Below are 288358 nucleotides of genomic sequence, written 5' to 3' on the forward strand. Positions count from 1 at the left end.
AAGACCAAGGATTTATTGATAGTCTTTGTGTTAAGTTACACTCTGTAACAACAATATAGCTCAAGTCAGATGGATGTACAGGCAGTCTTGCCAACTATAAATATATAATGGAAAGTCTGACCAGACTGTAGATCTCAGTCACTTCTCCCTAACCTGTTTAACTGACATCATCTTGAGTTGAGTGACACAACAGAGCAGGTGAAAGCTGAGATAAATGGAGAGAGAGAGAGAGAGAGAGAGAGAGAGAGAGAGAGAGAGAGAGAGAGAGAGAGAGAGAGAGAGAAATAGAGAGAGAAATAGAGAGAAGGGAGGGTCACAGAGAGAGAGAGAAAGACAGAGAAGTAAAGATAGAGAGAGAGAGAGTGAGAGAGAGAGGGGGGGGGCAGAGAAGTGTCAAAGAGAGCGAGAGAGGGAGGGAGATAGGAAGAGAGAAACAAAGAAACCTAACAGCCAGTTGGACTCAAAGCTACCATTTGTTCTGCTAACCTAAATCCATCTCTGAAAAGTTCAACCAGATCAAACTAGATGTCAGTAGACAGTAGTAGTAAATGTCCCAGCAATTGCAGAAATTAGGAGGAAAACTGATGGATTAAAGTACTCTATCCAAACATGTACTATAAATTACATCAATTTTTCTGAGTAGAGTACCATAAGGAACTGTGTGCAGTTTGGGACGCAACCACAGTCATTAGACAGTAGGTAGAGCAGGTCTTGACATAGCCTTTGAGCACAGGTAGGCTGTATCTCACAACTGGCCGTGATTGGGGAGTCCCATAGGGCGGCACACAATTGGCCCAGCGTCGTCCTGGTTTGGCCGGTGTAGCCCGTCATTGTAAATAAGAATTTGTTCTTAACTGACTTGCCGAGTTAATTAAAGGTTAAATAATAAACAATTTTTAAAAAACAGGTGGCCTCTCGTTAATGAATTGAATGAATGCTGCCATCTCTCCGTAGCCAGGCACCAAGCACCCCGACACCTGCTCGGCCCGTCTGGTTCGATCACTAATGAATCAATCTTTAATGAGTCAATTAGCTTATTGTCACTTGACACTATGTCCGTGTTCCAAATGACACCCTATTGTCTACATAGTGCACTGTGGGCCCTGGTCAAACGTAGTGCACAAATAACGGAATAGGGTGCCGTTTGGGATTCAACCATTGAGGCCCCACGGTTACCGAACATTTACTGTCTCAACACCTTGGATGCTTGGTGATTCAACACCCATAGATTCCTTGGATGCTTGGTGATTCAATGGCTCCTATGTCAAGGCTCCTTGACTCTTTGGCCCTCGTCCTTGAGCTACGCAGTTGCATTCACAGCCAGTGCATCTTCACCGAGTGAGATTGTGTATGTACTGACATGTATGATAGATGCACACAAACACACTACATGTTAAAGTTTTTAAACGTATGTAAATTGTAAAATATTTTGTCTGTAATGTCTTTTTCGTTATGTGTGTCGGACCCCAGTAAGACGAGCTGTTGCCATTGCCGTCGGCTAATGAGGATCCTAATAAAAAGAGATTATTTGGCTTCTGTGTCAAAGCTCTTTGATTCTTTGGGTCTTTGAGCTACGCTGTTGTAGTCATAGCCAGCGCATCTTCACTTAGTGAAACTGTGTAAGAAATAACATTTTCTATTTTCACATTTTTGACTGCTCAAAGTAACACCCAGATATTCCATGGCTCCTGTGTCAAGGCTATTTGACACTTTGGCTTTACTAGTCCTCGGGCTATTCTATTGGAGTCACAGTACACCGCATATTCCCTTTGAAGTGTTTTGGGCACTTCAAAGGTCTAAGTCACTCAGGGAGATTGTATGTGTAGAATATTACAGTTCTTATTTTAGCATATTTTTGGACTTCTGAAAATAATGTAGTTTGACACCTTTATTTGTGTTTGATATGAAATGTTTAGCGTTGAGGGATTGGGATGATCTAGTGAGAATTCATTGCTGTTATAAATAGTTTCTCAAGTGTAACAGCACCATCTGTGTACGTTAATCTTATGATGCAATGACAAAACTAATATATCAGTCAAGCTGAAGGATGCCTGCTTTGAGCGTGTGGTAAACAGTCTATTAAACTATGTCTTCATTTTAGTAATTTTTGGACAAAATAAATGCTCAATGAGATGACTATATACTATATACAGTGCATTCAGAAAGTATTCAGACCCCTTGACTTTTCCCACATTTTGTTAGGTAACAGACTTATTCTAAAATGTATTCAATTGTTTTTTACCCCTCATCAATCTACACACAATACCCCCAAAATGACAAAGCAAATGTTTTGCTAATTTATAAATAATGCAAAACTGAAATATCAAATTTACATAAGTATTCAGACCCTTTACTCAGTACTTTGTTGAATCACATTTGGCAGCGATTACAGCCTTGAGTCCTCTTTGGGTAAGACGCTATAAGCTTGGCACACCTGTATTTGAGAAATTTCTCCCATTCTTCGATGCAGATCTTTTCAAGCTCTGTTGCGTTGGACAGGGAGCATTGCTGCACAGCTATTTTCAGGTCTCTCCAGAGATGTTTGATCGGGTTCAAGTCCGGCCTCTGGCTGGGCCATTCAAGGACATTCAGAGACTTGTCACGAAGCCACTCCTGCGTTGTCTTGGCTGTGTGCTTAGGGTCGTTTTCCTGTTGGAAGGTGAATCTTCGCCCCGGTCTGAGGTCCTGAGCACTTTGGAGCAGGTTTTCATCAAGGATCTCTCTGTACTTTGCTCTGTTCATCTTTCCCTCGATCCTGACTAGTCTCCCAGTCCCTGCTGCTGAAAACATCCCCACAGCATGATGCTGCCACCACCGTGCTTCACCGTAGGGATGGTGCCAGGTTTCCTCCAGCCGTGACCCTTGGCATTCAGGCCAAAGAGTTCAATCTTGGTTTCATCAGACCAGAGAATCTTGTTTCTCATGGTCTGAAATGTTTTAGGTGCTCAAACTCCAAACGGGCTGTCATGTGCCTTTTACTGAGGAGTGGCTTCCGTCTGGCCACTCTACCATAAAGGCCTGATTGGTGGAGTGCTGCGGAGATGGCTGTCCTTCTGGAAGGTTCTCCAATCTCCACAGAGGAACTCTGGAGCTCTGTCAGAGTGACCATTGGGTTCTTGGTCATATCCCTGACCAAGGCCTGTCTCACCCGATTTCTCAGTTTGGCCAGGTGGCCAGCTCTGGGAAGAGTCTTGGTGGTTCCAAACTTCTTCCACTTTAGAATGATGGAGACCACTGTGTTCTGGGGGACCTTCAATGCTGCAGACATTTTTTGGTACCCAGGTGTGTGCCTTTCCAAATAATGTCCATTAAAATGAATTTACCACAAGTGGACTCCAATCAAGTTGTAGAAACATCTCAAGGATGATCAATGGAAAAAGGATGCACCTGAGCTCAATTTAGAGTCTCATTACAAAGGGTCTGAATACTTTTGTAAATAAGGTATTGTTATTCCTTTTTAATAAATTAGCAAAAATTTCTGAAAACCTGTTTTCACTTTGTCATTATGGGGTATTGTGTGTAGATTGATGAGGATTTTTATTTATTTAACCAATTTCTGAATATTTCTGTAACTCAACAAAATGTGGAAAAAGTCAAGGGTCTGAATACTTTCTGAATGCACTGTATATACTGCTTACACAATACAAATTATATCTGCATGATTTACATTATATTATTATTAATTCATCATTAACGTTTGGTTCATGCCTGTGACCAACCAATACCTCACTAGGCTTCTTCTCTTCAAGCTGAGACCTTAAAACTGAGATATCCCTTTCCGTTCTCAAAACAAGGTTCTGGGCATACTGCCAAATTGCTTATACTGATAGTGAGGATTCCTCCTAGGCACGATCAATCAGACTTGCATGAACCCAGTCGAATTGGTTATTAGAAAAGCACAAACATGGAATGTTTGTTCACAATACATAATAATATATGCCAATATATGCCACTTTTATCCAAAGTGACTTACAATCATGAGTGGGTGGTCCCTGAAATCGAACCCACTATCCTGGTGTTCCAATGCTCTAACAAGATGCATGACAAAGTTATAAATGCTTTGTGAAGCCTCAATTTAATATAATTTATAAAGCCTTTGTTTAGCGGTGCTTATGCCACCCTTTATGCCATCCTTTGATTGCTCCCGAGTGGCGCAGTGGTCTAAGGCACTGCATCTCAGTGCAAGAGGCAGTCCCTAGTTCAAATCCAGGCAGTTTCACATCCGGCTGTGATTGGGAGTCCCATAGGGCGGCGCACAATTGGCCCAGCGACGCCGGGGTAGGCCGTCATTGTAAAAAATAATTTGTTCTTAACTGACTTGCCTCGTTAAATAAAGGTTACATACAAAAAAATCTAATAAAGCAAAGCTTTATACCACATTTGGCATTGATGGTTCTGTCACACAGTTATACCACATTTATGAACCCTTTATAAAGCATGACATACGGTTATAGATGATTTGTGACGCAATGATGTTGTGTTTATAAAGGCATTATGAAGCCTTTATAAGCTGCACGTCATTTAAAGCAGGACCTCTGCGGTAAACATCCTATGTTCCTCAGACATGGCACTCTATTCCCAATATAGTGCACTACTTTTAACCAGGTCCCATAGGAATCTGGTCAAATGTAGTGCACTATATAAGGAATAGGGTGCCATTTCGGAACACACACCCTGCTTTTGGTATATTTAACCTTGCAGTGCTACTGAGACAGCACAGAGGACCAGGGGGGGACAGGACTGGACATGTCCTTAACCAATGGGAAGGCTGCAGGATATGGGGTAAACGGGTGGAGAGCAGGACAGGACATGTCCTTAACCATTGGGAAGGCTACAGGGGCTGGGGGGACTGTGTCCTTAACCAGTAGGTAGACTGGGGCAGGTGTTTTCACTGACATTTTCAACATGTCCCTGATTGAGTCTGTAATACCAACATGTTTCAAGCAGACCACCATTGTCCCTGTGCCCAAGAACACTAAGGTAACCTGCCTACACGACAACAGACGTGTAGCACTCACATCCGTAGCCATGAAGTGCTTTGAAAGGCTGGTAATGGCTCACATCAACACCATTATCCCAGAAACCCTAAACCCACTCCAATTTGCATACCGCCCAAACAGATCCACAGATGATGCAATCTCTATTGCACTCCACACTGCCCTTTCCCACCTGGACAAAAGGAACACCTACGTGAGAATGCTATTCATTGACTACAGCTCAGCGTTCAACACCATAGTACCCTCAAAGCTCATCACTAAGTTAAGGATCCTGGGACTAAACACCTCCCTCTGCAACTGGATCCTGGACTTCCTGACGGGCCGCCCCCAGGTGGTGAGGGTAGGTAGCAACACATCTGCCACGCTGATCCTCAACACGGGAGCCTCTCAGGGGTGCGTGCTCAGTCCCCTCCTGTACTCCCTGTTCACCCACGACTGCGTGGCCAGACACGACTCCAACACCATCATTAAGTTTGCAGACGACACAACAGTGGTAGGCCTGAGCACCGACAACGAGGAGACCTGGCCGGGTGGTGCAAGAATAACAACCTCTCCCTCAACGTGACCAAGACTAAAAAGATGATTGTGGACTACAGGAAAAGGAGGACCGAGCATGCCCCCATTCTCATCGGGCTGTAGCGGAGCAGGTTGAGAGCTTCAAGTCCTTGGTGTCCACATCACCAACAAATTAGAATGGTCCAAACACACCAAGACAGTCGTGAAGAGGGCACAACAAAGCCTATTCCCCCTCAGGAAACTAAAAAGATTTGGCATGGGTCCTCAGATCCTCAAATGGTTCTACAGCTGCAACATCGAGAGCATCCTGACTGGCTGCATCACTGTCTGGTACGGCAATTGCTCGGCCTCCGACCGCAAGGCACTACAGGGGGTAGTGCGAACGGCCCAGTACATCACTGGGGCTAAGCTGCCTGCCATCCAGGACCTCTACACCAGGCGGTGTCAGAGGAAGGCCCTAAAAATTGTCAAAAACTCCAGCCACCCCAGTCCTAAACTGTTCTCTCTATTACCGCAGGGCAAGCGGTACCGGAGCGCCAAGTCTAGGACCAAAAGGCTTCTCAACAGCTTTTACGCCCAAGCCATAAGACTCCTGAACAGGTAATCAAATGGCTACCCAGACTATTTGCATTGTGTGTCCCCAACCCCTCTTTTACACTGTTGCTACTCTCTGTTTATCATATATGCATAGTCACTTTAACTATACATTCATGTACATACTACCTCAGTTAGTACTAATACTACATACTACCTGCCCAGGGACTGCGGTTGAAAATTAACCGGCTGGCTAAAACCGGCACTTTTACTGAAACGTTGATTAATGTGCACTGTCCCTGTAATAATAAACTCAAACTCAAACTCAACTCAGTTAGCCCGACTAACCGGTGCACCCGCACATTGGCTAACCGGGCTATCTGCATTGTGTCCGGCCACCCACCAACCCCTCTTTTAAACTACTGCTAGTCTCTGTTCATCATATATGCATAGTCACTTTAACCATATCTACATGTACATACTACCTCAAATGGTACTGTTTTTTTTTTTATTTCTTTACTTTCTTTACTATTGTTCACCTAATACCTATTTTTTACTTAAAAATGGCACTGTTGGTTAAGGCCTGTAAGCAAGCATTTCACTGTAATGTTGTATTCGGCGCACGTGACAAATAAACTTTGATTTGATTTGGGCTGGGAGCATAGTATGACAGGACAGGGCGTTGCCTTAACAAATGGAAAAAATGTTGGCTGGGGGTAGTTTGTCCTTAACTAATAAGTAGATTGGGTCTGGGGGCAGAGTAGAGCAGGACGTTTCCTTAAACAAAAGCCTCCATCGGCTGGCTGGCTGTCTCGCTCCATCCACACACACACACACACACACACACACACACACACACACACACACACACACACACACACACACACACACACACACACACACACACACACACACACACACACACACACACACACACACACACACACACACACAACTCTACTCCTCCACTTCACCCTTCCAAAACTCTCTCTGGGCAAGCTAATTGCCTGTCTGCTACTGGCCTGTCTGCCTGTCTGATACTGGCCTGTCTGCTACTAGCCTGTCTGCTACTGGGCTGTCTGCTGGTCTGCTACTAGCCTGTCTGCTACTGGCCTATCTGCCTGTCTGGCCTGTCTTACTGTCTGCTACTGACCTATCTGCCTGTCTTCTACTGGTCTGTCTTACTGTCTGCTACTGGCCTGTCTTACTGTCTACTACTGGCCTGTCTGCTACTGGCCTGTCTGCCTGTCTGATACTGGCCTGTCTGCTACTAGCCTGTCTGCTACTGGGCTATCTGCCTGTCTGGCCTGTCTTACTGTCTGCTACTGACCTATCTGCCTGTCTTCTACTGGCCTGTCTTACTGTCTGCTACTGGCCTGTCTGCCTGTCTAATACTGGCCTGTCTTACTGTCTGCTACTGGCCTGTCTTACTGTCTGCTACTGGCCTGTCTTACTGTCTGCTACTGGCCAGTCTTACTGTCTGCTACTGGCCTGTCTTACTGTCTGCTACTGGCCTGTCTGCCTGTCTGCTACTGGCCTGTCTTACTGTCTGCTACTGGCCTGTCTTACTGTCTGCTACTGGCCTGTCTTACTGTCTGCTACTGGCCTGTCTTACTGTTTGCTACTGGCCTGTCTTACTGTCTGCTACTGGCCTGTCTTACTGTCTGCTACTGGCCTGTCTTACTGTCTGCTACTGGCCTGTCTTACTGTCTGCTACTGGCCTGTCTTACTGTCTGCTACTGGCCTGTCTTACTGTCTGCTACTGGCCTGTCTGCCTGTCTGCTACTGGCCTGTCTGCCTGTCTGCTACTGGCCTGTCTTACTGTCTACTACTGGCCTGTCTTACTGTCTGCTACTGGCCTGTCTTACTGTCTGCTACCGGCCTGTCTTACTGTCTGCTACTGGCCTGTCTTACTGTCTGCTACTGGCCTGTCTTACTGTCTGCTACTGGCCTGTCTTACTGTCTGCTACTGGCCTGTCTGCCATCCCAAGAGCTAAAGCACTTCAGATCACACAGGATTAACATTGATTTTCCAACGGGCCCTAAAATCTCTGGCTTTCCACGGGTGATTTTACTTCTTGATCTGCGTAATCAGCAGTTAGATACCTTTCATGTAAAGCCCTATGGCTCTGAGCGGGTCCTCGTTTTGGCACACCAGACTACAGTAAAAAGCTGTAAAAGCAGTAATTTTGGCCTCCTGATCAAGATTATATTTAAATGTCAAAATAAACTGTGAAGTTCACCTTTATATGATCATCCTCCATCCCCCCTATTGCTTATCAAATAAAATACAATTCATTGTATTGGTCGCGTACACATATTTTGCAGGTGTAGCAAAAATGCTTGTGTTTCTAGCTCCAACAGTGCAGTATTATCTATAAATAAAGATCTGTATTTGGGTTTCATAATAGTGTGAATTCAAGTCAATTGCCCACAGCTTTTAGTCAATATTCAAGCCATCAAGAAGTCTCTTTGAAGCTAGCACCATGGCCTTCTTTAACCTAAACAAGGAAGTGTTGCCTTTAATTAATAAGAGAAGGCCAGATTTCATCAATTATTAATCTTAATTAAAGTTCAACAACTGGTAAGGTAGTTTGTAAAACAATCCCTGTTGAGACTGGTTCTAATCTAAAAAAGGCAGTATTTCTCAGACTAAATGTGTTTCAGAGCTGAGATTGTGTTTGATATCATGAGCAACAAACACAGCGAGGTAGATTTTGTTTGTGTTGTTGTCTCAATAGGACAGTTCACTTGGGATGGAGAGTTGAAATCAAAGGCTGATGAGTAATGATCCCACATTCTGCCTGGGAATGATGCAAACAACTACAGAGAAAAGTACAAATGAAAGACATGCTCCCAAACTGTGGCTACTACTACAGCTGTGCTGCGTATTTTACAATGGGTGAAAATGGCCCGTATCAAGGGACATACTTACATGACATGTGTTTGGCCGATGTTTGCATCATTACAGAAAATGTGTTGTGATTGGAGCACTGTATTTGTTGAGTTACGTTTATAATCCGGACCGCCAGCGCAACCGCCAGCACAACCGCCAGCGTTTAGATTTACCATCACGTTAGTTTCTGTTTAATAGAGAGCCCTGAGAGTCCTATAAGATAACCTGCATGTCGGTTGACATTCTATATAGTTGAAACTTCACTCTTGCCTGTTGATCTCATTGTGTAGGTTGATCTAACCATGACAATCAGGGCTCTATTTTAACAAACCTAACTCAATGGTACAACTAAACACTGGCAGTAACGCGTTATAGGTCCAGCGGTTTGTCAGAAATATTTTTTGCTATTTTCACAGCCGTTATTATGAGCAAAATAGCTGGCAGTGGTGTGAAACGAATGGGTTTTGATTAATAAACAAGTTGTAGGTGTGATGAGGGCTTGGCACTCACCGCCCAGTCAAGGGTTTCCATGGCTTAATACTGCATGCATTTGTCTCAAGTTCTCTAGGTTATTGACTGTCTTTGCGTTGTCATAAACCTCGGCTGGGGGCACGGAATATTCTATTTTAGTCCATTGTGGATTGAGACTACAGTTTATTAAATTGCATAGGCATAGTAAGAAATGATAACACGAGTAAAAAAAATATCCACTGTTTCCTCAATATGGTTGGAGTGTTGACAGTCAACATTGGCGTAATTTGCTTTAACAAATGTAGGTTATCTCCTCAAATATAAAATACTAGGCTCCTGTAAATTGTAATGTATGTGAGGCACCTTCTGAATAAGCATGCTATAGTCTAGTCCTACTTTTGATGATGCATTATAGGACGGAATGATTGAAATACGTGGTGCTCTTTGCAAGTCAGGATGGATACAAGGAGAATGGAGTATGCACTGACATCCTGGTCTCATAGATTAGACATAACATAGTACATTTCTTCAAGTGCAGTCGCAAAAACCATCACGCGCTATCATGAAACTGGCTCTTATGAGGACCGCCACAGGAAAGGAAGACCCAGAGTTACCTCTGCTGCAGAGGATAAGTTAATTGGAGTTACTAGCCTCAGATTGCAGCCCAAATAAATGCTTCACAGAGTTCAAATAACAGACACATCTCAACATCAACTGTTCAGAGGAGACTGTGTGAATCAGGCCTTCATGGCCAAATTGCTGCAAATAAACTACTACTAAGGACACCAATAATAAGAAGAGAATTGCTGTGATTTATTTAGAATTCAAGGCATACTTAACCAGCATGGATAGCACAGCATTCTGCAGCGATACGCCGTCCCATCTGGTTTGCGTTTAGTGGGACTGTCATTTGTTTTTCAACAGGTCAATGACCAAAAACACACCTCCAGGCTGTGTATGGGCTATTTGACAAAGGAAAGTGATGGAGTTCTGCACCAGATGACCTGGCCTCCACAATCACCTGACCTCGACCCAATTGATTAGTTGGATCGCAGACTGAAGGAAAAGCAGCCAACATGTGCTCAGCATATGCGGGAACTCCTTCAAGACTGTAGGAAAAGCATTCCTCATTAATCTGGTTGAGAGAATGCCAAGAGAGTGCAAAGCTGTCTTCAAGGCAAAGGGTGGCTACATTGAAGAATCTAAAATATATTTTGATTTGTTTAACACTTTTTTGGTTACTACATGATTCCATATGTGTTATTTCATAGTTTTGATGTCTTCACTATTATTCTACAATGTAATGTTAGCCACAACAAATTGGAACGCGTAACATATCATATGTTTTGCAAATTCGTAACCTATTGTAGGTTTAACAAATTCTTAACATATTGTGTTTTGCATTTGTAACATATTGTACGTTTTGCATATTACTAACATATACAAACTGTAATTTGTAACATATCATACGAAATGGATGATGGGCATCCACAAATGAATACATAACATACGTAAGATATCATACAAGATGGAGAATCTCAGATTTACATACAGAATAATATGACATGCTCTGAGACCAGGTTGGCACTGTAGGTAGGCCAACAGTTTTGGCCAAAAATGTTGGCACTTTTTCAAGTTGCACAATTTTCCCCAAAAATAAGTTGAAATTGACCAAAATAAAGTCTCCACAAGTATTTATTTCACTGTTAATATTACAGAAACGTTGTTTTTGATTCAGAACTTAATATAGACCGCTGAGCTGGGCTCCCGAGTGACGCAGCGGTCTAAGGCACTGCATCTCAGTGCTAGAGGCATCACTACAGACCCTGTTTCGCCGTGGTAAACCGGCCGTCCCAAAGGGCAGTGCACAATTGGCCCATCATTGTCCGGGTTTGGCCAGGGTAGGCCGTCAATGTAAATAATAATTTATTCTTAACTGACTTGCCTAGTTGCATAAAGGTTAAAAATAATAGTAGTTTAAAAAATATATATCCATTTAAGTAAAAAAATAAAGAGAAATGGCATTGACACAATTATTGACACCCCGGGCTTAATATTTGGTAGCTCAGCCTTTGGTCATAATAACTGCAATCAAGAGCTCCCTATAGCAATTGATGTGCTTCCTGCACCTCAGTACAGGCAGTTTGGCCCACTCGTCATGTGCAAACTTCTTCAGTTCTCCCAGATTTGAAGGGTGCCTTCTCCAAATGCTATTTTAATATCTCTCCATAAGTTTTCAATGGGATTTAGATCTAGACTCATTGCTGGCCACTTCAGAACAGTCCAGTGTTTTGTCTTGAACCCTTCCTGGGTGCTTTTTGAAGTGTGTTTTGGGTCATTGTCCTGCTGGCAGGCAAATGACCTTCGATGGAGACCAAGCTTTCTGACACTGGGTCCACTACAAAATGCCTTGGTATTCTCCTGATTTGTATTTATTTATTTAACTCGGCAAGTCAGTTAAGAAAAAAATCTTATTTATAATGACTGCCTACCACAAGGCAAAAAGCCTCCTGCGGGGATGGGGGCTGGGATAAAAAATAAAATAATAATAATAATATATATATATGTAGGACAAAACACACATCACGACAAGAGAGACAACACAACACTATATAAAGAGAGACCTAAGACAACAACATAGCAAGACAGCAACACATGACAACACAGCATGGTAGCAACACAATATTACAACAACATGGTAGCAACACAACATGGTAGCAGTGATCTGAATCAGGGTTAGTTTGGCAGCTGGGGTGAAAGAGGAGCGATTACGATAGTGGAAAACAAGTCTAGATTTAACTTTCATGATGCCATGCACATGTTGAAGGCACCCGGTGCCAGAAGTAGCAAAGAAACCCCAACACATCCCTGAACCTCCTCCGTGTGACTGTAGGCTGTGTTATTTTCTTTGAAGGCTTCATTTTGTTTTCTGTAAACACATAGATGGTGTGCTTTACCAAAAAACTCTAATTTGGTCTCATCTGTCCACAGAACATCCTCCCAGAAGGATTTTGGCATGTTCAGGTGTGTTTTGGCAAATTAAAGTCAGGCTTTCTTAAGTTTCTCTCTCAGCTTTGGGGTCCTCCTGGGTCTCCAGCCATATAACCCTGAGTTGGCGACAAATGGTGCTAGTTGAAACTGTCGTACCTTGTGTCTGAAGGTCAGCTTGAATCTGTGTGGCAGTTGATTGAGGTGCTTTCTCCACCATTCAAACAATCCTTCGCTACAATCTTCCATCAAGTTTTCTCCTGCGGCCACGTCCAGGGAGGCTGGCTACAGTGGCATGGGCCTTAAACTTCTTGATAATACTACGTAGGGTGGAATCAGGAACATCAAGCTCTCTGGAGATGGACTTGTAGCCCTGAGATTGTCCTGCTCAGATAATTCTATGGTTTTCTTTCTTTTCTCCATGCTCATTGTGGTACACATAGTGACATAAAACAGGATAATGAGTCCTTTTCTCTTTTCAAGCTTGTTGAATTAGTGATTTTGTCACGATCGTCATAATAAGCGGACCAAGGCGCAGCGTGAGAGACATACATCTTCCTTTTATTAGACGAAGACTTAACACGAAACACTCTTACAAAACACTGTGAAGCTATAAACGAAAGTGCACACACACGCTACTAACGTTCAACATAGACAATTACCCACAAACACCTAAAGCCTATGGCTGCCTTAAATATGGCTCCCAATCAGAGACAACAATAAACAGCTGTCTCTGATTGAGAACCAAACCAGGCAACCATAGACTTTCCTAAACACCTACACTGAACACAACCCCATACATACTACAAAACCCCCTAAACAATACACACACCCTAAACTAGACAAAACACACAAACATCCCCCATGTCACACCCTGACCTAACTAAACTAATAAAGAAAATCAATATAACAAAGGCCAGGGTGTGACAGATTTTTATATTGTAGGCACCAAAGTAAAGGAGAATCACCTACTTGAAATTAAAAAGACAGCCTTCATTGAGGAGGGGAGGCTACGCTTTTTAATCAAATTAAACATAATTGGAAAAAAATATACATTTTTTATGTTTCTAAATATTTATACTTTTAACGGGCACAAAAAGCACATCTCTCTTGTTCCATGTGCATATAGGCACTGTGCATCACAGCTGGATAGGCTGCGCTTCTGTTGTCGAAATCCATCCCATTACCAAGCACGTTACCGCTAAGACCAGCATTGGTTGGTCTTAAATATCCCCACCAGTGCATACTGATATTGGCACTTTGGTGCACATTTTGAAGGACACACCTCAGATATTGCCAACCCTCCCACCTCAGGGCTAGCTGTGATCAGAGGAGGTAGGGGAGGAGGAGGTGAAGGAGGAGGAGGAGGAAGAGGTGAAGAAGGAGGAGGAGGAGGAGGAAGAGGAGGAAGAAAAGAAGGATGTTGTAGCCATCAGAGGAGTAGGGATGATGAAGAGGAGGAGGAGGAGGAGGAGGGATGAGTAGGAAGAGGAGATAAACAACTTCTGTCATCAGTGTCTGGGATACTCCCCCTCTATGGACAGTTCAGTATTTATTATTTATTAGGATCCCCATTACTGCCTACTCTTCCTGTGGTTCAAACAGGACACAACCCTAATCAAAAGCCCTGGATTAACTCTGAGGTGCACGCTAAGTTTAAGGACAGAGCTACCGCTCTCAGGGCAATCGCAGCCAACCCAGAGGCTACGGCTGAGGACACGAACCCGTACAAGAAGTCCTGCTATGACCTCTGCAGAGCCATTAAACAGACAAAAGGCCAATATCGGAACAAGGTGGAATCAGAACCGCCAGAAAAAGTGTGGCGAGACAGCATTTGCCCCAGTATTTTTCAATCTCAACACATTTTTGCGTTCCAGTTCAACATTTTACCTGCTCTGCCGCAGTCTACCATTGAACACCATTGAAGACTACATGCAGAAAAATCATTCTATTAGTATTTGAGCAAAATGATTGAGTCACAATTTCTTAAGCACTCGAGCAGTTGGCCTACAGAAGTTAATCGCTACGTTCACACAGCACACCCAAGGTGTCCTGAACAAAAACTTTAGCATTTGTCTTTGTTGGCCTGCTGTAGCCAGGTCTATATCTCTGTTGGAATGCATTTGTCTTAAAGGGGCAGCATTCTATTTTGAGATGTATAAAAAATATTCTCAAAATGACATACTTTAGAAAATATTTAATTCAATTAATATAATGCAATTCTAAATAATAGAGTAATAACTTGAATTGCTAAATTATATTAAACCGTTTTTTAAAACATATCATAGTAACCAAATATGCGTAACCAAGAGTGTGCCAGGCTGTCATCATGGCAAAGGGTGGCCACTTTGAAGAATCGATTTATTCATTTTTTAAACACTTTTTTGGGGTTACTACATGTGTTATTTCATAGTTTTGATGTCTTCACTATTATTCTACAATGTAGAAAATAGTAAACATTAAGAAAAACCCTAGAAGGAGTAGGTGTGTACAAACTTTTGACTGGTACTGTATATAAATAAATAGTTATACTATGCTGCTACTGCACTGTTAGGTAGAGTTTGCAAGTTAAGCATTTCACTGTGCATGTGACAATAAAACTTGAACTTGAAATTGAACTTGAACCCTTCCAAAGGATCAGTCGCCAGTAAATCCATTACTAAAAATACTTTCCAATCCCCCTGGATTACTATGCTTAGCTAGCTAGCCAAGTGAACACTGTGTATTCCACAAATCGCAAGCTTGGGACTATAAGGTTCAATATGCATTTTATTTGTCAAAATGTAGTTATTGACATAGCCTGGTTCTGTTCAATGTTCTCTACCTATATAGTACTCTAAATACCCACAATTCATGTTGTTAAGATTAACAGAGTACAGATGAAAATTGCTAACCTCATTCAAACCAATGACAGTTCGGATCATTAAAGCCAATTATCTAAGAATCATATTGTTGCAGATAGAACCTTATTGTCCCAAGCTGGTCTAAAGTAGTGCACTATATAGGGAATAAGGTTCCATAGGGCTCTGGTCTAAAGTAGTGCACTATAGAGGGAATAGGGTGCCATTTGGGACATATTCTTGGATCCTGCAGGGTTAACACCAACCTGGCACTTAGATACTGTAGCTGTTCACCTGGCATGTAGTTCACAGGAGATATATATCACCTGGCGTGCCCTGTAGTTCACAGGAGATATATCACCTGGCGTGCCCTGTAGTTCACAGGAGATATATATCACCTGGCATGCCCTGTAGTTCACAGGAGATATATAGCACCTGGCATGCCCTGTAGTTCACAGGAGATATATATCACCTGGCGTGCCCTGTAGTTCACAGGAGATATATAGCACCTGGCGTGCCCTGTAGTTCACAGGAGATATATATCACCTGGCGTGCCCTGTATTTCCCAGGAGATTTATCCACTTGGCGTGCCCTGTATTTCCCAGGAGATTTATCCACTTGGCGTGCCCTGTAGTTCCCAGGAGATATATGTACCTGGCATGCCCTGTAGTTCACAGGAGATATATATCACCTGGTGTGCCCTGTAGTTCACAGGAGATATATCACTTGGCGTGCCCTGTATTTCCCAGGAGATTTATCCACTTGGCGTGCCCTGTAGTTCACAGGAGATTTATCCACTTGGCGTGCCCTGTATTTCCCAGGAGATTTATCCACTTGGCGTGCCCTGTAGTTCACAGGAGATTTATCCACCTGGTGTGCCCTGTATTTCCCAGGAGATTTATCCACTTGGCATGCCCTGTATTTCCCAGGAGATTTATCCACTTGGCGTGCCCTGTAGTTCCCAGGAGATATATGTACCTGGCATGCCCTGTAGTTCACAGGAGATATATATCACTTGGCGTGCCCTGTATTTCCCAGGAGATTTATCCACTTGGCGTGCCCTGTAGTTCACAGGAGATTTGTCTGCCGGACCTGAAACCTCCTGTCTATCGATCACAACCGTCACCATCTTCCCAAAGCCTGGTCCATAGCATGGCATAACGACTTGTGTATTTCACTGTTTTTTAAATAATAGGAAAACAATTATTTTCTTTCCCACAGGTGTAAAAACAATCACGCTGATAGGTTGTGTCAGTAATTGGTGGTAAATGGACAGACAATAAAGTATAAATCTCACAGTATGAAAACTGTTCCTTCCTTCCTTCTTTCAGAACGGCTGTGCTTGGCTCCTGATGACAAAACACTCTAACTACAACACGATTGGGGATAAAGGAAGCTTAGATGTGAATATGTATTTTCATTGGATTGTTGGCTTTAGTCACTAGCCAGCTGAGACTCCCTGGATTCCATGGCCTTACTTCCTGAGTGGATTTATGGAAATGGCATGGAACAACCAGGCATCATTAAATTCATGGTCTGGAACCAGGGAACATTCTAGAATGTTGAATCTAGAACCTAGCCACCAATCATTGGTCTGGAATCAGGGAAGGCTTTAGAATGTTCAATAATGTTCTAGAATCTAAAAGCTTAGCCATTAATCAATGCTCAGACATTTTAAAGCATGATGTGGCTATGTGTCTCTCCTACAGGCTACTGTTTGTTCACTGTTTGTTACAGACCAGGGCCTGATTGCATAAAACATCTTAAGTTAATTTCCCCCTTATTTCTCACCTTAAAGTTTAGTTGACTTTAAATCGGTTGCAGAAAAGATTTTGAAGCAAATTTTCCCCTTAAATTAAGTGAAAACATTAAGATCTCTTAAGTGCTTCATTCGGTATGGATATCAATGTAAACAGCATTTGTGGAGGTGAATGCCCTGGTTTCAAAAGGAAAACATCCGCCAGCAAGCTAGCTAGCTAGCTACTTAGCTACACAATGGAAGGTGCACAATCCATGGCTACAAAGTTGGCTGGCTAGCTAGCTGCCTACGCTGTAATCTAACTTGATGTGCTAGAAAAGGTAACTAAAAAACATATTTTATTATCTTCTGTCTTGAATGTAGATGTTCTATTTTGCGATCTCAAAATAAATGTGATCTCTTTGATCATTCAGTGAATCAGGTCATCTCCATGGCAACCAGAGACTCTTTCTGCGTTACATGCCTTGAAACTACTGTAAAACCCTTAAATGATGCCCTTACCTAAGGAAATGTTTGAGGGGCTCTATGCAACACCCTTGAAAACATGTTGTCAGGTAAGGGAAAATTATTCCTTAAAGGGGAATGTCACCCTGGGGGAATCTGGGCTTGTTTTCATCAGGTCTGAGGCATTTCTAGGACAGTGAGATGTGTTTCAAACATAATTGCCCAGGATGAAGGCAGGTCTGCACTTGAATGATGCACCCTATGACAGCTTCTAGTGTATTGATGGGGGGGGGGGGGATCTAACAATAAATGTTGTCCTGCTTTGTGGCATTTCGCTAAGGCTCTATGTTATACTGGTCACACTATACATTTTTTTTGCATGTAGATATTTTTGTCCTTGTTCAATAGAGCTATTGGACGTCTTTCAGCCATGTTCCTATCGGATGATTCATTGCTAAATATACAAGCAGACAATTTTTTTCCAGTATCTGAAAGACTACAATTTGTGTTGGGCGATGCTTTGTGCTCTAGCCCCGTGCCTCCCCCCAAGGCGGGCTTTATTGATGCCAGCACCAAGAAGGCAGATGACAAATATGGTGCCTAACTAGCTAAGTAAGTTATTGTTCCTGCAAGCCACTTAGCTAGTTCGTCTACTGAAACTCATATAGCTGGATAACAGTGGCGATTCATATAAAACAAAATATGTTTGCTAACTTAGCTGGGTAACTATCTAGCTAAACAGCGAGCTAAGTTAGCTAACCAATTACCGGTAGCCATATCTATGACAAAAAAATAGAACATGTTTTACAATCTGAGATCTTTTATATCTCGATTGTAAAACCTCTTCTCTTTTTTAGTCATAGATATGGCTACTAAACAGTAAGCTACAATGTTACAACCAACCACCTAAAGCTAGGTTTTACCGCAAACATTAGTACTTGACTGGAGTTGGATAGTTAGTTAGCTTGGCCCCCAGCAAACTTGTTATGCACCACAGCTCACATTTGTAACTTCTTAGCAAACGTGTAATATCAACAACTGTAAATAATTTTACTAGCTAGCTATGTAACATTACTTGGTTATGATCATGACCGCGGATGCATTTCAATCTCACTCAAATATAGGCGTTACGCAAGATAGGGATCCAAACAGAAGTAAATAACAAGTACTGCATATTCAGCAAGCTAGCCAGCTACGTTTACTAGCTAACAGAGAGGAGGAGAAACAATAATACAACAATTTACTGCTGAGAATCTCTAAAACTGAAGCTGGTTTTACGATAAAAAATATTTGCCTAAGAATGCCTGACAGACATGGCTATCGGTAGATACTGTCTGCCTACCTACCTAGGCACATTTGTACAGTCTGGTCACTGTGCAAAGGCCGAGGGTTGTGCCCTATTTCTTTCTATTAGGCTAGATATTGTTGTAAATGTAATCTCTGTTCCTGTGCACATGTATGCATGTTCAACTAGTCTACCTCAATGTTGATGTTATGCTGGCACAGTTCAACTGTCGTTCAAACTGTACAATAGAGTATAATTTATTCTCCTTTTTTGTCTAAAAGACAATACCGTTTCTCGAGTGGATTCTGGACACAGAAATTGAGTTCCTTTGCCTGCATGTGCCATTGTAGCAGAACTGTATCCTGTAAACTGTATCTCTCTCTCTCTCGGGATTAGACATTGTGATGAATTTCAAGCAGATGACTCATGAGGAGCTGAATGGCAGTTTGATCATGACACTACTCCCACAGCTTTACAAATATTCCCTGAACATTACAACATTGACCATACGATATTGTCTTATTGTATGTTTCTTTGTGAATTCCAATTTCATCATGACCAACAGTTCTCTTAGCTACAGATTGTTACACCAGATAATGTGGTTTAACCAACTATTTTAGGTATCCACTTGTAACGGGTGTCTAGATCTTCCTCCTCCTCGGACGAGGAGAGGAGAGAAGGATCGGAGGACCAAAATGCAGCGGGTTGTGAATACATAATGATTTAATTACAGACGAAGACGAAACACGAAGAACACTTGAAATGATACAAAATAACAAAACGAAAACGTAGACAGACCTGAACTATGAGAACTTACATGTAACACGAAGAACGCACGAACAGGTACAGACTACAACAAAACGAACGAACAAACAAACCGAAACAGTCCCGTGTGGTGCATAGACACAGACACGGAAGACAATCACCCACCAACAAACAGTGTGAACAGCCAACCTATATATGGTTCTCAATCAGAGGAAAACGTCAAACACCTGTCTCTGATTGAGAACCATATAAGGCTGATTACAAGTGACCTAAACATAGAAACACAAAACATAGAATGCCCACCCCAACTCACGCCCTGACCAACTAAACACATACAAAAATAACATAAAACAGGTCAGGAACGTGACACCACTACTGGGAGTTATAGGATACACACTGTTTGGTTTAACAAAGATAGTTTTCTACCAACCGTAGAGATGCTGTCTTCATCCTCAATTTGGGGACACAGGAGTCTAAAATTTCAGTGTCCAGTTGCAGGTGGTCAGTTTGAATTTAAAAAATACTCGGTGAAGTAATCCAACAATGCGTACGCTGCCATCTTTGTCTATTTCAAGTCTTCGCTCATCATGACATCACTTTGTGGTGGAAACCCACCTGTCTCGATCAATGAGAGAGGACTTCAAATGGACAAGATGTCGGCAAAAATCTTTGGGTAAATCACATTACCTGGTGTAACAATCTGTAGCTACAGTCCTCTGCACTTGTGTGTCTCTACACCTGAGAAACATTCGGACACACTGAACTGTACGACACTGTTCGTACAATTTTGTTTGTATGTTACTTTTTTTGTATGTTACTTTAACCATATAACATTCTTTTTGAATACCCAGTAGTCTTCAGTTAGCATTAAATAGTGTAAACTCCCCTGTATTTTAGATTTTGACAAATAAACATTCTTTGGATATCTGAATGTCTAGCATCTGTTGGATGCTACAGAGCCCTGTACAGCTCATATAAATATATTATGTGAATGCATAAAGAGAGACACATTTCAAAGATTGATAGAAAAGCTCCATACTTATTTAATGGTGATTCTAAGTCAGGGCTCTCCAACCTTGTTCCCGGGAGAGCTACCGCCTTGTAGGTTTTCACTCCAACCCTAATCTAGCACACCTGAATCTAATAATTAGCTGGTTGATAAGCTGAACCAGGTTAGTTACAACTGGGGTTGGAGCAAAAACCTACAGGAGGGTACAGTAGCTCTCCAGGAACAGGGTTGGAGTCCCCTGTTATACATGGTCTTATGCTGAGCCACACTGGCTGCGTTTAAACAGGCAGCCCAATTCTGATCTTTAGTCCACCAATTGAACTTAATCACATCAGATATTTTTCAGAACTTATTTGATTGGTCAAAAGACGTATTAGTGAAAAAAATGATCAGAATTGGGATGCTTGTGTAAACACAGCCATAGTCCTTTATCAGGCTTTGGTACACTGGCAATGGTTTTCGGCATGGTGGGCTGGGGAAGCTCCAACTCTTTGTGCTCATGGCGAATGGTCTTCTCCTGTCTGCGGTGAACGGCCAGCTGGATAAGACATGTTTTACTGTTGTCTTGATTTTATACATTTCAGTGTCCCTTCTTGTCTCTGTTCCACAATCTTGTGCTCCATAACAGCAGCACCTCTATACCAGGCAGTGTCAGAGAAGGGCCAAAGAAATAGTCAAAGACTCCAGTCACCCAAGTCATAGACTGTTCTCTCTGCTACCGCACGGCAAGCGGTACCGGAGCGCCAAGTCTTGGACCAAAACGCTCCTGAACAGCTTCTACCCCCAAGCCATAAGACTGCTGAACAATTAATGAAATGGCCATCTGGACTATTTACATTGACCCCCCCTCCCTTTGTTTTTACAGTGCTGCTACTCGCTGTTTATTATCTATGCAGAGTCACTTTACACATTACCTCGACTAACCTGTACCCCCGCACATTGACTCGGTACTGGTACCCCCTGTATATAGCCTCCACATTGACTCGGTACCCCTACCTCCTGTATATAGCTTCCACATTGACTCGGTACCGGTACCCCCTGTATATAGCCTCCACATTGACTCGGTACCGGTACCCCCTGTATATAGCCTCCACATTGACTCTGTACCAGTACCCCCTGTATATAGCATCCACATTGACTCTGTACCAGTACCCCCTGTATATAGCCTCCACATTGACTCTGTACCGGTACCCCCTGTATATAGTCTCCACATTGACCAGGTACCCCCTGTATATAGCCTCCACATTGACTCTGTACCAGTATCCCCTGTATATAGCCTCCACATTGACTCTGTACCAGTACCCCCTGTATATAGCCTCCACATTGACTCTGTACTGGTACCCCCTGTATATAGCCTCCACATTGACTCTGTACCGGTACCCCCCGTATATAGTCTCCACATTGACCAGGTACCCCCTGTATATAGCCTCCACATTGACTCTGTACCAGTACCCCCTGTATATAGCCTCCACATTGACTCTGTACCGGTACCCCCCTGTATATATCCTCCACATTGACTCTGTACCAGTACCCCCTGTATATATCCTCCACATTGACTCTGTACCAGTACCCCCTGTATATAGCCTCCACATTGACTCTGTACCAGTACCCCCTGTATATATCCTCCACATTGACTCTGTACCAGTACCCCCTGTATATAGCCTCCACATTGACTCTGTACCAGTACCCCCTGTATATAGCCTCCACATTGACTCTGTACCAGTACCCCCTGTATATAGCCTCCACATTGACTCTGTACCAGTACCCCCTGTATATATCCTCCACATTGACTCTGTACCAGTACCCCCTGTATATATCCTCCACATTGACTCTGTACCAGTACCCCCTGTATATATCCTCCACATTGACTCTGTACCGGTACCCCCTGTATATATCCTCCACATTGACTCTGTACCAGTACCCCCTGTATATATCCTCCACATTGACTCTGTACCGGTACCCCCTGTATATATCCTCCACATTGACTCTGTACCAGTACCCCCTGTATATATCCTCCACATTGACTCTGTACCGGTACCCCCCGTATATAGTCTCCACATTGACCAGGTACCCCCTGTATATAGCCTCCACATTGACTCTGTACCAGTACCCCCTGTATATATCCTCCACATTGACTCTGTACCGGTACCCCCTGTATATATCCTCCACATTGACTCTGTACCAGTACCCCCTGTATATAGCCTCCACATTGACTCTGTACCAGTACCCCCTGTATATAGCCTCCACATTGACTCTGTACCAGTACCCCCTGTATATATCCTCCACATTGACTCTGTACCAGTACCCCCTGTATATAGCCTCCACATTGACTCTGTACCAGTACCCCCTGTATATATCCTCCACATTGACTCTGTACCGGTACCCCCTGTATATATCCTCCACATTGACTCTGTACCAGTACCCCCTGTATATAGCCTCCACATTGACTCTGTACCAGTATCCCCTGTATATAGCCTCCACATTGACTCTGTACCGGTACCCCCTGTATATATCCTCCACATTGACTCTGTACCAGTACCCCCTGTATATATCCTCCACATTGACTCTGTACCAGTACCCCCTGTATATAGCCTCCACATTGACTCTGTACCAGTATCCCCTGTATATATCCTCCACATTGACTCTGTACCAGTACCCCCTGTATATAGCCTCCACATTGACTCTGTACCAGTATCCCCTGTATATAGCCTCCACATTGACTCTGTACCAGTACCCCCTGTATATAGCCTCCACATTGACTCTGTACCAGTACCCCCTGTATATATCCTCCACATTGACTCTGTACCAGTACCCCCTGTATATATCCTCCACATTGACTCTGTACCAGTACCCCCTGTATATAGCCTCCACATTGACTCTGTACCAGTACCCCCTGTATATAGCCTCCACATTGACTCTGTACCAGTATCCCCTGTATATATCCTCCACATTGACTCTGTACCAGTACCCCCTGTATATAGCCTCCACATTGACTCTGTACCAGTACCCCCTGTATATAGCCTCCACATTGACTCTGTACCAGTATCCCCTGTATATATCCTCCACATTGACTCTGTACCAGTACCCCCTGTATATAGCCTCCACATTGACTCTGTACCAGTATCCCCTGTATATATCCTCCACATTGACTCTGTACCAGTACCCCCTGTATATAGCCTCCACATTGACTCTGTACCAGTATCCCCTGTATATAGCCTCCACATTGACTCTGTACCAGTACCCCCTGTATATAACCTCCACATTGACTCTGTACCAGTATCCCCTGTATATAGCCTCCACATTGACTCTGTACCAGTACCCCCTGTATATAGTCTCCACATTGACTCTGTACCAGTACCCCCTGTATATAGCCTCCACATTGACTCTGTACCAGTACCCCCTGTATATAACCTCCACATTGACTCTGTACCAGTATCCCCTGTATATAGCCTCCACATTGACTCTGTACCGGTACCCCCTGTATATATCCTCCACATTGACTCTGTACCAGTACCCCCTGTATATATCCTCCACATTGACTCTGTACCAGTACCCCCTGTATATAGCCTCCACATTGACTCTGTACCAGTACCCCCTGTATATATCCTCCACATTGACTCTGTACCAGTATCCCCTGTATATAGCCTCCACATTGACTCAGTACCAGTACCCCCTGTATATAGCCTCCACATTGACTCTGTACCAGTACCCCCTGTATATAACCTCCACATTGACTCAGTACCAGTATCCCCTGTATATAGCCTCCACATTGACTCTGTACCAGTACCCCCTGTATATAGTCTCCACATTGACTCTGTACCAGTACCCCCTGTATATAGTCTCCACATTGACTCTGTACCAGTACCCCCTGTATATAGCCTCCACATTGACTCAGTACCAGTATCCCCTGTATATAGGCTCATTGTTGTTATGTACATTTCTTGTGTTACTTTTTGATTGATTAGATTTTTTTAAACTTTAGTTTATTTAGTATATTTTTCTTAACTCTATTTCTTGAAGTGCATTGTAGGTTAAGGGCCTGTAAGTCAGCATTTCACTGTTGCATGTGAAAAATAACATTTGATTTGATTTTGGAAATGCCGCCGTTTTGGTGGTTTTTTTTCAGCAGGGCGATGTGGAATGACTCCAGATAACCTGAGTTTTCCAAAAAGAAAAGGTAAAAAGAGAAGAGGGGTAGACTAAATTGTTTACATGGTCTGGAAGGTACTCTGTGGTCCTCAGTCTACCTCTAACCACATGTAACCCCATAACACAAACCATACAAACACTACGCATTTCACGTTTATGCCATGCTTACTGTAAATTTAGCGATCGTAACCGTCAGCTTGTAAATATGTTTCCCAACTTACCTTCACCTTGTGCAGAGCTAGGGGTTGGAAGAACATTTTGATACAATTGACAACAAAATGCACAACAAAATACACAATTTAACCAGCCCACTAATTGTATTGATCTCTATTAGACTGGCTAGCTTAGCACACCTAACATGGACATTTCAATATTGTCAGCTTGCTGTTAACTAACTAGCATCCTTAAATTGGCAGCAAGATTGCTAGCCAGCTGACACTAACTAACCAACCATAGATGATTCACGCTCATTCATTATTGCTACTAACACACAAACAGAGAGTGTGTTAGCTATATTGACAATTTTATTTTGAGTAACATAGTGTTTTCAAGACAATGGTGGAATAGATGGCTACCAGATTAAGGTATTCCTATTTGGTCATGTTAGCTAGCTTGCGTTAGCTAACGTCAGTAAAACATAGAACGAACAAACATGTTTAATGGTAGCTAACACTGTTCTGTACACATTTTGTGTACCGCGGCATACAAACGAGGATGCAATGAAAACGAATGGGTCTGTAGCGACTGTGTTGCCATCAAAATCTTCGTGGGCTATACTCGGCCTTGTCTCAGGGTAGTAAGTTGGTGGCTTGAAGATATCCCTCTAGTAGTGTGGGGGCTGTGCTTTGGCAAAGTGGGTGGGGTTATATCCTGCCTGGTTGGCCCTGTCCGGGGGCATTGTCCCGACCCCTCCTGTCTCAACCTCCAGTATTTATGCTGCATTCATTTATGTATCATGGGGCTAGGATCAGTCTGTTATATCTGGAGTATTTCTCCTGTCTTATCCGGTGTCCTGTGTGAATTTAAGTATGCTCTCTCTAATACTCTCTCTCTTTCTCTCTTTTCTCTCTTCTCTCAGAGGACCTGAGCCCTAGGACCATGCCTCAGGACTACCTGGCCTGATGACTCCTTGCAGTCCCCAGTCCACCTGCTGTCCCCAGTCCACCCCAGTCTACCTGCTGCTGCTCCAGTTTCAACTGTTCTGCCTGCGACTATGGAACCCTGACCTGTTCACCGGATGTGCTACCTTGTCCCGGACATGCTGTTTTCGACTCTCTCTCTCTCTACCACACCTGCTGTCTCTAACTCTGAATGATCGACTATGAAAAGCCAACTGACATTTACTCCTGAGGTGCTGACCTAGTGCACCCTCTACAACCACTGCGATTATTATTATTTCACCCTGTTGGTCATCTATGAACTTTGGAACATCTTGGCCATGTACTGTTATAATATCCACCCGTCAAAGCCAGAAGAGGACTGGCCACCCCTCAGAGCCTGTTTCCTCTCTAGGTTTCATCCTAGGTTCCTTCCTTTCTAGGGAGTTTTTCCTAGCCACCGTGCTTCTACATCTGCATTGCTTGCTGTTTGGGGTTTTAGGCTGGTTTTCTGTATAGCACTTTGTGATATCGGCTGAAGCAAAAAGGGATTTATAAATACATTTGATTGATTGATTGACAAATAGTATTAAGAGAAAAGTTGAAAAAATGTACCCCTCTGACTCTGTACGATACATTGTGACGTATCACGACGTAACGTACCGTTACGTAACGTTGCATTATGCAACACATTGTGTGCCGTACAGCGTCTTTGCACCAGGGGTAGCGCTTCTCTCTTAAAAACAAGGAAGGGAAATGGACAGGGCAAGAGGATACACTAGTCAATTGTACAACTGAATGCATTCATTTTTTGTGTCATCACTGCAAGCCATCATGACTCTCAAAAGCCGCGACAGCCGCAGTTTACTTCTGAAGATAACTTTAGCGCCGCCCTAAAAACCTGATTCAAATTCGACACAAACCTTCAAATTGGTATGTAAAGACATTATATAAATTCTTTATAGTGTTTAATAACAATTTCAGAGGTGATAAGTTGGACAAGTCGGGTGAAAAAAGCAGTTTCACCACACGACATATCTCCCCATTTCACTATTACTCAGTAGCCTTCGCTTCCCTCGCCGCCATTTTTTAAAAGACCAGGTGGAGCTCCAATGCCTTCTTCAATCATGCAGAGATGGGCAGCATGAAGGTCTCGTCATTGATTTTGCTTGAAATTGTGCTTTACAATGGTATTCATATTACAGTTGGCTCTAAAATAAGGTCACGTGTACGGAACACTGTCAAGTACGGAGGTTTGTTAGTTATCGTTGATCTGCTGCTGAAGATAGCTACCAGTCTAGCAGTGACTACCATGGCATGGGCTAAATTGATTGACATTGTGTATACCAAAAAAGATAACTACATGATTTACCTGATGGCTTTCAGAGTTCAATACAGGACTGTAACGTTAGCTAGCTAGCCTAGCTGGACTAGCTAGCTAGCTAACATTACCGTCCTGTATTGACCTCAAAGCCATTCACTAAATCCCAAAAAATCACGTTAGGTTACATCTAATCAAGAATTTTTCTTGTTGTTGTGAAGGAGAAAAAAATATGGTATCGCATCACTTATCAACTGTCGTCAAAATGGATTCCCCATTACATCAGTTCAGCCTGAAAATGCCACTGATAATCACCATGGCGCATCATTCTTGATAGTCATAAGTCATGGAAACATTTGGGTAAATCTCTGGTTGGTAGAGATCTCTGTTAGGTAGAATCTCTGTTAGGCACAGAACACCACACAGGCATGATGACAAACGTTAGTGAAAAACAAACATTGTAAAACAAAATCTTGCCAGCAGAAGTTCTGAGATGGCTGTGTGTTGTTCATTCGAAGCTCACAATGCCATGGTCCATGTTTGTGTGTACGCCCCATCTACCTTAGCTGGCGGTATCTGCATTCGCTATGAATCCCTGACTTTGTGGTTCACTATGAGCAGAGGAATACACAGGAAGTCGAAACTTCCCGATTCTACCAGTGAATTTAAAATGTGCTAGTTGTGATGTTTAATGCCCTCCACTAATATTGACACTCTTGGTAAATATGAGCAAAATGGGCTGTGAAAAAATATATATTTTTTGTTTATCCTCTTGGTCTTTCATTAAAAATATTCACAAAAATCTAACCTTTAATTAAAGTAAAATAATTGAAAGAAAAAATAAATTATTATCATAAAACAAATATTTTTCTCAAATATACTGTATGTGTGCCACAATTATTGGCATCCCTTCATTCAATACTTTGTGCAACCTCCCTTTTCTGAAGATAACAGCTCTGAGTCTTCTCCTATAATGCGTAATGAGGTTGGAGAACACATGGCAAGAGATCTTAGACTATTTCTCCATACAGAATCTCTCCAGATCCTTCAGATTCTGAGGTCCACGCTTGTGGACTCTCCTCTTCAGCTCATCCCACAGGTTTTCTATGGGGTTTAGGTCAGGGGACTGGGATGGCCATGGCAAAACCTTGATTTTGTGGTCAGTGAACAGTTTTTGTGTTGATTTTGAGGTGTGCTTGGATCATTGTCCTGCTGGAAGATCCAACCACGGCCCAGTTTAAGCTTCCTGGTAGAGGCAGTCAGGTTTTGATTTAACATCTGCTGGTACTTGATGGAGTCCATGATACCATGTATCCTAACTAGTTGTCCAAGGCCTTTGGAAGAAAAAGAGCCCCACAACATCAACGACCCACCAACATACTTCACAGTGGGGATGAGGTACTTTTCTGCAGATCCATCTTTCTGTCTACGCCAAACCCACCTCTGGTGTTTATTTCCAAGAATCTATATTTTGGTCTCATTTGACGATAGAACCCGGTCCCATTGAAAGTTCTAGTACCGTTTGGCAAACTGTAGGCACTTGTGTTTGTTGTTTGATGACCGCAAAGGCTTTTTTTATGGCAACCCTCCTAAACAATGTGTGGTCATGTGGCGTCTGATCGTAGTTTTGGAGACTTTCTGACCCCAAGACCCAACTAATGTCTGCAATTCTCCATCTGTGATCCTTGTAGATTTTCTGGCCACTGGAACCATCCTCCTCACTGTGCGTGGGGTCAATATAGACACACGTCCTCTTCTAGGCTGATTGTTAACATCTCCTGTTGATTTAAACTTCTTCATTATTGCTCTGATAGTGGAAATGGGCATTTTCAACCGTTGAGCTGTTTTCTTACAGCAATTGTCTAATTTGTGCAGCTCAACAACCTTTTGTCGCACATCATTACTGTATTCTCGGTTCTTTCCCATAGTGATGGATGACTATGGGAACTTGGCCTGTGTGTCACCTCATATTTATACCCCAGTGAAACAGGAAGTCATGGCTTACCACTTAAATATTCCAAATCACTCAGGTGAACTTAATAACGTAAAATATGAATGGGAATATACTTCAGTTAGATTTTACTCATAAGAATTTATAGGTGCGCCAATAATTGTGGCACACATATTTATTTAATTTATTTCACATGTATTTTTTCAATCATTTTATTTCAATTAAATATTAAATGTTTGTGAATATTTTGAATGTAAGACCAAGAGAATAAACAGCAAAGACATTTTTTTCACAGCCCGTTTTGCTTATATTTACCAAGGGTGCCAATATTAGTGGAGGGCACTGTATATGCCATGGCAGAGCCGAAATTCCCCTTAAGGTAAACCCTTAATTTAAGGGAAACACTTCAGATGTTTTATGCAGCCGGGCCCAGATTTGTCTCCATAGAAGACTGTGTACTGCCTTTTATAAATCCTAATTATTTAATTAGCCCACAATCACTTGCAGACACTGGCAGGCAGGCGCAGCCAATTCACATAGATTGGCTTGGCACATATGTTGCCTTCCTAACCTCAAATTACATTTTAGGGGAAATTTGACTGTAAAGCTACATCTACCCACTACAATCCTATCTAAATGTAGAGGGTAAAGCAGGGACAGACTGGTGTTTTTATAATAATTAAATAATAATTATTTGGCAAACAATGGGGACCTTGAGTGAAAAAATTGCATTGTGACAGAAATGGTCGGGCTGGTATCTGGTCCTAGTACGTCCCTAGTCAGTCTGTCACAGTCTGTCTCTGTGAGTTCTGCTGCATATTTCTTTGTGTTGATATTTTTACACAGACACGTGATTGTGGCCAGACTGGGATTTGCACTTTGGTCATTTTCAGTATTACTTTCAGCCATAACTGACCCAAAATATCTCTCTCTCCCCATTAGCTGAAGTTACACAAGCAGTCTGAAATATCATGGGATGTCTGTTTCAACTATGATACCATTGCTGCGAAGCTTACATAATAATGCCTCTCAGTACCCAAATCCTACTTACTATCTGAGCTAATGCCCTCCCTGTTGACAGACACACATCAGACAGTATTGGATAAATTGGATATATGGGATATATTTAATATATTGGATATATGGGATATATGGTGTATTTTGGATATATTGTGTGTATGTGTGTGTATATCGGACGGGTTAAAAAGATGGCACCGACGGAGAAGTTCCAACCTAACTTTGCTATATAGGGACTTGTATTGTGGTTATCTTGACTTATTTTGTACAGAAAGTTCATACTATTATCACATATGACCACCAAGTACTTCTGGACATCAGATCAACAGTTTCTATCCTTGATTTTGACTTCAAATACAACTTTAACCTATTCCTCTGTTCCAATGGCTACCAAAACGCTGCAGGCATTAACGCTGAAGAACAAGGTAGAGTCCTTTTTATATATATATTTTTTTTTTATAGCATGTGTAGTCCTGGTGAAATTGAAGCGAAGAGAAAACTGAACGGCGCTCCACCTACATTCTATTGGCAAATGTCCAGTCACTAGAGAATAAGATGGATGAGCTTGGTTTGAGAATCTCCTTTCACAGAGACTTGAAAAGGTGCAATATGATATGTCTTACTGAAACGTGGTTGGATGATGACACTATGCACGTAGTACTCGGTGGATTCTCCATGCAGCGGCAGGTTCAGACGGCGGCTTCAGGGAAATCGAAAGGGTGTATGTTTTTTCATAAATAACAACTGGTGTGCTGCTTCAAGTGTGAAAGAAACTTCTAGCATTTGCTCACCTGATATAGAATAGCTCATGGTAAGCTGCAGACCATTAAATCTACCAAGAGAGTTCTCATCAATAATTATCACGGCTGTCTACATCCCTCCACAAGCCAACACCACTTTGGCACTCAACGAACTGTATGGGCCATAAACAAACAAGAAACCGATCACCCAGAGGCAGCGTTTTTGGTGGGTGGAGACTTTAACGCAGGGAGACTTTAACCTGTTTAGGACTGGTGTTCCGCTAGCGGAACTCCTCCCACATTCCACTGAAAAGGCAGAGCGCGAAATTCAAAAAATATTTTTTAGAAATATTTAACTTTCACACATTAACAAGTCCAATACAGCAAATGAAAGATAGACATCTTGTGAATTCAGTCAACATGTCCGATTTTTTAAATGTATTACAGCAAAAACACCACGTATATTTATGTTAGCTCACCACCAAATACAAAAGAGGACAGACATTTTTCACAGCACCGGTAGCATGCAGGTAGCATGCACAAAGACAACCTAACTAACCTAGAACCAACCTAACTAACCTAGAAACAACTCCCTCAGATGACAGTCCTATAACATGTTACACAATAAATCTATGTTTTGTTCAAAAAATGTGCATATTTGAGCTATAAATCAGTTTTACATTACTGCTACCATCATAGCTACAGTCAGAAATAGCACGGGAGTAGCCAGAGTAAATACAGACTACCTCACTTCTACCAACAGGGGCATACAAGGCCCTCGCTCGTCGTATGTGGCAGGGCTTGCAGACGATAACGGATTACAAAGGGAAACACAGCCATGAGTTATCCAGCGATGTAAAACTCCCAAACTAGCTAAATACAGTGCATTTTATATTTGCCTTGCGTGAAAGCCCTTGTTTTTTCTGCACGACTCTGTGATCTCGCTCTCCGTGGCCAATGTGAGCAAAACCTTTAAACAGGTTAACAATCAGACGGAATACCAGGGCACTTTCTCACAGCATGAGCAGACCTTCTGGCAGGTGTCTTCAAATCCATTTTCATGTCCCCAGTCTGTAATTCCAAAATGTTTCAAGCTGATCACCATTGTCCCTGTTCCCAAGAGCTCCAAGGTAACCTGCCTAAATGACTGCCGCCCTGTAGCAAACACATCTGTGATCATGAAGTGCTTTGAAAGTCTGGTCTTGACATACATTAACACCATCATCTCAGACACCCTAGACCAGGGGTGGGCAATTCCAGTCCTCGAGGGCCTGATTGGTGTCACAGTTTTGCCCCAGCCCCAGCTAACACACCAATAATCCCCTAATCATGATCTTCAGTTTAGAATGCAATTTGATTAATCAGTTGTGTTTGTTAGGGATGGAGATAAAGTGTGACACCAATCAGGCCCTCAAGGACTAGAGTTGCCCACCCCTGCCCTAGTGTAACGATCGTCGTCATATTCCTCCTCCTCGGATGAGGAGGAGCATGGATCAGACCAACACGCAGCGAGGTATGTGGACATAATGATTTATTAGAAAAAACGACGAAACACGAAATAACACTTTAGAAATACAAAATAACAAAACGAACTAAACAGACCTAAACTTACGAACTTACATGAAACGAAGAACACACGAACAGGAACAGACAAACCGAAACAGTCCCGTGTGGTAACATGTACTGACACGGAAGACAACCACCCACAACAAACAATGTGAAACAACCTACCTTAATATGACTCTCAATCAGAGGAAACGCCAAACACCTGCCTCTAATTGAGAGCCATACCAGGCAACCCATTAACCCAACATAGAAAACACATAACATAGACTACCCACCCAAAACTCACGCCCTGACCAATTAAACACATACCAAACAACAGAAAACAGGTCAGGAACGTGACAGAACCCCCCCCTCAAGGTGCGAACCCCGGGCGCACCCCTACAACTCAAGGGGAGGGTCTGGGTGGGCATCTGTCCGCGGTGGCGGCTCCGGCGGTGGACGAGGACACCACTCCACCACTGTCTTTGTCCCTCTCCTTCGCGTCCTTTGAGTGGCGACCCTCGCCCCCGACCATGGTCCAGGAACCTTCACTAAGGCCCCTCCTACATAGAGGAGACAGCTCAGGACAGAGAGGTAGCTCAGGACAGAGAGGTAGCTCAGGACAGAGAGGTAGCTCAGGACAGAGAGGTAGCTCCGGACAGAGAGGTAGCTCCGGACAGAGAGGTAGCTTAAGACAGAGGGACAACTCTGTACTAATGGCAGCTCCGGACTGAGTGGCAGCTCATGACTGGAGGGCAGCTCATGACTGGAGGGCAGCTCATGACTGGAGGGCAGCTCATGACTGGAGGGCAGCTCATGACTGGAGGGCAGCTCATGACTGTAGGGCAGCTCATGACTGTAGGGCAGCTCATGACTGTAGGGCAGCTCTGGCAGCTCCTGACTGGCTGGCGGTTCTGGCAGCTCCTGACTGGCTGGCGGCTCTGGCAGCTCCTGACTGGCTGGCGGCTCTGGCAGCTTCTGACTGGATGGCGGCTCTGGCAGCTCCTGACTGGCTGGCGGCTCTGGCAGCTCCTGACTGACGGACGGCTCTAGCGGCTCCTGACTGACGGACGGCTCTAATGGCTCGGGACAGACGGGCGGCTCTAATGGCTCGTGGAAGACGGATGGCTCAGAAGGCGCTGGGCAGACGGATGGCTCAGAAGGCGCTGGGCAGACGGATGGCTCAGAAGGCGCTGGGCAGACGGATGGCTCAGAAGGCGCTGGGCAGACGGATGGCTCAGAAGGCGCTGGGCAGACGGATGGCTCAGACGGCGCTGGACAGACGGATGGCTCAGACGGTGCTGGGCAGACGAGCAGTGCAGGCGGCGTTGGGCAGACAGCCGACTCTGACCTGCTGAGGCGCACAGTAGGCCTGGTGCGTGGTGCCGGAACTGGTGGTACCGGACTGGAGACACGCACCTCAAGGCTAGTGCGGGGAGCAGGAACAGGGCACACTGGACTCTCGATGCGCACTATAGGACTGGTGCGTGGTACCGGAACTGGAGGTACCGGGCTGAGGGCACGCACCTCAGGGCGAGTGCGGGGAGAAGGAACAGTGCGTACAGGGCTCTGGAGACGCACAGGAGGCTTGATGCGTGGTGCCGAAACTGGAGGCACTGAGCTTGAGACACGCACCACAGGGAGAGTGCGTGGAGGAGGAACAGGGCTCTGGAGACGCACTGGAAGCCTGGTGCGTGGTGTAGGCACTGGTGGTACTGAGCTGGGGCGGGAAGGTGGCGCCGGATATACCGGACCGTGCAGGCGTACTGGCTCCTTTGAGCACTGAGCCTGCCCAACCTTACCTGGTTGCATGCTCCCCGTAGCCCGTCCAGTGCGGGGAGGTGGAATAACCCGCACTGGGCTGTGTTGGCGAACCGGGGACACCATGCGTAAGGCTGGTGCCATGTACACCGGCCCGAGGAGACGTACTGGAGGCCAGATATGTTGAGCCGGCTTCATGGCACTTGGCTCAATGCTCACTCTAGCCCGGCTAGTGCGGGGAGGTGGAATAACCCGCACCGGGCTATGAACACGTACAGGAGACACCATGCGCTCTACTGCGTAACACGGTGTCTGCCCGTACTCTCGCTCTCCACGGTAAGCCCGGGAAGTTGGCGCAGGTCTCCTACCTGACTTGGCCACACTACCCTTTAGCCCCCCCCCCCCCCCCCCCCCCCAAGACATTTTTGGGTTGTACTTGCGGGCTTCCAGCCTTGCTTCCGTGCTGCCTCCTCATATCGTCGCCTCTCCGCTTTAGATGCCTCCAGCTCCGCCTTGGGACGGCGACACTCCTCTGGCTCTGCCCAGGGTCCTTCTCCGTCCAGAATCTCTTCCCATGTCCAATCCTCCTTGACCCACTGCTGCTGTCGTTGCTGTCCGTTAACCCGCTGCTTGATCTGGGTTTGGTGGGTGGTTCTGTAACGATCGTCGTCATATTCCTCCTCCTCGGATGAGGAGGAGCATGGATCAGACCAACACGCAGCGAGGTATGTGGACATAATTACATTTACATTTACATTTAAGTCATTTAGCAGACGCTCTTATCCAGAGCGACTTACAAATTGGTGCATTCACCTTATGACATCCAGTGGAACAGCCACTTTACAATAGTGCATCTAAATCTTTTAAGGGGGGGGGGGGGGGGGGGGGGGGGTCAGAAGGATTGCTTTATCCTATCCTAGGTATTCCTTAAAGAGGTGGGGTTTCAGGTGTCTCCGGAAGGTGGTGATTGACTCCGCTGTCCTGGCGTCGTGAGGGAGTTTGTTCCACCATTGGGGTGCCAGAGCAGCAAACAGTTTTGACTGGGCTGAGCGGGAACTGTACTTCCTCAGTGGTAGGGAGGCGAGCAGGCCAGAGGTGGATGAACGCAGTGCCCTTGTTTGGGTGTAGGGCCTGATCAGAGCCTGAAGGTACTGAGGTGCCGTTCCCCTCACAGCTCCGTAGGCAAGCACCATGGTCTTGTAGCGGATGCGAGCTTCAACTGGAAGCCAGTGGAGAGAGCGGAGGAGCGGGGTGACGTGAGAGAACTTGGGAAGGTTGAACACCAGACGGGCTGCGGCGTTCTGGATGAGTTGTAGGGGTTTAATGGCACAGGCAGGGAGCCCAGCCAACAGCGAGTTGCAGTAATCCAGACGGGAGATGACAAGTGCCTGGATTAGGACCTGCGCCGCTTCCTGTGTGAGGCAGGGTCGTACTCTGCGGATGTTGTAGAGCATGAACCTACAGGAACGGGCCACCGCCTTGATGTTAGTTGAGAACGACAGGGTGTTGTCCAGGATCACGCCAAGGTTCTTAGCGCTCTGGGAGGAGGACACAATGGAGTTGTCAACCGTGATGGCGAGATCATGGAACGGGCAGTCCTTCCCCGGGAGGAAGAGCAGCTCCGTCTTGCCGAGGTTCAGCTTGAGGTGGTGATCCGTCATCCACACTGATATGTCTGCCAGACATGCAGAGATGCGATTCGCCACCTGGTCATCAGAAGGGGGAAAGGAGAAGATTAATTGTGTGTCGTCTGCATAGCAATGATAGGAGAGACCATGTGAGGTTATGACAGAGCCAAGTGACTTGGTGTATAGCGAGAATAGGAGAGGGCCTAGAACAGAGCCCTGGGGGACACCAGTGGTGAGAGCGCGTGGTGAGGAGACAGATTCTCGCCACGCCACCTGGTAGGAGCGACCTGTCAGGTAGGACGCAATCCAAGCGTGGGCCGCGCCGGAGATGCCCAACTCGGAGAGGGTGGAGAGGAGGATCTGATGGTTCACAGTATCGAAGGCAGCCGATAGGTCTAGAAGGATGAGAGCAGAGGAGAGAGAGTTAGCTTTAGCAGTGCGGAGCGCCTCCGTGATACAGAGAAGAGCAGTCTCAGTTGAATGACTAGTCTTGAAACCTGACTGATTTGGATCAAGAAGGTCATTCTGAGAGAGATAGCAGGAGAGCTGGCCAAGGACGGCACGTTCAAGAGTTTTGGAGAGAAAAGAAAGAAGGGATACTGGTCTGTAGTTGTTGACATCGGAGGGATCGAGTGTAGGTTTTTTCAGAAGGGGTGCAACTCTCGCTCTCTTGAAGACGGAAGGGACGTAGCCAGCGGTCAAGGATGAGTTGATGAGCGAGGTGAGGTAAGGGAGAAGGTCTCCGGAAATGGTCTGGAGAAGAGAGGAGGGGATAGGGTCAAGCGGGCAGGTTGTTGGGCGGCCGGCCGTCACAAGACGCGAGATTTCATCTGGAGAGAGAGGGGAGAAAGAGGTCAGAGCACAGGGTAGGGCAGTGTGAGCAGAACCAGCGGTGTCGTTTGACTTAGCAAACGAGGATCGGATGTCGTCGACCTTCTTTTCAAAATGGTTGACGAAGTCATCTGCAGAGAGGGAGGAGGGGGGGGAGGGGGAGGAGGATTCAGGAGGGAGGAGAAGGTGGCAAAGAGCTTCCTAGGGTTAGAGGCAGATGCTTGGAATTTAGAGTGGTAGAAAGTGGCTTTAGCAGCAGAGACAGAAGAGGAAAATGTAGAGAGGAGGGAGTGAAAGGATGCCAGGTCCGCAGGGAGGCGAGTTTTCCTCCATTTCCGCTCGGCTGCCCGGAGCCCTGTTCTGTGAGCTCGCAATGAGTCGTCGAGCCACGGAGCGGGAGGGGAGGACCGAGCCGGCCTGGAGGATAGGGGACATAGAGAGTCAAAGGATGCAGAAAGGGAGGAGAGGAGGGTTGAGGAGGCAGAATCAGGAGATAGGTTGGAGAAGGTTTGAGCAGAGGGAAGAGATGATAGGATGGAAGAGGAGAGAGTAGCGGGGGAGAGAGAGCGAAGGTTGGGACGGCGCGATACCATCCGAGTAGGGGCAGTGTGGGAAGTGTTGGATGAGAGCGAGAGGGAAAAGGATACAAGGTAGTGGTCGGAGACTTGGAGGGGAGTTGCAATGAGGTTAGTGGAAGAACAGCATCTAGTAAAGATGAGGTCAAGCGTATTGCCTGCCTTGTGAGTAGGGGGGGAAGGTGAGAGGGTGAGGTCAAAAGAGGAGAGGAGTGGAAAGAAGGAGGCAGAGAGGAATGAGTCAAAGGTAGACGTGGGGAGGTTAAAGTCACCCAGAACTGTGAGAGGTGAGCCGTCCTCAGGAAAGGAGCTTATCAAGGCATCAAGCTCATTGATGAACTCTCCGAGGGAACCTGGAGGGCGATAAATGATAAGGATGTTAAGCTTGAAAGGGCTGGTAACTGTGACAGCATGGAATTCAAAGGAGGCGATAGACAGATGGGTAAGGGGAGAAAGAGAGAATGACCACTTGGGAGAGATGAGGATCCCGGTGCCACCACCCCGCTGACCAGAAGCTCTCGGGGTGTGCGAGAACACGTGGGCAGACGAAGAGAGAGCAGTAGGAGTAGCAGTGTTATCTGTGGTGATCCATGTTTCCGTCAGTGCCAAGAAGTCGAGGGACTGGAGGGAAGCATAGGCTGAGATGAACTCTGCCTTGTTGGCCGCAGATCGGCAGTTCCAGAGGCTACCGGAGACCTGGAACTCCACGTGGGTCGTGCGGGCTGGGACCACCAGGTTAGGGTGGCCGCGGCCACGCGGTGTGAAGCGTTTGTATGGTCTGTGCAGAGAGGAGAGAACAGGGATAGACAGACACATAGTTGACAGGCTACAGAAGAGGCTACGCTAATGCAAAGGAGATTGGAATGACAAGTGGACTACACGTCTCGAATGTTCAGAAAGTTAAGCTTACGTTGCAAAAATCTTATTGACTAAAATGATTAAAATGATACAGTACTGCTGAAGTAGGCTGGCTAGCAGTGGCTGCGTTGTTGACTTTGTTTGAAAGTGTAGCTGGCTAGGTAACCTCGATAGCTGGCTAGGTAACCTCGGTAACTGGCCAGATAATTAGTCTAACTACACAATTGTCCTAGATACAAGGACAGCAAAGACAACTATGTAGCTAGCTAACACTAGCCAGCTAACACTACACTAATCAAATCGTTCCGTTGTAATGTAATAGTTTCTACAGTGCTGCTATTCGGTAGAAGTTGGCTAGCTAGCAGTGTTAGCAGTGTTAGCAGTGTTGACTAGCAGTATTGACTAGGTAGGGGAACGGCAGCGCGGCGGACGAAAATAGCTGGCTAGCTAACCGAAAATTACTCTAGACTCCACAGTTATCTTAGATACAAGGACGGCAAAGACAACTGTGTAGCTAGCTAACACTACACTAATCAAGTCGTTCCGTTGTTCCGTTGAATGTAATAGATTCTACAGTGCTGCTATTCGGTGGCTAGCTGGCTAGCTAGCAGTGTTGATTACGTTACGTTACGTTAAAAGGACGAAAAAAATGATTTATTAGAAAAAACGACGAAACACGAAATAACACTTTAGAAATACAAAATAACAAAACGAACTAAACAGACCTAAACTTACGAACTTACATGAAACGAAGAACACACGAACAGGAACAGACAAACCGAAACAGTCCCGTGTGGTAACATGTACTGACACGGAAGACAACCACCCACAACAAACAATGTGAAACAACCTACCTTAATATGACTCTCAATCAGAGGAAACGCCAAACACCTGCCTCTAATTGAGAGCCATACCAGGCAACCCATTAACCCAACATAGAAAACACATAACATAGACTACCCACCCAAAACTCACGCCCTGACCAATTAAACACATACCAAACAACAGAAAACAGGTCAGGAACGTGACACCTAGACCCACTCCAATTCGCATATCCACAGATGACGCGATCTCAATTGCACTTCACACTGCCCTCTTCCACCTGGACAAGGGGGGAAATAACTATGTGAGAATACTGTTCATATTCTACAGCTCAGCGTTCAACACCATAGTCCCCTCCAAGCTCATCACCAAACTAGGGAGCCTGGGACTGAACCCCTCCCTTTGCAACTGGATCACGGACTTCCTGGACTTCCTGACGGGCCGGCCCCAGGTGGTGAGGGTAGGCAACAAGAGGTCCTGGATTGCAGGGATGCCTCTCTACTCAATTTACAAAATAGCCTCCAACACTACTCGGCAAATTGGATGCAGTCTATCACAGTGCCATTCGTTTTGTCACCAAACCCCCATATACTACCCACCACTGCGGCCTGTATGCTCCCCGTTGCCTGGCCCTCGCTTCATATCCGTTGCCTAACCCACTGGCTCCAGGTCATCTATAAGTCGTTGCTAGGTAAAGCCCCGCCTTATCTCAGCTCACTGGTCACCATAGAAGCACCCACCCGCAGCACGTGCTCCAGCAGGTATATTTGACTGGTCAACCCCAAAGCCAATTCCTCCTTCGGCCGCCTTTCCTTCCAGTTCTCTGCTGCCAATGACTGGGACGAACTGCAAATATCACTGAAGCTGGAGACTCACTAACTTTAAGCACCAGCTGTCAGAGCAGCTCACAGATCACTGCACCTGTACATAGCCCATCTGTAAATAGCCCATCCAACTACCTCATCACCACATTGTTATTTATTTGATTTATTTTGCACCTTTGCACCCAAGTACCGCTACTTGCACACTCATCTTCTGCACATTTATCACCCCAGTGTTTAATTTGACATACTGTAATTATTTCGCCACTAAGGCCTATTTATTGCCTCACCCCCCTTATCCTACTTCATTTCCAAACACTGTCTATAGACTTTCTCTATTGTATTATTGACTGTATGTTTGTTTATTCCATGTGTAACACTGTGTTGTTGTTTGTGTCGCACTGCTTTGCTTTATCTTGGCCAGGTCGCAGTTGTAAATGAGAACTTGTTCTCAACTAGCCTACCTGGTTAAATAAAGGTTAAATACATTTTTAAAAACTCCCTGTATATAGCTCCACATTGATCTGGTACTCCCTGTATATAGCTCCACATTGATCTGGTACTGGTACTCCCTGTATATAGCTCCACATTGATCTGGTACTCCCTGTATATAGCTCCACATTGATCTGGTACTGGTACTCCCTGTATATAGCTCCACATTGATCTGGTACTGGTACTCCCTGTATATAGCTCCACATTGATCTGGTACCGGTACTCCCTGTATATAGCTCCACATTGATCTGGTACAGGTACTCCCTGTATATAGCTCCACATTGATCTGGTACAGGTACTCCCTGTATATAGCTCCACATTGATCTGGTACTGGTACTTCCTGTATATAGCTCCACATTGATCTGGTACTCCCTGTATATAGCTCCACATTGATCTGGTACTGGTTCTCCCTGTATATAGCTCCACAGTGATCTGGTACTTCCTGTATATAGCTCCACATTGATCTGGTACAGGTACTCCCTGTATATAGCTCCACATTGATCTGGTACTCCCTGTATATAGCTCCACATTGATCTGGTACTGGTACTCCCTGTATATAGCTCCAGATTGATCTGGTACTTCCTGTATATAGCTCCACATAGATCTGGCACTCCCTGTATATAGCTCCACATTGATCTGGTACTGGTACTCCCTGTATATAGCTCCACATTGATCTGGTACTCCCTGTATATAGCTCCACATTGATCTGGTACTCCCTGTATATAGCTCCACATTGATCTGGTACTGGTACTCCCTGTATATAGCTCCACATTGAGCTGGTACTCCCTGTATATAACTCCACATTGATCTGGTACTGGTACTCCCTGTATATAGCTCCACATTACTCTCCCGTCATACAGCCCTCACCAACCTCACCACCCTGATTACGCTCCCTTCATACAGCCCTCACCACCCTGAGTACTCTCCCTTCATACAGCCCTCACCGACCTCACCACCCTGATTACTCTCCCTTCATACAACCCTCACCGACCTCACCACCCTGACTACTCTCCCTTCATACAGCACTCACCGACCTCACCACCCTGACTACTCTCCCTTCATACAGCCCTCACCGACCTCACCACCCTGATTACTCTCCCTTCATACAACCCTCACCGACCTCACCACCCTGACTACTCTCCCTTCATACAGCCCTCACCGACCTCACCACCCTGACTACTCTCCCTTCATACAGCCCTCACCAACCTCACCACCCTGATTACGCTCCCTTCATACAGCCCTCACTGACATCACCACCCTGACTACTCTCCCTTCATACAGTCCTCACCACCCTGACTACTCTCCCTTCATACAGTCCTCACCACCCTGATTACTCTCCCTTCATACAGTCCTCATCGTCCTCACCACCCTGATTACTCTCCCTTCATACAGTCCTCACCACCCTGACTACTCTCCCTTCATACAGTCCTCACCACCCTGACTACTCTCCCTTCATACAGCCCACACCACCCTGACTACTCTCCCTTCGTACAGCCCTTTACCACCCTGACTACTCTCCCTTCATACAGTCCTCACCACCCTGACTACTCTCCCTTCATAGAGCCCTCACTGACCTCACCACCCTGACTACTCTCCCTTCATACAGCCCTCACCGACCTCACCACCCTGACTACTCTCCCTTCATACTGCCCTCACCACCCTGACTACTCTCCCTTCATACTGCCCTCACTGACATCACCACCCTTACTACTCTCCCTTCATACAGTCCTCACCACCCTGACTACTCTCCCTTCATACAGCCCTCACCACCCTGACTACTCTCCCTTCATACAGCCCTCACCGACTTCACCACCCTGACTACTCTCCCTTCATACAGTCCTCACCACCCTGACTACTCTCCCTTCATACAGCCCTCACTGACCTCACCACCCTGACTACTCTCCCTTCATACAGTCCTCACCACCCTGACTACTCTCCCTTCATACAGCCCTCACTGACCTCACCACCCTGACTACTCTCCCTTCATACAGCCCTCACCACCCTGACTACTCTCCCTTCATACAGCCCTCACGACCTCACCACCCTGACTACTCTCCCTTCATACAGCCCTCACCACCCTGACTACTCTCCCTTCATACAGCCCTCACCACCCTGACTACTCTCCCTTCATACAGCCCTCACCACCATGACTAATCTCCCTTCATACAGCCCTCACTGACCTCACCACCCTGACTACTCTCCCTTCATACAGCCCTCACCGACCTCACCACCCTGACTACTCTCCCTTCATACAGGCCTCACCACCCTGACTACTCTCCCATTATACAGCCCTCACCACCCTGACTACTCTCCCTTCATATAGCCCTCACTGACCTCACCACCCTGACTACTCTCCCTTCATACAGCCCTCACCGACCTCACCACCCTGACTACTCTAACTTCATACAGCCCTCACCACCCTGACTACTCTCCCTTCATACAGCCCTCAACGACCTCACCACCCTGACTACTCTCCCTTCATACAGCCCTCACCACCCTGACTACTCTCCCTTCATACAGCCCTCACCACCCTGACTACTCTCCCTTCATACAGCCCTCACCACCCTGACTATTCTCCCTTCATATAGCCCTCACCACCCTGACTACTCTCCCTTCATACAGCCCTCACCACCCTGACTACTCTCCCTTCATACAGCCCTCACCACCCTGACTACTCTAACTTCATACAGCCCACACCACCCTGACTACTCTCCCTTCATACAGCCCTCACCGACATCACCACCCTGACTACTCTCCCTTCATACAGCCCTCACCACCCTGACTACTCTCCCTTCATACAGCCCTCACCACCCTGACTACTCTCCCTTCATACAGCCCTCACCACCCTGACTACTCTCCCTTCATACAGCCCTCACTGACCTCACCACCCTGACTACTCTCCCTTCATACAGCCCTCACCGACCTCACCACCCTGACTACTCTCCCGTCATACAGGCCTCACCACCCTGACTACTCTCCCATTATACAGCCCTCACCACCCTGACTACTCTCCCTTCATATAGCCCTCACTGACCTCACCACCCTGACTACTCTCCCTTCATACAGCCCTCACCGACCTCACCACCCTGACTACTCTAACTTCATACAGCCCTCACCACCCTGACTACTCTCCCTTCATACAGCCCTCACTGACCTCACCACCCTGACTACTCTCCCTTCATACAGCCCTCACCGACCTCACCACCCTGACTACTCTCCCTTCATACAGCCCTCACCACCCTGACTACTCTCCCTTCATACAGCCCTCACCGACCTCACCACCCTGACTACTCTCCCTTCATACAGCCCTCACCGACCTCACCACCCTGTCTACTCTCCCTTCGTACAGCCCTCACCGACCTCACCACCCTGACTACTCTCCCTTCATACAGCCCTCACCGACCTCACCACCCTGACTACTCTCCCTTCGTACAGCCCTCACCGACCTCACCACCCTGACTACTCTCCCTTCATACAGCCCTCACCACCCTGACTACTCTCCCTTCATACAGCCCTCACCACCCTGACTACTCTCCCTTCATACAGCCCTCACCACCCTGATTACTCTCCCTTCATACAGTCCTCACCACCCTGACTACTCTCCCTTCATACAGTCCTCACCACCCTGACTACTCTCCCTTCATACAGCCCTCACCACCCTGACTACTCTCCCTTCATACAGCCCTCACCACCCTGATTACTCTCCCTTCATACAGCCCTCACCACCCTGACTACTCTCCCTTCATACAGCCCTCACCGACCTCACCACCCTGACTACTCTCCCTTCATACAGTCCTCACCACCCTGACTACTCTCCCTTCATACAGCCCTCACCACCCTGACTACTCTCCCTTCATACAGCCCTCACCACCCTGACTACTCTCCCTTCATACAGCCCTCACCACCCTGACTACTCTCCCTTCATACAGGCCTCACCACCCTGACTACTCTCCCTTCATACAGCCCTCACCACCCTGACTACTCTCCCTTCATACAGCCCTCACCACCCTGACTACTCTCCCTTCATACAGCCCTCACCACCCTGACTACTCTCCCTTCATACAGCCCTCACCACCCTGACTACTCTCCCTTCATACAGCCCTCACCACCCTGACTACTCTCCCTTCATACAGCCCTCACCACCCTGACTACTCTCCCTTCATACAGCCCTCACCACCCTGACTACTCTCCCTTCATACAGTCCTCACCACCCTGACTACTCTCCCTTCATACAGTCCTCACCGACCTCAGTCATCAGGCAGTGTTGGTTCTGTGTTCATGTCCAGACGGTACGCTTCTTATGTAACTCTCCATGTTCGTTTTTATTAAACTCACCATCTGCACCTGCTTCCTGACTCCCAGCGTCTTCGTTACAGCGTTTCACTGTAAAGTCTACACCAGTTGTATTCGGCGCATGTCATAAATAACATTTGATTTGATTACAGCTGAAGATACATTTCCATCTCTTGTGGATTCATAAAGTATTCTTCTTCACATGGTACAATATATGGCAGGCTGTACAGTACATATAGCTGTATGGTGGATATAGGGTACGACAACGTGGGGAATCAGCGTGACTCCATCATAGTCAATATTGCGTTTGTAGCCAAAAGGGTCATGGACTCCATTTTCCCAAATCAAATATGATGGTCCCAATATGTCATTTCCTTGGCATTGCCTCTTGTTCGGTACGTCTGAGGGTTCATTTCCCACAAGCAGGTGGGTTGTTGTCTTTATTGTCTGAGCTGATGACCAGGGTGTCTCTTCTTATTGTGATCTCTCTCTGTCCCCACTCTCTCTCTGTCTCCACTCTCTCTCTGTCCCCACTCTCTCTCTGTCTCCACTCTCTCTGTCTCCACTCTCTCTCTGTCTCCACTCTCTCTCTGTCTCCACTCTCTCTCTGTCCCCACACCCTCTCTCTGTCCCCACGCCCTCTCTCTGTCCCCACTCCCTCTCTCTGTCCCCACTCTCTCTCTGTCTCCACACTCTCTCTGTCTCCACTCTCTCTCTGTCCCCACGCCCTCTCTCTGTCCCCACGCCCTCTCTCTGTCCCCACGCCCTCTCTCTGTCCCCACGCCCTCTCTCTGTCCCTACTTCCTCTCTACCCCCACTCCCTCTCTATGTCCCCATTCCCTTTATAGTTTGCTCCGTCAGGAAGCAGCTTGATGCATTGTGATGATGATGTTCCCTCTGGAGAGTTCATCACGTCAAAATTAACCCCATTTAAATGTTAAGCTGGGGGCAGCTGGGGGGAAAGGCAGGCGTCACCCGAAACACCCTGGGGATGGGAGAGATGGGTGCCACTGTCTGCATCCCAAATGAAACCCAGTTCTTATGTTGTGCATTGTTTTCTAACTGGATCCATAGGGCTCTGGTCAAAAGTAGTGCACTATATAGGGAATAGGGTTCCATAGGGCTCTGGTCAAAAGTAGTGCACTATATAGGGAAAAGGGTGTCATTAATGACACAGTCAGAGTGTGGGTGTCACTGACAAGGTAATGACGCAGTCAGATTGTGGTTGTCACTGACAAGATGGCGCAGGCAGAGATGGTCGCCTCGCTTCGAGTCCTTAGGAAACTATGCAGTATTTCGTTTTTTTATGTATTTTTTTCTTACATTGTTACCCCAGGAAATCTTAAGTCTTATTACATACAGCTGGGAAGAACTATTGGATATAAGAGCGATGTCAACTTACCAACATTACGACCAGGAATACAACTTTCCCGAAGCGGATCCTCTGTATGGACCACCACCCAGGACAATGGACCTAATCCTAGAAGCCGGTCCAAAACAACAGCGCCGCAGAAGGGGCATTGCCCACTGCTCCCTAGTATACTACTCGCAAAATGTCCAGTCTCTTGACAACAAGGTAGATGAAATTCGAGCAAGGGTTGCCTTCCAGAGAGTCGTCAGAGATTGTAACATCCTCTGTTTCATGAAACATGGCTCTCTCAGGATATGTTGTCGGAATCAGTTCAGCCACCGGGCTCCTCCATGCCAACATAGATTCACTCCTCTCTGGGAAGAGGAAGGGCAGGGGTGTATGCTTCATGATTACCGACTCATTGTTAAGGATTTCGTAGTCGTTCTCCTCCTCAGACGAGGAGGAGCATGGATCGGACCAACATGCGGAGTGGTAGGTATTCATGTTTTAATGAACAAACAACAAACACTACAAATTACGAAACTCTACAAACGTGACTAACCTGAAAACAGTCCTGTGTGGCCCAAACACTGACACAGGAAACAAACACCCACAAAACACCAGTGAAACCCTGGCTGCCTTAGTATGACTCTCAATCAGGGACAACGATACACACCTGTCTCTGATTGAGAATCATACCAGGCCGAACACAAAATCCCAACATAGAAAAACAAACCTAGACCAACCCACCCAACTCACGCCCTGACCAACTAAAACAAATAAATAACAAAGGAAAACAGGTCAGGAACGTGACAGAACCCCCCCCTTAAGGTGCGAACTCCGGGCGCACCAGCACAAAGTCTAGGGGAGGGTCTGGGTGGGCGTCTGTCCACGGTGGCGGCTCTGGCGCTGGTCGTGGTCCCCACCCCACCATAGTCAACCCCCGCTTCCGTGGCCTCCTCCCAATATTCACCCTCCATGTCAATCCCGCTATTCCAAAAGGCAGTAACAGACTGAGGGGTAGCAGTTGACTGAGGGGCAGCACCAGGATAAGGGGCAGCACCAGGATAAGGGGCAGCACCAGGATAAGGGGCAGCACCAGGATAAGGGGCAGCACCAGGATAAGGGGCAGCACCAGGATAAGGGGCAGCTCCGGACTGAGTGGCAGCTCCGGACTGAGTGGCAGCTCATGACTGTAGGGCAGCTCCTGACTGTAGGGCAGCTCATGACTGTAGGGCAGCTCATGACTGTAGGGCAGCTCTGGCAGCTCCTGACTGGCTGGCGTCTCTGGCGGATCCTGGCTGGCTGGCTCCGGCAGCTCCTGGCTGGCTGGCAGCTCCTGGCTGGACGGCTCTGGCTGGTCCTGGCTGGACGGCTCTGGCTGGTCCTGGCTGGATGGCTCTGGCTGGTCCTGGCTGGACGGCTCTGGCTGGTCCTGGCTGGACGGCTCTGGCTGGTCCTGGCTGGACGGCTCTGGCTGGTCCTGGCTGGACGGCTCTGGCTGGTCCTGGCTGGGCGGCACTGGCTGGTCCTGGCTGGACGGCTCTGAAGGCTCGGGACAGACGGGCAGCGCTGGGCAGGCAGACAGTTCAGACCACGCTGGGCAGGCAGGCAGTTCAGACAGCGCTGGGAAGGCAGACAGTTCGGGCAGCGCTGAGCAGGCAAGCAGCGCAGGCGGCGTTGGGCAGACGGCCGACTCTGACCTGCTGAGACGCACAGTAGGCCTGGTGCGTGGTACCGGAACTGGAGGCACTGAGCTGGAGACACGCACCATAGGGAGAGTGCGTGGAGGAGGAACAGGGCTCTGGAAACGCACTGGAAGCCTGGTGCGTGGAGTAGGCACTGGTGGTACTGAGCTGGGGTGGGAAGGTGGCGCCGGATATACCGGACCGTGAAGGAGGACACGCGCTCTTGAGCACCAAGCCTCCCCAACCTTACCAGGTTGAATGGTCCCCGTAGCCCTGCCAGTGCGGCGAGGTGGAATAACCCGCACTGGGCTATGCAGGCGAACCGGGGACACCACCTGTAAGGCTGGTGCCATGTACGCCGGCCCGAGGAGACGTACTGGAGGCCAGATACGTTGGGCCGGCTTCATGACATCCGGCTCGATGCCCAACCTAGCCCTCCCAGTGCGGCAAGGTGGAATAGCCCGCACTGGGCTAAGCACGCGTACTGGGGACACCGTGCGCTTTACCGCATAACACGGTGTCTGACCAGTACGACGCCCTCTCACTCCACGGTAAGCCCGGGGAGTTGGCTCAGGTAACCAACCCGGCTTCGCCACACTCCCCTTTAGCCCCCCCCCCAAGAAATTTTTGGGTGAGCCTCTCGGGCTTCCAGCCGCTCTGCCTTGCTTTAGCCTCATACAACCTCCTCTCCGCTTTCGCTGCCTCCAGCTCCGCTTTGGGGCGGCGACACTCCACTGGCTCTGCCCAGGGTCCTTTACCGTCTAGGATCTCCTCCCAAGTCCATTCCTCTTTTCCCCATTGCTGTTGTTCCTGCCTTCCTTCTCCACTCCGCTTGATCCTGTTACGGTGGGTGTTTCTGTTAAGGATTTCGTAGTCGTTCTCCTCCTCAGACGAGGAGGAGCATGGATCGGACCAACATGCGGAGTGGTAGGTATTCATGTTTTAATGAACAAACAACAAACACTACAAATTACGAAACTCTACAAACATGACTAACCTGAAAACAGTCCTGTGTGGCCCAAACACTGACACAGGAAACAAACACCCACAAAACACCAGTGAAACCCTGGCTGCCTTAGTATGACTCTCAATCAGGGACAACGATACACACCTGTCTCTGATTGAGAATCATACCAGGCCGAACACAAAATCCCAACATAGAAAAACAAACCTAGACCAACCCACCCAACTCACGCCCTGACCAACTAAAACAAATACATAACAAAGGAAAACAGGTCAGGAACGTGACACTCATGGTGTAATCATAACAACATACAAGAACTCAAGTCCTTCTGCTCACCTGACCTAGAATTCCTTACAGTCAAATGCTGGTCATATTCTCGTCAGTTACCGTCACTGCAATGTACATTCCCCCTCAAGCAGACACCAAGACGGCCCTCAAGGAACTTCACTGGACTCTATATAAACTGGAAACCATATATCCTGAGGTTGCATTTATTGTAGCTGGGGATTTTAACAAAGCAAATTTGAGGACAAGGCCACCTAATTTCTATCAGCATATTGATTGCACTACGCGCAGGTGTAATACACTCGATCACTGCTACTCTAACTTCCGCGATGCATACAAAGCCCTCCCCCGCCATCCCTTCGGCAAATCTGACCACGACGCCATCTTGCTCCCACAGGCTTATAGGCAGAAACTCAAACAGGATGTACCAGTGACGAGAACCATTCAACGCTGGTCTGACCAATCGGAATCCACACTTCAAGATTGTTTTGATCACGCGGACTGGAATATGTTCCGGTCAGTCTCAGAGAACAACATCGACCTATACGCTGACTCTGTGAGGGAGTTTATAAAGAAGTGCATTGGAGATATTGTACCCACTGTGACTATTAAAACCTACCCTAACCAGAAACCGTGGATGGATGGCGGCATTCGCGCAAAACTGAAAGACCAAACCACCGCATTTAACCATGGAAAGAGGTCTGGGAATATGGCTGAATATAAACAGTTTAGTTATTCCCTCCGCAAGGCAATCAAACAAGCGAAATGCCGGTACAGGGACAAAGTGGAGTCGCAATTCAACAGCTCAGATACGAGATGTATGTGGCAGGGTCTACAGGAAATCACGGACTACAAAAAGAAAACCAGCCACGTTATGGACACCGACGTCATGCTTCCAGACAAACTAAACATCTTCATTGCACGCTTTGAGGGTAATACAGAGACACTGTCGTGGCCCACTTACAAGGACTATGCCCCCCTCATCTCCTTCTTCGTGGCCGACGTGAGTAAAACATTTAAACGTGTTAACCCTCGCACGGCTGCTGGCCCAGACGACATCCCTAGCCGAGCATGCGCAGATCAGCTGGCTGGTGTGTTTACAGACATATTCAATCGCTCCCTATCCAAGTCTGCTGACCCCACATGCTTCAAGATGGCCACCATTGTTCCTGTACCCAAGAATGCAAAGAAAACTAAATGAAATGTCTACCGCACCGTAGCACTCACTTCTGTCATCATGAAGTGCTTTGAAAGACTAGTCAAGGATCATATCACCTCCACCTTACCGGCCACCCTAGACCCGCTTCAGTTTGCATACCACCCCAACAGGTCCACAGACGATGCATTCGCCATCACACTGCACACTGACCTATCCCATCTGGACAAGAGGAATACCTATGTAAGAACGCTGTTCAATGACTACAGCTCAGCATTCAACACCATAGTACCCTCCAAGCTCATCATCAAACTGGAGGCCCTGGGTCTCAACCCCGCCCTGTGCAACTGGGTCCTGGATTTCCTGACGGGTCGCCCCCAGGTGGTGAAGGTAGGAAACAACATCTCCACTTCGCTGACCCTCAACACTGGGGCCCCACAAGGGTGCGTGCTCAGCCCCCTCCTGTACTCCCTGTTCACCCACGACTGTGTGGCCATGCACACCTCCAACTCAATCATCAAGCTTGCAGACGACACAACAGTAGTGGGCTTGATTACCAACAATGAAGAGACAGCCTACAGGGAGGAGGTGAGGGCACTCGGAGTGTGATGTCAGGAAAACAACCTCTCACTCAATGTCAACAAAACAAAGGAGAGGATCGTGGACATCGGGAAACAGCAGAGGGAGCACCCCATCCACATCGAAGGGACAGCAGTGGAGAAGGTGGAAAGTTTTAAGTTCCTCTGTGTACACATCACAGACAAACTGAAATGGTCCACCCACACAGATAGTGTGGTGAACAAGGCACAACAGCGCAGTCAGAGTGTGGGTGTCACTGACAAGGTACTGACGCAGTCAGAGTGTGGGTGTCACTGACAAGGTAATGACGCAGTCAGAGTGTGGGTGTCACTGACAAGGTAATGACGCAGTCAGAGTGTGGGTGTCACTGTCACTGACAAGGTGGACTTTACCTCTGACTCACTGCATGTGAAGCAGCATTATTATGACTGAGGTGTTATCCAATCATTTGTTTATTTGAATTATTATCAACTCATTATTGACGCACACTTTCTTGGTATTGGACACGGTAAACAACAACCATAATCGTTCTTTTTGTTTCGATTCAAACGGGAACATATGAGGAGACAGTTAGACTTGAGGTCGTAGGTATCACACATCTCAGAGGAGCACAGAGCAAAGATCAGGTGTCCCCTCGCCCCGCCCCGCCCCGCCCCGCCCCGCCCCGCCCCGCCCCGCCCCGCCCCGCCCCGTCCCCCTGTCCCGTCCCCTCCCCCCGCCCCGTCCCCCCGTCCCGTCCCCCCTCCCTCCCTCCCCCCGCCCCGTCCCCCCGTCCCGTCCCCCCGCCCATGTCATCTTATGCACTGTGATCTAAAAGGTAGGACTTGTCCTAAATCCGCACTCCTACTCTGAGACGACACACACGGACGCTCTAACGCTGCTCATCCATATCTTTATATTTATATATTCTTATTCTTATTCCATTCCTTTACTTACATGTATGTGTGTTAGGTATTTGTTGTGGAATTGTTAGATATTACTTGTTAGATATTGCTGCACTGTCGGGAACTAGAAGCACAAGCATTTCGCTACACTCACAATAACATCTGCTAACCGTGTGTATGTGACCAATAACATCTGCTAACCATGTGTATGTGACCAATAACATCTGCTAACCATGTGTATGTGACCAATAACATCTGCTAACCATGTGTATGTGACCAATAACATCTGCTAACCATGTGTATGTGACCAATAACATCTGCTAACCATGTGTATGTGACCAATAACATCTGCTAACCATGTGTATGTGACCAATAACATCTGCTAACCATGTGTATGTGACCAATAACATCTGCTAACCATGTGTATGTGACCAATAATATTTGAATTGATTTGACCCTTTAGTCTACTACGTAATGCAAAAAGCAGAGAATAGCTTATATCCAGCTGAGTCCATCTGCTAGCATACTGCGCCACTGTTGAAGGTGTGATTAACACATATGGTGACTATAGCTGAACAGACAGACAGTAGGCTACAGTGCCATGCCATTCTCCCACAGCTCATCTCTGCTGAAGAACAAGTCTATACAACAGGCTCTATGTGATGTATGATGACAGATGTAGCATCACAGAGTGGTGTATGATCACAGCATGCATGCTCTCTGGTGTGCTGTGAATATAATGAAGGCATTTGATTTGAATGCATAAATCACAGGGTAATAATACCAGGGTAAATGCTTACACATAGATGTCAGTCTGGGGAAAAGCAAAATGCATTTTGAGACAATGATTGTCAAGGCATTCTGCATTGAGTTAATAAAACTAGTATTAAATGTTCATATATTATATGTCATTTAAGTGAGGGGTTCATTTTTTCTTCATATCATCGTCTGCTGAAGGGTCATATTATTCACTAAACTGATGAGGAAGGGGAGCTCTATCATCAATCACATTATGGAAATGAAGTGCACGAGCCGCAGCCAGCAATGTGCCTCTTAAACCGCAGTGCTGCGCGAGCGTGATAGGGGCTTGAACCAATAAATACAGTCCGGTCGGTAGATGGCGGTAACACAGGAAACCTGATCTGTCAGGTTCACTAGAAGTCGGTCTCAGTTTGCAGCATTTGCAAAGGAGGCAGCGGAGCCGAGCAGTTGAAGGACATCAAATGAAACACGGGAGCGCTTTACAGCGGGTCCTCTTGAGTTTTGCGCGTAGCCTGTGTGCTCCGAGCCTGGAGACAGTACGTTTTAGTGAAAATCATGGAAGATAAATCAAATTCGTTCTCCAGCAACAAAGAAGGGGAGAAAGCAGATGGGAATAATGTATTTCAAAGGCAAGACTCGATACAGAAGAATAATATGGGGAGCCAGAACATGAAAGGAGGGGACCATGGAAACTCGGTGGGCTTCAAGGGGGACCGGGAGGAAGCCTTGGTCGGGTTCGACGATATAGACGGGTCCGGTAACCGACATGGCTTTATGCAGCGGCAATTTGGAGCGATGATGCAGCCCGGCGTCAATAAGTTCTCCCTGCGAATGTTCGGCAGTCAGAAAGCCGTTGAGAAAGAGCAAGAAAGGGTGCAGACGGCTGGATACTGGATCATTCATCCCTATAGCGATTTTAGGTAAGGAGTGGAAAGTCATCTTCTCAGCTTTTTACCCATGCCGTCACCCACAGAGCCAGGTCCGCAAGACACCACATCCACTCTGTCATCAGTGTGCGTTACGCATCGCCCAAAACAGAGGCTAATCTTGTTTCTGTATTGAGGCAATTATAGAGGCATTGATTGTTTTACCTATCGAATTGTGATCATATTCATATTTTCCATTGCAATGTTTGCATTATTCTAATGTGGAAGACAGAAATAAATGAATCCACGAAATGTCCTTGGAAAAAGGATGGTGAATGTCACGAGTTAAATACACAAATGCTGATTGTTCACACAACAATACACCAATAAGGCAGTCTTGCTTGTGGCATATGCGGTTCTATAATAGCCTAAGCGACGTTACCTGTGTTTAACATGACAGTAATGTAGGAACATCAAGGATGGAAACATATCGTTGTAGCTCTGCCTGCAATGATGAAACGAAGAGGATCATTGAGGATGGCCTCTGGATAGAAAAATACATATGCGGTAAAATTGTATCGAGAAACGACCACAGAGAATAGAGAGAGAGAGAGAGAGAGAGAGATAATTAAACATTGGTTATCCGCATCAAAATGAACAAGTGAATAACAAGGGAAGGCATGAATTCAAACACCCGGCATTTGAACAGTTAAACGGAGCCCGTCTGTAAAACCCTGAAGAATGTACAGAAAATAGAATGCAAAATGCTCTGACGTGGGATACACGTCCATCAAACATAAATCCAAGGAGAACTGCGCAGAATTAAACATGATGGAATTTGCCTATTTGTTTATAGGGAGCTATAAACCCATTACAACGATCCCTCGTATGATAAAGCTGATTGGTTTATTTGTTTAACGACTTAAATTGGATAAAGTTTGAGATAAGTGGTTAATGGGCTTGTGTAGACATTACGTCATAAATATTTGTATTATTTCTTTGCAACTATTGCTGTGCATGGATCATCACGCGTACACTGACTGACTGTCTCACAGACATTTTTTTGGACTGCATAGAACCGACCTAATACTGCGCATTGACATGAATAACAGAATGAGCCTGATTGAATGCTGCAAATAAAAAATATCATTCTTATTTTGGTAAATGTAAGTCAGTAGAATGTTGTTTGAGAGAATGAATGAATCTTCACATCGCCTGACAAGGTAAAATGATACCCAGTGGCCAAATGGAAGCTTTCATAATCTGCCTCGTTTGTTCAGTAACAGCCCAGCTTTGTATTGTGTGTTGTTTAAACATTGCAGTGTCATTTCAAGATATATATATATATATCTACACTTCCTGAACATTGACGTGTATGTAAATGCACTGCTATAATGTCAGATCCGAGTGTTCCCATATCCAATAGGCTACGTTTTAAATTCACAAATCAAACACGGCATAGTTGGTTGTGACTTCCCTTCCATCCGTGTCCCCTGCTAGAGTTGGATGGATGGTGAGGTGACTCCCCTTTGTTCCCGTCAGTAGCGAGCTGGGACTTCACGTTGAATCGGCTGAGTTTAACTCGTCGCTGTCCATGGTGATGAAATGCAACTCTGCACTGTGTGGACCTGACATAGCCCATCGCCTTCTCAAATAATCTACAGTATTAATAATAACCTAATACTAATCTAATAATCTAGTAGTGTGTTGGAACGTTATGGTGACTCGGTTAAATCTAACTCGTCGCTGTCCATGGTGCTGACATGAGACTGGAAATAGCTTCTGCTATCTTACTACTACACAAATTATGCTGTTTATGAGCAGGGGTGAAGGAGATGAAATTTCTTCCCGGTACGAGCATTTTAAAAATATATTTATTTTATGGGCCTAATCATATAATTACATATATAATCCCTATTAATTTAGTCAGATCTCTATGGATCTAATATTACAGACTTGTCAAATAGTTTTTAAGCCTAATTTGGCCTAGATATTTTTCTGCTTATAATTACCGACGTTTGGTAGGGTATTTGTTAGTCAAGTTGTCTATAATTAGATACATGCAGCTTCTCTTCTGTCATTACTTGATGTTTGTCTAGAATACAAAATTACGCCTTGCTCACCAGAATAATGTCATATATAAATTGATAGATTCATGTCTGCTTCTCTCACGGAGGTTTTCCGTGCAACATTTCCAAATGACATCAGTTTGACCCGTTTTAAGGAAACGAAAACTTATGAAAATGATCCAACATGTTTCTGGTAATATTTCAGTTCGTCTTGGATGAATAGTTTATGTGGTTGAAAACTAAATATAGCCCGTTTTTATGTTGCTGAAAGAAATGATATAATAATATGGTCCCTAAGCGCGTTTCCGCATTCTCTCAAGATGCTGAAAGAAATTATTCGTATTTCTCCAATTCTGTTCCCGAGACAAAATTAACATTCCACAAGTTTTCAAGTCTATTCACATATTTTTCATGTGACAGACATGCGGTAATGATAAATAGTGTAATAGCCTACACATTTCTTGGAATCTATGTTTTAATTATTGTGATAGGCGCATGTTTAACCGGTATGGCGTATCCCAACTATTTATTTTGCTGGTATACTCCATACCGGATCCAAACCAGTTTAGGCTACTTTCAATCCTGATTATGAGATATTTTGTATCTTTAGCTTCAGGACACCCCTTATCTTCTCATATAAATATTGGCTGTCACCAAAATAAAAACTCACATGTTATTGTCGTTTGAATGGTAGGATAAACACATTCCTTGCGTTGCAAATAGGGCGGGGTCACAGTGGTCGGTCATATTCCAGAACGGTGTGTCATTAGATTGTAGAAAGAAGGTTAGCCAGGATTAGAAATACTACATATCAGTCAATGAGCTTACTTTAGGCTACAGCAGGCCCCACAACAATTATGTAACATGATCAACCTGTTCTGGAATAGCAGACACACCGGGCATATTTTGCACCAATCACATGACTGCTTATTAACGAATAATAATTAGATAACTGTCTCATTAATAGAGATCATTTGAGAGATTCAAGCCTGTAAAGTTATAACACGAGTGCAATTTTTTTAACTAGCTACAATTTATTGGCTACAATTTATTGGAATCTTTGCTCGCACTCGACTAAAGAGAATTCAAATGCCTTGTTTTATACCAAGATGATTGAATGGAAACCTTGACTCCCTTTTACAACGTCCTCAAATGGTCACCTCCCTTGTCACATGACAGGGGTTCAGCAGTTTGCTCTATAGCCTTGCCTCATTCATGACACCTTCCACTGGGCTCTACATCACAGTGATGTGTTATCTTGTCAATGTAAAGAGAGAAGGCCATAAACAATGCCAGAGCAGAGCTCTTCCTTCTTGGCCCTGGTTTATATAATTGAGTGGCTATTCTACACCAATGCTGTAAGTCTACTCTGTATTCTTGGCTCCAATTCAGAATTGTATGGATATTCTATACCTTGCTACACTGCTATTCTATACCTGGCTACGCTGCTATTCTATACCTGGCTACACTGCTATTCTATACCTGGCTACACATCTATTCTACACCTGGCTACACTTCTATTCTATACCTGGCTACACTTCTATTCTATACCTGGCTACACTTCTATTCTATACCTGGCTACACTTCTATCCTATACCTGGCTACACTTCTATTCTACACCTGGCTACACTTCTATCCTATACCTGGCTACACTTCTATTCTATACCTGGCTACACTTCTATCCTATACCTGGCTACACTTCTATTCTATACCTGGCTACACTTCTATTCTATACCTGGCTACACTTCTATTTTATACCTGGCTACACTTCTATTCTATACCTGGCTACACTTCTATCCTATACCTGGCTACACTTCTATTCTACACCTGGCTACACATCTATCCTATACCTGGCTACACTTCTATTCTACACCTGGCTACACTTCTATTCTACACCTGGCTACACTTCTATTCTATACCTGGCTACAATTCTATTCTATACCTGGCTACACATCTATCCTATACCTGGCTACACTTCTATTCTACACCTGGCTACACTTCTATTCTACACCTGGCTACACATCTATTCTATACCTGGCTACACTTCTATTCTACACCTGGCTACACTTCTATTCTATACCTGGCTACACCTCTATTCTACACCTGGCTACACTTCTATCCTATACCTGGCTACACTTCTATTCTACACCTGGCTACACTTCTATTCTACACCTGGCTACACTTCTATTCTACACCTGGCTACACTTCTATTCTACACCTGGCTACACCTCTATTCTACACCTGGCTACACTTCTATCCTATACCTGGCTACACTTCTATTCTACACCTGGCTACACTTCTATTCTACACCTGGCTACACTTCTATTCTACACCTGGCTACACCTCTATTCTACACCTGGCTACACTTCTATCCTATACCTGGCTACACTTCTATTCTATACCTGGCTACACTTCTATTCTATACCTGGCTACACTTCTATTCTATACCTGGCTACACTGCTATTCTATACCTGGCTACACTGCTATTCTATACCTGGCTACACTTCTATCCTATACTTGGCTACACTTCTATCCTATACTTGGCTAAGCTGCTATTCTTTTAAAACAAAAGCAAAATATGTTTTATTGTCATGTACACCAGATGTGTTGGATATCAAATTAAATCAAATCCAACTTTATTAGTCACATGCGCCGAATACAACATGTGCAGACTTTACCGTGAAATGCTTACTTACAAGCCCTTAACCAACAGTGCAGTTCAAGAAGAAGAAAATATTTACCAAGTAGACTAAAGTAAAAAAGTATAAAAAGTAACACAATAAAATAACAATAACGAGGCTATATACAGGGGGTACTGGTACAGAGTCAGTGTGCTGGGGAACAGGTTAGAGGTCATTTGTACATGTAGGTAGGAGTGAAGTGACTATGCATAGATAATAAACAGTGAGTACCAGCAGTGGACAAGACAAATGGGGGGGGGGGGGGGGGGGGGGGGGTCAAGGTAAATAGTCCGGTGGCCATTTGATTAATTGTTCAGCAGTCTTATGGCTTGGGGGTAGAAGCTGTTAAGGAGCCTTTTGGTCCTAGACTTGGCGCTCCGGTACCGCTTGCCGTGCGGTAGCAGAGAAAACAGTCTATGACTTGGGTGACTGGAGTCTCTGACAATTTTTTGGGCTTTCCTCTGACGCCGCCTATTATATAGGTCCTGGATGGCAGGATGGCAAGGGTGCTCTTTTTGTTTGGCTCAAATCCTCCTGTCTGTATCCGCTTGAAAAATAAACCCCTTCTTTTTTTTTTCATCAGATCATTTCAGGGACTTTGTCTTTGTTGTTATTCAATTTCTCTGCTGTGTTCCCAGAATTAGACTGATGTACTGTCTGGCTGCTGCATCATTTAGACATGTAATCGGATGGAGCCCCTCTCTAGTACATGTTAGTCATTTAGCTGACACTCTTATCCAGAGCGACTTACAGGAGCAATTAGGGTTAAGCGCCTTGCTCAAGGGCACATCGACAGATTCTTTTCACCTTGTCGGCTCGGGGATTCAACCTTTTGGTTATTTGGCCCAACGCTCTAACCACTAGGTTACCTGTCACCTGTCACCTGTCCTACTGTAGTTGGGTTTCCAATAGGTTTTTATGGTTCACAACACAAAAGGAGTGCCTTGTTTTTGTTGTTGCAGGCTTTCAGTTGTACCGTTTTTGGAGACATAAAACCCAGTTTATTTTGTGACTTTATAATGAAAAAAGGCCCCCACAACAGTCTATCAATGGTTTCCAAATATGTTTCATGACCACAACAACAATGTGACTTTGTAATGAAAATGAAAGCAACAACAGTCCACCCATGAATGACAGACAACACCGTTCACGACTGCTTTGTATAGCTTCAAAATGCATCTGGAACTTAATCTCCAACACATTCTTAATACTGAGGCTGCTTAAAGATTAATGGCTGGTTAGTAATATTAATTATTTATAGATTTCAGAAAGGGTCTCATGCTTGGCCTGTTGTAGACTAACGTTAGTTCTGTTGGAGAATACGCTTCTGTCTTCTTTCTTTCGTTTAGCATGACCATGTCCAGATAGAACCATGTCTAGATAGCACCATGTCTAGATAGCACCATGTCCAGATAGCACCATGTCCAGATAGCACCATGTCTAGATAGCACCATGTCCAGATAGCACCATGTCCAGATAGCACCATGTCTAGATAGCACCATGTCCAGATAGCATCATGTCCAGATAACATGACCATGTCCAGAAAGCACCATGTCCAGATAGCACCATGTCCAGATAGCACCATGTCCAGATAGCATGACCATGTCCAGATAGCACCATGTCCAGATAGCACCATGTCCAGATAGCACCATGTCCAGATAACACCATGTCCAGATAGCACCATGTCCAGATAGCACCATGTCCAGATAGCACCATGTCCAGAAAGCACCATGTCCAGATAGCATGACTATGTCCAGATAGCACCATGTCCAGATAGCACCATGTCCAGATAACACCATGTCCAGATAGCACCATGTCCAGATAGCACCATGTCCAGATAACATGACCATGTCCAGATAGCACCATGTCCAGAAAGCACCATGTCCAGATAGCACCATGTCCAGATAGCACCATGTCCAGATAGCATGACTATGTCCAGATAGCACCATGTCCAGATAACACCATATCCAGATAGCACCATGTCCAGATAGCATGACCATGTCCAGATAGCACCATGTCCAGATAACACCATGTCCAGATAGCATGACTATGTCCAGATAGCACCATGTCCAGATAGCACCATGTCCAGATAGCACCATGTCCAGATAGCACCATGTCCAGATAGCATGACCATGTCCAGATAGCATCATGTCCAGATAACACCATGTCCAGATAGCACCATGTCCAGATAGCACCATGTCCAGATAGCACCATGTCCAGATAGCACCATGTCCAGATAGCACCATGTCCAGATAGCATGACCATGTCCAGATAGCACCATGTCCAGATAGCACCATGTCCAGATAGCACCATGTCCAGATAACACCATGTCCAGATAACACCATGTCCAGATAGCACCATGTCCAGATAGCACCATGTCCAGATAGCATCATGTCCAGATAGCACCATGTCCAGATAGCACCATGTCCAGATAACATGACCATGTCCAGATAACACCATGTCCAGATAGCACCATGTCTAGATAGCATCATGTCCAGATAGCACCATGTCCAGATAGCATCATGTCCAGATAACACCATGTCCAGATAGCACCATGTCCAGATAGCACCATGTCCAGATAACACCATGTCCAGATAGCATCATGTCCAGATAGCACCATGTCCAGATAACACCATATCCAGATAGCACCATGTCCAGATAGCATGACCATGTCCAGATAGCACCATGTCCAGATAGCACCATGTCCAGATAGCATGACTATGTCCAGATAGCACCATGTCCAGATAGCACCATGTCCAGATAGCACCATGTCCAGATAGCATGACCATGTCCCGATAGCATCATGTCCAGATAACACCATGTCCAGATAGCACCATGTCCAGATAGCACCATGTCCAGATAGCACCATGTCCAGATAGCACCATGTCCAGATAGCACCATGTCCAGATAGCATGACCATGTCCAGATAGCACCATGTCCAGATAGCACCATGTCCAGATAGCACCATGTCCAGATAGCATCATGTCCAGATAGCACCATGTCCAGATAGCACCATGTCCAGATAGCATCATGTCCAGATAGCACCATGTCCAGATAGCACCATGTCCAGATAGCATCATGTCCAGATAGCACCATGTCCAGATAGCACCATGTCCAGATAACATGACCATGTCCAGATAACACCATGTCCAGATAGCACCATGTCCAGATAGCACCATGTCCAGATAGCACCATGTCCAGATAGCATCATGTCCAGATAGCATGACCATGTCCAGATAACACCATGTCCAGATAGCACCATGTCCAGATAACACCATGTCCAGATAGCACCATGTCTAGATAGCACCATGTCCAGATAGCATCATGTCCAGATAGCATCATGTCCAGATAGCACCATGTCCAGATAGCATCATGTCCAGATAGCACCATGTCCAGATAGCACCATGTCCAGATAGCACCATGTCCAGATAGCATCATGTCCAGATAGCACCATGTCCAGATAACACCATGTCCAGATAACACCATGTCCAGATAACATGACCATGTCCAGATAGCACCATGTCCAGATAGCATGACCATGTCCAGATAACACCATGTCCAGATAGCATCATGTCCAGATAGCACCATGTCCAGATAGCACCATGTCCAGATAGCATCATGTCCAGATAGCATGACCATGTCCAGATAACACCATGTCCAGATAACACCATGTCCAGATAACATGACCATGTCCAGATAGCACCATGTCCCGATAGCACCATGTCCAGATAACACCAAGTCCAGACAGCATGACCATGTCCAGATAGCACCATGTCCAGATAGCACCATGTCCAGATAGCACCATGTCCAGATAGCATGACCATGTCTAGATAGCACCATGTCCAGATAGCACCATGTCCAGATAGCACCATGTCCAGATAGCACCATGTCCAGATAGCACCATGTCCAGATAGCACCATGTCCAGATAGCATGACCATGTCCAGATAGCACCATGTCCAGATAGCACCATGTCCAGATAGCACCATGTCCAGATAACACCATGTCCAGATAACACCATGTCCAGATAGCATCATGTCCAGATAGCACCATGTCCACATAGCACCATGTCCAGATAGCATCATGTCCAGATAGCACCATGTCCAGATAGCACCATGTCCAGATAGCATCATGTCCAGATAGCACCATGTCCAGATAGCACCATGTCCAGATAACATGACCATGTCCAGATAACACCATGTCCAGATAGCACCATGTCTAGATAGCATCATGTCCAGATAGCACCATGTCCAGATAGCATCATGTCCAGATAACACCATGTCCAGATAGCACCATGTCCAGATAGCACCATGTCCAGATAACACCATGTCCAGATAGCATCATGTCCAGATAGCACCATGTCCAGATAACACCATATCCAGATAGCACCATGTCCAGATAGCATGACCATGTCCAGATAGCACCATGTCCAGATAGCACCATGTCCAGATAGCATGACTATGTCCAGATAGCACCATGTCCAGATAGCACCATGTCCAGATAGCACCATGTCCAGATAGCATGACCATGTCCAGATAGCATCATGTCCAGATAACACCATGTCCAGATAGCACCATGTCCAGATAGCACCATGTCCAGATAGCACCATGTCCAGATAGCACCATGTCCAGATAGCACCATGTCCAGATAGCACCATGTCCAGATAGCACCAGTCCAATAGCATGACCATGTCCAGATAGCACCATGTCCAGATAGCACCATGTCCAGATAGCACCATGTCCAGATAGCATCATGTCCAGATAGCACCATGTCCAGATAGCACCATGTCCAGATAGCATCATGTCCAGATAGCACCATGTCCAGATAGCACCATGTCCAGATAGCATCATGTCCAGATAGCACCATGTCCAGATAGCACCATGTCCAGATAACATGACCATGTCCAGATAACACCATGTCCAGATAGCACCATGTCCAGATAGCACCATGTCCAGATAGCACCATGTCCAGATAGCATCATGTCCAGATAGCATGACCATGTCCAGATAACACCATGTCCAGATAGCACCATGTCTAGATAACACCATGTCCAGATAACACCATGTCCAGATAGCACCATGTCTAGATAGCACCATGTCCAGATAGCATCATGTCCAGATAGCACCATGTCCAGATAGCACCATGTCCAGATAGCACCATGTCCAGATAGCATCATGTCCAGATAGCACCATGTCCAGATAACACCATGTCCAGATAACACCATGTCCAGATAACATGACCATGTCCAGATAGCACCATGTCCAGATAGCATGACCATGTCCAGATAACACCATGTCCAGATAGCATCATGTCCAGATAGCACCATGTCCAGATAGCACCATGTCCAGATAGCATCATGTCCAGATAGCATGACCATGTCCAGATAACACCATGTCCAGATAACACCATGTCCAGATAACATGACCATGTCCAGATAGCACCATGTCCCGATAGCACCATGTCCAGATAACACCAAGTCCAGACAGCATGACCATGTCCAGATAGCACCATGTCCAGATAGCACCATGTCCAGATAGCACCATGTCCAGATAGCATGACCATGTCTAGATAGCACCATGTCCAGATAGCACCATGTCCAGATAGCACCATGTCCAGATAGCACCATGTCCAGATAGCACCATGTCCAGATAGCACCATGTCCAGATAGCATGACCATGTCCAGATAACACCATGTCCAGATAGCACCATGTCCAGATAGCACCATGTCCAGATAGCATCATGTCCAGATAGCATCTGTACCAGGATAGCATCCATGTCCAGATCGCACCATGTCCAGGATAGCACCATGTTCCAGATAAGCACCATGTCCAGATAGGCATGACCATGTCCAGATCATGACCCATGTCCAGATGAACCCTGTCCAGATAGGCACCATGTCCAGATAGCACCTGTCCAGCATATCATGATCCAGAGTAACACCAATGACCCATGTCCGAGAATGGAGCACCTCATCGTCCAGAGGTAGCATGAACATGTCCAGATCACGCACCATGTCCAGATAGCATGACCATGTCCAGATAACACCATGTCCAGATAACACCATGTCCCGATAGCACCATGTCCAGATAACACCAAGTCCAGACAGCATGACCATGTCCAGATAACACCATGTCCAGATAGCACCATGTCCAGATAGCACCATGTCCAGATAGCATGACCATGTCCAGATAACACCATGTCCAGATAGCACCATGTCCAGATAGCATGACCATGTCCAGATAGCACCATGTCCAGATAGCATGACCATGTCCAGATAACACCATGTCCAGATAACACCATGTCCAGATAGCATGACCATGTCCAGATAGCACCATGTCCAGATAACACCAAGTCCAGACAGCATGACCATGTCCAGATAACACCATGTCCAGATAGCACCATGTCCAGATAGCACCATTTCCAGATAGCATGACCATGTCCAGATAGCATGACCATGTCCAGATAGCACCATGTCCAGATAGCATGACCATGTCCAGATAACACCATGTCCAGATAACACCATGTCCCGATAGCACCATGTCCAGATAACACCATGTCCAGATAACACCATGTCCAGATAGCATCATGTCCAGCTAAACACCATGCCAGATACACCATGGTCCAGATAGAACCATGTCAGATAGCACCATGTCCAGGATGGATAGCACAATGTCCAGAATAGCACCATGTCCAGATAGCACCCATGTCCAGATAGCATGACCATGTCCAGATAGCACCCATGCCAGATAGCACCATGTCAGATAGCACCATGTCAGATAGCCATCCATGATTCCAGATAGCACCATGTCCAGAAGCACCATGTCCAGATAGCACATGTCCAGATAGCACCATGTCCAGATAAGCACCATGTCCAGATAGCCATCCATGTCAAGATAGCACCATGTCCAGATAGCACCATGTCCAGCATACATGTCCAGATAACACATTCCAGATAGCACCAGTCCAGATGTTACACCATGTCCAGATAGAAAATGTCCAGATAGCACCATGTCCAGAACAGATGACCCTGTCCAGATAGACACCATGTCCAGATAGCACCATGTCCAGATAACACCCTGTCCAGATAACCCATTGTCCAGATCATCACCAGTCAGATAGCACACAGACCATGCGATAGCATCATGTCCAGATAGCACCATGTCCAGATAGCACCATGTACCCGATAGAACACCATGTCAGAGTAGCATCCATGTCCAGATAGCACCATGTCAGATAGACACCATGTCCAGATACACCATGTCCAGATAACATGACATGTCCAGATAGCACCATGTCCAGATAGCATGACCATGTCCAAGATATAACACAGTCCAGTACCCATGTCCAGATAGCACCATGTCGATAGTCAACCATGTCCAGATAGCAATGTCAGATAGCATGACCATGGTCCAGATAACAACTATGTCCAGATAAACACCATGTCCCAGGATAACATGACCATGTCCAGATAGCACCATGTCCAGATAGCACCATGTCCAGATAGCACCATGTCCAGATAGCACCATGTCCAGATAGCACCATGTCCAGATAGCACCATGTCCAGATAACATGACATTGCTGTATAATTCTTCCTGTATAATTTGACCCTGATGAAAATACCACTACTCTCACTCTAATTTACGTTTTTTTAACAAAAGATAATTGAATATCTTTTGTTGCATTGATCGAATGAAGGAGATTATTACTTTGTAGCAAGTAATATCATCATTGACTACTGTAAGTCTCAACAGCCTCACCAACAGCACTGTTGTACCTTGAGTGAAGGTCATTTGAAATAGGCTGTCATCACAATATTTTGATAAAAAATAAAATGTTAAATTCTAATATGTCACAGCAGAATTGTGTTATCAAACCCGGACATCTTCAGATTCCAACAACAACACTAAAGCAAACCTTCTATTTTTAGAGGTGTGTAACTGTTTGGCGCGTTATTTATTATTTATGTGGCTGGGTCTAGCTTCTATTTTTACCCACATCAGACAGGTGTCCTAACGTAGCCTAACGAAGGAAGATGTAAACAAAAGAGTGTCTCACATTTCCCCAAGTCCATGGATCAGTCCAAAATGGCACCCCACCTATTTCCTATATAGTGCACTACCTTTGAGCAGAGCCCTATAGGCCCTGTTCACAACCAGTGTGCTTTATAGTGCACGACCTTTGAGCAAAGCACTATGGGCCCTGTTCAAAACCAGTGTGCTATATAGTGCACGACCTTTGAGCAAAGCACTATAGGCCCTGTTCAAAACCAGTGTGCTATATAGTGCACGACCTTTGAGCAGAGCCCTATAGGCCCTGTTCAAAAGCAGTGTGCTACATAGTGCACTACCTTTGAGCAAAGCACTATGGGCCCTGTTCAAACCCAGTGTGCTATATAGTGCACTACCTTTGAGCAGAACCCTATAGGCCCTGTTCAAAAGCAGTGTGCTACATAGTGCACTACCTTTGAGCAAAGCACTATGGGCCCTGTTCAAAAGCAGTGTGCTATATAGTGAACGGGGTGCCTTTTCAGACACAGCTAGTGTCTTACTTTTGACCAAATTCATGCCCTCTGGTGCTTCCCAATTAGCAGTGCTTGTCTCTGTGTTTTTACACATAAAGTAGCTACAGTACATCACAGAACAATTCCATCAGTCGCTGCTTAGTCATTGGATTGAATGTAGAACAATACCATTCTGGAATAACTACAAGATCTACATTCTGTTTGGTGCAACAGCGGAACACACTGGCTAATGGGAGAAAATAGTTGTCAAATTTAAAATGGCCCCCGTTTGTTTGTTTATCAGTTGAGTACATAAACAATGACCTTGACCTTGTGATGGACTACAGGTAGTAATTCTGCATTCTAATTCTTGACCATGTGATCTCTCTGTTGAGGTCCGTGTCATGTTCAGTAGTAGGCAAATATTGTGGAACGTTGCAGGAAGAAATGTATTGAATAGGGCTGGCATGAGTCCTTATTCTACATGTCAGAGAGAGGCATGTTTGTTCTACCTAACATATTTCTATCTGAACCTTCCACAGCGTTGTTCCTTGCTGAATGCTCTTCTGGTTGGCAGATCAGCCAACAGACAAGTGCAAACAAAACATGACTCCAATGTATACGTAAATGTGATAAAGAGTTGCATTAGATAAAAATGATAATCTGACTAGATGACCTCTCTCAGAGACAAAATAAATGAGATGAATTGGCGATATTTACTGGTAATGTAACACGTTAAATACTTCTGGCACTCAAAATGTCATATTTTGTGCTCACAAGGGTTTTTACCAGTCACATTTGCCAAGTGATTTGGCCTGTCTTAATTTACATTTAGAAATCAGCCAGACAGGCTCATTCTACACATTTGTGCCATTGTGCTTCAAACAAGCTCAACGTGAGAATATTCCACCCTGACTGCCAGTCATAGAAGAGATCAGAGATGCCTTGTCTGGTTTTATAAATATCCCAATCTGTCTATTATTAACCCAGCGAAATGACCGTTTAGCTGAAGTGCAGACAATTACCTGACACATGATCTTCAGATATTTATAAAGCAAGGACTCAACCACTGTCTGCTGCTTGCTTTATTTAAACAGATCCATTACAGCCCGCAGAGTGCATCTCCAAATCAGTCGGTTGCGTTCCGAATGGAACCTCGTTCCTTATATAGTGGACTACTTTCAACGAGGGCTAATAGGACTCTGGTTGAAAGTAGTGTATGACATAGGGAATAGGGTGCCATTTGGGACGCAACCCCAGTCCAGCCGAGCATCGACATCGACGGGCGTCACCGGACAGTTTTTAGCACGAGATAGGATTCTGGAAAGCATCTATTTTAGTGCCATGGATGAGATGGAACGGCCTTATCATTAGGCCTAGGCCAGCAGGACATTTTGTGAATGTTTGACGATCAGACTCACTCGGCCCGGCCGGCTGGGCGCCCCATCATGGATCATTTGTGGCTTCTCTGATCGGAAGACAGACAGACACATCAACACAGACTAGAATCAGGAGGAGGTTTGCATTCAGTATGGTACAGTAATCAGTACGGCACAGTGTTCAGTAGGGCACAGTGTTCAGTAGGGAACACGGTTCAGTAGGGAACACTGTTCAGTAGGGCACCGGGTAAGCAAAACGTTTTTAGCAAAGAAAACAAAAATGAAACATTTCTTATTGGACAAAGTTTGGATAGTACCTTCCAAGCTTCACTCTGTTTGATACCATTCCACTTGTTCTGCTCCAGCCATTACCACGAGCCCATCATCCCCAATTAAGTTGCCACCAACCTCCTGTGCTGTAATGTTAGTAGAGTCAGATTGTCCTCTACCCAGCCTCTGTTTATGGATGATGTGTGGGTTTATCCCTCCAGCTTCTGTCTATGGATGATGTCTGGGTTTATCCCTCCAGCCTCTGTCTATGGATGATGTGTGGGTTTATCCCTCCAGCTTCTGTCTATGGATGATGTCTGGGTTTATCCCTCCAGCCTCTGTCTATGGATGATGTGTGGGTTTATCCCTCCAGCTTCTGTCTATGGATGATGTCTGGGTTTATCCCTCCAGCCTCTGTCTATGGATGATGTGTGGGTTTATCCCTCCAGCCTCTGTCTATGGATGATGTCTGGGTTTATCCCTCCAGCTTCTGTCTATGGATGATGTCTGGGTTTATCCCTCCAGCCTCTGTCTATGGATGATGTCTGGGTTTATCCCTCCAGCCTCTGTCTATGGATGATGTCTGGGTTTATCCCTCCACCTTCTGTCTATGGATGATGTGTGGGTTTATCCCTCCAGCCTCTGTCTATGGATGATGTGTGGGTTTATCCCTCCAGCCTCTGTCTATGGATGATGTCTGGGTTTATCCCTCCAGCTTCTGTCTATGGATGATGTCTGGGTTTATCCCTACAGCCTCTGTCTATGGATGATGTCTGGGTTTATCCCTCCAGCCTCGGTCTATGGATGATGTGTGGGTTTATCCCTCCAGCCTCTGTCTATGGATGATGTCTGGGTTTATCCCTCCAGCTTCTGTCTATGGATGATGTCTGGGTTTATCCCTCCAGACTCTGTCTATGGATGATGTGTGGGTTTATCCCTCCAGCCTCTGTCTATGGATGATGTCTGGGTTTATCCCTTCAGCCTCTGTCTATGGATGATGTCTGGGTTTATCCCTTCAGCCTCTGTTTATGGATGATGTGTGGGTTTATCCCTCCAGCCTCTGTCTATGGATGATGTGTGGGTTTATCCCTCCAGCCTCTGTCTATGGATGATGTGTGGGTTTATCCCTCCAGCCTCTGTCTATGGATGATGTGTGGGTTTATCCCTCCAGCCTCTGTCTATGGATGATGTGTGGGTTTATCCCTCCAGCTTCTGTCTATGGATGATGTCTGGGTTTATCCCTCCAGCCTCTGTCTATGGATGATGTGTGGGTTTATCCCTCCAGCTTCTGTCTATGGATGATGTCTGGGTTTATCCCTCCAGCCTCTGTCTATGGATGATGTGTGGGTTTATCCCTCCAGCCTCTGTTTATGGATGATGTATGGGTTTTATCCCTCCAGCCTCTGTCTATGGGTGATGTGTGGGTTTATCCCTCCAGCTTCTGTCTATGGATGATGTCTGGGTTTATCCCTCCAGCCTCTGTCTATGGATGATGTGTGGGTTTATCCCTCCAGCTTCTGTCTATGGATGATGTCTGGGTTTATCCCTCCAGCCTCTGTCTATGGATGATGTGTGGGTTTATCCCTCCAGCTTCTGTCTATGGATGATGTGTGGGTTTATCCCTCCAGCCTCTGTCTATGGATGATGTCTGGGTTTATCCCTCCAGCCTCTGTCTATGGATGATGTGTGGGTTTATCCCTCCAGCCTCTGTCTATGGATGATGTCTGGGTTTATCCCTCCAGCTTCTGTCTATGGATGATGTGTGGGTTTATCCCTCCAGCCTCTGTCTATGGATGATGTGTGGGTTTATCCCTCCAGCTTCTGTCTATGGATGATGTCTGGGTTTATCCCTCCAGCCTCTGTCTATGGATGATGTGTGGGTTTATCCCTCCAGCTTCTGTCTATGGATGATGTCTGGGTTTATCCCTCCAGCCTCTGTCTATGGATGATGTGTGGGTTTATCCCTCCAGCCTCTGTCTATGGATGATGTGTGGGTTTATCCCTCCAGCCTCTGTTTATGGATGATGTCTGGGTTTATCCCTCCAGCCTCTGTCTATGGATGATGTGTGGGTTTATCCCTCCAGCCTCTGTCTATGGATGATGTCTGGGTTTATCCCTCCAGCCTCTGTCTATGGATGATGTGTGGGTTTATCCCTCCAGCCTCTGTCTATGGATGATGTGTGGGTTTATCCCTCCAGCCTCTGTTTATGGATGATGTGTGGGTTTATCCCTCCAGCCTCTGTCTATGGATGATGTGTGGGTTTATCCCTCCAGCCTCTGTTTATGGATGATGTGTGGGTTTATCCCTCCAGCCTCTGTCTATGGATGATGTCTGGGTTTAGCCCTCCAGCACAGACAGCACCATGTCCCGATAGCACCATGTCCAGAAAGCACCATGTCCAGATAGCACCATGTCCAGAAAGCACCATGTCCAGATAGCACCATGTCCCGATAGCACCATGTCCAGAAAGCACCATGTCCAGATAGCACCATGTCCAGAAAGCACCATGTCCAGATAGCACCATGTCCAGATAGCACCATGTCCAGAAAGCACCATGTCCAGATAGCACCATGTCCAGAAAGCACCATGTCCCGATAGCACCATGTCCAGATAGCACCATGTCCAGATAGCACCATGTCCAGATAGCACCATGTCCAGAAAGCTCCATGTCCAGATAGCACCATGTCCAGATAGCACCATGTCCAGAAAGCACCATGTCCAGATAGCACCATGTCCAGAAAGCACCATGTCCCGATAGCACCATGTCCAGATAGCACCATGTCCAGATAGCACCATGTCCAGATAGCACCATGTCCAGAAAGCACCATGTCCAGAAAGCACCATGTCCAGATAGCATGACTATGTCCAGATAGCACCATGCCCAGATAGCACCATGTCCAGATAGCACCATGTCCAGATAACACCATGTCCAGATAGAACCATGTCCAGATAGCACCATGTCCAGATAGCACCATGTCCAGATAGCACCATGTCCAGATAGCACCATGTCCAGAAAGCACCATGTCCAGATAGCACCATGTCCAGAAAGCACCATGTCCCGATAGCACCATGTCCAGATAGCACCATGTCCAGATAGCACCATGTCCAGAAAGCACCATGTCCAGAAAGCACCATGTCCAGATAGCATGACTATGTCCAGATAGCACCATGCCCAGATAGCACCATGTCCAGATAGCACCATGTCCAGATAACACCATGTCCAGATAGAACCATGTCCAGATAGCACCATGTCCAGATAGCACCATGTCCAGATAGCACCATGTCCAGATAGCACCATGTCCAGATAGCACCATGTCCAGATAGCATGACCATGTCCAGATAACATGACCATGTCCAGATAGCACCATGTCCAGATAGCATGACCATGTCCAGATAGCATGACCATGTCCAGATAGCACCATGTCCAGATAGCACCATGTCCAGATAGCACCATGTCCAGATAGCATGACCATGTCCAGATAGCACCATGTCCAGATAGCACCATGTCCCGATAGCATGACCATGTCCAGATAGCACCATGTCCAGATAGCACCATGTCCAGATAGCACCATGTCCAGATAGCACCATGTCCAGATAGAACCATATCCAGATAGCACCATGTCCAGATAGCACCATGTCCAGATAGCACCATGTCTAGATAGCACCATGTCCAGGTTTCACCATGTCCAGATAGCATGACCATGTCCAGATAGCACCATGTCCAGATAGCACCATGTCCAGATAGGACCATGTCTAGATAGCACCATGTCCAGATAGCATGACCATGTCCAGATAGCACCATGTCCAGATAGCACCATGTCCAGATAGTGTGACAGTATAACTTTAAACCGTCCCCTCGCCCCGACCTCGGGCGCGCCCCAGGGACCCTCTGCACACATCAACAACTGACACCCACGAAGCAACGTTACCCATCGCTCCACAAAAGCCGCGGCCCTTGCAGAGCAAGGGGCAACACTACTCCTAGGTTTCAGTTTGTTCTAGGTTCTACTGGTACAGTACAGTATGTTTCCTGTTTGTTCTAGGTTCTACTGGTACAGTATGTTTCCTGTTTGTTCTAGGTTCTACTGGTACAGTATGTTTCCTGTTTGTTCTAGGTTCTACTGGTACAGTACAGTATGTGTCCTGTTTGTTCTAGGTTCTACTGGTACAGTACAGTATGGTTCCTGTTTGTTCTAGGTTCTACTGGTACAGTATGTTTCCTGTTTGTTCTAGGTTCTACTGGTACAGTACAGTATGTTTCCTGTTTGTTCTAGGTTCTACTGGTACAGTACAGTATGTTTCCTGTTTGTTCTAGGTTCTACTGGTACAGTACATTATGTTTCCTATTTGTTCTAGGTTCTACTGGTACGGTACAGTATGTTTCCTGTTTGTTCTAGGTTCTACTGGTACAGTACAGTATGTTTCCTGTTTTTTCTAGGTTCTACTGGTACATTATGTTTCCTGTTTGTTCTAGGTTCTACTGGTACAGTATGTTTCCTGTTTGTTCTAGGTTCTACTGGTACAGTACAGTATGTTTCCTGTTTGTTCTAGGTTCTACTGGTACAGTATGTTTCCTGTTTGTTCTAGGTTCTAATGGTACAGTACAGTATGTGTCCTGTTTGTTCTAGGTTCTACTGGTACAGTACAGTATGTTTCCTGTTTGTTCTAGGTTCTACTGGTACAGTACAGTATGTTTCCTGTTTGTTCTAGGTTCTACTGGTACAGTATGTTTCCTGTTTGTTCTAGGTTCTACTGGTACAGTACAGTATGTTTCCTGTTTGTTCTAGGTTCTACTGGTACAGTAGTCATCTATGTACCTATACTATATATTCACACATTCCAGCCATTCTTTTTTGACACCTCTGTTTGTTGTAATATGATTTGTTAATCCTTTCTCTCTCTCTTCTAGGTTCTACTGGGACTTGGTAATGCTGGTCATGATGATGGGGAACCTGATCATCATTCCTGTAGGAATAACCTTCTTCTCAGAGCAGACCACCACCACCTGGCTAATATTCAACGTAGCTTCAGACACCATCTTCCTCGTGGATCTGGTCATGAACTTCCGCACGGGGATCGTCAACGAGGAGAGCTCCGAGATCATCCTGGACCCCAAGGTCATAAAGATGAACTACCTAAAGAGCTGGTTTGTGGTCGACTTCCTCTCGTCCATACCAGTGGATTATATATTTCTAATAGTGGAAAAGGGGTTTGACTCAGAGGTGTACAAGACGGCGAGGGCGCTGAGGATCGTGAGGTTTACTAAGATTCTGTCTCTTCTGAGGCTACTGAGACTTTCCCGACTCATCAGATACATACACCAGTGGGAGGAGGTAAAAAAATGTGTGTGTGTGTGTGTGTGTGTGTGTGTGTGTGTGTGTGTGTGTGTGTGTGTGTGTGTGTGTGTGTGTGTGTGTGTGTGTGTGTGTGTGTGTGTGTGTGTGTGTGTGTGTGTGTGTGTGTGTGTGCTTGTGTGTGTGTACTCACCTTAATGTGTTCATGGGTGTATGAGGGAGGAAAAAGGTCACGAGAGAGAGTGCCACCATGCATGTTTGTGTTTGTGTCTCTACCAGAATGTCAAAGGTCACGACAAAACTCCAAAGCCCTATTTTCTCTCTATTTCTCCCCGTAGTCTGTAACAGACCAACTCTCATTATCCAAATACTGACTATCTGCACGTTAAAGTAACTGACACTGTCACTTTCACTTCAGAGACATTTGAAATCCATATGACAGTAAAAGAGGCCAGAAAAAGGTAGCGGGTAATGAATTATTTCAGAAAGTGCTCTCCTCTTCTCGGTCCCTTAAACAGGCAGAATGCCACTGCCACTAAACAGTGGGAGGTAGAGAGAGGAAGAGAGAGAGAGAGAAAGAGAGCGAGAGAGAAAGAGAGAGGTAGAGAGAGAATGAGAGAGGTAGAGAGAGAAAGAGAGAGAGTGAGAGAGCGAGAAAGAGAGAGAGAGAGAGCGAGAGAGAGAATGAGAGAGGTAGAGAGAGAAGGAGAGAGGTAGAGAGAGGTAGAGAGAGAAAAAGAGAGAAAGAGAGAGAAAGAGAGAGAGAGGTAGAGAGAGCGAGAGAGAGAAAGAGAGAGAAAGAGAGAGCGAGCGAGCGAGAGAGAGAAAGAGAGAGCGAGAGAGAGAAAGAGAGAGCGATAGAGAGCGAGAGAGAGCGAGTGATTGTAACTCATTACCCTCTTATTGAGCTATTTCACTACACCATGAGTCACTCCATTTAACCAGCTGGTAATACTCTCCCTATCATTCCTTTACTTAGCTGATTGATCAATTGATCAACATGAATGTGCAAAATGTGCAAACTATGATCATTTGCCAGAAAGCTGATATGATGCTCCCGTAACATTTGAAAATGGGAGACCTCAATGAGGTCAAAAGCAAATTCACAGACCGGAGATTCTGTGCCAATAGGCTTTGTGCTCAGACATTAATTCATTACAAACCTGTCTAGCACCTTCCATTGGCTTAATTTAGCTTACTAAAGGTATGACCCAACTATTTTATTTCCAAATGATCCCAAATGTAAAGTTGCATTACCGAACAACCTAATAGTGCTGATGCAGCATTGATGATGCAGTTTATATAACCTAATGTAATGTTTCTGTCCTGTAGCTCCTCCTCCTGCTCCGCCTCTCCCTCTGTCTACCACTGTCCTGTAGCTCCTCCTCCTGCTCCGCCTCTCCCTCTGTCTACCACTGTCCTGTAGCTCCTCCTCCTGCTCCGCCTCTCCCTCTGTCTACCACTGTCCTGTAGCTCCTCCTCCTGCTCCGCCTCTCCCTCTGTCTACCACTGTCCTGTAGCTCCTCCTCCTGCTCCGCCTCTCCCTCTGTCTACCACTGTCCTGTAGCTCCTCCTCCTGCTCCGCCTCTCCCTCTGTCTACCACTGTCCTGTAGCTCCTCCTCCTGCTCCGCCTCTCCCTCTGTCTACCACTGTCTTGTAGCTCCTCCTCCTGCTCCGCCTCTCCCTCTGTCTACCACTGTCCTGTAGCTCCTCCTCCTGCTCCGCCTCTCCCTCTGTCTACCACTGTCCTGTAGCTCCTCCTCCTGCTCTGCCTCTCCCTCTGTCTACCACTGTCTTGTAGCTCCTCCTCCTGCTCCGCCTCTCCCTCTGTCTACCACTGTCCTGTAGCTCCTCCTCCTGCTCCGCCTCTCCCTCTGTCTACCACTGTCCTGTAGCTCCTCCTCCTGCTCCGCCTCTCCCTCTGTCTAACACTGTCTTGTAGCTCCTCCTCTTGCTCCGCCTCTTCCTCTGTCTACCACTGTCCTGTAGCTCCTCCTCTTGCTCCGCCTCTTCCTCTGTCTAACACTGTCTTGTAGCTCCTCCTCTTGCTCCGCCTCTTCCTCTGTCTACCACTCCTCCTCTTCCTGCTCTCATCTCCTCTTTAATACTCAGCTGTTTTCTCAGCAAGCAATGACTTCATTATTTTCCTTACCTTCACAATTAAGAGTTTCACAATTAAGGGTCACCATGACACTGCTGTCAAGCCGCTCTCTGAGCCCGTCCTATCATCATTTGCTTTAGCCATTATTCCAGACAAGCTCAATAAAACACAGATAAAGTATTTGAACCCAGGTCTGCTCTAAGTGGTTTTGATTGTCTGATTCAACCAGAGACCAGCTAGACCTGCTGGCACAAACAGTACAGCTCCTGTGCTGTTGCCAAGGTCTAACCTCTAGATAGTTCATTTCTGGCACAGGCTGAAATGTGTAGTCCACACAATACAGTTTACACAGCTGTGCCTGGCATAGGAACAACACCATTGCATGATAGAGGACGTTAGAAGCGGAAAATCATATTCCATGTTTTTACACGGATGGTTGATAACTCAAATATAATACAAAATTGCAGTGACAAACTGCTCTCTCTCTCTCTCTCTCTCTCTCTCTCTCTCTCTCTCTCTCTCTCTCTCTCTCTCTCTCTCTCTCTCTCTCTCTCTCTCTCTCTCTCTCTCTCTCTCTCTCTCTCTCTCTCTCTCTCTCTCTCTCTCTCTCTCTCTCTCTCTCTCTCTCTCTCTCTCTCTCTCTCTCTCTCTCTCTCTCTCTCTCTCTCTCTCTCTCTCTCTCGACAGCCTTGTTTGGCCCACTGTATGGAATAGATAGTTATTTTGGTGTAACCAGACGAAATAAACAGATGAATAAACCGAGAGTGAACGAAACCGACACACTGTGTCTATGTCCCAAAATGGTACCCTTATGCCCTATATAGTGCCCATAAGGCTCTGGTTAAAAAAATAGTGCACTATATAGGCAACAGCTTGCCATTTGGGACATAGCCAGTATCCAACCCAGTCAGAGGAAAAGGGAGTAGGCACTCAGTCAGTTGTACACCAAACTGTCGTAACACGTTATCCATCCCACAGTAGATAACCACACAACGAATGGATAAACACAGCCCACTGCTGTCACAATGGCCCGACGTTGTGACAGCCCACTTTCTGTTGGATTACGAAAGATCTCGATGGTGCAGCCAGGGCCTTCTGCAGTCTGGAGCCACTGTCCTCAGCATTCCTGTCATTCCTCTGTCTGGCCTGTTAAATATCAGTCCCCTCACTCTACTACCATAGACAGATACAGTGGTAGCTCTTCAATCATTCCCCTCCCTCCCTCTACTGCCATAGACAGATACAGTGGTAGCTCTTCAATCATTCCCCTCCCTCCCTCTACTGCCATAGACAGATGGGACAAACACCAAATTGAGACTCTCAGTGTACAATGTAAAACACCAAATAATGCATGCAGAGCAGAATTAAGCTAATACCTGCTAATTATCAAAATCCAGGAAAGAGACGTTAAATTCTACAACCACCTTAAAGGAAGTTATTCCCAAACCTTCCATAACAAAGCCATCACCTACAGAGAGATGAACCTGGAGAAGAGTCCCCTAAGCAAGCTGGTCCTGGGGCTCTGTTCACAAACACAAACAGACCCCACAGAGCCCCAGGACAGCAACACAAATAGACCCATTGGAAAGAATTAACAAAAGACAGCGCGAACTAGAATACTATTTGGCCCTGAACATATAGTACAGAGTGGCAGAATACCTGACCACGGTGGCTGACCCAAAATGAAGGAAAGCTTTGTATAGACTCGAGGCCACCGTGCATACTGCCCACAAAATGAGGTGGAAAATGAGCTGCACTTCCAAAAACTCTTGCCAAATGTATGACCATATTAGAGACACATTTTTCCCTCAGATTACACAGACCCACAAAGAATTCGAGAAAAAAGAAATCTAATTTTGATAAACTCTAATATCTATTTGGGTGATATACCACAGTTTGCCATCACAGCAGCAAGATTTGTGACCTGTTGCCACAAGAAAGGGGCAACCACCATTGTAAATACAACCCATATTTATGTTTATTTATTTTCCCTTTTGTACTTTAAAATATTTGCACATCGTTACAACACTGTATATAGCCATAATATGACATTTGAAATGTCTCTATTATTTTGGAACTTTTGTGAGTGTATTATCTATTTCACTTGCTTTGGCAATGTAACAATATGTTACCCATGCCAATAAAGCCCTTTGAATTGAATTGAATTGACAGTGGCAGCTCTTCCATCAGTCCACTCCCTCCCTCTACTGCCATAGACAGTGGCAGCTCTTCCAACAGTCCCCTCTCTCCCTCCCTCCCTCTGCTTTCAGAGATGGAGACAGTGACAGCTATTTCACCAGTCGCCTCCCTCCCTCTGAGGTCAGAGACGGAGACAGTGACAGCTCTTCCATCAGCCCTTTCCCTCCCTCTGCAGAGACCAGAGCCAGATGCAGCTCTTTATCTCACCAGGGGCTGAGAGAAACACAAGCCAGACAGTATTATTCTCTTCATTATCCATTAGAACAGTCTCTGTAGACTGAGCAGCCAGCCACCGATTCCTTAACAATGCTATGTGTAGCCTCTACAGCCTCAGAATATCTCTGCATGTCTCAACATATTAGTGTTAAATCATTTATTTATTCATCAATCACATTTATTTTATAAAGCCCTTATTACATCAGCAGTTGTCACAAAGAGCTTCACAGATACCCAGCCTAAAGCCCCACAAAGCCAGCAATGCAGATATTTACTAGCCTTTGTGAGATTTTCCTGTGTGTGTTTTTCTCTCTCTGGTGTTGCTCGGCCATTATATCACTCAGTCTCTGACTGCAGAGGGAGGGAGGGGACTGATGGAAGAGCTGCCACTGTCTCTGGTCTCTTACCTCAGAGGGAGGGAGAGAGGGGACTGATGGAAGAGCTGCCACTGTCTCTGGTCTCTTACCTCAGAGGGAGGGAGAGAGGGGACTGATGGAAGAGCTGCCACTGTCTCTGGTCTCTTACCTCAGAGGGAGGGAGGGAGGGGACTGATGGAAGAGCTGCCACTGTCTCTGTTTGACTGCAGAGGGAGGGAGGGGAATGATGGAAGAGCCACCACTGTCTCTGGTCTCTGACCGCAGAGGGAGAGAGGGGACTGATGGAAGAGCTGCCACTGTCTCTGGTCTCTTACGTCAGAGGGAGAGAGGGGACTGATGGAAGAGCCGCCTGTCTCTGGTCTCTGACTTCAGAGGGAGGGGACAGGTTGAAGAGCTGCCACTGTCTCTGGTCTCTGACCTCAGAAGAAGAGAGGGAACTGATGGAAGAGCCGCCTGTCTCTGGTCTCTGACTTCAGAGGGAGGGGACTGATTGAAGGCTCATAACCACTTATCTCAAACTATTTCGGTTTACATGTAACAGTATTTATTTTTATTTAACCTTTATTTAACTAGGAAAGTCAGTTAAGAACAAATTCTTATTTATAATAACGGCCTACCAAAAGGCCTCCTGCAGGGACGGGGGCTTGTATTAAAAATGAAAATATAGGACAAAACAAACATCACAACAAGAGAGACACCACAACACTACATAAAGAGAGACCTGAGACAACAACATAGCATGGCAGCAACACATGGCAACACAGCATGGTAGCAAAACAACATGACAACAACATGGTAGCAACACAAAACATTGTACAAACATTATTGGGCACAGACAACAGCACAAAGGCAAGAAGTAGAGACAACAATACATCACGGTTGGTCCTCTCTCTACCGGATCATAGCCCCACCACGGGGACTCAGGTTGGTCCTCTCTCTGCTGGATCATAGCCCCACCACGGGGACTCAGGTTGGTCCTCTCTCTACCGAATCATAGCCCCACCACGGGGACCCAGGTTGGTCCTCTCTCTGCTGGATCACAGCCCCACCATGGGGACTCAGGTTGGTCCTCTCTCTACCGGATCATAGCCCCACCACGGGGACTCAGGTTGGTCCTCTCTCTACCGAATCATAGCCCCACCACGGGGACCCAGGTTGGTCCTCTCTCTGCTGGATCATAGCCCCACCACGGGGACTCAGGTTGGTCCTCTCTCTACCGGATCATAGCCCCACCACGGGGACTCAGGTTGGTCCTCTCTCTACCGAATCATAGCCCCACCACGGGGACCCAGGTTGGTCCTCTCTCTGCTGGATCACAGCCCCACCATGGGGACTCAGGTTGGTCCTCTCTCTGCCGGATCATAGCCCCACCACGGAGACTCAGGTTGGTCCTCTCTCTGCCGGATCATAGCCCCACCACGGGGACTCAGGTTGGTCCTCAATCTGCTGGATCATAGCCACACCACGGGGACTCAGGTTGGTCCTCAATCTGCTGGATCATAGCCCCACCACGGGGACTCAGGTTGGTCCTCTCTCTGCCGGATCATAGCCCCACCACGGGGACTCAGGTTGGTCCTCTCTCTGCTGGATCATAGCCCCACCATGGGGACTCAGGTTGGTCCTCTCTCTGCTGGATCACAGCCCCACCATGGGGACCCAGGTTGGTCCTCTCTCTGTCGGATCATAGCCACACCACGGGACTCAGGTTGGTCCTCTCTCTGCTGGATCATAGCCCCACCACGGGGACTCAGGTTGGTCCTCTCTCTACCGGATCATAGCCCCACCACGGGGACTCAGGTTGGTCCTCTCTCTGCTGGATCATAGCACCATCATAGAGCTTGTGAGATCCCACCTGGTTGCGGCAGGTAGTCTAGTGGTTAGAGCGTTGGACTAGTAACCAAAAGGTTGCAAGATCAAATCCCTGAGCTGACAAGGTAAAAATCTGTCGTTCTGCCCCTGAACAAGGCAACCCAACAACCCATCGTTCCTAGGCTGTCATTGAAAATAAGAATTTGTTCTTAACTGACTTGCTAAGTTAAATAAAGGTTAAATAATAATACATCTGCATCTATATATACCATTTATTTATTGCCTTTCCTCCCTAATCTTACTACATTTGCACACACTGTCTATATATTTTTCTATTGTGTTATTGACTGTATGTTTGCTTATCCCATGTGTAACTCTGTGATGTTGTTTTTGTCGCACTGCTTTGCTTTATCTTGGCCAGGTCGCAGTTGTAAATGAGAACTTGTTCTCAACTGGCCTACCTGGTTAAATAAAGGTGAAATCATTTTCAAAAAAATTAAAGGTAGCATCAATTCAGCACTAGCAGGAATAGAGAAAGAGACGGTAGCTACATGATTCAAATATAAACTGGTTTAAAGTCAGGCCCACATTAATGGGGATCTCAACTGTAAACTGGTTGATAGTCAAGCTCACATTAATGGGGAGCTCAACTGTAAACTGGTTGATAGTCAGGCCCACATTAATGGGGATCTCAACTGTAAACTGGTTGATAGTCAGGCCCACATTAATGGGGATCTCAACTGTAAACTGGTTGATAGTCAGGCCCACATTAATGGGGATCTCAACTGTAAACTGGTTGATAGTCAGAAACACATTAATGGGGATCTCAACTGTAAACTGGTTGATAGTCAGAAACACATTAATGGGGATCTCAACTGTAAACTGGTTGATAGTCAGAAACACATTAATGGGGAGCTCAACTGTAAACTGGTTGATAGTCAGAAACACATTAATGGGGATCTCAACTGTAAACTGGTTGATAGTCAGAAACACATTAATGGGGAGCTCAACTGTAAACTGGTTGATAGTCAGAAACACATTAATGGGGAGCTCAACTGTAAACTGGTTGATAGTCAGAAACACATTAATGGGGAGCTCAACTGTAAACTGGTTGATAGCTCAACTCAGACTGTATACTTATTTTTTCACACGATACATATATTTTTTCCAATTGCCTACCTACATTGTAAAGGTTACGCAAGGGATCCGGGTCAACTGATGCGTTAAATTACAGTGTCAACAATCGCCTTGCATCTTTAAAGTAGCCAATCACCCTGTCTCTTTAAGAGGCCTGTCACCCTCTCTTTAAGAAACCCTCTGTCTACCTGAGCGAAGAGAGGTGGCCTGAGCCTTAGTGATTCATGACTTAGCAGGTTGGTAATTGATCTTAGAAGAGGAGAATGTGAGCCAACTGACCTGTGTACTGTATCTAGTTCAATGGTTGGCAACAGAAGAGGGACATCCTGAACAGAGAGAGCAGAGCAGTATTGAACTGGAGCAGGTTATATTTGGTTCAGATCATTGTTAAGTTCAGACCCCAGACCTCGTGTTGGATACAAGGAGGAGGTACCAAGCAGATCACAGGTGTTGTTACATCCGTTCCATTTTCCCATCAAGTTGACCATGGTGATGTGACGTAACCATGACAAAGGCTGTGTTGTCAAATAATCTCATACATCCTATTCATAGACTATTCTTCTGTAGGGGAGAGTGGGGTAAGTTGAGCCATTATTTGGGGTAAGGTGAGTCGCAGGACAGGTATGGGGTCAGGTGAGTCACAGGACAGATATGGGGTCAGGTGAGTCACAGGACAGATATGGGGTAAGGTGAGTCGCTGGACAGGTATGGGGTAAGGTGAGTCGCAGGACAGGTATGGGGTAAGGTGAGTCGCAGGACAGGTATGGGGTAAGGTGAGTCCCAGGACAGGTATGGGGTAAGGTGAGTCACAGGACAGATATGGGGTAAGGTGAGTCACAGGACAGATATGGGGTAAGGTGAGTTGCAGGACAGGTATGGGGTAAGGTGAGTCACAGGAAAGGTATGGGGTAAGGTGAGTCGCAGGACAGATATGGGGTAAGGTGAGTCACAGGACAGGTATGGGGTAAGGTGAGTCACAGGACAGGTATGGGGTAAGGTGAGTCACAGGACAGATATGGGGTAAGGTGAGTCACAGGACAGATATGGGGTAAGGTGAGTTGCAGGACAGGTATGGGGTCAGGTGAGTCGGGAGGAGGAGACTGCGTGAATCAGGCCTTCATGGTCGAATTGCTGCAAAGAAACCACCACTAAAGGACATCAATATGAAGAAGAGACTTGCATGGCCCAAGAAACATGAGCAATGGACATTAGACCGGTGGAAATCTGTCCTTAGGTCTGATGATTCCAAATTTGGGATTTTTGGTTCCAACCGCCGTGTCTTTGTGAGATGCAGAGCAGGTGAACGGATGATCTCTGCATGTGTAGTTTTCACCATAAAGCATGGAGGAGGAGGTGTGATGGTGTGGGAGTGTTTTTGCTGGTGACACTGTCAGGGATTTATTTAGAAGGCGCACTTAACTAGCATGGCTACCTCAGCATTCTGCAGCGATACACCATCCCATCTGGGTTGCGCTTAGTGGAACTGTCATTGGTTTTTCAACAGAACAATGACCCAACACATCTCCAAGCTGTATAAGGGCTATTTGACCAAGAAGGAGAGTGATGGAGTGCTGCATCAGATGACCTGGCCTCCACAATCACCCGACCTCAACCCAATTGAGATGGTTTGGGATGAGTTGGACTGCAGAGTGAAGGAAAAGCAGCCAACAAGTGCTCAGCATATGTGGGAACTCCTTCAAGACAGTTGAAAAAGCCTTCTTCATGAAGCTGGTTGATAGAAAGCCAAGAGTGTGCAAAGCTGTCATGAAGGCAAAGGGTGGCTACTTTGAATAATCTAAAATCTAAAATATATTTTGATTTGTTTAACACTTTTTTGGTTACTACATGATTCCATATGTGTTATTTCATAGTTTACACAAGCAGTCATATTTAGCTAACTCTGGGCTAACAGAAACCATAATATGAATTAGCTAATAGCAATTACTATTGACAGTTCATCACATCACGGGTGAGCTCACCATTGATCAAAATGATTGAGTAAAACACTTTCTAAAAATCAAAAGTAATCTAACGATGGGGTAGTTTGTGCGCGCCGCCATGTTTGTTTTTCCACGTCAACCAAAGATAAGAGGAGGAGACAAGATGAGTTAGGTCAGTTTGCAGTATATGCATGTTGAAGGGGGTGTGTCGTCTGCCATCATTCCCTTCCCTTGATTCACTTCCGGAAGTTTACTCTAAAGATGAGTGAACCATCCCTTCCCATAATAATGTTATAACATCTTTGGTCTGACAGACGTTTACATGACACCCAGAATGCATTGTATAATGTCAACAAACATGACGCTACACATAGCTGGCAGATAGCTTAGCATTAGCTCATCATAATCAGTACAACCTTCAAAAATGTATTTTACAAACATCATATCTGTGCATTACAATCTATGCAAGAATCGGAATGGATGATTTGTCACCAGTACTTGAAAACATGTGAATAAAACAGTAAATACATTATGCTCTATACATACATACGGTATGCTTCAGTAGAAACGACAACACAATATAGAGACAATAAGGCACTTACTTTCATAGGAACGCACACATGTCCAAAGTTATAATTTGTAAGGATAATAACATTAAAGGCAATACGAGCGCCAGCCAGAAAATATGCCGGGGATAAGAGTTTGTGCAAGACTGTGCAAATGTCTGCATACTTGATCTGAGGAAACACGAAGTGCTTGTGCTCTTGTCGAAGAGACTTCGTCTCAGTAAAGCCTCAAAAATAAATTGTCCGTAAAAGTGAAATGGGCTACTTCTTATGTGAATTAATGAGAAGGCGAAACACACCTCAATTCATACTGTTGTTAGAAAGTAGAACTTGTTCGAAAATAATTTGAAATTGATAAGTTGAAACATAGGCTGCCTGCTAATTATCTATAAGATGTCTTGGTTGTTGGGCAGCGCGGGTTAACTGTCCTGTTGTGTAACAATCCCATTTTGGAACAGTGAGGGCATTCTGACATCACTCACGTTGGGGGTTACCGTTAGCGATATTTGGAACTCACACGTGAAAAGGTTAAAACACTTTTTAAAATAGGCCCTGTTCTTACCTGATATCCCAGCGATAATGCTTTGCATTGTGCCGGGAAAGAAAACGTTTCAATTGGCTCAACTTACTCCTAGACAAACTTTTTGACAATATTAGCCCTCACAGCTACAAGGAAGCACTTTCATGTTAGGCTCAGGACCTCATATTAAGGCTTATAGAGACCCCACCTGACGTATAGAACAATCTTTAAATGATCTACTTTGGTTTACATACAAGCATCATGAAACCTCGAACACAATAAATTCATTCAACTTGGTGAAAATCATTTTTTTTTTGGACCTAAGTTGCTTACCACTTTTTCCATGTGGTTTCTTCCTTCACAGACTTCATGAAATGATGACCTCTTCTTAAATATTTGGTCAAATTATTAATTATCTGTATGGTTTCCTAGAGAAAAGGGTAGCTCAACATACCCCTTTAGCTCAATTTACCCCACTCTCTCCTATTGCCAATTACAAATATACAATATATTCCTTTAAAAGAACATTTCTATCAAGACAAATTAAAAATGTATTGTTCCCGCTAAAGAAATGTCAAAGATATAATTTATTAAGAGGTAAGATAAGATATACTTTATTGTTCCATAGGAGATGGAGAGAAAAAATGTATTCTGCTTTTTTTCATCAACCTCTTTGATATACACACACACACACACACACACACACACACACACACACACACACACACACACACACACACACACACACACACACACACACACACACACACACACACACACACACACACACACACACACACACACACACACACACACACACACACATTAGATTGGAGAGGCTGGTGCAGAGGACAGCTGCAGTGCAGCACCCATTGAGTAGATTAGGGGCTTAAATTCCTTGCTCCAGGAAACATCGGCAATAGGTGGCACCTGAGACATTGATGCCAGCAACCTTGTTGTTCATCATTCTTTCCCCGTAAGAACATTTCAATCAAAGATAAATGTCTAAAACATGTATTGATTACTCAGTCAGACTGTGTGACAGGACTGGGTGTCTTTTCAGGACTAGGAGCCAGTACAAGAACCAGACCCTGGGTTCAAATACTATTTGAAATATTTCAAATACCTTTAGCGTTTGCTCTAGTCTGCCTGGAGTGCCAGATGGGCAGGGGTGACACTCATTGGGAGTATTCTATTGGTTCCATTGTTTCAGGCTAGCTCAATCAAGCCCAGGTAAAGTGTTTGAAATGATTTCAAATAGTATTTGAACCCAGGTCTGGCCAGAGCATGTACTGTAGACAGTTGGTCTGAGTTCATCGTGTATTTTGCCTTATCAGTAGGAGTGTGGTCCAGTGCCAAATATTAGGCTAGTTTAACACCTGGCGCAATAACACACACACACACACACACACACACACACACACACACACACACACGCACACGCACACGCACACGCACACGCACACGCACACATACACACACACACACACACACCACCTGCCACAGGAACAGTTTGTCAAGCCAAGTCCTTGATACTACTGCCACTGTGTCACCACAAGATACTGTACTCTCTCAGACCAATACTCTCAGTCACGTTGGTGTGTGTGTGTGTGTGTGTGTGTGTGACAGCAGTACCCATGGACTCCTATGGTGTTTCCCCGTTGCTTCATCTCTGGTCATGTCTGCCTTTAAAAAATATATATATTATATAAAAAACGCTCGAGAATCTACCTGCCAGTTGACTGAGAAGTGGAGAGACATGATCTGAAATTGGTATTGTTCGAGTTACCATTTACCTGCTTGTTTGTTCTTCTGAAGCATTTACATGAATCCAATATTAAAACAATATAACATCTTCTTATAAGGTATTCATTGTTGTTTTAAATGACACATTATTGTAATATAATGTAGAGACCCAACCCGATCAGGAGCTGTGGGAATCACCCAGTTACGCGAGGTGAAATTCTCATATGCAAATACTGCATAGGGGAACAGGGGTATGATTGGCTGAGGGATTGCAGCTGCTCTGTTGTTTTGTGTAGAGATGGTGCTGTTGCTGTAGCGACCAGTAAACTGTTCAGGCTTCTGACAGCCTAAGCAGATCTTCTGTCTTCCCTCTTCCACACATGCTGTGTGAGACTGGGTGGGTGGGTGGGTGGGTGGGTGACTGGGTTTTGACAGACCTATTTAGAGGCTTGGGAATTCTTAGGGAAGGGAATTCTGTCAGCGTACAGAGGAGGGGGAAGCCTGAGTTGTGTAGAACCTGAGCACGGAAACTGACTGCCATTTTGATTACTCAGCTCTCAGTGTGTAGCGTTTCATACACATTTTATAAGTGTGTTATACGTTATGCTAGTATATAATAGAAGTATAACATACAGTATGTTCCCTCTAGTCATCATTGGGTGTTTCACCATAAATCCTTGTCTCTGTCTGTAGTCTATATTCCCATTTCCCAAAGAGAGAAAAAACACATTTCCTGACATAAACTCCCGTTTATTCACTTGATTTATCTGAGTTGTTATCGAGAATTTAGTTAATTAAATATGTTACAACAGTTAAAGGGCAATTTGCTCTGGACCATAATGTACTGCTTAATTTGATTCAACAAACAGCTAATGTTTCTCTGGGTTTGGATGCTAATGCAATTTCATCTCCCTTCCTCTCATTTAGCAATCTTGACTCAGCAGCAGATTGCCTGGTTGCATTGTGCCTTGCAGAAATAAACAAGATCTTGTGATTCCTCTTTCCGATGGTCTCGTACCCCCTTTGGGGCCCTAAACAAGGTCCCATAGAGAGAAGGCTGAGTGCCAAGCCTGCGCTGTAAACGTGGTCCTACTGGAGTTAGGGCACAGATCTGGCTAGTCACAGCTCTGCTCATTGAGGAAGAATGAATACGACTCCTGCCCTTTGGCTGGAGAACCTGGTAGCTTTTCTTTGTACACTCCAATAACTTGAGTAGCCTGTTTGTGTCTTGGCATGACAGCCACAATAGGAGTTGGCAAGTCAGCAGCCTACAAACTGATCTAGGATCACACTATGACCTGAGAGGGCTCCAGCCACAGTACACGTAGCCCCATTTCCCCCTGTGTCAAGACAGTTAGCGGTCCTTAACCCCATTTCTCCCTATGCTAAGACACTTAGCTGTCCTTAACACCATGTCCCCCTATGTCAAGACACTTAGCTGTCCTTAACCCCATTTCCCCCTATGTCAAGACACTTAGCTGTCCTTATCCCCATTTCCCCCTATGTCAAGACACTTAGCTGTCCTTAACCCCATTTCTCCCTATGCTAAGACACTTAGCTGTCCTTAACACCATGTCCCCCTATGTCAAGACACTTAGCTGTCCTTAACCCCATTTCCCCCTATGCTAAGACACTTAGCTGACCTTAACACCATGTCCCCCTATGCTAAGGCACTTAGCTGTCCTTAACACCATTTCCCCCTATGCTAAGACACTTTTCCTTAACCCCATGTCCCCCTATGTCAAGACACTTAGCTGTCCTTAACACCATGTCCCCCTATGCTAAGGCACTTTTCCTTAACCCCATGTCCCCCTATGTCAAGGCACTTAGCTGTCCTTAACACCATTTCCCCCTATGCTAAGACACTTTTCCTTAACCCCATGTCCCCCTATGTCAAGACACTTAGCTGTCCTTAACACCATGTCCCCCTATGCTAAGGCACTTAGCTGTCCTTAACCCCATTTCTCCCTATGCTAAGACACTTAGCTGTCCTTAACACCATGTCCCCCTATGCTAAGGCACTTAGTTGTCCTTAACCCCATTTCTCCCTATGCTAAGACACTTAGCTGTCCTTAACACCATGTCCCCCTATGCTAAGGCACTTAGCTGTCCTTAACCCCATTTCTCCCTATGCTAAGACACTTAGCTGTCCTTAACACCATGTCCCCCTATGTCAAGACACTTAGCTGTCCTTAACCCCATGTCCCCCTATGTCAAGACAATTAGCTGTCCTTAACCCCATTTCCCCCTATGTCAAGACACTTAGCTGTCCTTAACCCCATTTCCCCCTATGCTAAGACACTTAGCTGACCTTAACACCATGTCCCCCTATGCTAAGACACTTAGCTGTCCTTAACACCATATCCCCCCTAGCTGTCCTTAACCCCGTATCCCCCATAGCTGTCCTTAACCACATATCCCCCCTAGCTGTCCTTAACCACATATCCCCCCTAGCTGTCCTTAACCACATATCCCCCCTAGCTGTCCTTAACCACATATCCCCCCTAGCTGTCCTTAACCACATATCCCCCTAGCTGTCCTTAACCCCATATCCCCCCTAGCTGTCCTTAACCCCATATCCCCCCTAGATGTCCTTAACCACATATCCCCCCTAGCTGTCCTTAACCCCATATCCCCCCTAGCTGTCCTTAACCACATATCCCCCCTAGCTGTCCTTAACCCCATATCCCCCCTAGCTGTCCTTAACCCCATATCCCCCCTAGCTGTCCTTAACCACATATCCCCCATAGCTGTCCTTAACCACATATCCCCCCTAGCTGTCCTTAACCACATATCCCCCCTAGCTGTCCTTAACCACATATCCCCCCTAGCTGTCCTTAACCACATATCCCCCCTAGCTGTCCTTAACCACATATCCCCCCTAGCTGTCCTTAACCCCATATCCCCCCTAGCTGTCCTTAACCACATATCCCCCTAGCTGTCCTTAACCCCATATCCCCCCTAGCTGTCCTTAACCCCATATCCCCCCTAGCTGTCCTTAACCACATATCCCCCTAGCTGTCCTTAACCACATATCCCCCCTAGCTGTCCTTAACCCCATATCCCCCCTAGCTGTCCTTAACACCATATCCCCCTAGCTGTCCTTAACCCCATATCCCCCCTAGCTGTCCTTAACCCCATATCCCCCCTAGCTGTCCTTAACCACATATCCCCCCTAGCTGTCCTTAACCACATATCCCCCTAGCTGTCCTTAACCCCATACCCCCCCTAGCTGTCCTTAACCCCATATCCCCCCTAGCTGTCCTTAACCACATACCCCCCCTAGCTGTCCTTAACCCCATATCCCCCCTAGCTGTCCTTAACCCCATATCCCCCCTAGCTGTCCTTAACCACATATCCCCCCTAGCTGTCCTTAACCCCATATCCCCCCTAGCTGTCCTTAACCACATATCCCCCCTAGCTGTCCTTAACCACATATCCCCCCTAGCTGTCCTTGCCTTCTTGCTCGACAGACACTTCCACAAACAGTAAAGCCTTTCAGCTGTTGGAATTTGTAGGACAGAAGACATAGTTGTCAACATGAACTAGTTAGCACTGTGAGCATTCTCATCAGTCTACAAAGGCAGGGATACCAGTGGTGATACTGTAGTTCTTCAGCGTCAGAAAGGGAGAGAGAGCGAGAGAGGCGGGGAGAGAGAGAGAGGGGGGGGGTAGAGGGGGGAGATAGAGAGAGGGGGGGGAGGGAGGGAGAGTGAGAGAGAGAGAGGGGGGAGAGATAGAGAGGGGGGAGATAGAGAGAGAGAGGGGGGAGAGAGAGGGGGGGGGGGGAGAGGGGGAGGATAGATAGAGAGAGGGGGGAGATAGATAGAGAGAGCGGGGAGATAGAGATAGATAGAGAGGGGGGAGATAGATAGAGAGAGAGGGAGAGATAGAGAGAGGGGGGAGATAGATGGAGGGGGGAGATAGAGAGAGGGGGAGATAGATAGAGAGATGGGGGAGATAGATAGAGAGAGGGGGGAGATAGATAGAGAGAGGGGCGAGAGATAGAGAGAGAAAGAGAGAGGATTTACTGTAAGGAAGATCTCAGTAATTGGATCTAGATGAGCAGCAGCATTGCTGTATCTCCTGAAAGAAATAGTCCTGGCCTGCTGGCTGGTGATTCTGCTCCTCACTCCCTCCCTCGGGAGGGAGGGAGAGAGGGAGGGAGGGAGGGAAGGAAGGAAGGAAGGAGCAGAATCACCAGCCAGTAGGTCAGGCCTATTTCTTTCAGGAGATACAGCAATGCTGCTACTGCTCTTCTAGATCCAATTACTGAGATCTTCCTTAGAGTAAATCCTCTCTCTCTCTCTCTCTCTCTCTCTCTCTCTCTCTCTCTCTCTCTCTCTCTCGCTCTCTCTCTCCCTCTCCCTCTCTCTTTGTTTATTTCATTGGCCTCTCAAGCTTTGCATCTCTGGTCATTTAGACGAGGATCATGTCTGGGTTGCACTCTACTGATTGAGCTGGTTCTATGTGTAGCATGTGCTTAGCATGGAACACTCAAACAACGCAACTGACCAATGGAGGAGTAGTAATGAGATTAGCATAGAAAGATTAGACCAGAGGCCAGTATATAAAGTTGAGAGATAATGACGACGTGTTTATTTTATGCAATTCATAATTATAGTATTTCACAATAAAAAAAACTCTGTGTTTAAATAATCTATGGATCTATTTCAATTCCTGAGGTAAAATTGTCGGTTATTTTAAGGTAATAGATTTTTTTCTGTCAACATGTTTCAATAAGCCTGCTAGCTATAGTTAACTGTTTTGAACTCAAAGGACACATTCAATTAATTTGCTTAGGCATTAATCATGTAAAAAAACATTTTTTTTTTAAATAAACAATTGTGGCACAGTGTCAGTGAGATTTTAAACTTCTGTTGTCTGGTCATGGAATTAGCCCACTGCACCACCAGGATGGAACAAGTTTCTTAACTCATACAAAGCTGTTCATTTTAGTCTTTTATTGAACTACACAAGTCAGTTAAGAACAAATTCTTATGTACAATGACAGCCTACCAGGGAACAGTGGGTTAACTGCCTTGTTCAGGGGCAGAATGACAGATTTACCTTTTCAGCTCAGGGATTCGATCCAGCAACCCTTTCAGTTACTGGCCCAACACTCTAACCACTAGGCTACCTGCCACCTCTTATAATCAGGTGTGGCCAATTAGTGAACACACTTAACAGGATAGAGGATAGAGAGAGTTTTGTTGATGCTGTGAATGGAATGTTTTTGTTTTAAATAACATTCTTAGAACGTTATTTGAACATTACTAATGTTTTCTTGTGTGTTTTTTTTTTAAATGGAAAGTGTTCTTCATGTTCTGAGAACATGACTTTAAATAGAACCCTGAGGAAACCTGTAGAAAACCTTATGCTGAAGTTCTGAAATTCCCAAACGAAGAACGTTGTTTCATAACACTCTCTGAACAATTTGTGAACATTACTTTAAATAGAACCATGACGAAACATGTAGGAAATGTTTTTCTGAAATACTAAAATTCCCACTAAGAAACATATGGTTCTCAGAACATTATTTGTTAGCTGGTATTAGTCTGACTTGGCCAGCACCACAGAAGCCCAGTCAGCACCACAGATAGGCCCAGTCAGCACCACAGAAGCCCAGTCAGCACCACAGAGAGGCCCAGTCAGCACCACAGAGAGGCCCAGTCAGTACCACATAGAAGCCCAGTCAGCACCAGAGAGGCCCAGTCAGCACCACAGAGAGGCCCAGTCAGCATCACAGAGGCCCAGTCAGCACCACAGAGAGGCCCAGTCAGTACCACATAGAGGCCCAGTCAGTACCACAGAGAGGCCCAGTCAGTACCACAGAGAGGCCCAATCAGCACCATAGAGAGGCCCAGTCAGTACCACATAGAGGCCCAGTCAGTACCACAGAGAGGCCTAGTCAGTACCACATAGAGGCCCAGTCAGCACCACAGAGAGGCCCAGTCAGCACCACAGAGAGGCCCAGTCAGTACCACATAGAGGCCCAGTCAGCACCACATAGAGGCCCAGTCAGCACCACAGAGGCCCAGTCAGTACCACAGAGAGGCCCAGTCAGTACCACAGATAGGCCCAGTCAGCACCACAGAGGCCCAGTCAGCACCACAGAGAGGCCCAGTCAGCACCACAGAGAGGCCCAGTCAGCACCACAGAGAGGTCCAGTCAGTACCACAGTCAGTACCACAGATAGGTCCAGTCAGTACCACAATCAGTACCACAGTCAGTACCCTAGTCAGTATCACAGTCAGTACCACAGAGAGGCCCAGTCAGCACCATAGAGGCCCAATCAGCACCACAGAGAGGCCCAGTCAGCACCACAGAGAGGCCCAGTCAGCACCACAGAGAGGCCCAGTCAGCACCACAGAGAGGCCCAGTCAGTACCACATAGAGGCCCAGTCAGCACCACAGAGAGGCCCAGTCAGCACCACAGAGAGGCCCAGTCAGCACCACAGAGAGGCCCAGTCAGCACCACAGAAAGGCCCAGTCAGTACCACATAGAGGCCCAGTCAGCACCACAGAGAGGCCCAGTCAGCACCACAGAGAGGCCCAGTCAGTACCACATAGAGGCCCAGTCAGTACCACATAGAGGCCCAGTCAGCACCACAGAGAGGCCCAGTCAGCACCACAGAGAGGCCCAGTCAGCACCACAGAGAGGCCCAGTCAGTACCACAGACAGCACCACAGAGAATCCCAGTCAGCACCACAGAGAGGCCCAGTCAGTACCACAGACAGCATCACAGAGAGGCCCAGTCAGCACCACAGAGGCCCAGTCAGCACCACAAAGAGGCCCAGTCAGTACCACAGTCAGTACCACAGTGATGTATTGTTGTCTCTACCTTCTTGCCCTTTGTGCTGTTGTCTATGCCCAACAATGTTTGTACCCTGTTTTGTGCTGCTACCATTTTGTGCTGCTGCTATGTTGTTGTCGTGTTGTGTTGCTACCATGCTGTGTTGTCATGTGTTGCTGTCTTGCTATGTTGTTCTCTTGGTGCTCTCTTTATGTAGTGTTGTGATGTGTGTTGTCGTGATGTGTGTTTTGTGCTACATTTTTATTTATTATTATTTAATTTTTTATCCCAGCCCCCGTCCCCGCAGGAGGCCTTTTGCCTTTTGGTAGGCCGTTATTGTAAATGAGAATTTGTTCTTAAATAAAGGTTAAATAAAAAAATTAAAAATAAAAAAACATTTACAGAGGCCCAGTCAGTACCACAGTCAGTACCACAGTCAGTATCACTGTCAGTACCACAGTCAGTACCATAGTCAGTACCACAGTCAGTATCACAATCAGTACCACGGAGAGGTCCAGTCAGTATCACAGTCAGTACCACAGAGAGGTCCAGTCAGTACCACAGTCAGTACCACAGTCCAGTATCACAGTCAGTACCACAGAGAGGTCCAGTCAGTACCAGAGAGAGGTCCAGTCAGTATCACAGTCAGTACCACAGAGGTCCAGTCAGTATCACAGTCAGTACCACAGAGAGGTCCAGTCAGTACCTCAGTCAGTACCACAGTGTACTGAGCCACTCACTGTCTCACTCTGAATTTCCATGACCACTTTTTGATCTAACTCCCCAGTGGCTGGTTCATCCACTGCACCAGAGAACAAAGCAATGGGGATGTCTACCCCTTCTAACATGATGGTGATACAGCTCTTTATGCAGACAGCTGCTGCTGGGTCCTCATTAAGACATGGGGCTGCGTCTGAAATGGCACCCTATTTAGTAAATTGTGCACTACATAGGGAAAAGGTTGTCATTTATGACACAGACAGGTTTCATGTATTCAATGTACAGCAGATCTCGTGCTTACATTCCCAGCAGGAATTCACCATTCTACACTATGTCTGGATGTAAGAGAGGGAGAGAGACAGAGAGAGACAGAGGGAGAGAGACAGAGGGAGAGAGACAGAGGGAGAGAGAGAGGGGGAGAGAGAGAGGGGGAGAGAGAGAGAGGAGGAGAAAGAGGGAGAGAGAGAGAGAGAGGGAGAGAGAGAGAGAGAGAGAGAGAGAGAGAGAGAGAGAGAGAGAGAGAGAGAGAGAGAGAGAGAGAGAGAGAGAGAAGAGGCCGTATTTCTCATGTGTTGAGTGAAGTCTAATGATATGGGAGACGTATTTGCAGTACAGTAATGATGACATAATGAATCAAGTGATTCATTAGAATCTATCGGTGCATTCAGCGGGGGAGGGGGGGGGGTCCCATTATACATCTCCAAGTTAATGTTCTGCTGCATCTTTTTGCAAAAACTAAATGTGGCATGAATTGTGTAACATCTCGGGTTATGTTTTTCCCAAGTGGAACATACACTACTGTAAAATGTGTTGCAGTACAGTATCAGTCTGAATCAGGAGTTAGGCATTAGATATACAGTTGAAGTCGGGAAGTTTACATTCACTTAGGTTGGAGTCATTAAAACTTGTTTTTCAACCACTCCACAAATTTCTTGTTAACAAACTATAGTTTTGGCAAATCGGTTAGGACATCTACTTTGTGCATGACACAAGTAATTTTTCCAACAATTGTTTACAGACAGATTATTTCACTTATAATTCACTGTATCACAATTCCAGTGGGTCAGAAGTTTACATACACTAAGTTGACTGTGCTTTTAAACAGCTTGGAAAATTCCAGAAAATGATGTCATGGCTTTAGAAGCTTCTGATTGACATCATTTGAGTCAATTTGGAGGTGAACCTGTGGATGTATTTCAAGGCCTACCTTCAAACTCAGTGCCTCTTTGCTTGACATTATAGGAAAATCTAAATAAATCAGCCAAGACCTGAAAAAAAAAATGGTAGACCTCCGCAAGTCTGGTTCATCCTTGGGAGCAATTTCCAAACACCTGAAGGTACCACGTTCATCTGTACAAGCGATAGTACGCATGTGTATGGAACCAAGCAGCCGTCATACCGCTCAGGAAGGAGATGCGTTCTGTCTCCTAGAGATTAACATACTTTAGTGCGAATAGTGCGAATCAATCCCAGAACAACAGCAAAGGACCTTGTGAAGATGCTGGAGGAAAAAGGTACAAAAGTATCTATATCCACAGTAAAACAAGTCCTATATCGACATAACCTGAAAAGCAGCTCAGCAAGGAAGAAGTCACTGCTCCAAAGCAGCCATAAAAAAGCCAGACTGTGGTTTGCAACTGCACATGGGGACAAAGATCATACTTTTTGGAGAAATGTCCTCTGGTCTGATGAAACAAAAATAGAACTGTTTGGCCATAATGACCAGCGTTATGTTTGGAGGAAAAAGGGAGAGGCTTGCAAGCCGAAGAACACCATCCCAACCGTGAAGCACGGGGGTGGCAGCATCATGTTGTGGGGGTGCTTTGCTGCAGGAGGGACTGGTGCACTTCACAAAATAGATGGCATTATGAGGAAGGAAAATCATGTCGATATATTGAAGCAACATCTCAAGACATCAGTCAGGAAGTTAAAGCTTGGTCCAACTGGACAATGACCCCAAGCATACTTCCAAAGCTGTGGCAAAATGGCTTAAGGACAACAAAGTCAAGGTATTGGAGTGGCCATCACAAAGCTTTGACCTCAATCCTATAGAAAATTTGTGGGCAGAACTGAAAAAGCGTATGTGAGCAAGGAGGCCTACAAACCTGACTCAGTTACACCAGCTCTGTCAGGAGGAATGGGCCAAAATTCACCCAACTTATTGTGGGATGGTTGTGGAAGGCTACCCAAAACGTTTGACCCAAGTTAAACAATTTAAAGGCAATGCTACCAAATACTAATTGAGTGTATGTAAACTTCTGACCCACTGGGAATGTGATGAAAGAAATAAAAGCTGAAATAAATCATTCTCTCTACTATTATTCTGACATTTCACATTCTTAAAATGAAGTGGTGATCCTATATGATCTAAAACAAGGAATTTTATGTCAGGAATTGTGAAAAACTGAGTTTAAATGTATTTGGCTAACTACTGGTTCAATCCATTCAAATCCCTCCATCCCTCCTTCTCTCCATCCCTTCTTCCATCTTTCCCCTCATCTCTCCTTCCCTCCTTCCCTCCATCCCTTCTTCCCTTCATCTCTCCTTCCCTCCATCCCTCCATCCCTCCTTCCCTCCATCCCTCCTTCCCTCCATCCCTCCTTCCCTCCATCCCTCCATCCCTCCTTCCCTCCATCCCTCCATCCCTCCTTCCCTCCATCCCCTCCATCCCTCCATCCCTCCTTATCTGCATGGAAGTATAATCCTCCCAACCTACACACGATTTACACACACACTCATAACTCTATCTAATGTACTCTCTCTTTCTCTCTCTGTCTCTCTCTGTCTCTCTCTGTCTCTCTCTCTCTCTCTCGCACTCCATATTTTTTCTCTCTCTCTCTCTTCCTCCCTCTTTCTTTCCTGTCTTCCCTCCTTCCCTCCTTCCCTCCTTCCTTTCTTCCCTTCTTCCCTCCTTCCCTCCATCCCTCCTTAACCACATGGAGGCATAATCCTCCCAGTGTCTACTCAACATACTCTAACACACGACTTACACACGACTTACACACGACTTACACACGACTTACACACACACACACACACACACACACACACACACACACACACAAACACACACAAACACACACACACACACACACACACACACACACACACACACACACACACACACACACACACACACACACACACACACACACACACACACACACACACTCATAACTCTATCCAAGATACACTCTCTCGCTCTCTCTCTCTTCCCCCCTCTCTCTCTCTCTTTACCTCTGTCTCTTTCTCTCTCTTAAACCCACCCTGTATTTCTCTCTACCCCTCATCCCTCTCTCTTTCTGGTTCTTTGGTGTGAGGAGAGAGGCTGTACTAGCAGTAGTGTTGTGTGTGATTTCCTACACCATAACCAATTGCTGTACATTTACAGTACAACTTTTACAGTTAGCTACTAGTTAGTTAAATTACTGTAAAGAGCAATGTATTATGGAGGCTTAATGGCACTCTGCTACACTGCTGTAAAATTATATTTACGGCAGCATACTGTGAATTATGTTGCATTGTGGGAAAATGTGGGCGGCAAAGGAATCTCTGACTCATTAACATATTTTGAGGCATGCCTTGTAAGAGGCTATATTTGTTGCACCCATTAGTGAGAATACTGTACCCCACAGAATATCATATCATAATGTATTTTTTCATATTTGTCCTGTAAATTTACAGTAATTTAGTGCTGGCTATAATTTACAGTAAATGAGTACCACTCCCACAGAATACAGTACCACGCTGTAATTTTGTAAGACCAAAAAGCTTTTGTGGGTGATGATATTGTTGTGGTTCATTGACAAACTGTTAGGCGTGCCTTGTAAGAGCCTATAAAAATAAAAAATAATGTAATGTGTTTATAAAGCCCTTCTTACATCAGCTGATATCTCAGTGCTGTACAGAAACCCAGCCTAAAACCTCAAACAGCAAGCAATGCAGGTGTAGAAGTACGGTGGCTAGGAAAAACTCCCTAGAAAGGCCAGAACCTATGAAGAAACCTAGAGAGGAACCAGGCTATGAGGGGTGGCCAGTCCTCTTCTGGCTGTTCCAGGTGGAGATTATAACAGAACATGGCCAAGATGTTCAAATGTTCATAGATGACCAGCAGGGTCAAATAATAATAATCACAGTGGTTGTCGAGGGTGCAACAGGTCAGCACCTCAGGAGTAAATGTCAGTTGGCTTTTCATAGCCGATCATTCAGAGTATCTCTACCGCTCCTGCGGTCTCTAGAGAGTTGAAAACAGCAGGTCTGGGACAGGTAGCACGTCCGGTGAACAGGTCAGGGTTCCATAGCCGCAGGCAGAACGTGTTGTCATCTATACATGTTGCACCCATTAGTGAGAGTGTTGTACCACTTTAAGTGATGTGTGGTAGTAGTTCTCTAACAAGTCCATGTATATAGGGAACAGATCAGAGTGGCAGCAAGTCTTAAACCGTTAATGGTTGACGGTTTAGCCATGTCCTTTTGATCTGTTTGGCCCTGTAGTCACTGTCAGTTTAGAAGCCTTTGTTAAGGCCTCTACAAGTGCAAGTGACATAAAACGCCAAATATTCATTGGTATGCTGTAATATATAATTACATATCTAATTGGAGAATTTGTCTAAGTCCAATTACCAGCAGCACTTTCCCTGGGTAGAAACACGGCATTCCTCCTCTGCTGTCTTAATACTGAAAATCATAAATGACTGGATGAATGAATGACTGAATGACTGAATGACTGAATGACTGGATGACGGGGTAGTTGAATGACTAGATGACTGGGTAGTTGAATGACTGGATGACTGGATGACTGGATGACTGGGTAGTTGAATGACTGAATAACTGGATGACTAAGTTGTTGAATGACTGAATGACTGGATGATTGAGTAGTTGAAAGACTGAATAACTGAATGACTGGATGACTGGGTAGTTGAAAGACTGAATAACTGAACGACTGGATGACTGGGTAGTTGAATGACTGGATGACTGGGTAGTTGAATGACTGGATGACTGGGTTGTTGAATGACTGAATGACTGGATGACTGGGTAGTTGAATGACTGAATGACTGGATGACTGATGACTGGGTAGTTTAATGATGACCAATCTGATTCCACGCTTCAAGACTGCTTCGATCACGTGGATTGGAATATGTTCCGCATTGCGTCCAACAACAATATTGACGAATACGCTGATTCGGTGAGCGAGTTCATTAGAAAGTGCATTGACGATGTCGTACCCACAGCAACGATTAAAACATTCCCAAACCAGAAACCGTGGATTGATGGTAGCATTCGCGTGAAACTGAAAGCGCGAACCACTGCTTTTAACCAGGGCAAGGTGACCGGAAACATGACCGAATACAAACAGTGTAGCTATTCTCTCCGCAAGGCAATCAAACAAGCTAAGTCCCAGTATAGAGACAAAGTAGAGTCGCAATTCAACAGCTCAGACACAAGAGGTATGTGGCAGTACAGTCAATCACGGATTACAAAAAGAAAACCAGCCCCGTCGCGGACCAGGATGTCTTGCTCCCAGACAGGCTAAATAACTTTTTTGCTCGCTTTGAGGACAATACAGTGCCACTGACATGGCCCGCTACCAAAACCTGCGGGCTCTCCTTCACTGCAGCCGAGGTGAGTAAAACATTTAAACGTGTTAACCCTCGCAAGGCTGCAGGCCCAGACGGCATTCCCAGCCGCGTCCTCAGAGCATGCGCAGACCAGCTGGCTGGTGTGTTTACGGACATATTCAATCAATCCTTATCCCAGTCTGCTGTTCCCACATGCTTAAAGAGGGCCACCATTGTTCCTGTTCCCAAGAAAGCTAAGGTAACTGAGCTAAACGACTACCGCCCCGTAGCACTCACTTCCGTCATCATGAAGTGCTTTGAGAGACTAGTCAAGGACCATATCACCTCCACCCTACCTGACACCCTAGACCCACTCCAATTTGCTTACCGACCCAATAGGTCCACAGACGACGCAATCGCAACCACACTGCACACTGCCCTAACCCATCTGGACAAGAGGAATACCTATGTGAGAATGCTGTTCATCGACTACAGCTCAGCATTTAACACCATAGTACCCTCCAAACTCGTCATCAAGCTCGAGACCCTGGGTCTCGACCCCGCCCTGTGCAACTGGGTCCTGGACTTCCTGACGGGCCGCCCCCAGGTGGTGAGGGTAGGTAACAACATCTCCACCCCGCTGATCCTCAACACCGGGGCCCCACAAGGGTGCGTTCTGAGCCCTCTCCTGTACTCCCTGTTCACCCACGACTGCGTGGCCATGCACGCCTCCAACTCAATCATCAAGTTTGCGGACGACACTACAGTGGTAGGCTTGATTACCAACAACGACGAGACGGCCTACAGGGAGGAGGTGAGGGCCCTCGGAGTGTGGTGTCAGGAAAATAACCTCACACTCAACGTCAACAAAACAAAGGAGATGATTGTGGACTTCAGGAAACAGCAGAGGGAGCACCCCCCCTATCCACATCGACGGGACAGTAGTGGAGAAGGTGGAAAGTTTTAAGTTCCTTGGTGTACACATCACGGACAAACTGAATTGGTCCACCCACACAGACAGCGTTGTGAAGAAGGCGCAGCAGCGCCTCTTCAACCTCAGGAGGCTGACGAAATTCGGCTTGTCACCAAAAGCACTCACAAACTTCTACAGATGCACAATCGAGAGCATCCTGTCTGGCTGTATCACCGCCTGGTACGGCAACTGCTCCGCCCACAACCGTAAGGCTCTCCAGAGGGTAGTGAGGTCTGCACAACGCATCACCGGGGGCAAACTACCTGCCCTCCAGGATACCTACACCACCCGATGTCACAGGAAGGCCATAAAGATCATCAAGGACAACAACCACCCAAGCCACTGCCTGTTCACCCCGCTATCATCCAGAAGGCGAGGTCAGTACAGGTGCATCAAAGCAGGGACCGAGAGACTGAAAAACAGCTTCTATCTCAAGGCCATCAGACTAACATTTAGTGGCCGCTGCCAACATACTGACTCAACTCCAGCCACTTTAATAATGGGAATTGATGGGAATTATGTAAAAATGTACCACTAGCCACTTTAAACATGCCACTTAATATAATGTTTACATACCCTACATTACTCATCTCATATGTATATGTATATACTGTACTCTATATCATCTACTGCATCTTGCCATCTTTATGTAATACATGTATCACTAGCCACTTTAAACTATGCCACTTTATGTTTACATACCCTACATTACCGATCTCATATGTATATACTGTACTCTATACCATCTACTGCATCTTGCCTATGCCGTTCTGTACCATCACTCATTCATATATCTTTATGTACATATTCTTTATCCCTTTACACTTGTGTGTATAAGGTAGTAGTTGTGGAATTGTTAGGTTAGATTACTTGTTGGTTATTACTGCATTGTCGGAACTAGAAGCACAAGCATTTCGCTACACTCGCATTAACATCTGCTAACCATGTGTATGTGACAAATAAAATTTGATTTGATTTGATTTGATTTAATGACACCGACTGAATGACTGAATGACTGGATGACTGGGTAGTTGAATGACTGAATGACTGGATGACTGATGACTGGGTAGTTTAATGACACCGACTGAATGACTGAATGACTGGATGACTGCGTAGTTGAATGACTAGATGACTGGGTAGTTGAATGACTGAATGACTGGATGACTGATGACTGGGTAGTTTAATGACACCGACTGAATGACTGGATGACTGCGTAGTTGAATGACTGAATGACTGAATGACTAGGTAGTTTAATGACAATGACTGAATGACTGAATGACTGGATGACTGGGTAGATTAATGACAATGACTGAATGACTGGATGACTGGGTAGATTAATGACAATGACTGAATGACTGGATGACTGGGTAGATTAATGGCAATGACTGAATGACTGAATGACTAGGTAGTTTAATGACAATGACTGAATGACTGAATGACTGGATGACTGTGTAGATTAATGACAATGACTGAATGACTGGATGACTGGGTAGATTAATGACAATGACTGAATGACTGGATGACTGGGTAGATTAATGACAATGACTGAATGACTGGGTGACTGGGTAGTTGAATGACTGAATGACTGAATGACTGGATGACTGGGTAGATTAATGACAATGACTGAATGACTGGATGACTGGGTAGATTAATGACAATGACTGAATGACTGGATGACTGGGTAGATTAATGACAATGACTGAATGACTGGATGACTGGGTAGATTAATGACAATGACTGAATGACTGGATGACTGGGTAGATTAATGACAATGACTGAATGACTGGATGACTGGGTAGATTAATGACAATGACTGAATGACTGGATGACTGGGTAGATTAATGACAATGACTGAATGACTGGATGACTGGGTAGATTAATGACAATGACTGAATGACTGGATGACTGGGTAGTTTAATGACAATGACTGAATGACTGGATGACTGGGTAGATTAATGACAATGACTGAATGACTGGATGACTGGGTAGTTTAATGACAATGACTGAATGACTGGATGACTGGATGACTGGGTAGATTAATGACAATGACTGAATGACTGGATGACTGGGTAGATTAATGACAATGACTGAATGACTGGATGACTGGGTAGATTAATGACAATGACTGAATGACTGGATGACTGGGTAGATTAATGACAATGACTGAATGACTGGATGACTGGGTAGATTAATGACAATGACTGAATGACTGGATGACTGGGTAGTTGAATGACTGAATGACTGAATGACTGGATGACTGGGTAGATTAATGACAATGACTGAATGACTGGATGACTGGGTAGATTAATGACAATGACTGAATGACTGGATGACTGGGTAGTTGAATGACTGAATGACTGAATGACTGGTTGACTGGGTAGATTAATGACAATGACTGAATGACTGGATGACTGGGTAGATTAATGACAATGACTGAATGACTGGATGACTGGGTAGTTTAATGACAATGACTGAATGACTGGATGACTGGGTAGATTAATGACAATGACTGAATGACTGGATGACTGGGTAGTTTAATGACAATGACTGAATGACTGGATGACTGGGTAGATTAATGACAATGACTGAATGACTGGATGACTGGGTAGATTAATGACAATGACTGAATGACTGGATGACTGGGTAGATTAATGACAATGACTGAATGACTGGATGACTGGGTAGATTAATGACAATGACTGAATGACTGGATGACTGGGTAGATTAATGACAATGACTGAATGACTGGATGACTGGGTAGATTAATGACAATGACTGAATGACTGGATGACTGGGTAGTTGAATGACTGAATGACTGAATGACTGGATGACTGGGTAGATTAATGACAATGACTGAATGACTGGATGACTGGGTAGATTAATGACAATGACTGAATGACTGGATGACTGGGTAGTTGAATGACTGAATGACTGAATGACTGGATGACTGGGTAGATTAATGACAATGACTGAATGACTGGATGACTGGGTAGATTAATGACAATGACTGAATGACTGGATGACTGGGTAGTTTAATGACAATGACTGAATGACTGGGTAGATTAATGACAATGACTGAATGACTGGATGACTGGGTAGTTTAATGACAATGACTGAATGACTGGATGACTGGGTAGATTAATGACAATGACTGATGAACTGGATGACTGGGTAAATTAATGACAATGACTGAATGACTGGATGACTGGGTAGATTAATGACAATGACTGAATGACTGGATGACTGGGTAGATTAATGACAATGACTGAATGACTGGATGACTGGGTAGTTGAATGACTGAATGACTGGATGACTGGGTAGATTAATGACAATGACTGAATGACTGGATGACTGGGTAGTTGAATGACTGAATGACTGAATGACTGGATGACTGGGTAGATTAATGACAATGACTGAATGACTGGATGACTGGGTAGATTAATGACAATGACTGAATGACTGGATGACTGGGTAGATTAATGACAATGACTGAATGACTGGATGACTGGGTAGATTAATGACAATGACTGAATGACTGGATGACTGGGTAGATTAATGACAATGACTGAATGACTGGATGACTGGGTAGATTAATGACAATGACTGAATGACTGGATGACTGGGTAGATTAATGACAATGACTGAATGACTGGATGACTGGGTAGATTAATGGCAATGACTGAATGACTGAATGACTAGGTAGTTTAATGACAATGACTGAATGACTGAATGACTGGATGACTGTGTAGATTAATGACAATGACTGAATGACTGGATGACTGGGTAGATTAATGACAATGACTGAATGACTGGATGACTGGGTAGATTAATGACAATGACTGAATGACTGGGTGACTGGGTAGTTGAATGACTGAATGACTGAATGACTGGATGACTGGGTAGATTAATGACAATGACTGAATGACTGGATGACTGGGTAGATTAATGACAATGACTGAATGACTGGATGACTGGGTAGATTAATGACAATGACTGAATGACTGGATGACTGGGTAGATTAATGACAATGACTGAATGACTGGATGACTGGGTAGATTAATGACAATGACTGAATGACTGGATGACTGGGTAGATTAATGACAATGACTGAATGACTGGATGACTGGGTAGATTAATGACAATGACTGAATGACTGGATGACTGGGTAGTTTAATGACAATGACTGAATGACTGGATGACTGGGTAGATTAATGACAATGACTGAATGACTGGATGACTGGGTAGTTTAATGACAATGACTGAATGACTGGATGACTGGATGACTGGGTAGATTAATGACAATGACTGAATGACTGGATGACTGGGTAGATTAATGACAATGACTGAATGACTGGATGACTGGGTAGATTAATGACAATGACTGAATGACTGGGTAGATTAATGACAATGACTGAATGACTGGATGACTGGGTAGATTAATGACAATGACTGAATGACTGGATGACTGGGTAGTTGAATGACTGAATGACTGAATGACTGGATGACTGGGTAGATTAATGACAATGACTGAATGACTGGATGACTGGGTAGATTAATGACAATGACTGAATGACTGGATGACTGGGTAGTTGAATGACTGAATGACTGAATGACTGGTTGACTGGGTAGATTAATGACAATGACTGAATGACTGGATGACTGGGTAGATTAATGACAATGACTGAATGACTGGATGACTGGGTAGTTTAATGACAATGACTGAATGACTGGATGACTGGGTAGATTAATGACAATGACTGAATGACTGGATGACTGGGTAGTTTAATGACAATGACTGAATGACTGGATGACTGGGTAGATTAATGACAATGACTGAATGACTGGATGACTGGGTAGATTAATGACAATGACTGAATGACTGGATGACTGGGTAGATTAATGACAATGACTGAATGACTGGATGACTGGGTAGATTAATGACAATGACTGAATGACTGGATGACTGGGTAGATTAATGACAATGACTGAATGACTGGATGACTGGGTAGATTAATGACAATGACTGAATGACTGGATGACTGGGTAGTTGAATGACTGAATGACTGAATGACTGGATGACTGGGTAGATTAATGACAATGACTGAATGACTGGATGACTGGGTAGATTAATGACAATGACTGAATGACTGGATGACTGGGTAGTTGAATGACTGAATGACTGAATGACTGGATGACTGGGTAGATTAATGACAATGACTGAATGACTGGATGACTGGGTAGATTAATGACAATGACTGAATGACTGGATGACTGGGTAGTTTAATGACAATGACTGAATGACTGGGTAGATTAATGACAATGACTGAATGACTGGATGACTGGGTAGTTTAATGACAATGACTGAATGACTGGATGACTGGGTAGATTAATGACAATGACTGATGAACTGGATGACTGGGTAAATTAATGACAATGACTGAATGACTGGATGACTGGGTAGATTAATGACAATGACTGAATGACTGGATGACTGGGTAGATTAATGACAATGACTGAATGACTGGATGACTGGGTAGATTAATGACAATGACTGAATGACTGGATGACTGGGTAGATTAATGACAATGACTGAATGACTGGATGACTGGGTAGTTGAATGACTGAATGACTGAATGACTGGATGACTGGGTAGATTAATGACAATGACTGAATGACTGGATGACTGGGTAGATTAATGACAATGACTGAATGACTGGATGACTGGGTAGATTAATGACAATGACTGAATGACTGGATGACTGGGTAGATTAATGACAATGACTGAATGACTGGATGACTGGGTAGATTAATGACAATGACTGAATGACTGGATGACTGGGTAGATTAATGACAATGACTGAATGACTGGATGACTGGGTAGATTAATGACAATGACTGAATGACTGGATGACTGGGTAGATTAATGACAATGACTGAATGACTGGATGACTGGGTAGATTAATGGCAATGACTGAATGACTGAATGACTAGGTAGTTTAATGACAATGACTGAATGACTGAATGACTGGATGACTGTGTAGATTAATGACAATGACTGAATGACTGGATGACTGGGTAGATTAATGACAATGACTGAATGACTGGATGACTGGGTAGATTAATGACAATGACTGAATGACTGGGTGACTGGGTAGTTGAATGACTGAATGACTGAATGACTGGATGACTGGGTAGATTAATGACAATGACTGAATGACTGGATGACTGGGTAGATTAATGACAATGACTGAATGACTGGATGACTGGGTAGATTAATGACAATGACTGAATGACTGGATGACTGGGTAGATTAATGACAATGACTGAATGACTGGATGACTGGGTAGATTAATGACAATGACTGAATGACTGGATGACTGGGTAGATTAATGACAATGACTGAATGACTGGATGACTGGGTAGATTAATGACAATGACTGAATGACTGGATGACTGGGTAGATTAATGACAATGACTGAATGACTGGATGACTGGGTAGTTTAATGACAATGACTGAATGACTGGATGACTGGGTAGATTAATGACAATGACTGAATGACTGGATGACTGGGTAGTTTAATGACAATGACTGAATGACTGGATGACTGGATGACTGGGTAGATTAATGACAATGACTGAATGACTGGATGACTGGGTAGATTAATGACAATGACTGAATGACTGGATGACTGGGTAGATTAATGACAATGACTGAATGACTGGGTAGATTAATGACAATGACTGAATGACTGGATGACTGGGTAGATTAATGACAATGACTGAATGACTGGATGACTGGGTAGTTGAATGACTGAATGACTGAATGACTGGATGACTGGGTAGATTAATGACAATGACTGAATGACTGGATGACTGGGTAGATTAATGACAATGACTGAATGACTGGATGACTGGGTAGTTGAATGACTGAATGACTGAATGACTGGTTGACTGGGTAGATTAATGACAATGACTGAATGACTGGATGACTGGGTAGATTAATGACAATGACTGAATGACTGGATGACTGGGTAGTTTAATGACAATGACTGAATGACTGGATGACTGGGTAGATTAATGACAATGACTGAATGACTGGATGACTGGGTAGTTTAATGACAATGACTGAATGACTGGATGACTGGGTAGATTAATGACAATGACTGAATGACTGGATGACTGGGTAGATTAATGACAATGACTGAATGACTGGATGACTGGGTAGATTAATGACAATGACTGAATGACTGGATGACTGGGTAGATTAATGACAATGACTGAATGACTGGATGACTGGGTAGATTAATGACAATGACTGAATGACTGGATGACTGGGTAGATTAATGACAATGACTGAATGACTGGATGACTGGGTAGTTGAATGACTGAATGACTGAATGACTGGATGACTGGGTAGATTAATGACAATGACTGAATGACTGGATGACTGGGTAGATTAATGACAATGACTGAATGACTGGATGACTGGGTAGTTGAATGACTGAATGACTGAATGACTGGATGACTGGGTAGATTAATGACAATGACTGAATGACTGGATGACTGGGTAGATTAATGACAATGACTGAATGACTGGATGACTGGGTAGTTTAATGACAATGACTGAATGACTGGGTAGATTAATGACAATGACTGAATGACTGGATGACTGGGTAGTTTAATGACAATGACTGAATGACTGGATGACTGGGTAGATTAATGACAATGACTGATGAACTGGATGACTGGGTAAATTAATGACAATGACTGAATGACTGGATGACTGGGTAGATTAATGACAATGACTGAATGACTGGATGACTGGGTAGATTAATGACAATGACTGAATGACTGGATGACTGGGTAGATTAATGACAATGACTGAATGACTGGATGACTGGGTAGATTAATGACAATGACTGAATGACTGGATGACTGGGTAGATTAATGACAATGACTGAATGACTGGATGACTGGGTAGATTAATGACAATGACTGAATGACTGGATGACTGGGTAGATTAATGACAATGACTGAATGACTGGATGACTGGGTAGATTAATGACAATGACTGAATGACTGGATGACTGGGTAGATTAATGACAATGACTGAATGACTGGATGACTGGGTAGATTAATGACAATGACTGAATGACTGGATGACTGGGTAGATTAATGACAATGACTGAATGACTGGATGACTGGGTAGATTAATGACAATGACTGAATGACTGGATGACTGGGTAGTTTAATGACAATGACTGAATGACTGGATGACTGGGTAGATTAATGACAATGACTGAATGACTGGATGACTGGGTAGTTTAATGACAATGACTGAATGACTGGATGACTGGGTAGATTAATGACAATGACTGAATGACTGGATGACTGGGTAGATTAATGACAATGACTGAATGACTGGATGACTGGGTAGATTAATGACAATGACTGAATGACTGGATGACTGGGTAGATTAATGACAATGACTGAATGACTGGATGACTGGGTAGTTTAATGACAATGACTGAATGACTGGATGACTGGGTAGATTAATGATTTGTTGTTTTTGTTTACTGCTCCCATTGTTGTTGCTTTGTGGGCAGTTTTAAAGATGGTGACCCTAGAGACTGTAGACCGAGTACTGCTGGTATTTCCATAATAGACTACAGGTTGGCCAATTATTTTCATCAAGAATGGACTTCTGGACTGTGAATGAAAATGGCGTACAACATAGGTTAATTACAATCAGTACAAGATTACCAATCAATAACCAATCAATTGCTGTTAGAGAGTGTACAGATCATTAGAGATACGTTTGGATGGGGGATGCCTCTGGTCTGGCACTATCTTCAGTGTGTGTGTGTTTTTGTGTAAAGCTGCATACGTATTAAAGAGATACTTCAGGATTTTGGCAATGAAGCCCTTTATCTACTTCCCCAGAGTCAGATGCACTCGTGGATCCCATTTTTATGTCTCTGCATGCAGTTTGAAGGAAGTTGCTAACTAGCGTTAGAGCAATTTCTAACTAGCGTTAGCGCAATGACTGGAAGTCTATGGTAACTACTAGCATGCTACTAGATACCATAGACTTCCAGTTATTGCGCTAACGCTAACTCTAACTTCCTTCATACAGTACTGGATGCAGAGAAATAAAAATGGTATCCATGAGTTCATCTGATTCTGGGGAAGTAGATAAATGGCTTTATTGCCAAAATCTCAATGTATCCCTTTAACCAACTCCTTCCCATCCTGTGGCAGCAGTGGAAACCACCAGGTCTATTAATGTCTCCTGTTAGTTAAGTCTTTGTACGTCACAGGGTGAATGGCACTACAGCTCTCCCTTAAGCCTAATTTAATTGAGTTAGTTAGTGACCACTCCGTATAATCCTGTTACTGTTTGTGTTGGATCGTGTTTAGTTCCAAGACCAGTAAGAAATCACATCATCAATAGGAAGCCATACATTCTCTATTATAGATGCAGTGGGTGATCTACATATAGATCTGTGTAGAGGAAGGTAAAAGGCAGTTACAGTAGGAACTCAGCGATAGCAACACGTCGGTAATGGAGGTCTTTCAAAAACTCATTTTTTAGAAATCACACCACTAGTAAATGAATAGATTCTCTTGATGTAGTAGTCCGTACCTAATCTACTGTTGATGTAAAATAAACAAAGATGTGTCTTAAGTGGCACAATTAAATAATGCCAAGAGTGTGCAAAGCTGTCATCAAGGCAAAGGGTGGCTACTTTGAAGAATCTCAAATATAAAATGTATTTTGATTTGTTTAACACTTTTATTTGGTTACTAACATGATTCCATATGTGTTTTTTTCATAGTGTTGATGTCTTCACTATTATTCTACTATGTCGAGAATAGTACAAATATAGAAAAACCCTTCAATGAGTAGGTGTTCTACAACTTTTGACCGGTAGTTTATAGTACACTACTTTTGATTCGGGGCCTGGTCAAAAGTAGTGCACTATATTAGTAATAGAGTGCCATTTGGGACAGATATTATGTCCTGTAAACAGGGAGTATTTTCAGAGCTACATTCAGTATAATGTTTATTACCTCAGTCTCTATGGCTTTCTCCTTAGCCATTGGCAAATGTAATTATTCTGCTTGCTCATATAGTATGGTGTGTGTTCTGCTAGGGACGAGGGTCCTCAGCCTTGTGTGTGTGTTCTGCCTTGTATTTATGGAACACCATTGTAAGCAATCTAATTATGCAAAATTATGTTTTGGCCATATGTGAAACAAAGGGAAGGATTTTTTGAGGTGTTAATTTTCTGATTATCATAGCCCATTGAAAAGCCTAAATATGGCTTTATAGGAACAAGGGGAAAGTGTCTTTTGAAGGGACATTGTTATCAACCTATTTTTTTCCCAGAGAAATGACAGTTATTTGGTATTGATTTGAATCAGGGTTGAATCGGCACCTGAATTAGAGATGATCAAACAGCTGACACAACCATTAAACATCCTGTTCCCTCCGTTAATGTTTTACATCTGGTCGTTTTGCTGCTATAATTAGCGTTAGTGGATGGGCCTCTGTGTCTCTTTCTCGCAGGTTGGCATTTGTTGTCATGAATCTTGCCCTGGAGGCAGCTCTACAGAGTGGTCACTAGCTGACACAGCCACAATGTCATAAAATCAGATGTTTTAACCTAACCCTAACCTTCATCACACTGTTAACCATAATGCTGAACCTTAAATTAAAACCAAAAAGCTAATTTTTGTTGTAATTAATTTTTACGATATAGGCCATTTTTGACTTTGCAGCTGGCCCATCTAACGGAAACTGCTCAATTCTGCCTCAAGGGCAAGACTCATGACAATAAACATCTCTCTCCCGCTCTTTCCTGTCTCTCTCACACTCTCTTCCTGTCTCTATCTTTCTGCCTATAATTTGCTCATTTTCTTTAGATTTAGCAAATCTGATCTTTAATTGGGAAAATCAAAACATGCATTTCCCCTTGTTAGGGATAATACAAAAAAACATGAAACATGCTGAATGAATGCAGCTCTGTGCATTGGTTTTAAATTTGTATTTAACTAGGCAAGTCAGTTAAGAACAAATTATTATTTACAATGACGGCCTACCACAGCCAACACTGGGCCAATTGTGCGCGACCTATGGCACTCCCAATCACAGCCTGATGTGATGCAGCCTGGATTCAAACCAGGGACCGCAGTGACACCTCTTGCACTGAGATGCAGTGCCTTCGACCGCTGCGCCGCTCAGGAGCCCAATGATACTGCATTACCATCAGTATGACGTGTGGTTGGTCTAGAAACATGTTGAGAAACAGTAATGTTATTTTGCCTCAGCAAAATAGATCCAGCAGAGTAGACCTTTAAGCAGGTTAACATTCACAAGGCCGCGGGGCCAGACAGATTACCAGGACGCATACTCAGAGCATGCGATGACCAGCTGGCAAGTCTTCACTGACATTTTCAACCTCTCCCTGACCCCGTCTGTAATACCTACATAATTCAAGCAGATCACCATAGTCCCTGTGCCTAAGAACATCAAGGTAACCTGTCTAAATGACTATCGCCTCGTAGCACTCATATCTGTCGACATTAAAATGCTTTGAAAGGCTGTTCATGGATCACATCAACACCATCATTGCAGACACACTAAACCCACTCCAATTCGCAAACCGCCCCAAAATATCCACAGATGACGCACTCCACACTGCACTCCCACCTGGATAAGAGGAACACCTACGTGAAAATTCAACACCATAGTGTCCTCCAAGCTCACCACTAAGCTCAGGACACTGGGACGGGCTGCCCCCAGGTGGTGAGAGTAGACAATAACACAAACGCCATGCTGACCATCAACACGGGGGCCACACAGGGGTGCGTGCTTAGTCCACTCCTGTACTCCCTGATCACCCACGACTGCGTGGCCTCACACGACTCCAACACCATCATTAAGTTTGCTGACGACATGACTGTGGTAAAGTCCTAGTGGCCGTGGACTTTAATGCATGAAAACTTAAATCCCTTTTACCAAATGTGCAACCAGTGGAACAAAAACTCTAGACCACCTTTATTCCACACAAAAAGACGCCTTCAAAGCTTTCCCTCACCCTCCTTTTGGCACATCTGACCCTAATTATATTCTCCTGATTCCTGCTTACAAGCAAAACCTAAAGCAGGAAGTACCAGTGACTCACTCAATACGGAAGTGGTCAATGACGCGGATGCTAAGCTATAGGACTGTTTTGCTAACACAGACTGAAATAAGACAACGCAGAAGTGGCTTCGGGACAAGTCTCTGAATGTCCTTGAGCGGCCCAGCCAGAGCCAGAACTTGAACCCGATCGAACATCTCTGGAGAGACCTGAAAATAGATGTGCAGCGACGCTCCCAATCCAACCTGACAGAGCTTGATATGATCTGCAGGTCTGAATACTTTCCGAATGCACTGTAAATGCAAGAAGGAATTATACAACGAGCAAAGTGATCATGCAGTTTGTATGGGGCTGCTATTAAAGTGAACTGTGTTTGCGGATGATCAGGGGTGTATTCATTCCGTTGATTCTGTTGAAAAAAAACGTTTCTTAAACGGAAGCAAATGGAACGAAACGGGGATAAACATACCTCAATTTCTCCCCCCCAAAATAAATCAAATACAAACAAGAAATCCATTACATCCTCTTGTAACATTTACTCTGTTTGTCTAATTAATGCATCATTCTTAGTAAAAAAAAATGTCTGCACAAGTTCTACAACATTGTTTCCATCGATTGTTGACTTGCATTTAAATAAGTCTTCGGCTCCAAATGAAGGTGATGTCTCATTAGCTAAAACAGCTGTGATTAGAACAGGAATAGAGAGAGGGTCCGGGATGTTTTTGTGTTGGAGAGACTTGGTCAGAGGTGTTTTTGTAGGGTTGGCGGGGGTGGGGGTGGGGGTTAAAGAAAGACAGAGAGAGGGAGATGATGGTGGAGAGGGAAGAGTGGGAATAAGACTGCATTTCTTTAATCAACGCCTGTGGTAATTAGTTAAATCATATGGTGTATAGTGGTGCCTGCCACTGCCTGGCTACAAAGATGGTCCACTGGGGTCTCTCTCTAACCAGCAAAACATTAAACACTGATCCTCCATCCAACAGCAGCAGCAAGGGACTGGCTACTTGTATGGAGTGATGTTAGGCAGTGGTTTTAGGCAGTATGTAGGTACTTCGTAGACTGACTCCCCTCAAAAGTGATGCTTCCAATGTTCCCCAGCAGACAGTAGCCATACAGTAGTAGGGGTTGTAGTAAGGGTCGTAGTCAGGGTAGTAGTCAGGGTCGTAGTCAGGGTCGTAGTCAGGGTCGTTGTAAGGGTCTTGGTCAGGGTCGTGGTAAGGGTCGTAGTAAGGGTCGTAGTCAGGGTCGTGGTCAGGGTAGTAGTCAGGGTCGTAGTAAGGGTCGTAGTCAGGGTCGTAGTCAGGGTCATTGTAAGGGTCTTGGTCAGGGTCGTGGTAAGGGTCGTGGTAAGGGTCGTAGTCAGGGTCGTGGTAAGGGTCGTGGTCAGGGTCGTAGTCAGTGTCGTAGTAAGGGTCGTAGTGAGGGTCGTAGTCAAGGTCGTAGTGAGGGTCGTAGTCAGGGTCGTAGTCAGGGTCGTGGTCAGGGTAGTAGTCAGGGTCGTAGTAAGGGTCGTAGTCAGGGTCGTAGTCAGGGTCGTTGTAAGGGTCTTGGTCAGGGTCGTGGTAAGGGTCGTGGTAAGGGTCGTAGTCAGGGTCGTGGTCAGGGTAGTAGTCAGGGTCGTAGTAAGGGTCGTGGTCAGGGTCGTAGTCAGGGTCATTGTAAGGGTCTTGGTCAGGGTCGTGGTAAGGGTCGTGGTAAGGGTCGTAGTCAGGGTCGTGGTAAGGGTCGTGGTCAGGGTCGTGGTCAGGGTCGTGGACAGGGTCGTAGTCAGTGTCGTAGTAAGGGTCGTAGTGAGGGTCGTAGTCAAGGTCGTAGTGAGGGTCGTAGTCAGGGTCGTAGTCAGGGTCGTGGTCAGGGTAGTAGTCAGGGTCGTAGTCAGGATCGTAGTGAGGGTCGTAGTGAGGGTCATAGTCAGGGTCGTGGTCAGGGTAGTAGTAAGGGTCGTAGTAAGGGTTGTAGTCAGGGTAGTAGTCAGGGTCGTAGTCAGGGTCGTAGTGAGGGTCGTAGTCAGGGTTGTAGTCAGTAAATCTTTCCTCAATAAAGAACTTATCAACAAAGTCAGTGCTAGTAGGAAAAAACAAGTGCCAGGTTTTTTGGGGGGCGGGGATAAGACATTTAGGCTGGGGTTGCACAACGCAACTTTCACACAAGTTGAGTTGTAGTTGCAGGTTGCAAGTGACATCATTTCAAGCAACTTTGCTGATACATGAAATAACTCAAATCAACTGAAATTGCATGCAACAACCAATCAAATTGAAGCTGCTTAAGTTATATCATTCCATATGTTTTGAGAATTCTAAACTCACCTAAAGTCATCTGCTTTATTACGTCTTGATTTCACAAATAACTTGTTTATCCAACCGTTTGGTTATTGTATGACACAGCTCCCGTTTGACAAATGTCTCTTCTGTCCAGCTTCATCTCGGGACACCCGCATCACTGGCAGCTGCGTTGACATGACAACTGGGCCGGAATTCCGAACAATTGAAAGCTTCAAGTGATAAAAGTATTCATTTTGATTGGCTGTTGCTTGCAACTCATTTTTATTTTTTTGCAACTGGATTCAGCCAAGTGGCAGATTAGTTTCTTATTAGTTGCTGCTGGTCTTACATGAAGAAATCAAGCATCAAATCAGTTGCAAGCATCCAAAGTTGCATGAAAGTTTCTTGGTGTAACGCCAGCCTTAAGATACTCTTTGAAGTGATAGATGTTTTCAGAAGATGGGCCGGGACTCTGCTGTCCTAGCATCAGAGGGAAGCTGGTTCCACCATTGGCATGCCAGGACACAGCAGAGATTTGACTGTGCTGAGCGGGAGCTGACCTCCTGTAGAGGAGGGACGGCCAAGAGAACAGAGGAGACAGAACAGCGTGCTCGGGTTGGAATGTAGGGTTTGTGCATAGGTCTTGGAGCAGGCAGGTATTTTCTGGGAGGAAGGGCAGCTCCTACTTGTCCAGTTTGAGCATGAGGTGGTGGGCCGACATTCAAGCTTAGTTATCTGCCAGGCACGCAGAGATGCGTGTTGCCACCTGGGTGTCAGAAGGAGGGTATGAGATTTGTGGTTGAGTGCCATCCGCATAGCATTGATAAGAGAGACCATAAGAGGGTATATTGGAGCAGAGTGACTTTGTGTATAGAGAAAAGGGGAGAGGGTCTAGAACTGAGCCCTGAGGGACACCAGTAGTGAGAGATCCTCTCCACAGCCACATGGTAGGAGCGGCCTGCCAGGTAGGATGCAATACAGGCGTGTGCAGATCCTGAGACGTCCAACCCTGAGAGGGTGGAGAGGAGGATCTGATGGTTCACGGTGTTGAAGACAGCAGATAGATCTAGGAGGATGAGAACAGAGGAGAGAGTCAGCTTTGGCAGAGCGGAGAGCCTCCGTGACACAGAGAGTAGTCTCAGTTTAGTGACCCATCATGAAGCCTGAGGGTCAAGAAGATAATTCTGAGAGAGATAACAAGAGAATTGGTCAGAGACAGCACGCTCAAGTCTTTTGGAAAGAAAAGATAGAAGGGATACCGGTCTGTAGTGTTTGACATCAGAGGGGTCGAGGGTTAGTTTCTTGCGACTTTGGCCATTTTGAAGTCAGAGGCGACGCAGCCAGAGGTCAGGGATGAGTTGATGAGGGATGTGAGGAATGGGAGAAGGTCTCCAGAGATGGTCTGAAGGAGGGAGGAGGGGATGGGGTCGAGTGGTCACGTTGTCAGGCTGCTGGACATCACTACTCGCAGGATTTCCTCTGGAGAGAGAGAGGGGAGAAAGAGGTCAAGGCTTAGGGTAGTTCTGTGTGAGTTGAGACCAGTGGACTCAGTAGGCTGAGTGAATGAGGAGAGGATGTCATCAAACCTTTTTTTCAAAGTGATTGGACAAAGTCGTCTGCAGAGAGAGTGGAGGGAGGTGGTGGAGGTGGAGGATTAAGCATTATGTCATTATAGCTGTTTTCAATCTTTGTTTTCAATTCAGCAGTGAAGGCCAGCGCCTTAAATAATGTTGCTTCCAATATTAAATTATGCTTCTAATATTCCTATTTAGACAGTTGTGTGCCTATGTGTGCACTGGCAGAATTTTGTACATACTGCATAAACATGAACAAACGTTTGTTTGAATGAGTCTTCAGATTCTCGCTGTACACAGATTTCCTCCCAACTGCACTCCTTTACAGGAACGAAGCTCATTCACAGCCGTGTCCAAATTAAAGATGCATAAAAGGGCATTTTAAATTGTGTGTAGGCTGCGTGCATCATAATGAGTATGTCCTTTGCATACCCTCCATTTATTTAGCTAAATGAATGAGGTTTACACAGTACTGTATGTGGTATATTTTCTCATTGCTGTTTTCTTTGGGGTTCACTGTATAAAATTACAGCTATACTATGCCATTCACTACCAGGTGGTTAGCAATTTGGTTGACGAATGTTGACTCATGTTAATATAACCTTGGCAGGTTATAGATCCTTTTGGATTTTAGCCAGCTCCTCTGTTGTGGTTGCTGGATTTTAGCCAGCTCCTCTGTTGTGGTTGCTGGATTTTAGCCAGCTCCTCTGTTGTGGTTGCTGGATTTTAGCCAGCTCCTCTGTTGTGGTTGCTGGATTTTAGCCAGCTCCTCTGTTGTGGTTGCTGGATTTTAGCCAGCTCCTCTGTTGTGGTTGCTGGATTTTAGCCAGCTCCTCTGTTGTGGTTGCTGGATTTTAGCCAGCTCCTCTGTTGTGGTTGCTGGATTTTAGCCAGCTCCTCTGTTGTGGTTGCTGGATTTTAGCCAGCTCCTCTGTTGTGGTTGCTGGATTTTAGCCAGCTCCTCTGTTGTGGTTGCTGGATTTTAGCCAGCTCCTCTGTTGTGGTTGCTGGATTCTAGCCAGCTCCTCTGTTGTGGTTGCTGGATTTTAGCCAGCTCCTCTGTTGTGGTTGCTGGATTTTAGCCAGCTCCTCTGTTGTGGTTGCTGGATTTTAGCCAGCTCTTCTGTTGTGGTTGCTGGATTTTAGCCAGCTCCTCTGTTGTGGTTGCTGGATTTTAGCCAGCTCCTCTGTTGTGGTTGCTGGATTTTAGCCAGCTCCTCTGTTGTGGTTGCTGGATTTTAGCCAGCTCCTCTGTTGTGGTTGCTGGATTTTAGCCAGCTCCTCTGTTGTGGTTGCTGGATTTTAGCCAGCTCCTCTGTTGTGGTTGCTGGATTTTAGCCAGCTCCTCTGTTGTGGTTGCTGGATTTTAGCCAGCTCCTCTGTTGTGGTTGCTGGATTTTAGCCAGCTCCTCTGTTGTGGTTGCTGGATTTTAGCCAGCTCCTCTGTTGTGGTTGCTGGATTTTAGCCAGCTCCTCTGTTGTGGTTGCTGGATTTTAGCCAGCTCCTCTGTTGTGGTTGCTGGATTTTAGCCAGCTCTTCTGTTGTGGTTGCTGGATTTTAGCCAGCTCCTCTGTTGTGGTTGCTGGATTTTAGCCAGCTCCTCTGTTGTGGTTGCTGGATTTTAGCCAGCTCCTCTGTTGTGGTTGCTGGATTTTAGCCAGCTCCTCTGTTGTGGTTGCTGGATTTTAGCCAGCTCTTCTGTTGTGGTTGCTGGATTTTAGCCAGCTCCTCTGTTGTGGTTGCTGGATTTTAGCCAGCTTCTCTGTTGTGGTTGCTGTCATACCAAACGCACAATCCCTCTGTAATCAGTAGTAGTAACACAACAGGTTTAACGACGTTGGTGGCAGCTTGTTGAATCAATGTATTGGCGGTTTCCAAATTCGTCATGAACGCCTGTAATTCTGGAGTTTGCATTGAATAAGTACCATGATACATTTTAACATGAGACGCCTATGATCATTCCCCTGGTGTGGGTTTGAACCCATGACCTTGGCGTTGCCAGAGCCACGCTCATTCACATCACACAACATTGTATAAGTCCCGAATGGTACCCTCTTCACAGTAGAGAGCATTTCTTCTGACCAAAGTGTGGCGGCAAGTAGCCTAGTGGTTAGAGTGTTTAGAGCCAGTAATCGAAATGTTGCTGGATCGAATCCCTGAGCTGACAAGATAGAAATGTGTCGTTCTGCCCCTGAACAAGGCAGTTAACCCGCTGTTCCTAGGTAGGCTGTCATTATAAATAAGAATTTGTTCTTAACTGACTTAAAAATAATTTACAAAATTAAATAAAGTGTTACAGCACTAAATAGGGAATAGGAGGCCATTTCAGTCACGCAAAACTGTCTTTTTCTGATGTGATGTCATGGCCTTCATTTGATGTGATGTCATGGCCTTCATTTGATGTGATGTCATGGCCTTCATTTGAAGTGATGTCATGGCCTTCATTTGATGTGATGTCATGGCCTTCATTTGAAGTGATGTCATGGCCTTCATTTGAAGTGATGTCATGGCCTTCATTTGATGTGATGTCATGGCCTTCATTTGATGTGATGTCATGGCCTTCCAGATCCTCTGTCATGTGTTCACCGTGATGCCAAATGGCAAGGCAGAAAACATATATATTAGTGGACTCAGTACCACAGTGATCGCTGTGAGGACTGAACCCATGACCTTGGTGTTACCAGCCAGTACACCACTCTTTCAAGACCTGCTACTGGTGTGTATTAGCTGTAAAAGCTGATCCTGTTTGACCTTATCACATGATCTGATCCCCTCTTTGCCGTGACAGAGAGAGTTAGACTCCCGTGTATTAAGAGATAAATACAAGCTTAATGTATTTCTTAATTCTAAGCCTATGGTGTGTGGGTGAGTGTCAGCCAGTTTACTGTCCTGTACTTTATAGCATCAAGATACAAGACACTTTATTGCCACGCAAACCAAGGTTGGTGGTATTCGTTTACGGTACAGCATGGTAACTCTGAAGTGCAACGAATACACATAGATATCCAAGTCTCACGTGATACAGCAGACATGCATTAAAATGTGTACATTCACACATGTCTCAAGCAGCTAGAATATTCATACATATAAATATCAACAATCCATAAAGTCCATAAGTCCAAAAGGTTCAGGGTCCCAGGGAAGCCGGTATGGCTTAACTGAGCTGATATAGAACATCATTCTGAAAATGTGTTCAGACCCTTTCAATGGTTTTTATCTTACATAAGTAAAGAAATATACTGTTATGTTCTACAAAATACAGGCCATAACGGGCCCCATCCGAACCCAGCTGAACCCAGCCTCCCTCTGTCCATAAATCCTTCCTTGCCCCCGTCCCTCTCATACTGTGCATCCATCCCTTCCGTACCAAGGACAAGGCAGAACATGCCGGGAAGCATAACAGAGAGAGGAAGAGAGAGAAGAGGAAGAAGTCAACTCTTCCATTGGGAGATACAGTGGCAGTACAAGAGAAGGCTAAAATTAGCCAGCTGAGCTCAGCGGATGGCTGCTCGTCTCACAGTCCCAGTGCTCTGTTCCCTCCCTCCCTAACTTCCACTGCGTTCTCTTTCTTTCTCCTGTTAGCGTTACTGTCTCTGTCACTGTGTATTTGATTGAGCGAGAGAGAGAGACAGAGACAGAGAGAGACTCAGAGAGAGAGAGAGGTAGCGACAGACAGAGAGAGAGAGAGGTAGCGACAGACAGAGAGAGAGAGAGAGAGAGAGCCAGAGACAGACACAGAATGGGGGAAAGCAGGAAACAGCAGCTTTGGCACATTTGCATTGCTAATACCCTGCGTGGCAGAAATAGAGAGGTTTTGACAGCCTGTCTACAACATCCTGGTCAACGACACATTGAAAACACAACAAAGAGACCTACAAAGGGAAGGAGAGAGAGAGGGGAGAGAGAGAGAGAGAGAGAGAGAGAGAGAGAGAGATTTACTGTTCACTTGTTATTGTTTATTTCACTTTTCTTTATCCATTTCACTTGCATTGGCAATGTAAACATGTTTCCCATGCCAATAAAGCCCCTTGAATTGAATTTGAGAGAGCGAGAGCGAGAGCGAGAGAGAGAGAGAGAGAGAGAGAGAGAGAGAGAGAGAGAGAGAGAGAGAGAGAGAGAGAGAGAGAGAGAGAAAGAGAGAGAGAGAGAGAGAGAGAGAGAGAGAGAGAGAGAGAGATAGAAGCTCATAGCTGTTGAGTTAACAGCATCACTCCAGGTGTACATTACTTCCCAGGATAGCATGGCTCAGGAGCTGAACTGAGCTGAACCTACGACAAACACACACACAAACACACGCACGCACACACACACGCACACACACAGGTTGGGTGTGAATGCATAAGTTATAGGTGGAAGAGAAGTTGTTAGGTCATTTTATAGGAAAAGCTGTCAAGACGTTGTCATCCAATCAATTCAATATGAAGTATGGATCTGAATGAGTTAGTGTTATAACTTCATACATCAGTTATGAACATGTATTATATACTTCATATCTGATAATAATGTCACGTTTTGCATCTATCGGTTAGAATAGGTTAGATTATTAGACTTCAAAATGTATAAACATAATTCTGATTGATTGGTACAAAGGATTCCATGGAGACACCAAACACATCTGGAACCAGGGTGATACATGTTATGAGCAAACAATATCTGGAATATTTGTGAACATTTTTTAAAATCTATTTCATAGAATAGATTATGTTGCCAATCCTGAGTTTTGTTACAATAGAGACGATACAGTCCTCCTTGTCCCACATAGATTTGGATAGCTAGCTACACCCTCCCACTAATCCTAATTAACACGGTTATCTCACATTCCTCTGCATGGAACCAACTAGAACACTGCAGGGACGTCCCTGGTGGCTGCGACATTAACAAGATCATCGTCGTGACACAGACAGGCTGACAGAGGTCTGCTACAAAGACAGACAGACAGACAGACAGACAGACAGACAGACAGACAGACAGACAGACAGACAGACAGACAGACAGACAGACAGACAGACAGACAGACAGACAGAGGTGTGCTACAAAGACTACACAGACAGACAGACAGACAGACAGACAGACAGACAGACAGACAGACAGACAGACAGACAGACAGACAGACAGACGTCTTCTACAAAGACAGACAGACAGACAGACAGACAGACAGACAGACAGACAGACAGACAGACAGACAGACAGACAGACAGACAGACAGACAGAGGTGTGCTACAAAGACTACACAGACAGACAGACAGACAGACAGACAGACAGACAGACAGACAGACAGACAGACAGACAGACAGACAGACAGACAGACAGACAGACAGACAGACAGACAGACAGACAGACGTCTTCTACAAAGACAGGCAGAAAGACAAAGGTCTGCCACAAAGACAGACAAACAAAAAGACAGACAGTGGTCTGTTACCAAGACAGACAGACAGAAAGACAGACAGAGGTCTGCTGCAAAGACAGACATGCAGGCAGAAAGGTCTGTTCTCAGGCTACACACAGACAGTCTCAGGCTACACACAGACAGTCTCAGGCTACACACAGACAGTCTCAGGCTAAACACAGACAGTCTCAGGCTACACACAGACAGTCTCAGGCTACACACAGACAGTCTCAGGCTACACACAGACAGTCTCAGGCTAAACACAGACAGTCTCAGGCTAAACACAGACAGTCTCAGGCTACACACAGACAGTCTCAGGCTACACACAGACAGTCTCAGGCTAAACACAGACAGTCTCAGGCTAAACACAGACAGTCTCAGGCTACACACAGACAGTCTCAGGCTAAACACAGACAGTCTCAGGCTACACACAGACAGTCTCAGGCTAAACACAGACAGTCTCAGGCTACACACAGACAGTCTCAGGCTACACACAGACAGTCTCAGGCTACACACAGACAGTCTCAGGCTACACACAGACAGTCTCAGGCTACACACAGACAGTCTCAGGCTAAACACAACAGAGTCGGTGGATGAGAGATATAAAATGGATGTGGGATGTACAGTTGAAGTCGGACGTTTACATACACCTTAGCCAAATACATTTAAACTCAGTTTTTTCACAATTCCTGACATTTAATCCTAGTAAAAATTCCCTGTCTTAGGTCAGTTAGGATCACCACTTTACTTTAAGAATGTGAAATGTCAAAACAATAGTAGAGAGAATGATTGATTTCAGATTTTATTTCTTTCATCACATTCCCAGTGTGTCAGAAGTTTACATACACTCAATCAGTATTTGGTAGCATTGCCTTTAAATTGTTTAACTTGGGTCAAACGTTTTGGATAGCCTCCCACAAGCTTCCCACAATAAGAAGTCTGAATTTTGGCCCATTCCTCCTGACAGAGCTGACTGACTGACTGACTGACCTTCATGTCTGAAAGTAATGATGGACTGTTGTTTCTCTTTGCTTATTTGAGCTGTTCTTGCAATAATACGGACTTAGTATTTTACCAAATAGGGCTATCTTCTGTATACCTTGTCACCTTGTCACAACACAACTGATTGGCTCAAACGCATTAAGAAGGAAAGAAATTCCTCAAATTAACTTTTAACAAGGCACATCTGTTAATTGAAATGCATTCCAAGTGACTACCTCTTGAAGCTGGTTGAGATAATGCCAAGAGTGTGAAAAGCTGTCATCAATGCAAATGGTGGCTACTTTGAAGAATCTAAAATATGAAATATATTTTGATTTGTTTAACACTTTTTGATTACTACACGATTCCATGTGTGTTATTTCATAGTTTTGATGTCTTCACTATTATTCTACAATGCAGAAAATAGTAAAAAAAACTTTTGACTGGTACTGTATGTACACTGAACAAAAATATAAACACAACATGTAAAGTGTTGGTCCCATGTTTCATGTGCTAAAATAAAAGATTCCAGAAATTTTCCATACACACAAAAACCTTTTTTTCCCTCATATTTTGTGCACAAATTTGTTTACATCCCTGTTAGTGAGTATTTCTCCTTTCCCAAGATAATCCATCCACCGGACAGGTATGGCATATCAATAAGATGATTAAACAGCATGCTCTTTACACAGGTGCACCTTGTGCTGGGGAGAATAGAAGGCCACTCTAAAATGTGCAGTTTTGTCACACAACACAATGCCAACGATGTCTCAAGTTTTGAGGGAGAGTGCAATTGGCATGCTGCCTGCAGGAATGCCCACCAGAGCTATTTCTAGAGAATTTAATGTTAATTTCTCTACCATAAGCCACCTCCAACGTTGTTTTAGAGAATTTATGCAGTACGTCCAACCAGCCTCACAACCGCACACCACGTGAAAGGGTCTGGACACATTTTCAGAATAGTGTCCAGCAAATGTCTGCACGTGTCTGCACGTGTCCACACACAGAGAGACGTTTAGGATAAATGGATGTGAGGGTGTATATATATTATTTTGCAAATGTAACATAACAGTAAAGCCTGTGACTATTAAAAGAGTTTGAAACACATTATCATAAGGGTGTCCAGCAAAGCCTGTACATGTCTGAATACAGGGGTATTATACACTACATGACCTTTGCATTAGACAACTGCTCGTCGAACATGTCATTCCATAATCACGGACATTAATATGGAGTTGGTCTCCCCTTTGCTGCTATAACACCCTCCACTCTTCTGGGAAAGCTTTCTACTAGATGTTGGAACATTGCTACAGGGACTTGCGTCCAATGGCGGCGAGCTTTACACCACTCCAGCTGACTTTTGGCAATGTGCATGGTGATCTTAGGCTTTTTCACGGAGCTCCCGACGAACAGTTCTTGTTGCTTCCAGAGGCAGTTTGAAACTCGGTAGTGAGTGTTGCAACCGAGGACAGACGATTTTTACGCGCTTAAGCACTCGGCGGTCCTGTTCTGTGAGCTTGTGTGGCCTACCACTTCGCGGCTGAGCCGTTGTTGCTCCTAGATGTTTCCATTTCACATTAACAGCACTTACAGTTGACCGGGGCAGCTTTAGCAGGGAAGAAATCTGACGAAATGACTTGTTGGAAAGGCGGCATCCTATGACGATGCCACATTGAAAGTCACTGGGCTCTTCAGTAAGGCCATTCTACTATGGAGATTGCATGGCTGTGTTTTTGATTTGATATACCTGTCAGGAACGGGTGTGAAATATCTGAATCCACTTATTATAGGGGTGTCCACATACTTTTGTATATAGTGTATGGTTGTCTGTCATGTAGAATAGGGAATCATGTCAGCTCTATTCATCACATTTCTATCTGCCACGTTTGGAACGTTTTACTGTGATCAGGTGTCTGATTGGTACAGGGCTCACCACACCGTCTGATTGGCACATGTCCCGAGTGACAGAGTGGATGTCCAATCACACCACAGAAACGGGCGTGATGAGGAAATGTTTGTGACAGCTTCTTGGAAGGTTAATGAGAGGGTTATTGGCAGAAGGGTACGTCTGGCCTTGTGTGTGTGTGTGTGTGTGTGTGTGTGTGTGTGTGTGTGTGTGTGTGTGTGTGTGTGTGTGTGTGTGTGTGTGTGTGTGTGTGTGTGTGTGTGTGTGTGTGTGTGTGTGTGTGTGTGTGTGTGTGTGTGTGTGTGTGTGTGTGTGTAAAGTCAATGGAAGGGCTATTGGCAGTAGATCACCAGTAAGTCTTGGCTTCTCTATTGCATTAAAATGCATCCACCGGCTGTTCATTACATTATGTAGTCATCATGAAGTCACTTACACACAGCTCTGACACACACACTTACCCCACCAGATGTCACCAGGGGTCTTTTCACAGTCCCCAAATCCAGAACAAATTCAAGAAAGCGTACAGTATTATATAGAGCCCTTATTGCATGGAACTTCCTTCCGTCTCATATTGCTCAAATAAACAGCAAACCTAGTGGTTAGAGCGTTGGGCCACTAACCGAAAGGTTGCTGGATCGAATCCCCGAGCTGACAAGGTCAAAATCTGTCGTGCTGCTCCTGAGTAAGGCAGTTAACCCACTGTTCCCCGGGCGCCGAAGACATGGATGTCGATTAAGGCAGCCTCCCAGCACCTCTCTGATTCAGAGGCGTTGGGTTAAATGTGGAAGACACATTTCAGTTGAAGGCATTCAGTTGTACCACTGACTAGGTTTTCACCTCTCTCAAACCTGGTTTCAACACCTCACGACACAACGCTGACCTAAATAGTTTGTGTGTATGTATTTATATATTTTTTAATTGATGTCCTGTCCTTGAGATGTTCTTGTCTATTAATGTTCTGTATTATGTCATGTTTCATGTTTTGTGTGGACCACAGGAAGAGTAGCTTCTGCTTTTACCAACAGCTAATGGGGATCCTAATAAAATAGCAAATATCTTGAGGTCATCATGTAGTCACCATGTAGTCACCATGTAGTCATCATGTAGTCATCATGCAGTCATCATGTAGTCACTATGTAGGCACCATGTAGTCATCAAGTAGTCACCATGCACCCACCATGTAGTCATCATGTAGTCATCAGGTAGTCATCATGTAGTCACCATGCACCCACCATGTAGTCACCATGTAGTCACCATATAGTCACCATGTAGTCATCATGTAGTCATCATGTAGTCACCATGTAGTCATCATGTAGTCATCATGTAGCCACCATGTAGTTACCATGTAGTCATCGTGTATGCATCATGTAGTCACCATGTAGTCATAATGTAGTCCCCATGTAGTCATAATGTAGTCATCACATATTCATAATGTAGTCATCATGTAGTCATCATGCACCCACCATGTAGTCATAATGTATTAATGTAGTCATCATGCACCCACCATATAATCATCATGTATTCATGTAGTCATCATGTAGTCATCATGTAGTCATCATGTAGTCATCATGTAGTCATCATGTAGTCATCATGTAGTCATCATGCACCCACCATGTAGTCATCATGTATTAATGTAGTCATCATGTAGTCATCATGTAGTCATCATGTAGTCATCATGTAGTCATTGTGTAGTCATCATGTAGTCATCATGCACCCACCATGTAGTCATCGTGTATTCATCATGTAGTCACCATGTATTCATGTAGTCATCATGAAGTCATCATGCATTCATCATGTAGTCATCATGTATTAATGTGGTCATCGTGTAGTCATCACATATTCATCATGTAGTCATCATGTAGTCATCATGTAGTCATCACATATTCATCATGTAGTCATCATGTAGTCATCATGTAGTCATCATGCACCCACCATGTATTCATCATGTAGTCATCATGTAGTCATCATGTAGTCATCATGTAGTCATCACATATTCATCATGTAGTCATCATGTAGTCATCATGTAGTCATGATGTAGTCATCATGCACCCACCATGTATTCATCATGTATTCATCATGTAGTCATCATGTAGTCATCATGTAGTCATCATGTAGTCATCATGCATTCATCATGTAGTCATCATGTATTAATGTGGTCATCGTGTAGTCATCACATATTCATCACGTAGTCATCATGTAGTCATCATGTAGTCATCATGTAGTCATCATGTAGTCATCATGTACCCACCATGTAGTCATCATGTATTCATGTAGTCATAATGTATTCATGTAGTCATCATGTAGTCATCATGTACCCACCATGTAGTCATCATGTATTCATGTAGTCATCATGTAGTCATCATGTAGTCATCATGTAGTCATCATGTAGTCATCATGTAGTCATCATGTAGTCATCATGTACCGGCCATGTAGTCATCATGCATTAATGTAGTCATCATGTAGTCATGATGTAGTCATCATGTAGTCATCATGTAGTCATCATGTAGTCATCATGTAGTCATCATGTAGTCATCATGTAGTCATCATGTAGTCATCATATAGTCATCATATAGTCATCATGTAGTCATCATGTAGTCATCATGTACCCACCATGTAGTCATCATGTACCCACCATGTAGTCATCATGCATTAATGTAGTCATCATGTAGTCATGATGTAGTCATGATGTAGTCATCATGTAGTCATCATGTAGTCATCATGTAGTCATCATGTAGTCATCATGTACCCACCATGTGGTCATCATGTATTCATCATGCATTCATCATGTAGTCATCATGTAGTCATCATATAGTCATCATGTAGTCATCATGTAGTCATCATATAGTCATCATATAGTCATCATGCACCGACCATGTAGTCATCGTGTATTCATGTAGTCATCATGCATTCATCATGTAGTCATGGTGTAGACATAATGTATTAATGTAGTCATCGTATAGTCATCATGCACCCACCATGTAGTCATCATGTATTCATGTAGTCATCATGTAGTCATCATACAGTCATCATATAGTCATCATGCACCCACCATGTAGTCATCGTGTATTCATGTAGTCATCATGCATTCATCATGTAGTCATCATGTAGTCATCATGTAGTCATGGTGTAGTCATCATGTAGTCATTGTGTAGTCATCAGTAGTCATCGTGTATTCACCATGTAGTAATCATGCATTCATCATGTAGTCATGGTGTAGTCATAATGTATTAATGTAGTCATCGTATAGTCATCATGCACCCACCATGTAGTCATCATGTATTCATGTTGTCATCATGCATTCATCATGTAGTCATCATGCATTCATCATGTAGTCATCATATAGTCACCATGTAGTCATCATGTAGTCATCATGTAGTCATTGTGTAGTCATCATGTAGTCATCATATAGTCATCATGCACCCACCATGTAGTCATCATGTAGTCATCATGTAGTCATCATGTAGTCATCATGCACCCACCATGTAGTCATCATGTATTAATGTAGTCATCATGCATTCATCATGTAGTCATCATGCATTCATCATGTAGTCATCATGTAGTCATTGTGTAGTCATCATGTAGTCATCATGTAGTCATAATGTACCCATCATGTAGTCATCATGTAGTCATCATGCATTCATCATGTAGTCATCATGCATTCATCATGTAGTCATCATGTAGTCATCATGGAGTCATCATGTAGTCATCATGCACCCACCATGTAGTCATCATGTATTAATGTAGTCATCATGCATTCATCATGTAGTCATCATGTAGTCATCATGTAGTCATTGTGTAGTCATCAGTAGTCATCATGCAGTCATCATATAGTCATCATGTACCCATCATGTAGTCATCATGTAGTCATCATGTAGTCATCATATAGTCATCATATAGTCATCATGTAGTCATCATGCACCCACCATGTAGTCATCATGTATTAATGTAGTCATCATGCATTCATGATGTAGTCATCATGTAGTCATCATGTAGTCATTGTGTAGTCATCATGTAGTCATCATGCACCCACCATGTAGTCATCGTGTATTCATCATGTAGTCACCATGTATTCATGTAGTCATCATGAAGTCATCATGCATTCATCATGTAGTCATCATGTATTAATGTGGTCATCGTGTAGTCATCACATATTCATCATGTAGTCATCATGTAGTCATCATGTAGTCATCACATATTCATCATGTAGTCATCATGTAGTCATCATGTAGTCATCATGCACCCACCATGTATTCATCATGTAGTCATCATGTATTCATCATGTAGTCATCATGTAGTCATCACATATTCATCATGTAGTCATCATGTAGTCATCATGTAGTCATGATGTAGTCATCATGCACCCACCATGTATTCATCATGTATTCATCATGTAGTCATCATGTAGTCATCATGTAGTCATCATGTAGTCATCATGTAGTCATCATGTAGTCATCATGCATTCATCATGTAGTCATCATGTATTAATGTGGTCATCGTGTAGTCATCACATATTCATCACGTAGTCATCATGTAGTCATCATGTAGTCATCATGTAGTCATCATGTAGTCATCATGTACCCACCATGTAGTCATCATGTATTCATGTAGTCATCATGTATTCATGTAGTCATCATGTAGTCATCATGTACCCACCATGTAGTCATCATGTATTCATGTAGTCATCATGTAGTCATCATGTAGTCATCATGTAGTCATCATGTAGTCATCATGTAGTCATCATGTACCGACCATGTAGTCATCATGCATTAATGTAGTCATCATGTAGTCATGATGTAGTCATGATGTAGTCATCATGTAGTCATCAGGTAGTCATCATGTAGTCATCATGTAGTCATCATGTAGTCATCATGTAGTCATCATGTAGTCATCATGTAGTCATCATATAGTCATCATATAGTCATCATGTAGTCATCATGTAGTCATCATGTACCCACCATGTAGTCATCATGTACCCACCATGTAGTCATCATGCATTAATGTAGTCATCATGTAGTCATGATGTAGTCATGATGTAGTCATCATGTAGTCATCATGTAGTCATCATGTAGTCATCATGTAGTCATCATGTACCCACCATGTGGTCATCATGTATTCATCATGCATTCATCATGTAGTCATCATGTAGTCATCATATAGTCATCATGTAGTCATCATGTAGTCATCATATAGTCATCATATAGTCATCATGCACCGACCATGTAGTCATCGTGTATTCATGTAGTCATCATGCATTCATCATGTAGTCATGGTGTAGACATAATGTATTAATGTAGTCATCGTATAGTCATCATGCACCCACCATGTAGTCATCATGTATTCATGTAGTCATCATGTAGTCATCATACAGTCATCATATAGTCATCATGCACCCACCATGTAGTCATCGTGTATTCATGTAGTCATCATGCATTCATCATGTAGTCATCATGTAGTCATCATGTAGTCATGGTGTAGTCATCATGTAGTCATTGTGTAGTCATCAGTAGTCATCGTGTATTCACCATGTAGTAATCATGCATTCATCATGTAGTCATGGTGTAGTCATAATGTATTAATGTAGTCATCGTATAGTCATCATGCACCCACCATGTAGTCATCATGTATTCATGTTGTCATCATGCATTCATCATGTAGTCATCATGCATTCATCATGTAGTCATCATATAGTCACCATGTAGTCATCATGTAGTCATCATGTAGTCATTGTGTAGTCATCATGTAGTCATCATATAGTCATCATGCACCCACCATGTAGTCATCATGTACCCACCATGTAGTCATCATGCATTAATGTAGTCATCATGTAGTCATGATGTAGTCATCATGTAGTCATCATGTAGTCATCATGTAGTCATCATGTAGTCATCATGTAGTCATCATGTACCCACCATGTGGTCATCATGTATTCATCATGCATTCATCATGTAGTCATCATGTAGTCATCATATAGTCATCATGTAGTCATCATGTAGTCATCATATAGTCATCATATAGTCATCATGCACCGACCATGTAGTCATCGTGTATTCATGTAGTCATCATGCATTCATCATGTAGTCATGGTGTAGACATAATGTATTAATGTAGTCATCGTATAGTCATCATGCACCCACCATGTAGTCATCATGTATTCATGTAGTCATCATGTAGTCATCATACAGTCATCATATAGTCATCATGCACCCACCATGTAGTCATCGTGTATTCATGTAGTCATCATGCATTCATCATGTAGTCATCATGTAGTCATCATGTAGTCATGGTGTAGTCATCATGTAGTCATTGTGTAGTCATCAGTAGTCATCGTGTATTCACCATGTAGTAATCATGCATTCATCATGTAGTCATGGTGTAGTCATAATGTATTAATGTAGTCATCGTATAGTCATCATGCACCCACCATGTAGTCATCATGTATTCATGTTGTCATCATGCATTCATCATGTAGTCATCATATAGTCACCATGTAGTCATCATGTAGTCATCATGTAGTCATTGTGTAGTCATCATGTAGTCATCATATAGTCATCATGCACCCACCATGTAGTCATCATGTAGTCATCATGTAGTCATCATGTAGTCATCATGCACCCACCATGTAGTCATCATGTATTAATGTAGTCATCATGCATTCATCATGTAGTCATCATGCATTCATCATGTAGTCATCATGTAGTCATTGTGTAGTCATCATGTAGTCATCATGTAGTCATCATGTACCCATCATGTAGTCATCATGTAGTCATCATGCATTCATCATGTAGTCATCATGCATTCATCATGTAGTCATCATGTAGTCATCATGGAGTCATCATGTAGTCATCATGCACCCACCATGTAGTCATCATGTATTAATGTAGTCATCATGCATTCATCATGTAGTCATCATGTAGTCATCATGTAGTCATTGTGTAGTCATCAGTAGTCATCATGCAGTCATCATATAGTCATCATGTACCCATCATGTAGTCATCATGTAGTCATCATGTAGTCATCATATAGTCATCATATAGTCATCATGTAGTCATCATGCACCCACCATGTAGTCATCATGTATTAATGTAGTCATCATGCATTCATGATGTAGTCATCATGTAGTCATCATGTAGTCATCATGTAGTCATCATGTAGTCATCATGTAGTCATTGTGTAGTCATCAGTAGTCATCATGCAGTCATCATATAGTCATCATGCATTCATCATGTAGTCATCATGTACCCATCATGTAGTCATCATGTTGTAATCATGTTGTCATCATATAATCATCATGTATTCATTATGTATTCACCATGTAGTCATCATGTATTCATCATGTTGTAATCATGTAGTCATCATGTTATCATCATGCTGTCATCATATAATCACCATGTAGTCATCATGAAACCAGTAGGAAGTGAAGAGGAGGACAGAACCTTGAGTGGCTCCACCAAATCAGAGAAATTGTAGCAGATAATGAAACTTTGAAGGCCCTATCTTAGTTCTCTGTTAGTCTGACTCATTATCCATATAGAACGTATTATGTTATGCTTCTCTGCTCTTTCTGCATTCTCTCCCCCTCGCTCTCCCTCTCTCTCAATATCTCTCTCTCCCTCTCTCTCCCTCTCTCTCAATATCTCTCTCTCCCTCTCTCTCAATATCTCTCTCTCCCTCTCTCTCCCTCTCTCTCAATATCTCTCTCTCGCTCTCTCTGTCTCTCCCTTTCACTTTCTTTCCCTCCTCCCTATTCCACACACACACGCACACACACACACACACACACACACACACACACACACACACACACACACACACACACACACACACACACACACACACACACACACACACACACACACACACACACACACACACACACACACACCCTGGCCCATCTGTTTACTCCAGACTGTCTTTCTGCTGACCAAGCTTATATTTAGACACCGAAGAATCAGTGTTCCCTTCGGGCTTTATTAAACCTATCTTATTATCCTGATCACGAATGATCAGTAGCACTCGTTACGTGGTACAACTCTCTTTATAGGAGACACAAAGTGACACAGAGGCGGAGTTCCAAATGGCACCCTATTCCCCGTGTAGTGCACTACTTTTGACCAAAGCTCTATGGGCACTGGTCCAACGTAGTGCACAATGAAGTATATGGAATAGGGTACCATTTGGAACACATACAGATGGTCTTTATAAGGGTTAACAGAGAAGAGACGGGTTCATCATATAAACCTATCTCTGGCCGCGTCAATGTTTGTCCTTCCCTGTTCAGTAGTTATTTAACAATTATAACAATGGAATTAACAATAAGACTGTCATGTTATAAAATGTCAGATACCTTGACTTGTGTTCTGCACGTGCAAAAACCCATCCTTGTTGTTGCTTGAATATCTATTACAGTTAGCCTCTGAAAGTACAGTCGGCCCGCTTGTTTTTCCCGACCTTGAATTTACAGTGTTCAACAAGTCATTCCAAGTAGCTAATTATCACCCCTGGGGAACAATTTAGAAAAACTGCCCAGAAACAAAATGTCACCATTTCTCAAATATATGTGAATTTTGTTAAGCATAAAAATTAACTTTTTTCATCTGTAATTTCCTTGTGCTGAAACCATGCCATAAGATCCCATTAAAACGTTATTAAAGTCATGCGTTAGTGACTTTTAAAGACACATTTAATAGACAGGAGCAATTATATCACCTTAAAAATAGATAACAATTACTTCATCAAACCTCGGATTGGGGCCTTAATTTGGTGGAGAAGGAGATAGAAGGCAGTCGACAGGTTCAACAATATGTTACTTTTTAAATTTTTTATTACAAAGGTGATTGCTGGTTTATCATGCGAACCTGGCACTTTGTCGAATTGTCACTCGGAAACGTTTCCAGATTTTTTTGCAGAAAGAATTGGAGCTTTGGCAAAAAATGAGTAATGGAATAACCAGCCAGGAAAAAAAATAATGGCTTTCCTATGCAAATGACTCTCTGTGGAGAATGAGCGGTTCGAGTGGAATTCATGGAAGCGTGAGCAGATTCTCTTTTGTTCAGATCCAATGTCAGCCAAACCTTCTCTCAAGAGCTGTTCTGTTCAGTCACTCTGTAGATAAGCTTACTATTCTATCAGCTAAAACACTGCTTCGTCTCTGCTTAACCCTTTACAGCAGTGGGCTAAAATCAGGGTCACACAGTGTTTCTTCGGAGTCTTAATAAACAAATCTACTTTTACTAAATAAAAGTATACACCTCACTAGGGCTGACTCCATTTAGTCGACTGGTCGATTGTTTGGTCGATGGGCTGTTGGTCGACCAAGATTTTTTTTAGTTGAGCAGAAAATTTATGGCACACGAGACACCTGTCTGATTCACACCTGTCTGATTCACGCCTGTCTGATTCACACCTGTCTGATTCACACCTGTCTGATTCACACCTGTCTGCTTCACACCTGTCTAATTCACGCCTGTCTGATTCACGCCTGTCTGATTCACACCTGTCTGATTCACACCTGTCTGCTTCACACCTGTCTGATTCACACCTGTCTGCTTCACACCTGTCTGATTCACACCTGTCTGCTTCACACCTGTCTGATTCACACCTGACTAATCCATTGCGGAGGCCTGTCTGAGTGGACTAATCCATTGCGGAGGCCTGTCTGAGTGGACTAATCCATTACGGAGGCCTGTTTGAGTGGACTAATCCATTACGGAGGCCTGTCTGAGTGGACTAATCCATTACGGAGGCCTGTCTGAGTGGACTAATCCATTGTGGAGGCCTGTCTGAGTGGACTAATCCATTGTGGAGGCCTGTCTGAGTGGACTAATCCATTGTGGAGGCCTGTCTGAGTGGACTAATCCATTGTGGAGGCCTGTCTGAGTGGACTAATCCATTGTGGAGGCCTGTCTGAGTGGACTAATCCATTGTGGAGGCCTGTCTCAGTGGACTAATCCATTGTGGAGGCCTGTCTGAGTGGACTAATCCATTGCGGAGGCCTGTCTCAGTGGACTAATCCATTGTAGAGGTCTGTCTGAGTGGACTAATCCATTGTGGAGGCCTGTCTGAGTGGACTAATCCATTGTGGAGGCCTGTCTGAGTGGACTAATCCATTGTGGAGGACTGTCTGAGTGGACTAATCCATTGTGGAGGCCTGTCTGAGTGGACTAATCCATTACGGAGGCCTGTCTGAGTGGACTAATCCATTACCGAGGCCTGTCTCAGTGGAATAATCCATTACCGAGGCATGTCTCAGTGGAATAATCCATTACGGAGGCCTGTCTGAGTGGACTAATCCATTGCGGAGGCCTGTCTGAGTGGACTAATCCATTGTGGAGGCCTGTCTGAGTGGACTAATCCATTGTGGAGGCCTGTCTGAGTGGACTAATCCATTGTGGAGGCCTGTCTGAGTGGACTAATCCATTGTGGAGGCCTGTCTGAGTGGAGTAATCCATTGTGGAGGCCTGTCTGAGTGGACTAATCCATTGTGGAGGCCTGTCTGAGTGGACTAATCCATTGTGGAGGCCTGTCTGAGTGGACTAATCCATTGTGGAGGCCTGTCTGAGTGGACTAATCCATTGTGGAGGCCTGTCTGAGTGGACTAATCCATTGTAGAGGCCTGTCTGAGTGGACTAATCCATTGTAGAGGCCTGTCTGAGTGGACTAATCCATTGTGGAGGCCTGTCTGAGTGGACTAATCCATTGTAGAGGCCTGTCTGAGTGGACTAATCCATTACGGAGGCCTGTCTGAGTGGACTAATCCATTGTGGAGGCCTGTCTGAGTGGACTAATCCATTGTGGAGGCCTGTCTGAGTGGACTAATCCATTGTGGAGGCCTGTCTGAGTGGACTAATCCATTGTGGAGGCCTGTCTGAGTGGACTAATCCATTGTGGAGGCCTGTCTGAGTGGACTAATCCATTGCGGAGGCCTGTCTGAGTGGACTGATCCATTGTGGAAGCCTGTCTGAGTGGGCTAATCCATTGTGGAGGCCTGTCTCAGTGGACTAATCCATTGTGGAGGCCTGTCTGAGTGGACTAATCCATTGTGGAGGCCTGTCTGAGTGGACTAATCCATTGCAGAGGCCGCAGGGATGACACACCAGTATCACCAGTAGTACATTTACTGTTAATTACCATCATTTCTAATTACAATGTTTGTTACTGTCATTCCTGTTAATGTATTCAGTATGTTGTTATTACAGTCATACCGTTGTCATTGTCTGATTGGACACATTTCCTGCAGAGCGCACAACCTAGGTTACACTTGTGAGAAAAAAGTTTGGGTTAATTTTATTCAATTTACGAGGTGTCAATTTATTCATTGTCTTTTGTTTGTGTCGCTGCTGTCAATGTGGAGTAAGGACGTGCACCTGATTACGCATAGAAGCAGGCTTAGGCTACCTGGCCTGCGCTCAAATGTAGGCTTACAGATCACCTGATTTATAAATCTGCCCATTTGGGGATCTGATACTGTTTCTGATTGGCTTAACTCACCATCACTGTGGAACTTCTCAAAGTAATGTTTTCTTCACCTCCAACAGCAAGTAAACAAAGTCTGTTTTTACATCCATTGAGAATGACAATAGTTCCTCAACGTAGTCTATTTGAAAAATATTTCCAGCCCTCTCCCTTTCGATAACCACTCAGCATGGAAGGGGAAAAAATGTCATGCTCTGATCCAGTGGAAACATCATCAATTAGTCCAACCTGATTACTTCTTATCCCTACTGCTAATGTGTATGTCTGTCCTGAGCTCACTGGCACGGGAAACTCTGAGGGCCCAGAATATTTTAAAGGTTTGCAAGTTTGCTAGCAGGAGTGTTGTTACTGACCAGGCCATGTGTAGCCAATGGGATTTATAGGATATTTATTTTTTTCTGGATATTTTCTACCTGCAGGTTGCAATGTTTTTATTTGTTGGCTTTATGTAGGCTATTTTTACATATTGTCAATGGCAATAGAAGTTACTTTTAGATTCGTATAATTTTCATTTAGATAGAATTGATTTTGACATTGATGATGAGATATGAAGACTTTATTATAAATTAAAGGAAACTGTTCCACAGAAATGTGTATATGAAAATGACACGCACATCAGAACTGGCACGCACATCAGTAGAAATGGTACGATAACTTGGCACTCCACATGGAAAAAGGTTGCCGATCGCTGGTGTTGCCTATTACTGGCAACTTCAGGAGCGTAACAGCAAAATCTGCGAAGGCAGCTGCGAGCTGGAGGAGGAGGGTCAGGACAGGAACAGAGTTTCTGCTTCTGGTTAGACTATATTGATCTCTGGCTCCCTCTTTAGCAATTGATTGGTCGAAAGAACAGACGACTCTCGGTCGACCAAGATTGTTTTTAGTCGGGGACAGCTCTAACACCTCACACACATGGTTATGGGCTTAAAAAGAAGAAGACCCCTGTACCATGTCAGATATAGAGTTGAAATATATTACATTTTGACTTTGCATCCCAATATTACACTTTATAAATATCACAGAAGATTTAAATATAACAAAACCTCTTTGACCACTTTTCGGCTTGTTTCAAATGTTTCGAATGTTTATTCGTTATGAAATTATGAAAAATATTCCACCCATGAGGCCACTAAAGGGCGATGTTGGTCATTTGACTGCAGGAAAAGTTTAGTATCGTGTCACTATCTTTTTTCTCACAATATTTCTTTCTCTGTTTATCTCTCTGGATCAGTGTCTGTCCCTGGATTTGTCTATATCTTTCTCGCTAGATCTCTCTCTCTCTCTTTCTGTTTCTCTTCATCTCAGTCTCTCTCTTACCTATTACAGACAGACTTTACGGTATGTTGCCTATAGAAAAAAAATCTGCCAATGTTTTTTTAGAGCCCAATTCATGCAGTCTCATTTTCGCCACATTCAGAGTGGAAGCAGATGTGGGACGTCTATTTTAATAAATCCATCGCAAAGAAATCCACTAGAACACTAATAAAATGTATTTTCTAAATATTATAATGCCATGCTTTGAGTTTAATGATGTTACTGGTATGTGCAGCCTATATGCTACATGGCTGTGCCATGCACATGGAATCAATAGTTATTTCATTCATTAAACAGACAAGACACACTTAGGCTACATTTAAGCTACCCAAATATATTATAACAATCGGATGACTTTGATAGTTTCAGTAAGCAACAATTTGGTGCCTTCAATTGCATTAGCCTACTTTATTCCAATATGTTTGTATCCACGAGTTCATCTGACTCTGGGGAAGTAGATAAATGGCCTCATTGCCAAAATACCAAAGTATCCCTTTAACTCTCCATGGTTAACCCTCCACGGTTAACCCTCCACAGTTAACCCTCCACGGTTAACCCTCCACGGTTAACCCTCCGCGGTTAACTCTCCACGGTTAACTCTCCACGGTTAACTCTCCACGGTTAACCCTCCACGGTTAACCCTGCACAGTTAACCCTCCACAGTTAACTCTCCACGGTTAACTCTCCACGGTTAACTCTCCACAGTTAACCCTCTACAGTTAACTCTCCACAGTTAACCCTCCACAGTTAACCCTCCGCGGTTAACTCTCCACGGTTAACTCTCCACGGTTAACCCTCCACGGTTAACCCTCCACAGTTAACCCTCTACAGTTAACCCTCCACAGTTAACCCTCCACAATTAACTCTCCACGGTTAACTCTCCAAGGTTAACCCTCCACGGTTAACCCTCCACGGTTAACCCTCCACAGTTAACCCTCCACGGTTAACCCTCCGCGGTTAACTCTCCACGGTTAACTCTCCACGGTTAACTCTCCACGGTTAACCCTCCACGGTTAACCCTGCACAGTTAACCCTCCACAGTTAACTCTCCACGGTTAACTCTCCACAGTTAACTCTCCACAGTTAACCCTCTACAGTTAACTCTCCACAGTTAACTCTCCACAGTTAACCCTCCACAGTTAACCCTCCACAGTTAACCCTCCACAGTTAACTCTCCACAGTTAACCCTCCACAGTTAACCCTCCACAGTTAACCCTCCGCAGTTAACTCTCCACAGTTAACCCTCTACAGTTAACTCTCCACAGTTAACCCTCCACAATTAACCCTCCACAGTTAACCCTCCATGGTTAACTCTCCACAGTTAACCCTCCACAGTTAACTCTCCACGGTTAACTTTCCACAGTTAACCCTCCACAGTTAACCCTCCACGGTTAACTCTCCACAGTTAACCCTCCACAGTTAACCCTCCACAGTTAACCCTTCACGGTTAACCCTCCACAGTTAAACCTCCACAGTTAACCCTCCACAGTTAACCCTCCACAGTTAACCCTCCACAGTTAGTGTTAAACTGCTAGTGTTAACAGTAGAAATGTTAAACTGCTAGTGTTAACAGTAGAAATGTTAAACTGCTAGTGTTAACAGTGGGAGTGATAAACATTGTGGACTCACTCTGTTAACTTCAAATACACTCCTGTTTGATCATTACAAGCATTGAATGTTATTATTGTGGCTAGTGCATTGGCTTGGCTATGTCCTCCTCTGTACTTACAGTACACCCTATATGTACAGAATCAATCTTGTTTTCTTGCCCTTTTACTGTGTTCAGTTTGGTTTTGGACTATGTCTATGTGACACGATAAAGACCCGAAAATCTGTGAATTCACTTTTTTTTGCATGTGAATTGATTGAAAGTCTGGTGGCCATAATGTCTGCAGCTCTCCTCTCTACTACTGCTCTTCAAAATACACATGTTTGGATAGTTGTAGCGTGTTGGCAGCACTATAAAACCAAGGTTGCTCAGTTGTAGGATACTGAGGTTCAGGACGGCAACTTAATTCCTTTCAATAATGAGTAATGATGACGACGTGTTTCGGAGCAAACATCTTCGTCAGACCACTATTGATCAAACATCTTCGTCAGACCACTATTGATCAAACATCTTCGTCAGACCACTATTGATCAAACATCTTCGTCAGACCACTATTGATCAAACATCTTCGTCAGACCACTATTGATCAAACATCTTCGTCAGACCACTATTGATCAAACATCTTCGTCAGACCACTATTGATCAAACATCTTCGTCAGACCACTATTGATATTGGGATTCTCTGTTCTTTCTCAATCTGTTTCCCAGATTGTCCATAGTTGTAGCATTCCGGAAATTAATTTTGGGGAATTCAGATCAACCTAATTTGTTTTTCCTCTGTTCTCTCTCTCTCTCTCCCAGATCTTCCATATGACCTATGACCTGGCCAGTGCTGTGGTAAGAATATTTAATCTGATAGGGATGATGCTACTGCTGTGCCACTGGGACGGTTGTCTGCAGTTCCTGGTCCCACTCCTACAAGATTTCCCTCAAGATTGTTGGGTGTCGCTAAACGGTATGGTTGTAAGTATTATACCCTTTTTACATCTTGTTTGTTTGTTTCAACATTTGGAAATATTAAAGGTATTAAATGGACTGAAACAGGACATCCTTGCTTTTAACCCATGTTGAGGTGGACTGTGTTGTACTACAAGGGAGTATAGAAGGCCAGCCATCATTCTGAAATGATTATGACATATTGTTCCTATTGTTAAACCATATACAGTGCATTCGGAAATTATTCAGACCCCATCCCTTTTTCCACATTTTGTTAACTTACAGTCTTATTCTAAAATGGATAAAATAAATCAAATGTATTTAGACCCTTTGCGATGAGATTCGAAATTGAGCTCGGGCGCTCAGGTGCAACCTGTTTCCATTGATCATCCTTGAGATGTTTGTACAACTTGATTGGAATCCACCTGTGGTAAATTCAATTGATTGGACATGATTTGGAAAGACACACACCTGTCTATATACGGTCCCACATTTGACAGTGCATGTCAGAGAAAAACCAAGCCATGAGGTCAAAGGAATTGTTCGTAGAGCTCTGAGACAGGATTGTGTTCAGGCACAGATCTGTGGAAGGGTACCAAAACATGTCTGCAGCATTAAAGGTCCCCAAGAACACAGTGGCCTCCATCATTCTTAAATGGAAGAAGTTTGGAACCACTAAGACTCTTCCTAGAGCTGGCCAACTGGCCAACTGAGCAATTGGGGGAGAAGGGCCTTGGTCAGGGGAGGATGAACAAGAACTCGATGGTCACTCTGACAGAGTTCCTCTGTAGAGATGGGAGAATCTTCAAGAAGGACAACCATCTCTGCAGCACTCCACCAATCAGGCCTTTATGGTAGAGTGGCCAGACGGAAGCCACTCCTCAGTAAAATGCCTTCGGAGCTACATAAATGATTTATCATACACTGCAGTTGAGGAACAATGGGAAAGTACTTCTGCTTTGAAATTTGATAAACTTGTAACCCAGCTTTTGAGAAAATGGTACTTGAATGTTTTGGAACTGGAGAGCTCTTCTTTGTCTACACCTATTCAGCATCGTTCACACCCTCTTAAGCCTCAGCCCCACCCATCTCTTTAAGGATTCACGTGAGGCCATGTGCTAAACAGACTGAGGAAGGTAGTGTAATAAACAACCAAAGATTTCAAGACTTAAAGTGGTGAAAGTAATAGACTACAATAAGGAAAAACTCCAGGTAAAAATACACTTCATCTAGTCCACTTCATCTAGTCCACTTCATCTAGTCCACTTTATCTAGTCCACTTCATCTAGTCCACTTTGTCTAGTCCACTTCATCTAGTCCACTTCATCTAGTCCACTTTATCTAGTCCACTTCGTCTAGTCCACTTCGTCTAGTCCACTTCATCTAGTCCACTTCATCTAGTCCACTTCATCTAGTCCACTTTATCTAGTCCACTTTATCTAGTCCACTTCGTCTAGTCCACTTCATCTAGTCCACTTTATCTAGTCCACTTTATCTAGTCCACTTTATCTAGTCCACTTTATCTAGTCCACTTTATCTAGTCCACTTTATCTAGTCCTCTTTATCTAGTCCACTTTATCTAGTCAACTCTATCTATCAAAATCTGACTTTGGTGCAGGTTGTGTTGTTTTTTACTTTACTGTCTCTGGTAAACATACACTATGTCAAATAAAATCAAAGTGTATTTGTCACATGCACAGGATACAGAAGTTGTAAACGGTACAGTGAAATGGTCACTTGCACATTTGCATAGTACTGCACTCTTAGGCCTCACTCCCCCTTATCTGAGATATTTACTGCAGCCCTCATCCTTCACACACAACACCCGTTCTGCCAGTCACATTCTGTTAAAGGTCCCCAAAGCGCACTCATCCCTGGGTCGCTCCTCTTATCAGTTCGCTGCAGCTAGTGACTGGAACGAGCTGCAACAAACACTCAAACTGGACAGTTTTATCTCAATATCTTCATTCAAAGACTCAATCATGGACACTCTTACTGACAGTTGTGGCTGCTTTGTGTGATGTATTGTTGTCTCTACCTTCTTGACCTTTGTGCTGTTGTCTGTGCCCAATAATGTTTGTACCATGTTTTGTGATTTCTGAGATACAAATAATATTACTACACAGATCACACACTTATTGTTAGCTAGCGAGCCAGCAAGCTAACGTTCACTAGCTAGCTAACGGTATGCATAAACTTGTAATGAAAATGACTTTCTTTGTTTGTAGCTACAGTTTGTTTGGCCCGTTGTGTCACGTCACTCCGGTTCACACTGACCGTGTGCAGAAAGTAGTCCATCATAACTTTTCCCCACTTATCTTTTGTCAATAGCGCCTGCTAAATTCAGGGCAGCAATGTTGTTGAGACCAGTATCAACACTTTTGCAGTTCTCCATTGCTAACGTTGTATCTTTCAAAAAAGCAGCAGTAGCAAGGATTATCTACACATACTGAGCAGCTCATTTTTCAGACAAAAGCGTGTCACATGGCAGACCAATCCAAACTCATATCTCAGCCAATCATGGCTAGCGGGAAGGTTCCTGACTTTTTCCGTGGCTAAACCAACTAGGCTCGTAATTTTACAATTTTATTCGGATTTAAAGATGGCATACAAATTTGTTATTAAGGCACATGAAAGTTCACATGTTCCAGAAGGCATTTCTGCCAAAAAACGAATTATGATAAAAATACAAATAAATACTTTCAAATGCCTCTCCTGTGAAGTAGTGATGTACGACATATGCCGTGCTTCCTGAAACGAGTCACATTCTGATGGTTGGTTATTACACCAATAATCTTGGGACAGTAGTAATCCCTATCACTAGTGCAGGGGGACATTTTCTAGTGGCCTTTCTCCCAGAGATTAGATTTTTAAACCATGAGGCAAAGATTAAAGGACACTCTTTAATGGGCAGGGGCAAATCTCTACTTTATTAGATATTTGTCTTGTGTTCTGTAGCTTAGCAATGCATTACGTAACAGGGGAAGAGAGATGACTGCACAGATTTACGCAATGTTTTCTTTTTTTTTAAGCAGCACTAGTGGACTTAGTCAAAGTTAGAGGTACTCATTGTGCTTAGTCACGTGTGATTTACATACATTCTCTGTACATGCGCGACTCTATATGTAACTATTATTATGGGTTTAAACATACAGAGATCACAGAGACTCTTTACAGTAAATGCTGCTCTATCAGTGGAAGCCATTTTTATTCCTTTAAAAAAAGTATCTATAGATTAAAATGCCCAGATAAATCAGGATCTATGACATACAGCACTATTATTATGGGCTGAAATGTACTGAGCTCTCAGAGACTCTTTACTGGAAGCGGTAGAAGTTATTAAAGAGTAAATACCACGAATAATAACTTCTCAATTAGAAAACAGCCTACGTGGCATCGATGAGTTAGAAACATTTATTCTACTAGCAAAATTTACTACCAAGTGTAAATAGGATAACTGGGTTTTGTGAGACTTGTGGTCGTGACTTCATCACATTGTAAATGAAGGTTGGGTTTGTTTCAAACCTGCCCACATGCCCACATCAATCATCAATTAGGAGTGCAGCCCTATGGGGCTAGTTAGGGACCATCAGTAAATTACACAATGTACATGGGACAATATGTACCAATTCCAAAAGCTCCTAATTTCAATGACTCGAAAACCTCAAACCAACTATAAATTGTAGAAATTAATTTACAAATATTAAAAGCATTTCATGAGAAAAACTAAAAGGTGTCATAACAGGAAGAACTGAGCAATTTCCCCTTACATAGGCCAGCTGCAAAGTCGAAATTGGCTATATTGTGTGACGAACAGAAATTGAATAATGTGTCCCTGAACAAAGGGGGGGGGGGGGGGGGGGGTCAAAATCAAAAGTAACAGTCAGCATCTGGTGTTGCCACCAGCTGCATTAAGTACTGCAGTGCATCTCCTCCTCGTGGACTGCACCAGATTTGCCAGTTCTTGCTGTGAGATGTTACCCCACTCTTCCACCAAGGTACCTGCAAGTTTCCGGACATTTCTGGGGGGAATGGCCCTAGCCCTCACCCTCCGATCCAACAGGTCCCAGACTTGCTGAATGGGATGGAGATCCGGGCTCTTCACTGGCCATGGCAGAACACTGACATTCCTGTCTTGCAGGAAATCATGCACAGATCATCCACAGAATGAGCAATATGGCTGGTGGCATTGTCATTCTGGAGGGTCATGTCAGGATGAGCCTGCAGAAAGGGTACCACATGAGGGAGGAGGATGTCTTTCCTGTAACGCACAGCGTTGAGATTGCCTGCAGCAAGCTCAATCCGATGATGCTGTGACACACCGCCCCAGACCATGACGGACCCTCCACCTCCAAATCGATCCCGCTCCAGAGTACAGGCCTCGGTGTAACGCTCATTCCTTCGACGATAAATGCGAATCCGACCATCACCCCTGGCGACACAAAACCGCGACTCGTCAGTGAAGAGCACTTTTTGCCAGTCCTGTCTGGTCCAGCGACGGTGAGGTTTTGCACATAGGCGACGTTGTTGCCGGTGATGTCTGGTAAGGACCTGCCTTACAAAAGGCCTACTAGCCCTCAGTCCAGCCTCTCTCGGCCTATTGCGGACAGTCTGAGCACTGATGGAGGGATTGTGTGTTCCTGGTGTAACTCGGGCAGTTGTTGTTGCCATCCTGTACCTGTCCCGCAGGTGTGATGTTCGGATGTACCGATCCTGTGCACGTGTTGTTACACGTGGTATGCCACTGCGAGGACGATCAGCTCACAGTACGGACATTGCAATTTATTTATCTTGCCACATCTGCAGTCCTCATGCCTCCTTGCAGCGTGCCTAAGGCACATTCACGCAGATGAGCAGGGACCCTGGGCATCTTTCTTTGGGTGTTTTTCAGAGTCAGTAGAAAGGTCTCTTTAGTGTCCAAAGTTTTCATAACTGTGACCTTAATTGCCTACTGTCTGTAAGCTGTTAGTGTCTTAACGACCGTTCCACAGGTGCATGTTCATTAATTGTTTATGGTTCATTGAACAAGCATGGGAAACAGTGTTTAAACCCTTTACAATGAAGATCTGTGAATTTGTTTGGATTTTTACGAATTATCTTTGAAAGACAGGGTCCTGAAAAAGGGACGTTTCTTTTTTTTCTGAGATTAGGTATATATACAGTTGAAGTCGGATGTTTACATACACCTTAGCCAACTACATTTAAACTCCGTTTTTCACAATTCCTGACATTTAATCCTAGTAAAAATGCCCTGTCTTAAGTCAGTTAGGATCACCACTTTATTTTAATCATGTGAAATGTCAGAATAATAGTAGAGAGAATTATTTATTTCAGCTTTTATTTCTTTCATCACATTCCCATGGGTTCAGAAGTTTACATACACTCAATTAATATTTGGTAGCATTGCCTTTAAATTGTTTAACTTGGGTCAAACGTTCCGGGTAGCCTTCCACAAGCTTCCCACAATAATTTGGTTGACTTTTGGCCCATTCCTCCTGACAGAACTGGTGTAACTGAGTCAGGTTTGTAGGCCTCCTTGCTCGCACACATATTTTCAGTTCTGCCCACACATTTTCTATAGGACTGAGGTCAGGGATTTGTGATGGCCACTCCAATACCTTGACTTTGCTGTCCTTAAGCCATTTTGCCACAACTTTGGAGGTATGCTTGGGGTCATTGTTCATTTGGAAGACCCATTTGCGACCAAGCTTTAACTTCCTGACTGATATTTTGAGATGTTGCTTCAATATATCCACATAATTTTCCAGCCTCATGATGCCATCTATTTTGTGAAGTGCACCAGTCCCTCCTGCAGCAAAGCACCCCCACAACATGATGCTGCCACACCTGTGCTTCACAGTTGGGATGGTGTTCTTCGGCTTGCAAGTCTCCCCCTTTTTCCTCCAAACATAACGATGGTCATTATGGCCAAACAGTTCTATTTTGTTTCATCAGACCAGAGGACATTTCTCCAAAAAGTATGATCTTTGTCCCCATGTGCAGTTGCAAACCACAATCTGGCTTTTTTTATGGCGGTTTTGGAGCAGTGGCTTCTTCCTTGCTGAGCGGCCTTTCAGGTGATGTCGATATAGAACTCATGTTTACTATGGATATAGATACTTTTGTACCTGTTTCCTCCAGCATCTTCACAAGGTCCTTTGCTGTTGCTGGGATTGATTTGCACCAAAGTACGTTCATCTCTAGGAGACAGAACGCATCTCCTTCCTGAGCAGTATGACAGCTGCGTGGTCCCATGGTGTTTATACTTGCGTACTATTGCTTGTACAGATGAACGTGGTACCTTCAAGCTTTTGGAAATTGCTCCCAAGGATGAACCAGATATGTGGAGGTCTACAATTGTTTTTCTGAGGTCTTGGCTGATTTCTTTTGATTTTCCCATGATGTCAAGCAAAGAGGTACTGAGTTTGAAAGTAGGCCTTGAAATACATCCAGAGGTACACCTCCAATTGACTCAAATGATGTCAATTAGCCTAAAGCCAGGACATCATTTTCTGGAATTTTCCAAGCTGTTTAAAGACACAGTCAACTTAGTGTATGTAAACTTCTGACCCACTGGAATTGTGATACAGTGAATTATAAATTAAATAATCTGTCTGTAAACAATTGTTGGAAAAATTACTTGTGTCATGCACAAAGTAGATATCCTAACCGACTTGCCAAAACTATAGTTTGCTAACAAGAAATTTGTGGAGTGGTTGAAAAATGAGTTTTAATGACTCCAACCTAATTGTATGTAAACTTCCGACTTCAACTGTAGACCCTAATAATAAGTTGATATATCAAACAAATTTCAATCAAATGTATTGATAAAGCCCTTTTTACATCAGCCGATGTCACAAAGTGCTGTACAGAAACCCAGCCTAAAACCCCAAACAGCAAGCAATGCAGGTATAGAAGCACGGGCATTGTTTTTGTCACCGTGGAGCGATATCTACACAAACACATGGCCTAGATTTCTCAGAATTTAAATGCCGTTTTTATACTGACTAAGGGTCCATGTATGTCTGTGCCTCTGCAGTGACACAGCTGTATTGTTCACCTGAATAATAGAATGATAAGAGAGAAGAGGGATGCTTCTATGCCACCTGACAGTTCAAATGGGGCTGGCTTTCAGTCTCACACCTTCATCTCCCAACATCCAAGACTTGACTTGGACTGAAAACAGGAGCCAGGCACTCATTTTGAGGGCCTGTACTGTTTATATTAAGGTGCAGGAACTCAAGCAGTAGAACATTTGAGGTACCGGTACTCAGTTCCGGTGAACCTCTGCCCAAGTCAAGCACTGCCTACAGAGTAATAAGAGTGAGTAATACTAGACCGTGGCTGGTTCAAAGTAACTCACATCTACAGCCACATATCATCTACCTCCCTATTGGTTCTCTCTGAGGCCCTCACACTGTACCTTACAACAACAAAAAAGAACAGCTCTGTAACTAAGCCAACCCCCTGGAGACTAACTGCCCTAAAGGGAAAACAAGTGCTGCAAACAAGTCTTTAAGTTCGTTTTTCATCAGCATTGATCTCTGTGAAGGAGAGATTATAATGCATTCCCAGAGCAGAGTGTTATCGATTGTAGATTATTCAACAGCAGACTACAAAAGAAGGTTAAGACAATACACACGAGTGGATGAGATTGATTCAATACACACGAGTGGATGAGATTGATTCAATACACGCGAGTGGATGAGATTGAATCCTGTCACCAAAGAGTGATTCATCATTAAAGGAAACATCCACTCAAAACTATATTTTGGTATTTGTGTCATTAATCTACTGATACAAAATGTTTTGCATGTCAGCAGGGAAGTTTTCAAGATATTGGACTTTCAAGAAACAAAGTGTCTCTCGGTCACATATGATGACAAATGTTGTTTTTGAGTTTTCCTTTAAGGATCATGATTAAAAGACATGTGGATGCAGCTCGGGCTTCTACTGTATTAAAAGACATGTGGATGCAGCTCGGGCTTCTACTGTATTAAAAGGAACATTTGGTTTTAAATTTGGCATACAGAATTAAACAAATGATGTTAGATAAATAACCCCTTCTTTTATGTTCCATAGGAGAAGAGGTTATTTGTCTGATTACGTATGAAACCCCATTACAACAAACACCTACTGTAGGAGGGAGGATGAGATCATTTTGATAAATCTTTACAGACTAAAAAAAGACATGCCATATTTATTAGACTGGGTTTAGGTAAGTTTCCCTGATGCCTGACAGTACAGTAGAGTGAGGCGTTGGCAGTTGTGATGCTGAAAAGGGTTGACACTATGCACCTCCAGTGCACTGACTAGGAACGGTCTGTGTGTACGCCATAACACAGATATTTCTGTCCGGTTGAAAAAAGAGAAGGGCAAGAACCCAGGGCATTAACAATCAAGACCCCAAGGGGGCAATTTCCAACTCCATCTCATCCATTTGAAATGGGCAACCAGAGGCTTTTGACCTCCGTTATAGCGTGGAGAGAGAGAGTGAGAGAGAGAGAGAGTGAGAGAGAGTGAGAGTGAGAGTGAGAGAGAGAGAGGTGGGGAGGGAGGGAGGGAGTGAGTGAGGTGGGGACGGAGAGAGGGAGGGAGGGACGGAGAGAGGGAGGGAGGGAGGGAGGGAGGGAGGGAGGGAGGGAGGGAGGGAGGGAGGGAGGTGGGGAGGGAGGGAGGGAGGGAGGGAGGGAGGGAGGGAGCAGGCTCAGACTATGTTAGAACATTCCGGCATTGTTGTTTCATTTAAATGTGTTTTTTGTTGTTGTTTGCAACCAATCACCTGTCTGGCAACAAACCAAGAAAACTTCACTTCACCCAAAAGCACATTAGCTCTACAGCTCATCTTTAAACTTTTCATAACAATTACATTAAGCATGATGGGAGCTACAGGGCGAGATTGTTATTGATGGATTTTTAATCACGTTTGGGAACTGAAACCCTCTACATCAAGTTGCACATAAACAGTTTAGATCCTGTGGCCCATAGGGTCTCTGCTCAACGGTATTGAAGCACTACCGTGCTTCCCATATTGCACCCTATTCCCTATATAGTGCACTACTTTAAAAAAAAAATAGTGCACTCTATAAGGGATAGGGTGTCATTTGGGATGCTCACTGCTCAGCCGTATTGAAGTAGTTGCTCTTTAGGGGGCTGCCATTTCAGCAGCTAAATTAAGAAAGATCTTTAGCCCGCCTAGCCCGACCCAACAAAATGGGTTCTGGAGACTTTCTCCTGAGCAAACATTGCAACACTTTAAATGGATTTCAGCTTCATCTCCGAATCTTGGCTGACACAAAATCTATTTACCTCAAAGATCAAGGGAACTAACCAAGTCCAAGACCCAAACTGTTCCCCCTTTTCTTCAAGACTGCACCTCAATCTATCATTTACTGTACATTTATTTAGTATTATCTACCTGTATGTTATTATATAATATTATCTACCTGTATGTTATTATATAATATTATCTACCTGTATGTTATTATACATTATTATCTACCTGTATGTTATTATATATTATTATCTACCTGTATGTTATTATATAATATTATCTACCTGTATGTTATTATATAATATTATCTACCTGTATGTTATTATACATTATTATCTACCTGTATGTTATTATATATTATTATCTACCTGTATGTTATTATATAATATTATCTACCTGTATGTTATTATACATTATTATCTACCTGTATGTTATTATACATTATTATCTACCTGTATGTTATTATATATTATTATCTACCTGTATGTTATTATATAATATTATCTACCTGTATGTTATTATATAATATTATCTACCTGTATGTTATTATATATTATTATCTACCTGTATGTTATTATATAATATTATCTACCTGTATGTTATTATATAATATTATCTACCTGTATGTTATTATACATTATTATCTACCTGTATGTTATTATATATTATTATCTACCTGTATGTTATTATACATTATTATCTACCTGTATGTTATTATATATTATTATCTACCTGTATGTTATTATATAATATTATCTACCTGTATATTATTATATATTATTATCTACCTGTATGTTATTATATAATATTATCTACCTGTATATTATTATATATTATTATCTACCTGTATGTTATTATATAATATTATCTACCTGTATATTATTATATATTATTATCTACCTGTATGTTATTATATATTATTATCTACCTGTATGTTATTATATATTATTAACTACCTGTATGTTATTATATATTATTATCTACCTGTATGTTATTATATATTATTAACTACCTGTATGTTATTATATATTATTATCTACCTGTATGTTATTATATGTTACAGTTGAAGTCGGAAGTTTACATACACTTAGGTTTGATTCATTAAAACTAGTTTTTCAACCACTTCACACATTTCTTGTTAACAAACTATTTTATTTTAGAATTTATTTTATTTCACCTTTATTTAACCAGCTAGGCTAGTTGAGAACAAGTTCTCATTTACAACTGCGACCTGGCCAAGATAAAGCAAAGCAGTGTGACACAGACAACAACACAGAGTTACAAATGGAATAAACAATAAACAAGCCAATAACACAATAAATAAGTCAATGACACAGTAGAAAAAAAGAAAGTCTATATACAGTGTGTGCAAAAGGCATGAGGAGGTAGGCAATAAATAGGCCATAGGAGCGAATAATTACAATTTAGCAGATTAACACTGGAGTGATAAATGAGCAGATGATGATGTGCAAGTAGAAATACTGATGTGCAAAAGAGCAGAAAAGTGAATAAAAACAATATGGGGATGAGGTAGGTAGATTGGGTGGGCTATTTACAGATGGACTATGTACAGCTGCAGCGATCGGTTAGCTGCTCAGATAGCTGATGTTTAAAGTTGGTGAGGGATATAAAAGTCTCCAACTTCAGCAATTTTTGCAATTCGTTCCAGTCACTGGCAGCAGAGAACTGGAAGGAAAGGTGGCCAAATGAGGTGTTGGCTTTGGGGATGATCAGTGAGATATACCTGCTGGAACGTGTGCTACGGGTGGGTGTTGTTATCGTGACCAGTGAACTGAGATAAGGCGGAGCTTTACCTAGCATAGACTTATAGATGACCTGGAGCCAGTGGGTCTGGCGACGAATATGTAGCGAGGGCCAGCCGACTAGAGCATACAGGTCACAGTGGTGGGTGGTATAAGGTGATTTGATAACAAAACGGATGGCACTGTGATAGACTGGATCCAGTTTGCTGAGTAGAGTTTTGGAAGCTATTTTGTAGATGACATCGCCGAAGTCGAGGATCGGTAGGATAATCAGTTTTACTAGGGTAAGTTTGGCGACGTGAGTGAAGGAGGCTTTGTTGCGAAATAGAAAGCCGATTCTAGATTTGATGTTGGATTGGAGATGAAAAAGCGTGTGTGAGCAAGGAGACCTACAAACCTGACTCAGTTACACCAGCTCTGTCAGGAGGAATGGGCCAATCTTCACCCAACTTATTGTGGGAGGCTTGTGGAAGGCTACCCGAAACATTTGACCCAAGTTAAACAATTTAAAGGCAATGCTACCAAATATTAATTGAGTGTATGTAAACTTCTGAACCCATGGGAATGTGATGAAAGAAATAAAAGCTGAAATAAATCATTCTCTCTACTATTATTCTGACATTTCACATTCTTAAATTAAAGTGGTGATCCTAACTGACCTAAGACAGGGAATTTTTACTAGAATTAAATGTCAGAAATGGTGAAAAACTGAGTTTAAATGTATTTGGTAAAGGTGTATGTAAACTTCCGACTTCAACTGTACACCGCATTATGCCCCATCTCCTCTCCTGTAGACTCTACACTCAGGGCCGGCCTTAGCCACTAAGCCACGTAAGTGTCCTTAAAAAAATAAAACAGAAATAGATTAGCAATTATTAACAAAATCTCACTTAGGGCCCCCAAAACGCTAGGGTCGGTCCTGCCTAGGCTAGTTATTATATGACGTACTGCTAACGGAGGTACAGACAGATCCACATTGAAAACCTCAGACTAGGTCTGACTTTCCTGTTCCCAGTCTATTCAGGACACATTAGTGTTTTAACCAAAGATTTGAATAATAATGGTTCACATTTTATTGTCTTTATTGTCGATGCCTGGCTGGCCCTGCTCTGACTGCGTTCTGCCTCACAACGCAATTCTGGAAGCACATTTTTGGCAGCCTTACAAAATGGTGCCCTGTATGAGGACAATTCTTTGCGCTTGCTTGTACTTTTGTGCTTACTGCTTACTCCAGTAATCTGACAACTTCCTCCTTTTCAGGAGTTCTGACAACCAAGAACAGCCAGGTATAAATATAGGTATAGATGTGGTTGCTTACTCCGGCAGTCCGACTCAAACTTCCTCTTCTTCTCACAAGTCTGACAGAGGACTTCGAGAATAGTCTAGTGTATAAATACTTCATTCCATGCCGGCCCTGTCACAGTGACAGCCAGTGAAGTGTGATCACACCATCATCAAGCCCCCCAGCTCCCGTTTCAGCTCTCCTGTAGAAGGAATATTTTAATCTCGCCAGATATGGACTGGACGTCGATACTTTTCTTTCTTTCTGTTGTAGATACTGCTGGGTGAATGGTGCTCTGTGTTGTAGATACTGCTGGGTGAATGGTGCTCTGTGTTGTAGATACTGCTGGGTGAATGGTGCTCTGTGTTGTAGATACTGCTGGGTGAATGGTGCACTGTGTTGTAGATACTGCTGGGTGAATGGTGCACTGTGTTGTAGATACTGCTGGGTGAATGGTGCTCTGTGTTGTAGATACTGCTGGGTGAATGGTGCACTGTGTTGTAGATACTGCTGGGTGAATGGTGCTCTGTGTTGTAGATACTGCTGGGTGAATGGTGCTCTGTGTTGTAGATACTGCTGGGTGAATGGTGCACTGTGTTGTAGATACTGCTGGGTGAATGGTGCTCTGTGTTGTAGATACTGCTGGGTGAATGGTGCACTGTGTTGTAGATACTGCTGGGTGAATGGTGCTCTGTGTTGTAGATACTGCTGGGTGAATGGTGCTCTGTGTTGTAGATACTGCTGGGTGAATGGTGCTCTGTGTTGTAGATACTGCTGGGTGAATGGTGCACTGTGTTGTAGATACTGCTGGGTGAATGGTGCTCTGTGTTGTAGATACTGCTGGGTGAATGGTGCACTGTGTTGTAGATACTGCTGGGTGAATGGTGCTCTGTGTTGTAGATACTGCTGGGTGAATGGTGCACTGTGTTGTAGATACTGCTGGGTGAATGGTGCACTGTGTTGTAGATACTGCTGGGTGAATGGTGCTCTGTGTTGTAGATACTGCTGGGTGAATGGTGCACTGTGTTGTAGATACTGCTGGGTGAATGGTGCTCTGTGTTGTAGATACTGCTGGGTGAATGGTGCTGTGTGGTAGATACTGCTGGGTGAATGGTGCTCTGTGTTGTAGATACTGCTGGGTGAATGGTGCCCTGTGTTGTAGATACTGCTGGGTGAATGGTGCACTGTGTTGTAGATACTGCTGGGTGAATGGTGCACTGTGTTGTAGATACTGCTGGGTGAATGGTGCACTGTGTTGTAGATACTGCTGGGTGAATGGTGCTCTGTGTTGTAGATACTGCTGGGTGAATGGTGCACTGTGTTGTAGATACTGCTGGGTGAATGGTGCACTGTGTTGTAGATACTGCTGGGTGAATGGTGCTCTGTGTTGTAGATACTGCTGGGTGAATGGTGCTCTGTGTTGTAGATACTGCTGGGTGAATGGTGCACTGTGTTGTAGATACTGCTGGGTGAATGGTGCACTGTGTTGTAGATACTGCTGGGTGAATGGTGCTCTGTGTTGTAGATACTGCTGGGTGAATGGTGCTCTGTGTTGTAGATACTGCTGGGTGAATGGTGCACTGTGTTGTAGATACTGCTGGGTGAATGGTGCACTGTGTTGTAGATACTGCTGGGTGAATGGTGCACTGTGTTGTAGATACTGCTGGGTGAATGGTGCACTGTGTTGTAGATACTGCTGGGTGAATGGTGCACTGTGTTGTAGATACTGCTGGGTGAATGGTGCTCTGTGTTGTAGATACTGCTTGGTGAATGGTGCTCTGTGTTGTAGATACTGCTGGGTGAATGGTGCACTGTGTTGTAGATACTGCTGGGTGAATGGTGCTCTGTGTTGTAGATACTGCTGGGTGAATGGTGCACTGTGTTGTAGATACTGCTGGGTGAATGGTGCACTGTGTTGTAGATACTGCTGGGTGAATGGTGCTCTGTGTTGTAGATACTGCTGGGTGAATGGTGCTCTGTGTTGTAGATACTGCTGGGTGAATGGTGCTCTGTGTTGTAGATACTGCTGGGTGAATGGTGCACTGTGTTGTAGATACTGCTGGGTGAATGGTGCTCTGTGTTGTAGATACTGCTGGGTGAATGGTGCACTGTGTTGTAGATACTGCTGGGTGAATGGTGCTCTGTGTTATAGATACTGCTGGGTGAATGGTGCACTGTGTTGTAGATACTGCTGGGTGAATGGTGCTCTGTGTTGTAGATACTGCTGGGTGAATGGTGCTCTGTGTTGTAGATACTGCTGGGTGAATGGTGCTCTGTGTTATAGATACTGCTGGGTGAATGGTGCTCTGTGTTATAGATACTGCTGGGTGAATGGTGCTCTGTGTTGTAGATACTGCTGGGTGAATGGTGCACTGTGTTGTAGATACTGCTGGGTGAATGGTGCACTGTGTTGTAGATACTGCTGGGTGAATGGTGCCCTGTGTTGTAGATACTGCTGGGTGAATGGTGCACTGTGTTGTAGATACTGCTGGGTGAATGGTGCTCTGTGTTGTAGATACTGCTGGGTGAATGGTGCACTGTGTTGTAGATACTGCTGGGTGAATGGTGCTCTGTGTTATAGATACTGCTGGGTGAATGGTGCACTGTGTTGTAGATACTGCTGGGTGAATGGTGCTCTGTGTTGTAGATACTGCTGGGTGAATGGTGCTCTGTGTTGTAGATACTGCTGGGTGAATGGTGCTCTGTGTTGTAGATACTGCTGGGTGAATGGTGCACTGTGTTGTAGATACTGCTGGGTGAATGGTGCACTGTGTTGTAGATACTGCTGGGTGAATGGTGCCCTGTGTTGTAGATACTGCTGGGTGAATGGTGCTCTGTGTTGTAGATACTGCTGGGTGAATGGTGCTCTGTGTTGTAGATACTGCTGGGTGAATGGTGCTCTGTGTTGTAGATACTGCTGGGTGAATGGTGCACTGTGTTGTAGATACTGCTGGGTGAATGGTGCTCTGTGTTGTAGATACTGCTGGGTGAATGGTGCTCTGTGTTGTAGATACTGCTGGGTGAATGGTGCTCTGTGTTGTAGATACTGCTGGGTGAATGGTGCACTGTGTTGTAGATACTGCTGGGTGAATGGTGTGTCAGACCTGGGTTCAAATACTATTGAAATCTTTCAAATTCTTTGAGTGTTTGCTCTAGCCTGCCTGGAGTGTTTTATTGGTCCGTTAAGCCAGGCAAGCCCAAATAAAGTATCTATGATTACTTCAAATAGTATTTGAAGGTCTGAGGTGCGGTATGCAGCTTGGTGGATGATGCGGTGTGTTGTAGATACTGCTGAGTGGTAGCGTACAGAGTATAGGCTGATTATCTTCATGACTAATGGGCTTTAGAGTAGCTTCTTGCGAAACTGCATATCCCAAATCAGTGGACAAGATAACGGAGTCGTCACCCGACTGGCGGCTAGAGCAGAGGGGGTAACGTTCTGACATACAAACATGGTTGTCCAGAGATCCCACAGAGCAAGACCAAACACTAGACCAGACCAGAATCTGTATGTAGTGCTGATCTAGGATCAGTTTAGCCTTTTTAGATCATAATGAATTAACATTACATGAACTTGGGCCAGCTTGATCCTAGATCAGCACTCCTACTCAAAGACGCTTGGTGAATACAGGCCCTGACGAGAGCTCTGAGTGTGACACCCAAGCCAGGGTACCAGCTGTTCAGTCTCAGAGTCCTCCTTGCACCCCTATCCCCTGGAGGAGGAGATCCATTAGTCAGGCATCCTTGATAACGCTGATGATTCTCCTGTCCTCCTCAAGACACCACTCCTCTCATGCATTACAATTCATCTCTCTCTCTGTCCGTGTGAAATATGATTTCATAATTATTCTTTTCTCTCTCCAGTGGATCAATTCCTTAGAAATGTATTTATTTTCTCTATTGTGTGGAAACCTTGGATGTAAGTTCCGGTGGTGTTGAATAGTCTAGTCCAGACGTCAGAGGACTGATGGAGGGAGTTTAAGGAGGGGATGTGGAGGTGGAGGTGAGAGGGAGGGAGGGAGGGAGGGAGGGAGGGAGGGAGGGAGGGAGGGAGGGAGGGAGGGAGGGAGGGAGAGAGGGAGGGAGGGAGGGAGGGAGGGAGGGAGGGAGTGAGTGAGTGAGTGAGTGAGGGAGGGAGGGAGGGAGGGAGGGAGGGAGGGAGGGAGGGAGGGAGGGAGGGAGGGAGGGAGGGAGGGAGGGAGGTGGGGACGGAGGGAGGGAGGGAGGGAGGGAGTGAGGGAGCAGGCTCATTTGAATTTTAATAGCAGAGTGCACTGAGGATATGTTGGGAAGATGAATGCCTCCTGAGAAGGCTGGGTAGCCTATGCATATCCATCCCTCTTTCCATTCCTCCCACCCACCTTCAATCCTTCCCTCCCTCTTTCCATCCCTCCCTCCATCCGTCCATCCACTCGACTCAAACATACTGACTGGCCTCTCTCTCCCCTACCCTCCCTCCCTCCGCCCTCTCTCTCTCTCTCTCTCTCTCTCTCTCTCCCTCTATTCGTCCTTGGCGATCCCATCTGTAGTGCATGCATTCTCTGCATAGTCACTTCGCCCCCACCTACATGTACAAATTACCTCAACTAACCTGAACCCCTGCACACTGACTCGCTACCGGTACCCCCTGTATATAGCCTCGTTATTGTTACTCTTATTGGGTTACTTTTCATTATAATTTTGTTACTTTAGTCTGTTTGGTAAATATTTTCTTAACTCTTCTTGAACTGCACTCACTGATGGTTAAGGGCTTGTAAGTAAGCATTTCACGGTAAGGTCTACACTTGTTGTATTCGGCGCATGTGACTAATAAAGTTTGATTTGATTTAATGTGATCCATCTCAAGTTCAATAGCCAATGTTTTTGATTGGAGTGTAAACATGAATCAAACCGTGTTCAGACTCTGTGTTCTCGAGTGTTTGTTCCTAACCTTATTTGCCTGCATTGCCATATAAATCCATGTCCTTTGCCAAAACTTAGCAACATAACTGAATTTCTAAGTAGTTTTCCTCTCTGTGAATCGGCAGGTGTTTTGTTTATCTTATTTGAACGTTTCCAACACCTCTAAGGTCGGGAAATGAACTATTACGTGAGGATGAACTATACTGCTGTCAGAGAGACTTAGGTTGCATCCTAAATTACACTGTATTCATGATATAGGGCACTACTTTTGACCAGCGTCCATAGGGATCTGGTCAAAAGTAGTGCACTATTTATGGAATAGGGTGTCATTTGGGACACACTCCCTTAGTACTTAGAAGGGTATTTCCCAATGATTTTTTTTCAATACCCTTGTAAAAGATGAAACTCTGCAGCCTCGATTTGATCAAAGCATAAAATGAAAACAAAATTGGATCAGCCCTTGACTTTTGTCCTGTGCCGTACAGTATGTTTCTAACTGTCCTCTTCTACAAGAAGACACAGACAACTCCATTTTGTTAGACGATGAGAAGAGAAGCTCTTTTTTATTTTTTATTTTATTCGTCTGAACAAAAGGGATTGTTTTTATTCCGCATAGCCATGGAGGATAGAAACTCACTGCCATCTGTAAGCTTATTTTGACTCTCTCTCTCTCTCTCTCTCTGACTGGATTAGTGTGATATTAACATATGGTTTGATGTGTAAACAATTTTAGATTTTCTTTTAACCTCCGGATCGTAGGATTTCAGATCAGCTACTGTTATGTGGCTCCAGCCATCAGGACAATCCGCATAACATTACTCAGTGGTGTGTGTCCTAAATGGCACCCTATTCCCTACATAGTGCACTACTTTAGACCATATCCCTATGGACCCTGGTCAAAAGTAGTGCCCTATGTAGGGAATAGGGTGCCATTTAAACCAATCAAATGTTATTGGTCACATACACATATTTAGCAGATGTTATTGCGGGTGTAGTGAAATGCTTGTGTTCCTAGCTCCAACAGTGCAGTAATATCTAACAATTCACAACAATACACACAAATCTAAAAGTAAAATAATGGAATAAAGAAATACATTAATATTAGGACGAGCAATGTCGGAGTGACATTGACTAAAATACAGTAGAATAGAATACAGTATATACATATGAAATGAGTAAAGCAGTATGTAAACATTATTAAAGTGACTAGTGTTCCATTATTAAAGTGACCAGTAATTCCAAGTCTATGTATATAGGGCAGCAGCCTCTAAGGTGCAGGGTTGAGTAGCCGGGTGGAAGTCAGCTAGTGATGGTTATTTAACAGTCTGATGGCCTTGAGATAGAAGCTGTTTTTCAGTCTCTCGGTCCCAGCTTTGATGCACATGTACCGACCTTGCCTTCTGGATGATAGCGGGGTGAACAGGCAGTGGCTCGGGTGGTTGATGTCCTTGATGATCTTTTTGGCCTTCCTGTGACATTGGGTGCTGTAGGTGTCCTGGAGGGAAGGCAGTGTGCCCCCGGTGATGCATTGGGCAGACCGCACCATCCTCTGGAGAGCCCTGCGGTTGAGGGCGGTGCAGTTGCCGTACCAGGTGGTAATACAGCCTGACAGGATGCTCTCAGTTGTGCATCTGTAAAAGTTTGTGAGGGTCTTAGGGGCCAAGCCAAATTTCTTCAGCCTCCGGAGGTTAAAGAGGCGCTGTTGTGCCTTCTTCCCCACACTGTCTGTGTGGGTAGACCATTAGAGATTGTCAGTGATGTGTACGCCGAGGAACTTGAAGACGCTTGTCTGTCTCTTCTTTATTCCTGTCTGCGCGGTGTACTGAGAACCCAGCTGGCTGTATGGACGTGGACAGTATATCCGGAGAGAGCCATGATTCCGTGAAACAGAGTATGTTACAGTCCCTGATGTCTCTCTGGAAGGAGATCCTCGCGCTGAGCTCATCTACTTTATTGTCCAGAGAGACTGAACATGAGTGAGTAATATACTCGGAAGTGGTGGATGGTGTGCACGCCTCCTGAGTCAGACTAGAAGTCTACTCCCAATACCTCTTCTCCGCCGGCGGCGTCTTGGAGCAGCCTCTGGGATAAGTTCAATATGATCAATAGAAGCAGAGCTGCCATGTCTGTCGGCGCCATCTTAGTATAGTTCTTACTATAAGTATCCTCCATTAACAACATCCGGCATTTAAACATGCATCTCATCTCATTAGACCAGAGTGGGGTCAGAGTTTCACATTTTGTTCTTAGTAATAATATAAAATATAACCTAGCATTGGTAATTACGATGACATCTTTAGAGTACTTTCCTATAAGAATCATGTAAGCAGTTTAGTTGGATAAATAAGGCACCTCGAAGGGTTGATGTTTAGTTGGATAAATAAGGTGTTCAAAGCTGGCTGTGTCCTTTGTTCACTGCAGTAGCATTACTGTGGACAGATTGCAATTTGATTATGTAATTGATAATAAAAACGAGGAGTGCATCACATTGCTTATAGTAATGATGGAGAGAGCGAGAGAGAGAGAGAGAGAGAGAGAGAGAGAGAGAGAGAGAGAGAGAGAGAGAGAGAGAGAGAGAGAGAGAGAGAGAGAGAGAGAGACGATCCTGTTTGATGTAATATGCCAAGATTCAGATCTTTGACATAATATTATAGTAGGGTATGTGTTAGGATAAGTACAAATAGCATCAAGGTCAGTTAATTACATGTGATGCCGATCTGCCAATATCATATGATACATTATTATGCAACTACATTTTCCTGCATTTGATACATTGTTTTGTTGGTTTATTCATAACATCATATCCACAGCTTCAACTTCAAACAATTCTACGATGTTACAGTGTTACATTCATTATCTTTCATAACGGTGTTGCATTTATTCATCTGCCCTAGCTCTTTTCTTGTGCCAAGGCCAAATTCGGCATTCCCCTGGTTTTATGGTTTTAGGATCTGATGCCTGCTGGTCGGCATTCCCCTGGCTTTAGGATCTGATGCCTGCAGCTCGGCATTCCCCTGGCTTTAGGATCTGATGCCTGCAGCTCCTCATTCCCCTGGCTTTAGGATCTGATGCCTGCAGCTCCTCATTCCCCTGGCTTTAGGATCTGATGCCTGCAGCTCCTCATTCCCCTGGCTTTAGGATCTGATGCCTGCAGCTCGGCATTCCCCTGGCTTTAGGATCTGATGCCTGCAGCTCGGCATTCCCCTGGCTTTAGGATCTGATGCCTGCAGTTCGGCATTCCCCTGGCTTTAGGATCTGATGCCTGCAGTTCGGCATTCCCCTGGCTTTAGGATCTGATGCCTGCTGGTCGGCATTCCCCTGGCTTTAGGATCTGATGCCTGCTGCTCGTCATTCCCCTGGCTTTAGGATCTGATGCCTGCAGCTCGGCATTCCCCTGGCTTTAGGATCTGATGCCTGCTGGTCGGCATTCCCCTGGCTTTAGGATCTGATGCCTGCTGCTCGGCATTCCCCTGGCTTTAGGATCTGATGCCTGCTGGTCGGCATTCCCCTGGCTTTAGGATCTGATGCCTGCTGCTCGGCATTCCCCTGGCTTTAGGATCTGATGCCTGCTGCTCGGCATTCCCCTGGCTTTAGGATCTGATGCCTGCTGCTCGGCATTCCACTGGCTTTAGGATCTGATGCCTGCAGCTCGGCATTCCCCCTGGCTTTAGGATCTGATGCCTGCTGCTCGGCATTCCCCTGGCTTTAGGATCTGATGCCTGCAGCTCGGCATTCCCCTGGCTTTAGGATCTGATGCCTGCAGCTCGGCATTCCCCTGGCTTTAGGATCTGATGCCTGCTGCTCGGCATTCCCCTGGCTTTAGGATCTGATGCCTGCTGCTCGGCATTCCCCTGGCTTTAGGATCTGATGCCTGCTGCTCGGCATTCCCCTGGCTTTAGGATCTGATGCCTGCTGCTCGTCATTCCCCTGGCTTTAGGATCTGATGCCTGCTGCTCGGCATTCCCCTGGCTTTAGGGTCTGATGCCTGCTGCTCGGCATTCCCCTGGCTTTAGGATCTGATGCCTGCTGCTCGGCATTCCCCTGGCTTTAGGATCTGATGCCTGCAGCTCGGCATTCCCCTGGCTTTAGGATCTGATGCCTGCAGCTCCTCATTCCCCTGGCTTTAGGATCTGATGCCTGCAGCTCCTCATTCCCCTGGCTTTAGGATCTGATGCCTGCAGCTCGGCATTCCCCTGGCTTTAGGATCTGATGCCTGCAGCTCGGCATTCCCCTGGCTTTAGGATCTGATGCCTGCAGTTCGGCATTCCCCTGGCTTTAGGATCTGATGCCTGCAGTTCGGCATTCCCCTGGCTTTAGGATCTGATGCCTGCTGGTCGGCATTCCCCTGGCTTTAGGATCTGATGCCTGCTGCTCGTCATTCCCCTGGCTTTAGGATCTGATGCCTGCAGCTCGGCATTCCCCTGGCTTTAGGATCTGATGCCTGCTGGTCGGCATTCCCCTGGCTTTAGGATCTGATGCCTGCTGCTCGGCATTCCCCTGGCTTTAGGATCTGATGCCTGCTGGTCGGCATTCCCCTGGCTTTAGGATCTGATGCCTGCTGCTCGGCATTCCCCTGGCTTTAGGATCTGATGCCTGCTGCTCGGCATTCCCCTGGCTTTAGGATCTGATGCCTGCTGCTCGGCATTCCACTGGCTTTAGGATCTGATGCCTGCAGCTCGGCATTCCCCCTGGCTTTAGGATCTGATGCCTGCTGCTCGGCATTCCCCTGGCTTTAGGATCTGATGCCTGCAGCTCGGCATTCCCCTGGCTTTAGGATCTGATGCCTGCAGCTCGGCATTCCCCTGGCTTTAGGATCTGATGCCTGCTGCTCGGCATTCCCCTGGCTTTAGGATCTGATGCCTGCTGCTCGGCATTCCCCTGGCTTTAGGATCTGATGCCTGCTGCTCGGCATTCCCCTGGCTTTAGGATCTGATGCCTGCTGCTCGTCATTCCCCTGGCTTTAGGATCTGATGCCCGCTGCTCGGCATTCCCCTGGCTTTAGGGTCTGATGCCTGCTGCTCGGCATTCCCCTGGCTTTAGGATCTGATGCCTGCTGCTCGGCATTCCCCTGGCTTTAGGATCTGATGCCTGCTGCTCGGCATTCCCCTGGCTTTAGGATCTGATGCCTGCTGCTCGGCATTCCCCTGGCTTTAGGATCTGATGCCTGCTGCTCGACATTCCCCTGGCTTTAGGATCTGATGCCTGCTGCTCGGCATTCCCCTGGCTTTAGGATCTGATGCCTGCTGCTCGGCATTCCCCTGGCTTTAGGATCTGATGCCTGCTGCTCGGCATTCCCCTGGCTTTAGGATCTGATGCCTGCTGCTCGACATTCCCCTGGCTTTAGGATCTGATGCCTGCTGCTCGGCATTCCCCTGGCTTTAGGATCTGATGCCTGCTGCTCGGCATTCCCCTGGCTTTAGGATCTGATGCCTGCTGCTCGGCATTCCCCTTGGTTCATTTAATACACATCCATGACAAAGTGTTTTTGTTCTGTTTTCACCAGCACCTGAACACACGTGAATACACATGAACATACATGAGCACACGTTAAGACATACACAGGAATATACAGTAAATATCATCCCCCCCCCCCCCCCCTCCCCCCCCATTACAACAAGCACAATCACACAGTACACACGTGAATGAGCCGTTTGGCTTGGTTCTCATTTCCCAGTTGTGTCTCTGTACAGTGTAGTTCAGTATGCATGCTGTGCTCCTTACTAAACCCCCCAGAGGAAGACGTGCTGCTGCACTGGTGACTACTCTTTGCCATGGTGGCTTTGACTTGTTCCCCATGCAGTCGAGTGCATACTCATATACATACGTGCATATACTACATCCTGATTGGCTGCCATAACTGTTAAAACTACAACATTTAAACCTACGGGTCTCTCTTACAAAATAGATTTTATCTCTGTGAGACTAACCTATATAAATAATAGGTTACATTTGTATATTTTTTTTACGTAATTCAACATAGTTATACCACTGCATTCTTCAGCGAGTCTCAACCTATAGTCTCCTGATGTACCTTACTGTTTCTGCAAATATCAATCGATCAAATGTATTTATGAAGCTATTTTTATTAATTTGTTTATCAGCAGTTGTCACAAAGTGCTTATGCAGTAAATGAAAGTACTTATACACTGTGGAAATGAAAATGTTCTTGTCAGGATTCATATCATACCTTAATATCAAACCTTAACATCATACCTTAATATCATACCTTAATATAATACCTTAATATTATACCTGAATATAATACCTTAATATCATACCTTAATATCATACCTTAATATCATACCTTAATATCATACCTTAATATCATACCTTAATATACATTAATTCCATCATCGGCTGATGCAAATCTGACTCAAAAATTGAAAGTGCAGAGTCCACCCATCTCAGTTATGTGTCCTTATGAGAGCAGTGTGTCTAATTATCAGGTCATTTTCTCCTCAATCTGTGAAAGAAACAACTAATCATCATAGAGATTAGATTACATATTAATAGGTTAGTCAGTGGGGAAGATCATTTGGAGATAATTTTTGCTGTAAATGTGATCGTTATGATGGATGCTCTGATTAAGAAAAGACAGGACTGTAGCACGGTGCACATGACAGGACAACAGCAAGAAAAGACAGGACTGTAGCACGGAGCACATGACAGGACAACAGCAAGAAAAGACAGGACTGTAGCACGGTGCACATGACAGGACAACAGCAAGAAAAGACAGGACTGTAGCACGGAGCACATGACAAGACAACAGCAAGAAAAGACAGGACTGTAGCACGGAGCATATGACAAGACAACAGCAAGAAAAGACAGGACTGTAGCACGGAGCATATGACAAGACAACAGCAAGAAAAGACTGTAGCACGGAGCACATGACAAGACAACAGCAAGAAAAGACTGTAGCACGGAGCACATGACAAGACAACAGCAAGAAAAGACAGGACTGTAGCACGGAGCACATGACAAGACAACAGCAAGAAAAGACTGTAGCACGGAGCACATGACAAGACAACAGCAAGAAAAGACAGGCCTGTAGCACGGAGCACATGACAAGACAACAGCAAGAAAAGACTGTAGCACGGAGCACATGACAAGACAACAGCAAGAAAAGACAGGACTGTAGCACGGTGCACATGACAAGACAACAGCAAGAAAAGACAGGACTGTAGCACGGAGCATATGACAAGACAACAGCAAGAAAAGACAGGACTGTAGCACGGAGCACATGACAAGACAACAGCAAGAAAAGACAGGACTGTAGCACGGTGCACATGACAAGACAACAGCAAGAAAAGACAGGACTGTAGCACGGAGCACATGACAAGACAACAGCAAGAAAAGACAGGACTGTAGCACGGAGCACATGACAAGACAACAGCAAGAAAAGACAGGACTGTAGCACGGAGCACATGACAAGACAACAGCAAGAAAAGACTGTAGCACGGAGCACATGACAAGACAACAGCAATAAAAGACTGTAGCACGGAGCACATGACAGGACAACAGCAAGAAAAGACTGTAGCACGGAGCACATGACAAGACAACAGCAAGAAAAGACAGGACTGTAGCACGGAGCACATGACAGGACAACAGCAAGAAAAGACTGTAGCACGGAGCACATGACAAGACAACAGCAAGAAAAGACTGTATCACGGAGCACATGACAAGACAACAGCAAGAAAAGACTGTAGCACGGAGCACATGACAAGACAACAGCAAGAAAAGACTGTAGCACAGAGCACATGACAGGACAACAGCAAGAAAAGACTGTAGCACGGAGCACATGACAGGACAACAGCAAGAAAAGACTGTAGCACAGAGCACATGACAGGACAGCAGCAAGAAAAGACTGTAGCACGGAGCACATGACAGGACAACAGCAAGAAAAGACTGTAGCACGGAGCACATGACAGAACAACAGCAAGAAAAGACTGTAGCACAGAGCACATGACAGGACAACAGCAAGAAAAGACTGTAGCACGGAGCACATGACAAGACAACAGCAAGAAAAGACAGAACAGGTTCATAAACCAACCTGCTACATCCCCTGGGGGGACAGAGAACAGAGAAAGGATGGATGCTATAAAGTACGACAAATCACATTTTATTTGTTACATGCGCCGAATACAACAGGTGTAGACCTTACAGTGAAATTCATACTTACAAGCCCTTAAACAACAATGCAGTTTTAAGTACTTAAAAAAAAATATATACATATATAATAATAATAATAAATAAATAAAAGTAACAAGTAATTAAAGAGCAGCAGTAAAATAACAATAGTGAGGCTATATACAGGGGGTACCGGTACAGAGTCAGTACTGTGTGATGCATCCACCCTCTGGCTTGCTGTCTCCTGATGTTGTTGTCAGACATTGGTAGGTAGCATACAAGACAACAGCAGGAAAAGACAGAACACAGATGATATATTATAACAGTATGGTGTGATCAATTATTAGACAGTATGGGACAGCATGGGTGGTATAACTAGAACAGAACAGTCTGAGACAGTAGGGGTGGGACACCATGGGTGGTATAACTAGAACAGAACAGTCTGAGACAGCAGGGGTGGGACAGCATGGGTGGTATAACTAGAACAGAACAGTCTGAGACAGTAGGGGTGGGACACCATGGGTGGTATAACTAGAACAGAACAGTCTGAGACAGTAGGGGTGGGACACCATGGGTGGTATAACTAGAACAGGACAGTCTGAGACAGTAGGGGTGGGACACCATGGGTGGTATAACTAGAACAGAACAGTCTGAGACAGCAGGGGTGGGACACCATGGGTGGTATAACTAGAACAGGACAGTCTGAGACAGTAGGGGTGGGACACCATGGGTGGTATAACTAGAACAGAACAGTCTGAGACAGCAGGGGTGGGACAGCATGGGTGGTATAACTAGAACAGAACAGTCTGAGACAGTAGGGGTGGGACAGCATGGGTGGTATAACTAGAACAGAACAGTCTGAGACAGTAGGGGTGGGACACCATGGGTGGTATAACTAGAACAGGACAGTCTGAGACAGTAGGGGTGGGACACCATGGGTGGTATAACTAGAACAGAACAGTCTGAGACAGCAGGGGTGGGACAGCATGGGTGGTATAACTAGAACAGAACAGTCTGAGACAGTAGGGGTGGGACAGCATGGGTGGTATAACTAGAACAGGACAGTCTGAGACAGCAGGGGTGGGACAGCATGGGTGGTATAACTAGAACAGGACAGTCTGAGACAGTAGGGGTGGGACACCATGAGTGGTATAACTAGAACAGGACAGTCTGAGACAGCAGGGGTGGGACAGCATGGGTGGTATAACTAGAACAGAACAGTCTGAGACAGTAGGGGTGGGACACCATGGGTGGTATAACTAGAACAGGACAGTCTGAGACAGTAGGGGTGGGACACCATGGGTGGTATAACTAGAACAGAACAGTCTGAGACAGCAGGGGTGGGACAGCATGGGTGGTATAACTAGAACAGAACAGTCTGAGACAGTAGGGGTGGGACAGCATGGGTGGTATAACTAGAACAGGACAGTCTGAGACAGCAGGGGTGGGACAGCATGGGTGGTATAACTAGAACAGGACAGTCTGAGACAGTAGGGGTGGGACACCATGAGTGGTATAACTAGAACAGGACAGTCTGAGACAGCAGGGGTGGGACAGCATGGGTGGTATAACTAGAACCGAACACTGGTCTATCAAAATCATATCAAATGTTATTGATCACATACACATATTTAGCATTTAGTTATTGCAGGTGTAGTGAAAAGCTTGTGTTCCTAGCTCCAACACTGTGGTAATATCAATTCAGAACAATATACATATTTAAAAGTAAAATCATGAAATGAATAATTGTAGAAATATTAAGATGAGCAATGCCGGAGTCCGGAGTATGTACAGTATATATATATGGGATGTATAGACATTATGGACAGTATGTGGATAGAATATGTAGTATATCTGAGGAATACGTAGGATAGAATGGTATATGTACAGCAATAGTTAAATAGGATGAACTTGACTAGAACACAGTATATACATATGAAGTGGGTAAAAAAGTATGTAAGCATTACCAAAGTGACCAGTGTTCCATTATTAAAGTGACCGGTTTTCCCATTACAAAAGTGACCAGTGTTCCATTATTAAAGTGACCGGTTTTCCCATTACAAAAGTGACCGGTTTTCCATTATTAAAGTGACCAGTGTTCCATTATTAAAGTGACCAGTGTTCCATTATTAAAGTGACCAGTGTTCCATTATTAAAGTGACCAGTGTTCCATTATTAAAGTGACCAGTGTTCCTTGTCTATGTACATAGGGCAGCAGTAGGAATGGGACAGCGTGGGTGTTATAACTAGAACAGAACAGTCTGAGACAGTAGGGGTGGGACAGCATGGGTGTTATAACTAGTACAGAACAGTGAGATCTATCATCATCAGACAGAGTCTATGACACAGAAAGGGAGTAGACTTATGATTAATAGCAATGTTCTAAAGATGTATGGGTAGTTCTTTTTATGAAGTGTTCTGTTGGAATGCTTTCTCAGCAGTTTTAGTTTACAGAGAGAGAGAGAGAGAGAGAGAGAGAGAGAGAGAGAGAGAGAGAGAGAGAGAGAGAGAGAGAGGGAGAGAGAGGGAGAGAGAGGGGAGAGAGAGAGAGAGAGAGAGAGAGAGAGAGAGAGAGAGAGAGAGAGAGAGAGAGAGAGAGAGAGAGAGAGGTAATTGGTGGAGTCAGCAAGTCAGGAGGAGCAACAACAAGGGCCTGTACCAGGGAGCTGTCACATCCGTCTCCCAAATGGAGCTTACTGTAGGTGCCTTGCCGGGAGACACAGAGTGCGTCCCAAATGGCTCCCTATTTCCTTTGGAGTGCACTACTTTCGGCCAGGGCCCATAGGGGCCCATAGGGCTCTGATCAAAAGTAATGCACTACATTGAAAAGGGTGCCATTTGGGACACAGACATAGATAGGAGCCTGTTTGGTGACTTGCTAGGCTAGCCTTATCATATGTCATAGATAGGGACCTGTGTGGTGGCTTACTAGGCTAGCCTTCTCATATGTCATAGATAGGGGCCTGTGTGGTGGCTTACTAGGCTAGCCTTCTCATATGTCATAGATAGGGGCCTGTGTGGTGGCTTACTAGGCTAGCCTTCTCATATGTCATAGATAGGGACCTGTGTGGTGGCTTACTAGGCTAGCCTTCTCATATGTCATAGATAGGGGCCTGTGTGGTGGCTTACTAGGCTAGCCTTCTCATATGTCATAGATAGGGGCCTGTGTGGTGGCTTACTAGGCTAGCCTTCTCATATGTCATAGATAGGGGCCTGTGTGGTGGCTTACTAGGCTAGCCTTCTCATATGTCATAGATAGGGGCCTGTGTGGTGGCTTACTAGGCTAGCTTTATCATATGTCATAGATAGGGGCCTGTGTGGTGGCTTACTAGGCTAGCCTTATCATATGTCATAGATAGGGAACTGTGTGGTGGCTTGCTAGGCTAGCCTTATCATTTAGGGGTGGCAGGTAGCCTAGTGGTTAGAGCATTGGGCCAGTAACCGAAAGGTTGCTAGATCGAATTCCTGAGCTGACAAGGTAATAATCTGTCGATCTGCCCCTGAACAAGGCAGTTAACCCACTGTTCCTAGGCCATCATTATAAATAAGAATTTATTCTTAACTGACTTGCCTAGTTAAATAAAATTTAAAAAATCATGTCATAGCTAGGGGCCTGTGTGGTGGCTTGCTAGGCTAGCCTTGTGATATATCATAGATAGGGGCCTGTGTGGTGGCTTGCTAGTCTAGCCTTATCATATAGCTCTACTTCTGATTTGTATGTTGTATTTCTTTTATAAAATGGACATTGAAGTCTTCAAGGCTAGTGGCTTGCAGCAGGGTGGGATGTATGCTCTGAGAAAGTAGTGTAGGGAAGCTAAGACTGGGTTCAGTGTTTCGTGTTTCGCATTGTGGTTGCAGCCAAAAGGCAAAGCCATGGTTAGAATACGATGGGCTTCCCATACAAGAAAATACCCTGAAGGCTATATCTAAATCCTTAGACTAGTATTACATATGGACTTCTCAAAAAGGAAATTATATTCATTTCAGAATGATAGAACATCTATGATTAAAAAGTACTTAACAGATACAGTATAACCTTATCCTATCTATCAGTTTAGCCTATCTATCAGATTATCCTATCTATCAGATTATACTATCTATCAGATTATACTATCTATCAGATTATCCTATCTATCAGATTATACTATCTATCAGATTATACTATCTATCAGATTATACTATCAATCAGATTATACTATCTATCAGATTATACTATCTATCAGATTATACTATCAATCAGATTATCCTAGCTATCAATGTATCCTATCTATCAGTTTATCCTGTCTATCAGCGTATCCTAGCTATCAGCGTATCCTAGCTATCAGCGTATCCTGTCTATCAGCTTATCCTGTCTATCAGCTTATCCTGTCTATCAGCGTATCCTGTCTATCAGCGTATCCTAGCTATCAGCTTATCCTATCTATCATCTTATCATGTATATTAGCTTATCCTATCTATCAGTTTACCATGTATATTAGCTTATCCTATCTATCAGCTTATCGTGTATATTAGCTTATCCTATCTATCATCTTACCATGTCTATTAGCTTATCCTATCTATCAGTTTATCATGTATATTAGATTATCTTATCTATCAGTTTATCGTGTATATTAGCTTATCCTATCTATTCAGACCAATGTGCCAGATGTGTATGCTAGCCTAGGCCTTGCTCCAGCAGGTGATACTGTATCTGGGTTGAATCGTGGTGCCTTGGCCCTGACAGCACCTCTCTGCTCCACACTCCCATTAAAGTACTTGTGATAATCGTCCCTGAGAAGGGCTGCTTCCCAAAGGCACCCTATTCCCTATATCGGCCCTGATCAAAAGTAGTGTACTATGTAGGGAATAGGGTACCATTTGAGATAAAATGAGAGGAGGCAGGAAGCAGAATCCAGGCCAGTCATTTCCCCTCGACTCTCTGCTTCCTCCATCCCCGGCCCATCCACCACTATGAACTGAAGGATTCCATTTGGCCGAAGACAAACCATAAATCAACCCTTCCAAAGTAATAGATGTTGATCAGCACCACTTCCAGATATCAATTGTTTTACAACCCGTGGCCAATGAGGGGGAGAGGGAGAAATGGAGGAGAGGGAGGGGGGTGTGACGTGTGACGTGCCCAGCATCAAGGCTATGTTGGCAGGATGTTATGTGGAGCTTCAGTGATGTATCCCAGCATCAAGGCTATGTTGGCAGGATGTTCTGTGGAGGTTCAGTGATGTATCCCAGCATCAAGGCTATGTTGGCAGGATGTTCTGTGGAGGTTCAGTGATGTATCCCAGCATCAAGGCTATGTTGGCAGGATGTTCTGTGGAGGTTCAGTGATGCATCAAAAAGAAAGAGCCTCCTGTCTCTCTGCGCCGGAAATCTTCCACAAGCCTGCGGTAATTCCCCCCTCCCGCCTTCTGTCTCCCTTTCTCCGTGTCTTCCCCTTCTTCCTTTCTCTCCCCTGCAGAATGACTCGTGGGGTAAGCAGTACTCGTACGCACTCTTCAAGGCCATGAGTCACATGCTGTGTATCGGGTACGGCGCCCGGGCTCCCGTCAGCATGTCCGACCTGTGGATCACCATGCTCAGTATGATCGTGGGCGCCACCTGCTACGCCATGTTCGTGGGTCATGCCACCGCTCTCATCCAATCACTAGACTCCTCCCGCAGGCAGTACCAAGAGAAGGTACGTAGTTCAGACTGTTATGTAACGTAATACAATTATATAATGTCATGTTTTTATTATTATCCTTATGTTTTAATTATCAATCTACTCAATATTTTGGTACACCTGTTTTGGTTTACCATGTTGCGTTATTCTCATTTTCGTCATAAGGTAAGTGGAGTATTATTTTCAAAGCTTTTATATTTTATCTAAACGGATAATGCTTATTTCTCCCAGGTAGATTAGGCCTCTGCTATCTAGGCCTGTGTTTTAGGGGTTGTGTAAAGCACTCACAAATTATAATACCCCCCCCCCCCCCCCCCCCCCCCGTTCACTGGCTCTGAAAGAGGATTTCCAAAAGCCCCCACGGATCCCAAACAGCCCCTGGGGTGAAGCGGTTCCCAGACAGAACTACATGTTTGGGATGTTCTGGATCGACGTGCACTATGACTGTATCCAATATGGGACCCTATTTTCTACATAATGCATCTCTGGTCTAAAGTAGAGCACTATGTTAGGAATAGGGTGCAATTTGGGACGCAACCCATCACTGTTTGGGTGCTTTTAGGGAACACTTTGAGGGGAGATTCTGTAATCTAGATCAGCCCCTGGATATTGTGGGAACTGGAACACACTGTCGTGCACGTCGATCCAGAGCATCCCAAAAAATGCTCAATGGGTGACATGTCTGGTGAGTATGCAGGCCATGGAAAACTGGGAAATGTTCAGCTTTCAGGAATTGTGTACAGATCCTTGCAATATGGGGCTGTGCTGAAACATGACTTGAAGGCGACGGATAAATGGCATGACAATGGGCCTCAGGAACTCGTCGCGGTATCTCTGTGCATTCAAATTGCCCTCAATAAAATGCAACTGTGTTCGTTGTCTGTAGCTTATGCCTGCCCAAACCATAACCCCACCGCCACCATGGGGCACTCTGTTCACACCGTTGACATCAGCAAACAGCTCCCCCACACAACGCCATACACGTGATCTGCAGTTGTGAGGTCGATTGGACGCACTGCCAAATTCTATAAAACGACGTTGGAGGCGGCTTATGGTACATTACTAAACATTAAATTATTCCTGCAGTCAACATGCCAATTGCACGCTCCCTCAAAACTTCGGACATCTGTGGCATTGTGTTGTGTGACAAAACTGCACATTTTTAGAGTGGCCTTTTAGTGTCCCCAGCACAAGGTGCACCTGTGTAATGATCATGCTGTTTAATAATCAGCTTCTTGATATGCCACACTTGTCAGGTGGATGGATTATCTTGGCGTATAGAACATTTCCGGGTTATTTTATTTCAGCTCTTGAAACATAGGACCAGCACTTATATTTTTGTTTCGGTATATTATATATATAATCACTGTACCTATTAATTTGTCCTCCTGACCATCATGGTGAGATAATCACTACCCATATTTATCTGTCCTGAATCTGATCCTTAGATGTAATAATCTGTGCCAGCTCTGACCCTTGGATAGGTTTGTTAGTAGGCTCCCCTACTAGTGACCTAACTAACCAACCATAATAATATTTTCTAGAGCTAACCTTTGGGTAGATTGATAACTGTGGCATAAGTAGCAGGTAGCCTAGTGGTTAGAGCAGGTAGCCTAGTGGTTAGAGCAGGTAGCCTAGTGGTTAGAGCAGTTAGCCTAGTGGTTAGAGCAGGTAGCCTAGTGGTTAGAGCAGGTAGCCTAGTGGTTAGAGCAGGTAGCCTAGTGGTTAGAGCAGGTAGTCTAGTGGTTAGAGCAGGTAGCCTAGTGGTTAGAGCAGGTAGCCTAGTGGTTAGAGCAGGTAGCCTAGTGGTTAGAGCAGGTAGCCTAGTGGTTAGAGCAGGTAGACTAGTGGTTAGAGCAGGTGGCTTAGTGGTTAGAGCAGGTAGCCTAGTGGTTAGAGCAGGTAGACTAGTGGTTAGAGCAGGTAGTGGTTAGAGCAGGTAGCCTAGTGGTTAGAGCGTTGGGCCACTAACCGAAAGGTTGCGGGATCGAATCCCCGTGCTGACAAGGTAAAAATCTGTCGTTCTGCCCCTGAGCAAGGCAGGTAACCCACTGTTCCCCGGGTGCCCGAAGACTTGGATGACAATTAAGGCAGCCCCCAGCATCTCTCTGAATCAGAGGGGTTGGGTTAAATGGGGAAGACACATTTCAGTTGAATGTATTCAGTTGTACCACTGACAAGGTATCCTCCTTTCCCACTCTATGACTGTAGCCATCATAACCTGTACTGATTGTGACCCTTGGGGAGATCTTCTCACCGTAGGTAAAGAAGCAAAGAACTGTAGGCTCACCTCTATTCCATCAGTTCCCTTATCTTCGCTACCTTATTGTTTCTCTGGTCCTACAGACATTTTCATTCTGATCAATAACCAATTGATCAGTTGACTAATAGGTTTGATGTGGGTTTTTCCACCATAAATTACACAGGTGAACATTTTTTCATTTTCAACAGTAAAATATTGTCAGGAATTTGTTAATGCATCAATTTGCTGAAACGTAGTTTGATTGGACCCTGATGAAAAATGGAAGGTCTAATGAGCTGCCCCATACACTCAAGCTGGATTGAACACACACACACACACACACACACACACACACACACACACACACACACACACACACACACACACACACACACACACACACACACATCAATTACCCTGTCTAGGTTAGCCTGCCTGCCTGCCTGACTATTGTTCATTATCACTTGAAGACACCTCGTTGCCAGGCAGAGCAGAGTCACCTTGGACGTGACAATGACGAGGCAAAGACAAATTGACAAAGCAGTTTTTTAAAATGTACATTCACCTCCTAAAAGCATCAGCCGTTAATCGTTTATTGAAATATGATGTCAGTCTGACCTTGCTAGATTAGAAATCCCATGGTCAATAACAGATAGACAAGTTATTAAAGACAGACACACACACACACACACACACACACACACACACACACACACACACACACACACACACACACACACACACACACACACACACACACACACACACACACACACACACACACACACACACACACACAAAACAATTACCCTGTCCAGGTTAGCCTGTCTGCCTGTCTGCCTGTCTGCCTGCCTGCCTGCGTGACTGCTGCAGTCTTATCACCTGAGGACACCTTGTTGCTAGGCAGAGCAGAGTCAAATAGACAAGGCTGAAAAGACATTGGTTTCATCCCAAATGGTATCCATATAGTAAACTTGTTTTGACCAGGGTCCATAGGGCTGTAAAGGGAATACCGTGCCAAATGGGATGGGTGTCAGGGGGGAGGGGCTTGGTGTCAGGGGGAGGGGGGCTATGTGTCAGGGGGAGGGGCTATGTGTCAGGGGGAGGGGCTTGGTGTCAGAGGGAGGGGCTAGGTGTCAGGGGGAGGGGCTAGGTGTCATGGGGAGGGGCTAGGTGTCAGTCAGGGGAATGGGATATGTGTCAGGGGGTGTCTTCACACCGATCAGTCTCACAGCCACACCGGTCGGTCTCACAACCACACCGGTCAGTCTCACAGCCACACCGGTCGGTCTCACAGCCACACCGGTCGGTCTCACAGCCACACCGGTCGGTCTCACAACCACACCGGTCAGTCTCACAGCCACACCGGTCGGTCTCACAGCCACACCGGTTGGTCTCACAGCCACACCGGTTGGTCTCACAGCCACACCGGTTGGTCTCACAGCCACACCGGTCGGTCTCACAACCACACCGGTCGGTCTCACAGCCACACCGGTCGGTCTCACAGCCACACCGGTTGGTCTCACAGCCACACCGGTTGGTCTCACAGCCACACCGATCAGTCTCACAGCCATACCGGTCGGTCTCACAACCACACCGGTCAGTCTCACAGCCACACCGGTTGGTCTCACAGCCACCCCGGTCAGTCTCACAGCCATACCGGTCGGTCTCACAACCACACCGGTCAGTCTCACAGCCACACCGGTTGGTCTCACAGCCACACCGGTTGGTCTCACAGCCACCCCGGTTGGTCTCACAGCCACACCGGTCGGTCTCACAGCCACACCGTCGGTCTCACAGCCACAGCCCTGCTCAGATCAGAGATGACAGATCCACTGTCTCAAGGGCTTTTCACACTAATGAGCCAAACTGAGCCAAGCAGTAAGGAGCTCTCCTTGTTACACATCCACCATAGTTGCTGTAACCGTACTGGAAAGGACGACGTGAAAGAATCTATCAGAGCCAGCACAGTTTGGTCTGGGTCGGGGCAATGGTTTGAACAGGGTACCAGTGTAGGAGGGCACAGAGATGCATGGGCCATCTGATAAACAGCCCTGCCCAGGACCTTCTGGGCTGGCTACTACTGGTCCACCTCTTTAACCTCCGGGCTTCCTACAACCCTACATGCAGCAGACAGCGTGATAGTGTGATTTGATTTGACCATTTCAAATACATACAAATATTACTCCTGGCAACAGATACCCAAAAGACTTGTTCCATTGTGGTTGTCCAATGTGAGCCGCCATAGGAATGGTGGGAATGCACAGCCATCTATGGGCCAGTATGAACTGATAATGGTGGGAATGCACAGCCATCTATGGGCCAGTATGAACTGATAATGGTGGGAATGCACAGCCATCTATGGGCCAGTATGAACTGATAATGGTGGGAATGCACAGCCATCTATGGGCCAGTATGAACTGATAATGGTGGGAATGCACAGCCATCTATGGGCCAGTATGAACTGATAATGGTGGGAATGCACAGCCATCTATGGGCCAGTATGAACTGAAAGTGCTGCTTCTGACAGCATGGTACTGTAGAATGATAGCCTTGTGTGGATTTCCTGCATCACCGTGCAGAGAAGGAGAACAGTAGAAGAAATGGCTATGGAAGGTTTCACCCTCTGGTCGTTTTCTCCTCTGCCTGCTGTGCCCCAGCTGGGGGAGGAAGTAGGGAGGCGTGGGCAAGAGGCCTGCACTGAGATGGCCTGATGCTGGGAAACTCTACATGGCCCTGGCCCTGACAGCGGAAGAAACACGATGCAGCTGGAACACAGTCGTTTCATAAGACATTTCAGATGCGTACTGTACATAGAACCGGACTTGACTATATTACAACATCCCAGATGTGATAATACCCATTTATCCATAGATAAATGTACAATATAATACTCAATTTAATTCTGTGCATCTAACTTCTTATTTACATTTAAGTCATTTAGCAGACGCTCTTATCCAGAGCGACTTACTTACTTACTTTTTTTTACCTTTATTTAACTAGGCAAGTCCGTTAAGAACAAACTCTTATTTTCAATGATGGCCTAGGAACAGTGGGTTAACTGCCTTGTTCAGGGGCAGAACGACAGATTTGTACCTTGTCAGCTCGGGGATTTGAACTTGCAACCTTTCGGTTACTAGCCCAACGCTCTAACCACTAGGCTACCCTGCCGCCCCATGCCGTCTTATGAAATGCTGTGTTGTCTGTAATGGAACGTTCCGTCTCTGTCCGGAAGGATATAATCAGTAATTGTATTGTCCATACCTGATTCTCTGTAACATAATATAGCTAACTTAATGTTTTTTTTATTAGGATACATTGCACCATGCAGTAAATATCATTTTAATGAGGACAATACCTGTAAATATGTATGGAGAAATGCAACTTTATAAATATTATTAACATTGCAACTATTGACTCTCAAACAATTTCTCCAGCTTTTATTGTCTCTTAAGATACTTCTAGGATCATTTAAGTTTGCAACAGCCATACATTCTTCTGAGGATGGTTTCTAGAAGGGCTGAGAACACGGCAGCATCTTGATGGTGAAAAGGGTATATTTACCTATTTACCTCAGAGAACATTGGGTATTCACAGGAGAACAACACTTATTAACGGTTCAAACGTTCTGAGAATGTATTAATGTTCCCGAGAACCTGGGATGGATTAAGCGTCCTCCTCTGTCCTCAAAGACATTCTGTACTTTGCATGTAATGAGCAAGGCAAGAGTACATACTGTCTTTCTTTCAGCAGCGAGCACAAAGCATATTCATTCCTATGTTGGGAATGTGACTCGTCATGATGATGCATTGCAGATTTGAAATTATTCACAGTAAACATGCGTAGAGGCCTCATAAACAATAACACATTATTTTTGAAGGCTACCTACATAACGATGTCATGAACACATGTATAAACAAGATAGATTATTCATAAATGATTATGACATGGACAAGTCAGATGGAATACATAACTTCTCTAACCAGACGTGACCAAACCACACCTCAACATATCTCACACGCAGTCACAGAGAGTCCCGTTCTAAATGTAAACATGTCAGATACTCTCAGACTTGACCGTGTACCTGGAATAAATCGATTCACCTCAAAACAAAACCTGGTCCCTCATCATCTCGCCGCGGCTGTGGAGAATCAATGTGAAACCACCGTGTGACGGGACCTGTGTTTTCTCTTTTAAACAGTTTTTTTTTTTTTGCACAAAATCTGCGTTGTGATGTTACTGTGTATGCTGCTTCCTGAGGCTACCGTTAGTTTCTGTTCACGCCTCATGCTGACACCCTTACCTGAGGTTGTGTGTGTGTGTCAGAGCAGAGCAGCTATCTCCTGATTTAAATAGATGAGCTGCTGAAGGACCCCCCTCTCTCTCTCTCTCTCTCTCTCTCTCTCTTTGTCGGTCTGCGCTCTCTCTAACTCCCTGTAGACAATGCCCCAATCTCTATTTGCATACATCATTGGCCTAATAGAGGTCCGTCGTGTCCGTGTGTGATGTTAATTTGGCCGGGAGTCAATACCTACAAGCCTGTGGTACCTTGACTTTTACAGCCGTGTGTAATTTTAGCACCTAATGCTTTGATTAGGCCATTTACTTTCTCAGACTACGCTTTCCATGACATCGGACTATTGGAGAGAATTGGAAAATGGAAAGAGTCCTGTCTAGTCTGTGTCAGTCCATGCATACATGATGAAAGATAATGTGTAGCATTGCAGTTTATCTGCAGGAGAGCAGGTTTCTCCTACCTGGTCTAGGTTTTTATCTCAAATGCCACCCTATTCCCTATATAGTGCACTACTATTGACCAGAGTCTCCCTATGAGCCCTGGTTAAAAGTAGTAAACTATATAGGGAATAGGGTAGCATTTGGGATGCAGAACTGGCCTTCTCGACGGGACAGCAGGGAGGATTTACATGGGGGTTGGTGTGAAGAGTGACTCAGCTGTTTTTTTTCCACCTAATTTCCTCATTCTGATGCACAGTCAGTATCCCTCCCCTGGGCGCATCACAGCCAACGGTGATGAGAGAGACTGACTCCAGATCAGATGTTGAGACAGATGAATGACTCCACTGGAGACAACGGACAGCATCCTGATGAGAGAGACTGACTCCAGATCAGATGTTGAGACAGATTAATGACTCCACTGGAGACCACAGACAGCATCCTGATGAGAGAGACTGACTCCAGATCAGATGTTGAGACAGACATCTCAAATTAAATCAATTGTTATTTAAAGTGCATTTAAAACAGCAACACACTAAAACAGCAACACACTAAAACAGTAACACACTAAAACAGTAACACACTAAAACAGTAACACACTAAAACAGCAACACACTAAAACAGTAACACACTAAAACAGTAACACACTAAAACAGCAACACACTAAAACAGTAACACACTAAAACAGTAACACACTAAAACAGCAACACACTAAAACAGCAACACACTAAAACAGCAACACACTAAAACAGTAACACACTAAAACAGTAACACTAAAACAGCAACACACTAAAACAGCAACACACTAAAACAGCAACACACTAAAACAGTAACACACTAAAACAGCAACACACTAAAACAGTAACACACTAAAACAGTAACACACTAAAACAGCAACACACTAAAACAGTAACACACTAAAACAGTAACACACTAAAACAGTAACACACTAAAACAGTAACACACTAAAACAGTAACACTAAAACAGTAACACACTAAAACAGCAACACACTAAAACAGTAACACACTAAAACAGCAACACACTAAAACAGTAACACACTAAAACAGTAACACACTAAAACAGCAACACACTAAAACAGCAACACACTAAAACAGTAACACACTAAAACAGTAACACACTAAAACAGCAACACACTAAAACAGTAACACACTAAAACAGTAACACACTAAAACAGCAACACACTAAAACAGCAACACACTAAAACAGCAACACACTAAAACAGTAACACACTAAAACAGTAACACTAAAACAGCAACACACTAAAACAGCAACACACTAAAACAGCAACACACTAAAACAGTAACACACTAAAACAGCAACACACTAAAACAGTAACACACTAAAACAGTAACACACTAAAACAGCAACACACTAAAACAGCAACACACTAAAACAGTAACACACTAAAACAGTAACACACTAAAACAGTAACACACTAAAACAGTAACACACTAAAACAGTAACACACTAAAACAGCAACACACTAAAACAGCAACACACTAAAACAGCAACACACTAAAACAGTAACACTAAAACAGTAACACACTAAAACAGCAACACACTAAAACAGTAACACACTAAAACAGTAACACACTAAAACAGTAACACTAAAACAGTAACACACTAAAACAGCAACACACTAAAACAGTAACACACTAAAACAGTAACACACTAAAACAGTAACACTAAAACAGCAACACACTAAAACAGCAACACACTAAAACAGTAACACACTAAAACAGCAACACACTAAAACAGCAACACACTAAAACAGCAACACACTAAAACAGTAACACACTAAAACAGTAACACTAAAACAGTAACACACTAAAACAGCAACACACTAAAACAGTAACACACTAAAACAGTAACACACTAAAACAGTAACACTAAAACAGCAACACACTAAAACAGCAACACACTAAAACAGTAACACACTAAAACAGCAACACACTAAAACAGTAACACACTAAAACAGTAACACACTAAAACAGCAACACACTAAAACAGTAACACACTAAAACAGTAACACACTAAAACAGTAACACTAAAACAGTAACACACTAAAACAGCAACACACTAAAACAGTAACACACTAAAACAGTAACACACTAAAACAGCAACACACTAAAACAGCAACACACTAAAACAGTAACACTAAACAGTAACACACTACACACTAAAACAGCAACACACTAAAACAGTAACACACTAACACAGCAACACACTAAAACAGTAACACACTAAAACAGTAACACACTAAAACAGCAACACACTAAAACAGTAACACACTAAAACAGTAACACACTAAAACAGCAACACACTAAAACAGTAACACACTAAAACAGTAACACACTAAAACAGTAACACACTAAAACAGCAACACACTAAAACAGCAACACACTAAAACAGTAACACACTAAAACAGTAACACACTAACACAGCAACACTAAAACAGCAACACACTAAAACAGTAACACACTAAAACAGTAACACACTAAAACAGCAACACACTAAAACAGTAACACACTAAAACAGCAACACACTAAAACAGCAACACTAAAACAGTAACACACTAAAACAGCAACACACTAAAACAGCAACACACTAAAACAGTAACACACTAAAACAGCAACACACTAAAACAGCAACACACTAAAACAGTAACACACTAAAACAGTAACACACTAAAACAGCAACACACTAAAACAGCAACACACTAAAACAGCAACACACTAAAACAGCAACACACTAAAACAGCAACACACTAAAACAGTAACACACTAAAACAGTAACACACTAAAACAGCAACACACTAAAACAGCAACACACTAAAACAGTAACACACTAAAACAGCAACACACTAAAACAGCAACACACTAAAACAGCAACACACTAAAACAGTAACACACTAAAACAGCAACACACTAAAACAGCAACACACTAAAACAGCAACACACTAAAACAGTAACACACTAAAACAGTAACACTAAAACAGTAACACACTAAAACAGTAACACACTAAAACAGTAACACACTAAAACAGTAACACACTAAAACAGCAACACACTAAAACAGTAACACTAAAACAGCAACACACTAAAACAGCAACACACTAAAACAGCAACACACTAAAACAGTAACACACTAAAACAGCAACACACTAAAACAGCAACACACTAAAACAGTAACACTAAAACAGCAACACACTAAAACAGCAACACACTAAAACAGTAACACACTAAAACAGTAACACACTAAAACAGTAACACACTAAACCAGTAACACACTAAAACAGTAACACACTAAAACAGTAACACACTAAAACAGTAACACACTAACACAGCAACACACTAAAACAGCAACACACTAAAACAGTAACACACTAAAACAGCAACACACTAAAACAGTAACACACTAAAACAGCAACACACTAAAACAGCAACACACTAAAACAGTAACACACTAAAACAGCAACACACTAAAACAGCAACACACTAAAACAGTAACACACTAAAACAGCAACACACTAAAACAGTAACACTAAAACAGCAACACACTAAAACAGCAACACACTAAAACAGTAACACACTAAAACAGTAACACACTAAAACAGTAACACACTAAAACAGTAACACACTAAACCAGTAACACACTAAAACAGTAACACACTAAAACAGTAACACACTAAACCAGTAACACACTAAAACAGTAACACACTAAACCAGTAACACACTAAAACAGTAACACACTAAACCAGTAACACACTAAAACAGTAACACACTAAAACAGTAACACACTAAACCAGTAACACACTAAAACAGTAACACACTAAAACAGTAACACACTAAAACAGTAACACACTAAACCAGTAACACACTAAAACAGTAACACACTAAAACAGTAACACACTAAAACAGCAACACACTAAAACAGCAACACACTAAAACAGTAACACACTAAAACAGTAACACACTAAAACAGTAACACACTAAAACAGTAACACTAAAACAGCAACACACTAAAACAGACAACACACTAAAACAGCAACACACTAAAACAGCAACACACTAAAACAGTAACACACTAAAACAGCAACACACTAAAACAGCAACACACTAAAACAGTAACACACTAAAACAGTAACACACTAAAACAGTAACACTAAAACAGCAACACACTAAAACAGTAACACACTAAAACAGTAACACACTAAAACAGTAACACACTAAAACAGCAACACACTAAAACAGCAACACACTAAAACAGTAACACACTAAAACAGTAACACACTAAAACAGTAACACACTAAAACAGTAACACACTAAAACAGCAACACACTAAAACAGCAACACACTAAAACAGCAACACACTAAAACAGCAACACACTAAAACAGCAACACACTAAAACAGCAACACACTAAAACAGTAACACACTAAAACAGCAACACACTAAAACAGCAACACACTAAAACAGTAACACACTAAAACAGCAACACACTAAAACAGTAACACACTAAAACAGCAACACACTAAAACAGTAACACACTAAAACAGTAACACTAAAACAGTAACACACTAAAACAGCAACACACTAAAACAGCAACACACTAAAACAGTAACACACTAAAACAGCAACACACTAAAACAGTAACACTAAAACAGTAACACACTAAAACAGTAACACACTAAAACAGTAACACACTAAAACAGTAACACACTAAAACAGCAACACACTAAAACAGTAACACTAAAACAGTAACACACTAAAACAGCAACACACTAAAACAGTAACACACTAAAACAGCAACACACTAAAACAGTAACACACTAAAACAGCAACACACTAAAACAGTAACACACTAAAACAGTAACACTAAAACAGTAACACACTAAAACAGCAACACACTAAAACAGTAACACACTAAAACAGTAACACACTAAAACAGCAACACACTAAAACAGTAACACTAAAACAGTAACACACTAAAACAGTAACACACTAAAACAGTAACACTAAAACAGACAACACACTAAAACAGACAACACAATTCAAATTAAAATAACACAATTATTAATCTGCTCTGTGACTCATCTCTTACTGCAGAGATTGACTCCAGATCAGATGCTGTGACAGAAGAATGACTCCATTAGGGCACAGCACCCTGTAGAGAGAATGACTCCAGACCAGTGTAGTGACAGAGGCCCCAGAAGACCTCTGCCTTTATGACAACCCCTCCTCTGAGACAACCACAGTCAAGAAACGTGGCGGTACTGAATTATATATGGAATGTCTTGAGTACATGCATTTGATCGCTTTATGTTCTCCTCTGTGTAATGTTTCATATTGAAATGACATGATTTCAGATGATAATGTGTTCTCCCTGAGACCTATTCAGTCACTGATATGGGTGTATTCGTTCTCTCTGGTTTCCGTGAGGTCATGGGTCATTGAGGTCATGGGTAACCTATATTGAGAGAGATGAGAGTGATTCTCTTCACTGTGTGAGCTGATCAGAACGGCAGCAGCCTCGCCCTGAAGGGCCTCAGGCTGTACTCCTTCCTCTGTCGACCACCTCCTACGTCCATACTCAATCCATACTATCACCCCACTGTGTCTGTGTGCGTTGTTGTTGTGAATGTTGTGTATGTTGTGAATGTTGTGTATGTTGGGTATGTGTGTGTTGTTGGTTGTGAATGCTGTGTATGTTGTGAATGTTCAGTATGTGGTGAATGTCCTTGGTTCCTACTACAACATGCCATATTGCCTGTAATGTTTGCTAATACCTTTCCTTCGAATGTTATTTTACCTCCAATTGCTTTCGGGTGCTATGTTTTTGAAGTCAATGTGACAGCCTTTGTTTTTTTGTCGGATATTTTCTATTTTCTGTTCATTTGGTTTATTGACATGATCTCTTCTCTCCATCTTTACAGTATAAACAAGTAGAGCAGTACATGTCGTTCCACAAGCTCCCAGCAGACATGCGGCAGAAGATCCATGATTACTATGAGCATCGTTATCAGGGCAAGATCTTTGACGAGGACAATATCCTGAGTGAGCTCAACGACCCGCTCAAAGAGGTGAGGAGGACGATGCCTTGTGTTGTCTATTCTATTTGACTCTTTAGTGTTTGCTAAATGGCACCCTTTTACCTAAATAGTGCACTGCTTTTGACCAGAGCCATATGGGACCCTGGTCAAAAAGTAGTGCACTCTAAAGGGAATAGGGTGACATTTGGAACGCTAAGGCTTTGTAAATGGCCGTTTGTCACAGGGTTTCATGCAAATCAAATCAAATCGTATTAGTCACATGCACCAAATACAACAGGTAGACCTTACAGTGAAATGCTGAATACAACAGGTGTAGACCTTACAGTGAAATGCTGAATACAACAGGTGTAGACCTTACAGTGAAATGCTGAATACAACAGGTGTAGACCTTACAGTGAAATGCTGAATACAACAGGTGTAGACCTTACAGTGAAATGCTTACTGACGAGCCCCTAACCAACAATGCAGTTTAGATAACAAATGAATAAAAAATATGAATAACAAATAAAAGTAACAAGTAATTAATTCTGCAACAGAGGATGGCAACCTTTCTTAATATATAATCTCTAAGCATCTCTAATTGCTTAAACATGGAGTGCTGAGTTGTTTTATCGCTAATTAATTTTCGTTTGCATTTATGATATACCAGAATTTAAACTTTATATATCATACTGGTCCATTGACTGGGTGAATTTATCAACAATGGATGATTATTGAGAAGGGTGTCTGTAAAACATGTCTCATGTGCTTTATTACAAATGTAATAGACACACTGCACAAATTGATTCACTACAGCTGGTGGAACACAAGCTAAACAGATAAATGAATTTAATTGGCGTGAAGACAGTCAGTTGCTCAAGCACACAATACACAGGTGTGAAACAAGAGAGATCGGGAAGTGAGATGACAATTTCATCTGATTAGTGTTTAGACCCATTAAGACGTCAAGCCAACCAATAGACAGACATGAGGTGTTCCCAGAGCTTTGACAATACAGAGGCCATTAAGACGTCAACCCAACCAATAGACAGACACATGAGGTGTTCCCAGAGCTTTGACAATACAGAGGCCATTAAGACGTCAACCCAACCAATAGACAGACACATGAGGTGTTCCCAGAGCTTTGACAATACAGAGGCCATTAAAACGTCAAGCCAACCAATAGACAGACACATGAAGTGTTCCCAGGCTGCATCACTTTACAAGTGTACAATATAGGCCTACATGGAACATGATGTCACATCAGATACAGCCGGACAGTCACAGTAAAAAAAGAAGGCAAGATACATTTAAGTTTCTTAAATTCAGTGACCAATTTAAGGCTGTCTTTGTTCGTTGTGTCAACCTTCTACCTGCTTCATAGTTGGCTGCCCTCTCTGTATGAGCAGATAAGGGCTCTCATGTAGCCTAATGATGCGGAGATGGGGGATTGGAGAGGAGTAGAGAGGTGGAAATGAGGGATAGAGGAGGGAGGAGAGGGGACAGAGGGAGAAGAGAAGAGGAGGGATGTAATTGCCTATGTCTCTCATGTAACCCCATTAAGTCACCAACCAGAATGAGACATATTGGAGCACAGTATTGCCTGGCCCAGCACAGGAAAGGGTAATCTCCACAGTATTGTAGATCACAGCACAGGAAACCATATATCTACACAGAACAGTAGAGCACATGACAGCATTAACACAGTAGAGCACATGGCAGCATTAACACAGTAGAGCACATGACAGCATTAACACAGTAGAGCACATGACAGCATTAACACAGTAGAGCACATGGCAGCATTAACACAGTAGAGCACATGGCAGCATTAACACAGTAGAGCACATGGCAGCATTAACACAGTAGAGCACATGGCAGCATTAACACAGTAGAGCATATGGCAGCATTAACACAGTAGAGCACATGGCAGCATTAACACAGTAGAGCACATGACAGCATTAACACAGTAGAGCACATGGCAGCATTAACAACAGTAGAGCACATGGCAGCATTAACACAGTAGAGCACATGGCAGCATTAACACAGTAGAGCACATGACAGCATTAACACAGTAGAGCACATGGCAGCATTAACACAGTAGAGCACATGGCAGCATTAACACAGTAGAGCATATGGCAGCATTAACAACAGTAGAGCACATGGCAGCATTAACACAGTAGAGCACATGGCAGCATTAACACAGTAGAGCACATGGCAGCATTAACACAGTAGAGCACATGGCAGCATTAACACAGTAGAGCACAAGCATAGGTCTGTACAGCAGAGTAAAGCGAAGCCCAGATAACCCAGTCTTGCCCACAATACTGAGAACAAGACAGATCCACAGAGCACTGAACTGGCCAGGAATGCATATTTCATCCCATCCCAGCAGAGCAGAGCATAGTACAGCTCAGCTCAAATAGGTTAATCTCAGCTCAACTCAGCTCAAATAGATTAATCTCAGCTCAAATAGATTAATCTCAGCTCAGATAGATTAATCTCAGCTCAGATAGATTAATCTCAGCTCAGATAGATTAATCTCAGCTCAGGTATATTAATCTCAGCTCAGATAGATTAATCTCAGCTCAGATAGATTAATCTCAGCTCAGATAGGTTAATCTCATCTCAGGTCAGATAGGTTAATCTCATCTCAGCTCAGATAGGTTAAAATCAGCTCAGCTCAGCTAGGTTAATCTCAGCTCAGTTTAGCTGGGTTCATCTCAGCTCAGCTAGGCTCATCTCAGCTCAGCTCAGATAGATTAATCTCAGCTCAGGTAAATTCAGCTCAGCTATGTTAATCTCAGCTCAGATCGGTTAATCTCAGCTCAGCTCAGATAGGCTAATCTCAGCTCAGCTATGTTAATCTCAGCTCAGCTCAGATCGGTTAATCTCAGCTCAGCTATGTTAATCTCAGCTCAACTCAGATAGGTTAATCTCAGCTCAGCTATGTTAATCTCAGCTCAGCTCAGATCGGTTAATCTCAGCTCAGCTATGTTAATCTCAGCTCAGCTATGTTAATCTCAGCTCAGCTCAGATCGGTTAATCTCAGCTCAGCTATGTTAATCTCAGTTCAACTCAGATAGGTTAATCTCAGCTCAGCTATGTTAATCTCAGTTCAACTCAGATAGGTTAATCTCAGCTCAGCTATGTTCAGCTCAGTATATCACAGCAGGCATCACACAGCACAACAGAGACAACCAGACATAGAGTGCCTTCAGAAAGTATTCACACCCCTTGACTTTTTCCACATTTTGTTGTGTTACAGCCTTAATTTAAAATGGATACAATTTAGATGTTGTGTCACTGGCCTACACACAATACCCCATAATGTAAGTAGAATGATGTTTTTCTGAATTTTTACAAATTAATTATAAATGATAAGCTGAAATGTCTTGAGTCAATAAGTATTCGACCTCTTTGCTATGGCAAGCCTAATTAAGTTCAGGAGTAAACATTTGCTTAACAAGTCACATAATAAGTTGCATGGACTCACTCTGTGTGCAATAATAGTTTTTAACATGATTTTTGAATGACTACCTCATCTCTGTACACCACACATACAAATGATCTGTAAGGTCCCTCAGTCGAGCGGTGAATTTCAAACACAGATTTAACCACAAAGACCAGGGAAGTTTTCCAATACCTCGCAAATAAGGGCACCTATTGGTAGATGAAAAATACATAAAATAAACGCAGACATTGAATATACTTTTGAGCATGGTGAACTTATTAATTACACTTTGGATGGTGTATCAATACACCCAGTCACTACAAAGATCCTTCCCAACTAAGTTGCCGGAAAGGAAGGAAACCACTCAGGGATTTCACCATTAGGCCAATGGTGACTTTACAACAGTTCCAGAGTACAGTATATTGGCTGTGATAGGAGAAAACTTAGGAGGATCAACAACATTCTAGTTACTCCGCAATACTAACCTAATTGACAGAGTGAAAAGAAGGAAGCCTGTAGAGAATAAAACATTTCCAAAACATGAATCCTGTTTGCAACAAGGCACTAAAGTAATACAGAGGGGAGGGGGGGGGGGGGGGGGCAAAGCAATTCACTTTTTGTCCTGAATACAAAATGTTATGTTTGGGGCAAATCCAATACATATTTTCAAGCATACTGGTGGCTGCATCATGTTATGGGTATGCTTGTAATCGTTAAGGTCTGGGGAGTGTTTAAGGATAAAATATAAATGGAATGGAGCTAAGCACAGGAAAAATGTGCTAACATATCTAAAAACATGTTTTCACTTTGTCTTTATGGGGTATGGTGTAGATGGGTAAAGAAAAAAACAAGTTCAGCCATTTTGAATTCAGGCTGTAACACAACAAAATGTGGAATTTTATTTTATTTAACCCTTATTTTACCAGGTAAGTTGACTGAGAACACATTCTCATTTACAGCAACGACCTGGGGAATAGTTACAGGGGAGAGGAGGGGGGATGAATGAGTAAATTGTAAGCTGGTGATGACTAGGTGACCATGATGGTATGAGGACCAGATTGGGAATTTAGCCAGGACACCGGGGTTAACACCCCTACTCTTACAATAAGTGCCATGGGATCTTTAGTGACCACAGAGAGTCAGGACACCCATTTAATGTCCCATTAGATGGCACCCAATGTCCCCAATCACTGCCCTGGGGCATTTGGGATATTTTTTAGACCAGAGGAAAGGGTGCCTCGTACTGGCCCTCCAACAATACTTCCAGCAGCATTTGGTCTCAAATCCAGGGACTGACCAGGACCAACCCTGCTTAGCTTCAGAAGCAAGCCAGCAGTGGGAATAAGTCATGGGGTATGAATGCTTTCTGAAGGCAGTGTATCAGGGAAGAGTGTGGGTGGGCGATGATGATGATGTTCATCCTATGGTGAGAAAACAGTTAAAGTTTCATCTCGACAATTTCTGCAGCTGGTCGGACATCGTTTCATTGCAGCTAGGCAGCTATTTATACAGCCAGGCACCGCTGCCACGGGACAGGTTTTCTGCTTTAAATAGATAAAGTCTAAAGATTGTTTCCCTAGTGGGGCTCCATCCTGGCCAAGCCGGGCTGAATACTGAGCATCTAATTCATTAATCGTTGTGCATGATTGAGGTCAGAACCCACTGCTGCTGTTGACTCAGTACTGAGCAGCACAAAACTCAGCCGAACAGGAGATTGGCTGATGTATCCTTGGCTCAGATGCTTCCATTGGAGAGTCATCATCTCTCACAGGAAGTGAGTAAGCGGTTAGTGGAACAGTGAAGGCCAAGCTCTGTCTGTCAGTCTGTCTGCATGGCAACAGAGACAGAGGAGGGGAGGCAAGCAGGCACTGCTCAGTAAACACTAACAGACCCCCATATAGGAAACAATCTCCTCCTGTTGTCTGAGATAACCAGAGAGATCATTGCCCTCTGTTGAGGGCAAGATCATCATCATCAGAGACAAGTTTCAGCACATTTTCTAGAGTACCATTTTCCTTATTCTTTAGACAAGCACCAAACTGAAAGGAAGAGCCATTCTCAAACAAACCCTGAATGACAAACAATCTCCTGTTGTTTCTGAAGAGACTGAGGTCATGGTCATCATCATCAAAGACAATAGCACCAAAAGTTACCCCAAAGAGTGATGAAAAGTGTTTTTGTACATATTACATCCATTCCAATGCAGAGACATGATGAATATTGAGATTGCATGTTGAACTTGGACGTATTCCATTAGAGTATTATAACAAATTGCATTTGATATAACCAATAACAAAAAGTAATTGGAAAACTCGCCAAGGCTATCCGTTATCACCACTCTTATTTGCCCTGATGTTCGAGCCTGACAGCAGCTATATGTAATCAAGGACTAGCAGGGGGTCAAGACAGGAAAATAATTTGCCCTAATTGACAGATACCGTTCATATCCATCAGAGAAAGGGACACTTTTGTCAAACGCCTTTCTTATAGTTTTCACAATATTTATTATGAACAATGCATCTAAAACTATATTTTTCTATCTTTTTTCCCCCAGGAAATTGTGAACTTCAACTGTCGGAAGCTGGTGGCTACCATGCCGCTGTTCGCCAACGCAGACCCCAACTTCGTGACGGGCATGTTGAGCAAGCTGAAGTTCGAGGTGTTCCAGCCCAACGATTACATCATCAGGGAGGGCACCGTGGGCAAGAAGATGTACTTCATCCAACATGGTGTGGCCAGTGTCATCACCAAGCTTAACAAAGAGATGAAGCTGACTGATGGCTCTTACTTTGGAGGTACGTAGGGAAAATAAAGACTTTGTGTGTGTGTGTGTGTGTGTGTGTGTGTGTGTGTGTGTGTGTGTGTGTGTGTGTGTGTGTGTGTGTGTGTGTGTGTGTGTGTGTGTGTGTGTTACCTGCAGTACCTTTTCTCTATTGGAAATGGATATTTGACAAACAGAGCCAAAGTGTAAGGTTAGCCATAGGGATCAAAAGTGTTTAAACAGGTACCAAGCTTAAACATGAAAAGAGAGCATTTCTTAAACCAACCCTGACAAACCCATTTAAATGCATACTCAGACCCACTCCATCCATTTAGATATATCCTGTTTTTACACATATTAAGCACTGGGTATACAGTGAATATGAATGCAACACTCAGTCAACAGTATCTCTCCAGTTTCAGTTCCTCTGCTTTCAATGTTTGTCAAGTCCCATCACTGCCGATGTAGATTCCTTTTTGGGGGGGATGGGAGTTAGCTTCTCCAATGATATAACATTAATCTGGATGGGGTGGTGGAAGGCGGGGTAGAGGGGGGTTGAAGGGGAGACAAGCCAAGCTCGGGATCAGGGCTCAGAGCACCCAGAGGACAAACAAAGGTTACATGGCTATCTGCTCTGCGTTTGGGCTCTGCAGCAGCAGCCAACTGAGAATGTCCCTTTTGCATAATTGAGGAAGTAATCCCCCCATCTCCCTAGCACGTTACATAGAACTATCAAATATTTTGCCATCGAATGATTAATTTAAAGGCAATTGTTTACATTGCCACATTTTCTCAGGCGTCTCATTTATGTCATGAAAGAGAGAGAAGCATGTTTGAACTTTTCTTAGAAAAGGGATGTGATGTTACATTTTTCATTTAATCCAAGTTCACCCCCTCCCACGGAAAGACGATTTAGGATTCTAAGAATATCTTCTGGCTGTGTGGTTTGCAAGCCTCGTGCAATCTTCCAGATAGATATGGCCTGTCTGGGGAGGAAAAAGCGGTGAATCAAAAAACAAATCAGTGGAGGATTTTTTTCATTCAAACTCCCCAGCTGTCTGAACAACCTCACATCTAATTATTTAATACCGTTGGTCCTCTAGCCCAAACTATTAATTGAATTAAAAACAGGTAACTACAGCCAAGCAATCAAAAAACGGTATCATACCTTGCTTTTGATGCATGTTAGATAAGCAAATGTACTGTATTGTAATCAAATGATTAATCCACTAGTATGACTTCACAGATTTTGTTTAGCCTTTATGTTAAAGCAACACTGTAGACAGTAGGGTTAACGCTAACTCTAGTAGACAGTGGGGTTAACTCTAACTCTAGTAGACAGTAGGGTTAACGCTAACTCTAGTAGACTGTAGGGTTAACGCTAACTCTAGTAGACAGTAGGGTTAACGCTAACTCTAGTAGACAGTAGGGTTAACCCTAACTCTAGTAGACAGGGCTGCATCTGATTAGGACATAGTGGACCAAGGGGAGTAACTAGAAACTTAAGATCGGGTCCTATAGGAGGGTATAATGAATGAGTCCCGCTGTAATTGGATTTAACAGCAGTTGGTCAATAGTGATTAACTACACACTGTGTATCTCTGTCAGATCAAGCTGCAGGGGGTATAATTGTGACTGCACGAACTTGTTCAGGTAACTCTGTTAAGATTTATTAAAGACATCTTATAAAAAGAAGTTCCAAATGAATGAATTTAAAGAAGCTGTCCGACGTTATATCGTTTTTGTTGTGACTGCCTAATATTCACTAATGTGTCATTCAACTCTGATAGCCTACTTCGAACGCCCCCATATTTTATAGACGATTACGCAGGTACACTCCAGTATTTTATAGAGACCATTTCACAGGTACTCTACAGTATTTTATAGAGACCATTTCACAGGTACACTCCACAGTATTTTATGATTTTATGGTCCTCTGGTCCTCTCAGGCAACTCATACACACCTGTGGGGGAAAGGTAAAAGACACATTTCCATTCTAACCCAATGGACAATAAAGTATTTATTCTATTTTATTCTATTCTACACAACAATTGTTTTATAGCAGTTGGCAGGGCAGCCAGGTGACAGAGACAAATAGTAGAAGTAGTTGCAGTGAGAGGGCCTGAGCTTTTTATGAGCAAAACTCATGGCAACCTAGAGACCAGTGACTTTGGAAGGTGAACCAGGGGGCAAATGAAGGCTGTAATCCAAACGGGTCACAGCGAGGGGACAGTTAGAGGCTCCTTCTAGGGATTGTTTTGTGCATATTATAATTGTCCTGCTCCTGCTCTGCACACTATGTTTGTGTCCCAAATGGTACCCTCTTCCCTATAAAGTGTGCTACTTTTGACCAGAGCCCTATAGAACTCTATTCCCTATATAGTGCACTACTTTTGACCAGATCCCTATGGAACCCTCTTCCCTATAAAGTGTACTACTTTTGACCAGAGCCCTATAGAACCCTATTCCCTATATAGTGTACTACTTTTGACCTAGACTAATATAGGGAATAGGGTGCTATTTGGGACATATCCTATATATTTATTTCCTGGGGTTATTTCCTGTCACCAGTGAATTGTGTTTAGTTGCAGCATGCTGTGTGTGATGGTGGTGTGCACTGTAAGCCCCAAACGGGAATAGAAATCAAATTGAAATGAAACAGAGCCTCCACTCTTTTTGAGGCAGCATGAAGGGTGTGTGTGTGTGTGTGTATGTGTATGTGTGTGTGTGTGTGTGTGTGTGTGTGTGTGTGTGTGTGTGTGTGTGTGTGTAGCCCGTCATTTTGCCACGCTATGCTGATGCCAGCCACCTGCTCCGGCCTGCTGCCCATCTGGTGGGTAGTGATACCCCCCCCCCCCCCCCTCTCTGTTGGTCGTTGCATAAGTATGGCATTAGGAAGTGAGCTGACTTGAGAGCAGCTGGTCCAGTCAGGAGCCTCACTACTTCCCCTCCACTGAACCACATTATCAAGCAGCATAACATAGCCCCAGATCTAGCCAAAGACAGACAGAGGACCTGGCCATAACACTGATGCAAGCCGGCTAGCTACGCCCAATGCTACTGGATAGTATTAGCATGCTAAAAGTAAATCTAACCAACAGTAATATGGAAAACTAACCAGGAACGCTATGCTAATCACTCCTGAGTCTGACTTTCTGTCGTACTGACAAACTAGCTAGAGTTAGCGTGCAAATCACTGTCGTACCGAAAAACTAGCTAGAGTTAGCATGCTAATCACTCTGTCGTACCGAAAAACTAGCTAGAGTTAGCGTGCAAATCACACTGTCGTACCGAAAAACTAGCTAGAGTTAGCATGCTAATCACTCTGTCGTACCGAAAAACTAGCTAGAGTTAGCATGCTAATCACTCTGTATTACCGAAAAACTAGCTAGAGTTAGCGTGCAAATCACACTGTTGTACCGACAAACTAGCTAGAGTTAGCATGCTAATCACTCTGTCGTACCGACAAACTAGCTAGAGTTAGCGTGCTAATCACACTCTCCCAGGTCTCACACTTCCAAGGTTGTCCAGATGTCTGCGCCTCAAGGCTGGGTGGCTATACCCCATCCCAACCAGATCTGGGTTCAGATACTATTTGAAACCTTTCAAATCTGTTGAGCGTTTGCTCTAGCCTAACAGGAGTGCCAGATAGACGTGATTTGTAGTTTACACTCCTTGTGACTATTTTATTGGTTCCATTGTGCCAGTCAAGCTCAATCAAGCCTAGATAAAGTATTTGACATGATTTCTAATAGTATGTAAACCCAGATCAGCTTGTAGTCCAGATAACTACTGTACCGTGCTGGGTGCCCGGGCTCTGTTCCCACACTGTCCACCCTGAAGGAGAGAGAATCTGAGTCCCAAATGGCACCCTATTCCTAGTGCAATACTTTTGACCTGAACCCTATGGGCCCTTGTCAAAAGTATTGTACTGTATAGGTAGTAGGGTGCTATTTGGGAAGCACCCAGAGGACAGGAGAACTAAGCTAACTGATTGTCCACTAATTTGTGAGAGTGACAGAAACACCTTCTAATTTCTCGCCAACTCAGGCATCTAACTGCTAACCTTCCTCCTTTCCTCTGGGTTGCCACCTGTCAGATAATACAATTAACTCCAGCTGCAACCAACTTTCTCTCTGCTCTCTGCTGCAATGTATTTCCAACTCTCTGCTCTCTGCTGCAATGTATTTCCAACTCTCTGCTCTCTGCTGCAATGTATTTCCAACTCTCTGCTCTCTGCTGCAATGTATTTCCAACTCTCTGCTCTCTCTCTCTTTGCTCTATCTCTGCTTTCTCTCTCTGCTCTCTCTCTCTGCTGTCTCTCTCTTTGCTCTATCTCTGTTCTCTCTCTGCTCTCTGTTGCAATGTATTTCCAACTCTCTGCTCTCTCTCTCTGCTGTCTCTCTCTGCTCTATCTCTGCTCTCTCTCTCTCGGCTGTCTCTCTCTTAGCTCTATCTCTGCTCTCTCTCTGCTCTCTCTCTCTCTTTGCTTTAACTCTGCTCTCTCTTTGCTCTATCTCTGCTCTCTCTCTCTCTCTCTCTCTCTCTGCTGTCTCTCTCTTTGCTTTAACTCTGCTCTCTCTTTGCTGTATCTCTCTTTGCTCTATCTCTGCTCTCTCTTTGCTCTATCTCTGCTCTCTCTCTCTCTCTGCTGTATCTCTCTTTGCTCTATCTCTGCTGTCTCTCTTTGCTCTATCTCTGCTCTCTCTCTCTCTGTTCAGTGTATTTCTTTAAGCTAGCTCATTATTTTTAGTGTGAAGCGATTATAGAGACGGAGGGGGTATGGTATGGTAGTGTTTCCCAAATAGCATCCTATTTCCTATATAATGCACTACTTTTGAGCAGAGCCCTAAGGAATAGGTCCCGTGTCCCGTGTGGCTCAGTTGGTAGAGCATGGCGCTTGCAAGCCAGGGTTGTGGGTTGAATTCCCACGGGGGGACCAGGGTGAATATGTATGAACTTTCCAATTTGTAAGTCGCTCTGGATAAGAGCGTCTGCTAAATGACTTAAATGTAAATGAATAGGATGCTCAGTGTTATAGCACCACATGGATTCTCTCTGTGCCAACAGAGATCGCACTTATGAGGAGCTTTTTCTATTATAACAGCACTAACACCTTGTTCACACTCACAGTTTGGGAGTCCTGTTTTCACATCCTGCAGGCTATGGCAGGCAGCTTTATAGCAGCTAACGCTTTTCACAGTAGAAATCTAGGCTGTGAATGTCAAGGGCATTGTCCTCAAACAAATGTCCAAGAATTCACGTCCCTTTCACTGTGACTTATTGTTTTGAAGAAGATATTGCGGTATTGGGACATGTTTGTCTACACACTAGCAATAAATATGAATGCTTTCATAAACTAGCTTCAGCTAGCATCAGCTAGCCACTGAGCACAAGACGGGTTTACTTTCTCAGTGGCTGTCTTTCTGATAGGTCTATTAGGATGGTTGACCCCACAGTAGTTTGTAGCAGGGTTAATCTTGTAGCAGGGGGAATCTTTGCGTTGCCTGAATTAGATCCAAGAGTTGCGTCTAATTTGAGGGGTAACATGTCCAAGGGCAGAGTCCAGTAATTACAGAACTAGCACATAATGTCCCAGTGGCTAACATGTTATACATACCATCTGAAGGTCTGAGATAAGGGCCAGGGACAAGGGTCGTCTACCACTTTAATATGAAGCTGAAGTATAGGAACTACACTTGATACATACAGGCTGGGAGTCAATCCAGCACAGATTATCTGTACCTGTGCACGGTGATAGACTTTAAAAGGCAATATCCCCAATGATCGTTGAGATGTCAGGATGTCTGCTCAAGAATCACTGTGTCTATTCGGTTGACTCTCTGTACTGTACATGCCTATGCTAGACAGCAGTAGCAGCAGCAGCAGCAGCAGCCCGGGCCTGGACATACACTGACATTTCAGAATCATTAGCTCAAAGTGACAACGTGATGAATTGACTCGCCACTGCTTTAGTGACAATGCAGCGGTGAAGGCTGTGTGCATTAGATCCAGCTGTACCCTGGACTTCATTCTTCATTTATATGGTCATTTGTCCCATGTTGGAGGTTCTACACCTCAGGTTGGGTTAGAGCTGATCTTCGTTAGGGCTGTAATTTTTCACTCCATTCGCTTCCCTCCCTCCCTGTGTGTCTGTCAAAGATCTGCAACACTCGCAAATAATGTATTACTGACAATGGATGTACGCATTTTGGCCATCAAGCCTTAGACAGCATAGAGACCGAAACAGAAAGTGCTTAGAAAGAGTGTACTCACACCCAGTAGTGATGAGATAAATATAGGATACCCGACCCATGGTCTCCCTGCAAAATATAACTGGAGAGCTTTTGAAAGTGTATGGAAATGTGTCCTTCTGTCATGACCAAAACAGAAATATGACATTATTTCAGTGACATCACAAAGCCAGAGTCTTATCGTGTGTGTTTTTTTTGTATTGTTTCTGCAGAGATCTGTCTCCTGACGAAGGGGAGACGCACGGCGAGCGTTCGCGCTGACACCTACTGCCGTCTCTTCTCCCTCTCCGTGGATCACTTCAACGAGGTGTTAGAAGAGTACCCTATGATGCGCCGCGCTTTCGAGACCGTAGCCATCGACCGCCTGGACCGCATCGGTAAGACCGTGACCATGCCTTGTGTTGCTACTCTACTGTGGGGATTGGTGCACTGTCATGGCCTGCCTGTGCCGTGCCATGTGTATGTGACTGTCTTCATAGTGTTTGCCCTCCTTCACAGCACTGTGTCTGTCTATCTGTCTGTCTGCCTGCCTGCCATGGTGATGCATGGCCTGTATGCTCTTTCCTTCTCTCTTTCCATCAAGTTAACTTCATTTTATAAAATGTTTTACATTGATAACATATCTTTACAATAATTGTTTACATTTGTAACGTTGATCGTTTTGTGTTATTAATAAATGGAAGGCAGTGCATGTCGCTGTCAATCCGAGACGGTGTCAGATCTGTCTGTCCAGGAGGGTGTGAGATCTGTCTGTCCAGGAGGGTGTGAGATCTGTCTGTCCAGGAGGGTGTCAGATCTGTCTGTCTGGGAGGGTGTGAGATCTGTCTGTCTGGGAGAGTGTGAGATCTGTCTGTCCAGGAGGGTGTGAGATCTGTCTGTCCAGGAGAGTGTCAGATCTGTCTGTCTGGGAGAGTGTCAGATCTGTCTGTCCAGGAGGGTGTCAGATCTGTCTGTCTGGGAGAGTGTGAGATCTGTCTGTCTGGGAGAGTGTCAGATCCGTCTGTCCAGGAGGGTGTGAGATCTGTCTGTCTGGGAGAGTGTCAGATCTGTCTGTCCAGGAGGGTGTGAGATTTGTAATTGCTGAGCGATTAGTGCTTTTTGAGGTCTGTTCGGTTTCGGTTCGATTATTTAAAAATGATCACGATTTTCGATTTCGGTTTTGATTATTTTATTTTTTTGCATTGAATGCATTATGAAATAATGACGTTACATTGATTTTAGAGCTTTTTAATGGAAATTCCAAAGACAAAATTAGAGAACATTCAATTGCCAAAATTGCCAATTGCCAAAATATTCCATTGTCTCGGTCAGGTCCACATTGGGTAGACATCAATAGAAATCACTATGAACTAGTAAATTATTTCAGTTGTGTTTTTATTACTTAGTTTTATTTTAATTACTTTATTATTTTTTCATTCCTTAAAGTCTTCATCTCACCCCCGCTCCGACGGTAGCAGCCAGCCAGACCATCTAATGTTATGTGCTCCCCATACTGTACTGTCTTCAGTCATCCTATTTAGCTAGTCTGCCGAGGTATGCTGCAGAGCTGTCTGACAACATCATTTTTCTAGTTCTTCAAAATAGATAAGGTATACTTTCATGAACTGTCTCTGTCCCTCTCTCTCTCTCTCGTCGTTGTGTACATTCCTCTCTCATGCTGTCTATGTGGTCTGTGGGTATCTAACCTAACGTAGCAGGTGTAAAAGTGTATCCGTTCAGAGATCTGTATTTAATGAGGAGATGCTCGTGTCTTCACCCTAACAATAGGAGTTGTTGTCCCAAAGACGGGAAGGCAGGCGACAAGCTTAGGTCGAAAGTAAGTCCATAGAAAAGCATTGCGTTATTTTGGACAGATTTTGGCGAGAATGAAACCTCTCGCTTAGCCTCTTCCTCGCTGATATGTCTCTGAGCAGGACAAAACTGGCACAATGGATTATGGTCATTGTAGTTAATTACCAAGTTTCTGCGCTGAACAAGGTTGTATATTCGCTTAATGAAAACTACACCCCTTCAGCCCAGAATTCCACATAGTTCTTGACTTGATTTCTCAGATTTCTCTGGTGAATGATTGGGCTCACAAAAAAACGAACTCAATGGAATTCCAGTAATTGAACCAACGTCGGTCAATTCGTTGTTTAATAACCAACAACAACAAAACATTTTGGTTAATCGCTCAGCACTACAGATCTGTCTGTCCAGGAGGGTGTCAGATCTGTCTGTCCAGGAGGGTGTCAGATCTGTCTGTCCAGGAGGGTGTCCGATATTTCTGTCCTGGAGGGTGTCAGATCTGTCTGTCCTGGAGGGTGTCAGATCTGTCTGTCCAGGAGGGTGTCAGTTCCATCCCTGCTTTGGTTTGGTGTTGACCCCCAACTGGAACCCCTTCTTGCGAGTGGATGGAAGCTATAATTCATCTGCATGTGCCTCCGTCTCCATTCACCTGCACACCTGGGTATGAGCAGCACCCCGACCCCGTCCCAAGGACCAGCCCAGCCAGAGCAGCCATAGACTGGCCTGGCCCCCAAACAGGGGCCCTGAGCTGGGCATGTGACACCAGGGAGGGAGGGCAGGGAGCCAGAGGCCTCAAAGTTAACCAGGCTTGACCAAGTTGGACCAGGCTTGACCAGGCTTGACCAGGCTTGACCTGGCTTGATCCGGCTTGACAGGCACGGCTTGTAGACATTATATGACTCCCCTTTAGCGTCTGGCAACTTTCCCAAAATTCCCCAGCTTTGCAGAAATCTCGGATGGGATATTCCTGGAATCAGGAGGGAATAATCAGGAGATATGAGAATCCTCCAACCTGGATTTCTGGAAAAGTTGGAAATTTGTGGAATCTACTAAATGTTGTAACTCTAGCTACTGTACACGGCCAGTTCCTTCACCTCTCACTCTGGTTCCTGCCAAGCCATGTTCCTTTCATTTGTTAGAGAAACATAGACACACTTTGCCGTTATTAGTGGCAATTTAACTAAAGTCATAAAGAAAGATAATCAATTAATCAGATAGAAACATAATTATTATAATGACTGAAAAAAAGGGGCACATGTATGTAATGCAACCAGGGCATCTTTTTTTATGCTGTTTTTCCTAAATAACTTCTCCCTTTTAAATAATTATGCTCATAATGTACTAGATTTGTACTATATTAATATTTGGGAAATATTCTGATATAATCTGGTTAAACTGTTTCTCCTCAATTGGCTGCTTTGATGCTACAAATATTATCTGATATTTATCTGGAGAGGTTGCCTATAAAAGTCACATTTCATCATGGCCACACACTCATAAGGAGAAGAAAGCATATAGCATCTAATGCTTGTAGAATATTGCACTAGTAATGCATATAGGTAATGCATCCGTATTGAGAAAGCACCCTTCTTCATATTGTGTGTACTGTATGTACTCTTTGTCCTAAGACGGCCATTATGTTTCCATGAAAAGTCTATAATCTTTTATCTTTATTAAAGGACAGAATACAGCAGGTGGCTTGGTAAGCTATATTTATTACGTTACAAGTGCCTTTTTGTCAGGTCTCACATTTTGACAGAAGTTTCGAAGTTAACTGATGTCGTATGCAACGTTTTAGAAATCAGCAATATTATTTATCTCAACTTTTGGTTTCTGCATAGATAAGCTTCATTTTGAAGTGAGCTTAGTAGGGATGTCAGAACTGTTTGTTTCTCCATGCGAGGTCTACTTTTATAATGTACACATTATTTTGCCCCCATTTAATCCCTAGCCCTCTCTTCAATTACTTTCTGCTTTAAAATGTTCACTTTCTTGAAGGATTTTAGCCAGACTTGGCCCACCTGGTTTGAACCAATGAGAAACATATAACTTAAAATAACTTATAAGGAGATTATTTAAAATAAACATTAGCTGTTTCAAATATTAAATTCTAATTAGATTTCAAAAAAATAAATCACACATAATTGAAAGGAGTCGTCCTAGATCAAGTATAAATCTTAAGATTACTTACTAAACATGCTTTATGGCATGTTAAAGTTAACATTACAATTATGACATGACATCAACAAATATTCTAATGTTATTCAAATGACCGGTAGTTTGAAACTATGAGCGTTAAGCATTAAAGAGTCATGGATCATTACCGTAGGAATATAGGAATTGGATAGGAGTGGTTGGGGATATTTATCATCACATGCATAAAGTATGGTGAGGGTATTCAACTGGAACTCTGGGACATTTGTTTGAATTGCATGGCCAAACATTTGATATTTAATAGCAGAAAGTTATTGTGAATTCTATCTATAACAAACTTTCATTTTGCTCAGGCACTTTATCATACTATCAACAACTATTACCAAAAAAGGGGCGATATGAGGAGAGTTTTTTGTGTACAGGTACCCAGTGTCTTTTAAATATAATTTTTTATAAAAACAAGTTGAATTTGCAGAACGATAGCGTGGAAATGTTGGCTCAAACCAGGATTAAGCTTGTGGTTTGTATTTATTTCCTGTTTGTTTGTTTTTTCTTCTTTCTTGGTTTATTGAGTTTGAGTTGGTATGGTATTTTTTCTTCTTTGTTGGTTTATTGAGTTTGAGTTGGTATGGTATTTTTTCTTCTTTGTTGGTTTATTGAGTTTGAGTTGGTATGTTTTTTTTTCTTCTTTGTTGGTTTATTGAGTTTGAGTTGGTATGTTTGTTGGTTTATTGAGTTTGAGTTGGTATGTTTGTTTGTTTCTTCTTTGTTGGTTTATTGAGTTTGAGCTGGTATGTGTTTGTTTCTTCTTTGTTGGTTTATTGAGTTTGAGTTGGTATGTTTGTGTGTTTCTTCTTTGTTGGTTTATTGAGTTTGAGTTGGTATGTTTGTTTGTTTCTTCTTTGTTGGTTTATTGAGTTTGAGTTGGTATGTTTGTTTGTTTCTTCTTTGTTGGTTTATTGAGTTTGAGTTGGTATGTTTGTTTGTTTCTTCTTTGTTGGTTTATTGAGTTTGAGTTGGTATCTTTGTGTCTCAGGCATGTTGTCATTGAATTGCTTTGCACCCCTTGTGTTGACTCAACATTGCAATACTATTGTGACAGGCAAGTCAATCAATCAATCGATAAAACATGGTTGGGATAGACCAATCAGAGCAAATTAATAGTCCACAGTGCCTATTAGGCGAATATGGTATGTTGTCATAGCGCTGAATGTACCTTCTTCTGGAAATGTGAAGGATTCCTCTCATAGCTTTGACCAACTGGCTATAGTACTGTACATCAGTTCCATTGCCCTGTAGATTCTGTCCACACTACCCTCTGAAACGTATGCCCTTTTGACCTCTGTGGTGGTCGTGATTTACATTTGCCCTTTTCACTAGAGAATAAGGTTGGCTTTTGGAAACAACCAACAGATGTGTCACATTATATTCCGTTTCAATACAAGAGCTGGCTGCCGGCTGTTAAAAAACACTTATCCTAAATCAGTAAGTGTTATGAAATGAATTTGTTAATTTGGACTTTAAAAAAAAGGGGGGGGGGGGGTTTGTCTCATACAAGGGAAAATACAATGTCATGATGAGTGCTGGATGTCTCGTTTATTTATGGACTTGGACTGCAAGTGCTTGTCTGGTTGGTTCTTTAAAAAAAAAAAGAACCATGCATTTGAAACAAATAACATGTTGCACAATTGACTGTATCTCTATCTAAAAAATGATTTGACCAGGAGTCCCTCTTGAGATGAGCACATCTCGTTTTCAAGAGTGTCCTGGCCGACGAATAGGCAGCAGGTAAACACTTTATTCCAATTTCAATATTCGCACAGCCAGGGGAAATGAACCAGACGCACTAAAATTAATTTGTTCTCAAGTACCTTTTTCAGAACATGAACTCACAGTGTTACATTCATTCACAAGGTGAATTCCTTCCTCCATTGAAAAGATACCTAAAGTTAGACGAAGGTTCCTCACAGTAGGTTTAACATAATCTTTGTTGTCAACATACAGGTCATTTTCTAAGTAGTAATTTGACAGAGGTAACTAAAAGAAAGGAATATTGATTGAATGTTACATGATATATTGTTTCTGTAGGCATTTTGAAAGTACTTGGATTCTATCAATGCAACTAAACCGATATTGCTGGGTTTAGGAATACATTTTCATCTGTTTAAAAAAAAAATGTTTTTCATTATTTCAGAATTATTACACTTCAAGCTTATTCCAGTTTGACATGAATTGTGAATTTTGTGATGGAGCCTTTTTTCTTTGAAAAAAAAATAATAATTGTGAAAACGACTACAGTGTATTTGTTGAGCTGATCGTTGTCTTTGTTTAAGTACACAGGTTAGAGTGACATGAGAGAAAACCTAAGCAGCTTTATGCTTTTCCTATTTTTAGAGTTTGGGCTGACGTCACACCAAGCAACCACCTGGTGAGGTTTTTGAGCTCTGTGTACTGCTCTGTAAACGCTTCACTGTTCTGTTACGTCCCTTCTCAGTAATTACCATGGGCAGGGATTTACCTGCACGGACTAGTCGGTTAGATAACCAATCAAATGTGTGAAAGCCCAGAGTATACATTTAACCAGCCTTATGGTCAGTAATCATTCATCTCCTAATTGATTAAGAGCCACAGTCTAAATAAAGTTAATGAGCATTAATATATAGGCATAGTTTAGTGTACTATTTCTCTACACATCTCATCAGCATAGCGGCACTAAGGGGAAAAGTAGCTTTTCAAATGGGATGCAACAGGAATGTTTATTTACTTATTGAAACAACTCAAGTTTGTTTTCTTGATACCAGCGAAGGTTTCTGGGTTTTTATTTTTATGTTCAAAAGTAGTTAAAAGTTTGCCACCACACAGAGATAACAAGATCCTGGTGTTTCTTTCCTTTGTTGGTTAGAACCAGCATTAATGTCTTCTATTGTTCTGATTGTTGTTCATTCTGTTAACCGCCTTTTGGTTCACTTTGTTTTAAATCACGTCTTAATTGGTGTGGTGTTTATTTCCCCTTGGGCCCTCACATCCAGGATTGACAGTTCCTACTTGGCACAGATGTCGTTTTAACATCTACTTTTGATATACATTTGGTTGAGTTGTCAACTAACGTGAATTCAATGTAACAAATTTAATTACATTTTAAAAAATCCAATGTCATTGAAGTTATAAGTTGGGTGAAAAAAATATGATATTCCCTTATGTTAATGACTTTGGGCAAATCCAATTCGTTTTCCATGTTGATTCAACATCATCCATGATTTTTTGTTGTTGAAATGAAGTGGAAACAACATTATTCAACCAGTTTGTCACCATACCATTAGTTCAATACAGCACAATACAAAATGCTTTGTGAAATAGCCACATTTCAGTTTGATTCATGACATTTCAGTACGGTTCATGTATACAGACAATGAAGGGTCATCTTTAATAAACAACACCTATTCATTTCAATATTAACTGGGAAGTGACATCTAAAAAGACACCAAGTATGTTTAGAAAGAGAAAATGTAACACAAATATGGGTATTCAGTGTTTAAACAGTAGATCTACTGTAAATCTACATGTTTAAACACACCTGATGACCTATAATTAATACACTTAAGAACAGGAAACCATTGAAAAACAAGTCTGTTCTTGTGGCTCAAAGTCTTCACTGTATCCCTCCACTGTCAGTGCAGTCCACGTTTCTAGTCATTTCCATGTCTAATTCCCTTTGTTTAACGGTAGTGGTTAAACCTATTTGTCTTACTGCATAATATCACTATATTATGCAGCAATACATTATCTCCACAGACCTCAGCTTCCATTTGATCAGTGTCAAAGCATTACTGAGCTGTGTGAGATTTGACTGTACTGTACTGTAAATATACTGTACGTGACTTACAAGGGCACTCCTCCATCCCATGACCTCAAGTTTCAACAATAACATGTCTGTGTTGTGCTCCTCCCCATCCAGAGTTTAATCGTGAAGCATTCTGTTCAGCAATGTATACTGATGTCATGTAAGTCTATGGTAACCCTGCGGTCAGTGTCTGGTGTTAGCGTTAGCATCTAGCCACTTCCCTAGTGTTCAGCGCTGTCATTGGTCCACATCCAAGAGAATCACAGCCAAGCCAATGACTGATCGGCTTCCTTGGAATGACTGATAAGGGACTCATCGTCTCTCACACAAAGCTTACCCAGTCTAAGGACAGAATCAATCACACCTGATCCACCTGCCAATGCTGATCCCAGTGCTGGCCCTGACGGTTGCTTTGTGTTGGTTGGTGAGGCATTATGTGTGGCATAACAGAGACTTGGGCTACGTCCCAAATGGTGCCTTATTACCTATAAACTTTTGACCAGAGCCCTATGGGAAGTGCACTATAAAGGGAATAGGGTTCCTTTTGGGACGTAGCCCCTAGGGATGGATTTTGCCAGGACATGTCTAGCCAACACTTACCTTTACGAAGGAATCCATTGATCCCCTTGACACTTTCTTCTCTTTCACACAAAGCTACGAATGTTAACATCCTGTCCTTATGGATACGTCTGCCTGCCACAAACAATTTGCCTTTGCCCTGCCGTTGACCCGGCCGTCTGTACAGCTGACCATATGTCAACAGAGAGGCTGTACAGGATATGGGCGTAATGAAAATGCCACTAGCACTGTATTTTGTAAAGGATAACATTTCGAAAAGGCTTACTTTAGATTAAATGGAATACCAAAATATAGTATTTAGTCAAAATGTTCCCTGAAAAAGGGGAAAACTGTTCAAATCCACCTTTAATTTTCAATATGTGAATTACTGTATTTTAACGTCACATTATTTCTTCTTCTAAATAGCTGCTTTGAAAAGTTCCTGTACCAACTATACATCTATTTAACCTGGTACTATGTACCAACTATACATCTATTTAACCTGGTACTATGTACCAACTATACATCTATTTAACCTGGTACTATGTACCAACTATACATCTATTTAACCTGGTACTATGTACCAACTATACATCTATTTAACCTGGTACTATGTACCAACTATACATCTATTTAACCTGGTACTATGTATCAACTATACATCTATTTAACCTGGTACTATGTACCAACTATACATCTATTTAACCTGGTACTATGTACCAACTATACATCTATTTAACCTGGTACTATGTACCAACTATACATCTATTTAACCTGGTGCTATGTACCAACTATACATCTATTTAACCTGGTACTATGTACCAACTATACATCTACTTAACCTGATACTATGTACCAACTATACATCTGCTTAACCTGGTACTATGTACCAACTATACATCTATTTAACCTGGTACTATGTACCAACTATACATCTATTTAACCTGGTACAATGTACCAACTATACATCTATTTAACCTGGTACTATGTACCAACTATACATCTGCTTAACCTGGTACTATGTACCAACTATACATCTGCTTAACCTGGTACTATGTACCAACTATACATCTATTTAACATGGTACTATGTACCAACTATACATCTACTTAACCTGGTACTATGTACCAACTATACATCTATTTAACCTGGTACTATGTACCAACTATACATCTATTTAACCGGGTACTATGTACCAACTATACATCTACTTAACCTGGTACTATGTACCAACTATACATCTACTTAACCTGGTACTATGTACCAACTATACATATATTTATCCTGGTACTATGTACCAACTATACATCTACTTAACCTGGTACTATGTACCAACTATACATCTACTTAACCTGGTACTATGTACCAGCCATACATCTATTTAACCTGGTACTATGTACCAACTATACATCTATTTAACCTGGTACTATGTACCAACTATACATCTATTTAACCTGGTACTATGTACCAACTATACATCTACTTAACCTGGTACTATGTACCAACTATACATCTATTTAACCTGGTGCTATGTACCAGCCATACATCTATTTAACCTGGTACTATGTACCAATTATACATCTACTTAACCTGGTACTATGTACCAACTATACATCTATTTAACCTGGTACTATGTACCAACTATACATCTATTTAACCTGGTACTATGTACCAACTATACATCTATTTAACCTGGTGCTATGTACCAACTATACATCTATTTAACCTGGTACTATGTACCAACTATACATCTACTTAACCTGTTACTATGTACCAACTATACATCTATTTAACCTGGTACTATGTACCAACTATACATCTGCTTAACCTGGTACTATGTACCAACTATACATCTATTTAACCTGGTACTATGTACCAACTATACATCTGCTTAACCTGTTACTATGTACCAACTATACATCTATTTAACCTGGTACTATGTACCAACTATACATCTATTTAAACTGGTACTATGTAGCCACTATACATCTGCTTAACCTGCAGATATGTAGCTACTATACATCTGCTTAACCTGCAGCAATGTAGCCACTATCTGCCTAACTTGCAGATATGTGCTTTATGATGTGCTCTCTATCAGCGAAGAGACTCGTAAAAATAAAAGTCCAGTGTTATAGACATACCTGCCAGTATAAAATGTCTGCATCCTTGAATAGGGAAGGTTGTAAGGCCTTAGCACCATTAGCAGTACACAGAGGAAAAGAAAACGTCTCTGTTTAAAAGATTGATGAGCCTTTGTTAAAGCTGCCAGCAGTTCCAGAATCTTACTCTGTCATCCTTACTAACCAAGAGAGTTTCTCAGCAATCGTGAGGAAAAGGTCAACACTCCAAAACAAATACATCCTAGAAATAAATCTTTACACCTCTCTTCATTCATAGCCAGCAGGCAGGCAGGACTAGAGCTATTCCATTCTTTTAAAATTAACATACTAAAGAAATTCATTTGTCAAACATAAAAAAGCTTTTGAATATAAAAAAATATTTAAAAAAAATAAGAAGAAATGAATAAACACTGACGATTTTGAGTTGCAATTTTATTTTTATTGTGGGAACTTCATGTCACTAAACTAAACTGTCATTAAAGAAATATGTTTTAGTAGTTGGGACCTATAGTTTTAAGGACTGTGTTGAAATATTTGTATTAGTGGTGGTTGAATCCTTCCAGTGTGTATTCTGTAGTGCATAGCTAACTGTTGTCCTACTGAATGTATAGCCAAGGCGTGAACTCAATGTGTTTTAGAATTATATTCTATGTCAATTCCTATGGTGTATTTATGAAAATGATTAGAATCTAATACATTTTATTCTTGATTAGGTACACTCCCCTGAGTATTTATTTTGACAGAGAAGCTAAAACTTTTCATTTGGCTCTATACTCCAGCATTTTGGATTTGAGATTAAATGTTTCGTATAATGCAACAGTACAGAATGTCACCTTTTATTTTAGTGTATTTTCATACATACATACAGTGCATTTGGAAAGTATTCAGACCCCCTTGACTTTTTCCGCATTTTGTTACGTTACAGCCTTTTTCTAAAATTGATTAAATAATTGTTTCCCTACATCAATCTATACACAATAGCCCATAATGACAAAGCGAAAACAGGTCTTTTTTTTTAACGTATTAAACATAAAAAACCCGAAATACCTTATTTACATAAGTATTCAGACCCTTTGCTATGAGACTCGAAATTGAGCTCAGATGCATCCTGTTTCCATTGATCATCCTTGAGATTTTTCTACAACTTGATTGGAGTCCACTTGTGGTAAATTCAGTTGATTGGACATGATTTGGAAAGGCACACAGCTGTCTATATAAGGTCTTACAGTTTACAATGCATGTCAGAGCAAAAACCAAGCCATGATGTCAAAGGAATTGTCTGTAGAGCTCCGAGACAGGATTGTGTCGGGGCACAGATCTGGGGAAGGGTACCAAAAGATTTCTGTAGCATTGAAGATCCCCAAGAAACACAGTGGCCTCCATCATCAGCTGGACGCCCAGCCAAACTGAGCAATCGCGAGAGAAGGGCCTTGGTCAGGGAGGTGACCAAGAACCCGATGGTCACTCTGACAGAGCTCCAGAGTTCCTATGTGGAGATGGGAGAACCTGCCAGAAGGACAACCATCTCTGTAGCACTCCATCAATCAGGCCTTTATGGTAGAGTGGCCAGACGGAAGCCACTCCTCAGTAAAAGGCCCATGACAGCCCACTTGGAGTTTGCCAAAAGGCACCTAAAGGACTCTCAGACCATGAGAAACAAGATTCTCTGGTATGATGAAACCAAGATTGAACTCTTTGGCCTGAATGCCAAGCATTGCATCTAGAGGAAACCTGGCACCATCCCTACGGTGAAGCATGGAGGTGGCAGCATCATGCTGTGGGAGATGTTTTTCAGTGGCAGGGACAGGGACACTAGTCAGGATCGAGGGAAAGATGAACGGAGCAAAGTACAGAGAGATCCTTGATGTAAATCGGCTCCAGAGCGCTCAGGACCTCAAACTAGGGTGAAGGTTCACCTTTCAACAGGACAACGACCCTAAGCACACAGCCAAGGCAATGCAGGAGTGACTTCTGAATGTCCTTGAGTGTCTCAGCCAGAGCCCGGACTTGAACCTGATCGAACGTCTCTGGAGACACCTGAAAATAGCTGTGCAGCGATGATCCCCATCCAACACTGACAGAGCTTGAGAGGATCTGCAGAGATGAATGGGAGAAACTCCTCAATTACAGGTTTGCCAAGCTTGTAGCGTCATAACCAAGAAGACTCTAGGCTGTAATCATTGCCAAAGGTTCTCCAACAAAGTACTGAGTAAAGGGTCTATGTAAATGTGACATTTCAATTTTTTATATTTAATGCATTTGCAAAAATGTCTAAAATCCTGTTTTTGCTACACACAATGGGATATTGTGTGTAGATTGATGAGGGGAAAAAACGATTCAACAAAACGTATCAAAATGTGGAAAAAGTCAAGGGGTCTGAATACTTTCCAAATGCACTGTACATACAGTACCAGTCAAAGGTTTGGACACACCTACTCATTCAAGGGTTTTTCTTTATTTTTACTATTTTCTACATTGTAGAATAATAGTGAAGACATCGAAACTATGAAATAACACATATGGAATCATGTAGTAACCACAAAAGTGTTAAACAAACCAAAATATATATTTTTGGTTTTAGATTCTTTAAAGTAGCCACCCTTTGCCTTGATGACATCTTTGCACTCTCTTAGCATTCTCTTTACCAGCTTCATGAGAAATGCTTTTCCAATGATAGTCCCACTAAGCGCAAACCAGATGGGATGCCGTATCGCTGAAGAATGCTTTGGTAGTCATGCTGGTTAAGTGTGCCTTGAATTCTAAATAAATCACTGAGTGTCACCAGCAAAGCAGCCCCACACAATCACACCTACTCCTCCATGCTTCACGGTGGGAAGCACACGTGCGGCGATCATCCGTTCACCTACTCAGCGTCTCATGAAGACACATCGGTTGGAACCAAAAACCTCAAATCTGTGGAAAATATATTTGGGCTGCAATCTGAGGTGCAGTTTCTCTATTGAACGTATCCTCTGCAGGAAAGGTAACTCTGGGTCTTCCTTTCCTGTGGCGGTCCTCATGAGAGACAGTTTCATCATAGCGCTTGATGGTTTTTGCGACTGCACTTGAAAAAACGTTCAAAGTTCTTTCCTTTTTCTGGTTTGACTGACCTTCATGTTTTAAAGTAATGATGGACAGTCATTTCTCTTTGCTTATTTGAGCTGTTCTTGCTATAATATGGACTTGGTCTTTTACCAAATAGGGCTCTCTTCTGTATACCAACCCTACTTTGTCACAACACAACTGATTGGCACAAATGCATTAAGGAAAGAAATTTCACAAATTCACTTTTAACAAGGTACACCTGTTAATTGAAATGCATTCCAAGTGACTACCTCATGAAGCTGGTTGAGAGAATGCCAAGAATGTGCAAAGCTGTCATCAAGACAAAGGGTGGCTACTTTGAAGAATCTCAAATATACAATATATTTTGATTTGTTTAACCCTTTTTTTATGGTTACCTCATGATTCCATATGTGTTATTTCATAGTTTTGATGTCTTCACTATTATTATACAATGTAGAAAATAGTAAAAATAAAGAAAAACCCTTGAATGAGTAGATGTGTCCAAACTTTTGACTGGTAATGTATGTTAAATCTTAATACTAATATATATCTATATGAATATATTACCTTTCACCTACTACCTCTAAGTATCTTACAACTCAATGTACTAGGTATCAACTATGTACAGTAGTTTGGTAATACATCACTCTCACTCAGATGTCCTCATCCTCATACCATAGTCACTCTCATTTCTAGTCACTATTACCCCATAACAACCCACACCAAAACATCCACCCTGCGGTGTGTTAATATGCTACCATGTCTATCACGGCTTAAGTCAACCTAACCTCTAATTGATCTACTCCTAACAGGGAAGAAGAACAGCCTGCTCCTCCAGAAGTTCCAGAAGGATCTGAACGCTGGGGTGTTCAACACGCAGGAGAACGAGATATTGAAGCAGATAATCCGTCAGGACAGGGAGATGGTGATGATGGTGGACCGCAAGCAGTCGGTCACAGGGATGTCAGTCACAGGGATGTCGGTCACAGGGATGAACACCACCCCGATATCTGGAAACTCCATCATTAACTCGCCGGCTCAGCCGCCCTACACCACTGCCCTGGGCAACAACCAGTTCCAGCAGTCAGCCACCCCTTTGACCTACAGCGCTTCGGCCGTCATTGCCCCCTCCGCCGCAGCCGCCGCCCGCATCCTGCCTGCCTCGGCGCAGGGAGTCTATCCCGTCCCCAGCGTCATCCATGGCAACCTGACCTCATCCTCGCCCGTCCCCCAGACTCCCCTCTCTCTCCATCAGCAAGGGTCCATCATGTCCCCGGTATCCTTCACCACGGCTGTGTGCAGTCCACCCGTGCAGACCCCTGGGCTGGCAGGCCGCAGCTTCCAGTACGGCTCGCCCACCGCCTCCCAGCTCTCCCTTATCCAGCAGCCGCTGCCTACTGGCCTACCACCACAGCAACAACTACCACAGCCACAGCAACCAGGAGGAGCTGCGGCCTCCTCAGCAACACAACAACCACAACAACAGCAGCAGCAGCAAGTCCCGTCACCTCAGAGGAGTGACAGCCTCCACAAGGCCAGCCATGCTCTCCAGTCGGGAAGCCTGAGTCGAGACGTGCGCCACCTCTCTGCCTCCCAGCCCTCGCTGCCCCATGACACGTCCCTGGGGCCCCGAGCGCACCCTGCAGCATCTGGGGACTCCCTGGCCTCCATTGCCCCGCCGGTGGCTGCGATCCAGGGTATGGGTATACAGAGCGGTCTCCGCACCACAGTGCCCCAGAGGGTCAACCTGTTCCGCCAGATGTCATCGGGAGCGTTGCCTCCGGTGCGAGCGGTGTCCTCTGCAGCCCAGCACAGGGATTCCACTGGCTCTAGGAGAGATTCTAGAAGAGATTCTACCTTAAGCAGTACAGAGACCGAGCAAGATAAGATGCGGTTCGCATCAAATTTATGATCTCATTTTTCTTTTTTTAAACTTCTGTTTTATTTCATTTTTAAATGGAGATACAAAAAAAGATAAAGATGAACTTGAGTATTTTTTTGTTTTCTCAAATTTTTCTTCAGAAAAAAAAATTAGCCTAAAGGAATTCCTGTACAGACTGCCCTTGTATTATATTTTAGACACATTTTCTCCCTACATTTAAGAATGTATATTAAATAAATATATATATATATATGTGTGTAAATCCAACTAGAATATTTGGCAAAGACTATTTAAAAGCTCTAGTATATAAACATGAGTCTTCCTTTCCAAAAAATACAAATATAGATATCAAATGTATGGAGAGGGGGGGGGGATGTTTGTTATTTTCTGTTTTTGTAAACTGGAATGCATCGTGATGAATCCTGACAGATGACTTTTGGATTATTTTTTTTTTGTACCTGCGAGAAGAGGAAGTAAAATATCTTCTCACATTACGCAGCTTTGTCACCACTGTGGAATAACTGACGCGAGCAAACCTTGAAACTGTCAACAACAAAAAAAGCACACACTCAAACATAAATCTAATGACATCATTTGTGGGACCTTAATCTTAGCAATCAACACAGGTACAATAGCTAGGTGTTCCATTGCTCTCAGCAATACATCCTCTTGAGCCACAGTGTCCTCACACAGTGGTCGGTGAACACCATGACAGTGTTATGGGTCCAAAGGGATATAAATAGACGTGATGCTCTTTTTTTGTTTGTAGAAGGATGATGTTGTGAGCAAAGAATGGATGATGCTGTTTTTAGTCCTAATTTCAGACCGTGATAGACGTTATGTAATGTTGCTTAACAAAACTATGTGCACATTTATAATATTTATAAACTAAAGATTATCACCATTATGCAATAGACTGTGATATAAAGATTATCTATATGTGTGTTGTAAATAGTTTTGTAGATCTAGTATTTACAGATACTGTGTGGTGCATTCTCAATCATAACAATGTCTTACTTCTTTCAGGAACCTTGATATCTTCATCATCATCATCATCATCTATATGTGAGAAAAAAAGTTAATAAGTGACAACAATGCATATATTCATTAGAGATAAGAAAACCTTAACGCAATAGCTAGCACTACTTGACACTGAGAAATGCCTGTCATACTGAGAATCTTCATTAGTCTGCATAGTCCTTGTTTCCTTGTTTCCTTGTTTATTTTAACCATCTAGCAAGCAAAAGAGAAGCGAATGAGGGATTAAATATTTTTTTAACGCTGAGGATTCAACACTTTTCAACACATTTAACGCTGATGTTTCAAAACTTTTCAACACATTTGTAGCATGGACTCCTTAACACCTGTTATTATACACTTCAAACATGTCTCCCCTGTATGTTCACCTCCTTTGGAACGGTGTTATTTCTAGAGATGCTATATTTTATTTCAGTCACATGCTACACAATACAGTAATACCCTTTTACAGTGTTTTTCTTACTGTGGGTGTGCTGGGTGAGTAAACCTACCCATTCCTTACAGCAATTAAGAGTTATTGTATGTTTGACTACCCGTACACAATGTGACACTTTAGAATTACTGTAAATATGAATCATTGTTGAATCTATCATATCTTGACTCCAAATCTTGTAGTTATTTTTGACACCTTTTGATTTCCAATTTATTTTTGATTTTTTTTAATGTCATTCCGAGGGTACAGACGGCCTGTTTGGATGTTTTAGTCAGGCTTTCTGCTTTTTTTATTTATTTTTCATATTTAATTTCATTGCCTCACCTTCCATATCATGTATTCAAATAATGTGATCGTCTAGTGTGGCAGTGGAATGTAAAGAAAAGTTTTCATACCGACAGAAAATTTATAAACTCTTGTCTTTTTCTGCAATATGCCCATCGGCTGTAGGTTTGCAGTCTAGACGTATGAATTTTCCAGTCAAAGTTAATGTTGAAGAAGACTGACATGACCTTTCCAGACACCTCTCTCTTTGAGTAGGTCACGTTATAAGTCAAGTGTTTGGGCCCCATTTTAAAAACAATCACAGTGTGTGAATTAGAGCGATAGCAACATATGCTGGGTTGCATTAAGGTTTCTGTCTCTTGTGTGTCTGAATCCATCATAGTAACTGTAACAATATCAACAAAATTACAATGTTTAAGCTTATTTATTTAGTGTCCTGGGGGGTCCAGAAATGTGACTAAACTTTGAGACAATTCATTAAGGTCAGTCATTCTAACACAGCTTACCCTCGTGAGGTTGCAGACTATTTGACGTGCTTATGAATTGATGTGTATGTTTGCTAGAGACCCCCCCATGTATTGTGTATAGTAACCATGTGAGTAATTAGTATGATATGTTCCTCACAGACAACCACCTCTCATGGTTTTAGAGTCACAATCTTCATGGCGGCAAACATGCTCCATCAGTCGGCTCCGAGTATCTAAGCCCCCCCCCCCTTAGAGACACACCTAAAAAGATGAGCAGTACTTCAATACAGACAACGTGTGTCAACATTACACCGATACAGAGTCCACCTCAAAAAAATGTGTCTCATAAAAAGCATGCACTTCTCACAAATACTTAAAAAGATACTATATATAAAAAAAAGTTGACGTTAAATGTACTGTGAGATTATGTTTTGTTCATTGTCTGTCTAGACGTTATTTGTGTGCAACGAAAGCGTTGACATTTTCACAAAAGGACACTTAAGTATTTGTGCCTAAAACTGTAGCCATGTTCGATACTTTTTGTTTGTTTTGAGTGCGAGGAGCTATAATGTGCATATGCACCTATACAACACATTTATTACTTATCATATGTGTTCTATGTTTCAAATATTTTTTTTGAGAGGAAGATGTAACCAATGTGAAAATGATGGCCAAATGTCTCAGTTTAACAATTGGAATCTTTGAAGACAATTGCGAACTTCTATGAAAAGGCTCTCTCATTCTGCTATAGAACTCTCTGAATTACAGTAATGACTAGTACAGTCTCTACAGAACTGGGAGGATACTAACACGTTGACGAGACATTGTAAAACATTTTGAAGCACCTTTTGTAACTTCCTTTGTAGCTAGCCACTGATGTTTTGATGATTGTTAATGTTGCGCGGAATGAAACTGGCCAAAGCAAAACATTCAAAGTAATTTTCTTTATTTTGAATTGCACTTTCTGATGAAAGAAAAATACGATACAGACTCTTCAGTCAGTTATTTTAAGTGAATACGAAGGTTTAAAGGGAGATGTATGATCTAGATTGGAACTCTCTAAACATGGAGAAATGTTCTATTCCGAGACTGCTTAATCCTGATCTGCCATGGTGAATGTATTCATGGGTTGCACCTCCGTCTCATCGTTGCCATTATGAACGTTATACAGACGCCGCAGCCATATTGGTGCCCAAAAGTCCAGTGATGCCCAGTCATTCTGAACGGGGCTAATGACTGTTTCATCTAAATTACACTATAGTGCCCTGGAAATACGATGACATTGCTAAAGTAGGCAAATATTTAGTAGGAATCAGCTTTGCCATCAACATTAATGTAGTCAAACTTACTTTAGACAGATGACAATGTTGTCATTAGCTAGCAAAGATTGTCCAAAATAGTTAGCAAAGCTAGCTTAAATCCGGTGGTCTCCCCTCAATTTTAGCTAGCTAGCTAATGTTATACTGCATCTAAAGTCAATCTGGTGACATCATTTTGTCCTTATTTTGCCAGGTAAATTGACTGAAAACAAATGTTCATTTACAGCAATGACCTGGGGAATAGTTACGGGGTAGAGAAGGGGGATGAATGAGCCAATTGGACAATGATGACAAAAGGTTTCCCTGCAAATTATTTGCCTCTACAAACGTCATTGTATTTCCAAGCCACTGTCATACACTTTCGATGAAATCTTCATCAGCACCAATTGACAATGCATTGAGTAAGAGCGCTCGGTCGGGAATCAGTCCTAAAACGAATGTTCAAAACAATATTGTGACGAAATGTGCGACCCATGAATAGGAACTTTTACACGGTTCAGATGGATAGCAGCGCTGTTGGTTTGTGGTGTTTTTGATACTTGCCTTTGGAGGGGAAAGCTTCCCAACTATGTGCTTTTTTTTTCTCACAATAATTCCCGACCACAGCTATCTAGCATTCTGGAATGGGCATTATGATGTATGTAGTACAACACGAACGGACGAATCAGCTTACAGTTTTAGCAGTATGGAGTACTCTCAATTAACCAGCACATATATTTGTACCTTTATTTTGTTTTGTTTTTAAATAAAAATGCTAAAATGAACAAAGCCCAGTGCCCAGAGAAAGGAAACTAGGGTCTTTATTCACAAAGCCTCTCAGAGTAGGAGTGCTGTGACCTAGTGTTAGTTTGACCTTTTGGATAAATTCATGCGATTATTTGGACAAAAGGAAAAACTGATTTTAGATCAGGACTCCTAAACTGAGATGTTTTGTGAATATGGGCCAAGAACTTTTGGGTTCTGAACCTTGACAGTGCAGGTGTAATATGTTAACTGTTAATGTGCGATAATGTTCATCTTGGAGAGATGATGGTGTAGATAATGCTGTAAGTTACGAGCCACACGTACGTTCCTCTTAAACCCCGCTGACAGATTCATGTTAATAAAACAAGCTTGGTAAAAAAAATGAACAGTTAGTTGGTTACTTGACACAGAGTTCTTACAACTATATGCAGACAAATGGTGTTTGTCAAAAAAATTATTTTGATTTCTGTTTGAATTTTGTTTTGTTTGTAAATAATAAACCTTTAACATGTAGAAAATAAAAGACATATTGTCATTTAGCTGCTGAGTTTACGTGTAATTTTGTTTCTGAATGTTTCTAGACAGACAGCCAGACAGATAGATCATCTTGACAATGATCTCGATCGATCAATAATCTCATAGGTCACCGCATCAGTGAATTCACTCATGTTCTCCCTTCCTATTTAATACAACTAAAGAGGGAGAGATGACTGATAGAATAGGGTGGTGGGATAGAGTGATGATGGAGGAGGAGGTAGGTGGTGGTGGATGGATGGATAAATGATTGAGAGAGGAGGAGGGTGGTAGGAGGAAGGATAGGAGGGATGATATAATGAAGAAGGGTGGGCATCAGGAATAGAGCTTGTCAGTAGTTACCGTGGAGATGAGTGATGGGTTTTCTGGGGCTCTGGGGTTTTCCATTCGTTACCCCATAATACAGTTATCACTTATAAAGTATTCATACATTAAGACAGATTCCCCTCCACCTGACAATGCACTTCGGCTGAGGACAGACCAGGGGACCAGTATATTGTGACTCATGTACCTGGAGGTGTGCTGTAACTGCTACTTTATTGGTAAACATATCATTAATCAGATATTACACTATATATTGAATAGGGTTTCATTTGGGACGCATGCAGTGACTCATATACCTTGAGGTGTACTGTAACTGCTACTTTATTGGTAAACATATCATTAATCATTCAGGGATAACAGCTATCAAATTAGTTTTTCAGAGATATAAACAATATTGATTGAGTATACAATATACTACAATATTGTATATGTAGGCTACTATATATGACAAAGTAGTGAGTCATCTACCTGGAAGTGCACTGAAACTGTGCTGCTCTATAGGAGAACAGAGCTTCATACTCGGGTGATGACAGATATCCTATTATATTGTCATGAGTCTAAGTATATTAGATTATATTGATTGTAATATGTAATATAGAGGCTATATGTAATATGATTCTATATAGACTAATGTATGTTTTGAACTAATGAATATATTTGTATGTAAATATAACTCTTGAAATCTGAACGGATGGTCTGTTTATAGTTCCGCTGCACCGAGATGGTAAGTTATCTTGTGTTGAAGAAAGAAACTGGTTTCCGGTTACGAGTTGAAAGATAAGCTTCCTGGGGTTATTCTCAAGTCAGGTACGAGTCAGCCGATCTGCTCCTTCATTCTCAATGGAACACTGCCCTCAGTTAAGACATTCAAATTGCATTAAATGTGTGTAATAGTATACACAGTGGATTAATGTTTTATTATCGGGTTGTTAAGTAACTAACGCTGCTCCTGGCACCGTTGCCTATAAATATCAGAGAGACAATGAACAGCTTCTGAAATGTTTTAAATATTCATAGTTATTATCATTTGTGGTAATTCGATTCTTCAGAAGGTTGAAATGCCAGCTGGATCTGGATGGCATAGCGGTGTGAGGGAATGGAGAATTGGAGGTTTCAAATACCTTTTATGAAATTCATCCTGCTAATAAAGCTTTCCCACTCACACACAGAGGAATCACAGCAGACTGATCTGTGTGCAACTTATGTTGCTCCCTTTGTAAATTACAACTAAATGATTGTTGATCATCCCAGAAAAATCAAGTCACGCTATGTGATCATTTGGTTGAACTTATACTTGAATGTGTATTATGTAATGTAGCGGTCCATGGCTTTAGTTGAACGTACTTTGACCTAAAGCACTAAGCACATGGATATGACAGACTAGCCATGTGTTTTTACTAGGGCTGTTAAACGATTCAAACATTTGGTATGATTAATCACATTTCTATAACTTCTTCAAATTTCACACTAACTGAAGATGTTTCAATTTAAAACACTACATTTGCTTATAGTATAATCTATTTTGATTAGGCCTGTAAGGGGAAGAAAACACAAAATAAACCGTATTGTAAGACAATAACAACAGATCGGGTCAGGTCTGATGTAAAATATCGTAAAGCTAAAGCTAGCCTTGGCTACTTCTTATCCCTGTTCTTCAACATTTTTTAAAATTTTATAGAATTTTTTTATTTCACCTTTATTTAACCAGGTAGGCTAGTTGAGAACAAGTTCTCATTTGCAACTGCGACCTGGCCAAGATAAATTATAGCAATTTGACACTGTAATGCGTGTATATGGGAGGCGAAGTCAAGTGCAGGAGAGCGGAGTATAATAAACAGGCACACTTTAATACCGGTTCCCAAATGACAGCACATAACACATACAAGTGCCAAAAACACGGTCGAAAACAAAAGTGCAAAAATGAAAAGTGGATCGGCGGTGGCTAGAAAGCCGGGGACGTCGACCGCCGACCGAACAAGAAGAGGGACCGACTTCGGCAGAAGTCGTGACAGACACATACAACAACACAGAGTTACACATGAAATAAACAAACCATACAGTCAATAATACAGTAGGAAAAAAAAGGGAAAAAAAGTCTATATACAGTGAGTGCAAATGAGGTAAGATAAGGGAGTTAAGGCAATGAATAGGCCATGGTGGCAAAGTAATTACAATATAGCAATTAAACACTGGAATGGTAGATGATAGGCATGATAGGCTAAAGTAGCCAGATGTCCCGGATTTCCGGTGACCTTTCCCCAATTATCCCTCAGAAAGAAAAAAAGCATTTCGCAAGTTAAATTGAGGGTTATATTTCCAATAATCAAACGCTGTATCCAATCAGATTTCCATGTAAAAAAAAATGTCTATCCATGTACCCAGCTCGTTTGCTCCAGCTGCTATCTCTCACTACAGTATCTCATATCTCATGTATGTATTGACACCCCTTTGTTATTGTAACGGATGTGAAATGGCTAGCTAGTTAGCGGGTACGCGCTACTAGCGTTTCAATCAGTTACGTCACTTGCTCTGAAACCTAGAAGTAGTGTTGCACCTTGCTCTGCAAGGGCCGTGGCTTTTGTGGAGCGATGGGTAACGACGCTTCGTGGGTGACTGTTGTTGATGTGTGCAGAGGGTCCCTGGTTCGCGCCCGTGTCGGGGCGAGGGGACGGTTTAAAGTTATACTGTTACATTGATGCCGTTGACCCGGATCACTGGTTGCTGCGGAAAAGGAGGAGGTTGAAAGGGGGGTGAGTGTAACGGATGTGAAATGGCTAGCTAGTTAGCGGGTACGCGCTACTAGCGTTTCAATCAGTTACGTCACTTGCTCTGAAACCTAGAAGTAGTGTTGCACCTTGCTCTGCAAGGTCCGTGGCTTTTGTGGAGCGATGGGTAACGACACTTCGTGGGTGACTGTTGTTGATGTGTGCAGAGGGTCCCTGGTTCGCGCCCGTGTCGGGGCGAGGGGACGGTTTAAAGTTATACTGTTACATTATGACACTCCAAATTCAGCTCAGGTGCATCCAATTTCCTTTGATCATCCTCACTACAACTTGATTGGAGTCCACCTGCGGCCAATTCAATTGTTTGGACATGATTTAGAAAGAAACACACCTGTCTATATAAGGTCCCACAGTTGACAGTGCATGTCAGAGCAAAAACTATACAGTGAAGTCCGAGGAACTGTCCGTAGATCTCTGAGATATAATTGTAGTGAGGCATATATCTGGGGAAGGGTATAAAACCATTTCTAGAGTGTTGAAAGTTTCCAAGAGCACAGTGGTCTCCATCATTGGGGAATTAAAAAAATTATGAACTACCCAGACTCTTCCTAGAGCTGTCCGTCTGACCAAACTGAGCAACCGGGCAAGAAGGACCTTGGTCAGGGAGGTGACCAAGAATGCAATGACCACTGTAACAGAACTACAGAGTTCCTTGGCTGAGATGGGAGAACCTGCCAGAAGGACAACAGTCTCAACAGCACTTCAGCACTCTGGGCTTTATGGGAGAGAGATCAAACGGAAGCCACTCCTGAGAAAAAGGCACATGACAGCATGCCTGGAGTTTGCAAAAAGCCACTTGAAAGACTCTGAGATCATAAGGCAAAATATGATGTGGTCTGATGAGACAAAATGTTACTTTTTGGCCTGAATGCAAAGCGCTATGTCTGGAGAAAACCAGGCACAGCTCATCACCCATTTATCACCATCCCTAGGGATGCTTTCCAGCGGCAGGGACTGGGAGACTGGTAAAACAAGAGGGAATAATGAATGGAGCCAAAACCCTTGATGGGAACCTGCTTCAGAGTGCAAACAGCCAAAGCAACACTGGAATGGCTTCAGAACAAGAATGTGAAAATCCTCGAGTTGCCCAGCCAAAACCCAGACATGAATCTCATCGAAAATATGTGGAAAGAATTGAAGATTGCTGTTCACAGCTGCTCCCCATCTAATTTAAGCTTGAGAAAAGGAAGAATGGGAGAAAATCCTTAAATCCAGATGTGCAAAGCTGATACAGACATACCCAAGACGACTCAAAGCTGATACAGACATACCCAAGACGACTCAAAGCTGATACAGACATACCCAAGAAGACTCAAAGCTGATACAGACATACCCAAGATGACTCAAAGCTGATACAGACATACCCAAGAAGACTCAAAGCTGATACAGACATACCCAAGATGACTCAACGCTGATACAGACATACCCAAGACGACTCAAAGCTGATACAAACATACCCAAGACGACTCAAAGCTGATACAGACATACCCAAGACGACTCAAAGCTGATACAGACATACCCAAGATGACTCAAAGCTGATACAGACATACCCAAGATGACTCAAAGCTGATACAGACATACCCAAGATGACTCAAAGCTGATACAGACATACCCAGGACGACTCAAAGCTGATACAGATATACCCAAGACGACTCAAAGCTGTAATCACACCCAAAGCTGCTTCTTGACTCAGCAGTGTGAATTTCTACTATGTAAATGAGATATTTCTGTATTTCATAGTTTTTTTTAACATCATTTTGTCATCATGGGGTCCTGTGTGGATTTTTTTTTTTTATCCATTTTTAATTCCGGCTGTAACACAACAAAATATGGAATAAGTCAAGGTGTATGATTAGTTTCTGAAAGTCCTGTAATATGCTAGTGTTGTTGACTAGGGGGTTAAAAATTCTAATTATGTTTGTTTATTTCTAATGCTAAGTGACTCCCTGCTTTTAATATTATATCATGACCAAGCCCCTTGTTGATTCTCTGCATGGCAGCTGGAAAGCAGGGCAGTGCTGAGTTGACCCCCCACCCCCCATGTAGAGTTGTCTTATTGTGTGTGTGTGTGTGTGTGTGTGTGTGTGTGTGTGGGTGTGTGTGGGTGTGGGTGTGTGTGTGTGTGTGTGTGTGTGGGTGTGTGTGTGTGTGTGTGTGTGTGTGTGTGTGTGTGTGTGTGTGTGTGTGTGTGTGTGTGGAATGGGAGGCGTGTAACTATCACACAATTTATTATGGAAACATTCTTATTATGAAGAGAGTATGTGTACGGTTGAGAAAAGGAAAGAGAGGAAGGAAGAGACAGTGTGAGAAGGAGAGAGAGAGAGACAGTGTGAGAGTGAGAGAGAGAGAGAGGGAGAGAGAGAGACAGTGTGTGAGAGAGAGAGAGAGAGAGCAGAGAGTGAGAGGAGAGTGAAGGACAGGAGAGTGGAGGAAGAGAGGAAAAGGAAAGTGAAGAGGAGGGAGAGGAACCTGGAAAGGAGGAGGAAGAGGGAGAGGACGAGGAAGCATAGGGAGAGAGGAAGCAGAGGGAGAGGAGGAAGCAGAGGGAGAGGAAAAGGGAAAGGAGGAAGGAACGGAGGAAGCAGAGGTAGAGGAGGGGGAAGAGGGAGGCGAAGAGGGAGAGCACACCTGTGTGTGTGGCCTTGTTGAGGTCAGTCTCCCCTTATAGCACTGCACCACTCTAATCACAGCAATCTGCAGCCCAGCTACAGTGCCTCCTTCCACCCTCTGACCAAGAGGAATAACTTAGAGCCAATGACAACAACGTCTCCATATACCAACAGCAACATAGACCAATGTCACCTTTTTAGAGAGTGTGCAGTACCTCAAGGACTTCAGGGTCTCAAAATCCCCCCAGGGTCTCTAGCAGCCTGGTCTCAATATCCCCCAGGTACCTAGCTGCCTGGTCTCAATATCCCCCAGGTACCTAGCAGCCTGGTCTCAATATCCCCCAGGTACCTAACTGCCTGGTCTCAATATCCCCCAGGTACCTAACTGCCTGGTCTCAATATCCCCCAGGTACCTAACTGACTGGTCTCAATATCCCCCAGGTACCTAGCTGCCTGGTCTCAATATCTCCCCAGGTACCTAGTTGCCTGGTCTCAATATCCCCCAGGTACCTAGTTGCCTGGTCTGAATATCCCCCCAGATACCATGCTGCCTGGTCTCAATATCTCTCCAGGTACCTAGTTGCCTGGTCTCAATATCCCCCCAGGTACCTAGCTGCCTGGTCTCAATATCCCCCAGGTACCTAGCTGCCTGGTCTCAATATCCCCCTGGTACCTAGCTGCCTGGTCTCAATATCTCCCCAGGTACCATGCTGCCTGGTCTGAATATCCCCCCAGGTACCTAGCAGCCTGGTCTCAATATCTCCCCAGGTACCTAGCTGCCTGGTCTCAATATCTCCCCAGGTACCTAGCTGCCTGGTCTCAATATCTCCCCAGGTACCTAGCTGCCTGGTCTCAATATCTCCCCAGGTACCTAGCTGCCTGGTATCAATATCTCCCCAGGTACCTAGCTGCCTGGTCTGAATATCCCCCCCAAGTACCTAGCTGCCTGCCATGTACTGGAGGTTTAGCAGTCACTGTTCACCACAGTAAAGGGTAAAGGCTCCTTTCAAGGCACTATGGAAAAGTAGAGAGGAAAATAAATGCTGCGGCTACCTTGCTTCCAAACCGCGGTGCAGAAAACTGAAGACATGTTTAACCTTTAAGTTGCTGAATGCAGGGCATAAGTATTTAGACCACTTGACCTTTTCCACATTTTGTTACGTTACAGCCTTATTCTAAAATGGGATTAAATTCATCCCCCCCCCCCCCCCCCCCCCCTCAACAATCTACACACAATACCCTATAATGGCAAAGCAAAAAGAGGTTTTTAGAAATATTTGCTAGTTTATCGAAAATAAAAACCTGACATATGATATTTACGTAAGTATTCAGACCCTTTACTCAGTATTTTGTTGAAGCTCCTTTGGAAGCGATTACAGCCTTGAGTCTTCTTGGGTATGATGCTACAAGCTTGGCACACCTGTATTTGGGGAGTTTTGGGCAGATCCTCTCAACTCCGTCAGGTTGGACGGGGAGCGTCATTGCACAGCTATTTTCAGGTCTCTCCAGAGATGTTTGATCGGGTTCAAGTCCAGGCTCTGGCTGGGCCACTCAAGGAAATTCAGAGACTTGTCCCGAAGCCACTCCTGTGTTGTATTGACTGTATGCTTAGGGTCATTGTCCTGTTGGAAGGTTAACCTTCACCCCAGTCTGAAGTCCTGAGAACTCTGGAGCAGGTTTTCATCAAAGATCTCTCTGTACTTTGCTCCGTTCATTTTTCCCTCGATCCTGACTAGTCTCCCAGTCCCTGCCGCTGCCACCACCATGCTTCACCGTGGGGATAGTGCCAGGTTTCCTCCAGATGTGACGCTTGGCATTCAGGCCAAAGAGTTCAATCTTGGTTTTATCAGACCAGAGAATCTTGTTTCTCATGGTCTGAGAGTCCTTTAGGTGCCTTTTGGCAAACTCCAAGTGGGCTGTCATGTGTCTTTTACTGAGGAGTGGCTTCCGTCTGGCCACTCTACCATAAAGGCCTGATTGGTGGAGTGCTGCAGAGATGGTTGTCCTTCAGGAAGGTTCTCCTATCTCCACAGAGGAACTCTGGAGCTCTGTCAGAGTGACCATCGGATTCTTGGTCACCTCCCTGACCAAGGCCCTACTCTCCCAATTGCTCAGTTTGGCCAGGCGGCCAGCTCTAGGAAGAGTCTTGGTGGTTCCAAACTTCTTCCATTTAAGAGGCCACTGTGTTCTTAGGGACCTTCAATGCTGCAGACATTTTTTGGCACCCTTCTCCATATCTATGCCTCAACACAATCCTGTCTCGGAGCTCTACAGACAATTCCTTCGACCTCATGGCTTGGTTTTTGCTCTGACATGCACTGTCAATTGTGGGACCTTATACAAGCAGGTGTGTGCACTTTCCAAATCATGTTCAATCAATTGAATTTACCACAGGTGGAATCCAATCATGTTGTAGAAACATCTCAAGGTTGATCAATGATAACAGGATGCACCTGAGACAGTGACAACCTGTCATTCAGGGCAGAGCCCCACCTGTTTTGAGCCTCACACTTTTAGGTAAAAAACAACAACAAAAAACATTGTTTTTGGGGGGGGCTTGCCTATTTTGCTTGTTATTTTGGCATTAATACGTGTCACATGTTAGTTTGCAAACAATGTAAAATAAAAAATGTAATTGAGTTAATAATGCCGCGAACAAACATGGTCTCTTTTTTGCTTTCTTGAGGAAGACAGCTCCAAAACTCAAGTGTTTCAGCCTAGCTCAGTGCTTTCTTGAGGAAGACAGCTCCAAAACTCTAGTGTTTCAGCCTAGCTCAGTGCTTTCTTGAGGAAGACAGCTCCAAAACTCTAGTGTTTCAGCCTAGCTCAGTGCTTTCTGTGGTGGCGGGGCTAGTCAGCAGAAAATATAGAGCATTGTGCCTGTTTGGCTCAGTTTTCTGTCATGATTGGCTCAGTTTCCTGTCACTCATGGGACAGTACGTCATGCCCAATTCTAAGGTTAGAGCTAAAAAATGTTAGCCCCTTGGGTTCTGTCATAGAGTTATATTAGAAGTACCCATCCAAGAAGGCTCAAGGTCATTGTCCACAGATAGAATGACATCAATTCACGTTATATCTACAGTAGCTTTGATTGGACTGATCATGTCAACATCATACATTCAAAATCTTAGCTGGAAAGCTAGCAGTCGTCACCATGAATCAAGTCGACAATCAAATCCTTTTCAATCCTTGTCATATGAAGAGAAATTAGAGATAAAACGTCTCCGTGCTCATCGGCTATCGGACATAAACATTACACAACAAGTTGGAAATCGCAAATTCAACAATGAGTGGTTTGGAAAGGAATCAGTGGCCTCTTGTGAGTTCAAGACATCTGGGAACTCGGGCGAAGTGAGCTACGACTGGGAAAATACGTTTTGAATGGTCATTCAACTTGGAATTGTAAATACGGCATCTTTCTCTTTGATGACAAAATTTGCCCACGAAGGACCGCCGCGCCACTTTCCTGTCCAAGCACATGACAACAATGTGAGGCCAAAAATGTCTTATGCTGCTTCATAAAATATATAGGATGCCAGAGAGATATGTATACTATAGCTAAGAAAGTAATACTAAGTGTATGTTGTGTAGTAAGCTGTTAGTAGCCCATGTGCCTCACCCTAATAATTTGGTCTATTTTCACCAACGCGGTTTTGTAAACACATCGTTCGTGGCCGGTGTGTGCTTGTTTGCCTAAAACGGGTTTTAGAGAAATGTAATCAATTAATATTGTAAGAGCTTTCATTGTCCGTTTATATGTAAGAACGGCCCATGTTCTGAATACTGTCGCTGTACATTTCAAAAGTGCTGAACAAATAGTTATATTGACCAAGTCCGTCCTAGCTCGCTCATTAATGTCTTAATTGAAATTGCACATTGCCTCTTATCCGCTTGTCGTCCCCTTATGCCATAGTTTTTACATCTCAATTGTCAGTAGAAACAGTGGCGGTTCTAGCTTGTATGGCTCCATTTGGAACAAAACAAATAAATAATCATGACATTTAAAACTATATCAATCTAAAAATATATACAAAAAATAAGACTAATAAATATAAAAAATATGTAACAAAGACAAATAGAAACAAATTGTAGTGTATTAATACAAATTTAAAAAAAGAGAATCTAATTATTACACTATTACCCTATTGCTAACAAAAAACACACAAATAAAACTAAATTGTACAAATCCTATATCACACAAATACACTAATAGATTTAAAAAAAAATGTTTAGAGGTTCAGAAATGTTGTGAAATAGCACAGTTACAAATATAAATCAAACTGGATGGACATCAGAAATAGAGGAAGGACTAAAAACAAACAAATATAACTATTGTAAAATAGGTTGTGTCTGTAAAATGTGTATAAGATGTTTAAACTGAAGGTAGAAGCCTAAGTGTTATTGTTAATTCGTTTACCCCAATTGGGGGAAGGGTGGTAGGGTTTGCGGGGAATAATAAAGGTATATTCTAAAAAGTGTGTATATCTATATAGGTATGTGTATGTATATATGTGTATATGTATGCATATGTGTATGTACGTGGAAATATATATATTTACTAAAAAAAGATATGGGGGATTGGAAATGATGCAGACAATTACGTTGATGGAAGTAACAATCTTTCCGCAATATTAAGCTGATCCACCACTAAAAAAATAAAATAGAATACACAGATAGAATACACACATATAATACACAAATAGAACACACAAATAGAACACACAAATAGAATACACAAATAGAACACACAAATAGAACACACAAATAGAATACACAAATAGAATACACAAATAGAACACACAAATAGAACACACAAATAGAATACACAAATAGAATACACACATATAATACACACATATAATACACAAATAGAACACACAAATAGAACACACAAATAGAACACACAAATAGAACACACAAATAGAATACACAAATAGAATACACAAATAGAACACACAAATAGAACACACAAATAGAATACACAAATAGAATACACACATATAATACACAAATAGAATACACAAATAGAATACACAAATAGAATAACACACTTATAAAGAAGAGAACCTGATTATTACACTATTGCACTTCAAACAAGAAACACAACTGCCATCTAAACCCTTAACTTTCTTGCCTTCCTTGATGCAAAGTAATCAATTACATCATCATATGTCACGACTTCCGCCGAAGTCGGCCCTTCTCCTTGTTCGGGTGGTGTTCGGCGGTCGACGTCACCGGCTTTCTAGTCACCATCGATCCATTTTTCAGTTTCGTTTTGTTTTGTCTGTATTATACACACCTGGTTTCAATTCCCCCCATCATGTTCCCTATTTAATCCTCTGGCTTTCATTTCTGTTTTGTCCGTGATTGTTTGTGCGTTAGTGGTTGTGGTTTATACGTGTATGTATTTTGATTATTTCCATTTGTGGAATTTTGCCTTATTTTTGAGTAAAACACTGTGGTTTCGCTCAACACCTGTGTCCTGCGCTTGACTCCGAATATTCTCCGCACACAACCCTGACATCATAAGAAATCTGCCCAGCATTTGCATGGTTAATACTGATGACAGCAAGGCCACTAAGGCATTCCTGTGACATGGTGGACCTTTGAAAAGCTCCTTTCTGCTTCAGCTACGGTCACTGGAAGAGTAAGACAGATTCTGAGAGCAGTCCACAAATTTGTAAACATTTCTGAGAGCTCCCTTTACGTGTATAAATATCAGCAGCTTCAGCAGGATCATGGTCTTCGATGGCAAGTCCGGCAAGTTCTTCAGTTCCTGTGCAAGCTCTCTGCCATCCAAGTCTGAGTGGTCTTTATAGTGCAGTGTCATACTAAGGGCCTCACATTTTTCTGTCTGCTCCTCATTTGAGAGACTTTGGAAGGTTGACAGCACTTCAAACTTCTCTCCCACATTCTCCAATGTGGAAAATCTTTCCTGAAGGGCTGAGGTTGCAGCATCAACAACAACATTGAGAAATGTCACCTCCAGCTTCTTCAGGGCATCACTCAAAGGCTCATCAAATGATTTGTATGAAAAGTGCCACTTTGTGGACCTCAGCCTTTTTTGTTGTAGAACGGCCTCTACATTCAAACCCTCGCAAATATCCTTGGCTGGCGTTTGTGCAGTCATAAAGCCTGTCGCCCTGTAGTTGCTGAGACCTCTCTCTGTCTTTCTGAGACTGACTGCAACATCCACATGCATGCTGGGAGACTGCATCAGCTTGCTCACATGTTGGATCTGGCTCAAGATGTCATACTACACCACTGTACAGATGCTGAAGCAGTTTGATCCCACCTCCTCTGACAAGGACTGGGCCTCAATCTTTATCACAGGGTCTTTGGTTTGTTCCCTCACCTCAATCTTTATCACAGGGTCTTTGGTTTGATCCCTCACCTCAATCTTTATCACAGGGTCTTTGGTTTGATCCCTCACCTCAATCTCTCACCGCTGCTGCCTGATACCTCAGTGGCTCGACACTCTTAGCTTTACTCTCCCACCTCGTCTCCGTCCACATCTTCAAAGTGATGTCCACATGTTTTTTTTCAGGATGGCCCATCGCTGTGTGTAGGCTGAGAACAAGGTGTCTGTTTGTGTAAGATGCCAAAGTAACCTGTGGCATCGACAGAACTTTTGGCAGCATCAGCCACAACCAGGTTCAATGTGTGAGCCTCACGTGGCCCAAATAGAGCTCTTGGATTCATTTCCAGGAGTCTGGCTTGGACAACTTTGTTTTTGACTCTCTCTTTGTTGGCCACATTGCCAGTTTTTTTCCCATGTTTTCATGCAGTTTTGGTGTTCTGGACAGCTGTTGTTTGGAGTCAGCAAAGAACTTGTATGTTTCCAGTCTGTCAGTCCTGAGTTTGCTAAGTTAATTTTCTTCTTATAAAAGAGTTTGCAGAAGAGGCTGTTGTTTCTTTCAGAATACACCAACCAACTTCTAGGGATTTTTTTCACCAGTCACCAAGGTCTTCCTGAAATACTGGTGGTGGCAACTTCTTACATCACTCTCATTCCTTGGAAAAACAAAGTTAGGTGGTTCCTCACTTGGTCCACATATACTGTACATGTCATTATGAACAATTTATCAAACTTTCAGAATAGGAACCAAATGAACCTAACAACCTCCTTGGCTAATTCTAGGCGTAAGACACCCGAAAGACTCAATATATCACAAAGGATACAAAATATCAGTATAATATAGACGTCTTTTAAGTTAGCCTACAGAATTGGAAATTACCCTTGCTGAGCTCAGGACCTAGTCAATACAATCACAGAGAACCTTTATGATGTCACCTCAATGAAAGTTACCCAAATCAATAATGTGCTAGTTAGGTTGTAATCGTTTGCTGCAGGCTAAACACATTATCATGATGAAACTGTGTGAAATTATTTCCAATGTTATGTAAGCTAGCATAGCAAGCAACATAGCAACATAGGCTAACAAACATAAGTGTTATACTAGCCTATTTCACTACATGCATAATATTATACTCATAAAGAGATGACGTAGCTGCGTACCTTTATCTTTTGCGCGTTTGTCCTCTTCTTCTTTCCTCTTTTTCCTAAACTAGGCAACTGAAGGCTTAGACCATTTCTTATCCATTTGTGTTGATTTGGCACTCGAGCATCAATACATTACCCATCACCCAACTCTGTCAACCAAGAGTCAAGACTAAACCAATTCACCTTGGTGGTGTGCAGACTGGTTTTATATTATTCTTGACGATTTCGCACAAACCAGAAAAAAAATGCAACAATATGTCTGTGAAACTATACATTCACAGTATTATGAATGAATTGTGGTTTATTTGGTAGCATTTCGTAGTGTGACTGATTTGACTAATTGCATTAGTACTGTACAAAGTTACAGGTGCGCTATTTGATAGATTCCCCCGCTCCTCCTACCTCGGGCTTCCAGTGGGGAGACCTGAGGTCAACCTACCCCCGCTCTCCCTACCTCGGGCCTTCCAGTGGGGAGACCTGAGGTCAACCTACCCCCGCTCCCCCTACCTCGGGCTTCCAGTGGGGAGGCCTGAGGTCAACCTACCCCCGCTCCCCCTACCTCGGGCTTCCAGTGCAGAGACCTGAGGTCAACCTACTCCCGCTCCCCCTATCTCGGGCTTCCAGTGGGGAGGCCTGAGGTCAACCTACCCCCGCTCTCTCTACCTCGGGCTTCCAGTGGGGAGACCTGAGGTCAACCTACCCCCGTCCCCTACCTCGGGCTTCCAGTGGGGAGACCTGAGGTCAACCTACCCCCGCTCCCCCTACCTCGGGCTTCCAGTGGGGAGACCTGAGGTCAACCTACCCCCGCTCCCCCTATCTCGGGCTTCCAGTGGGGAGACCTGAGGTCAACCTACCCCCGCTCCCCCTATCTCGGGCTTCCAGTGGGGAGACCTGAGGTCAACCTATCTGTGGGAAACATGTAGCCTGCCTGCCAATTTTCAACCCTTGTATTGGCCAGCCTGTTGCGTGCTTTGGTGTGTGTGTTTTCAACAAGGACCAGTTGCGCTCTGAGGCGGCTGATGTTGGTGGGATTTGAAGGATGATTGAGGCAACAGGGGAAAAATGCCCTCTAGAATGCCCTTCTAGCCAATCCTAAATTAGTTGTTTAATTCTAATTATAAACTGGGTGGTTCAAGCCCTGAATGCTGATTGGCTTACAGGCGTGGTATATCAGACCGTATACCACAGGTATGACAAAACATTTATTTTTACTGCTCTAATTACGCTGGTAACCAGTTCATAATAGCAATAAGGCACCTTGGGGGTTTGTGGTATATGGCCAATAAACCACGGCTAAGGGCTGTATCCAGGCACTTCGCGTTGCATCACCCTAAGAACAGCGCTTAGCCGTGGTATATTGGCCATATACCACACCCCTTCGGAGTGTGCCACCGGTGAAGCGTTGGGCAGACCGGGCCTTATTGCTTAAATATATGGCTCTGTATTAGGGTTGCAAAATGTGTCTAACTTCCAGAAATTCCCAGGTTTTCCATAAATCCCAGTTGGAATTATCTCTGGAATCAGAAGGTAATAAGCAAGAAATCCTCCAACCGGGAGTTTTGGTTAACCTGGGCATTTTGGGAAACCTAATATAGAGCCATATATTTAGAACATTACCACAGCATTGTTGAATACTTGTTTCTGATTGGCTAGAAGGGCATTCTAAAGTGGGCGTTAATACCAGATGGATGGACATTTGGAAAATATACAGTATTGGACGCCTCTGGTGCCTTATTACACCAACATTTCAGATACATGGATACATAGCATTTTGGAATGAAACTCTTCATATGACACATATATTTAGTATGGCTAAATGTATAATTGTATATGTTGTGTTGAAAATACATTAATTCATTTAATTAATAGCAGACTCCTGCCTCAATAATTCTGATAAAACTATAATGTGATTGGAAGCCATATACTTATTAACCAGACAACCTGCCAAACTCACGTAAGATTACATAGACATTTTGAGTAAATGGATTTAATTGCATCCAAGGTATTTTCCTATACCACAGGCTAAATTAGATGATTGTACACTGTACATTTAATCAGCACTGCATTCATAGAGTGGAATATACAGTTGAAGTCAGAAGTTTACATACACTTAGGTTGGAGTCATTAAAACTTGTTTTTCAACCACTACTAATTTCTTGATAACAAACTATAGTTTTGGCAAGTCAGTTAGGACATCTACTTTGTGCATGACATAAGTAGTTTTCCCAACAATTGTTTACAGACAGATTATTTTACTTATAATTCCAGTGGGTCAGAAGTTTACATACACTAAGTTGACTGTGCCTTTAAACAGCTTGGAAAATTCCCGAAAATGATGTCATGGCTTTAGAAGCTTCTGATAGGCTAATTGACATCATTTGAGTCAATTGGAGGTGTACCTGTGGATTATTTCAAGGCCTACCTTCAAACTCAGTGCCTCTTTGCTTGACATCAATGGGAAAATCAAAAGAAATCATCCAAGATCTGGTTCAAGTCTGGTTCATCCTTGGGAGCAATTTCCAAACGCCTGAAGGTACCACTTTGGTCTGTACAAACAATAGTACGCAAGTATAAACACCATGGGACCACGCAGCCGTTATACCACTCAGGAAGGAGACGCGTTCTGTCTCCTAGAGATGAATGTACTTTGTGTGCGAAAAGTGCAAATCAATCCCAGCAACAGCAAAGGACATTGTGAAGATGCTGGAGGAAACAGGTACAAACGTATCTATATCCACAGTAAAATGAATCCTATATCGACATAACCTGAAAGGCCACTCAGCAAGGAAGAAGCCACAGCTCCAAAAACCACCATAAAAAAGCGAGACTACGGTTTGCAACTGCACATGGGGACAAAGATCGTACTATTTGGAGAAATGTCCTCTGGTCTGATGAAACACAAATAGAACTGTTTGGCACGTGGGTGGCAGCATCATGTTGTGGGGGTGCTTTGCTGCAGGAGGGACTGGTGCACTTCACAAAATAGATGGGATCATGAAGTAGGAAAACTATGTGGATATATTGAAGCAACATCTCAAGACATCAGTCAGGAAGTTAAAGTTTGGTCTCAAATGGGTCTTCCATATGGACAATGACCCAAAGCCTATTTCCAAAGTTGTGGCAAAATGGCTTAAGGACAACAAAGTCAAGGTATTGGAGTGGCCATCACAAAGCCCTGACCTCAATCCTATAGAAAATGTGTGGGCAGAACTGAAAAAGCGTGTGCGAGCAAGGAGGTCTACAAACCTGACTCAGTTACACCAGCTCGGTCAGGAGGAATGGGCCAAAATTCACCCAACTTATTGTGGGAAGCTTGTGGAAGACTACCCAAAACGTTTGACCCAAGTTAAACAATTTAAAGGCAATGCTACCAAATACTAATTGAGTGTATGTAAACTTCTGACCCACTGGGAATGTGATGAAAGAAATAAAAGCTGAAAGAAATCATTCTCTCTACTATTATTCTGGCCTTTCATTTTCTTAAAATAAAGTGGTGATCCTAACTGACCTAAGAAAATACATTTTTACTAGGATTATATGTCAGGAATTGTGAAAAACTGAGTTTAAATGTATTTGGCTAAGGTGTATGTGAACTTCCAACTTCAACTCAATCATTTCATAGGGCAGCAGGTAGCCTAGTGGTTAGAGCGTTGGGCCAGGTAGCCTAGTGGTTAGAGTGTTGGGCCAGGTAGCCTAGTGATTAGAGCGCTGGGCCAGTAACTGAAAAGTTGCTGGATCGATTCTCCGAGCTGACATGGTAAAAATCTGCTGGATCTGCCCCTGAACAATGCAGTTAACCCACTGTTCCCTGGTAGGTCATCATTGTAAATAAGAATTTGTTCTTAACTGACTTGCCTAGTTAAATCATTAAAAAAAAATCTTTATCAAGCCTATATTAAAATAGTGTAATGGCATTTCTCTAGATGTATGATAAAGCAGTTAAATCTAATTGTATTGCACTAGGCCTGGGTAACTGTAATGAACACGAGAGGAGGCAGGTAGCTGTGTCCAGGGGCAGGCAGAAGGTCATACAACAGGAGGAGGCAGGTAGCTGGGTCCAGGGGCAGGCAGAAGGTCATACACAGGAGGAGGCAGGTAGCTGGGTCCAGGGGCAGGCAGAAGGTCATACACAGGAGGAGGCAGGTAGCTGGGTCCAGGGGCAGGCAGAAGGTCATACACAGGAGGAGGCAGGTAGCTGGGTCCAGGGGCAGGCAGAAGGTCATACACAGGAGGAGGCAGGTAGCTGGGTCCAGGGGCAGGCAGAAGGTCATACACAGGAAGAGGCAGGTAGCTGGGTCCAGGGGCAGGCAGAAGGTCATACACAGGAGGAGGCAGGTAGCTGGGTCCAGGGGCAGGCAGAAGGTCATACACAGGAGGAGGCAGGTAGCTGGGTCCAGGGGCAGGCAGAAGGTCATACACAGGAGGAGGCAGGTAGCTGGGTCCAGGGGCAGGCAGAAGGTCATACACAGGAAGAGGCAGGTAGCTGGGTCCAGGGGCAGGCAGAAGGTCATACACAGGGGGTCCAAAAGGGCAACAGTACAGGCAGGGAAAAGGCTAGTAACGTCATCTGGGAGATCAGGCAATAGGTTGATAACAGGAAATCCGATAGGCTAAAGTACAGGCAGGGAATAGGCAGAAAGGCGTCATTAGTGAGGCAGGCAAAAACTATCATACACAGGAGGCGTAAATCACCCAGCACTCTGCAAGACGTGTGTCACAAAACAAACAAGACCTCACAGTGATGGGGTGCAAAGAACTGAACTAAATAGTGTGTGATAATGACATACAGGTGTGTGAACAGGTGATTAGAATTCAGGTGACTGGGATCTGGAGAGTGAGCTGCATTCAGGGGATCTAGGTGTTTGAGAGTGTGAGCTGGAAAATGGCCTGGAAAGTGAGCTACGTTCAGGGGATCTACGTGTTTCAGGGTGTGAGCTGGAAAATGGCCTGGAAAGTGAGCTGCGTTCAGGGGATCTACGTGTTTCAGGGTGTGAGCTGGAAAATGGCCTGGAAAGTGAGCTGCGTTCAGGGGATCTACGTGTTTGAGGGTGAGGGCTGGAAGCAATACATTCAGTATTGATAGAAACTAACAACGGACATTTCTGTTTATCACATTTGATCAAGATCTCTGGGGATAACTTATGATTTACGCCAATGGGGATAACCTATGGAATGTCTGAGATTCCTTGGTTAGGACCGTGAACCGTTAAACCACGTAGTCCATTAAAAACAAAGGTAATTTGCATGGTGGAAATACACCAATTTCATACTTTTACATCCTAGAATTCTTCGGTCAGATTGTCATTTGAGTGTTCTGTTCTTGTAGATACAGCAGACAGTCGCATTACTGTCCTAGTAGCTAACTCCTCTGTGTGTGTGTGTGTGTGTGTGTGTGTGTGTGTGTGTGTGTGTGTGTGTGTGTGTGTGTGTGTGTGTGTGTGTGTCTGGATTAAACAGTTTATAACACAGTGTAAACACAGCCATATTGACTTCAGAGGGGTGGAGGAGGAGGAGGTAGAAGCAGCAGGGTTGGAGGGTTTTGAGGAGGAGGTAGAAGCAGTAGGTTTGGACGGTTGGAGGAGGTAGAAACAGCAGGGTTGGATGGTTGGAGGAGGAGGTAGAAGCAGCAGGGTTGGAGTGTTGGAGGAGGAGGTAGAAACAGCAGGGTTGGATGGTTGGAGGAGGAGGTAGAAGCAGCAGGGTTGGACGGTTGGAGGAGGAGGTAGAAGCAGCAGGGTTGGAGGAGGTAGAAGCAGCAGGGTTGGATGAGGAGGTATTAGCAGCAGGGTTGGAGGAGGTAGAAGGAGCAGGGTTGGACGGTTGGAGGAGGAGGTAGAAGCAGCAGGGTTGGATGAGGAGGTAGAAACAGAAGGGTTGGATGAGGAGGTAGAAGCAGCAGTGTTGGCGGATGAGGTAGAAGCGACAGGGTTGAAGGAGGAGGTGGAAGCAGCAGGGTTGGAGGGTTGGAGGAGAAGGTAGTAGCAGCAGGGTTGGTTGAGGAGGTGGAAGTAGTAGCAGGGTTGGAGTGTTGGAGGAGGAGGTAGTAGCAGCAGGGTTGGATGAGGAGGTATTAGCAGCAGGGTTGGAGGAGGTAGAAGCAGCAGGGTTGGAGGAGGTAGAAGCAGCAGGGTTGGCGGAGAAGGTAGAAGCAGCAGGGTTGGACGGTTGGAGGAGGAGGTAGAAGCAGCAGGGTTGAAGGAGGAGGTGGAAGTAGTAGCAGGGTTGGAGTGTTGGAGGAGGAGGTAGAAGCAGCAGGGTTGGAGGGTTGGAGGAGAAGGTAGTAGTAGCAGGGTTGGTTGAGGAGGTGGAAGTAGTAGCAGGGTTGGAGTGTTGGAGGAGGAGGTAGTAGCAGCAGGGTTGGATGAGGAGGTATTAGCAGCAGGGTTGGAGGAGGTAGAAGCAGCAGGGTTGGAGGAGGTAGAAGCAGCAGGGTTGGCGGAGGTAGAAGCAGCAGGGTTGGACGGTTGGAGGAGAAGGTAGTAGCAGCAGGGTTGAAGGAGGAGGTAGAAGCAGCAGGGCTGGATGAGGAGGTATTAGCAGCAGCGTTAAAGGAGGAGGTAGTAACAGCAGGGCTGGAGGGTTGGAGGAGGAGGTAGAAGCAGGAGGGTTGGAGGAGGAGGTAAAAGCAGCAGGGTTGGAGGGTTGGAGGAGGAGGTAGAAGCAGGAGGGTTGGAGGAGGAGGTAGAAGCAGCAGGGTTGGAGGAGGAGGTAGAAGCAGCAGGGCTGGATGAGGAGGTATTAGCAGCAGGGTTGAAGGAGGAGGTAGTAGCAGCAGGGTTGGAGGGTTGGAGGATGAGATAGAAGCAGCAGGGTTGGAGGAGGAAGAAGCAGCAGGGTTGGAGTGTTGGAGAAGGAGGTAGAATCGGCAGAGTTGAAGAAGGAGGTAGTAGCAACAGGATTGGAGGAGGTAGAAGCAGCAGGGTTGGAGGAGGAGGTAGTAGCAGCAGGGTTGGATGAGGATGTAGAAGCAGCAGGGTTGGAGGAGGAGGTAGTAGCAGTAGGGTTGGACGGTTGGGGGAGGAGGTAGAAGCAGGAGGGTTGGACCGTTGGAGGAGGTAGAAGCAGCAGGGTTGGAGGAGGTAGAAGCAGCAGGGTTGGAGGAGGTAGTAGCAGCAGGGTTGGACCGTTGGAGGAGGTAGAAGCAGCAGGGTTGGATGGTTGTAGGAGAAGGTAGTAGCAGCAGGGTTGAAGGGTTAGAGGAGGTAGAAGCAGCAACGGCAGGGCAGGCATCCGATTAAAACTGCTTTTTCAGAAGGACACAGGGCTCTGTGTTTCTGTGATGTTCTGTGATCTGAGCTCGATAATAAAGTCTGTACACACAGAAGTCAAACAAGATCAGCCCTGCCTTGGGATCCCCTGAGCACCACCGACGCAAGAGTGAATTTTCAATCGGAGGAAAGGAATGGGAGGTATTCCAAACCTGTCTACAGATTCTACTATAGATAGAGTCTATAGAGTGGAGGGTACTTTAGCAGAAGCAGAAGTGTATCAGTAACTGTGTTTAGTGCCTTGGACTTCTCTTTCTCTAGTGTGTCCGTGTCTGTGTGTGTGTGTGTGTGTGTGTGTGTCTTGCCAGGAAGCTAATCCTGAAGACGGATGCTGTACCCTCATTGACAGTGGATCTTGCAAGCGCTGACCATAATGTAAGTATCAGTTTGATGAGTCTGACACGTTAGATAATGCAACTGTGGCTGTTTTGACTGTAACACACCTGATAGTCACTGTATGGGTGTTGTTCTTCCGTCCCTAAGCCTCCTATGTTGAGTCTGAGAACTGCCAGCACACAGGTGACACAAAGGAATTTTGTTCTCAAAAGGAGTTACGGTGTGTATGGTGTTTGTAATTTACCCCTGGAAAGTCATATTCTGTGGATTGTTGTCTTACAGTTGATGTAGCTTGGGGCTAATCATGATGATTAGAGGGAGTCAGGGGGAGTTTAGTATTTCACTTTCCGCTATCATCAAGCTGTAATGATAGACATTTAAGAAAATTCTACATCTACGCTGTCTGCACAGCTTCCCAGGCAACCACCGCAGCAGGATGTTGTGATACAAAATCATCTTTCCCGAGGCAAAGAAGAGGGGATATGCTGTGAAGCCTGTGAAGACAGATCCAACATTTTGTAAGCCATAGTTATTCATTTACAATCAATTGAGCATTTCAGGCACACAAAAATTCCAAAACACAAACATTGAATAATTTCATTAAAAAGTGCATGATTAAATATTGCATTTTTCAAATTGAGAACTTGAAAGTAGATCACAACATCAACAAATTGATTGAATCACAACTCAGAAGAGTAATTAAAAGGAAATAAAATTCACAACCCATTTAACAAACATTTCCCCTTTTTTTTACCCGCCAAACCATGCTTCTTAATACCCACCTGCTTAACTTGGAAGCCAGCCGCACCAATGTGTCGGAGGAAACAGCGTTCACCTGACGACCGAGGTCAGCCTGCAGGCACCCAGCTCGCCACAAGGTGTCGCTAGAGAGCGGTGAGCCAAGTAAAGCCCCCCGGCCAAACCCTCCCCTAACCCGGACGACGCTGGGCCAATAGTGCGCCGTCCTATGTGATTCCCAATCACGGCCGGTTGTGATACAGCCTGGGATCAAACCAGGGTCTGTAGTGACGCCTCTAGCGCTGCGATGCAGTGCCTTAGACCGCTGCGCCACTCGGGAGCTCCAACATTTCCTTTTTCAAAAACATTACGGGCTACGCAGAGAGGCTCCTGGATCTCCTCTTTAACGAGGTCACCCTTAATCCAGCGTCGTATGTGGGGAAGCTGTGTGAGCTGTCCATCCTAGGACACCTGTCTGCCCAGTGTGAGAGGACCCCTGTCTGCCCAGTGTGAGACGCCTGACAAGGAGGAGAACATTGCTGGATTTGTCTGCCGCTCAATCTTGAGGTTGACTGAAGCTAAGTGGTTGACTGAAGCTAAGTGGTTGACTGAAGCTAAGTGGGTGACTGAAGCTAAATGGGTGACTGAAGCTAAGTGGTTGACTGAAGCTAAGTGGTTGACTGAAGCTAAGTGGTTGACTGAAGCTAAGTGGGTGACTGAAGCTAAATGGGTGACTGAAGCTAAGTGGTTGACAGAAGCTAAGTGGTTGACAGAAGCTAAGTGGTTGACAGAAGCTAAGTGGTTGACTGAAGCTAAGTGGGTGACTGAAGCTAAGTGGGTGACTGAAACTAAGTGGTTGACTGAAGCTAAGTGGTTGACTGAAGCTAAGTGGTTGACAGAAGCTAAGTGGTTGACTGAAGCTAAGTGGTTGACTGAAGCTAAGTGGTTGACTGAAGCTAAGTGGTTGACTGAAGCTAAGTGGGTGACTGAAGCTAAGTGGTTGACTGAAGCCTGCTTGATTGAAGCAGGGTACATGAGTAACCCCCCTCTCCTGCTCCCCTCCCCATCAATCTCTGTAGTTGGTTGCATTTCCTAAAGCCGAAGTAATTCACTTTTACGTGATATGACATGATATTGTTGCTTAGTATTGTCTTTTCAAGCATTCGGAAGGGAGATGAGTGTTACAAATTGTACAAATCAAAATCGATCCTGCCCCTGTAGGGTGGCCGGGTGCCTATATTAGATATATGGCTCTAATTATTTATTTTTTATGTCAAATGATGTCTCACAATTTCTCATGAGTGTTCATGTTGATCAATATTTCGCCTATGCTGGCCTATTGTAAATGATCAAATAAATGTCTGATCAATACATACAATTTTGAACATATTGTCAAATAAAATCAAATGTTATTTGTCACATATGCCGAATACAACAGGTGTAGACCTTACCGTGAAATGATTACTTACAAGCCCTTAACCAACAATGCAGTTTAAGAAAATAGAGTTTAGAAGATATTTACTAAATGAACTAAAGTAAAAAAATAAAAATAACACAATAAAATAAAATAATGAGGCTATATACAGCGGTCCTGAGTCAATGTGCGGGGATACAGCGAGTAGCAGCAGTGTAATTGTTCAGCAGTATTATGGCTTGGGGGTAGAAGCTGTTAAGGAGCCTTTTGGACCTAGACTTGGCGCTCTGGTTCCGCTTGCCGTGCGGTGGCAGAGAGAAGAGTCTATGACGTGGGTGACTGGAGTCATTGACAAGTTTTTGGGTTTTCCTCTGACACCGCCTAGTATATAGGTCCTGGATGGCAGGAAGCTTGGCCCCAGTGTTGTACTGGGCTGTACTCACTATCCTCTGTAACTCCGTACGGTCGGATGCCGAGCAATTGCCATACCAGGCGGTGATGCAACCGGTCAGGATGCTCTCGATGGTGCAGCTGTAGAACTTTTTGAGGATCTGGGGACCCATGCCAAATCTTTTCAGTCTCCTGAGGGGGAAAAGGCGTTGTCGCAACTTTCTTGGTGTGTTTGGACCATGATAGTTTGGTGGTGATGTGGACACCAAGGAACATGATATTCTCGACCAGTCGATGTGAATGGGGGCGTGTTCGGTCCTCCTTTTCCTGTAGTCCATGATCATCTCCTTTGTCTTGCTCACGTTGAGGGAGAGGTTGTTGTCCTGGCACCACACTGCCAGGTCTCTGACCTCCCTATTGGCTATCTCATCATTGTCGGTGATCAGGCCTACCACCATTGTGTCATCAGCAAACGTAATGATGGTGTTGGAGTCATACTTGGTCACGCAGTTGTGGGTGAAGAGGGAGTACAGGAGGAGACTAAGCACGCACCCCTGAGGGGCCCCCATGTTGAGGATCAGTGTGGCTCATGTGTTGTTGCCTACCCTTACCACCTGGGGGCAGCCCGTCAGGAAGTCCAGGATCCAGTTGCAGAGGGAGGTGTTTAGTCCCAGGGTCCTTAGCACATAGGTGTTCCTTTTGTCCAGGTGGGAAAGGGCAGTGTGGAGTGGGATTGAGATGGCGTCATCTATGGATCTGTTGGGGCGGTATGCGAATTGGAGTGTGTCCAGGGTTTCCGGGATGGTGGTGTTGATGTGAGCCATGACCAGCTTTTCAAATCACTTCATGGCTACCGACGTGAGTGCTACAGGGTGGTAGTCATTTAGGCAGGTTACCTTCGCATTCTTGGGCACAGAGACTATGGTGGTCTACTTGAAACATGTAGGTCTTACAGACTCAGTCAGGGAAAGGTTGAAAATGTCAGTGAAGACACTTGCCAGTTGGTCCGCGCATGCTCTGAGTACACGTCCTGGTAATCCATCTGGCCCCGCAGCCTTGTGAATGTTGACCTGCTTGATGTTCTTGCTCACATCGGCTACGGAGAGCCAATGTAGTAGGATTCAATCTCAGTCCTGTATTGACGCTTTGCCTGTTTGATTGTTCGTCTGAGGGCATTGTGGGAGTTCTTATAAACATCCGGATTAGTGTCCTCCTCCTTGAAAGTGGCAGCTCTAGCCTTTAGCTCGTTGCGGATGTTGCCTGTAATAAATGGCTTCTGGTTGGGATATGTACGTACGGTCACTGTGGTGACATCGTTGTCAATGTATTTATTGATGGAGCCGGTGACTGAGGTGGTATACTCCTTAATGCCATTGGATGAATTCTGGAACATATTCCAGTCTGTGCTAGCAAAACAGTCCTGTAGCGTAGCATCCGCATCATCTGACTACTTCAGTATTGAGCGAGTCACTGGTACTTCCTGCTTTAATTTTTTCTTGTAAGCATAAATCAGGATGATAGAATTATGGTCAGATTTTTCCAAATGGAAGGCGAGGGAGAGCTTTGTAAGCATCTCTGTGTGTGGAGTAATTGTGGTCTAGAGTTTTTTCCCCTCTGGTTGCACATGTGACATGCTGGTAGAAATGAGTTAAAACAGATTTAAGTTTGCCTGCATTAAAGTCCCCGGCCACTAGCAGTGCCGCATCTGGATGAGTATTTTCTTGTTTGCTTACGGCCTTATACAGTTTGTTGAGTGCGCCCTTAGTGCCAGCGTCTGTTTGTGGTGGTAAATAGACGGCTACAAAAAATATAGATGAAAACTCTCTTGGTAGGTAGTGTGGTCTAAAGCTTATCATGAGCAATACCTTGAGACTACCTTAATATTAGACATTAGACACCAGCTGTTATTGACAAATAGACACCCCTCATCTTACCAGACGTAGTTGTTCTGCCTGCTGATGCAAGGAAAACCCTGCCAACTGTATATTATCCATGTCATAGTTCAGCCACGACTCGGTGAAACATAAGATATTACAGTTTTTAATGTCCCGTTGGTAGGATAGTCTCGAACGGAGCTCATCCAGTTTATTCTCCAGTGATTGCACGTTGGCTAACAGAACAAATGGTAGAGGCGGGTTACACACTCGCCGAAGAATTGTCACAAGGCACCCTGATCTCCGCCCCCTGTATTTCCTTATTTTGTTAATGTGAATGTCCAGTTCGAGGTGAGTAATCGCTGTTCTGATATTCAGAAGCTCTTTTCGGTCGTAAGAGACAGTAGTATCAACATTACGTACAAAATAAGTTACAAACAATGCGAAAAAACACAAAATAGCATAATTGGTTAGGAGCCCGTAAAACGGCATCCCTTCCCGCTCCATTCGTCCAAGGCTTCCTGGCTTTATAATGCTAATGCAGAGGCACCAATACATTGTCCAGTACACTTATTGTATGCTGATTTCCTGTACAGTCCCTTATGTCTAAGCTTCTAAAGTGTCTCAGGCTTTACTAATTCTTGTGAAGAAGTGTATCAGTGTATCAGTGAACTGTATTCTGTAATTAGTTACAAAACAATAGAAATAAAGTTGTGTATTGCTGCTGTTTGTCTGATATCCAACAGTCTATGATCAGCTCTGTTGACCATGAGAACATTTTGCAGAGAAAAAGGGTTGAAGCATGCCAGTTAGGCACGGAATGACGTGGCCCATTTGTTTACCTTGTTACCTGGCAACAACCACAAAGGTGTTTCAAAGAGCTGTCAGTCAAGGCGAGGGCATGAATATATGCTCCCCGCCCACTCAGCATGTTCTTTCAGACTTCCTGATAGTTAGAGATGTAGAGAAATGGTACAATTTGTTGAATTCTGAGCATTTTAATAGAATAGAAATATTATGGGTAATGTTTTGGTCATTCAAAGGCTATTTTTACTTGGGAAATAGGATGACTGTGCTGGACCTTTAAAATGTGCATGCTTTTGTGTGTCTTCAAGATGCCTGAGTCTATTAGTCACTCTAACCTTCCCCCGTCATCCCCAAGCACCTTGCTTCCCGTTCCTCCCCAAAACACTTTGCCTCTGCTGTGAGTACATGACACCTCATCAGGCACAGCTCAAGAGGGGTTGGTAGACCTCCACTGGCACAGCTCAAGAGGGGTCAGAGGCTCTTCGTTATCCACCCCGTACTCCCAGCATCAGTATACACTCAGGCTGCGTCCCAGCAGGGTTCTGGTCAATAGTAGTGCACTATAAAGGGAATAGGATGTTACTTGGGATTCAGATTTAGAGACAGACTCCCACAGCAAACCTGAGCCCCTCTCCCTAGCCATCTATCCACTGTCTCTACTGCTTATCAGGTGCTAAAGCTGTGTCCTCATAGAGGGAGAAGGGAAGAGGGAGAGAGGGACGAGGACGAGAGATCAAGAGATAGAAAGAGCAAGAAAGAGAGGGAGCGAGAGATGTCATGTCAGGGAATATGACTGCATGTTAACTCTTTGTCCTCTGGCCATGTTGAACAATAGAAAGTGCCCTTCCTAATGTTGTGGAATCAGCAAATATTCTCCACCTTTGAAATTTCACTTATTGTTCCGGACCTGGCAGTCAGGCTCCTTTGTCCCCCACATCGTGTAGTGAAGCTCAGATTAAATACATAAATTACACCTTTGACCTTGGCTGCATTCCAAATGGCACTCCATTCCCTATGGGCCCTGGTCAAAAGCAGTGCACTATGTAGGGAATAGGATGCCATTTCAGATGCAGCCTATATGTCAGAATATAGTGGCAAAGATGGAGGACTTGTTCGTCATTGCTTGGACACATCTAGAGGATTGAAGAGACAGGCTTCGGACGGACGGACGGACAGACAGACAGGGCTGAGGGTACTCAAGGCCACAGGGTTCTGCCCTGCTTCTCTTGACTTGATTTGCTTAGGTACTTGTCATCTCCCATCTGGACTACTGCAACTCCCTGTTGGCTGGGCACCCCACTTGTGCCATTAAGCCTCTGGAACTTATCCAGAATGCCGCAGCCCATCTGGTTTTCAACCTTTCCACTAAAGTCGGCACAGCGGAGTCTCTGCCTCTTTGAAGAGTATATGATGTTTTGTTGTCTCACCTAGCTATCTTAAGTTGAATGTGCTAATTGTAAGTGGCTCTGGATAAGAGCGTCTGCTAAATAAATAACATGTAAATGTATTATGAAGATGGGTAGTCTCCTTGAGGTCAGTCTGCCTTAGCTGGGTTTCCAGAGGTGGCTGATGGGAGGAAAGAGGAGAAGTTACTCCATCTGACATTAGCTACCAATCAGATGAGAAAAGCTACAAACAAGGGACTGTACAGCACAGATACTATAACACGCTCAACGTTCATTGAAATTGTTAAACGTTTTTTTTAACAATGCTAATAGTTGGATAATGGACGAAGATACTCCAAACGATATTGACTGAATAATAGCACATAAAACATTTTACTGGACAAATAATGAGTGGATTTCTGAAAGGAAACGCCACGTAGAAATATATTCAACCATTGGTTAAGTAATGAATAATGCAAGTCTTGACGCTATAGGCTCTGCTCCTTCAGGGTAGCTCACTTCCCAAGCAAAGCGTCAATATATACAATTAGCAACAAGCAATGAGCGCGTCAAGCTACTGTATCTGCCAGCAGTAAAACAGAATCTAACAGGTGGAGGGCTGGAGTGGAGGTGCGACCAAAAGAAGCACACTCGTATTAGCACTAGTAGCAATCGGCAGCAGCAGGATGTGTTAGCAGAACTGGCAAGCCAAAGTATCCAATTGAGCCCATTTCAACCTTTACGGGGGTGTGTGTGTGTGTGTGACAGATCGTTACAAACATTTTCCACAGTCATACTGTTCCCTGGAAAAAACAAACGGGCACAAGCCAAGCAAGAGTAGGAAACAGTCGCAGGAGTAAAATGAAAGCAATCAATCCAGGAAGATTTAAGTGACAAGTGGAGTTTGCACCCCTCAAACACAGGAAATAGATGGCTGATCCTCAGGTGGGCGGGGCATGCACGTTGACACTAACACCAAATGAGATGTGCAAGAATAAATAATAGCTTTCTGATGCCACATATTGATTGGACAGATTACAGGGTAATTGTTTCCAGCCCATTCAAACAGAATGATAGTCAGATGATTGTCTCCCTCAGGCAGACGGCTCTGGTTCATCCAGCAGGGTGTTCTTATTAAGAGGTCTGGAGAGGTCAGATTATCCTATAATAGCCTATGGGCTAGCATACCTAGCATAGAACAGATTACAGCCCAATCCCAGACATTCTTCACTGTAATCCGTCAGATAATGCTTTCACAGAACTGTACTGCACACTCGTGTGATGAACACGGTGATATGGTTGGCCTGTACACGGTCACTTTCAGAGGTCAGTCCTGGCCCACAGCTACATTATTTAAAAAATATTTCACATTTTCCCATGACATACAGTACCAGTCAAAAGTTTGGACACACCTACTCATTCCAGGGTTTTTCTTTATTTTTACTATTACTATTAATAATAGTGAATAAATAACACATATGGAATCATGTAGTAACCAAAAAAGTGTTAAACAAATCTAAATATATTTTATATTTGAGATTCTTCAAACTAGCCACCCTTTGCCTTGATGACAGCTTTGCACACTATTGGCATTCTCTCAACCAGCTTAATGAGGTAGTCACCTGGAATGCATTTCAATTAACAGGTGTGCATTGTTAAAAGTGAATTTGTGGAATTTCTTTCCTTCTTAATGCGTTTGAGCCAATCAGTTGTGTTGTGACAAGGTGAAACGACAGTCCATCATTACTTTATTAAGACATGAAAGGAAGACCCAGAGTTACTTCTGCTGCAGAGGATAAGTTCATTGTAGTTACCAGCCTCAGACATTGCAGCCCAAATAAATGCTTCACAGAGTTCAAGTAACAGACATATCTCAACATCAACTGTTCAGAGGAGACTGCGTGAATCAGGCCTTTGCTGCAAAGAAACCACTACTAAAGGACATCAATAAGAAGAAGAGACTTGCTTGGGCCAAGAAACACGAGCAACAGACATTAGACCGGTGGAAATCTGTCCTTTGGTCTGATGAGTCCAAATGTTAGATTTTTGGTTCCAAAGACGGTGTCTTTGTGAGACGCAGAGTAAGTGAACGGATGATCTCTGAATATGTGGTTTCCACCGTTAAGCATGGAGTAGGAGGTGTGATGGTGTAGGGGTGCTTTCCTGGTGACACTGTCAGGGATTTATTTAGAATTCAAGGCACACTTAACCAGCATGGCTACCACATCATTCTGCAGCGATACGCCATCCCATCTGGTTTGCGCTTAGTGGCACTATCAATTGCTTTTCAAAAAGGACAATGACCCAACACACCTCCAGGCTGTGTAAGGGCTATTTGACTAAGAAGGAGAGTGATGGAGTGCTGCATCAGATGACCTGGCCTCCACAATCACCTGTGTGCAACGCTGTCATCAAGGCAAAGGGTGGCAACTTTGAAGAATCTAAAATATTTAATATATTTTGATTTGTTTAACACTTTTTTGGTTACTACATGATTCCATATGTGTTATTTCATAGTTTTGATGTCTTCACTATTATTCTACAATGTAGAAAATAGTCAAAATAAAGAAACTATATAATGCTTAACATATGTCAGGCACTATATTATTCTATTGCACTTCAAAGTGATTGGGACTTAATAAAAGAGAAGAGCATCGCATAGTGTGGCATACACCGTCATCAGGAGTCCCATTGGATCAAAGGCAACCCCTCTCAGGAGGGTAAATAAACAGCATATTTTAATCAATGACAATGTCAAGTTAAAAACACAATGCCCATCTCCCTGTGAATATGCCTATTTCAAATCATACATTTGACTGTTAATGAGATTTCAATTAACTGCAGAAAATAAAAGCTTTTAATCTTTTCAGAATAAATATACTCCTTTTATAATGATAAAGGGGTTACCATGGCAATGGAAGGTCAACTGGAAAGTCAGTTATTAAGAAAAGATGACCAGTCTCATTAAAGTGCCGTGTGGTAATCGGTTGATTATGTTGTTCCCATAGAGTCATGGGACTCACCAAAGGTGCTGTGTCACCTCTGGAGAAATGTTATTCAGTGTTATTCTCTCCCGTGGGGGAAATCTAGTACAGAGAGGGATCCTATATGTCAATCACGCAGAGAAACATGCAACAAAGAGAAAGATAACTACATAAAGAATATAGCTGCCGTGGGTTCAAGCCATTGTGCCACCATCAGGACAAATCGGCCTAGGATGATCTACTTCTGTACTCCTTAACACGCTTGCCAAATATCAGAACTCAAGACTCTAGTTCAAACAACATGGCCGTTATAAGCCAATGAGCTTGCATTAATTGTTTTTCCTGTTCAACAGCACCTCCATGTGGCCAAACAGAGCCATAATCTACAGGTTAGCCATGACTGAGTCAAACAGATCTAGAGATATAAATGTGCCTGTTATAGCGCCACCATGTGGTGGATCTGAATATTCTTGTATATGTTGAGTCCTGACAATGTTGAGTCCTGACAATGACAACATACTGTACATACACTGAGTGTGCCAAACATTAGGAACAACTCCTAATATTGAGTTGCACCCCTTTGCCCTCAGAACAGCCTCGATTCTTCAGGGCATGGACTCTACAAAGTGTCGAAAGCGTTCCACAGGGATCCTGGCCCATGTAGACTCCTAAGCTTCCCACAGTTGTGTCAAGTTGGCTGGATGACCTCTGGATGGTGGACCATTATTGATACACACGGGACTGTTGAGCGTGAAAAACGCAAGCCGGTGTGCCTGGCACTTACCCCGTTCAAAATCACTATCTTTTGTCTTGCCCATTCACCCTCTGAATGGCACACATACACAATCCATGTTTCAATTGTCTCTAGGCTTAAAAATCATTCTACGTGGTATGGTAGTAGGTGCCAGGCGCACCAGTTTGTGTTAAGAACTGCAACGCTGCTGGGTTTTTCATGCTCAACAGTTTCCTATGTGTATCAAGGACCAACCCTTCTTAGTTTCATAGGCAAGTCAATTGGATGGTATGCTGCTGGCCAATGTTTAGACCCCTAGTTAAACCACAATTGTGTGGTCAATTAAGCATTTCTTGTAGATTTTGATGTGTGTGTGGGGTCATTGTCTTGCTGGAAGATTGACTTGTCGCTAATTTTCAGCCTCCTGGCAGAGTCAACCAGGTGACCTTACCGTTGACCTTATCAAGGGTCCCAGGACCAGTGGAGGCAAAACAGCCCATAATGTCAAAGATCCACCACCATGTTTTATAGTATTCATGAGGTTATTTTCTGCATATGCATTCCTATTTCAAAAGGCCAAACCCACCATTGGTGTGTGTGTAGTCAAAGAGCTCTATTTTCGTCTCAAATGACTATAGTACGCGGTTCCAATTCAAGTGCCAATGCTGTTTAGCAAACTCCAGGCGTTCACAGTTGTTTGTTCTCAGTAAAGGATTTTTCCTGGCAACCCTTCCAAATAGCCTACTGGGATGGAGGTTCAGTGCATTTGGAAAGCATTCAGACCCCTTGACTTTTCCCACGTTTTGTTACTTTTAAGCCTCATACTAAATTGGATTAAATAGATCCCCCCCCCCCCCCCATAATAACATAATAACATAATAACAATACCCCATAATGACAAAGCAAAAACCGTTTTAAAATTTTTGGGCAAATGTATACCAAAAATGAAACCTCAAATATTATATTTACATAAGTATTCAGACCCATTAATCAGTACTTTGCTGAAGTGCCATTGGCAGCAATTACAGCCTTGAGTCTTCTTGGGTATGACGCTATAAGCTTGGCACACCTGTTTTTTGGGAGTTTCTCCAAATCTTCTCTGCAGATCCTCTCAAGCTCTGTCAGGTTGGGTGGGGAGCATTGATGCACAGCTATTTTCAGGTCTCTCCAGAAATGTTTGATTGGGTTCAAGTCCGGGCTCTGGCTGGGCCACTCAAGGACAGTCAGAGACTTGTCCCGAAGCCACTCCTGCGTTGTTTTGGTTGTGTGCTTAGGGTTGTTGTCCTTTCAATCTTGGTTTCATCAGACCAGAGAATCTTGTTTCTTATGGTCTGAGAGTCATTAGGTGCCTTTTGGCAAACTCCAAGCGGACTGTCATGTGACTTTTACTGAGGAGTGGCTTCCGTCTGGCCACTCTACCATAAAGGCCTGATTGGTGGAGTGCTGGAGAGATGGTTGTCCTTCTGGAAGGTTCTCCCATCTCCACAGAGGAATTCTGGAGCTCTGTCAGAGTGACCATCGGATTCTTGGTCACCTTCCTGACCAAGGCCCTTCTCCCCCGATTACTCAGTTTGGCCAGTTGGCCAGCTCTAGGAAGAGTCTTAGTGGTTCCAAACTTCTTCCATTTAAGAATGATGGAGGCCACTGTGTTCTTGGGGACCTTCAATGCTGCAGAAATCTTTTGGTACCCTTCCCCAGATCTGTGCCTCGACATAATCCTGTCTCGGAGCTCTACAGACAATTCCTTTGACCTCATGGCTTCGTTTTTGCTATAACATGCACTGTCAACTATGGGACCTTATATAGACAGGTGTGTGCCTTTCCAAATCATGTCCAATCAATTGAATTTACCACAGGCGGACTCCAATAAAATTGTAGAAACATCTCAAGGATGATCAATGGAAACAGGATGCACCTGAGCTCAATTTCGAGTGTCATCGCAAAGGGTCTGAACACTTCTGTAAATAAGTTATTTATGTTTTTTATGTGCAAAAATGTGCAAAAATGTCTAAAAACCTATTTTGTGTGTAGATTGAGGAGGATTTTAAAAATTGAATCCATTTTAGAATAAGGCTGTAACTTAACAAAATGTGGAAAAGGTCAAGGGATCTGAATACTTTCCAAATGTCTTTTGGAGGTGGCTGTATTTGTCAGTGCCTGAGCTCCCTCCAGACAGTTCTGAGCAGGTAATCAATCCAGTTAGCTCTCGTTCAGGTCTCGCACTTGTGGCTTGAATACTTGAAAGCCTGACCGTCTGCCTTCCCGATGCAAATGAGATGGAAATACTCCACTTCAAAATATGTTTTTTCAAATCCTGTTGAGTGACCTTGTCCTCTTACCATGACACACAGCTCAACTCCACAGAAGTCACGCTAAGACAAAATATTTTCTAAGAAGGAGAACATTTACAACAAGACTTTTTACCTTTTGTACACCGCAAAATTCTGCTGCTTCAACACTCCCTATTGGGGAGATACAGTACCCTCTGCTGCTTCAACACTCCCTGCTGGGGAGATACAGACCTTCTGCTGCTTCAACACTCCCTGTTGGGGAGATACAGTACCCTCTGCTGCTTCAACACTCCCTATTGGGGAGATATAGACCTTCTGCTGCTTCAACACTCCCTATTGGGGAGATACAGACCTTCTGCTGCTTCAACACTCCCTGATGGGGAGATACAGTACCCTCTGCTGCTTCAACACTCCCTATTGGGGAGATACAGACCTTCTGCTGCTTCAACACTCCCTGTTGGGGAGATACAGTACCCTCTGCTGCTTCAACACTCCCTATTGGGGAGATACAGTACTCTCTGCTGCTTCAACACTCCCTGTTGGGGAGATACAGACCTTCTGCTGCTTCAACACTCCCTATTGGGGAGATACAGTACCCTCTGCTGCTTCAACACTCCCTGTTGGGGAGATACAGACCCTCTGCTGCTCCAACACTCCCTGTTGGGGAGATACAGTACCCTCTGCTGTTTCCACACTCCCTATTGGGGAGATACAGTACCCTCTGCTGCTTCCACACTCCCTGTCGGGGAGATACTGTACCCTCTGCTGCTTCAACACTCCCTGTTGGGGAGATACAGTACCCTCTGCTGCTTCAACACTCCCTGTTGGGGAGATACAGTACCCTCTGCTGCTTCAACACTCACTGTTGGGGAGATACAGACCCTCTGCTGCTTCAACACTCCCTGTTGGTGAGATACAGTATCCTCTGCTGCTTCAACACTCCCTGTTGGGGAGATACAGTACCCTCTGCTGCTTCAACACTCCCTATTGGGGAGATACAGACCTTCTGCTGCTTCAACACTCCCTATTGGGGAGATACAGACCCTCTGCTGCTTCAACACTCCCTGTTGGGGAGATACAGTACCCTCTGCTGCTTCAACACTCCCTGTTGGGGAGATACAGACCCTCTGCTGCTTCAACACTCCCTATTGGGGAGATACAGACCTTCTGCTGCTTCAACACTCCCTAATGGGGAGATACAGTACCTTTTCCATCCCTCTAACTTTGTGTGTAGCATTAAATAATCCAGCTTGATTAAACTCAGAATTCAACATGCGTGATATACTTGCACCCCTCTAGCTAAACATATGGTACTGGGGAGCACAGCTCCGACCTAACCTGCTATCCACAGTTGAAGTTGGAAGTTTACATACACTTAGGTTGGAGTCATTAAAACTCGTTTTTAAACCACTCCACAAATTTCTTGTTAACAAACTATAGTTTTGGCAAGTCGGTTAGGACATCTACTTTGTGCATGACAAGGAATTTTTCCAACAATTGTTTACAGACAGATTATTTCACTTATAATTCACTGTATCACAATTCCAGTGGGTCAGAAGTTTACATACACTAAGTTGACTGTGCCTGTAAACAGCTTGGAAAATTCCAGAAAATTGTCATGGCTTTAGAAGCTTCTGATAGGCTAATTGACATCATTTGAGTCAATTGGAGGTGTACCTGTGGATGTATTTCAAGGCCTACTTTCAAACTCGGTGTCTCTTTGCTTGACATCATGGGAAAATCAAAAGAAATCAGCCAAGACCTCCACAAGTCTGGTTCATACTTGGGAGCAATTTCCAAATGCCTGAAGGTACCACGTTCATCTGTACAAACAATAGTACGCAAGTATAAACACCATGGGACGACGCAGCCATCATACAGCTCAGTAAGGAGACGCATTCTGTCTCCTGGAGATGAACGTACTTTGGTGCGAAAAGTGCAAATCAATCCCAGAACAACAACAAAGGACCTTGTGAAGATGCTGGAGGAAACAGGTACAAAAGTATCTGTATCCACAGTAAAACGAGTCCTACATCGACATAAACTGAAAGGCCGCTCAGCAAGGAAGAAGCCACTGCTCCAAAACCGCCATAAAAAAACCCAGACTACAGTTTGCAACTGCACATGGGGACAAAGATGGTACTTTTTGAAGAAATGTCCTCTGGTGTGATGAAACAAAAATATAACTGTTTGGCCATAATGACCATCGTTATGTTTGGAGGAAAAAGGGGGAGGCTTGCAAGCCGAAGAACACCATCACAACCGTGAAGCACGGGGGGGGCAGCATCATGTTATGTGGGTGCTTTTCTGCAGGAGGGACTGGTGCACTTCACAAAATAGATGTCATCATATTGAAGCAACATCTCAAGACATCAGTCAGGAAGTTAAAGCTTGGTCGCAAATGGGTCTTCCAAATGGACAATGACCCCAAGCATACTTCCAAAGTTGTGGCAAAATGGCTTAAGGACAACAAAGTCAAGGTATTGGAGTGGCCATCACAAAGCCATGACCTCAGTCCTATAGAAAATGTGTGGGCAGAACTGAAAAAGTGTGTGCGAGCAAGGAGGCCTACAAACCTGACTCAGTTACACCAGCTCTGTCATGAGGAATGGGCCAAAATTCACCCAATTTATTGTGGGAAGCTTGTGCAAGGCTACCCAAGACGTTTTGACCCAAGTTAAACAATTTAAAGGCAATGCTACCAAATACTAATTGAGTGTATGTAAACTTCTGACCCACTGGGAATGTGATGAAATAAATAAATAATTTTCTCTACTATTATTCTGACATTTCACATTCTTAAAATAAAGTGGTGATCAGAATTGACCTAAAACAGGGAATTTTTACTAGGATTAAATGTCAGGAATTGTGAAACGGAGTTTAAATGTATTTGGCTAAGGTGTATGTAAACTTCCGACTTCAACTTTATATCTGACAGGGACACCACAGGGATTATAGTTTCAGCATGTCCGTCAGGGACACCACAGGGATTATAGTTTCAGCATATCTGACAGGGACACCACAGGGATTATAGTTTCAGCATATCTGACAGGGACACCACAGGGATTATAGTTTCAGCATATCTGACAGGGACACCACAGGGATTGTAGTTTCAGCATATCTGACAGGGACACCACAGGGATTATAGTTTCAGCATATCTGACAGGGACACCACAGGGATTATAGTTTCAGCATATCTGACAGGGACACCACAGGGATTATAGTTTCAGCATATCTGACAGGGACACCACAGGGATTATAGTTTCAGCATGTCCGTCAGGGACACCACAGGGATTATAGTTTCAGCATATCTGACAGGGACACCACAGGGATTATAGTTTCAGCATATCTGACAGGGACACCACAGGGATTATAGTTTCAGCATATCTGACAGGGACACCACAGGGATTATAGTTTGAGTATGTCTGACAGTGAAATGAGATTTAAGTGCCTTTCAAAACCCCCAAGGACACTGTGAAGCAAAGAGTATAAAACAAAACAGGAATAAAACAATACAATGAATAAAATCTATTTAGTTTAGGTAAGAGGTGAGCTAAACCGATGGGAAGGTCAGCCTGAACAGGTATGTCATTCTACTGATATACTGTTCTAATTATATGTGTATGGTTCCAATGATCACAATACAAGATGTTTTCTTTGTGGAAAGCTTTTTTGTCTATTTTCAATGAATAAACACTGTGACTGAAACAAACAGCAATGAATCCACAGTGAAATATACAGTGCTTCACTTTTAAAGGTAATTTATGTTTGAGCCAACATCCAGTGTGTTTACCATGAATCGTATGTGATCTCTGCAAACGTCTGGGAAATTGCCTTTAGAAATTAAGTGCTGCTTTGTGACATCGGTTAATCCCGGCCAGAACGGTTATTTAATAGTAAAAGGAAAGGCAAGCTGTTCTCACTGGTCAGTCCAGGACAGACAGATCACAAGGCCTTCCAAGCTGGTCTCTCACTGGTCAGTCCAGACAGATCACAAGGCCTTCCCTTTCCTTTCTCTGATGTCAGGCTCTGTCCGGGCCCGGCCATGTCCGTACATGTGACACCTAACCCCTACTGACTGCATAACAGCACATATTCCAGCAGAGATTGGTTAACCCAGATTAAACAAATCAGATAGGGTTTTGTTTCATTTCCATAACCATTTTTAATGATCATATAATCCCCCCCCCCCCCCCCCCCCCCCACACACACACAAAGCGAATAACACAGCTGCCATTTCTGCTCTTTGCATCAGTCCCAGGATGAAGGAGGATTACCTAGCTGTGTTTACCGATAGACAGATAATAGTGGAACGCTCAATTATGGACAGCTGAAATAAGCGGCATCAAAGAATCCCTACAGTCGGCCACCCTGATTGGACGTCTCCTCGTTTTACTGGGTTCAGTGTATTTCTGACTTGTATTTCTGAGTTGTCTTTACCTTTAACATGGCTAATTCTCATTGCAGGAAGTAAAAGAGGATGGACAGTTGCCAGGTTTAACCCAAAAGTTAACACCTATATTCACCCTGCTGTCTAGCTGCACTGGCCACCTGATACTGTCAATATGGCATCATTAGTGGCTAGCCCATGTAAGCTAAAGTTTTTAAACTAGTTTTTTTTGGGCCAATTTAATGTAATTTGGTTTTAATGTTTGTCACTCACATATCACATGAACACACATAAGACATGGCAAAGTGTTTAGAATTGCAGGAAATGACCTTTAAAACTGCAGTGATGAAAGGGGGGTATGAGACAAAGTTTGGGAAGGGCAGGAATCCCTGATGCTAATACACATACAGCGTTCTGAAACAGACAAAGGTACACATAGCACCCTGTTTCTATTCCAGTGCTGTGTTTCTGTTTTGACAATATTCTTATTGATTTAAGATCAACAAAACATTCTAGCTATGTACAGGATGTACAGCAGGGACAATAATGTTATCAGATCATTTCATGACTATTTTGTTTTACGCAGTTTGGATACATGTTCAATTCCTGTCAAAATATTTCAAACGATATCAGTGTCAAAGTGTACAGATATGTAAAGGAGAAAACAGTGTACTGAGAGAACCCTTCCATTATGTTCTGCTACTGAGGGAACCCTTCCATTATGTTCTACTACTGAGAACCCTTCCATTATGTTCTACTACTGAGAACCCTTCCATTATGTTCTACTACTGAGAGAACCCTTCCATTATGTTCTGCTACTGAGGGAACCCTTCCATTATGTTCTGCTACTGAGATAACCCTTCCAATGTTTCATCATTCCAATTTTGCAATTGTGGGTTTCCCAACGTGACCTAGGTCTTGGTTCATCCAGAAGGAATAAAAGGCTGACGTTGCTGTTCCAAACAGGCCTTCGGAGGAATATAATTAAGAGACCATGAGGAGTAATCCATCTGAATTAGCAGGCAGCTCCTTTTTGAGCCCATAATGTTAGCCTCGTGTCTGGGTTCACCCCGGTGATATTCATATGATGTGATTAGCTAATTGTTTTCTCTTAATGGGGAGAGAACTACTGTTACATCATCACCATCGTCATTATTCATTCAAGGGTAGGTTTGACTTTAATCAGATTCCTAAAATCAAGCAACGCTGTATGAGTGAAACAATGAGAACAGAATGAAAACAAAACCGAAAACATGGATCAGAACCGAAAACCAGAAAATAAATATTTTTGGGGAGGAACGGAAACAGAACTGGGAACTAAAGTGATCTATACAATTCCGGAACAGAACTGTTATTTAAAAAACACGTGAACCGGTTAGTTACCTTATTTTAAGTTCTGAGCATTTTTGTCAGTCCCATAAAAAAACACCTTCAAAACACTCACTGTCACTCAGAAACATCTCCTTCCAGTCTCTGCCTGCCAGCTAGTTTTCTAGGCTAGTTAACGATACTATAGTTATCACATTTCACACTGGGTTTGTTAACTACAAAAATGTAAGAAGTGTTTTGAATTCTGGTGCCAATGCACACAAGCTTGTTAGCTAGATCTGGTCCAGAGCGATAAATCCTGTTATGGCTAGGTGTCTCACACCTCGACAACATCCGGTGAAATTGCAGAGCGCGAAATTAAAATTACAAAAATATAAATATTTAACATTCATGAAAATACAAGTGTTATACATCAAAATAAAGCTTAACTTATTGTTAATCCAGCCTCTGTCAGATTTAAAAAAGGCTTTACGGCGAAAGCACACCATGCGATTATCTGAGGACAGCGCCCCGCATACAAAAGCATGAAAAACATATTTCAACCAGGCAGGTGCGCCACGAAAGTCAGAAATAGCGATATAATAAATGCCTTACCTTTGATGATCTTCTTCTGTTGGCACTCCAAAAGGTCCCAGATACATCACAAATGGTCCTTTTGTTCGATAATGTCCTTCTTTAGATCCCCAAAAACTCAGTTTAGCTGGCACGCTTCAGTCAATAATCCACCGGTTTCCCTCCATCAAAATGCATACAAAATGAATCCCAAATGTTACTAATAAACTTCGCCAAACAACATTTATAATCAAACCTCAGGTACGTTAATATGTAAATAAACAATCAAATTTAAGACAGAGAATCGTTATTGTCTTTACCGGAGATAAACAACAAAGAACGCGCTCTCATCCACTTGCATGAAAACACTACAGCCAAAATGGGAGCCACCTAGAAAAACTACAATTTCGAGCTCATTTTTCCTAAAACAAGCATGAAACTCTTTTTAAAGACTGTTGACATCTAGTGGAAGCCCTAGGAACTGCAATCTGGGAGGATTTCGCTCCATAATAAAAATGACAGCCATTGGAAACAGTGGTAGGATGTATTGTTTTTTTGGGGGGGGGGGGTGGTTTGTCCTCAGGGTTTCGCCTGCCATATCAGTTCTGTTATACTCACAGACATTATTTTAACAGTTTTAGAAACTTTAGTGTGTTTTCTATCCAAATTATATGCATATCCTAGCTTCTGGGCCTGAGTAACAGGCAGTTCACTTTGGGCAAGCTTTTCATCCGGACGTCAAAATACTGCCCCCTAGCCCAAAGAGGATTTATTAAGCTAGCCTCGGCGTTGAGCAGCCTCTCAGACGTTCAACGTTCCTCCATATTAGTCGCTCCTCCATAGTTCTCTAGCTATTCTATAACGATGTAATTCAGTGAAGTAATGAGATCTACCACTAATATCATAAACACATTATAATGCACATCATATAATGATGCCTAGTGCTTCCATGTCCAACACTCTCTTGTGCCCTGCTAAATTTCAGTCTCATCTCTCACCCTACACTTGTCTGTCCATCAAGCATGTAAACAACAGGTCCATAGAAAGCTGCTCTATCTGCACTGATTGGTGGAGCAGTTCAATGAGGTACATTTTTTTTTTTAAAGGAACAGAAAGGAACGATATAAACATATACCTTTTTTCTGTTTCGAACCGGTTCAGAATTGTATTGTGCTGGTCGGAACAGTAGAACATATATATACATATATATATATATATATATATATATATATATATATATATATATATATATATATATATATATATATATATTCAGAACAATTCAGAACGAAATTGGAAAATAACTAATTACCATTTGGGTATTATAGGGTCATGTCCTCTGTGACACTGCTGGGTTTTATTTTATAGGTACTAGCTAATTAGATAAATCCATTACATAAATGCTCATGTATTTTCAATCCGATTTGTAAAGGATTAAAAAACAGACGTAGAATAACATCCATTCAGTGGAAGATATTTGTTTTCTTCTAAATTACAGTTAGGCTTATTTATATATTTATTTCATGAATATGCACGTGTCTATTTGTGTGTGTGTGCATGCGTGTCTGTGTGGATCTATGTGTGGTGAGTGCACCTCTTGATACCAACATTGACTCTTCCATTTTACTCTTTTAATATGAATATTCACATTAAAATGCCTACTGCCATTAGAATCCAAATCATTTTCCACTAGTCTCCACTTGACTCCACTGTGACTTCCTGAGATGAAGTCTGACAGATCAGAGCCCTAATGAGCCAGCCAGGTCAAAATGCCAGCACTGTACATAGAAGGGCTGCTGGCCAAGGTAGGCATGCATGCATGCATGCATGCATGCATGCCTGCCTGCCTGCCTGCCTGCCTGCCTGCCTGCCTGCCTGCCTGCCTGCCTGCCTGCCTGCCTGCCTGTCTGTCTGTCTGTCTGTCTGTCTGTCTGTCTGTCTGTCTGTCTGTCTGTCTGTCTGTCTGTCTGTCTGTCTGTCTGTCTGTCTCTGTCTGTCTGTCTGTGACAGCCCCTTGTGACATGTGCTGTGCAGCAGATGCATATCAAATAATCATGCTGTCGATCTGAGGATTGTCTGGCTTAAAGCCGAAGGAAGAGTGCATGTGTGGCCGAGACAAGCTCCTTGACCGAGCCATGTTGCCCTGAGCCATGCTACCCTCCTACCCTCAGCCCCCCTACCCTCAGCCCTGCTACCCTGAGCCCTGCTTCCATGCTATCCTGAGTCCTGCTTTCCTCCTACCCTCAGCCCTGCTACCCTCAGCCCTGCTTCCATGCTATCCTGAGTCCTGCTTTCCTCCTACCCTCAGCCCTGCTACCCTCAGCCCTGCTTCCATGCTATCCTGAGTCCTGCTTTCCTCCTACCCTCAGCCCTGCTTCCATGCTATCCTGAGTCCTGCTTTCCTCCTACCCTCAGCCCTGCTACCCTCAGCCCTGCTTCCATGCTATCCTGAGTCCTGCTTTCCTCCTACCCTCAGCCCTGCTTCCATGCTATCCTGAGCCCTGCTTTCCTCCTACCCTCAGCCCTGCTTCCATGCTACCCGGAGTCCTGCTACCCTCCTACCCTCAGCCCTGCTTCCATGCTATCCTGAGCCCTGCTTCAATGCCACCCGCAACTCTGCTACCCTTCTGCCCTGAAACCTGTTACCCTTTTACCCTGCTACCTGTTACCCTGCTACCCTGAAACCTGCTGCCCTTTTACCCTTCTACCCTGACACCTGTTACCCTTTTACCCTGCTACCCTGAAACCTGTTACCCTTTTACCCTGCTACCCTGAAACCTGTTACCCTTTTACCCTGCTACCCTGAAACCTGTTACCCTTTTACCCTGCTACCCTGAAACCTGCTGCCCTTTTACCCTTCTACCCTGACACCTGTTACCCTTTTACCCTGCTACCCTGAAACCTGCTGCCCTTTTACCCTTCTACCCTGACACCTGTTACCCTTTTACCCTGCTACCCTGAAACCTGTTACCCTTTTACCCTGCTACCCTGAAACCTGTTACCCTTTTACCCTGCTACCCTGAAACCTGTTACCCTTTTACCCTGCTACCCTGAAACCTGCTGCCCTTTTACCCTTCTACCCTGAAACCTGTTACCCTTTTACCCTGCTACCTGTTACCCTGCTACCCTGAAACCTGTTACCCTTTTACCCTGCTACCCTGAAACCTGTTACCCTTTTACCCTGCTACCCTGAAACCTGCTGCCCTTTTACCCTGCTACCCTGAAACCTGCTGCCCTTTTACCCTTCTACCCTGCTACCTGTTACCCTGCTACCCTGAAACATGTTACCCTTTTACCCTGCTACCCTGAAACCTGTTACCCTTTTACCCTGCTACCCTGAAACCTGCTGCCCTTTTACCCTTCTACCCTGACACCTGCTGCCCTTTTACCCTGAAACCTGCTGCCCTTTTACCCTTCTACCCTGAAACCTGTTACCCTTTTACCCTGCTACCCTGAAACCTGTTACCCTTTTACCCCGAAACCTGTTACCCTTTTACCCTGCTACCTGTTACCCTTTTACCCTGCTACCCTGAAACCTGTTACCCTTTTACCCCGAAACCTGTTACCCTTTTACCCTGCTACCTGTTACCCTTTTACCCTGCTACCCTGAAACCTGCTGCCCTTTTACCCTTCTAGCCTGAAACCTGTTACCCTTTTACCCCGAAACCTGTTACCCTTTTACCCTGCTACCTGTTACCCTTTTACCCTTCTACCCTGACACCTGTTACCCTTTTACCCTGCTACCCTGAAACCTGCTGCCCTTTTACCCTTCTACCCTGACACCTGTTACCCTTTTACCCTGAAACCTGTTACCCTTTTACCCTGCTACCCTGAAACCTGTTACCCTTTTACCCTTCTACCCTGAAACCTGCTGCCCTTTTACCCTTCTACCCTGAAACCTGTTACCCTTTTACCCTGCTACCCTGAAACCTGTTACCCTTTTACCCTGCTACCCTGAAACCTGTTACCCTTTTACCCTGCTACCCTGAAACCTGTTACCCTTTTACCCTGCTACCCTGAAACCTGTTACCCTTTTACCCTGCTACCCTGAAACCTGTTGCCCTTTTACCCTTCTACCCTGAAACCTGTTACCCTTTTACCCTGCTACCCAGAAACCTGCTGCCCTTTTACCCTGCTACCCTGAAACCTGTTGCCCTTTTACCCTTCTACCCTGAAACCTGTTACCCTTTTACCCTGCTACCCTGAAACCTGTTACCCTTTTACCCTGCTACCCTGAAACCTGTTACCCTTTTACCCTGCTACCCTGACACCTGTTACCCTTTTACCCTGCTACCCTGACACCTGTTACCCTTTTACCCTGCTACCCTGACACCTGTTACCCTTTTACCCTGCTACCCTGACACCTGTTACCCTTTTACCCTGCTACCCTGACACCTGTTACCCTTTTACCCTGCTACCCTGACACCTGTTACCCTTTTACCCTGCTACCCTGAAACCTGTTACCCTTTTACCCTGCTACCTGTTACCCTTTTACCCTGCTACCCTGACACCTGTTACCCTTTTACCCTGCTACCTGTTACCCTTTTACCCTGCTACCCTGAAACCTGTTACCCTTTTACCCTTCTACCCTGAAACCTGTTGCCCTTTTACCCTGCTACCCTGAAACCTGTTGCCCTTTTACCCTGCTACCCTGACACCTGTTACCCTTTTACCCTTCTACCCTGACACCTGTTACCCTTTTACCCTGCTACCCTGACACCCTCAAATCTGCTGCCCTGTTACCCTGAAACCTGCTGCCATGCTACCTGCACGCACACACACTGCTGGGTCGTCTCGCCCCTCTCTTCTACGACCTCTACATAACAAGGTTGAGTTCCTGGAGCATTAGTCTGAACTGAGGCTTAATCACACACAGACACACACAGACACACAGACACAGACACAGACACACACACACACACACACACACACACACACACACACACACACACACACACACACACACACACACACACACACACACACACACACTGAATCATCCACACACACATATGAAGCATTAGGTTGATCCTCAGAGCCAGAGGTGCTGTTCTGTTCTCAGCAGCTAATCCCAACCAGGCTTTTATACATGCAGTTGTTCGCTCCACAGATGTATGTGGCAGATGTTGCAGCATCATTGTTCAGGTATTTGCAAATTAATGGGAAAGGAGATAAGGATGGAGGGAGGGAGGGATTGAGGGAGGGAGGGGGGGTAGGGGGGAGGGTAGGAGGTCTAGGATTTATACAGGTTAGAAGAGAAAAGAGGGGATTTTCCTCTTTCCTTACAAATCAAATCAAATTGTATTTGTCACATGCGCCGAATACAACCGGTGTAGACCTTACAGTGAAATGCTTACTTACAAGCCCTTAACCAACAATGCAGTTTTAAGAAAAATAAGTGTTAAGTAAAAAATAGATAAGTAAAAAAAATAAAAAATTATTAAAGATCAGAAGTAAAATAACAGTAGCGAGGCTATATACAGGGGGTACTGGTACAGAGTCAATGTGGAGGCTATATACAGGGGGTACTGGTACAGAGTCAATGTGGAGACTATATACAGGGGGTACTGGTACAGAGTCAATGTGGAGGCTATATACAGGGGGTACTGGTACAGAGTCAATGTGGAGGCTATATACAGGGGGTACTGGTACAGAGTCAATGTGGAGGCTATATACAGGGGGTACTGGTACAGAGTCAATGTGGAGGCTATATACAGGGGGTACTGGTACAGAGTCAATGTGGAGGCTATATACAGGGGGTACTGGTACTGAGTCAATGTGGAGGCTATATACAGGGGGTACTGGTACTGAGTCAATGTGGAGGCTATATACAGGGGGTACTGGTACAGAGTCAATGTGGAGGCTATATACAGGGGGTACTGGTACAGAGTCAATGTGGAGGATATATACAGGGGGTACTGGTACAGAGTCAATGTGGAGGATATATACAGGGGGTACTGGTACTGAGTCAATGTGGAGGCTATATACAGGGGGTACTGGTACTGAGTCAATGTGGAGGCTATATACAGGGGGTACTGGTACAGAGTCAATGTGGAGGCTATATACAGGGGGTACCGGTACAGAGTCAATGTGGAGGCTATATACAGGGGGTACTGGTACAGAGTCAATGTGGAGGCTATATACAGGGGGTACTGGTACAGAGTCAATGTGGAGGATATATACAGGGGATACTGGTACAGAGTCAATGTGGAGGCTATATACAGGGGGTACTGGTACAGAGTCAATGTGGAGGCTATATACAGGGGGTACTGGTACAGAGTCAATGTGGAGGCTATATACAGGTGGTACCGGTACAGAGTCAATGTGGAGGCTATATACAGGGGGTACCGGTACAGAGTCAATGTGGAGGCTATATACAGGGGGTACTGGTACAGAGTCAATGTGGAGGCTATATACAGGGGGTACCGGTACAGAGTCAATGTGGAGGCTATATACAGGGTGTTACGGTACAGAGTCAATGTGGAGGATATATACAGGGGGTACTGGTACAGAGTCAATGTGGAGGCTATATACAGGGTGTTACGGTACAGAGTCAATGTGGAGGTTATATACAGGGGGTACTGGTACTGAGTCAATGTGGAGGCTATATACAGGGGGTACTGGTAGAGTCAATGTGGAGGCTATATACAGGGGGTACTGGTACTGAGTCAATGTGGAGGCTATATACAGGGGGTACTGGTACTGAGTCAATGTGGAGGCTATATACAGGGGGTACTGGTACAGAGTCAATGTGGAGGCTATATACAGGGGGTACTGGTACAGAGTCAATGTGGAGGCTATATACAGGGGGTACTGGTACAGAGTCAATGTGGAGGATATATACAGGGGGTACTGGTACTGAGTCAATGTGGAGGCTATATACAGGGGGTACTGGTACTGAGTCAATGTGGAGGCTATATACAGGGGGTACTGGTACAGAGTCAATGTGGAGGCTATATACAGGGGGTACCGGTACAGAGTCAATGTGGAGGCTATATACAGGGGGTACTGGTACAGAGTCAATGTGGAGGCTATATACAGGGGGTACTGGTACAGAGTCAATGTGAAGGATATATACAGGGGGTACTGGTACTGAGTCAATGTGGAGGCTATATACAGGGGGTACCGGTACAGAGTCAATGTGGAGGCTATATACAGGGGGTACCGGTACAGAGTCAATGTGGAGGCTATATACAGGGGGTACTGGTACAGAGTCAATGTGGAGGCTATATACAGGGGGTACTGGTACAGAGTCAATGTGGAGGCTATATACAGGTGGTACCGGTACAGAGTCAATGTGGAGGCTATATACAGAGGGTACTGGTACTGAGTCAATGTGGAGGCTATATACAGGGGGTACTGGTACTGAGTCAATATGGAAGCTATATACATGGGGTTCTGGTACTGAGTCAATGTGGAGGCTATATACAGGGGGTACTGGTACAGAGTCAATGTGGAGGCTATATACAGGGGGTACTGGTACAGAGTCAATGTGGAGGATATATACAGGGGGTACTGGTACTGAGTCAATGTGGAGGCTATATACAGGGGGTACTGGTACTGAGTCAATGTGGAGGCTATATACAGGGGGTACTGGTACAGAGTCAATGTGGAGGCTATATACAGGGGGTACCGGTACAGAGTCAATGTGGAGGCTATATACAGGGGGTACCGGTACAGAGTCAATGTGGAGGCTATATACAGGGGGTACCGGTACAGAGTCAATGTGGAGGCTATATACAGGGGGTACCGGTACAGAGTCAATGTGGAGGCTATATACAGGGGGTACTGGTACAGAGTCAATGTGGAGGCTATATACAGGGGGTACCGGTACAGAGTCAATGTGGAGGCTATATACAGGGGGTACTGGTACAGAGTCAATGTGGAGGCTATATACAGGTGGTACCGGTACAGAGTCAATGTGGAGGCTATATACAGGGGGTACTGGTACTGAGTCAATGTGAGGCTATATAAAGGGGGAACTGGTACAGAGTCAATGTGGAGGCTATATACAGGGGGTACTGGTACTGAGTCAATGTGGAGGCTATATACAGGGGGTACCGGTACAGAGTCAATGTGGAGGCTATATACAGGGGGTACTGGTACAGAGTCAATGTGGAGGCTATATACAGGGGGTACTGGTACAGAGTCAATGTGGAGGCTATATACAGGTGGTACCGGTACAGAGTCAATGTGGAGGCTATATACAGGGGGTACTGGTACTGAGTCAATGTGGAGGCTATATACAGGGGGTACTGGTAGAGTCAATGTGGAGGCTATATACAGGGGGTACTGGTACTGAGTCAATGTGGAGGCTATATACAGGGGGTACTGGTACTGAGTCAATGTGTAGGCTATATACAGGGGGTACTGGTACTGAGTCAATGTGTAGGCTATATACAGGGGGTACTGGTACTGAGTCAATGTGGAGGCTATATACAGGGGGTACTGGTACTGAGTCAATGTGGAGGATATATACAGGGGGTACTGGTACTGAGTCAATGTGGAGGCTATATACAGGGGGTACTGGTACTGAGTCAATGTGGAGGCTATATACAGGGGGTACTGGTACAGAGTCAATGTGCAGGGGAACAGGTTAGTCAAGGTAATTGAGGTAATATGTACATGTAGGTAGAGTTAAAGTGACTATGCGTAGATAATAAACAGAGTGTAGCAGCAGCGTACAAGAGGGGGCGGGGACAATGCAAATAGTCTGGGTAGCCGTTTGGTTAGCTGTTCAGGAGTCTTATGGCTTGGGGGGGTAGAAGCTGTTAAGAAGCCTTTTGGACCTAGATTTGGCGCTCCGGTACCGCTTGCCGTGCGGTAGAAGAGAGAACAGTCTTATGACTAGGGTGGCTGGAGTCTTTTGACCATTTTTAGGGCCGTCCCCTGACACTGTACATTGTTCTGATTTGATTTATACAAGTCAACCAAACAATGAGAAAAGGTGGGAGTTGCTTTAGTGGCTCTATGTCATCCTGTTGTTCCAGTGCTATTATTCTAGGACTGGTATAGTGTTGTTTTATCTGGCAGCTAAGGGGAATAGCAGAGCAACCTGGTATACATTTTACATTAAGACTAGTGAGTCATTTAGCAGACGCTCTTATCCAGAACCACTTACAGTAGTGAGTCATTTAGCAGACGCTCTTATCCAGAGCCACTTAGACTAGTGAGTCATTTAGCAGACGCTCTTATCCAGAACCACTTAGACTAGTGAGTCATTTAGCAGACGCTCTTATCCAGAACCACTTAGACTAGTGAGTCATTTAGCAGACGCTCTTATCCAGAGAGACTTAGACTAGTGAGTCATTTAGCAGACGCTCTTATCCAGAGAGACTTAGACTAGTGAGTCATTTAGCAGACGCTCTTATCCAGAACCACTTAGACTAGTGAGTCATTTAGCAGACGCTCTTATCCAGAGCCACTTAGACTAGTGAGTCATTTAGCAGACGCTCTTATCCAGAACCACTTAGACTAGTGAGTCATTTAGCAGACGCTCTTATCCAGAGCCACTTACAGTAGTGAGTCATTTAGCAGACGCTCTTATCCAGAACCACTTAGACTAGTGAGTCATTTAGCAGACGCTTTTATCCAGAACCACTTAGACTAGTGAGTCATTTAGCAGACGCTCTTATCCAGAACCACTTAGACTAGTGAGTCATTTAGCAGACGCTTTTATCCAGAACCACTTAGACTAGGGAGTCATTTAGCAGACGCTCTTATCCAGAGCCACTTAGACTAGTGAGTGCATACATTTTCATATTTTTGTTTGTACTGGTCCCCCGTGGGAATTGAACCCACAACCCAGATGTTGCAAGTGCCATGCTCTACCAACTGAGCCACACAGGAGACGCTGAGTTTAAATAATCTGACTGGCTAATTCATATTCAACACAGAATATGAAGGTGCTTGTTGGGTGAATCCTAAAAGACACTAACAAGCCATTCATATGTTATTACTGTGTGATTACCATTTTACCATTTATTTCGTAATGAAATACCTGGTCATTTCTGTACCGTAAAGTAAAATGTAACCCAATAATATTGTATAATTATCTTAGTGGTTAAAAAGAAGAGCAGGACAAAAGAGATGAAATGCCATGTGTAAACACAAAAAGTTATTCGTTACAAATCAAATTTTATTGGTCAAATACACGTGTTTAGCAGATGTTAGTGTGGGTGTAGCGAAATGCTTGTGCTTCTAGTTCCGACAGTGCAGCAATATCTAACAAGTAATATCTAACAATTTCACAACAAATACCTAACACACACAAATCTAGTAAAGGAATGGAATTAAGAATATATAAATATATGGACGAGCAATGTCAGAGCGGCATAGACTAAGATACTGTAGAATAGTATAGAATACAGTGTATACATATGCGATGAGTAGTCCAAGATATGTAAACATTATTAAAGTGACATTATTAAAAGTGACTGTTGTTCCATTTATTAGTGGCAGTGATTTCAAGTCTGTGTATATAGGCAGCAGCCTCTGTGCTAGTGATGGCTATTTAACAGTCTGATGGCCTTGAGATAGAAGCTGTTTTTCAGTCTCTCAGTCCCAGCTTTGATGCACCTGTACTGACCTCGCCTTCTGGATGATAGTAGGATGAACAGGCAGTGGCTCGGGTGGTTGTTGTCCTTAATGATCTTTTTGGCCTTCCTGTGACATCGGGTGCTGTAGGTGTCCTGGAGGGCACGCAGTTTGCCCCCGGTTTATGGAGTTTATGGAGACTGTTTAGTGCCAAAAATAAGGGGTTGATCTTTCTTATGTCTCAGATATTGGACAGACACTTCAGAACGTCCTTTAGATATTTTAATTGTTGTATATATTTTTGGGGGATATTTCAATTGGTCTTAAAATTCAGAATCTAATAGCAAAATTATCCTTGGTATGACCTTAATTAAAACAATTCCATATAGCTCTGTGTTTTGGTGGTGTCAGAATGGTTTGGCGGTCGGTGTCAGAGACGTTTTGGTGGTGTCAGATGTATTTTGGTGGTGTCAGAATGATTTGGCGGTGTCAGAACGGTTTGGCGGTGTCAGGGGTGTTTTGGTGGTGTCAGAGGTGTTTTGGTGGTGTCAGAGAGTTTAGTGTGATTTCCGTTAATGTGACCGTCTGCTTTAGGTATAATGCCTTGAGCCACTTGTGGATTGGACCATTCTAATGCAGTTCCACCTCCAACACCGCCAAAACAACCACTATGCGGATGGCGGCTAAAGCGGATCTGACTGAACAGAGCCCCTAATCTGCGTGAGAGAAAACCGCCCCATTGAGTGGTAAGAGACTCACCACACCTGTCGGGTCTGGACTATCATTAAATGTGAAGACTTATTTATATCAAATCAGTTCTCTAGATTTAAATATTATGTGATTAAACTAATCATGTAAACATGAATTAACTAGGAAGTCAGGGCACCACGGAAATTATTGAGATTTACAGAGTTATAATTTTACAAGTATAATTCTTCAGATATTTTAATATCTGATCAATTACAGTCTTCAATTAATGTATTATTACCTCATCAGTTCTCATTACTGAACGTCGCAAACCCTTGGATATCTGCACAAACCCTAGCCTAAATCATGAATCAGCGATATACAATTTGGCTTAATTATTTATTTACTAACTAAATAATCACACAGAATTACATAACAAACAAACAGTAGATATTTGGGTTACTACATGAAGTTCCTAGCGGACAAGCCGATATGACGGCTTGGTGGACAAAGGAAAGGGGTGGGGACTGAGAAAGAGAGGGAAATACAAAATGGATTCACTACACACAGTGGATAATTATATTAATTGAAATGCTAATCCTTTGCACATGAACGGCCACTCATTCGAGAATAATTGCAATGTACACTACTGTTCAAAAGTTTGGAGTCACTTAGAAATGTCCTTGTTTTTTAAAGAAAATCTATTTCTGTCCATTAAAATAACATCAAATTGATCAGAAATACAGTGTAGACATTGTTTATGTTGTAAATGACTATTGTAGCTGGAAACGGCTGATTTTCAATGGAATATCTACATAGGTGTACAGAGGCCCATTATCAGCAACCATCACTCCTGTGTTCCAATGGCACGTTGTGTTAGCTAATCCAAGTTGATCATTTTAAAAGGCTAATTGATCATTAGAAAACCCTTTTGCAATTATGTTAGCACAGCTGAAAACTGTTGTACTGATTAAAACCTTTTCTCAATAGGGGGGTGCTGTTTTCACTTTGTAAAAATTCGTTCCCAAATTAAACTGCCTCGTACTCAATTCTTGCTCGTACAATATGCATATTATTATTACTATTGGATAGAAAACACTCTCTAGTTTCTAAAACCGTTTGAATTATATCTGTGAGTAAAACAGAACTCAAGTTGCAGCAAACTTCCTGTCAGGAAGTGAGAAATCTGAAATCGGGCACTCTGTTCCAGGGTCAGTTTATTAATTTGCATGTAATCTATGAGTCGACATGCACTGCATACGATTTCCCCTAGATGTCAGTAAGCAGTGAGAATTGGAATGGGGTTGCTAGGTAGATCTGAGGCCGTATAAAGGCTCTTGGAACCGGGGGTGCACTCTTTTCAACGTTCGTCATGACGCAAGACAGACCTCAGGAATGCATTCTGAAAAGCTCTCGTTATAGGAGTTAGATTTATCCGGCTCTGATTTTATTCGATATAGGTGTTAAAAACATCATAATGTAGTTAATTTAAACCGAGTTATATCAGTTTATATCAGTATATTGCGATTTTCGGTATTCTGTTTGTGCTGCGTTATGGTGAGTTGGACACGTTTTCGCCACATGGCTAATGTTTGCTGCTAATTCCAAAGTTGAAGACGACAATCTACAACCGAGCAACGATTATTTTGGACAAAGGACAACTTGCACAAGATTCTGATGGAAGCTCATCAAATAGTAAGAACTATTTATGATGTTAATTCGTTGTTCTGTTGAAAAATGTCAAACTATTATTCCGCCATTAATTTCGGTGCGGTCTCGCTTTAACGCACCTGTATGTCGTAGTAACGTTAATTTAAAAAAATCTAACACAGCGGTTGCATTAAGAACTAATGTATCTTTCATTTGCTGTCCAACCTGTATTTTTTAGTCAAGTTTATGATTAGTTATTGATTAGATTAGGTGCCTCTCCCAAGATTTCTCCCGACATTTTGTTTGCATTTTGGCTACTATTCATATTGTATAACCACGATTTGTGCCGCTAAATATGCACATTTTCGAACAAACCATATATGTATTGTGTAATTTGATGTTATAGGACTGTCATCTGAAGAGGTTTGAGAAGGTTAGTGAAAAAATTAATATCTTTTGCTGGTTTATTTGTTATCGCTACTGTTGGCTTGAATCAATGCTGTTGTGTGGTTGGCTATTGTAGTAAGCTAATATAATGCTATATTGTGTTTTCGCTGTAAAACACTTAAAAAATCTGAAATATTGGCTGGATTCACAAGATCTTTGTCTTTCATTTGCTGTACACTGTGTATTTTTTATAAATGTTTTATGATGAGTATTTAGGTAATTCACGTTGCTCTCTGTAGTTATTCTAGTTGCTTTGGTGAGAGTTGTGATGGTGGCTGCAATGTAAAACTATGATTTATACCTGAAATATGCACATTTTTCTAACAAATCATATGCTATACAATAAATATGTTATCAGACTGTCATCTGATGAAGTTGTTTCTTGGTTAGTGACTATTTATATCTTTATTTGGTCGAATTTGTGATAGCTACCTATGCAGTAAAAAAATGGTGGGAAAAAAAAGTTGTGTCTTTTGCTATCGTGGTTAGCTAATAGAAATACATATTGTGTCTTCCCTGTAAAACATTTTAAAAATCAGAAATGATGGCTGGATTCACAAGATGTGTATCTTTCATCTGGTGTCTTGGACTTGTGATTTCATGATATTTAGATGCTAGTATTTACTTGTGGCGCTATGCTAGGCTATGCTAGTCAGCTTTTTTACTGATGAGGGTGCTCCCAGATCCAGGATTGTGTGCAACTAGAAGTTAAAGAAGCAATAAAATTGGCCTTCTTTAGACTAGTTGAGTATCTGAAGCATCAGCATTTGTGGGTTTGATTACAGGCTCAAAATGGCCAGAAACAACAGCCTTTCTTCTGAAACTCATCAGTCTATTTTTATTCTGAGAAATGAAGGCTATTCCATGCGAGAAATTGCCAAGAAACTGAAGATCTCGTTCAACGTTGTGTACTACTCCCTTCACAGAACAGCGCAAATTGTCTCTAACCAGAATAGAAAGAGTGGGAGGCCTCGGTGCACAACTGAGCAAGAGGACAAGTACATTAGAGTGTCTAGTTTGAGAAACAGACACCTCACAATTCCTCAACTGGCAGCTTCATTAAATAGTACCTGCAAAACCCCAGTCTCAACGTCAACAGTGAAAAGGCGACCCCCGGGAAGCTGGCCTTCTAGGCAGAGTTGCAAAGATAAATCCATATCTCAGACTGGCCAATACAAATAAAAGATTAAGATGGGCAAAAGAACACAAACACAGGACAGAGACATGATTTTTCTTTGCAACTCTGTCTAAAAGGCCAGCATCCCGGAGTCGCTTCTTCACAAAAGAGGGGTAAAAGATGCAAAAAAATAAACTTAACAACAGGAAGCATAGTAATAGGGCACATTGAACAGATATACTGCTTAGATTCAATGAGAATGACAGATCTATAACTCACATTTCTATGTGAATGTTGTTTGGTCGCCCCAAAAGGTTACATATTGCAGCTTTAAGTACAAAACATTTTAATTGAACCAGACATTGTAGCCTTCTGATGACAGTGATCAGGAAGAAACTGAGATAAACAGTGTTATTGTCACGGAAGAAGTCGACCAAGTTTTGAAATTAGTGTAATACCCGATAAATATTTTATGTTTGATTGGAAATGCGGAGGGAGTCGAAAAGAGAATGCAGAAGGCTGTTGTATAAAACCCCTACATCTTCAAACTAAGGGCATCCATGGCCGCAAAGAATTCAACCATGTATACGGACGGGTAAGAGTCTAGCTACATTTTCAGATATATGTTTCTAATTTTGTCAGAATGTCTTTTTCATTGCAAGTTAAAGCGTGCTAGCTAGTTAGCTGTCTGGCTCGCTAGCTACGTGTATGTTCGATAAGGAGGTAGCTGCATCCCAATATGCCGGCCGGAGTATGGGCGAGTGGCTATCGAAAAGAAAGTAGCGCTCTGCTATAGGTTAGAGTTAGACGGTTTTGATTGAGCTGTTTCTTAGTCTCTTACCATGCAACTACCGTACATTGAGCTACCATACCATGAGAGTTTGGACTTCTGTTTCGAAGCCAGAGGATGAGTCTGAATCATATTTCACTGTTAGTTTTACACAATCTTGCACATGTTTTTGTTACTAAACTGACAATTGTTTATTTTTGATTAAAAGTACTGATGATGGGTGTACTGTTGCTTCATGTGTTGTGTGTGTGTGTGTGTGCTCACTGTGACTGTCACCCTGATATTGGCTACTAGGTAGCTACTTCCCACACAGTTGCCGGACACTAGTGCTTGTCAAGCGGAGCAAAGGCCACTGTTTCCCGGTGTTGTCATTCATGCCCTCCCCATTGACTAGTAAACTGTATGTAGTCTATGTATAAAAGTGACATCTAGATGGTTATCACCATTAGTTATTACTTGTGTAGGCTTCTATCCTACACAAAATGGCCATGTAGTTACCGCCGGCGACGCAACGATGATACCCAGTATCTCAAGCACTTGAAGTCGGCAGGCACAACACCGTAGCACTGGTCGCTGGTTTACTATCTCCTAGTGCAGCCCAATCAGCCACGCAAAAAAAGTATTGTGGCAACAAATCTGCCCGATTAGCTGATTCGCTTTCCATTCACCCACTCAAACTTTTCAAGGGCCATTTCTCAAGTGAGGTTACAAGTTTATCAACTTTCAAAGCAGCATTACTATCCCATTGTTCCTCCAATTGCAGTGTGTTATATACCATTTTGAAGCTCCAAGTCTGTACTTTTATCCCAATGTTAAAAACCAAATTTCAAATAGAGTGGTTCCCTCAATTTTAGTTAGCTGGCTAAAGTTATGCTGCACCTAAAGTCAATCTGGGGACGTCACAATCATGACAAAAGGTTTTCCTACTATTTGTGTTATTTTTTAAAATGTTATCGTGTTTCCAAGCCAAATCCAAGTTGTATAGGAGGTAGGCTAATATTAGCCAGGTAGCTAACTAGCTAGTTAGGCGTCTAGCTAGCTAACATCAGCTATGATAATGATTATCAAAATATACATAACCAGCAGTCTATGGTCTAGCTACCAGTATACTGAACTCCAACCACTTATTATGCATTATAGGGTCCTTCGACAGGGCATGAAAACCATAGTTTTAGCTTGTGCATCCTGCTGGAAACATGCATTGCGTGGTCAATCTGTATAGAGCTTTTCAGTCTCAAACAGCCTTGATCCTTTGAAAGCGTTGGTTGGGGGCGATGAAACAACAGAGCCCCCATTCAATGAAGGGAAGCGAGGTGGGCGGAAGGGCGATTTCCACGTGGAGCTTGGCAAAAGGGGGCATCATTTGTTGACATAATTGTAATCCAAACCCAACCTTCCATTTAGTCGTTGTGACACACTGAGGTTCCGAACTCCATTTTAGACGAGACTGACTTTACGAACAAAAATTATCCTATTTACACTTTGTAGTCAATTGACACTAGAACAAATGTTTGACACATACCGATTCAACACAGGCCGTTTTCAAAGGGATTAGTTGTTTTTGAGGGGCAGTCCCTCAATCTCAGACTGAAAACATTTTATTTGATAATGGTATTAATTTTGTTCAGCCTTCCGTGCATTTTTCCAGACTCTCTCAAGGATAAAAAAGCTAAATCAATCCAGACACGAATGACAGGGATTTATGCCTAACCTAAGGTATTTATAATACAGCAATATGATGCTAAAAAAAAATGCCGTTGAATTCATCATAGATTTTCAATCAGACTTACTCTTATTCACCTTTTAGTATTGAATAAAAGTACACTTAATAATGATGACATCATCAAAGAGCGCTGGATTAATAAAGTCATTGGGATCACATCATCATCACCATGAATGCAGCTGCCAATTTATTAAAGTCATTAGATGCAGTTTACCATAGTGTACTACAGGTTCAGTACACATCGCTGCATTCTTTACCAGAAAGTAGGCTGGCCTTCTTTGAAGTCACGTAGATCGATACACTGCTCTCTTTTCATTCACAAAACTCTTGTACAAAAAAAAAGCTTGTTTTTCATTGGCTAATGTGTTGGACAGCATGCTCCTCCTACATATGATGGTATGGTTTCTCTGGAACTACCGTGTGATGACTGGCAGTGCAAGACGTCTATTAATACTGTGCTATTTTACCACACCATGTATTTCAAGGCAGCATTTACTCTCAATGAGATTTCTTCCTCATTTCGTTGGCTGACGTTAAACATTCAACATCATCAGGAGCATAATTGACTAAAAGGACATTTGTATGTTTTTCTTTCCCCTGTTAGTCTCTCTGTCCGAGCTGAAATTTTCCTTCTCCTCTCTCCCTTTTACATAACCCTCTCATCTCATTTATGTGAGCCACTGAGAACAGATGGGTAGCAAGGCTTTGAAGTCAGAAGGCAATTACACACTCATAACATTCATGGTCACCTGATAGCAAATGTGCTGAAGCTGTTTCATAATTAGACAATCATACCACTGCTCTGCTTCAGCAATACCGCACAGCACAGCACATAATCTCTGACTGGCTTGGTGGCTGGCTGACTTGCTGACTGGCTGGCTGACTGAAAATGACTAGCTGGAAATGACTGGCTGGCTGGCTGACTAACTGAAAATGACTGGCTGGCTGGCTGACTGACTGAAAATTACTGGCTGGCTGACTGAAAATGACTGGGTGGCTGACTGACTGACTGAAAATGACGAGCTGGAAATGACTGGCTGACTGACTGAAAATGACTGGCTGGCTGACTGGATAGATAGATGGATGGCTGAATAGCTGGCTAACTAGCTGGATGGCTGCTGTGATAGGTTGTGATGAAGACAGTCCTGCATTCAAATAGTATGTGAAATCCTTTACCATATTCTTCATTGAGTTTGACTGGTTTAATGGAACCAATAAAATAGTCCCACAGCTGTGACCTCATCTGGCACTCCAGGTAGGATAGAGCAAAGGCTCAAAGTATTTGAAAGATTTCAAAGAATCTGCATTCAGGTCGCGATCAAGGCGAATGTCTCAAGCTCCAAATCCCAAGTGTGCCACTCTCCTTTCCCTCCTCTACCCTTGAGCAAGGCTCAGTGATTGGTTTGAACTAACAGAATAGGTCACCTAGGTACTCTAACCCTTATACAGATGTAAAAAGTTACTGCAGGCAGGTGAGAGCGCCCCCCCCCCCCCCCCTGAGTTAAAGGGCTTTGTAATGTAACAAAGACAAAGTCAGCCACAGTGTCATCAACAGAAAGGTGTTTGTGTGTATAAGTATACATTTAAATAAACATATCTACTCATGCCCTGGAAACCGGTCAGTGGTTGTAGACTGAAGTGGGCCCTTAGTTTTATCTCATATACAGGCTCTTGTATAAATATGAATAGGGCCCTTAGGCTGAATTATAAACTGGGTGGTTTAAACCCTGAATACTGATTGGCTGACAGCTATGGTATATCAGACCGTATACCACGCGTATGACAAAACATTTGTTTTTCCTGCTCTAATTACATTGGTAACCAGTTTATAATAGCAATAAGACACCTCAGGGGTTTGTGCTATATGGCCAATTTACCACGGCTAATGGCTGTATCCAGGCACTCCACGTTGCGTCGCACGTATGAACAGCCCTTAGCCGTGGTATATTGACCATATACCACAAACCCCCGAGGTGTCTTATTGGTTAATTATAGAGCATCAACATGCGTAGGTCAGGTAATATAGTACCCATACATACAGTGGTCTGTACCTCTAAACGTCCCCAAGGGTGTTAGTAAACAATCAATCAATATGTGGTTTGGTGTAAGGGTCAAATAAAAACAATATTTAAAAAAAAAAGAATCCCAGTGGCTTTACAGGGACTTACAGGCTTAGGCTGACACACAAAACGAATGGTTACGTTGTTAAAAGAAGAGGAACAGAAGTAGCTATAGGAAGGACCAAGGTGAGAAAGGTCTACTTTTTGGGCCCCGCCTGGTAGTTGGGCCTTATTTCACAAAACTAGAGTCTCAGACACTCTGGAGGGTTGTCTGACTGAGGTATCACCATGGTGCATCGTGGGTTAATGCCTCTGAGAGATGCATAAACAAAAACATTATTACATAATGTAGAATAGGAAGCAGCAGGAGGAGGGAAACAGGCCCAACGGCTACACACACACACATACACGCACGTACACATACGCACACACATGCACCACACACACACTCTCCCTAATCCATATTGATGTTGTATCCAGGGTCTTGCTACTCCTAGTTCAATGCTTTATTCATAACAGTTGAGGACAGTAAGTGTTCTGTACATTAAGAGAGTGTGTGTTGGTGGAGTGATATTTTATGTAAATTCCTACACTGTTACGTGTGACCACGTAATGGTACAAAACTCATGGCTGGAGTAACATGCAGCCCAAGCTGGCCCGGCTGACATCTAACACTAGCATATGTTCCACACTGTAAAACAATGACTCTATGAATCAACCTCATAAAACAATGACTCTATGAATCAACCTAATTAAAAAGGACTCTTTGGATCAACCTAATAAGAAAATTGTGTCAACTGGTTACAAGTAAATTAGTTATGCTTTCTCTGTTGAAACCGAATATATGATTCAATGCCAACTGTTATATTTGATTGACATATATTTCAAGTTGCATCCTATTTCATTCAACACTCAACTTACTTTTCCCTTTTGGTTTAACAATAAATAACATGAATACTAACTAATATATATATATATATATATATAGTCCATTTTTTCATGTTGTGCCAAGTTTTTCTCAGTTTGGAATTACCTATCCAAATTTCTTGGGTTTCTTGGGTTACTAGCAACTCAAGATATTAAGTTGTTTCCATAACATGAAATAATGATTCCAAACACCTTTACATAATACTTTCACATGAACTGGTTACGATGTTGTAACCAAATGGTGACCATCTCACGTTACCTGGAATAACATTCACTCTCACGGGTGGCCAAAAAGAACAACCTGAAAGCCATGCCCGATAGGCCATGCCCCCAACTCTTCTGATAGGCTGCCAACACTACAGTGCACCCACCACTATACAATGGGAATGCGCATGAGGTGTTGAAAGCAATTAAGAAGCTTTCATTCAAAAAAATAATAATAAAGAATCACACTGATCTGTCAAATTCATTATTTGATTTCAGACAAATTGAATAGAATAGGTTAAACGAACAAAAGCATCATACCACTCAGAAAAAGCACTTCAGATAAACAACTATAATGGCTTGTGGCGAGCACAACTGCTGTAGAACGAGTGTTTATTTAACCATTACAGAGTGGAAGGATGGAAAATAAGCCTTTCTACTGTGGCCATTCTAGCTTTACCACAGTTCTTAAGACTCATATTCACTCTGAGAATTCAAGCAGGAAATCAAGATTCCATTGTAGCCAACCCGTGGTGCTCCAATGGTGTTTTTTTTAAATTAGAACTACACAGTCTAGACATCTACAGACTACAGACTTTTTCTGAATGTGTCTTTCACTACTGATAACAATCAAAGCCATCTAACAGACAGTGTTGTTAGACCAAATTAGACCACACAACAGCAGTTAAATCCAGACGCATAATCCCAAGACTTTTAGGAGGAAGAGAGGAATTATGGGTATTCTTCTATCTCTTCTCAGATCCTCTGTCTGGCAGTCCCAACATAAAAGAGGAGGAGGAGGGGACTATGAGTCATGGGGCTGCTGGGAGATGGGATGGGCGTTCCTGTGAGACCGAGTCTCTCTGAGGCTTATATTCTATTCTACCACAGCGAGGCTAGAAGCACGGAAGGATCCACAGGCCCGGAGCTACACATACATAACCATCACAGCCAGGCTGAACACAGATAGATTCTGGATCCACAGAGACCCACAACTGTAGTCTTCAGCCCAGCTCCAATGATGACTGATTTTTAGGAAGGAAGAAAGATTTTTCCCAGACACTCTTTTTTTGGCATTTGATGCTCCTGTGAGATGATCTTGAGAGAGAGAGACCGAGTTGGGCAGGCGACGGACTGGTTGCTCCGAGCCCTATTTATTACCATAGTGAGGCCCAAGGCACAGATGGATTTTGGATCCATAGAGACCTAATGCTGCAGCTCACCCTACTCAACCTAACCCCTAAGCCTAAAATAGCCCTTTTCCTTGTGGGGACCGGTGAAATGTCCCCAGTTGCCTTTTTAGGACTTCTGGTCCCCACAAGGAAAGTAAAACCATACATACACACACAGTACTACAGATATTTGAAGTTCAGCAGGAGTGACAAATAGAGGAACTGGTCTGAACTGGTCTAAACTGGTGAGTTCACCGGAAAACCACCACATTTAATTTTACACTAGTTGCTGAGAAAATCAATAAACCTTTTTCATTGCTAAAAATCCCCCACCCCCTAAAAAAACCCATTGAAAGCTCTGGTAATACGGTTCTGAGATTATGTCTTCCCCACTAAACAAAAAAACCCTTGGACTATGTCCCAAATGGAACCCTATTCTCTACATAGCGCACTACTTTCATCCACGACCCATAGGGACTACATAGGGTACAACATAAGGTATTAATAGGTTGCTATTTGGGTGCTATAGGTTGCTATGGTCTCAGCTTTAGGCCCAGAAATTCACAGATATTGTTGGTCATCTCTGTCTACTGCCTCAGTACTAATACACTGTATGTGATGATGAGGCATATCAGCATCTCAAACCCTGTGGTCTCTATCAAAGGACATCATATGAGAATTGCCTGGAGAGGGGAGGTAGGGAGAGAGGGAGGTGGAGAGTGGGGGGGATGGGAGGGGGAGGTGGAGAGGAGAGGGAGTGAGGGGGGGGGGGGGGGGGGGGTGTAGAGGGAGGGAGGGACGGATGGCTCTAGGAGAGCTCAAGGCAAGATACTCAGAAGCAGAGTGGGTCTAGGAGAGCTCAAGGCAAGATACTCAGAAGCAGAGTGGGTCTAGGAGAGGTAAGGCAAGATACTCAGAACCAGAGTGGGTCTAGGAGAGGTAAGGCAAGATAATCAGAACCAGAGTGGGTCTAGGAGAGGTAAGGCAAGATAATCAGAACCAGAGTGGGTCTAGGAGAGGTAAGGCAAGATACTCAGAACCAGAGTGGGTCTAGGAGAGGTAAGGTAAGATACTCAGAACCAGAGTGGGTCTAGGAGAGGTAAGGCAAGATACTCAGAACCAGAGTGGGTCTAGGAGAGGTAAGGCAAGATACTCAGAACCAGAGTGGGTCTAGGAGAGGTAAGGCAAGATAATCAGAACCAGAGTGGGTCTAGGAGAGGTAAGGCAAGATAATCAGAACCAGAGTGGGTCTAGGAGAGGTAAGGCAAGATACTCAGAACCAGAGTGGGTCTAGGAGAGGTAAGGTAAGATACTCAGAACCAGAGTGGGTCTAGGAGAACCAGAGTGGATCTAAGAGAACCAGAGTGGGTCTAGGAGAGGTAAGGTAAGATACTCAGAACCAGAGTGGGTCTAGGAGAACCAGAGTGGGTCTAGGAGAACCAGAGTGGGTCTAGGAGAGGTAAGGTAAGATACTCAGAACCAGAGTGGGTCTAGGAGAACCAGAGTGGGTCTAGGAGAGGTAAGGCAACATTCTCTCAGTTTTGGCACATGCCTCCCTTTGATTCACATTGGCCATCTGTCACATCACCGCTCAGGTCTAGATAGAGAGAGGAGCACACTTGGGTTCAAATATTTTTTTAAATCTTTCCAATACTTTGAGTGTTTCTTTAGCCTGTCTGGAGTACCGGGACTTTTCCATCGGTTCCATTGCAACAGACAAGTTCAATCAAGCACAGATACAGTATTTTAAATCATTACAAATAGGAAATAAACCCAGGTCTGAGACCTAGAGAGACAAGCGTCATATATCAGCTGAGCCTGAAGAGGATAAGAGGTCTAGAAAGAGAGAGAGCTCTCACTGACTAGGATTGATGCCTTCAATTTCATATAGAATCTGCCTCTACCTGAGCCTGGTCTCTGTGTGTGAGTGTTGATCAGTGCCACACACATACACACACGGTTGGGTGTTGTTCAGGGTCTCTGTCATGATTAGACGTCACTTTCTCACTGACAGACCTGTTACACTTCAGCGACTTCTCTCATCTTCAACACCCCCACCCACACTCTCTGGTTGGCTGGCTGGCTGCGACTAGGGGACACAGCCACAGAGACACACGGACACAGCCAATGGTGTGCCGCGACACGGAGACGCTGCAATCTGATTGGAGGAGAAGAGGCCGGCGACGGCAGAAGCAGAGGAGGAAGAGGAGAGCCAGTCGAGGAGGGTGTGTGTGTGTGTGTGTGTGTGTGGTAGGTGGTCACCTCAAGGTCACTGCCGTGCTGAAGTAATTTTTATGGATCCAACCAGATTACTGTCCTGTCCCTGCTTATAATACAATATATCATATAAGTTACCATATTAGTAGATTGGCTTGTGAGAAAAATACCAATTAAGGGGGCACACATTTAAATGTTCAAATTTCAGATTCTGTCTTCCTACACCTAAATTATACTTTACCTTCTGTGTCATCCACTCACACTGCCACGTAGCAGACACCTTTATTCACAGCTACTTGGTACAGTGAGCGGATCCAGTTTTAGTTGGTGATCACTACGGGGGTTGAACCCTCTCCTCTGGAACCAGTGAACTATTGAAGAGGTGGATCTAAGAGTAGGTGAAGATAAGACTCTTGAAGAATTCTAATGATCCTGAGAAATCCTTATTAAGGAGTTGAGAGTGTTAACCTGGTAGCGTACTGAGAGAGCGAGAAGAGGGAGGGAGAGAGAGGAGGGGGGAGGCAGAGAATAGGGATAGAGTGAGAAGAGAGAGAGGGGGAGAGAGGAGGGAGGAGGCAAGGAATAGGGATAGAGTGAGAAGAGAGAGAGGGGGAGAGAGGCAGAGAAGAGAGAAACAGAGGTGAGAAGGAATGAATGCTGATCTGGGGATGTGCTATCCTCTCCTCCCTCCTCTTCTCTCTCTCCTCCTCTCCCCTCTCTTCTCTCTCTCCTCCTCTCCTCCTCTTCCCTCTCTTCTCTCTCTCCTCCTCTCCTCCTCTCCCCTCTCTTCTCTCTCCTCCTCTCCCCTCCTCTCCTCTCTCTCCTCCTCTTCCCTCTCTCCTCCTCTCCCCAAGCAGTAGAGCTCCCACCATCTGTTCCACTGGCAGGAAGGGTAAAACCTGACGAATAAACTGAATTAAAAAGATTCACTGTATCTCCTGATTCTGTTAGCTGTGTGGATTGTGAATGAATAATGAGAGCGCGGAGTCATGCTTTACGGGTTGATGAAGAGGCTCATCTCTACCCTGAGGTTTGGAGAGAAACAGTCTTTATACCGGATCAGATATCACAAGATGTTTCATAACTGTCTGCCACCCACTGCTGCCTTTTAGCTTTTTCTCACTGAAAAACAACGTTTGCCACCCACTGCTAATAGCCTTTAAGCTTTTTATGACTGATAAACAATGGATCCTAGTAATGCATGTGTTATGTGTTGCATATTCTTATTTGCATGCATAAAACCACTTCCAACATCTTCAAAATGATTTGCAATACCTATACGTGCTCCACAGGCCACCTGCACATACTTGAGATTTATCCAACTACACACACACACAATCAAATGACAACAAACTAGCATTATTGATAAATCTCATGTTGGGTTTTGCGTCGTTGCAGACAATTATTTCTACTGAACAAAGTACACATTTTATAGGAACATATTATCAACAAAGCAAGCCCATTACTGTGAAAAGGCTGCCCCATTTACGGGGATCTCATTTGTCAATATGAAATGAACTGGCAGGGTGAAACGGAAGAATCAGAGTTCAGTGGGCCTGTCACTCACCTGCATTTTTAACTCAACAGGGTTAACTCACAGGGAGGGGTGTGAGTGAGACAAAGGGGTGTGAGTGAGACAGAGAGAATGAATGAAAGAGGGAGAATAAGAGAGGGGGGAGAATAGAGAGAATGAAAGAGAGAGAATGAAAGAGGGAGAATGAGAGGGGGAAAAATAGAAAATGAGAGAGAGAGAATGAGAGAGGAAGATAGAGAGAATGTGAGGCTGTAAAAGACAAAGGCAGGCAGAGGGCCTAGCTGTTACAGATTCAAAGCTAGAGTTTAGAACAGAGGATATTGTGTGCTCTGTACTCTCTGTGACATATATACCAGGCTATTCCCCTGGCTGATCAAACCCACACGGTCATGATCTGAGCTGCAGTGGAAAGCTGGAGCTCTGGATTGTCAAGCCTCTGTTTTTCCCCAGCTCAAACCTTGCTTGGTGACACAGCAGTGAACCTGAGTGCAATAGCAACACTGTCACCCAGTGGCCATCAATGGAACCACAGTCTGTGATAATCCTTTATGCTGTTAGAGTGAGTCCCCCCCTCCGCCAAGCTTGAATTATTCATAGCTACAGTTAAGTCTGGGCTTTCAAATCAAAGCAGTGTCACAGTCAGTCAACAGTGGAAAAAAGACTGAACCTTTTCAATCTTACATCAGTGACAGTTAATAACTTCAGAGACCAATCTCCACCGTGTCACGAAGGTTGTGGCGCTGTAGCTTACTGACAATTAGCAACTCTTCTTGCCTAAATAATACATCCATTTAAAAAAAATGAAATATCATGAAATATCAATATTTAAAAAGAGTTGCTTCAAGGTATTGAAGGTTCACATTGGTACAGTCAAGGGATGTTAAGCCGGGCAAATCAAATCTGCACTCGTGTCACCCTCTCTCTCATCCTCTTCTGGCACTCAAACAATTAGAAAACTTGTAAAGGTATAATGTATTTGTGTATTGCCAGTGGGTGTGTGTTCCCTGCTGGCCACACTAATCTATAGATGACACATCATCTGATCAGAAGATATTTGACCCCTTGTCTCTATCTCTCCTCCTCTCTTCCCTCTATCCTTCTTTCAGTCAGTCAGCCAGTCAGTCTCTATCCATATGTGTGTCTGTCTCTCTCTCCTTCTCTCACTCTCTCTATCCTTCTCTCTTCTTACCTCTCTCTTATACTCCTCTCTCCTCTCTGTATCCTTCTTTCAGCCAGTCAGTCAGTCAGTCTCTATCCATATCTGTCTGTCTCTCCTCTCACTCTATCCTCCTCTCAGTCAGTCTCTATCCATATCTGTCTGTCTCTCCTCTCACTCTATCCTCCTCTCAGTCAGTCTCTATCCATATGTGTGTCTGTCTCTCTCTCCTCTCTCATTCTCTCTATCCTTCTCTCAGTCAGTCAGTTAGTCTCTATCCATCTCTCTGTCTGTGTGTTGCACAACCTTTTACATCTTGATCAGGCCTAAATCCCACTTTATCTCAGGGCAGACAGACAGACCTTTCTTCTCCAAAGATACGGTACGGCTGAGCCAGTCCACTCTGTGGAGAACCAGGTGGGTTGTCTGTGCAGTCTGCTCTAGAGAGAGAGACTATTGGATGCTAGTGTTTATCCTGGGTCGTGTTCAGACCTAATGAGAACAAGTGTTATTGGTTCAGAGACTATTGGATGCTAGTGTTTATCCTGGGTCGTGTTCAGACCTAATGAGAACAAGTGTTATTGGTTCAGAGACTATTGGATGCTAGTGTTTATCCTGGGTCGTGTTCAGACCTAATGAGAACAAGTCTTATTGGTTCAGAGAGACTATTGGAGGCTAGTGTTTATCCTGGGTCATGTTCAGACCTAATGAGAACAAGTCTTTCTTATTGGCTCAGACAGTACCACCAGGTTTCCTTTCATTTCCATGATCACAACCCAGGATTATTCCCAGCTCCAGAAGGGGGGGGGGGGGTAGGTTACCTGGACAATGTTACCCTAAAACTCATGTTACACCATTGTAGTCTAGCATCCCAATTTAGCAATATTATTCTCTAGACCAGAAAACAAAACAACGTTATTCTCCTCTGTGTCCTCTGTTTCCGTTGATATATTGATGGTTCTATTTATACAGTACAAGGTGTGATGACTTAACAGTCCACTCCCATCCCAGCTGCACTACTAGGTTACTTTACTGGCGACTCTGGGATTTCTGCAGAACGGCCTGCTGGGCTGCTCGGCACACAGAAAACAGATGGGCAATAAGGGCACAGTAGAGAAGGAACAGAAGACGTAGCAGCAGACAAAATCACATCCCAGACAGAGATACACCTCCAGCTGTGCTGATTCAGAGTAATACAAACTAGTGCTGGTTTCACGGATTCAGCCTAGTCCTGGGCTAACAAACACCTTTAAAAGGGAGAGCTGTGTCCGAGGAAAACAGCCCTTTAGGTTGATGATACTAACAATGACAATTTGTATACAATTGGTGTATATTGTAGCTACACATATTCCACGCAACAACAAAAAAACGGATAAAAAAAACCCAGATACTGTACATATTAAGACTACATTAAGAGGACTCTTTCAGGACAACACTCACTCAGCTCAGTTATCTAACGTGCCAACCTGGCCCGGCCCTTTTCCCTACCCATGATTCATAGCAGCGCTTTAAGGATACCCATAATAATCTCCATCATCTTCCTCTTCTCTCATTGGGCCTCTGCCAAGCACCATTCATCAAATGACTGATCATCGCAGAGCAAGAGGAACTAAGAGCTGCTTTGTAATCCACCTGACCGTTCTGCATGCAAAGCATGCTACATGTACTAGACAGAAGCTTTCCGCTGCATTTCATCACACACTTACTCATGTCTGCATCTTACAATAGGTTTGATATTTTACCCTTTATTTAACCAGGCAAGTCAGTTAAGAACAAACTGTTATTTACAATGACGGCCTACCATAACCTGGATAACGCTGGACCAATTGTGCGCTGCCCCTACGGGACTTTGATATTGTCATACATTTGTAGTGCAGAGCAGTCGGGTGGTTAAATTAAGGAACCGTGTATGGTTGGGACCGGAGAATGGAGGGATTCATTGTTTACATGGTCTGTAACACTTGATTTCACAATGAATGTAAATAATATATTGACATAATTATAAAAAACTTTTAGTGATATATTTTCAGTTTTCCTGTCAAGTATTGAAGAATATAATATCAGACTAGAATACTCCAGTGTGGTCACACTGGTGCAGTGGACACACCTTGAAAAGCCCACATTCTACAAGACAGTGATGCTAGTATCACAAAAATACAGCCTGACGGCAAACACAGACGACGGCAGGTCTGTCAAATGTCTAGTTATTTTCCTGCTTCCTAGAAAAGATGGAAATGACTCCCTTGCATTAAGGTAGAACATAGAATTAGAATGTTTCCCCATTCTAGAAGCAGAATATAGAACACCTTATTTTACAACCCAGCCTGCTGTTTTCAACTCTCTAGAGACCGCAGGAGCGGTAGATACTCTTAATGATCGGCTATGAAAAGCCAACTGACATTTACTCCTGATTATTATTTGACCATGCTGGTCATTTATGAACATTTGAACATCTTGGCCATGTTCTGTTATAATCTCCACCCGGCACAGCCAGAAGAGGACTGGCCACCCAGTCTTGATGTACGAAGGGCTATATAAAATAAACTTGATTTGAGCCTGAAAAGGGTCTGGAGGAAGTGATTTGCTCCAAGTCTGGGAATTGTCCAAATAAAGTCTAACAATTTCAAAAGAAAACTATCCAGTTACGACTGGGAACCTGTGACACCAGGGTTAGTCTAATCATCATAGAAGACTTCAACTGTCGATCCACGGCTTATCAAGAGGCCAGCATTGAGACTGAAAAAGAAAAATGACACCAACGTTCATATTTAATCACATGGTTTAATCTACATAATACCGCCTGCTCTTAACTGAGACAGTCCAACAGAAAAATTATTTGTATACCATTCCTCCCCACCTTAAATACTAAGTACAACAAATGTTATAGCTATCAAATCAAAACACTCAAACTAGGCTATATCATCACAGCACATCTATGGAGAAACATCATTTATTATTTTCATATAGCTTCAGATCCTCTTAATTGAGGATTGCTGTTATTGTGAAAGTGTCGCACAGTTCATCCCTGAAAGAGTGGTATTGCAGGTTCTCATCTTATCGACATTTAGACTAGACGATTTGATGTGGCATGAGGAACAAGTTACACTCCAGTATTCCAGGGGGTGAGGAACAGGATATTCAATTATGATTTTCTGCAAGAAATCCCCTTTAATATATTTTTCTTTGCACAAGCAACAATGTATACAGGTCTATAAAGTGCGAAAACATCACAACAACCAATCATGACACCTTTTTATTTAACATTTTAGTTTAAATCCCGTTTTCTTTATCCCCGAAGCTCTTCTTAACGTAGTCCCAAGCTTTACAACGATGCTCCTCGAGTCCAAAATCTTTAAGGGAAGAAACACCTTTAAAAAGTAGAATAATGTAGCTATATGCTACTGTAATCCACAGCACACAGTCAGTAGTTCACTGACGCCTTGCCCTCGACACAGACGTCTGGGAGGGTCTCTCTCCAAGAGTCAGAAGTCTGGGTGGTCTCTCTCCAAGAGTCAGAAGTCTGGGTGGTCTCTCTCCAAGAGTCAGAAGTCTGGTTGGTCTCTCCAAGAGTCAGAAGTCTGGGTGGTCTCTCCAAGAGTCAGAAGTCTGGTTGGTCTCTCCAAGAGTCAGAAGTCTGGGTGGTCTCTCTCCAAGAGTCAGAAGTCTGGGTGGTCTCTCTCCAAGGGTCAGAAGTCTGGGTGGTCTCTCTCCAAGAGTCAGAAGTCTGGTTGGTCTCTCCAAGAGTCAGAAGTCTGGGTGGGTCTCTCTCCAAGAGTCAGAAGTCTGGGTGGGCCTCTCTCCAAGGGTCAGAAGTCTGGGTGGGTCTCTCTCCAAGGGTCAGAAGTCTGGGAGGGTCTCTCTCCAAGGGTCAGAAGGCTGGGAGGGTCTCTCTCCAAGAGGGTCTCTCTCCAAGGGTCAGAAGTCTGGGAGGGTCTCTCTCCAAGGGTCAGAAGTCTGGGAGGGTCTTTGTCTCTCTCCAAGAGTTCATGCGCAAATGTTTTGGGCCAAGCAACAAAAAAAACTAAAGCATGTTATTCAGAACACTACATTAGTGGTCTGTCTAAATCTTTGACCTATGCGTTTCAAAAACCTACCATCGTATCCCTGTATTTTGTTTCAGGGAGAAAGCACTGCAATTTAAAACACTACACTTTTCACAAACTGCAAAAAACAACAAACCCATTTATAAATACGCAGCAACATAGTACAGTTCAAGTTTTGGCAAATGTTTAAATCTGTCGATTGTTCATTAGGTGGCATTACATTCATCCAAGACAATACATTAGTAGGTACTCTCCATCCCAAATGGCATCTATATAGTACACTACAGGTCAAACCAAGTGCACTATAAAAGGGAATAAGGTGCCATTTGGGACTCCATTATTGTTAACCATTAAGGCCCCGAGGGGGTGTGGTATATGGCCAATATACCACGGCTAAGGGTTGTTCTTTACCCACGACGCAACGCGGAGTGCCTGGACACAGCCCTTAGCCGTGGTATATTGGCCATATAGCACAAACCCCAGAGGAACCTTATTGCTATTATAAACTGGTTACCAACGTAATTAGAGCAGGGAAAATAAATGTTTTGTCATACCCGTGGTATACGGTCTGATATACCACAGCTGTCAGTTAATCAGCATTCAGGGCTCGAACCAGCCAGAGTATAATCATAATTGTATCACTGTCTCTGTTCTCTCTCTCTCAGACACAGCTCTGACAGCAACATTACTTAATATACTCTGGTCAATAGAGTATTACCTATACATCTTAATGTAGGCTCCGTTTCAACATCCAGTCAGAATGCAGGCCCAATACATTGCTTCATTGTAAATGGTGTGCTAGTATAGACATCTGAACAGAGCCCTAACAGCCAACCTACCCACTACTAGAGTAACATTTCCCAGCCAGCCAGCCAGTCAGCCAGCCAGTCAGCCAGCCAGTCAGCCAGCCAGTCAGCCAGCCAGTCAGTCAGCCAGCCAGCCAGCCAGCCAGCCAGCCAGCCAGCCAGCCAGCCAGCCAGCCAGCCAGCCAGCCAGCCAGCCAGCCAGCCAGCCAGCAGTCCACTGGCGGTTTAGAGCACACTAGATAAAATCATATAAAGCTAGCTAGCTAACACCATATGTGTGCATGTAACTCACTCAAGCCAGGACGCTATGGTATCATAGTCTGAATGAAAGATGGCCTTTACGTCTGCCAACTTTGACCTATTATTAATTATTATTCACAGCCGTTTTCTTTCTGCCTACAACAGTCATATTACTCATACTTCCTGTAGCATAAAAGTTATTCAGTCGTTTAATGCAACAAGGTTTATCCTACATCAATACGTCTCAGTAGATTATGCACTCTTTTTAAACTAAGTTATTCTTCTTTAACAAATATTCTGTACCATGCAGAAACTGTGAATTCAAAAACAAAAGGCTTAAAAACTAAAAATGTTTCTCTCAGAGCGAGCGATAAGAGAGATCACCTCATTCGGCTAGTCATTCATTCAGCCACATAGAGCCCAGAGCCAGAGGCTAGCACTGACTATTGTACCAAAGATAAGTCAAAAGAAAGAAGAAGAAGAAACGACATGACAAACACTTTGAGCTTTCAAGTAACGTTGAGCCATGTTGTTGTTATTGTTGTTATTGAGCAGGGTCTCATCAGTACTCAGTATCATTACTATCAACATCACCAGTATCATTACTATCAGCATCACCAGTATCATCAATACTCTGTGTCGGATCCGTCGGCCGGGTCGGTGTTTCGGGACAGCATGTAATTGTCCATGTCGATGGAGGGACAGTTGTGGATGGAGTAGCGCAGCCTCTCGGCCAGGATGGCCTGGCTGGTGTAGGGAGGCAGACGCAGCTGGAAGAAACACGTCTGGGCTGTGGGGAGCCCGTTCACAGGCTGGGGAGAAGAGGGAAGAGGGGTTCACAGGGAAGGAGAAGAGAGAAGAGGGGTTCACAGGGAAGGAGTAGAGGGAAGAGGGGTTCACAGTGAAGGAGTAGAGGGAAGAGGGGTTCACAATGAAGGAGAAGAGGGGTTCACAGTGAAGGAGTAGAGGGAAGAGGGGTTCACAATGAAGGAGAAGAGGGGTTCACAGTGAAGGAGTAGAGGGAAGAGGGGTTCACAGTGAAGGAGAAGAGGGAAGAGGGGTTCACAGTGAAGGAGAAGAGGGAAGAGGGATTCACAGTGAAGGAGTAGAGAGAAGAGGGGTTCACAATGAAGGAGAAGAGGGGTTCACAGTGAAGGAGTAGAGAGAAGAGGGGTTCACAATGAAGGAGAAGAGGGGTTCACAGTGAAGGAGAAGAGGGAAGAGGG

At 43.8% G+C, this 288358-nt stretch overlaps 2 protein-coding genes across 2 annotated transcripts in view; one reads left to right on the forward strand and one right to left on the reverse strand.

The window, feature by feature from the left end:
- Window positions 1-52629: 52629 nt before the first annotated feature.
- On the forward strand, window positions 52630-211322 carry LOC120044172 (potassium/sodium hyperpolarization-activated cyclic nucleotide-gated channel 1). Its single transcript, XM_038988756.1, has 8 exons — window positions 52630-52994; window positions 72748-73171; window positions 139247-139408; window positions 170185-170403; window positions 183321-183467; window positions 189422-189662; window positions 196096-196260; window positions 210223-211322. Exons 1-8 carry the CDS (start codon window positions 52630-52632, stop codon window positions 211320-211322), a joined length of 2823 nt encoding a protein of 940 aa, XP_038844684.1.
- Window positions 211323-287318: 75996 nt separating this feature from the next.
- The window catches only part of LOC120044749 (probable E3 ubiquitin-protein ligase HERC1), a 96799-nt gene continuing 95759 nt past the window's right edge, over window positions 287319-288358 (reverse strand). Inside the window, exon 80 of the mRNA XM_038989426.1 lies at window positions 287319-287944. Coding sequence (XP_038845354.1) covers window positions 287759-287944 — 186 coding nt within the window. The 3' untranslated portion in view covers window positions 287319-287758. The remainder of the gene's footprint in view (window positions 287945-288358) is intronic.

This window comes from Salvelinus namaycush, chromosome 3 (assembly GCF_016432855.1).
Source record: "Salvelinus namaycush isolate Seneca chromosome 3, SaNama_1.0, whole genome shotgun sequence".
NCBI classification, from domain to species: domain Eukaryota; kingdom Metazoa; phylum Chordata; class Actinopteri; order Salmoniformes; family Salmonidae; genus Salvelinus; species Salvelinus namaycush.

Bases quoted from the DNA above. Each gene is read 5' to 3' on its own strand.
- LOC120044172 (XM_038988756.1), top strand. From the start codon at position 52,630: ATGGAAGATAAATCAAATTCGTTCTCCAGCAACAAAGAAGGGGAGAAA. The intron at 73,172-139,246 runs GTAAAAAAATGT...TCTCTCTCCCAG, and splicing joins ACATACACCAGTGGGAGGAG to ATCTTCCATATGACCTATGA. The intron at 170,404-183,320 runs GTACGTAGTTCA...CCATCTTTACAG, and splicing joins GCAGGCAGTACCAAGAGAAG to TATAAACAAGTAGAGCAGTA.